This window comes from Muscardinus avellanarius, assembly GCF_963383645.1.
Source record: "Muscardinus avellanarius genome assembly, chromosome: 4".
NCBI classification, from domain to species: Eukaryota; Metazoa; Chordata; class Mammalia; order Rodentia; family Gliridae; genus Muscardinus; species Muscardinus avellanarius.
Genome location: NC_137789.1, coordinates 52,492,542 through 52,780,899, shown reverse-complemented (window position 1 = coordinate 52,780,899; position 288,358 = coordinate 52,492,542). Strand labels below are relative to the sequence as shown.

The 288,358-nt window shown below is 38.9% G+C and overlaps 3 protein-coding genes across 5 annotated transcripts; 2 read left to right on the top strand and 1 right to left on the bottom strand.

Moving 5' to 3' along the window:
• Positions 1 to 99,726: 99,726 nt before the first annotated feature.
• Positions 99,727 to 178,126, top strand: WWP1 (WW domain containing E3 ubiquitin protein ligase 1; the record flags this gene model as incomplete). 3 transcript variants are annotated; one of them, XM_080694547.1, is made up of 23 exons in its annotated part: positions 99,727 to 99,802; positions 112,471 to 112,609; positions 113,316 to 113,440; positions 122,935 to 123,069; positions 123,155 to 123,221; positions 126,551 to 126,735; positions 132,595 to 132,934; positions 138,047 to 138,142; positions 140,287 to 140,461; positions 141,420 to 141,474; positions 141,646 to 141,730; positions 141,845 to 141,973; positions 143,895 to 143,970; positions 144,072 to 144,143; positions 146,129 to 146,217; positions 150,675 to 150,834; positions 153,805 to 153,938; positions 154,047 to 154,187; positions 158,546 to 158,666; positions 162,707 to 162,811; positions 172,856 to 172,952; positions 173,403 to 173,475; positions 178,027 to 178,126. In XM_080694547.1, 23 exons carry the CDS (start codon positions 99,727 to 99,729, stop codon positions 178,124 to 178,126), a joined length of 2,775 nt encoding a protein of 924 aa, XP_080550673.1. The 3 variants fall into 3 exon arrangements, with proteins under 3 accessions (XP_080550673.1, XP_080550674.1, XP_080550672.1); XM_080694548.1 differs by lacking the exon at positions 99,727 to 99,802 and adding an exon at positions 106,752 to 106,821; XM_080694546.1 differs by lacking the exon at positions 99,727 to 99,802 and adding an exon at positions 106,752 to 106,821 and having other exon boundaries at positions 132,568 to 132,934.
• A 6,513-nt stretch (positions 178,127 to 184,639) lies between these two features.
• Positions 184,640 to 216,704, bottom strand: RMDN1 (regulator of microtubule dynamics 1; the record flags this gene model as incomplete). The annotated part of the gene is made up of 10 exons (XM_080694903.1): positions 184,640 to 184,678; positions 185,140 to 185,273; positions 186,660 to 186,690; positions 188,487 to 188,574; positions 190,067 to 190,122; positions 193,480 to 193,569; positions 194,964 to 195,123; positions 196,749 to 196,836; positions 210,598 to 210,715; positions 216,576 to 216,704. The coding sequence occupies 10 exons, from the start codon at positions 216,702 to 216,704 to the stop codon at positions 184,640 to 184,642; spliced, it is 933 nt and encodes a 310-aa protein (XP_080551029.1).
• A 29,424-nt stretch (positions 216,705 to 246,128) lies between these two features.
• On the top strand, positions 246,129 to 284,907 carry CPNE3 (copine 3; the record flags this gene model as incomplete). Its single annotated transcript, XM_080693639.1, has 15 exons — positions 246,129 to 246,263; positions 246,527 to 246,706; positions 248,063 to 248,137; positions 250,547 to 250,618; positions 252,926 to 253,009; positions 262,483 to 262,572; positions 266,760 to 266,858; positions 269,590 to 269,676; positions 270,323 to 270,382; positions 270,859 to 270,992; positions 276,423 to 276,477; positions 276,560 to 276,611; positions 280,393 to 280,526; positions 282,292 to 282,528; positions 284,797 to 284,907. Exons 1-15 carry the CDS (start codon positions 246,132 to 246,134, stop codon positions 284,905 to 284,907), a joined length of 1,602 nt encoding a protein of 533 aa, XP_080549765.1. The 5' UTR covers positions 246,129 to 246,131.
• Positions 284,908 to 288,358: the final 3,451 nt, after the last annotated feature.

Sequence of the window (288,358 nt, the reverse complement as noted above, 5' to 3'; positions counted from 1 at the left end):
CAACCCCACAACATCAGAACCTGATAAAACAGAAAATCAGAGATTTCTAGAAGATCAAATCAGGAAAATAACTGTAGAAATAATAGAGGTGCTTCGAAAAGAACTCAGAGAGAGCCAAAAAGAGATAAAGGATGCAATTAATGAAGTAAAGGCCTCAATTCAAAGCACAAACAACCAATTAGAACACATGGAGAACAGAATCTCGCTCTTAGAAGATGATCATTCCAAAAATGAACGCATAGTTTCTAATCTAGGAAAAAATATCCGACAGCAGGAATCTGATATTGAAGAAATATGGGCCCATTTTAAGAGAGCTAACCTAAGAATAATTGGAATAGAGGAGGGAAAAGAAAGTGAAACCAAAGGGATCAACAATCTCTTCAAGGAAGTAATAGCAGAAAATTTTCCAGACATAGAGCAAGAGGTCGATACACAGGTCCAGGAAACTTATAGAACTCCCTTTAGACAGGATCGGAGAAGAGGATCCCCATGCCACATAATTGTCAAAATGACCAATGTGGAAGCCAAGCAGAGAATCTTAAAGGCAACAAAAACAAAGGGCCAAGTGACATTCAGAGGCAAACCAATTAGAATCACTCCAGACTTCCCAAACCAAGTCATGAGAGCTAGAAGGGCTTGGAGTAACATATTCCAAACTCTGAAAGAAAACAACTTCCAGCCAAAAATTTCCTACTCAGCAAAACTTTCTATCAAATTAGATGGAGAAATAAGAAGCTTCCATGACAAACAGAAACTGAAGGAATTTATGTCTTCAAAACCAGCGCTAGAGAAAATACTCAAAGAGATTAACTACAAAGAAGAAATAGGTAACACACACCAGAACCAGAGAAACAAGAGTTTCCATCCAATAGACAACTAAGATTGGTTATCTGTGGAGATTCATTACTTATGTTAGTCTTTTTCCTATCTCTAAATGGTATTGCTTGCCTTTATTGTTGTTAATTTTTAGGATTTCTAGTTGGAATATTAATATACCTTCAGATATAGCATTTGGAAATATTTTATCCCATTCTATTAGTAACTGTTAACTCTGTTTACATTGTCTTTGGATATACAATTTTTTTTTTTTTTAGGGAGTTTGTATACTCTTCTGTTGCCTGTGCCATTGAAATCATATCCAAGAAATCACTGCCAATTTCAATGTTGTGAGGTTTTATGACCCAGATTTTCTCCTAAAAAGTTTATAGTCTTAAGATTTATATTTAGGTCTTTTATCTATTTTGAGTTAATATTTGTATATGGGATTAGGTAAGGGTCCAACTTTATTCTTTTCCATGTAATTATTATGTTTCAACAATATTTAGTTAAAAGATTATTATTTCTACCACCAAATGTTCATGGAAACCTTGTCAAAAATAACTTGACAATATAGGGAAGAATTTAGCTCTAGGCTTTTATTTAACTCCAATGGTTTATATATCTGCCTTTAGAATAGTACTACACTGTTTCAATTATTGTAGCTTTATATGGTTTGAAATCAGAAAATATATATCTTCTAGCTTTGTTCTTTTTCAAGATCGTTTTGTGTATCTAGAGTCCATATTCCATATTAGGATAGATTTTTTTTTCTGAAAAATAAATATATAAATATATGATAGTTTCACCTAAAAAAATAGAAAAAAAATATTCTCTGGTAAGAAAGAAAGTAAAAAGAAATATTGAAATGTTATCTTTAAGTCATCAAAAGCTTGGTATCAGACAAATGAAACTGTTATGTGAGATTATCATTTTTAATTTTTGATATATTGCTATAATACTAGATGTCAACCACTAAGCCAAGCATGGGAGGGAGGGATGGGGAGAGAATGGGGTGGGGATCGGGTGGGGGCTGACTGGGCGATGTGTGCATGTATGTCTACAAAAGTTTGTATCCCACTATGATGTATGAATACAGTGCACCAATAAAAAATAAAATAAAAATAAATAAATAAAATAAAATAAAGTTTAAAAAAAAACATTTAAGATGAGCTCATTCCCCATCAATTCTCTCCCATTATCACTACATACATGTACCCATAGCAAAGGAATAAGGCTGCCAACTAAGTCATTAACTGCTTCTAGCTGAACAGGTGTGATGTAAGGGGGGACCCCGGCTTTAGGGTAACATGTGTGCAGGGTAGTGGTGAGGGAGTCAGATGGGTGTGTATGTCTCTATGGCTGTCCAAAGGGCTTTGATAGATGTTCCTCTCGTTTGTAACATCATCAGAAGTCTGAAAGCTTCAAGCCAATGAGACAACACTCACAATACAGTTTAGCAGGCATGGCCCAAAAAAGCAACATGTCAAGGAGAATGAGAAGAGTTACAAAAGGCATAAGCCATGCCTTCCATGATGAACCATATATTAATCCAGGGATGGCTAGTAACAGCATCCTTGGAAGCCTTTAGGGATGATGGGATAAAAAAAATTAAAACAGAAAACCGACCAGCCTAAGGGGACTATAATTGTATTTGAGATTATACGGCATGGGTCCCATATGCAAACAGTCTCCTAGGACAACTGAGGTTGCCATGGGGTCTTTCACCATTTGAATGTTTTTATTAGACTTATAACCATGAAATTTTAAGAATGATGTTAAATTAAGATGTTTGCCTTTTGATATCCTGTTCATTTAGGCCTAAACCAATTAAATGAGACATTAAAACCTGTTTTGCTGACTTATGCTGAAACACCTAAAAGTGGGGTGTATTTGATTTATTTTGCACCATGTGAATCCAGAAATTAGTACTGTGAAGACCTAAAATAGGCTTTGGGGTAATCTCAACTGTTGAGCCATATGAGAAAATATTGTTTTTGAATCTTTTATCCATATTACTGGTCCTATGGGGAGAACTATGATTTGCCTAACACTATAATATTAAGGAATTGCCTATTGCCACTGTGTCACTGCTGTAGTTAGAGGCTTTAAGATAGCATCCTTTAGCAATTGAACACATAACAATTGGAAAAAGACCAAAAATGAACCACCTCATTGTTTAATCCAGAAAAATGAGTATAATTAGGAAAAATGAAAAGACACAAATTTGAGTGCCTGTATAATCCTGGAACTTAATGGTTTTAACTCTGTTGAAGACAAACAACCACATAACTTAGAAACTATGGGCCAAACATAAGTTTAAATAAAATGGCCTCCAGAGGTCTAAATAGAGGTAGGCATACTAGAAACCTACTTTCTTTTAATAACCCATCTTCATATGCAAACAAACATACCACAAACACTTTACAACTTGCTTTAACCCTCTGATTTTTCTATCTTGGTCCTTTCTTTCCCATTTGGGACAATCTTATGATACACCTTACAACATGATTTCTTAATCTCACAAAATTTCCTTTCATTACAAAAAACTTTACACCGACTCACTCTTTATATCTGTCTTTTGTTTTCACATACAAGCTAACAAAAAAATACCATTTTATAATGTTGTTTATATATCAACAATATAAAAACCCATTTAAAAGACTTAAGTGTTATTTTAAACCTTATGAAGTTAAGAACATTTTAAAGCATTGCATTTTTATTTTTCTAATTTAGTAATTGAATTACAGAATACCATGAAAAGTTAAGATATTAGATCAATTTCACTGGCACCTTAAAACCTTAGTTTTGCAAAAGAAATAAAATTAAAGACAATGTATATCATATTTGATCACACAACTTAATAACTGTATTATAGAGTCCCACAGAAATCCAAGACCTCATATAAGCATCACTGGTGTCTTAAAACATTAATTCTGTCAAAGAAAAAAGAACTTTAAAAGCAATGTATATTGTATTTAATCACATCTCATAGAGGTCTACTTGGACAGCTTTTTTAGAAGTTACCACTTTACCTAAGACTGATTGAGATTAAACAAAAAAAAAACAACTTTGAGCAATGACTTTAGTGATGCCAGCAAAAAGAAAAATGAACCGTTGTTTTTTCTGATATTATATCTCCTTTTTAACATAGGAGCTGGAATCAAAGTCACCCCAGAAGCAGGCTGAATAGTGAGAGAGAAAAAAATATTCTAAGGGATTGCTGGAGATGCCCTGGACTGTTACTTTGAGGATCTTGGACCAGGAGAATACCGTGAGGCAGAGAACCTGGTGCCGGTCTCCACTAGGAACCAGACAGTTTGTGAGCCCCCATTAACTTTACCAGGTTTCTCTCTCTTTATCCAGGTGGTGGAAGCCTGGGAAGGCAGCCCTGGGGCCCATCATTGGGGATCTGGTGTTGATAACCCCGGGTCCCTTTGGACCTGGGAACAAATTTCCAGTGGTCCCCCTTGCAATTCGGGCAGGGCACTGTGTTTGTAGCCTTTTGAGCGAGGGCAATGGCTTTTAAAATGCCCTGGTTTTACACACCTGAAGCAAACCTGAGCCTTGGTTTTTATGGAGTCATCATGCATCTGTACCTGGATTCCGGTGGAATTGGCATTTAGACACATGGTCACCAGGATTTCCTCATGGCATTTTTCCTCCTGTTTTTCTTTTTAAATCTCCATTATAGCAGACAGAGTTAGTAGCCTGCACTAATTGTTCCAGTGTGTATTTTAGTGAGAGTGGCTGATAGACCAGTTTGGCATCTTGTAGTTTTGGCTCTAATTGGTCTTTATATTTTGTTTGAGCTAAGGCTGCCACAATTGTCTCAACCCTGCAATCATTAAAGAAATCTGGGTGGTCTTGGAGGTTAAAGAACAGCTGAAGATAAGCTACTTCTCTCCATCTAGTTGCCGAATAGTGTTATAATTTTCTTTTGGTGATACTGGGATTCCTGGAAACCCTTCTACCTCTGGGCTACACTCCAGACCTATTTTTATGTTTTTTATTTGGAAACAGGGTATCTTAAGACAGCAAGGCTGGCTTCGAACCAGCGCAATCCTCCTATCTCTGCCTCCCAAGCGCAGGGATTACAAGCGTGCGCCACCATGCCCGGCTGAATAATGTTATAATTTAAACTTCCCTGAAGTGGCCAGATTTCTCCATCCCCCAGCACATACTGTGGCCATACTTGGGTGCAGAGAAATATGAGATCTTTCTTCCTTAGCATTTTGGTGTCAATATTTTTTTTCAATTTTGGAGGACCCACACTAATGGAGATCTGGCCTCAGACAGTTGTATTAGCTAGGAAGGGATAGAAGCCTAAAACTGCCAATAAATCAGCTATCCACAGATTGCTTTTAAAGGGGCCCAGTAACAGCCTAGTTGGTTGGAGACTAATCTGGTGGCATTAGGACCCTGTGAATCCCATGCTGCTGGAGCTGTGTCTGAGACAATCCGGCTTTCTTAGCCACTTTGAGTTCTCAAACACACTTGGCTAAGCGCCTCTGGCCTCTAGATGCAAAATTTAAACTTCAGTGCTTGGCCGCTGGGAGTTGGGGGACTGGGGTGCTCGAACTGCCAGGGTATACAAACCCACAGGGAGCACATGGCCGCGGTTGCTAATGGCCATGCTTCCTAGGTGCTGTGCTAGAAGTAAGCTGGCTTATCTCCCTACAACCTGTTTCCAGTTGCTGGGGGAAAAAAAAAAAAAAACTCACTGCCATTTAGAAATAGGTGCTGGCTGGCGTCTCCTGTTTGGGGAGTTTTCTGAAGGTGGGCTATGGGCCTTTCTTTTCAGATTAAACTTTGTATAGAGCTTTTAAAAGAGTGTCCCATCTTTGATGTGGGCAGAATGGACGGGCACTCGTTGGGCCTACCATGCCTATGCTATTTAAAGGGGTTTCTTCCTGGAGGAGATTCGACCACAGACTAGTTCCTTGGCGGGGAGGTGGGGTGGGATCCCACGAACCAGAATTGCCTCCCAGATGCCGGAAGATCAACGGTCATTCTGGGAGAACTCCTTATCGCTCCAGGAAGGTATATACTTTTTGGAGTGCAGTGATACTAAGACCACCGTCGGCTGAAGTTGCCTTTAGCTCCAAAGATAGCCCTGTGTGGGCGCCAAAGATATTACAGTTTTGGCACCCTTAGAAAGAGGAAAAGCTAAAGCTTAGAGTAAAGCGCGAAACAAAGTCAGCCCCAAAACGTTGGGCGCCAAAAATGTTACAGTTAAAGAGATGTTGTTGTGGTGAAAGATGAATGTTACCGTTTGGGGTGAACTGTCCCCGGGGACCCCTGTAACCCCGTGGAGGCAATTTCCCCTCAAACAAAAACCTCGGGTTCCTGTCCTGAGCTAAGGATAAATATGCAATAGCCCGGACTCTGGCTGAAGATTTAAAGGAGTTTATTAAAAAGATAGAAATACAGAAGACAGTCACAGCCCCATGCCACTCAGGAGTGGCATGGGGAGGGTGGTTCAAACAAATTCACCCAAAAATATATTTTAAAATATAGTCTATTTTTCTTACATAAGAGAAAGCTTGGGATAGAAATCTCACTGTGGCTTGCCTCCTCCAAGATCCCAAATGGGCCCAAGATGGCTGCTAGAGGCACAGCAGGGAAAACCAGGGAAGGAGAGGAGTGTGGAAATGCTGTTGCACTTGTTTCTTTTGCAAAAATTAAAAGAAAAAAAAAAGCTACAAAGATAGGAAGAATTAATGGGTAATCTAACCTACCAACAGTGTCAGCAAATTTCCAAAAGCTGTTTTGTTATTGCTGCCGCTGCTGTTTTTGCCTTTGGTGTGTCAGGGCAGCCTTGAACTCCTAGATTCAAGCAATCCTCCTGCCTTAGCTTCCTTATTAGCCAAGACTACAGGACCTCACGACCAAAGCCCAGGGCTTTTTGGTTTGCTTTCCCTTTTGTTTGTGATACTAGAGATAGAATCTGAGGTCTCACATTTGCTAGGCAAGTACTCTACTACCAAGCTACAACCTCAATACAAGGACTGTTTTTAATTCTTTACCCTACAATTCTTATTATAAAATAAATCAAGTTTGAGAGCTCCATTATAAAATATAAGATATTTAACTAAATATTCTAGGAGCTAGAGTAACCTTTTGGTTCTTACCTTATGCCATACTGGATGGTGATGTATCAACAGTGCATGACTACAGGGTGTGGTATTGCATGCTCAACCCCAGCTAGCTAGGAGCATGAGGCAAGAGGTTGCAGATTTGAGACTAGCCTGGGCCATTTAAAAAAACCCTGTCTCAAAATAAAATAAATAGGGTTGGGGTTGAAGCATAGTGCTTGCCTAGCATGTGCAAGGCCTGAGGCTCAATTCCCAATAACACACCACACACACACACACACACACACACACACACACACACACTACATGACATGTAAACTATCTTTGTGTAGATATATCAAAATGCCTTAGGCCAGGATCTTCCTTCCACTGTTGCACTGTGGCAGAAAAGCAGAAAGAGAGACAGTCATGTGCAGAAAATGTCTATATGCAAGCAAGAAGGGGGGGAGGAACAATGTTCGTACTTTTTCATAACAATGCACTCTGGTAACTAATAGACTCCTTTGAAACCCAACCATTCAACTAGACCAACACTAATTCATTTATGAACGATGTAGCTCCCATGATTTAATTACCTTCTTTTAAGAGGCTTTGACTCTTAAAAGTTTCACTATCTCAATCCCACTACACTGAGGACCAAGCCTCTAGCACTTGAACTTTGGAGGGAGGGAAAATCATTTTCAGATCATAGCATATGCTTCTTACTGAGAGGACACATTTAGCAGTAGAGTCTATGGTATGCCGCCAGGGGTAGGCACTAGGCCCATTGGTGTACAAAGTTCAGTGATTTACCGATGTTTTCTGTGACCTGGTGTTTAAAAAATGCTTCTTTAGAGAAAAATAAAATTTAATAAAACAGGCCAAAATGGCCATCGTTGCTAATGTAAAAGGCCTCCACACAATGGAAATGGACCCAGAGTAATCACTAATCATGTGCAAAAAAAGTTATAATGGAATAATTTGTAGCACTACTTTATAGTGCTATCCATGTGACTTAAAAACAACAGGCCTAGAGTTTTAGTTAGTTTTGTATTACTGAAAATAAATACTGAAGATAAATAGAATTAGGAAGAAGAAATGCTTCTTTGGGCTCACAGATTTCAAAGTTTCAGTTCACGATAAATTAGCCCTTTTGCTTTGGGCCTGTGGAAGCATGGTGTAGTGTGGCCAGGGAAGGTGGCAGGAGAAGCTTATTCATGTCATGGCAAAATGTGAGAGTAAGAGGAGGAGACTGGAGTCCCTGAATCCCTTTTAGGTTCATAATATCAACGACCTAGTGTCATCCACTAGGCCATTTTTTTTTTTAATAAATATTGACTTACAATCATCAAGCAAAATAAACTGTTAAATTGCAGCCTACTTACGTAGAAAATTAATCCAAATCTTTTGCTGTTTAATAACTGTATTAAAAGATCATGACCTAGGAGTGGTAATTTACAAATCTTTTTAGAGAAAAGACCAGTGAACCGTATTTTTTTTCCTGGACCAAAGCATATTGTGCTTTTTTGTTTTTGTTTTTTTGGTAGTCCTAAGAATTGAACCCAAGGGCTTGTACATGTTAGGCAAGCCAACCCTTGTACATGTTAGCTACATACCAACTTTTTTTTTTTTTTTTTGGTGGTACTGGGGTTCCTGGAAGCCCTTCTACCTCCGGGCTATGCTCCCAGACCTATTTTTATACTTTTTTATTTGGAAACAGGGTCTCTTAAACCAGCTCGGCTGGCTTCGAACCTGCGCGATCCTCCTGTCTCCGCCTCCCAAGCGCGGGAATTACAAGCATGCGCCACCACACCCGGCTTCATGCCAACTCTTTTTAAAACATATCTTGAGCTGGGCATAGTGTTACATGCTTGTAATCCCAGTACTTGGGAGGCTGAAACGGGAGGATCGCAGGTTCACAACCAGCCCCAGCTACTTAGTTAGGCCCTCTGCAACTTAGTGAGACCCTGTTTCAAAATAAAGAATAAAAAATAGGGCTGGGATTATAAATCACTTGGAGGTAGAATGTCCCTGGATTCAATCCCCAGTACTGAAAAAAATAAAAAATAAAAAACTTGAGCCAGGATCTAAATTTCCGAGGCTGGCCTCAAGCTTGGATACTCTTGCCTCCGCCTCCTAAGTGACTGAGATTATAGGTAGGCACTGCTGTACTCAGCAGCAAATTCTTTAAAGTGGCGATTAGCATCAAAATCTGGCTTCCTGGCCAGGTATGGTGGTGCATGCTTGTAATCCCAATACTTGGAACGCTAAAACAGGAGGATTGCAGTTCGTGGACATCCTCAGCTACTTAGTGAGACTTTCTGTAATTTAGTGAGAACGGTTTCAAAATAAAAGAACACAACAAAAAAATAAGGCGAGGGTACAGTTCAGAGGTAGACTGCCCCTGGGTTCCATCCCCAGTACTGGAAAAAAAAAAAAGCTTCTAAGTGCCTTACGTGTTTATTCTCTAGTTTAATACTTTATTGATAAATATTTGAGAAAATATATCATCATCAAAATCAGTTTTTCTTCTTCTCCTCTTCACATACAGGTACTGATAAGAACTGTTAGTGGGGAAAAGTTGAAAAATTAGATCCAGAAATACTTGAACCTATCTTCTAGGTCTATGAAAAGAAATGAGAACAGCCATCAGATTGCATCAATGTTTCTTCCAACAAATGACTGGACGAGCCAGGAAGAACAAGTTAATCGACAATATCAAAGATTCTCAAACTGTCTCTAGAAGAAGCCTGGGCCTCTTTCTGTTCATAGCTGCTTCTATTTCTGGCTACATATTCTGGCAAAGGTGGAACCTAACCACTGAGGCCCTGTTTTTGCAATCTTAGAGGATTTAATAGAAAAAATGATTCTATGAAATTCATGGTGACTCCCAGCCTCACAGGACTCTATACAGGCACCATGTTTGAGATTATTTAGATTCATAAATTCATGTTTGACAATGCCATGAGTTTGCTCTTTCCTGCCTCCAGAGATATACAAAGCAGAATGGCCTCCGAAGCTTAGCCTCTGTGGCCAGGAAAGGTCACACACATAAACCAAGAAACTATTTTTGATAACTTGGCCTTGGAAAGACCAGCTGAGCTCCCTGCGAGCTATTTAAAACCTGCTCTAGATTCCCCGGCAGCACCCACCAGCTCTTCCGGTTACATGTTTACCAGCCAGCCCTTCCAGATCTTTGCAGCCTTCCACTCCAAGCCAGGATGCACAATGCTATTAACCTTTAAAGGGAACCCCAGATATAACAGAATTGTCTCCACAAATACCTATGCATGCAAGTAAGTGTTGCGAATTCCATTTTGGAGATTGGTGAGTAGGATCTTGGTCTAGTGTCATCAGGAGAATCCACACTAAATCTGCTTCTAGATTTTATACTTTTCCAACTTAGAGACAACTTTCGGGATGGATCTGATTCACAGGAAATAAAGTATTTAAAGAAATAGAAGATACATCCTGAGGAGCAAGAAAAGGATGTGGTTAAGTGCATAGACTCCACTGCCAGACTATTTATGACCTTTGCCACTTTGCTTAATTTTCCTGGGCCTCAGTCACCGCTACTTTAAAATGGGAATGATAGAGCCAGGGGTGGTGGTTCACTCCTGTAATAGCAGGACTTGTAAGACTGAGACAAGAGGATCGCAGGTTCCAGGCCAGCCTCAGCAACTTAGTAAAGCCCTGTTTCAAAACAGAAAATAAGATGGGCCTGGTGGCACATGCTTGTAATTCCATTACTTGGGAGGCTGAGAGAGGAGGATTGCAAGTTCACAGCCAACCTCAGCTACTTAATGAGGCTTTCAGCAACTTAGTGAGACCCTGTTTTCAAATAAAATATAAAAAAGGTCTGGGAGTATAGCCCGGAGGTAGAAAGCTTCTGGGTTCCACCCCCAGTACCACGAAAAAAAAAAAAAAAATAGGGCTGGGGTTTAGAATGCTCCTGGATTCAATCCCCAGTACAAAAAATAAAAATAAAAATAAAAAAAAACAGAAAATAAAATAAGGCCACAGGTGTACCTTGGAGGTATAATGCTCCCGAGTTCAGCCTCCAGTGCCATAAAAAATACGAACAATGGTAATATGTAACCCATAGATTTGTTGTGAGAACAGAATGAGTTTAATATCTGTAAAGTAATGAAATAATTCCCAGAAATGCTGTGACTGCATCATGAGCTTGCCATCATTAGTGCCATACAGGAGTTCCTGTGCTCCATAAAGACTGATTCCCAAATACTGAAAACAATTTAAAGTTATATCTTCTCTCTAAGAAAGAAAAGCGAGTCGGATTGGTGGTGCACACCTGTAATCCCAATACATTGGAGGCTGAGACAGGAGAATTATAGGCCAGCCTCAGCAATTTAACCAGACCCTGTTTCAAAAAATAAAAAAAATAAAAAGGGATAGATAGGGGTGTAGTTCAGATGTAGAATGTCTTTGGGCTCAATCCCAAGTACTAAACATAAAATAAGAAAAGTTACATTGCTTTTTTTTAAAATGACACCATTAATGATCTGTTTCTTTTATCTTGCTTTAAAATAAAGAAGTCCTTATCAATCATAAAATAGTGGGTGTGAAGATTTCTAATTTCAAATATTGGGTGTGCAAAAATCCGTACCTAGCTTTAATTTTTTATAATTATAATTAATTTTCCTCTCAAGCCCCAATTTCTATCTGTGATAGAAAATTATTCTTATAGATTCGAGATAGCCTAGTCAATTCTCACTTTAAAACTAAGTCTCGCTGGGCGTGGTGGCGCACGCTTATAATCCCCGCGCTTGGGAGGCGGAGACAGGAGGATTGCACAGGTTCGAAGCCAGCCGCACTGGCTTAAGAGACCCTGTTCCCAAATAAAAAAGTATAAAAATAGGTCTGGGAGCATAGCCCGGAGGTAGAAGGGTTTTCAGGAACCCTGGTACCACACACACAAAAAAAAAACTAAGTCTCTAAGTCTCTTAGGAGTCTTCCTTCTCCTTTACCCTACTTCCCAGAATAAAGTTCCTAAGATTTTATAATTTCCTAAAGGGTTTGTATTGTGCCTGTGGGAGAGCAAAGACAAGCCTGTGTCTCAGTGGTAACCTTGTTCAAATCTGATTGCACCTAGAGTAGAGCCTTGGATAACTGGACTTGGGCGTTGGTCTCTTACTACTCCTCTGCCTCCCGTGAATGATCTCAGTTGGTAAAACATAGTTTGTTGCCTTAGCATAACTGGTCTACCTTGGAGATCCTGCTATTGCGTTCCTGAGCTCCAGGCCTGGGACCCCCTGGAAGATCTCAATTTTTAGCCAGAATGAATTGGGAGAAGGATAGACTAGCTCATGCTCACTTTACCCAAACATGCAACACCACCATTACTATTGGTGCTACCTTTTGTTGGTGGTAGACTATATTGGTCAATAATCATTGCATAACATGTCACCTCAACACCTAATGGTTTAAAACAACAAACAGGTGTTATCGCTGTTTTGTTTATTCTTATAGATTCGAGATAGCCTAGTCAATTCTCATTTTAAAACTAAGTCTCGCTGGGCGTGGTGGCGCACGCTTGTAATCCCCACGCTTGGGAGGCGGAGACAGGAGGATTGCGCTGGTTCGAAGCCAGCTGTGCTGGCTTAAGAGACCCTGTTTCCAAATAAAAATATAAGAGATACTTCTTCAAAATGCTAACAGGTAACAGTTATAAAGTTGTACAAGAAAAATACAAAACAAAATGATAAAAAAGTCCCAGTTTGCATAATTGTTCTGATCCAAGAAACATAATTTCTTTATAACTCTTATTGATATCTGATATCTGTTTAGTCTCTGTAAATACCCAGAAATAATTTGTCAACTCAGACATAAAATATTTTACAAGTTTTCTTTTCAGTACCCTTTTACAAAGTTTATAATTTGCCCAAACCCTCTTAGTTTTGTATCACATCTTTCTCTATTTGGGAATCACAATTCACATCCTTCTCTATTTGGGGGATCACATTTCTGTGTGTGTGATGGTACTGGGGATTGAAGTCAGATGCATCCTACCTCCAAGCTACACTCCCAGACCTTTTTAATTTTTGTTTTGAAATAGGGTCTTCCTAGGTTACTAAGAGTCTTGTTATATTCCTGAGGTTATCCTCAAACCTGCAGTTCTCCTGTCTCAGTCTCCCAAATACTGGAATTATAGGCCTGTACCACCATGCCTCAGCTTACCATAATTTTTACAACAAAATTTTATCTTTCTGAAGAGAATTTTAAATGTGCTTAGTTTTAGCCTACTTTGGGGCTGTACTAACTTGGATCATGGTAAGAGGTGGAGCCTGAGCCCTGGTGAGGCTGGCCTTTGGACAAATCTTAGCCAAAGATTTTACAATTGAAGCTAATCCTTGCCCCCTTTCTAAATATCAGTCTATTTAGGAGTATAAGAAAACAGTCTCGTATATTGTTTCCTGAGTCTATTTGAAGATCAGTTAACATAATAACATCTCACCTGCCAAGCATGGTGGTGCACGCTTGTAATCCCCATGCTTGGGAGGCTGAGACAGGAGGATTGCACAGGTTCGAAGCCATCCTCAGCTGGCTTAAGAGACCCTGTTTCCAGATAAAAATATAAAATAGGTCTGGGAGTGTAGCCCAGAGGTAGAAGGTCCCTGGGTTCTATCCCCAGTACTACTACTACTACTACTACTACTGCTACTACTACTACTACTACTACTACTAATAATAATAATAATAATATAATAACATCTCACCTGAAACATAAATCCAATAAAAATATCAAGAGAATTCCTAATTTCCTTCTTTTGTTAAAAAAAAGTGGCAAAAGTTTCCTGTCTCATCTTGCCAAACTTTTAATCAATTAGCTATCTTTATTGTCTTTGCAAAAATACTTTTCAATTCCCACCTACAATAAAGAATAAGAATACTCCAAACTTGCTAAAACAATCTGTTAAGCTTTACATTTTTTTTTATGGTACTGGGGGTGGAATCCAGGGGTTTTTCTACCTCTGGCTATACTCCCAGACCTATTTTATACTTTATTTGGAAACAGGGTCTCACTAAGTTGCTGAGAGCCTAAGTAGCTGAGGCTGGCTTCGAACCTCCTGTCTCAGCCTCCCAAGAGCAAGGATTACAAGCGTGCGCCACCATGCTTGACTTGAGCTTTATATTTTAGAAGGCTTGGGAGAGTGCCTATTTTAAAGTAAATAAAAGGGCTAGGGGTGTAGCTCAGAAGTAGAACACTCCTGGGTTCAATTCCTAGTACCCAAAACAGAAACAAAAACATGGTAAGCCATAAAGGTAGGCTTTGAGACAAAGGCAGGTTATTCAGACAGCACACATGTGTACATCATTTAACAACTTGTCAAACTCGAGATCAAACATATGGACTAGTATACTATTTTGGTACTTACAGGTGTTTGTAATTGCCAATTTGAGAAAGGTATGCAGAAACAAAATGCACTAATAATAAAAGTTATTGCTTCCTATTGTGGCATCTGAAACCTAAAGAATATTCTAGCACTCAGAAATAAGTAATTCCAAAGCAGTTTTCTTTTTAATCTTTAAAAGCAGAGTTAGGCCAGGCATGTGGTGCAGGCCTACAATTCCAGTAGGTGGGAGACTGAGACGAGGATCTCAGATTCAAGGCCAGCCTCAGCAATTTAGTGAGGTCTGTAGCAACATAGTGAGACCATGTTTCAAAATATATATATTTTTAAAGGGCTGGGGATGCCAGGTGTGGAGGTGCACTCTTGTAATCCACACCCTTGGGAGGCAGAGACAGGAGGATGGAGCAGGTTTGAAGCCAGCCTCTCTGGCTTAAGAGGCCCTGTTTCCAAATAAAAAAGAAGTATGAAATAGATCTGGGAATGTAGCCCGGAGGTAGAAGGGTTCCATCCACAGTGCCACCAAAAACAACAACAAAAAGAGGGGCTGAGGATTTAGATCAAAAGTAGAATGTCCCTGGATTTGATCCCCAATACAAGAAAAAAAACATTGAGTTATGTCATACCACAAAGTGCTCTTGAGACACATTAGCTGTAGATCCCAATAGTTCCAGTTTGTCTTCGATGGTACCAGCATACTGACCTCTCACAAAATAATAATTTTCAATATGATGAAATTAAAATGACATCATATGGTTTAGGCGTTTTTATAGCTTCACTGAGCTCATCCTTTTAAAAAGTCTTATTTAAAAAGAGTTATTTTTGTTCCCCTTTAAATATCACTATATGAGCAGTTTCATTCTTATTTAAAATTTCTTGTCTTATTTACTGTTCATGTCCAAATAACAGAGGCTGGCTGCTCCTGAACATCCTACACTTTATCCCTTTATATTTTTTTCCACAATATCTTTCACTATAAAGAAATCTGAAACAAAACAATAGAATGCTACCTCAAAAGTCTCTCCCCACAGCATTTTAGTAATAGAAAAGCAACATTAATAACAAAACAAAAAAACTAAACCGAACAGTGAACCCATTTGTATTTTTATTTATTTATTTTTTTTGTGGTACTGGGGATGGAACCCAGGGGCACTCTACCTCCATACTACACCCCAGTCCTATTTTTTATTCTTTATTTTGAAACAAGGTCTCACTGAGTTGCAAAGGGCCTCACTAAGTAGTAGCTGAGGCTCTCCTTGAACTGTGATCCTCCTGTCTCAGCCTTCCAAATGCTGGGATTATAAGTGTGCACCACCACGCCTGGCTCCTATTTGTATTTTTAACAAACAACAACAACAAAAACAGTAAGGAAAACCTCACAAAATTCTGGAGCAAAGTCAGGCGATGTTATACGGCAGGTGCCCTGATCCTCTTGTTCTGACACCTATTAGTCACCCTGGTGATGAAGAAGAGATCTCTAACCCTAAATAAGACAAGATGGCCTAACGTGTGCCATCCAACACTACACAGATGAGGATGGAGCAGGGAGTCCAAGAGGGGAGCACCTGCAGACCACATGGCTGAGTGCAGACAGGCCTTGCCCTCCGGAGCACCAGGAACCAGCAAGGCAGTGGGAGCCAGGATTTAAGGGAACAAGTGGATGGGGGCTGCCTGGTTCCCACTGGAGGATGTGATTGGCTGGTTTGAGTAATTCTGCAGGTTGACAAGGAGGCAAAAACCATACTAAGTTGGGACTGGGAAGGAGGAAGGGTCCATCTGGTACATCAGAAAGGGGAAGAGCCAGGTAAGGAGACCCTCCTGATGGGGGGTGGGGCAGGAGGGTCCTATCTGGTGATGTCAGGGGAACTCAAAGCCCTTTAGGACCCTGTGAGGCTCAACATATCACAGGTGCACTTGGAATGTTAGCACCCACCAACCGCGTTGTACTACTGAGTCAAACAAATTCTTGCGAATTCTCTATACTGCTCTAATGCTTAGCTTTTGGATTAAAACCAAGTGAGTCATCTTATTTTGTCATAGAAATGAATGATAGGAGACACTGGTTCAATAGGGGAAACTAACCGTGAGACTGACTCACTCTCAGTGAGTCACACTGAACTGGGGAGCTGATCCGAAGCCGGAGGGCACTCACTCTTCATGATCACTCTGTAGGCACCAAATCCGGGGGGGGGGGGGGGGGCTGTGGCAGAAACAAGGTGGGTGTGTGTTCACCAAAGCCGTCAAATTTCCCTCCTATGTGTCTTTGCCTCTGCATCTCTCCACCGCTTTACAACTACCGTGGAACTATGGAGCTGAGTTTTAGCCAATGGAAAGACAACAAAAGGTACAAATGCCACTTCCAGATCCATATGAGATTTTCACTTGTCTTCTTTTTCCATAGCAACCCTGGAGGCCACGTGTTGGAAAAAATGGTGACCTCACAAGAGAAAAAGGATTTAGTTCCTAAATGACTATGACTCTCTACCCCACATATCCTCAATGGAGGATGACGTAAGTGAACTATAATAAACTTCTTTTGTGCTAAGTCTTCACAGCTTGAAAATTGCATGTCATAGCAGATAGCTTACCCTAATAGATAACCGCAGTACAGAACTTCAGATATGACAGTAGGGCCTAGATATTGTTACAAATGTGAGGCACCCTTTTCTCTGAGCAATCTCCTCCTCCTATCAAACATGGTACCACAGAAAAGATCTTTACATGTGTCACAGAAAGTCAACTCCCTTTGGGAATAAGAATGAGAGAACCAACAAGTTAATATATTGGAGAAAAATAATATTTGGATAATATAAGCAAGAATAAAATGAAAAGAACTAAGAAGACAGCCAGGTGCAAGGGCACATGCCCATAATCCCAGCTCTTGGGAGGCTGAGACAAGAAGATCACAGGTTTGAGGCCAGTCTCAACAACTTAGCAAGACTTTGTTTCAAAATTAAAAATAAAATAGGGCTGGAGGTGTAGCTCGGAGGTAGAACGCTCCTTGGGTTCAATGCCCAGTATCAAAAGAAAAGAAATATAAATAGGAAGGCAATATACTATATAAATAAATAAAACAGCTGTGTGTGGTGGCACACACTTGTAATCTCAGCATTCAGGAGGCTGAGACAGGAGGATCATGGCTCACAGCCAGCCTCACCTACTTAGTGAGGCCATTCGCAATGCAGTGAGACCCTGTTTCAAAATAAAGAATAAAAAATAGGGTTTGGGGTGTAGTTCAGAGGTAGAATGCCCCTGGGTTCCATCCTCAGTACTGTTAAATAAATAAATAAATAAACTACAAACAAGCTGATAAGAAAAGAACAAAGAAGAAGAAAGAAAAGAACATAAAATTCAATTGGCCTGGCGTGGTGGCACATGCTTGTAATCCCAGAATTCGGGAGAATGAGACAGGAGGATCCTGGTTCGTGGCCAGCCTCAGCTACTTAATGAGGCTCTTTGCATCTCGATGAGACCCTGTTTCAAAATAATGTATAAACATAGGGCTGGAGTGTAGCTCAGAGATAAAATGCCCCTGGGTTAATCCCCAAAACCACACACACACACACACACACACACACACACACACACACACACAAATTCAATTGAGGGCCAAACAACTTCATTGCAGATTTTTAAAAAATGTTATATTGTTAAAAACATAATGGACAGAGAAGAAAAATGAACTCCTAAGATAGAAGAAAAATTTGAGCCAGGCGTGATGTTACATGCCTGAAATTTTAGTGCTTGGGAGGCTGAGACAGGAGAATCATAGGTTCTAGACCAACCTCAGCAAAATAGTAAGAACTTCAGAAATTTAGAGAGACCCTGTTTCAAAAAAGAAAAGAAAGAAGGGAGAAAAAAAGAAGAAAAGAGACTGGGGGTGTAGCTGGGAGGTAGAATGCCCCTGGTTTCAATCCCCAGTACCAAATAGAAAAAAAAAAGTGTGAAATAATTACCAATAAATCAATTACTAGACAAAAATATGGGAGAGTGAGGTGATATTGAAAGATTTAAATATAAATAAATAAATATGAAGCACTCTGTCCACACTTCAACAGGAGTCATCCTGAAACTAGTGAACTTAATTCATTCAACAAAAGCTGCCAAAATATTACTAATAAAAAATAAATAGAACAAAGAATGATTCCAGCAGACTGAACATTCATACAAACTTGAAAGAAAATTTTATACAAAATAATCAACACCAAGCCATACTTTAGCAAAATAATAACGTTTTAAAAATAAAAAAGCAAATAAACAGAAGAAAGGGGAGAGAAAGGGAGTGTAAGGAGAGGCGGGAAGGGAACAGAAGGAAGGAGAAGGCGTTCTCAGACAGCAGGCAGAAAAAGAAAATCTCCTGTAAAGAAGACAAAACTGAGGCTGGCTTAACTTTCTTGCTGCATGATCCAGTCCAACACACAGCGAAGAAACATATAAAGGAAATTTCTAAAGGAAAAAAAGCATATGGGCTATGAAGATTATATTCAACCAAGATGTCAGAACATCAAACAAACCTTCCCAAATCTGAAAGCACTCCAGGAACATTGAACTCATGGGTTCTTTCAGTAACAGAAAAAAAGCAGAAAGACAAAAACAAATTACAAGACTCAGTAATGGAAAATCTATGTAAATAGACTGGGGATGGGCATAAAATGTAACTATGGAATAAACACTAAACTAGTGTGGTCCAACAACAATGGCACAAAAAACAGTGTGAATGATATTCAATTCAACAGTACCAAAAAAAGAAAAGAAAAAAAGGTCATCTAACCAATTTTGATGGGGCAGGGATGGGAAGAGAGGCACAGCCTTGGAATCAGGAGCTCAGGGCTCTGGGCCTAGGTCTGGATTCTAGACTTCCTGCTTCCTTAGTGATGTGGCCCTAGACAATCATGTAACTTTGCCTAGCTTAGGTTTTTCATCTAAAATATAAGAAGGCTAGTTCTACTTCACAAAGGATGATACAATATCAAATACTGAAGGCGTTAGAATTAATGCTTGGCAGGTTGTAATCACTCAAAACATGTTAGCATTTGTTAGTAATGTACTCATTCCCATAGCTAAGATTCAATCAATACTGTTTAAAATGGAAAAAAATAATTTTAAGAATGACTTCAACTTCTTAATGCTTTTCTTAAGCTCTTAGATAAGTCTTGTAGAATATGGTATCCCTCCAATTTTATTTCTCTTAAATGCAAATACATTTAATGTAATTAATTCTTTGTTTAGAATATGATCTCATTAAAAATTACTTCTGCCAATTTATAGATTTATGCTTCCATCTGTATATATGTACTGAAAGATTTCTGGAATAAAGTTATTTCTATATAGTAGGATTGGCAATATTTTCTTAAAACTTTTTTAAGCTTTTTTGCATTACTTAACTTATTTATATTGATTCTGGATTATTAACAAAAATAATATTACTTGAAGGAGGATGTAGTGGTGCACACCTGTGATCCCAGGTATTCAGGAAGCTGAAGCAGGAGGATCTCAAGTTCTCAAGTTCAAGGCCAGCCTAGGCAACTTAGTGAGACTCAGTATCAAAATAAAAACAAAATGGCTGTGGATGTAGCTTACTGGTAGAACACACCTGGATTCAATCCCTAGAACTGAAAAAAAAGAAAGGAAATTTGTTTCTTGCACTTTTTAGATTGTGTATTTTATGGCTATATTCTTAGGTATATTTCCTGCTAAAATATTAAGAAATTTTGTTGAACCAACCAAATATCATGTCTTAGAAAAAAATAGTTGGTTCATAAAGAGTAGATGTTTTGGTTCAGGTCTCTGTGTTAATAGAGCCTTCAAGAGCTTTATAAACCATATGGATCGTGTGTGTGTGTGTGTGTGTGTGTGTGTGTGTGTGTGTGTGTGTGTATTACTGGGAATTGAACCCAGGGGCATTCATTTTACCTCTGAGCTTTACCTCCAGCCCTATATTTTATTCTTTCTTTCTTTCTTTCTTTCTTTCTTTCTTTCTTTCTTTCTTTCTTTCTTTATTTTGGTAGTACTGGGGTTCCTGGAAGCCCTTCTACCTCCGGGCTACACTTCCAGACCTATTTTATATTTTTATTTGGAAACAGGGTCTCCTAAGCCAGCGTGCGCGGCTGGCTTCGAACCTGCACGATCCTCCTGTCTCTGCCTCCCAAGCGCGGGGATTACAAGCGTGCGCCACCACACCCGGCTATTATTCTTTATTTTGAAACAGGGTCTCACTAAGTTGGGGAGGGCTTCACTAAGTAGCTGAGACTGGCTGTAAAGTGATCATCCTGTCTTAGCCTCTGAAATACTGGGATTACAAGCATATGCCATCCTGCCAGACTGATCTTTGTCTTTAAAAATCTTTTTAAGCTGGACATAGTTGCACATGTCTGTAATCCCAACCATCCTGGAGGCTGAGGCAGGAGAATCACAAGTTCATAGCCAGACTGTGCAACTTAGAGAGATCTTGTATCAGAATAAAAAAGAAAAAGAGCTGGGGCCATAGCTCTGTAGTAGAGCACTTGCCTAGCACATACATGGCCCTGGCTGTATCGTCTCAATATTCTTTATTAAAAACCAGCGTAAGCTCAGAAAAAGAAAAAAAGTATCATGAGAAAAATAAATTTCATTGACAATTTCCCCCTTTCCATTTCCATTGAAACAATTGCTTTTCTTTCTTCTTCTTTTTTTTATTTTACTTGGAAACAGGGTCTCTTAAACCAGTGTGGCTGGCTTCCAACCTGCGCGATCCTCCTGTCTCCGCCTCCCAAGCTCTGGGATTACAAGCGTTCAACCACCACGCCCAGGTGTCATTGCAACAATTTCTTATTATATTGTTTTAAAAGTTTACTAAGCACCTTCAAGTGTCCTTGTGTGTACATACACTTTAAAAACATGTAACTATTTACCACCCATTGTTAACTCATAAAGATAAAACTCTATAGGTAGTTCCCCGCCTTAAGTCACCCTCCCTGGAAGACTGACTTGAGGTGGAGATCTGCTTGCAGGTTGTTCTCAGGAACACTGGCCCTTACAAGATAAAGGGAGTGTGGTTGGGCAGAGGCAGAAGCTGAACTGCAGTGTGGAGAGCCCTAGTGTCCTGGTTACTCTTGCCAGCCACAATGGTTCATATAATTCTGTCCTAACCTGACCCAATCTACTCTTGCTACCAGGATTTACTTGCAAATTAGATCACTATTTAGGTCCTCTGAGAGAACAAAGTGTGAGAAAATCTGTCAGAGTTCAAATCCTGGGCTGGTATAAAAATCTGCAGAGTAATGCTTGAAATCTCACTCTTCTGTTTATTTATTATAGCTTTGGATATGTAGTTTAATATAAGTCAAGAAAAATTACTATGCACTAGTTTCAGTTTTGATGTAGTATTGGGAATTAAACCCAGGGCCTCACACAACACTAGGCAAATGCTCTACCACTGAGCTACATCCCCAGTCCTACAGATCAGTCATTGCTGTAACAATGCTGCCTAACAGAACAAATCAAATCCAGTGACTCACAGAAACAAGCACTGACTCTCCTGCTCCAGGGTCTGTGGGTCCACTGCAGTTCAGCTGACGGATCTGGGCTCAGCAGTGGGTCAGGTTCAGGTGTGTTCCAGGTGTGCTTGTTCTACCTGCGGCATGCTCTCTTCGCAGCATGTCGCTGGACTGCCAGGACCAAGCCAACATAAAGACTGAGCACATTTAAGGCTCTGCTCATCTCGTGACAACTAACCTTCATTGGCCACAGCGAGTCACAAGGCCAAGCCCGGCATCCTGAGGATGCTGCCATGCGCTTACCTACCATGCCTGCAGGAGTGAGTGAGCATCTGGTGAAGACCTGCTCACATTATCCCAGACAGTTCACTCAGCCTCACAGGTGCTGCCTAATAGACCCTGAATGCACCTGGCTTATTAAAAACATTCTCCTTAAGCTTGGTCTCTATGTCTCTATCTCTTAATTTTTTATTTATTTATTTATTTATTTATTTATTTATTTATTTATTTATTTGGTGGTACTGGGGTCCTGGAAGCCCTTCTACCTCCGGGCTACACTCCCAGACCTATTTCTACATTTTTATTCGGAAACAGGGTCTCCTAAGCCAGCCCGCGTGGCTGGCTTCCAACCTGCGCGATCCTCCTGTCTCTGCCTCCCAAGCGCGGTGATTACAAGTGTGCGCCACCACACCTGGCTTCTATCTCTTAAATTTAAGGAAATATTTCTAGGTTGAAAATACTTTCTCCAAGCGGGGCGTGGTGGCACACACTTGCAATCCCAGCATTTGAGAAGCTGAGACAGGAGGATCTGGGTTCGAGACCAGTCTCAGTTACTTAGTGAGGTCCTTTGCAACTCAATGAGACCCTGTTCAAAAATAAAGAATAAAAAATAGGGCTGGGGGTGTAATTCAGAGGTAGAATGCCCCTAGGTTCCATCCTCAGTACCTCAAAAACAAAAACCTCTCCAAAACAAGAAAATCATGTATGAATAATTTGGAAGATATAGTATAACGCTGGGGCGTGGTGGCGCACGCTTGTAATCCCCGCGCTTGGGAGGCAGAGACAGGAGGATCGCGCAGGTTCGAAGCCAGCCGCGCGCGCTGGCTTAGGAGACCCTGTTTCCAAATAAAAATATAAAATAGGTCTGGGAGTGTAGCCCGGAGGTAGAAGGGCTTCCAGGAACCCCAGTACCACCACCAAAAAAAAGATATAGTATAAATAAAAATGAGCCATAGGACATAAACAACAGATTATTATACTTAGATTTGGGATGACTGTATATCCATAAATTAATATATTCTAATCTGTATTTACATACTGCTTTTTTGTTTGTTTGTTTGTTTGTTTGTTTGTTTTGTGGTACTGAAGATGGAACCCAGGGGCTTTTCTACCTCCAGGCTATACTCCCAGACCTATTTTACATTTTATTTGGAAACAGGGTCTCACTAAGTTGCTGAGAGCCTCACTAAGTAGCTGAGACTGGCTTCGAACCTGTGGGATCCTCCTGTCTCAGCCTCCCAAGCACAGGGACTACAAGCATGTGCCACCATGCCCAACTATATGTATACTGTATTTTATAGCACATGGCTCAGTTGCCATTAAGTTGTGAGCATTTTATTAGGTCATTAGCTATTCATGAACATGGGCTGTAGGATACTATATCATTTGAAGAGAGCCGCATCTATTCAGTAATACTTCTTAATGGGCAGCAGAGTATGTAGGCCCTTATGCACCTATGATTACTTCCTTGGTATTTACTGTCTTCTGGTTCCTTGACCTCTTTAGTCTTGCCACACTCACCTCCTGGCTGGCCTGGGAGCTGCCAGGCACATTCCTGCCCAGGGCACTTTGCCTTGGCTGCTCTCCTCCCAGAGAGCTCATGGACTTCTTCCTTCCCTGGAGTCTTCTCTCAGCCCTTTCTCAAGGAATCCCCTCACGGCCACTACACTGAAACTGCAACCCATGGTCTGTCCTTTTGCCGACATTTCTCTTATCCTCATTTATTTTTTCTTAGCAGAAGACCTAGCACACTGTATAACTTATATATTATGTTTACTATGTATTGCCTTTTCCTGCTAACATGTAAGCTCTATGAAAACAAATTTTGGGTTTTTTTTTTTTTTCGGCACTGGGATTGAACTCAGGAGCATTCTACCTCTGAGTTACACCCTTAGCACTATGTTTCAGTGCTTGCCTAAAGTGCATATGGCCCTGGGTCTAATCTCCACACTAGGAAAAAAACAGTTAAGTAAAATGAATAATAATAGCATTAATACATAAGTTTCTGCTCTTGGGAGGGTGAGACAGGAAGATCACAGGTTCACAGGTTCAAGACAAGCCTCAGCAACTTAGTGAGACTTTCAGTCACCTAGCAGACCCATTTTATATTTTTTTATTTGGAAACAGGGTCTCTTAAGCCATCACGGCTGGCTTCGAACCTACGGGATCCTCCTGTCTCCGCCTCCCAAGTGAGGGGATTACAAGCATGCGCCACCACGCCCAGCTTATTATTATCATTATCATTATTATTAACAGTGTTTTATTAAGTTGCAGAGGACCTCACTAAGTAGCAGAGGCTGTCCTTGAACTGCAATCCTCCTGTCTCAGCCTCCCAGGTATCAGGTTTACAAATGTGTGCTGTCACACCCAGCTGGATTTTGGTTTTGCTTGTGGTTGTTTTGTTTTGTTTTTGTTTTGTTTTTGTTTTGTTTTTGTTTTGTACTGGGGATTGAAACCAGGAGTGTTCTATTGCTAGGTGACTGAAAGTCTCACTAAGTTGCTGAGGCTTGTCTTGAACCTGTGAACCTGTGATCTTCCTGTCTCACCCTCCCAAGAGCAGAAACTTATGTATTAATGCTATTATTATTCATTTTACTTAACTGTTTTAGTGTGGAGATTAGACCCAGGGCCATATGCACTTTAGGCAAGCACTCTACCACTGGGCTATATCCCCAGCACAGAACAGACATTTTATTTCTCCTTCATAGTAGTGGTAGTAGTAGTAGTAGTAGTAGTAGTAGTAGTAGTAGTAGTAGTATATTATTATTTTGTGGTACTGGGAATTGAACCCAGAAGTATTCTACCTCTGAGCTACACCCCCAGCCCTTTTTGTTTTATTTATTTTTTGTTTAGAAATAGTGTCTTGCTAGTTTGCTGAGGCAGTCCTCGAACCTACAATCCTCCTGTCTCAGCTTCAAAAGTACTGAGATGACAAGCATATGCCACGACACTCAGCTCAGAACATGCCTTTTAAATAAACCAAGTCATATTTTATTTTATTCAGGGCACTTCATAGTGCTTGAAAATCCAAATAAACCCCTTATACTAAATTATAAGTATTATCATATTTATACTATACATATACTTCACCTTGGAAGTAAATTATAATTGTTCATACATAAATGATTTCAAGTTGTATTACAAAAAAAAATCAAACCTGCTTTTGTCTAGTTAACATGTGCCTAGCATAGCTAGATTATTTTTAAAAATCCAACATCATCTACTCTTGGCATAATTTTAAAACATATAAAACTAATAACAATTATTAAAGCCTTATGCAAATGTTTCAGACCTAGTAACCATTCACCAAAGAAGGAATAACCTTGTATGCAAAAAGAATCTTCCTTGGGTATGTTAATCCTGTTTAATTCATGTACTTCTCTTTGAGACTTTTGTGACACACATTCTTCTTTGTCCATTTTCTTTTCCTTCAATAGGAACTCTAAAATATCACCTGTATCCAAAGTTCAATATTTTCAGGACTCATTTTCGAACTGAATTTACAATAAACACTCATGAGGTGCCTGGGGATATAGCTCAGTGGTAAAGCGCTTGCCTGGCATGTGTGAGGCCCAGAGTTCAACCCCCACCACAATAATAACAGGAGCAATGAATAAACACATGCATATGTACTCATAAGAATATTATGAATTGGTGATTTTATGGACATGTTTTTATTAATATTTCATTCATATTCATTTAAGATTAATAAAACATGCCCCTAAGATCAACAATTCACACTTATTGGAGTAATAACTATTTTTTAAAAATTAAAGCAAAAATAAGAAGTGTCAGCAAGAATGTTAAGAAACCGGAACCTTCATGTATTGTTTGTAGGACTGTAAAATGCTAAAGCTTCTGTGAAAAACATGTGGTAAGTCCACAAAAAATTAAAAAAAAAATTACTGCCTGAGGTAGCCAATTCCACTTCTGAGTTTATGCACAAAAGTGAAAGGAGACACTTAAACAGATATTTGTACATCATTGTTCATAGCATTATTATTCACAGGAGCCAAAATGCGAACACAACATTAAGTGCTCATGGACAGATGAATGGGTATATAAAAGGTAGTATTCAACCGACTACAGTGTCTGTTAACCCAGTATTTGGGAGGCTGAGACAGAAAGATTGCAAAACTGAGGTCAGCCTGGGCAACTTAGTGAGACTCTGTCCCAAAAAAAATAAAAATAAAAAGGGCTGAGGGTAAATAGCTCAGTGGTAAATCACCCCTGGGTTCAATCCCCAGGACTGCAAAAATAAATATATAGCTGGGCATGGTGGCTCACACTTATAATTCCAGTACTTGGGAGGCCGAGACAGGAAGATCACAAGTTCACAGCCAGCCCAAGCAACTTAGTGAGGTCTGCTGCAACTTAGTGAGACCCTGTTTCAAAATAAAAGAATCAAATCAGGCTGAGGGTGTAGCTCAGAGGTAAAAATGTCCCTGGGTTCCAATCCCAGTACCAGTTAATTAATTAATTAATTAATTAATTTTTAAATGTAGTATTCATCCTTGCAAAAGGAAAGAAATTCTGACACATGCTACTATATGGATGGCCCTATAGGACATTATGCCAAGTGAAATAAACCAGACGCAAAAGAATAAATAATGTGTGATTCCACCTTTTATGGTACCCGGAGTAGTCAAATTTACAGAGACACAAAGTGAAATAATGATTGCCAGGAACTAAAAGGATGAAGATATGGGAAGTTAGTGTTTAATGGGGACAGAGTTTTTGTTAAAGATAAAAAGATTCTGGAGATGGATCAAGGTGATGTTTGTATAACTACTGATTATACATCATGCCAAAAGCTGTAAACTTAAAATGGGAATATTTATGGACATATATTTTACCCTAATAAAAAAGCAAGAAAGACAGTTAAATAAACAAAAGCAAACAGCTGTCATTACCAATTGAGAACCATGAGACAAATCTTTGCAAAAATTTGATAGAAGGCAGCAGAGATAACATGGTACTTCAGGAGACCTGATGAAAATGGATTGTGAAAAATAAATAAGAAAGTAGTCAAACCTTTACGATGCAGTTTCAATTTGACTATTTGAATTTAATTTCTGTATCATAAAAAATACATAATAGCCAGGCATGGTGGCACACACTTATAAACCAGTACTTGGGAGGCTGAGATAGGAGAATCACAGGTTCAAAGCCAGCCTCAGCAACTTAGCAAGGCTCTCAGCAATCTCGTGAGACCCTGTTCCCAAATAAGATATAAAATTGGGTTGGGGATGTAGCTTGGAGGTAGAATTCCCCTGGGTTCAATTCCCACTACAAGAAAGAAAGAGAGAGAGAGAGAGAGAGAGAGAGAGAGAGAGAGAGAGAGAGAAATAAATAAATTGAGCGTTAAGGGAAATATCATGAATATTTTTAAATCACCTGAGGTTTTTCAGTGTCCCAAAATAAGAAGAAAATATATGAAATTATTAACAAAATAATATTGCTGATTAGTAATGATTGTTGGAAAAGATGTTTTGTTATATAAAGGAAATAAGTTTTCAGATACGAATTTTTCATGCTATTGAAAGTCTCATTAAACTTAAAACTAATCTCAATATGGCATGCTGTTGTCATGCTATGGGTCTCACATTCTGGCTTAAAAAACTACGGCCAAGAAAAAAAACGAAAAAAATTAAAATTAGAAATATGGCCAATAAGACAAGAATAATAGAAAATTCTCTCCTCCACAATTCACTGGCAATGTGAACTCCAGCAACTTAATTGAACTCTGTAATCCTTGAGTTCTTTGCAGTGAAATGAGACTAATAACATCTATCATGCTGTAAGTACTGGGTATAATGTAACAAATGTCCTTGAAGGACAGTAAATGGTTAATAAATTCATATTACTATTAATAATTCTAATAATGCAAGGACCTAGGAGTAAGAGAAGTGTCTGCTTAGATCGTATGTATCTTTCTGATAACTTTATTTTTTTAACCCATGGGCAATTAAGTTTGTGAGAAGAAATAAGGCTAAGAACTTAATAAAAATAACAAGACACCATTATCTTTTCTCCTTGAAGCTTAAACCTAAGAAACAATAGAATGAATCCTTTTTATATATCTCAATTCAAAGCGCCTTTACATTTTCCTTGTATGAGAAATGTTTTATTTCAAGATAAACGTTCTCCCCAGACCCACAGTGAACACTAACATTTTTCCAGCTACAGTTCTCTGTCAGGTGAGGAGGTGAATATGAAATGCCAGCCGGGGGAAGAAACTGAAGGAGGAAAGATAACTTGCCTGGTAATAACTTTTCTAAACCTGCCTTTAGAAAGAATGATATTGACTCCCATTTCACCCCCACCTCGCAGGGGAACAAGAGGAAAATGACTCTGGCTGCAGCCAGAAAGACCTACTGTTATTATGGGAAGTTTTCTTCATTTTGCTCTCCCTCAAATTACCATCCTACCATGCCGTTCTTTCATTACAAATGTCACAGAAATAGCCCCCTTTTTCTGCCCGACAAACCGTGCAATGTGGCTTCCTTCTCTTTCCTTCTCAGAGATCACCAGTAACCTCAAACCAGTCCCCAAACAGCTTCCTCCCATATTACCCTTTTGGACTTCTCTGTGGTATGTGACTCATTTGAACAGCCCTTTCCTTCTGGAAATGGGCTAGTTCTTTCTGAACATAATGTTCTGGCTTGTTAACTGAATTTTCTCCTCTCATCTGTCCCCTAAGAGTAGGCATTCCTTAGCCTCGTGTTAACCTCCTTTTGGTCTCCTGCACAGCATGCTTTCTGTGGTGACCTTAGCCCTTCCCATGGCATTACAGATGCTCATTATGATAGCCACCTCGGGCACAATTCCAATTACAATAAACTCTCTGTTCTTTTCTGTCTGCATAGTTTTTCTTCTATTGTTTACTCTGCCTAAAATGTTCTCTTCGAGATCATTTTTTCAAGACTCAGCTCAGATTGCCACCTTCTCTGTGAAGCCTTCTTCCTAATAGGAGAGAGCGTTCCTTTCGACGGCTGTCTATAGAGGTTTGCATGTCTTTGATAGCCCTTCTTGGACATTGCCTCACTGTTGTTTCTTCTGGAGCAAGTCCATGCCAAACCAAAGTGCAGAGCAAGCAGCAAGTGCATCTATTAGATAAAGCCTGTGATACAGGTAAGAGAATGAAATTGATATGCAGAAGTCACTCTTGAGATTCCTGGAACTTTCTGTTTTTTCTTGTTCCTTCTTGTGCACCTTTGCAAGGATCCCCACCGACACATCTTTTTAAGCAAACTTATGAATGTATCCATGTACCATGCAATAAACTTGAGCAGATAAATTGTGTAGAATATCTAGTGTACCTACAAGTATGCTTTTTTCTGGTTTCAGAAACATATTTATTATGATGAGGGAAATGAGTGAGAAATTAGGTAGAATACTTGAAAGGATTCTTCATTTCAAAGTGGTTTCCAGTTTTTCTGCCAGTATTCTATTTGCCAATCATGTTAGAGAGTCTGGAAGCAACAGGAATGAAAGGAAAATGGTACCAGTATTCTTGGGACAAAACTGACCAAACTGTTGTTGATAGTACATTTGGCACACATAGTAATAAGCTCTGACTTCTTTACAAAAGTGTCTTATGAAGAAAGGGTGGGGATGTGGATAGGTAGCTGACCAATCTTTATATATAGTCAGGCACTACTCTAGCTGTTTAGATCCAGTTCTTGATGACTGACTATAGTATAGCTCTGTGAGGCCAAGATTATTAAACCCATCTTACTGCTGTTAAACTGAGTTTCAGAGAAACGAATTGGTATAAAAGTCATGCAATGAGTAAGTAGCAGAAGCAGAGTTCACACCATTTGGGGACATTTCCTGGACACCAAGGCAATGACACCAACTGCCAGAGTCCCCAAACTTTAAGCAGAGTGAAAGCTGAGTGAATATCTAACTTTAAAACATAGGAAATAAAAATAAATAAGGAATGGCCAGGTAGACCTTTAATCTCTCCATAATCTTTAGATATATTAAAATATTCCTAGCCATCTCAATTAGTGATGCAAATTGGTCAGAAAGCAACTGGTAGAAAGCAGGACTATATGAAGATGCAGAGGACAATTTAAAAAAAATAATTCATAACTCAGGGATAAGTATTTACTTCTACAAATAATTTAAAAAATAAATGTTTCAATAATATTTCCTTTGAATCTTTGTGTTGGGTTAACTTCTGAATTCAGATTCAGACTGCAGAGATCTGTCTGTAATACTCTCTGACCACCCGCATTCCCTGACTCTAAGATGGAGCTCTTGAGGCAGAGAGGCAATGAGACAGAGAAGTGAATTCAGTTTATCATTAACATCTTGCCTGATCCAGGTTAGCCATGTATTCATCCTTTTCATTTTGAAATAATTATAGATTCACAAGTAGCTACAAAGATCACATGGAGGTCCCATGTCCCTTGCACCCAGTTTCCCTCCAGGGTTGCATTTTACATAACTATAGTGTAATACCCAAAGTAGTGATTTCACATTGGTCAAATGTGTGTGTGTGTGTGTGTGTGTGTGTGTGTGTGTGTGTGTCTCTATCACTTTGCCACAAGTGAAGATTCATGTAACCACCTCTTCAAAGTACAGACCTAACTATTCCATTCCTGCAAAGCTCTTCCCTTGTGTTACTCCTTTATAATCACGCTCCACTCTGCCCACCACCATTCCTATCCCCATGCAACCACAAATCATCTTTCTCTCACTATAATTTTAACATTTAGAGAAAAGTATATAAATATGAAAGTGGAATCAAATGACATGTGACTTACTGAGACTGGTTTTTTGTTTTGTTTTGTTTTTTTTTTACTTAGTACAAACTATTGAAATCTATCCAAGTTTTGTGGTTATTAATTGTTTCCCTTTTGGCTGAGTAGTATTCCATGGTGTTGGTGGTAATCCATGAACATAATTCACAGAAACTGTTTAACTATTATCCTATAAAGAGACATTTTGGTGGTTAGCTACTGCAAATAATTCTTCATGAAAGAACTGTGTATGGATTTTATGTAAGTACACATTTTCATTTCCCTGGGAAAAATGTTGAGAAGTGTGATTACTGATTCATATGGTAAGTATATGTTTAATTCTTTAGCAAACTGTCAAATTATTTATTAGAGTCGCCCTGTCATCATATATTCAGTATTTAATATTGTGTTTATTTTTAAAAATCTGTTCTAATAGGCATATAGTGATGTTCATTTGCATTTCCCTAACGGCTACTAATGTTGAAAACATTTTTAGACAAATATTTGCCATTCCTGTGTTCTTTGGTGAAATGTCTTCATGTATTTTACTCATTTTCAAATTGGACTTTTGGGTTCTTTAATGCTTATATTTGAGAATTCTCTAGCTATCCCAGATACGAATCTTTTGTAGGATATGTAGTTGCAAATTGTTCCTCCCAGCCTGTGACTTGTCCTTTCACCCTTTTTACAAGTGAGAACTGCATGTGGCACTGGGTCTTTCCTGGGTCTCCACATTGATGGCCCACTTTGCAAACTTTGAACTTCCTGGCCTGCATAATTGTGTAAGAAAATTCTTCACAATATCTATTTCTCTATCTATCTGTCTATCTATCTATCCATCTATCATCCATCCTATTGACTCTCTTTCCCTGGAGAACTCCTGACTAATATAGACATTACATTAACTTATAAATATTATATAAATTACATAAGTCTATTGGTGTTGACATTTTAACACATCTAATAAAATGTAGAAACCCTACCTTTCTTTCTATTTCTTGGCCCTCTGCCACTGATAATATAATTGTCTTATATATCTCCTAGATACACTGAGAATCACATCAGTCAGTGTTGTGTTTACCCATGTTTTAGCTCGTTCCTGTGTTCTTTCTTTCTTCCAGATATTCCAAGATAATTATTTTATCACTTACTCTCTGTGTCAAGAACTTTCTTTAGTCATATTTTAGGATAGGTCTTTTGGTGACAAATTTTCTTAATTGTCTTTCATCTAAAAATGTCTTGATTTCCCCTTCATTCCCAGAGTCTTTTTTCATAAGATACAAAATTCTGGGTTGTCATTTCTCTTCTTTCAATGATTTACAAACATTGTCCTACTTCTCTTTGGCTTCCATGATTTCTAATGAGAAATTTACTGTCATATTATTTTTTTCTATAGATATGTTATCTCTGGCTGTTTTCAAAATTTCTGTTTGTTTTTGTTTCCAGTTTTCAGAAATTTGACTATAATGTATCTTGCTGTGGATTTTGGCATGTTTATTATTTCAGAATCCCAGTTTCTTGAATCTGAAAGCTTTTTATTTTTCTTCCGATAGCCATTATTTCTCTGAACATGATTTCCACTCCATTCTATTTCTTCTCTCTCCTTCTGGCACTCCAGTGACACAAATATCAGATATTGTAATAGTCTCACATATCCCAGGGGCTCCACTCATTTTTATTTTCAGTATATGTTTTCTCAGTTGTTCAGGTTACATAAATCTGTTGTTTTATCTTCAAGTTTGGTGATTATTTTCTTTGTCCTATTCATTCTTTTGTTCAGTTCACCCATTAAGTTTTCTTAAAATTTTTGTTTTTGTAATTGTTAATTCTAATACTTTCATGTTGTTCTTCTCTGTAATCTTGTGGGGTTTATTTCTTTTTTTGTTTGTTTTTGTTTTGCTATGAATTGAATTTCCTTCCTAAAATTTTCTACTTTCTTGTTTCTTTCAAAAGTGTTCATGTTGCTTTTTGAAGCATTATTATGGTGGCTGATTTAAAATCTTTATCATATAATTCTAGAACTTATATCATCTCAACTTCAACATGCATTGATTTTCTTGTCACATTCAGTTGAGATCTTACTGCTTATTGTTATGACAAGTGAATTCTTTATAGAAACATGGATATTATTCTGTTGCCAAGCAGGAAATGGAAGTCCAGATTCTCCACTCAACCTCCATTAGCATTCAGATGGGGAGGGGTTGCTCATTACTGCTGGGTGGGAGTGAGATTTCAGGTCCCCCTCTGGGCCTTCCTGATCACCCCTGGCTAGGAGGCAGAAGGCACTTCCATATTGTTTCTCATGTGCCCTGACACAGTGAGGTGGAGATGGCCCTGTTAGTGCTGAGTGGTGGTTAAAGTCCTGACTGTCCACCTCCTCTGATGCCACCTCAGTGGGAGGGTGAAAGATGCCTTATTACCAAAAGAGTGTAGTGGAACTCCAGTCTCCATTCTGGTCTACCCTGTCAGGGAAGCAGGAGGGGAACTCTTTACTACCCAGCTCCCAAGCAAAGGGGAGCAACCAGGGATCCTTTCTACAGTCTGACAAGGGTGGCAGTCTCAACCTTTGCAGACAGGGTGAGGGTGGAGCAGTTTTTTTCTGTGGCATTTGGCTAGAGCAGAATGGTTATTATCTAAAAGTCTTCTGCCTCATTTGACTGCCCCTTTCCTTATCCTTTGGCTAGAGAGAATAGTTTCCTTGGGTTGTTTGTTTTTTTTGTTTTGTTTTTTTTGTTTGTTTGTTGTTTGTGTGTTTGTTTGTAGGCGACCACTGACATTCTGGATCATTTGTTAGCTTTTCCTGTGTGCAGGCTGGGATATCTTGTAGTCTTTCCTTATCTGAAGTTCTGCTTTTGTGTTTTAGGCTATCTGTGGTCAATTGAATCTGAAATAGTAAGTAGAAAAATCTCAGAAATAAGCAGTTCACATGTTTTATTCATTTATTTTCATTTTAATTGTTTTAGGAGGCAGAGTCTCGGTAGGTTGCCCAGGCTGGCCCCGAACTCATGGACTCAAATAATCCTCCTGCCTCAACCTCCTAGTAGATGAGACTGTAGGTGTGTGCTGCTCTGCTTAGCTCCTACATTTAAATTACATGCTGTTCTGACTAATGTAATAAAATCTCCCATGATTCTGCTCAGTGTGTGAATCTTCCCTTTGGCCAGAATATATGTGTTGTATATGCTCACTGCCTCTGCTCATTAGCCACTACATAGCCATTTTGATTTTCAGATTGACTGCTGTGGTATTGCACCTGTATGTTCATATAATCCATATTTTATTTAATAATGACAATGGAACACCAGAGCAGTGATGCTGGCAATTCAGATATGCCAAAGATAAGCCATAAAATGCTTCCTATAAGTGAAAAGGTGAAAGAAAATAAGATATTTTGAGAGTGAGACCATATTCACCTAACTTTTATTATAATAGTTACAATTGTTCTATTTTATCATTACTTATTGTTGTCAATCTCTTACTGTTCCTAATTTATAATTTAAACTATCACAGAAGACATGGTGATACACTTCTGTAATCCCAGTATTTGGGGACAGCTTCAAAATTTTAGCAAGACTCTCAGCAACCTAGGGAGACACTGTTTCAAAACAAAATGAAATAAAACAAAAAGTAAAAAAGGGGTTGGGGTTGTGGCTCCAAGGTAGAATACCCCTGGGTTCAGTCCCAGTCAAATACACACACATTAGACTATCATATATACGTGTAGGAAAAATATATATGAGGTTCAATACTATCCATAGTTCCAAGTATCTACTAGGAATCTTTTAATGTAGCCTCCACACATAAGCAGCACTACTGTAGAACACTAAAAAGAAGTAAACCCAGAGAACTTACCATCACATCAGTTTTGGGTCTAGAGGTTCCTAGCTGATTGGTTTGTCTTCTTCTTTGCACTCTTCAGAGCTTCTCTTCCTTCCTTCCTTTCTCTCTCTCTCTCTCTCTCTCTCTCTCTCTCTCTCTCTCTCTCTCTCTCTCTCTCATGTCTAGGAATTTTTTGTTGATTTTGCATTTAGTGGGAAGAATAGGAAAAAGTAAGTTTAATTCATTGTTCTGGAAGTCCCCTGCTTAGAAATTTTTAAACATTGTGGCATATTAAATATTAACATATATATCACATTCATCAGAATATGTGGACCTCTTAAGTAGTTAAGAACCTACAGACTGAAATAGTATGCTATTTAAAGGTTTAAAAAAAAGGACCTACAACTATTGTGTCCTCTCAAAATTTATATGTTGAAGTCCTAATCCCCAGTACCTCAGAATGTGATCATATTTGTAGACAGATAATTAAGTAAAAATAACATTGTTAGGATGGGCTCTAAGCCAATATGACTAATGTCCTTATAAGAAAGAGATTAGGACACAGACAGGCTGAGAGGGATGACTACGTGAAGATACAAGGAGAAGATGACTATCTGTGTGCCAAGGAGAGAAGTCTGTCTCATCAGAAACCAACCCTGCTGACACTTGCTTGATCAACCCTGCTTGATCTTGGATTTGCAGCCTCCAAAATTGTGAGAAAGAAAGTCCTGTAAGAAGCCTTCAATCTGTGGTATTTCATTATGGTAGCCCTAGAAAGGACACAGCACCATACAATTAAAAAACAAGGTATAGTTTATTTTTTAATTTGGAGAGAAATATGTCTACATGATGAAGGTTAGTTCTCTCATTTTTTTTGTAATCCCTTCCTTTTGACTTAGACTAAAAATTCACAATTGTAACAGCCAGCATATGCTCCAAAAAAGAATTACTTTTCTCCAGGGGAGATATTCTGAGAAAGTATTTAAAAGTTGGAAATCTGGAAATTCTCTTGCTATTGAATCTGTTCCATAGCATGCTGACTGGAACTCTTAAATTCATGAGAGAATTACCTGTCTGATGCAAAGACAGATGGTTCCAAACAAGAAAAAAATCTGGAAAAAATGTAAAAACTAGCCACATTGCACCACTACATGATGAGCCAAGTAAAGACTGAAAGTTAGATGTATGGACAGAAGAATAAAGAAAAGAGGGAAGAAAGAGAAGAAAGAAAAGAGTGTGGAAAAGGAAGACAAAAAAGAACGAGAAAGTGAAGAAATAAGAAGAGATATACAGTTTGGAGATAGAAAAAGTACTGGATCATATTTCTTCTTTATTAACTGTTACTAATAGAAGCTCAGAGAGTTCTTCCAGTGTGGAAGTATCCATATAAGTTGATAATAATGTTTGGGGAAAAAAGGCCAATGTGGAAAGATAAAAATTTGGCATGAATGTTTGTAAAATAATACATTTGGTTTGCTCTGTCTTTTTGCAGAGATATTTATAACAATGATGCAGAGTAGAATAAAACAGTAAATGGAGAAGGTAGGCAGAGTTTTCAAACGTGCTGACCTTTCAAAAACTTGCCACGCATAGAACATCTGAGAGAGATTTTTCTCTTGATATTTGGTATCAGCAGTGTGGAACCTTTCAAGTATTTGTGCATATTGTTACCAACAACTGTATAACTCTTATTTCTGACTAGTAACAACGCCTGGCTGCCCCTTGACCAGAGAATTGCTTCAGCCACACAGGAACCACTCTGGGGGTTCAAGGTTCTCAAATACATTTACTCAGCAGGAAATGAGAGAGTGCATCTGAAGAGTGTAGGGTCAAGAGACATGGAATATGAGACTGGATAAGGATGGTCTGGAAGTAGGGAGATATTCTCTCATAACACACAATGTAGTATTTGGGTCAGGGCCTTGGGTGAAGATTCCAATATGCTACTGAGACAGCTCCTAGAAGCTGAGGAAAGTGATGGCTAACATTAAGCAAAGTGACGATGTCAGATCTATGTGACAAATTACTGGCAATAAGGATTAAAAGGCTCAGAAAAGTGGGCATGGCAGAATGGATTTACTATGCATGACTGGAAAACCATCCAGTTGAGCACAGTAAACTCTAGGTATTTCCTATCTCACAGGAGGTAAATTCAGAATCTAAATTTAGTCAGGAAAAGACTCTAAAATTCCTTCTTGATTTCTTGTTGTCCCTAAGAAGGATACAAGATGGCGATGGGAATGGTGTGTCATCCCAGGGTCTTCCTCTGATCTCAAAGGGCTCCATTTGGAGGATAGCTCCATTAGCCTAGTCTTTAGGCTCTCAGGTTATTGTCTCTGCTATACTTAGAACAATTTATTCATGATTAACTGAAAATGCTGTTAAAATGCTCTATGATTTTTAACTGTGTATCTATGTGATACCAACATTTTTTCATATATTTCAACTGAAACAAAACATTGCACAAGAGTGAATGCAAAGCTAGGCATAGTGGCACTCTCCTGTAATCCCAGGATTTAGGAGGCTGATAAAGAAGGACCACAGGTTTAAGACCAGCCTCAGCAACTTAGGGATACCCTTAGCAACTTAGAGAGACCGTGTTTCAAAATAAAACATAAAATAGAGCTAGGGGAATAACTCAGAGGTAGAATCCCCCTGGGTTCAAGCCTCAGTAAGAGAGAGAGAGAGAGAGAGAGAGAGAGAAATGAATGTAGAGAAGTTATAAGAATTTGGCTCTCCATTTAACATATTTGCAAAGATGTAAAGCAGTCCCACTTTTTGCATAATTTTTGTTTGTGAGAATAATTATTTTGATAAACAGTATACTATCTAGGCCCATATGCAATAAGTTTTTAAATGATATTTTACTTATTTATTTTTTGTGATACTAGAGATTGAATCCAGGGGCATTCTTACTCTGAGCTATACTCCCAGCCATATTTTTTATTGTTTATTTTGAAATATGTTCTCACTAAGTTGTGGAGGGCCTCAGTAAGTAGCTGAGGCTGGCCATGAACCTATGATTCTCCTATCTCAACCTCCCAAGTACTAGTATAACAAGCATGCGCCTCCATGCCCAGGCTTAACTGATATTTAAAAAATAACAAATTTTTTTTCCAGGCGTGGTGATGCATGCTTGTAATCCCAGCACTTGGGAGGCTGAGACAGGAGGATCGCACAGGTTCGAAGCCAGCCTCAGCTACTAAGTGAGGCTCTCAGCAACTTAGTGAGACCCTGTTTCCAAATAAAGTATAAAATACGTCTGGGAGAATAGCCTGGAGATAGAAAAGCCCCTGGGTTTCACCCCCAGCACCACCAAAAATAAAAATAAAAAATGTTTTTGGCCGGGCGTGGTGGCGCACGCTTGTAATCCCCGTGCTTGGGAGGCAGAGACAGGAGGATCACGCAGGTTCGAAGCCAGCAGCGCGCGCTGGCTTAGGAGACCCTGTTTCCAAAATGAAAATGTAAAAATAGGTCTGGGAGTGTAGCTCGGAGGTAGAAGGGCTTCCAGGAACCCCAGTACCACCAAAAAAAAAATGTTTTTGAAATGTCTTTCTTTTAGCATAACATAGTAAATACATGTAGAAATAACCCACATTAAAAAAAAAAAGTCTTTGGAAAACTCAAAACTTTTTAAGAGTGGAAAGAGGCCTTAAGACCTAAGACCTTGCGATTTTGGGCTTAGAGAACATTGTCAGGTTCCCATCACTTCCATAAACAAGCCAAAACAAAATCTTTTATTTGCTTGTGTTGTTGGAGACTGAACACACAGCCCTACTCTTGCGAGGCAAACATTCTACCACCAAACTACATCTCCCGGCCATAAACAGAATGTTGAGAGGAGGAACATAGACTCTAAATACAAATGGAATTACAACCCACTGTGTCAATAGAAGCCTAACAAGACAGTTCCTGCCCTGAGCCCATTGTTATGCGGCTTCTAAGCTGCTACTGTTCATGTCCATTTTCAAGCCAGATCTCCCTGAAGGAATGAGTTTCTTATGTTTCCTATAGTAACTTTAAGTTAGCTGGAGATAATTTCTATTGACTACAATCAAATCAAGCTAATGGGCATAAGGTGTAATCATTTTTTTATTTTTTATTTTTTTGCAGTACTGAAGATAGAACTTAGGGGCATTTTCCCTCTGAGCTAAAACCCCAGTCCTATATTTTATTCTTTATTTTGAAACAGGATCTCACTAAGTTGCAGAGGACCTCACTTAACTAGTTGAGGCTGGCTGTGAACTGGTAATCCTCCTGTCTCAGCCTCCCAAGTACTGGAATTACAAGCATGTGCCACCACCCCTGGTTGCTTTTTTAAAGTCTGAGTCTGAAATCTTTCATTTATAGTTCAAACCCTTGTGAATTCCTGCCTGTGACAGCAAACACTGGTGAAATCAAAGGGATTTACCACAACAACAGGAGATTTCATTGAAAAGATCAATTTTGCTCTCTGGTTTATTTTAAACCAGCAGTGAACTGTAAGCTTACAAGTCATCACCTTCTTTTTTGATTATATGTTGACTAACCAGTCATTAAGAGTCTCTACCCCAGAGTCAGGGTGTCTGTTGCATTTTATCTTCAAAGTGTGGAGCATACGTCAGTAGACTAATCTACACAACAAGTATGGTATTGCTAGAAATATTATTAGTCCCATTTTAGAAACTACAGCAATTACATCTCTTCCCTTAGGTCCACAAGGGAGTGCACATTAAAAGATCTTGGCTCTAAATCTCATACCATTCAATGTAATCATGGTTCCCAGAGAAAATATGGATGCTCTCTATCTGTATCGAAGGAATTTGAAAACAAACATTTACTGGACAAATTCACTGTAACTCCTTATTTTAAAATATTATAGATAATTCATGTTGCAAATTTGTGTTACTTCCCTCAAAGACGAATTTTATATTTATCTTTTCTGACACAGTTATCTCGTTTCTTTTTATCTTTTCCTAGAAGAATATGTTCTCTGGGGAAACTTATTTACTATCTTTGATAAGTGTAATTCTCAAGCCCTAGTTTTAGTAAAAGATTTATGAAATCTAAGAATCAAGGCACTTAAAATAGCTAGAATTAATAAAGATATAGTCCTGTTCAACCCAGACTTTGTAATACTGTATGTGAAAGAACTGCATTAATTCTTGGGCATGACATATTTAGAATATATATGAACTAGAGAATAATAACCAAGTTGCCAGGTGTGGTGGCGCACGCTTGTAATCCCCGCACTTGGGAGGCGGAGACAGGAGGATCGCGCAGGTTCGAAGCCAGCCACACTGGTTTAAGAGGCCCTGTTTCCAAATAAAAAAGTATAAAAATAGGTCTGGGAGTGTAGCCCGGAGGTAGAAGGGTTTCCAGGAACCCCAATACCACCAAAAAAAAAAAAAAAAAACATACACAAAAAACCAAACAAACAAGAAAATACACACAAAATGAAGGAAATTAAGTATTAAATTTAAGATAGTGATATTAAAAATCTAAAAAGCCAACAGAGCAAATGGAGTTGTCCTCTTGAAGTTCAAGCTCAAAATATATTTATGGAAAGAAAAAAGATTCTATTGTTATTAAGAGTATATTGTTTAGTTAACAGAGAAGGGAAAGAGAACAGAAAGCATGGAGGAGTGAGACAGTGTATACCTTAACCAGATAGAAAAATGTGGGGTCTTTAGCATGATGGAAGGCGCCCCCTCTGGGAGGATGTAGCCTTCATTTGCAGGTGCTTCATAAACTACGAGGACTCTGAGCTGAGGAGACTGCAACCCCACCGACCTGCACATCCTTCAGAAGCAGCCCTACTGCTAAACACACTTGGTTTTCTTTTTAACAAAAGAAAGAGCTTTTAAAATTAAATTCTGTTCAGTTATAAAAATATGTTTGGTACCATATGCTACACACTATGTATTTAGGAATATATATATATATATATATATATATATATATATTATTCTCACTCCTTAAAAAAATGAAGGTGAATAGAAATTTCACACTGATGGTTTCTTACCAATGATTTATCATTATGAAGAACTCATTCCCAGACACCTTAGAGAGGGTAGCATCCAATGGTATTTTTAAATATTAAATTATTTTTTCAAACTAAATGGAATAAAACTGAGGGCACATTAGAATTAATTATAACACAAATTTCTTCTCAAAAAAGGAAAAATAGAGATTCCTGTGTATCTATGGAGGTTTGATTATTAGGAATAATGCCCAGCAAATATTAAGGCTATCTGGCCAGTAGCATAAAAAAAAATTTTAAATGCTATCTACAAAAGTACAGATACTTTTTATTTTTCCTCCTATAAAGATACAGGAAATAGCAGATGATTGCATGGGGGAAATGAGCTAGTATTACTAAGACTGATTTTCAGAGATGTTACAGGATTTCGTTAAAAGATATAATCCAAAAATAACTTTAAAAATTAGATAGATTAGTTGCAGATAGTGGTGCATGCCTGCAGTCCTGGTACTTAAGAGGCTGAGACAGGAGGATTGCAGGCTTGAGGCCAGCCTCAGCAACTTAACAAGGGCCTCAGCAACTTAGTGAGACATGTTCAAAATTAAAAAAAAAAATAGGAGTGGGAGTGTAACTTAGAGGTAGAATGCCTCTTGGTTCAATCACAACCACTAAATAAAAAAGAAAATTAGATAGATTAAGTAGTATTCCACTTTTAGAACAATAGTGTTTAGGTCAAACAAGCTGTTAACCAAAAAAGAATGAACTGTTTATGAAGATTTTTCTAGAACCAACTTAAGTATCAACATGTTTCATTTGACAAATCTCAAAGCAGAAAACATCAATAATAAAAACACAAGTAGCCACACTTGGGAGGCGGAGACACGAGGATAGCGCAGGTTCAAAGCCAGCCTCGCTGGCTTAAGAGACCCTGTTTCCAAATAAAAATATAAAATCGGTCTGGGAGTGTAGCCCAGAGGTACACTCTGGGTTGCATCCACAGTACCACCAAAACAAAACAAAACAAAAGAACAACAACAAAAAAACCCCACAAGTAATATCTTCAAGCCTATTTTTATTCGCAATTGGAAAAGATCAACATTAAATGGTGTAATTTCAGGCCCAAGAGGGGGTGAAGAGTACAAGGGGAGTTTGAAAACTTAGCTGAAATAATTCTCCTTAAAGGCTGCCATGAGAAAAATAAATCTGCACTATTACTCTCTCCTTGATTTAACATTTGGAGGATTTTGCACTAAACTGTGCAGCTTAGGAAAAACCAAAATAGGCAGACATTTATGATATATAATTTGAAAGAAGCAAGTCCTCTCTGCTACCCTAAAATATCTCCACAGTTACTCTCAGACTTTGCACCCCATAATTAGATGCACATACTTTCTTTCTTTTGAAAGGCTTTTGTGTTTGGTTGTCTTCTGCAACTGGAAAATGCTCTTGGGAAAAGTCAATCTATCAACACTTGAAGAAGAATGAGTTACTAAATAAGGGAGTGAGAGGCCTAAAGCCACAGAAAAGAATGAGCAAAATATACCTGAGACAAATCGCAAAACACTTCTCAGCTGTCTCCAGGACTTTGTAAATTCATATGGATAATACTCTGAGCAATAGTAAATAGTGCTAACTGAATACATTCCACGAGGCGGTGCGCCAACTCACACACTTGAGTAGCAGGTTTGAAATTGATAGTCAAGAGGCTGTCCGATACTAAAAAAAAACAAAAACAATAAAAAACGTATCTTCTTTTATTTCTCTAGACTTGAACCCAAATTAATATCGTGAATATCCATGTCCACTAATTGAGGAAAAACAAATTTTTCTCAGGAAATTGCAGACATTTGTGATCTTAAGTATAGTAAACTCAGAGTTTAATCTCAGGACGCGCTCTCAACTTACTTTGGGATTTCATCTTTACTCTGGTGATGGTATGAGATGAGGACTGAAGGTCGGAGGAAGTAGGAAGCTTTGGATCGCCTCCTGCATGGGAGGTGCCCATCCCAACACACAGGGGGGTTGCTCTGTCCTGGTATTCAGGCTCTCAGATTTCTGTCTCTAGTATAGACTTTTACTTTCCATTGGGAACTTAAAGGTAAACAATAACTCTTGAATTCTAGGCCAAATTCTTCATCCTTGCATTGATTCTAAAGGTGGAAGTCCAGGGCAGGTAGGTAAATCCCAAGAAATACGAGGAATGAAGAATGTCTCTGTTAATACTACACAAGGATTCCTCCGCTACACATAGATTATCTTACTTAAACTTGCCAAAGGTTAAATGCTTAGGGAGTGAAGACTCTTGGAACTTCTCCCGAGGTAGGGGTGGGGGGGTAGCCTGAGCTCTTATTTACTTTGGTTGTAGAATTGCTGGGAGCAACAAAAACACCATCCACCATTAACATCTTAAGTTTTTATTTGATTAAGTTCAATAATTGGCTAAATTCTATGATCTAACAAAGGTCTAGGATACAGAAAAGAGAATGAGAGAAAAACTTTCCATCATGTGTTACTCTTTATTGTGGGGTTTTTTTTAGTGAAACAATAAATTTTATTGTATGTGAATTTTACTGCAGTAAATGAAAAGCAGCTAGAATTAACATTTATTTGGTGTTGGGCACTGTTCTATACATCTTGTGTGTATTTACCAATTTAAGAAGAACTCTGGGAGAGATACTGAAATGGAGGATGGTAGAAGCCTCCCATCAAGAGTCAGGCTTTTCAAAGTTTGTATCCACTTTGGGAGATAATTTTCTACAGTTCTCTTGACTTTTGGCACTCATGAGCAGAACCACTGATGGCCTCTTGTTCTGAACGATTTTTTTCATGAATATTTGTAGAGCAAAATACTACTGAAAGCTAGAGAAAGTAAAAAGGCCAGTTTGTTCGCTGTCAAACACAGTAAACCTCATGTCTCCCTCCAAGACAAAACTATGATGGGTTTGCTTGAAAATGCATTAAAAAAGATTCATGTTTCCTGAGCATACACTTCCTCAGCAAGGACACAGACCCACGGCACATTCAGCATCTACCCAGGCCACCCCATTGTCCTTGTGACTTGGAGAACAATGGGAACAGACATGAAGCACATACTGCTCTTTGTTCTGTAATTAATAAAGTCCTTTGTCTCTGGTCCAAGAGTCTCATGTTCTCTGCCAGCGACCAGGAAATGATAGCAGGCTAACTTGTGAGCTTGCAAGTAGAAAAATCTCAGGCCTTTCACAGTTCTGGATACCCATAACATCCTGTTTTTTCCCTAATGCAATTCTTAATAGAACATGATTCCATTCTGCCCTATTAATTTCTTTCATAGGTAGAAAACTGAGAATGGCATCTCAGTCAATTTAGGCTAAGTTGTGGTGTGGTAATGAATAACTCCTAACATTAGTAACTTTAAATGTTGGAATACTGATATAAACATTTAACGATAATTACCTTCCTAGGAATAAAAGCCCTGATGTGCAGTATCCCCCCAATTTTCATAGAGTAAATACTCCCAGCTTTTCCATTTTAAGCTACAGAGTAAAGATGAACACAGTAAACTCACAAGTCAACTCTAATACCACTAGTTTCATAGCAAAGCTTTGCTCATTTTAATATATATTTACTGGTGTATTGTAGTCTCACATCCTAATGTAATTCAGAGTGATAGAGACATACATGTACACAGTACTTGGTGAACTTCCCCTCAGCTTGGAGCCCACAGTAGTTTATCCCATAAAATGAGCTCTTATTAGCCAGGTGTGGTGCCACACAGAAAGGCAGCTCTTACATGGAATCTGCTAATGGTAGACTTAAAATGGTTCTCTTCAGACTTGGTATAAGTTATTGCTACATTTAATTGGTTAAAGCAGATCAACTGGCCAACCTGAAGTCAGTGGATTGGGAGGTATACTCCTCTTTCCTAAGTAGGTCCAATAAAGAGAAACAGCAAGACACTAATACAATCTATAAAAAGGAGTATCTAGTCTTATTTCTCCTTGACTCTACATCAGCCAACATGTTGTTTTGAGTATAGTTGGTACTTAGTTAATGATAAGACTAAACAGCAAGTTAGAGATGGTCTTAATATTAATATTAGAAAGTAGATTATAATATTCATTGTAAGAACAGAAAACATTGTGATTTGAACTTTGATTACCTTTTCCCCAAAGCCTTATCAATGAAATATGGTATATCTAGTGGTTAAGCTCATTTGTAGGTGTTAGTAGTCTACATTCAACAACAATATTTTGAGCCCATACTTTGAGTCAGCATTGTTTTAGACACGGGAATAGTGATAAAGAAAGAAAAGTTCTTGCTTTAAAACTTAAAATCCAACTGGGCAGGATGGGGCATACCTATAATTCCAGTAATTTGGGAGGCTGAGAGAGGATAATCAAAATTTGAGGCCAGTCTCTCCAACTTAGTGAAAACCTGTTTCAAATTTAAACTTGGAAAAAGGGCTGAGGATAGAATTCAGAGGCAGAATACTCCTCTGTTTAATCCCCAGCAGCACACATGCAAATAATAAATATATACATACATACATAATAAACTTTAAACTCATCAGAAGACATATCATTGGCAAGTAAACAGACAAGTAATATACAATTCTATTATAAGTTATATGAAGAAAAATAGTAAACAAGTAATTAGTGTGTGTGTGTGTGTGTGTGTGTGTGTGTGTGTGTGTGTGTGTGTGTGTGGTACTAAGGCTTGAACCCAGAGGTGTTTCACCTCAAAACAGGTGAATATCTGAATATCTCTCTAGCTTTAATATATAAGAGAGAACATACATCTACTCATTTTTTGAGACATAGGTGAAACACCCTCAACCTATGTTATTATTTCTTTTGAAATGGCATCTCATTAAGTTACTGAGGATCTTACTAAGTTTCTGAGACTAACTTTGAACCTGTGATCCTACTGTCTCAGCCTCCTATATATCTGGATTATAGGCATGGGCCACCACACCTAGTATCTATTATTTGTAAATATGTATCAACCCAGAGCAAGAATATGAAGGAAAGCTCCTCTGTGCCATCATTGTTTAGATTACCTATGTGTATAGCAAAGAATATGAAGTTTCACAGATTTCATGACACATATAAATTGTATCTTAGATTAAAATAATCTCCTTCCTTTTACTATTGTTTTATCAGGAACTACATTTTCATTAAATAAAAATTTCTTAAGCCAGGCATGATGGTGTGTGCCTATAATCTCAGCATTCGGGAGGAGGATCACAAGTTCAAGGTCATTCTTAGCAATTTAGCAACACTCTCATTAACTTAGCAAGACCCTGTTTTGTTTTGTTTTGTTTTAACTCGGTACATTGTAATTTTATACCATATTAGGGTACAGAATATCAGAAAAAATATAGGCACATAATTCTTGGTGCCCTCCCCACTGGGTACCCTCTCTCTCTTTCCTCAAATATCTTTGAGATTGGCTTTAGTAATTTTGTATACATTCATAGCATTGTTTCAACTGTTGCATTCTTTCTAACTTTATCCCCCTCTTCCCTAATCCCCCTCTGTGGCTCTCCAAGAATCTCTGTTCATCTTTTTTATATTGTCCTAATTTCTGAATATCTCTCTAGCTTTAATATATAAGAGAGAACATACATCTACTAATTTTTTGAGACTGGCTATACTCAGTAAAGTATTCTTGAAGTCCATCCATTTTCCTGCAAACCATGTGATTTTGTTCTTCTTTATGGCTGAGTAAAATTCCATTGTGTGTATATACCAGAGATTTGTAATCCATTCATCTGCTAACAGACACCTATACTGGTTCCATAATTTGGCAAGTTGTAAATTTTGCTGTTATGAACATGGATATACAAGTATAATTATAATATTCTGATTTAATTTCTTTTGGGAAGATGCCCTGGAGTTCTACCAATAAGTCATAAGGTAGTTCTATTCCCAATCTTTTGAGAAACCTTCACACTGATCTCCATAGTGGCTGTACTGGTTTACATTCCCAAAAACAGTGGAAGAGATTTCCTCACATCCTCACCAACATTTATTATGATTTGTGTTCTTGATGATTGTCATCCTAACTGGAGTTAGAAGGAATCTCAGTGTAGTTTGAATTTGCATTTCCTTGATTGCTAAAGATGCTGAGCATTTTTTCATATTCTTGTTGGCCACTTATATTTCTACTTTTGACAAGAGTGTCTATTCAATTCAGCTCTGTTACCCAATTTTATTAGTTTTTTAGTGTTGAGCTTTTTAAGCTCTTTTTATATTCAAGATATTAGACTTTTTTCAGATGGGTAGGTGGTGAAATGTTCTCCCATTTTGCAGACTCTCTTTGCATATGCTTGATAGATCAATGGAACCAAACAGAAGACTCAGAAACAAAGCCACATATCTATAATCAGTTGATCTTTGATAAAGACATCAAAAATATACATTGGAGAAAGGACAGTTTTCAACAAATGGTGTTAGGAAAATTGGCCATCCATATGTTGAAAAACTCCAACCAGTAACCCTACACAAAAGTCAATTCAAGATGATTCAAAGACTTAGAAATTAGACTAGAAACTTTAAAACTGCTACAAGAAAGAATAAGATCAACACTTCAACATACAGGTCCAGGTAGAAACTTCCTCAGTAAGACACGTAAAGCTCAGGAAATTAAGAATTAATGAATAAGACAGCATTAATTTAAAAGAATCTTTCAAACTTAAAAAAAAAATTTAAAGGGCTGGGGGTTTAGCTTGGGGGTAGAATGTTCTGGATTCAGTTTTCAATACCTAAGTAAGTAAGTAAGTAAATAAGTAAGTAAGTAAACGGCAAAATTTAAATTACGTTTTATAAATGTAAAATGTTAAAATCAAGCTGGGCATGGTGGCACAAGCTTGTAATCCCAGAATTTGAGAGGCTAAGACAGGAGGATCATGGCTCGCTGACAGCCACAGCTAATACTAAGTAAGGCACTTTGCAACAGGTCTCAGTGAGACCCTGTTTCAAAATAAAGAATAAAAAAAAGGGCTGGGGGAATAGCTCTGAGGTAGAATGTCCCTGGGTTCCAATCCCAGTATTGTAAAAAAATAAAAATCTATATTATTTAAGTAAATCTATTTGAATTTCGTTTTTCAAATTTTTAATAAAACATTGTTAATTTTTTAAAGAAAACCATTTGTAATTTCATATTTTATGCCTAATTGCCAATGTAAGAATTTGCACTATGCTCCATAAACTATGTTTAGAGCTACTTATATCCAAATTTAGGGATAATCATAAATTTTTAACATTGCAAAATGTTCCTCGGGCCCCCAATAAAACTATTATAAATTTCAGGTAATTGTTTTTTATCTCCAGATTCATTAACTGGAACAGAAAGAAAGTAAGAAAGTAAATGCAGGTACTACTGTAAAGCAATATTTTATTATACAAAGAATATATGCTATAGAGGGGAATTTGGGGAGCTAATCAGCCTTTTTATTTCTACTTAAGCACACTCACTGCTCCAATCCTCTTACCTTTTGAAGTCTGTCAAATCTCTGATGTTCACAGTAGCATAATCCACATGTATTCACATTTGTATATAGCTGCTTTTATTTTGAAGATGTAGGTCAGAAAGAGAGAATGCCATTTCTCAGGGGCCTGAACAATGTCACTTAGTGTTGTTTAGGGTGGGGATTCACTGTGCAGATGCTAAGATACAGCTTCTGAGTAACAAAGGTACCTGCACATCCTATTAATGAAGTGTGTGTGTGTGTGTGTGTGTGTGTGTGTGTGTGTGTGTGTTGGTAATATGCTCTAGTAATGAAGTGTGTGTGTGTGTGTGTGTGTGTGTGTGTGTGTGTGTGTGTGTGTGTGTGTGGTAATATGCTATGGTTTCTGAGTATTTGCTCCTTTCCTAAAATATACTCATTTCAAACCCATGTTGAAATTTAATTGCCACTGTAACAATTAATGGGAATTTTAAAAGGTGATTAGGCTTTGAGTGTACCACCTTCCTGGTTGGGATTGGTGTTATTATAAGAGAGTAAATTAAATCTCTTTCTACTTTCTCTTTCCCTCGTGTCTCTGTCACATAAGACATTAGAAGTCCCTGTCAGATGCTGGCACTTTGATACTGAGCTCTCCAACATTAAAGTCTCTAGCCTCCAGAACTGTAATCCAATAAACTTCTACTCATTATAAACTATCCATTTTCTGTTTTGTGTTGTAGTAGCATAAAATGAACTTTGATGTAATGCATGAGAAAACTCTAAATTAAACACCTAGGTAGTACATTGTGGGCTATGGTAAAGAATTCTGATCTTATTTTAGATGAAAAGATTTTAAAGGATGATGATCTTGTATAAATCTTTAAGTTATTTTTCTCAATGCAACAGAGAATTCATAGTCGGAAAACAAATATAAAACAGTGAGACCCGTTTGAAGGCAACAGTCACGTGGAAAAAGAAATTGCTTGGGACAATGGTGGCGGATGTGATCAAATTCTGGATATATTTTGAAGGTAATCTAACAGATTTGTTGGAATGGATATGAGGTATAAAAGACAGAAACAAGTCAATGAACACTCCAAGTTCCAATTCTCACCTCCATCTTTCATAAATTAATTTTCTTTACTTTCAAATGGGACTATCTTCAAAATTGGGTTTTATAAAAATTAACTATAACAATCTAAATCTATGAATGGTTGTTTTCAAGATGCTTGTCATATAACTATATAATAAATACCATTTTAGGCAATACCTGATAAAACTAGCTTTCCTAAATATCCTCTTCCACACCTTTACATTTCTGCACATTTATATTTCTATAAGTAGGGATCCAATGATCCATTTGTTTTTCTATCAACATTTTTCTTTCTACCAAGACTTTGATCGTAAAAAACTTTCCAGTCTCAACAGAATAAAAATCAAATTCAGAAAATAATAGGTCCCCCTTTGGAGGGCCTGGAGCTATCCTTCACAAGCAGTTACTCATTCCACTTACTATTCTGAGTACTACAAAAACACTAGTTTATTAGCAATTTATTATTTTTTTAAATCGCCTATATGCATGATTCTATGCATAAAAAACAAATTACCTTGTCAAGAGACCAGTAATATCTTTGCCTAACTGCTTCAGAAAATATCTCCAAATTTTAATGAGAAAATATTTTGACACTGAACTGAAGAGAACTCATTACTGAGTAGGGTTTCTATATGATACACACCAATACACTGGAAAATTAGAATAGAACACATTACTATTACATGTTTTACAATTAGTTGAGTAATAAAAATTCTTCATATTAAAGTTCTGAATATATTCTTCAAATATTTTAAGAGCTAAATTTGCTTTTCCAGAGATAAAACTCTTTAAAACCCACTAACCTTTAAAAGTGGTTTCTTAGTTTTAGTAAGAAGTCCTATCATTAATTATACAATACAAAAGAGATTTGCAAAGTGATGACAGTTAATCACAGCAATTAAACTGATGAGATAATCAAAATGTTTGCCACCATAGTCATTAGTGATGGTCCTGGCTGGAGAACTTTAAACTTTGAGATTCACAAAGGTAATTGGTCCATTTGGCTAGCAGTACAATTTAGTTTTGTAAAGAAAATACATTACTCAAAAGACACTAAATTCTCAGGCATAAACAACTGAAAAAAATTATTCATGGTTTTGAAAGGATAAATACTTTTCATATTCAGACATAGCATCTGAATAGGATAAAAAAAAAAAAAAGATATACTTGAAATTGTACAGTCACTTTATAAAACACCTTAGTAGTTTCTTACAAAATAGGCCGGGCGTGGTGGCGCACGCTTGTAATCCCCGCACTTGGGAGGTGGAGACAGGAGGATCGCACAGGTTCGAAGACAGCCGCGCTGGCTTAGGAGACCCTGTTTCCAAAATTTTTTTTAAAAAGTATAAAATAGGTCTGGGAGTGTAGCCCGGAGGTAGAAGGGCTTTCAGGAACCCCAGTACCACCAAATAAATAAATAAATAAATAAATAAATAAATAAATAAATATTAAAAAAACAAAATAAAACCTATTTTTATTATGACCGAGCAATTATTTCTTCAACTCAAAGGAGTTAAAAACTTGAGCTGGGGCCTAGGTCGCGGGACCCTGGGCCCCGGCCCGAACTGCGCGTAGCACGCCAGACCCCTGGAGAAACCGGGCCCAGTAAGACGCTGGGTTCTGGGCAGGGGTCGCGCGCAGGGCATGCCAGATGGGGCCTGGGTCGCGGGACTCTGGGCCCCAGCCGAACTGCGAGTAGCACGCCAGACCCCTGGAGAAACCGGGCCCAGAACAGAAAAAGATAAAGAAAAATATCGGAGAGGAGGTAAGAAAGCCGTTATGGATGCCAGGACACTGGAGATGCAGACAAAACTTATCTAAATGCACTGGAACTTATGGAAAAATTCGCCATGAAAGAAGACTGCTATTTCTCTATATTGTTAAGAATCTCAGACATCACATATAAGGAGAGAGTTTAGCGGAGACCAAGGAGAAATGCGGTGTTGAAAGAGTTCTCCACGATGGTGGTGGAGACTTGTATTCAGGAGAAGCAGAAACCGGATCTTACCAACTTTATTTTTTTGGAGAAATTACACCAAATGTCGAATGCTACCATCACGCATGCTTAGGAACACTGGACAGCATTCAGAGTGGAAAAAGAGCCTGGGAAGGATTTGAAACAGTGGAGGCAGTGGCAATGCCAGTGGCCAATATTCGGGGGAGGCAGAGATCTGATACATTACAACTGGAACCTTTGAAATAATAACCACAGAGACAGTGATCGGAACCTGCTGAGGGGTTAGGCGGGCGCCGGGGCCAGTGGCCGACATCGGAGCTTGCTGTGAGGCAAGGCCACTACTGAGGCCTACGTGGCCGGGATTGGAACCTGCAGAGGGGTTAGACCGATGCTGGGGCCAGCGAGGCCGGCATTGGAGCCTGCCATGAGGCAAGGCTTGTGCTAGGGCCTCCAGGTCGGGTCCGGAACTTGCTGAGGGATTAGGCCGGTGCTGCGGTCAGCGAGACCGGCATCGGAGCCTGCCGTGAGGCAAGGCCAGTGTTGGGGCCCCCGAAGACGGGACCGGAGCCTGCTGAGGGGTTAGGCCGGTGCTGGGGTCAGCGAGGCTGGCATCAGAGCCTGCCATGAGGCAAGGCCGGTACTGGGGCCTCCGAGGCCAGGATAAGAGCCTGCCGAGGGGTTAGGCCGGTGCTGGGGCCGGTGAGGCCGGCATCGGAGCCTGCCTTGAGGCATGACCAGTGCTGGGGCCTCCGAGGCCGGGATCAGAGCCTGCCGAGGGGTTAGGCCGGTGCTGGGGCCAGTGAGGCCGGCATTGGAGCCTGCCTTGAGGCAAGGCCGGTACTGGGGCCTCGAGGCCAGGATAAGAGCCAGCCGAGGGGTTAGGCCGGTGCTGGGGCCAGCGAGGCAGGCATCGGAGCCTGCCTTGAGGCAAGGCCGGTACTGGGGCCTCCGAGGCCGGGATAAGAGCCTGCCGAGGGGTTAGGCCGGTGCTGGGGCCAGCGAGGCCGGCAGCGGAGCCTGCCATGAGGCAAGGCCGGTACTGGGGCCTCCGAGGCCAGGATAAGAGCCTGCCGAGGGGTTAGGCCGGTGCTGGGGCCAGCGAGGCCGGCAGCGGAGCCTGCCGTGAGGCATGACCAGTGCTGGGGCCTCCGAGGCCGGGATCGGAGCCTGCCGAGGGGTTAGACCGGTGCTGGGGCCAGTAAGGCCGGCATCGGAGCCTGCCTTGAGGCAAGGCCGGTACTGGGGCCTCCGAGGCCAGGATAAGAGCCTGACGAGGGGTTAGGCCGGTGCTGAATCCAGTGAGGCCGGCATCGGAGCCCACCTTGAGGCCGGCATCGGAGCCTGCCTTGAGGCTAGGCCAGTGCTGGGGCCTCCGAGGCCAGGATAAGAGCCTGCTGAGGGGTTAGGCCGGTGCTGGAGCCAGTGAGGCCGGCATCGCAGCCTGCCGTGAGGCATGGCCGGTGCTGGGACCTCCGAGGCCAGTATCGGAGCCAGCCGAGGGGTTAGGCCGGTGCTGGGGCCAGCGAGGCCGGCATTGGAGCCTGCCATAAGGCAAGGCCGATACTGGGGCCTCCGAGGCCAGGATAAGAGCCTGCTGAAGGGTTAGGCCGGTGCTGGAGCCAGTGAGGCCGGCATCGCAGCCTGCCGTGAAGCATGGCCGGTGCTGGGACCTCCGAGGCCAGTATCGGAGCCAGCCGAGGGGTTAGGCCGGTGCTGTGGCCAGCGAGGCCGGCATTGGAGCCTGCCATAAGGCAAGGCCGGTACTGGGGCCTCCAAGGCCAGGATAAGAGCCTGCCGAGGGGTTAGGCTGGTGCTGAGGCCAGCAAGGCCGGCATCGGAGCCTGCTGTGAGGCAAGGCCGGTGCTGGGGCCTCCGAGGATGGAACTGGAGCCTGCTGAGGGGTTAGGCCGGTGCTGGGGCCAGCGAGGCCAGCATCAGAGCCTGCAATAAGGCAAGGCCGGTACTGGGGCCTCCAAGGCCAGGATAAGAGCCTGCCGAGGGGTTAGGCTGGTGCTGAGGCCAGCAAGGCCGGCATCGGAGCCTGCTGTGAGGAAAGGCCGGTGCTGGGGCCTCCGAGGATGGAACTGGAGCCTGCTGAGGGGTTAGGCCGGTGCTGGGGCCAGCGAGGCCAGCATCAGAGCCTGCCATGAGGTAAGGCCGGTACTGGGGCCCCCGAGGTCAGGATAAGAACCTGCCGAGGGGTTAGGCCGGTGCTGGGGCCAGTGAGGCTGGCATCGGAGCCTGCCATGAGGCAAGGCCGGTACTGGGGCTTCTGAGGCCGGGATAAGAGCCTGCCGAGGGTAAGGCCAGTGCTGGGGCCAGTGAGGCTGGCATCGGAGCCTGCCATGAGGCAAGGCCAGTGCTGGGGCCTCCGAGTCCGGGATTGGAGCCTGCCTTGAGGAAGGCCATTTCATGGGGTCTCCGAGGCCAGGATAAGAGCCTGCTGAGAGGTTAGGCCGGTGCTGGAGCCAGTGAGGCCGGCATTGCAGCCTGCCGTGAGGCATGGCCGGTGCCGGGGCCTCCGAGGATGGGACCGGAGCCTGCTGAGCGGTTAGGCCGGTGCTGGGGCCAGCAAGGCCGGCATCGGAGCCTGCCTTGAGGCAAGGCCGGTACTGGGGCATCAGAGGCTGGGATAAGAGCCTGCCGAGGGGTTAGGCCAGTGCTGGGGCCAGCGCGGCCGGCATCGGAGCCTGCCATAAGGCAAGGCCAGTGCTGGGGCCAGCGAGGCCGGCATCGGAGCCTGCCTTGAGGCAAGGCCGGTACTGGGGCATCCGAGGCCAGGATAAGAGCCTGCCGAGGGTTAGGCTGGTGCTGGAGCCAGTGAGGCCGGCATCGCAGCCTGCCTTGAGGCAAGGCCGGTACTGGGGCCTCCGAGGCCAGGATAAGAGCCTGCCGAGGAGTTAGGCTGGTGCTGGGGCCAGCGAGGCCGGCATCGGAGCCTGCCGTGAGGCAAGGCCGATACTGGGGCCTCCAAGGCCGGGACAAGAGCCTGCCGAGGGGTTAGGCCAGTGCTGGGGCCAGCGCGGCCGGCATCGGAGCCTGCCATAAGGCAAGGCCAGTGCTGGGGCCAGCAAGGCCGGCATCGGAGCCTGCCTTGAGGCAAGGCCGGTACTGGGGCATCCGAGGCCAGGATAAGAGCCAGCCGAGGGGTTAGGCCGGTGCTGGGGCCAGCGAGGCCAGCATTGGAGCCTGCCATAAGGCAAGGCCGGTACTGGGGCCTCCAAGGCCAGGATAAGAGCCTGCCGAGGGGTTAGGCTGGTGCTGGGGCCAGCAAGGCCGGCATCGGAGCCTGCTGTGAGGCATGGCCGGTGCTGGGGCCTCTGAGGCCAGTATCGGAGCCTGCTGAGGGGTTAGGCCGGTGCTGGAGCCAGCGAGGCCGGCACCGAAGCCTGCCATGAGGCAAGGCCGGTGCTGGGGCCTCCGAGGCCTGGATTGGAGCCTGCCGAGGGGTGAGGCCGATGCTGAGGCCAGTGAGGCCGGCATTGGAGCCTGCCGTGAGGCAAGGCCGGTGCTGAGGCCTCCAAGGCCGGGATTGGAGCCTGCCTTGAGGCAAGGCCGGTACTGGGGCCTCCAAGGCCGGGACAAGAGCCTGCCGAGGGTTTAGGCCGGTGCTGGGGCCAGCGAGGCCGGCATCGGAGCCTGCCTTGAGGCAAGGCCTGTACTGGGGCCTCCGAGGCCAGGATAACAGCCTGCCGAGCTAGACCGGTGGTGGGGCCAGCACAGCCGGCATCGGAGCCTGCCGTGAGGCTTGGCCAGCATTGGAGCCTGCCGTGAGACATGGCCAGTGCTGGGGCCTCCTAGGCCGGGAACGGAACCTGCTGAGGGGTTAGGTCGGTGCTGGGGCCAACGAGGCCGGCATTGGAGCCTGCCGTGAGGCTAGGCTGGTGCTGGTGCCTCCGAGGCCGGGATTGGAATCCTGCCAAGGGGTTAGGCTGGTGCAGGGGCCAATGGCCAGCATCGGAGCCTGGCGTGAGGCAAGTTCACTCCTGAGGCCTCCAAGGCCGGGACCAAAGTCAGCTTAGGGGTTAGACCGGTGCAGGGGCCAGCGAGACCAGAACTGGGGCCTCCCATGAGGCAAGGCCGCTGCTTGAGCCAGCGAGGTCTGGATCAGTCCACTGAGTAGCCAGGCCACTACTGGGACCATCAAGATTGGGATCGGTACTTGCAACGCAGCATGCACAGAGAAATATCGCAGAAAATATAAATCAGACGCTTCTCTTAATCAGCAATAACTAGGAGGAAAAGGGCAACAGGAAGAGGTTGAGCTATAGAAAGGGCCCTATAGTGAAGCAACTAATGTGACCAATCAGAGGGTATGTAATACTGGAGGACGGAGCCTCTTTAAAACGCAGGAGGTACATAAACAAATGTATCAAAGTAAATCACCAAAGAAGCGTGGGATGGAGGGAGGGGGAGGGAATGGGATGGGGGCTGGAGGAGGGCTAATTGGATGATGTGTGCTTGTATATCCTCTCAAGTCTTTGTACTCCAATGTGATTGATATATGACTACATTGCACCAACTTAAAAAATAAATTAATAAAAAAGTATTAAATAATAAATATCTGAAATCATTCCAAAAAAGGAGTTAAAAATTTATATTCAAACAAAAACTTGCTGAAGATGTTTATAGCAGTTTTATTCATACTTTCCCAAAGTTGGAAATCATCAAGTTATCCTTCCATAGACAACTGGATAAATAAACTGTGTTAATATAGACAATGGAGTATCATTCACTACTAGAAACAAATATTTACTATATCAAGCCATGAAAAGACATGAAGGACATTCAAATGCTTAAGGACACAGAGGACACTTAATTACTAAGTTAAAAAAAATCCAATGTTAAAAAGTTACATACTGAGCGATTTCAACTAGAAAAGGCAAAATTGTAGATGCGGTAAAAGAACAAGCGCTAGGGGAAAAAAGAGGGTGAATAGGATTGGAAACTTAGCTCAGGAACATGGGTAATTTAGAACTATGAAAATATCCTAGTACCATAGCTATGAATACATGTTATTATACATTTACTGAAAGCCATAGTCTGTACAATTCTAAGAGTCAATCCTAATGTAAACTATATACTTGGAGCGATAATACATCAATCCAGGTTCTTTTTTTTTTGTGGTACTGGGGATGAAACCCAGGGCATTCTACCTCTGAGCAACACCCTCAGCACTATTTTTTAGTCTTGATTTTGAAACAGGGTTTCAATGAATTGCAAAGGGTCTCACCAAGTAGCGGAGGCTGTCCTGGAACCGCGATCCTCCTATCTCAGCCTCTCAAATGCTGGGATTACAAACATGCATCACCATGCCCAGCTTCAGGTTCATCATTTTTGACAACTGGGGGGGGTGGGTGCTGACAGTGAAGGAGGCTATGCATGTGTGGGGTCAGGGAATATATGGAATATCTTTTCAACTTTTTCTCAGTTTTATTATAAACCTAAAAGCTCTCTTAAAAATTCTTTTACAAAGACACATTTGAAAAGAATCATTAGTGATATATGCTTTAATCTATTTTAAAATGATAGCAGAAATCTCTTCTGTGATAAGAAAGACAATTGAATTCTATGTTCCATTTCATTTACTAACATTAAATGTTCTTCCTTTATTAGAGCACTTACATTGTTTCATAAATGTTGATTTTTATCTATTTTTTCCACTGAATTGTAAGCTAGTTTGTTAAAGGATGGCAAAAGAGGTCTTAATAGAGACGTGAGAGCTCCAATTATGAAGCAATTCAAGCATCTAAGTACAGGTGTTAAAATGGAATTGGGATACAGGAGTCTAGATATCAGAGGCAGTACAGGGGCTGAAGAAATGAATCACACTATATGAAAGTAACAGATCATTTCCAACAGTGAGTGTGGATAGCTAAAGAGATAGTGGCTCTGCTTTGGGCTCTGGAGAATTCTAGCATTCAGAGGTAAGATAGAAAAGAAAGAGCCAACAAAAACAGAAGTGGTCAGCAGTGTGGAAGGAAAATCAAAAGAATGTGCTATGTTCCTAGAATAATGAGAAGAAAAATATATTACAAAAAACGGAAAGTAATAGCAAAGGCCAGATGTTGCTAAAGTATGGAAAAACTGGAGCCATTTTGTTATGTCAGGTAAGATTAAAACAGAAAAATATCCACAGGGTTAGGGAAAATATTCACCACTGGGCATCTTGGCAACAGAAGTTTCAGCACATAGGTATATTAAAAGGAAGATGGATATGAGAAATGGACACAGCATTTACAAATGAATCTTTTGAAAATTTCTCCTGTGAAGGAAAAACAAATATGGTAGAAATGAATAAAGGTCCATGAGGTCAGTGTGTGTGTGTGTGTGTGTGTGTGTGTGTGTGTGTGTGTTCATTTTAGTATCCTACTGAAAATAATGCGATACACAAAGACCAATTGATAAAGGCCAAAAGAGAGGTGTAATGGTTTGGATATGGAATGTCTCCCAGAAACGCTCATGTGCTGGCAATGTGCAAGAGTTCAGAGGTGAAATAATTGAATCAGGGCTTCAACCTCACCAGTGGATAAATTCAGATGGATTAATAATTTGGATGGACTTGCTGAGTGGTGAGTGTAAGCCCGGAGGGTGTGGTTGGAGAAGGTAGGTCACTGTGTCTGTCTCTGGCCCTTTGCTCTCTCTTGCTTTCTGATTCCAGGTGCCTTGAGCTAAGCATCTGTCATCTACCCACCACCCCCTGCCACTGTGATAATTCTGCCTTGGAGCCAGGCAACTATGGATTGAACCTCTGAAATCATGAACCCCCCCCCCTTTCTTCCTCTAAATTGTTCATGTCTTGTGGTTTGGTCACAGAAAAATACTCACATAAATATAAGAGACATAATAGTAGGAGCAAAATCCTTGGGTAGATGAGGACATAAGTCTTCATTAACAAGTGAAGACATTGGCCTTTGGAAGAAGAGATGCTTTTCTCTGTTGTGACAAGAGGGAAGAAGAAAAATGAAAATGAGATTGTAGGATTCATGGGGCAAAAATGAAGTCACTTTAAGTGAATCACTTCTATTTTCTTAATAAAGTATAAGAAAGGTCATTAATTAAGAACAAAAAGGTTGGCAGAATAGGTATAAAGAAGTCATCCAGAAGAAGAGGAAAGTAAAATTACTTGAGAAGTGTAGAGAGAATAGATGCATGCCAGTCTTCTTGAGATTTAGACTGAGTTTATATGTCACTTCCTCAGTAGTCTATTGGCCAAAGCAAATCACAAGCCAGCCCAAATTCAAAAGATTGGAAAAATAATCTCTTGACTCAAATTGTAAAGGATGTGGATACAGGGAAGAATGGGAAAACAGGCTAATTTGTTATCAATCTACGGTAACAAGATCTAGGATGTAATAAGGTTATTGACCACTGTGAATACATCCATAACAGATTACAATAGAAAAGGTGAAAACCTTTTGTAACTATATGATTAGCCTTTTTTTTTTTTTTTGGTGGTACTGGGGATGAAGCCCAGTGGCATTCTACCTCCGAGCTACACCCTTAGCCCTATTTTTTATTCTTTATATTTTTGAAACAGTCTCACTGAGTTGCAAAGGGCCCCCCTAAGTAGAAGAGGCAGTTCGTGAACCGCAATCCTCCTGTCTCAGCCTCCCAAATGCTGGGATTACAAGCGTGCACCACCACGCCCAGCGATTATTCTTTATTACAACAAGCATTTAACCACTTTACAAAGGAGTGGCATTTAAAGGTTCTATCTTGTGGAGGAAATATGGTCAGATTAGCACACAAAAAGTTACAAGCAAATGATTCAGTACACAAAAATAAAGTCCCAAACAGAAGGTGTTACTTCCACACCTGGAAGTTAGGTATGAGATACTTGGAGAGGGTAAATAAGGTAGAAAAGCAATTAAAATGTTGTTGAATGGTTATGGATAGATACTACGAGTCTGAACTTGGGCAGTAGACATAAAAAGAAAATGATACCCAAAAATATTTGAGGAAAGCCCCAAATCAAGATTTATTGACCCATTGGTCTAGGTAGGCAAGAAAGAAAGAAGTTCATATTGATTCTATGTTTCTTTTTTCTATTTTTTTTTCTTTTTGTGGTACTGAGGATGGAACCCAGGGGCATTCTACCTCTGAGCTACACTCCCAGCCCTATTTTTTAGACTTATATTTTTATGAAACAGGGTCTCAGTGAGTTGCAAAGGGCCTTCCTAAATAGCTGAGGCTGTCCACGAACTGATTCTCTAGTCTCCGCCTCCTGAATGCTGGGTGTACCACACCCAGCCCTGATTCTAGGTTTCTAAGGAGAGCATTCATTTTCTCAAGAGAGGGAATTGAAGATGATCAGCAGGTTTGAGGCACAGACATAGACTAGTGAGGTTCAGATTTGGATATGTGGAGTTGGAGGTTTCTAGAAGGCTTAAGCAGATATCCAAATGAGTATTGCAAATATGAATGTGAAACATGTGGAAACTCTTTACTCAATATACAGTGTCTAAGCCAAAACTACTTATAATAGGTGATAGCAGAGAAGACATATACGGAACTTATATATCAGGAAATAGATTAGAGGAGTAAAATAATGACAGTTTAAAAGAGGATATAGGAAAAGAGTTAAAAGTGAAGCTCTGAGGAACATTAACATGGAGTGCTGGTCTGAAAAAGAATGACTGCAATCACAAAGGAGACTGAGAAGGAAATGATAGAAACATGAGGACAAGGTAAATCGAACATGATAGAAGCCATGGAAAAGGAAAATGCTAGGAGTGCACGTCAAAAATATAAAATACAGCTCATGGAAAGCCATGAAGTGCCTCAGATTACATCACCATGAAGGTAATGTCTTTGATGAGGGTGGTTCAGTGGTAACAAGAACAGAAGCCTGGTTGTAGGGCTTTTGATTCTCTTATAATCAAGGAACTGGGTAAAAGTAATGCCAATTAATTCTAAGGCTCAGTGAGACAGGAAGTCTAGCTTCTTTCTGCTTACTGGAATACTGACTTTTGGAGTCGAGAGGTACCATGTTAACTAGGCTGTCACAAAGGGAGGAAGTCCAGGCCACATGGAGAAGCCACATGTAAGAGTACTGGTCAACAAGTCCAGCTAAAAGCCAGCCTCAACTGCCGGACATGTGATGCCAGGCCCCAGCCATCAGGCCATCCTCAGCTTTCAAGACTTCTTAGCTGAAGTTACAGGTGTCGTGGAGCAAAGACAAGCCATTACCCTCAGCCCCATTCCTACTTCTGACTCCCAGAATCCATGACCACAATAAATGCTGTTTTAAGCTAATGAATGTTGGTGAAATTTTTTTAGACAGCCACATGTCAGAGATGACATCTCCAGAAGAAAAGGTGTACCTTTTATGATAGGATCATTTTCAAAAGATCTTAAATTTGCAAAATATCCTTCCTGACTCAAATTCTAATTTTTCCAAGTTTTAGTCGTAGGCAATACCTAAATTAGCTATATTTTCTCTCAAGTTTCTCAGGATTTACAAGAATATCTTAATATAATTTCTTGTTATCTAATCTTCAAAGTCTATCCTAAATCTCTCTTCTCCCTTAAATCTTCAATGACTACTTTTTTTTTTTTTTTTTTTTGCGGGTCTTGGGATAGAACCCAGGAGCATTCGACCTGTGAGCTATACCCCCTGCCCTATTTTTTATTCTTTATTTTGAAACCGGGTCTCACTGAGTCAGAGAGGGCCTCACTCAGTTGCTGAGGCTGACCACGAAGCGCGATCCTCCGGTCTCAGCCTCCCAAATGCTGGGATTACAAGCGTGTGCCACCACACCCAGCTCAATGACTACTTTTGAAAAACATAATCTTTCATTCCGGTCCTTTGAACCCTTTTAACGCTTTTGTTTGTCTTTCTGAATATCAGTTCTATTTTATCCAATAGATTTAACAAGTTTAGGACGGAGTTGTATTTCCTTGCATCATATCGATTATTGGTCTCAGAGCAGTGTGTATAATAGGTCTTCAGTGACTTAATCACTGATTCAAATATCATTAGTAAATTTCAAAGTTGTTTATTTTATTCTGCAACTTAGATTCATCCTGGTTTCAAAAAAAATAGATTGTGTGGACTGTCATCATATAAAGCATCTATCTTCTTAGGTCTTCAAAACCTACTTAATGAAATGCCATTTTCACTTTGATCATGCCACATAAAGAAATGTATCTCAAATGTGGCACATTTACACAATGGAGATTTGCTCAGCCACAAAAAAGAACACAATGATGTCATTTATAGGAAAATGGATGGAACTAGAGAACCTCATGCTAAGTGAAATCAGATGCGCTCCAAAAAATCACAGGCTCTGAAAAATCTTTCATATGCAGAAGCTAGAGAGAAAATAGCGAAGAAAAAGGATCTCATGAAAATGAGGAGAGAGATCAGTAGAGTAGGGTAAGGGATTAAGAAAGGAAGGAAAGAGCGTGATGGGGAAAGAAATAGGCTAAAACATGTTATGTGCACATATGAATATATAAGTATTAGTCTCACTAGCATGTAAGGGAGGAGGGTCAGAGGTTTGGGAAGGAAACACATCAAGGATGTTGCGTGCACGTATGATTGTACCACTTAAATCTTACTACAATGTATAATCACAACACACATATAAAATAAACTTTTACAAAAGAAATGTATTTTGACATGAAGTGGCTTATGAAGAACTGAAAGTGGCTATGGGAAGTCAAAGAAAGCAGCTCTGCAGAGTCACCGGAAGCGGCTGTGGGCAGTCAAAGGAAGCAGCTGTGCAAAGCCTTGGGGAAGGGCTCTGTGAAGTCACTGGAAGTGGCGATGGGAGGTCAAAGGAAGTGGCTCTGTGAAGTCACTGGAAACAGCCTAGAGAAGACACGGGAAGTGGCTGCTGAAGACACCTGAAGCTGCTGTGGGTATTGAAGCATCTCTGCAAAGTCCTGGAAGGGACTCTGTGCAGTCACCAGGAGTGGCTCTGGGAAGTCAGTCAAAGGAAGGGGCTTATGAAGGCGGGAGAAGCAGCTGTGTGAGGACAACAGAAAGACTGAGTAAAGGAAGGGGCTTCTGAAGATGCTGGAAAAGAGGCTGCAAGAAGTCAAAGAAGTGGATTATGAAGACCCCAGGAGCAGCTATGCGAAGACACCAGCAGGGCTCTGAGAAGTCACTGCAAGTGGCTGTGGAGTTGCCTGACGTGACTTCTGGTGTCCCTACAAGATGCGTGTGGAGTCACTGGAGGACTGTGTGAAGCCACCGGGGGTGGTTGTGAGAAGACCCAGGAAGTGGATGAAAGTGCAGCAGTTTTCTTGCCTGTGTTTACTTCTCCCTAATCCCAACCCTACCTCCAGAGGCTCTGGAATCTCCTGAGTCAGCCTCTGTAGAGTGAAAAATGTAGGAGCTTTGGGGAAAATCCAGGTCCTGCCTGACATTAACTAGTGGTCTGATCTTGGTCTGATCTTATTTCTCTGAGTATTTTGATATATTAGTGCATAATTTTAGGGTTTTGAGAATCTAACACATGATATTTGCCCAGATGTGGCGATTGTTTTATGGTAGCTGCTTTATTTACCTCCTAAGTCTGATATTTTCAGTATCATAGCCTATAGCCCTGAGAATGCTTGGGCTGAAAAGAACTAGGGCATCTTCTAGTTCTGGAACAAGCAGAATGTGTAGAATTTACCTTATTTTGAGATTAAGCTTAGACCTAATTTGGAAATAATAGGTTATTTAAGAACCACTTCTAAGCCGGGCGTGGTGGCGCACGCTTGTAATCCCAGCATTTGGGAGGCTGAGACCAGAGGATTGCAGTTCACAGACAGCCTTAGCTACTTAGTGAGGCTCTCTGCAACTCAGTGAGACCCTGTTTCAAAATAAAGAATAAAAAATAGGGCAGGGGGTGTAGTCTTGAGGTCGAATGTCCCTGGGTTCCATCCCCAAAACCGCAAAAAAATAAAAAATAAATAAAAACCACTTCTAGGAAATAATAAGTTATTTAAAAACCACTTCCAGGCCAGGCATGATGGCTCACACTTGTAATCCCAGCATTCAGGAGGCAGAGACTGGAGGATCGTGGTTCACGGACAGCCTCAGCTACCTAGAGAGGTCCTTAGCAACTCAGTGAAACCCTGTTTCAAAATAAAGAATAAAATTAGGGCTGATGTATAGCTCGGAGGTACAATACCCTTGGGTTTCATCCCTGGTAACACACACACACACACACACACACACACACACACACACACACACACTACTTCTGATTCTGACTCTTTATGCCCAGATTTGAGTGGGTCAAATAGTGGTATTTTCTCATTGATATTCTCCTACTTAAAGAAATAAGGAATTATAAGATCGGAGACATAAAGTTGTTTTAGTTTGAAACAACAACAACAAAAAAAAAAATATAACATCTTGTAGACATTTATATTTTTCCTCAATTTTCTCTGATGCAAAAAAATTGCTACTCATCTTTGCTCTCATTCAAGTCTTATTTTATAGACAAAATGATCACTCCCAGAGAAGCCACCTTTGAGAGAAGAGCCCACTCCCACACCCAGCATAGTCTTTTGCAGTCAGGGTTGAAGCAGGGATTTGGGTGGCAGCCCCTTCCCAGGGCACACAGCAGCTATGTAGCTGGTGCTGGAACTAGGCTGCCTGGGCTCATGCCCTGCTGCTGCCCTTGCTGTGAAGCCTTGTTTTTCTCACCTGTAAAAGGGATAATTACCCTAGTACCTGCCTCATAACACCATCATAAGGATTAAATAAGGCCAGTTCCTTAAACAGTTCCAAGTACACAGCGAACAACAAATAAATGTTAGGTATGAAAAAAAAAAAAGAAAAATAGTTCGAGGACAGATGAGTCTGGCCTAACTAATGTGATTACAACCCATGTTGAGAAGTGCTGAGCCAAGTTTGTACTCAGTCATACAGTTTTTTAAGAATGGAAAAGGAAATCGGGAGAGGAAGGGTGACTGACTCTGTGGGAGGTATCTTGTTAATTAGTAAACAAGTGCTGAATACATATTAAGCCACGTGGCTGCTTTTCAAAAAGAGCAAAGAAAATGAGAATTCTGAGCTGTTTCCTAAAAAATATGTTCCCTTCCACTTCCCTGATAGAAGTGTGTTTTATTATCTATGAATACTGAGGAGTTTGTTTACTAAGAAAAAATAGAGGGGGCAGGGGAGGGGTGTGTGGGAATTGGAGAGTCATCTCAGAAGCAGTATGCAAAAAAGTGTTCATGGCTGAGGGCTTGACCTGAAGTCTCCTGACCTGTCCTAGACCTTCCTGAGACTCCAGGAAGTTCCTTATGATTCAAAAGCAGGGATGTTATACAGTGGCTTAGAGCCGTTCTGAAGTTATAGTCTTCTTTTAGCATATCCTCCTCAATTGAAATAACTGCTGCCTCCAAGCATGCCTTGATTTATGGCCTGCTTGCTTATTTGTTTAGTTTTTGGTTGCCTTGATGTCATCGATATCAGATTTCATTTAACCTGGAGCCTCACTTCCTTTCTCTGTTGCCTGGCCTGGACTATTCCGTTAATGTCATTGGTATCCGATTCCATTTAACCTTGAACCTCACCTCCTTTCTCTACTGCCATACAAGGACTATCATGCTTGCTTTCTGAGATGTCAAACTTGTCTAATCCTGTCCAGGACCTAACTCTCTTCTAGTTGTTCCCTGGTTGGAAGATGCTGCTGACTTGCCCCACAATAATGACATCCTGGCAGAACTCGGTATTGCTTTCCCTGTAACAGAACCAGGGTTTGGGGCATCCTACCTACTCTTACAAATGATCCAGCAGTGCTTTCTTTGTTTTGACCCTAACTCCCACTTCACCAAGGTCCTGAGAAGCAAACCAGAGCCTCATACATGCTAGGTAAGCACTTTACCAATAAGCTATTACCTCCAGTCCCACAGCTTCTAAATCTATGCTATCTATAACATTTTGCCAAATGAAGTTAAGAGGTTATGATTTGAACACTTGGTGGTAAAGAGGCTTGAATAAAATATCTAAATGCTAGTTATAGTCATCAACGGAAAACTCCATTGATTAGTTTAAAAATGTCAAATGTCTGGGAGATACTTCTGTGGACAGAGGTAGAGAAAGTGCTGGCAGCCATGGGAAGACCTGGTCACCACCATTAAGCCAGGGTCCTGGTCACTCTACCTGAATTTGTGGTACCCTGAAATAGCTATGCAGCTTCTTGTTTCAAATGCATTTGCCTGAAAAACTGAGAAAGATGTTTTAATAAACCAGGTGAAAAGAGAATTTATTTGAAGATAAGTGGGAATCTCACATAATCCAACTGCAAATAGTACCATTAGGTCTCATAAATGAAAATCTTCAGACAAGCTTGTGTGTGTCCTCACAATACTATTTCCCTTTTCTGCATGTATATGTTAATTCCTTTATGCAGCCAGCCTCTCATCTGACTCCTGGTTTCTGCTCCTGTGTTAACTCCAGGTTGACATGAGCCTCTGCTCTGTGAAGCTGTCTGATTTAGACTTGACCAAATGTTAATAGCTCCAGCACTCATTATAGATTGCTAAGTCAAACTCCATGTTGCTTAGTTCATAATCCTTTTTTTTCTTCAGTCCTAGAGATTAAACCCAGGGCCTTATACATGCTAGGTAAGCACTCTAACACTGAGCTATGCCTCCAGACTTTTTTATTTTGGGGTCATCATGTACCCCTAAATTGCCCAAGCTGGCCCCAACTTGCCATCCTCCTGCCTCCGCCTCCCGAGTAGTCAGGATCACAGATGTGCACCACTGCCATCTGGCTCTTAGTTCAAATTCTTATGAAAGAGAATTTGATTGGACTAATAAACTTTGAAGTTTATTTTCCTGGGTTTTATATGGCAAGCCCCTGGGGCTGGAGATTTCATGTTCCTATGATAGAAACATGGTCAGAGGAAAGATTTTTCTTAGATGGTAGACAAGGTAAGAAGGGAGACGATGATTAGCATTCAGTGAAGCCATAAAGGTCTAGCGAAGCTAAATAAAAGTTTGCTACCCAAGAGTTTAACTAACAAAAGAGACCTCAGATAATGGAGTAGAGACTCCAATGGAGTGATGGAAGGGATTTAGGGGAGGGTGGGGGTATGAGACAAAATGAAGGCAACCTCTTAAATAATGCCTTGTACACACAGGAAATTACCAATGAGTGTAACGTAATAAAGGTAACAGTTTGCATAATGCTATTTGTAAATCAAAACCATATCAATGACATATGCAGGGAAAGGGAAGGAGCCAAGGGGGGATCCTGTGGGTAAAACACCAAGTGGTGTATGCACGCACATTCCTATCACTCTTTACTTCATTATGATATATTATGCAATGGACCAATAAAAGTATAATAAAGTACAGTTTAAGTACTCTCCACAACTACCGAAGAGGTCACTCTTTTCAGGTTAGCAGCTTGACTGGTGGTTGCCATAAAGATTATGATTCCTCCAACTTGTATAAATGTTTGAATTTCCTATCGATGGAGCAGAATAAAATTCTAAATCTGCTTACACTTTAAAGGAAAATAAGACTGTAGACATACTAAAGATATACACTTTGTAATCTTGATAAACTAGTTTAGCAACATAATAACTCATAAAGCAACATTGAACAAAGATTTGAATGAAAATAGTTTACAGCCAGGTCCGTTGTGTGCACCTGGGATCCCAGCTACTCAGGAGGCTAAGGCAGTATTGTAAATTTAAGGCGAGCTTGAGTAATTTAAGGAGACTGTGCCAAAAAATAAAAAAACAAAAAAGGCTGGAAGTATAGCTCAGTTTCAGAGCACTTTGCTAACATATATGAGATCCTTGGTTTGATCCCCAGTACCACAACAACAAAAAGAAAATCAAATTCTATAAAGAAACATTCATATATTTTCTTCATTCATTCAATCAAGTAATACCAGTAGTAGACATATAGTGTGCTGTACATTAACTATAAATATAGTATTATAAAGCAGAAAATAGAGAACATAACCTTAAAACATGATAAACACGTTATATAATCACCATATAGCAATCCTTCCTGAGTGAAGTCTAAGAGCAGCAATAATAAACTCCCATAACTCTTCACTTTTGTTTTATAACGTCAGTGTGCTGGTCAATTATTTGCCCAATACTTCTGGAATCTAAACTCCACTGGGACCTAGAAGAGATCTGATTTGTTACCACTGACTGCCCCCCAGCAGGTGGTACAAAGCCATAGCATAATCAAGTATTCAACAAACCAAGCTGGATGAAAAGTGACTAGATAGTTGTATAAGGATAAAACGGCTGGGCATTTTTTTTAAATCCCAAAATAGGGAGAATTAAAAAAAAAAAGAAAATTAGGCTAAAATTGTCATCCTTTACTGATGACAGTTTCAGAGAGATAAATTTTTCAAAAAAAAAAGAGTCCTTACAAGTAAACTAAAAAACAAAAAAAAAATTAAGAGATAAATATAAGCCAGGAGCAGTGCTACACTCCCATAATCCCAGTACTTGTTAGGCAGTACAGAAAGATCACAGACTGGAGGCCAGCACATGGTAACATACCAAGACCCTGCATCATCATCATCATCATCATCATCATCATCATCATCATCATGCAGAACTGGGGGTATAGCTCAGAGGTAGAATGACCCCTGGATTCAATCTCCAGTACCACACACACAAATAAGTAAATAAACTTAAACTGGATTTTCTCAGAGGCTCACAGCCTCAAGAATTTAATAATTTGTTGTACAGGTATGCTCCGAATCCATAAAAGTTCCAGACATTATAGTGGGGGTGCTGAGATGCAGGAGAAAATAAGATAAAACTAATATTCTGCCTACTTGTGATTTTACAAATCCAAAAGGGGCTAGAAGGTACAAATATTATTTTCCAAAATGTAAAATTAAATTAAAAATATGTAAAATAAAATTAAAAAAACTATCACAACCGCGCATGGTGGCACACACTTGTATTCCCCATACTCAGGAGGCTGAGACAGGAGGATCACACAGGTTCAAGGACAGCCTCAGCTACTCAGTTAAACACTTCACAATTTAGGGAAACACTGTTTCAAAATAAAGAATAAGCCAGGTGTGGTGGCTGCACACTTGTAATCCCACCACTTAAGAGGCTGAGACAGGAGTATCACACAAGTTCAAGGCCAGCCTCAGCTACTTAGTGAGGCAGGCTCTCAGCAACTTGGTGAGACCCTGTTTCCAAATAGAATATAAAAGAGGTCTGGGAGTGTAACCCAGAAGTAGAAGGCCTCTGGATTTCATCCCAGCACCAAAAAAATGAAAAAAAAGAAAAAAAGTAGAAAAAAAAGAATAAAAAATAGGGCTGGGAGTGTAGTTCAGAGGTAGAATGCCTCTGGGTTCAATTCCCAGTACCTAAAAAAAGAAAAGATCTACCACAAAAAAATAACTGTGTATCTGATAAGCAAATACCTAACAGACCTTTCACCTATATCTGGGAAAGTGTAATTTCCAGTCCCATGTTGTATCCTGTGATTTTTTTTTTTGTATAATCTATGCTATTCCTTAACTCTGGGTCCTTGTTCATGCTATTTCTCCTTGCCAGAATCTTCTCCCACCTCAATCCTTCTCTGAATTGTCTTAACCTGTTTATTCTTTAAGTTTCTGAGACATAGTCTCCCACCTACTACACTATGCTTCTCAACCACCATGAACTTTGTATGCATCCCATCATGGGGTTTACCATAGTATGTTGACATAGTGATTTATCTATTTTCTGAACTCCCAGTTCCTCCAGGCAGAGGCTAATTTTCACCGATTTCATGTTTATAAGCCTGGTACATAACAGGTGCCCAATAAATGCTTAAATGGAACTGATGCTTCTATGTGTTCTGTTTAGAAACTTTCATCTTCCTAACATAAGATCAAGGACTTTACTTGGCAGCCTGTATTTTCAAAATTTCCTTAATGATATTCGACAATCTGAATCATCGGGACAGTCATAACTGAAAGCATTCATACATTCTCCTTAAAAGTCTGAATGCATTCTCTTTGCTTCCCACCCATAGATTAAATCCACATGAGATTTGAGGCAAAGAATATCATTATCTTTATCATCTTGATCATATGATACCCATATAATTTCTTAATTCCTCAAATACCTAATGATTGTATAATAAGCAAAGTCAAGTTTTCTTTGGGGGGCAGGTCTAATACCTAAAATGTTACTGAAGGGTTAAAGGGAAACATTCTCTGGAACCATTGTTGCTTTTTGGGTAGTAAACCAAGTGTTTCAGAGACAGAATAAATAAAACAAAAGGACAAACAAATATGTGAAAATATCTGCCATCTACTAATGTTATCTATGACTTGGTACTTCAAATATACAGTGAGTGCTCTAAGTATTTTTGACATCTCTGTTGTTTATTGCCTCAATGATGCTTGATAACAAACTTTCCCAAAGCAATGTCCTTAAATAATAAGCATTTGATTCTTCCAGTACAGGTTGATGATTTCAAATGGTCTTAGCTTGGAGGTTCCTCTGATCTCAGCTATATTCCTCACATATCTTGGGGCTGGCTGGCAGCTGGCTGGTCTAGGGTATCCCCACCTGGGAAATCTGGGACAACATTGCTTTTTTCCACATAGTTTTTTCTTAACCTGGTGGATCTCTACAAAACTATATACAGAATGTAACGCTTTGTATTACATTAAACATAAGTCAATTAAAAGCCAAAAATTGTCCAGACTAGACTAAAAAATCAAGACTCAACCATATTCTGTCAACAAGAAAACCACTTTAAATATTAAGAAGACAGATACAGTAAAGGTAAAGGCTAGGGAAAATACTTTACAACAGTAATAATAAGGTAACTGAAGTGCATATATTAACATCAGGGAGAGTAACCCTAACAGAGATTAAGAGGAAGATTTTGCTAGAATAAAGAAAATATAACAATCCCAAATGTATATACACCTAAAAGTAGGACTGCAAAACTCACGAAGCAGCAATTGATAGAACTGAAAGGAGGAAAGGTGCAGCCACAAGTAGAATTAGAGATTTCAATGCTCCTTCCAGTAATGATAGAACGAATAGACAAAAGTCAGTAAGGACATGGAAGGCCTGGACAAATCTTTTATCCAAATTGACTCAATAGGCTTTTATAGAGCAATCTTCACTCCCCATAACAACAAAGTACACAGCATTGACACACATGAAAAGTTCACCAGAAATGTTGGGATATAAAACATGTATAATTCATTTAAAAGGACAGAAATATTACAGAGTATGTTCTCTGGCCACGGCCAATTGGAATTCTATTAGGAAATAGTAACAAAAAGGAAAATTCCAAAATATTTGGAAAGTATGTAATATATTTCTTCATAACACATGGGTCAAAGAAAAAAATCATAAGAAATATTAAAAATATTTAGAACAAAATAAAAATTAAAAAATTAAAGACATAAAAATTGCTATTTTTTTCTAATATAGTGCTCAGAAAAAAACTTTTGCTGTATATCCTGTATTAGAAAAGAGAAAAGTCCCACATGAACAATGTAATTCGTACCTTGTGGGGGGGGGGGTGAGCAAGCCTTGGGTTGTACACCTGCAATCCCAGGACTTGAGAGGCTGAGACAGGAAGATCACAGGTTCAAGGCCATCTTCAATAACTTACCAACACCCTCAGCAATTTAGTGAAGCCCTGTTTTGAAATAAAAAATATGATATGGCTGGAGTACAGCTCAGCGGTAGAATGCTCTAAATCCAATTCCTAGTACCTCTCCATACTCAAAATAAAAAAAAGAGCAAATAACCCCAAAATAAGTATAAATATGGCAGTGATAAAGATAAAAGCAATAAATTAATGAAACCAAAGTTCTTAGAAAAGATCAATCAAACTGAAATACCTTAAGTTTAATTGATTGAGTGAGAAAGGGAGAGGATACAAATAACTAATACCTAAACTAAAATATGGGAGATAAAAATTCTAGAAATATTAAAGACTAATAAAATTTTTTATGAAAAAACTTAGGTCAATAAATCTGATAACTTAAATGACATGAAAAAATATCTTGAAAGACAACAGAGAATTTGAATTGTCTTTTTGTGTGTGTGTGTGGTACTGGGGTTCCTGGAAGCCCTTCTACCTCTGGGCTACACACCCAGACCTATTTTTACATTTTTTAAATTTGGGAACAGGGTCTCCTAAGCCAGCGCATGGGGCTGGCTTCGAATCTGCACGATTCTCCTGTCTCTGCCTCCCAAGCGCGGGGATTACAAGCGTGCGCCACCATGCCCGGCTTGAATTGTCTTTTATCTATAAAAGAAATTAAAATCATACTTGACTTTTCTTGAAAACAAAACTCCTGGCCTGGATAATAGATAGGGAAGTTACATTTTCAAGTGTATTTTATCAGGCCAATTTTACTTTAATAACAAACTTAGACAAAGTCATTATAAGAAAACTAAAGATCAATATCCCTAGTGAAACTGGGTTCCTTAAAATATTTGTAAATAGAGCCCACCAATACATAAAGAAGACAATGCACCATGACTACATGTGATTTATACTGAGAAAGAAGGTTTGACATTTTAAAATCAATCAACTTAGCCAGGTGTGGCGCATGCTTGTAACCCCCCCAAACACCTCCCTCCCCCGCTTGGGAGGTGGAGACAGGAGGATCCCGCAGGTTCAAAGCCAGCCTCTCTGGCTTAAGAGACCCTGTTTCCAAATAAAAATATAAAATGAGTCTGGAAGTATAGCCTGGAGGTAGAAGGGTTTCCAGGAACCCCAGTACCACCAAAAAAAAAAAAAAAAAAAAAAATCAATCAACTTAACTAATACCAATAGGCTAAACATGAAAACAAAGCAAAACACAAGATCATCTTAATGGATGCCTCCTCTTCCCCAAGCATTAATAAATTTTACATTCATTTTTAACTTAAGAAAAAAGGCATATGGAAAAACATCTACAAATAATGGCAATAATGGCTTTTTAGTGGTAAAAAAAAATGCTAAAAAACTAAAGGTTCTCTCTGAAAATCAGGAATAAGTCAAAGATATCCACTTTTACTACTGTGTGTGCGTGCGTGCGTGCGTGTGTGTGTGTGTGTGTGTGTGTGTGTGTGTGTCGCATCTGGGATTGAACCCAAGGGCATTCTACCTTTGAGGTTCACCTCCAGCTCTATTTTTTTCTTTAATTTTTATTTGGAAGCCGGGCGTGGTGGCGCACGCTTGTAATCCCCGCGCTTGGGAGGCGGAGACAGGAGGATCACACAGGTTCGAAGCCAGCCGTGCTGGCGTAAGAGACCCTGTTTCAAAAATATAAAATAGGACTGGGAGTGTAGCCCGGAGGAAGAAGGGCTTCCAGGAACCCCAGTACCACCAAAAATAAAAAAAAAAAAATTTTTTTTAAATTAAAAAAAATTTTATTTGGAAACAGGATCGTGCGAGGTTGATGAGAGTTTCACTACTTGCTGAAACTGTCCTCAAACCTGTTATCCTCCTGTCTCAGCCTACCAAGTATCGGGATTACAGGCATGAAACACCATGCTTGGTCATTTTCCCTACTTCTGAAGTTCAACATTATACTGAAGGATTCAGTCAGTGCAATAAGGCAAGAAAAGGAAACAAAAGCACACAGATTGGAAAGAATAATAATAACAAAATAATATTCTCTTTTCAGAAATATTATTATTTACAATGAAACATCCCCCCAAAAATCTTTAAAACATTACTAGAACTAATAAATTCATTACTAAGGTCTCATTGTACAATTCCAATAATAAAAAGTCAGTTGTTCCTGATGTAGTGACACATAGCTGTAATCTCAGTGTCTCAGGAAACTGAGGCAGGAGGACTGCAAGTTCTAAGCCATTCTGGGCAATTTAGTGAGACCCTGTCTCAAAATAAAATTTAAAAAGAGCTACGGATGAAGCTCAGTAGTAGGGGGCTCTTGAGCGCCTGTTACTGGGGTTCAACCCCCAATAACACACACAAATGTATTTAAATACACTAGTTAGGAACTATTACAAAATATAATTGAAATACAATTTACAATACTATCAAGCATGAAGGAGACTATCAAGCGTCTGAGGATAGGTAAATACAATATCAGTGTTGTAAAAAAAAATACAAGCTGGGCATGGTGATGCAACTATCAAGCATTTGAGGATAAGTAAATATAATATCAATGTTATAAAAAATACAAGCTGGGCATGGTGATGCACAGCTGTAATCCCAAATCTTGGAAGGCAGAGACAGGAGTAAGATGTGGCTGAACTTGGTTAACTAAAGCACTCAAGCAAGAATGACATCAACATATTTATGACTCCAGAGCCCACATGATTTAAACTCTGTATCGGGCCCCACCTCTCAGTGCTGTTGCACTGAAGACCGAGTTTCCAACACATGAATGTTGAAGGATACATTCAAATCATAGGATTATATAAGGATATACAAGTAGTTTAATAAGAGAAATAGAGTCTAGAAATAGACATTGTTTTCACCAAAGTTTCAGAGTAATTCAATGGGGAAAAGATTGTCTTTTCAACAAATAGCGGTAAAAATAACAATATATTCAATTAATTTGAAACAGATTATAGCCCACATGTAAAAGCTAAAACTATTAACATTGAGAAGAAAATACACAAGAAATCTTCACAATCTTAGAGTAGACAAGATTTCTTAAATATATCACAGAGAGCATGAGAGCAAATTAAATACATGATAACTTGAATTTCACACAAATACAAATGTCTACTCTCCAAATCACATTTTTATTTATTTATTTATTTATTTATTATTATTATTATTATTTTTTTGGTGGTACTGGGGTTCCTGGAAGCCCTCCTTCCTCCGGGCTACACTCCCAGACCTATTTTTTATATTTTTGAAACAGGGTCTCTTACGCCAGCACGGCTGGCTTCGAACCTGCGCGATCCTCCTGTCTCCGCCTCCCAAGCGCGGGGATTACAAGCGTGCACCACCACGCCCGGCACCAAATCACATTTTTAAAGAAAATGAAAATGCAAGCCTATATGTTGCTGCTGCAAAAAAAAAAAAAAAAAACACTTCTCCAAAACCTTATAACTGAAAATAATAACAAACATTTATTATTGCCCACAGTTTTTGTGGATCAGGAATATGTGAATTTCTAGGCTTACCAGTTCTGCCATAGTGTATCACATAAAATTACAGCCACATGAGGGTTTGACACAGGCTGGAAGATTAACTTCCAAGAGGCCACATATGGCTAGCAAATTACTTCTGGCTATTTACCAACAGGTTGTAGCTCCTCTCCACATGGGCAGTGACAAAGGGATAGCTTTCCCTAGAGTAAGCAACCCATAGGGGCAAGGTCTAAACCACAGTGTCTTTTATGATCCTTCCTCCGAAGCTGCACATTGTCCTGTGTTATACTGGAGGAAGTACTCCAGGGGGGAGCAGGTGGGCTTCATATTGATTTTACAGATTTTGAAGGAGTCCTGAAGGAAGCAGCAGATTGTCCTAAGAGACACTGCTACCTATGGATTTCAGGCTTTGATTGGCTAGGGAGTTTGAGGAGAATACTAGAGAGGGTTACAAAAACAGGCGAAGGAGCAGAGCGTCCATATGAGTAATGGCTATGAAGGATACAATGAGGCAGAGCTGTCACTTTCAAGTCTAGGTCATAAAGAGGCACTGTGGATGTTTCCAAGTGAAACATGTGAACAGGGAAGCTTTTAAGGTACAGAGGAGAGTAGACAGGTTAGTGCAGTTTCTTCAGCACTAATAGCACTGGGGCCTGGTAATTCTTTGCTGCTTCAGTGGAGACGGGAAGGGTCTCTATTGGGTATCCCTGGCCTCTACCCATTAGATGGCAATGGACATCTCCCCTTCCCCAGCAATACTGCAAACCACCATCAGGACAAATGTCTTAAAACATTGCCAAATTTCCCGGCGATGCAAAATTGTCCTAGGGTGAGAACCATCAGAGGAGTGTATTTGTTCTCTGTTGCTGAATAATAAATTATCCCTAAAATTTAGTGGCATAAACATTTATTAGCTCACATTTATTCGCTATGGGTTAGGAGTGTTGGAATCATTTAGCTGGGTGGTTCTGTTTCAAGGTCTCTAATGAGTTTCACTCAAGATCCAGTCATCTGAAGGCTTGATTGAGGCTAGAAGATCTGCTTCTAAGATGTGTCACTCATTCAGAGACTGGCAGGAGGCCTCAGATCCTTGCTGGTTGCTGGCAAAATGTTTTAGCTCCTTGCTCTGTGAGCCTGTTGGTAGGGCTGCTTGATATGTGTGTGCTACTTGGCAGCTGCTAATGGTCTGAGAGAGAAGAGGGAACATCCACAATGCTTTTTAAAGACCTAGTCTTGAATGTAACAGTTCTGCCTCATTCTATCGATTAGAACCAAGTCACTAACTATATGCATTCTCACTCAGAAAAGAACTAGGATCCAGTTTGTGAAGGGAGGACTATCACCAAATTCATGGACATGCTTTAAGACCACTATAGTTAGAAGCAGGACCATGGTGATACATTCCAGTCCTTGGAAGGCTGAGACAGGTGGATTAAAAGTTGGAGGCCAGTGTTAGCAACTTAATGAATCTCTGTTTCAAAACAAAATAACAAAAACAAAAACAAAAACAAATAAAGTCGAGCTAGAGCTAGGGGTATAGTTTAGATGTAGAATGCCCCTGGGTTAGATTCCTAGTAACACACACACACACACACACACACACACACACACACACACACACACACTCTCACACACTCACTCACTCTCTACAGTTTGAGATTCTTTAATAAATAGGTTGGGGGATGCCACCGCTATATAGAGAAAATAAAAGTTAGATCATCACTCCAAAATATATACTGAGGAATAAAGCTATTAATGAAAAAAGTGAGTTGTCTAATAACTGGAAAAAATGAAGGCAGAAAAAAAATTATATGGTTTTAACATGGGAAAGGATGTGCGAGAAAGAAAGAAAACAAAAACAGAAAAGACCAAGGATTAATATGTACATAAAAGAATGTACCTTTCATAAATTGCCCCAGTAAGAAAATGGACTGTGGCCCAGCAATAGCATACCATATTTACCCATGTATCAAAAAGAACCACGCTCACATAGGCAGCGAGAAGAAGCACATATACTCTCAGATAGTACTATGGGAAAATTGATATCAATTATAACTGTAGTAATTTATGATTATGTCTCAAATATTTATTACATTATGTATTAGATAGCTATAAGTATTTTAACTGTAGCAAGTCATTAACTTTTATCTACAATGTGGTAACACTTTATCAATTTCCTATTTGAGGTACAACTGGACTGAGTTACCGAAATCTCATACCTTGTAGGTGGATGCAGGGTCAGGTAATTCTAAGCAAATAGGCACAGTGCCTCACAATACTTTTAAAGCCCAGAAAATGATTTTAATGTATTTTCTTCCTTTCCTTTCCTTTCCTTTCCTTTCTTATTTGTTTGTTTGTTTGTTTGCTGGAGATTCAACCCAGGGGCAGTCTACTTCCAAGCTACAGTCCAGCCCTCCCCTTTTTGGCGGTACTAGGGACTGAACCCAGGGGCATTGTACCTCCAAGCTGTACCCTCAGCCCTATTTTTATTTTTATTTTTTATTTTAAAACAGTTGTGGAGGACCTCACTAAGTAGCTGAGGCTGTTCTGAAGTCTGTGATCCTCTTGTCTCAGCTTCTCAAGTACTGTGATTACAGGTGTGCAAAACTATGCCTAGCTAAAAATGCTTTGGTCTCTGTTAAAATCAGAAGGGAAAATACATAAGTGTTAAAGTCAAATTATCTACTTATTTATTATTTAGTTATTTATTATAAATAAATGTTAAGGTCAAATTATTTAGTTCAAAATGATCGAACGCAAGGGCGCTCTACCACTGAACTATGTCCCCCCAGCCCTTTTTACTTTAAGACAAGGTCTTGCTAAATTGCCCAGTCTGGCCTGGAATTGGAGATCTTCTTCCCTCAGCCTCCTGGGTAGCTGGGACTATAGGTACATGCAGCCAAAACTGACTAAAAAATATATTAAAATATAATGCCAACACATTGTCTCTGTATCAGTACAGTCCAGAAATATAGTTTGTAATTCCATTTTGTGGGGGAAGAGGCCCACAAAGGGAAAAGTGCCTAGGGTCATCAAAGTCAGAATGTGGCCCACAGTGGCAGAGCTGTTTTAATCCCAGGCAATGTGTTACCTAAGCCTGAGCTCTTCCTGGATGGCAATTTGCCAGTGTTGTTTCAATTAGGTTAAACTTGTTCACATGCTCTGATTCGATAGTGGGTATCAGTTTAGGGGACTGAGAGAATACAAGGAGCTTCTGTACAGGGCTGAGGAGGAAACTGAACAACTGTGGGAGCTGAAAGTGAGACACTGAGCAGGAAGTAGAAGGAAACCTGGTATAAATTCTGGAGAAAAAGTGCAGACCCCTGCTGGGGATTTGCATGACATTTTTGAAGAGGTGTTTGTTTGAAAGGGGCTGACCTGACAGCAAAATGATCAGGACAACATCTGAGAAAACGACCTGTGTTAAAGCAGAGGTTAGTGATATCATTCAGCTGTGAAGAGATTTCTAACAAGAAAGGCAGAAGCCGGGCGTGGTGGTATACGCTGTAATCCCAGTACTTGGGAGGCCGAGACAGGGGGATCTATGTTCGTGGCCAGCCTCAGCTACTTAGTGAGGCCCTCTGCAACTTAGTGAGACCCTGTTTCAAAATAAAGAATAAAAACAAAATAGGGCTGGGGATATAGATGGAAGGTAGAATGTCCCTGAGTTCCATCCCCAGTTGTGCATAAATAAATAAGTAAATAAGTCCTGCAAAATAAATAAATAAATAAAGGCAGAATGTGAGCATGAAGGGGCCTTGAATACTATGTTAATCTTTGTCATAAAGCTCTGAAGAGCCAATGAATCATTTTTTAAGCAGTGATGTTCTCAGATGTGTATTTGGGAATGATCTTTGTGGATCATGCAGATATGCACCTAATTCAAGTGTGAAGGCAGGTCAGGAAGTCATGCACTGGACTGGAAGGGAATGTGCACTCAGTCAAGAGTTACTTATTGAACCCTACGACTTTATTCATGGGGTGCCAGTGCTGTTCTCCCTACATAAGTCTTTCAAAAAGTTTAGTTACAATGAAAGTAGAGAGAACTAGAAACTCAGGGGAACATTTAGGACAGAAAGTCTTAAAACATGATCATACTGAGAAGTTGTAGCCAGTGAAGAGGGTGAAGTTAGCTATATATTAAGAAAGAGTCACAGGAGGGAGCAGTCGGTGGGAGATTTTTGCTTTGCAAGGGATTAGGGATATCTAGCTTCCGAGAAAGAAGGAGAACTAGTAAGGTTGGGAGTAGGTGTAGGGCCACGAATTTTCCTCTGTTTTTGTCTCCCCAAAAGTAATAATTCATTTCGGGGTCACAGATAGGTAAATATGAAAGGCTTTATTGAGTAGGTTCCACATGTGAATCATGGATCTCACTGGCCCGAGAGTGGAGAGAGTAGAAAGAAGCAGAAGGGGCGAGCTTGTAGTATGGTGAGATTATAATTCGTCCAGAAATCCCTTCCCTCCAATTGCACGGTAATTTGGGGGCAGTTACTGCTTAGTGCGACTGTGTTAAATTCACTACGCCAAATTTTTCATTAATATCTAAATCTGCAAAGTAATGGCTCCAAGTCTGAACACAGCTGGGTGGGGCAATGTCCAATTTCTTTCAGAGCCCTGCCTATAACTACCTAACACAGGTAATTTGTAGGGGTTGAGTGAGCTGGTTGGCAGAACGTGTAGAAATCTATCCCTGAAGATCTTTATTATGCCTCTGAAGTAGAAGAGGCCAACTCCAGAGTAAAGTGGTCATCAATGACTTCAATCTGCAGGGTGACCTTTCTTCTAAAGGAATGCAAATCAGCAATAGCACCTTTCTAAACTCGTTGAGTCATTTGTATAATGAAGGTAATAGATGCTACCTTATAGGACTGTTGCGTAGACACCTGTACTTTCCCAATAAGTATCAGGTTTATTATTGGGCTGATGAGGGGGAGACGGGGCAGAGACGGGGAGGGTGTGGGGTGAACAATTTGATTACCAATAAAAATGAACTGCAAGTCTTGTAGTATGACCATCTGCTAAATGCAATTATTTACTCTTGCAATGGGTTCTAAGCCAAATACTAAGCTAGGTCAAGAAATATTTATTAACAGCCTACTTTTGCTGTAAAGTGTTCGAGAAAAGTACGTCAGTGCCCGGAGGACCTTACTTGAGGTCGTGCCCAGGGTTCGGCGGACCGGAAAGTCAAGTCAGCAAAGTACCCAAGTTGAGCTCACAGCAGAAGCCTCTTAGCCAATCTGGGCGGAGGCTCCGCCCCCTAAGCGCCTTCAGGCCCCGCCCCCTCCTCCTATTGGCTGGCCCGCGCCTCCACTCGACCGCTCGGAAGACCCGGAGGAGAAGAGTTTCGCTGCGCATGCTCGCAGGAGGCCGGATTCCAGGTCCGGAGTGGGAAGCTCCCGGCGGCCGGGCGCGCGCTCCGTGCGCGGCGCCGGCGTCGCGGGCACGCGGCGCGCTCCCGAGGCAGGGAGGTGTGGGGCGCGGGCGGCGCGCGGCCGGGGCGGGGTGGGGGGAGGGCCGGGTGTCGGCGATCGCGGCGTGCGGGTTGCGAGTGGCTGCGGGCGGCCTGGGCGGCCGGGGCTGACGCCTGGTGGCTGCCGCCGCCGCCGCGCCTGCTGCGAGATGGCGATCTTGGGCGCGGAAGGGTGAAGGCGCCCGCCGCGGGAGGAGGCGCCGCCGCCGGGGCTTCGCGCCGGGTAAGGGCGCCGCGGGGCGGGGGCGCGGGCCCGGCGGGGGCGCGACCCTCGGCGGCCGTCCGGCTGGGGCGCGCCGCGGGGTGGGGGCGCGGGGTCCTGCCCCCAGGTGGCCCCGGCGCAGCCCGGGCTCCGATCCCTAGCCCAGAAGTGTTTCCGTGACTCTGCAGCCGCAGTTCTCAGCTCCCTCCACCTCCTCTTCGCCTCCTTTCTACCTTTCTTCTTTCCCCCAACACCTTCCTCAGAACTGTCCGTGCCCTGACTCTCCCCCCAGGTGCCCCATCCCGGACCAAGGTCTCCAGCCACAGCGTGTCTTTTTCGGACACGGTTTTGGCACTCGGGTGCTCCACGGACTCCGCAGCCCCCCCACAACCACCACCTCCACCTTTTGTGACCTGGTAGGTCCCAGTGACCTTGCAGATTTTACCAGTCTTTCTTTCATCTGATGACTTGAGCCCTCTTCTTTAATCTTGCTAGAACATTTTAATTTTGTAGTTTGCCCATTGCTCTCCAACCCTTTAAATTGTCAGTTCTGTGTGCACAAGAACTGTGCAGTCCTTTCTTTACTCCATCTATTTAGAGTTGTTTCCTCTGCTCCAGAAATCCTATGAAGCCTCATTACCAAAGACGAGGAGTGTCTGTTACGATATTTGACGTTTTTACTCTTGCAGGATAAAATATTTTTCAAGGAGCTAGATTTTTCTTTTTCTGTTTAAGGTTTTATCTTTTTATGTAGGCGAATGTGTAGAAAGATTTGAGTTTCTGCTTTAAAATGCTGCTGGTAACAGTAGTGGAAAAAGATAACCTCCAGTGTTAATCTTCCCTTCCTCCCTTTGGTGTATTTTAAATTGAAATATCTGGTTTACAGTTGTCTCTAGGTTTCAACAAGAATTAATGCTTATGTTTGAGTCCACATTACCTATTTCACCAAATCTGTGTGTATTGTCCAAGCATAATGCCTCTTTTAGAAAAGAAAGGTATTCTTGTATTTATATGACTTGTCTTAGGCACATTAACTGTAACTGGAATTGATCATTTTTCATAAATAGTCGATATTTTAAAAATTAAAAAGGTACTGGCCAAGTTCAGGAGGTACTAAAATTGAGACATAATAAGGTATGTAGTGTAGTTCTTTGGAACATAGCTTATTAATGTTTCAAATAAGTTCTTTTCATAAAATGTAAGACTGCTTATAAGACCGAAGATACCATGGTTTTGAAAAGCAAAAATGAAGGGATGTTATTTGGAACCTTGGCAGGATAGAGGATGTGGTGGATCAGGTCTCTACCTTCGAAGAGATAATAATCTTTGCTGTTTACTTCATGATGGGTGGAATTTCTTTTCCTTTCTTGCACAATTATTAAGCATCTACTGCATGACTGTGAGTTATTTGGGAGTACACAAAAATGAGGATGATTAGCAGTTTCTGCCCTCACAGCCTAGGAAGATAGGCATAAATGTCCCATTTGCCTTTTAATCTGTATTTAAATTTCATAAACAGTACAAAAATCCTCTCAATTCCCATTCAGAGAGGGTGGAACTCGTATCATTTGGCAAGGTGGAAGTAGGAGGGTTAGGTTAGAGAGCTTCTTGATTTTGAGATGTTGGATTTGAAGGATGGCTATGACTTTTGATAGGCTGGGAAAGGTGATCCAAGCCAAGAGAGAAGGATCTGTGAGAGCACCCAGTTCACACATTTGAGGAGAAGTAAGTGTTTGTGTTTGGGTGGAGCATAAAGTATGTGTACCAAGATAAAGGGTGATAAAGGTTGAAGTAAACATTTGGGTCAGTTAATAGCTTGTTTTCAATGCCAGGCTGATGACTCTGGTTTATTATTTAGTGTTCCAGAGTTGATTTTTTTTTTAAGAGTGCAACAATTTCAGAACTTTCTTTTAGGAGAGCCAGGTGTGGTGGCACTTGTGTATCAAGGACACCAGTATTTGGGAAGTTGAGACTGGAGGGTGGAAGGTTCCAGGCCAGGCTCCACAAGCTAGACTAGAGCCCCTCCTCAATTTAGAGACCCTGTTTGAAAATAAAAAATAACAAGGGATGGGGTTATAGTTGGTAGGTAGAATGCCCATGAATTCAATTTGGAAGATTAGTCTGGAGCAGCATGTAGTGTGAATTGTAGAGGAGTGACCCTGGGGGTACCTGGACTTCCCCCTCTTTTTTGGTTATAGAGGGCAAGGATTGGAGCTGGGGCTTTAGTAATTCTACTGGAAATGAGATAGGAAGAAGAGCAGACAGAATCTGATGAAGAAAGTAAAAATAACTGATTCTGATGCGGGTTGGTTGGGAGACTAGTGGCAGTGTTTTGAGTAAGATGCATGGAAGCAATACCTTTGGCATGTTTTTGACTTTGTAACCTCTTGGGAATTACTACCCCTTGGTGAAACCAAAGAAATTTGTGTGTATCTATCCTTTATGGTTATAATTTTAGGGGAATCCATGAACCACTATTGTGCTGGGGCAGTTTTTAATTACTGGGAATTTTATAAAACAGAATTTTCACATTCTTTCATTCACTGATAAGAACTACCATAGGGACATACTCTATATATACCTAGAGACATAATATTACACTTATGTTGTGGCTTATGGTTTATATAGAATTTTGATGAATATACATTAGTTGCTGTTGTATTGCAGAACAAACTAGCTCAAGACTTTATATAATTTGCTCTAAGTATTAGCAGATGGGTAAAGCGGAATCATTTGGTTCACCATGATAGTTTTCTTTCTTGTATGAAGATAACACAACTGATTTACCATCAATTGGGTATAGTTTATGCCCTTAGGTGGCCTCATCAGTTAAAGACTAGGTACTAGATCCCAGAGATTCCTTCCAGCTCTTAAAATTTTGTGATTCTTGAATCTTAGATTTTCATTGGGATATCCATACCTACTTTGTTTGCTGTGTGCTTGAGAGCAGGTGAGTCTAAAGGATGAATTGGATGGATGAAGAGCATATAGCAATATAAGACCAGTCAGTTTAATTATTATTGTCTGTGTAGCACCCAATCTGGAATGAGAAGGGTGAAAGTGATATAAATATGAAATAAGAAACTTTAAGAACTTTTAAATCTTTATTTCTGTATGCCTTACTTAAGCATATTCCTTTATTCAGAAGAAAGCCTTTTATTATTTTAAAAAATCAAAACTTAAATAAAATGAGAAGTTATTCAATGAAGGTTCTAAGAGGGAATAAGTAGTTAACTCACTAGTGAGCAGGGAACCAGGGCATGTTGATACTTGGTTTCTCTTCCATTTCTACAAACTTTGATTTCACAATTATTGGAACAGTGTCTTTTTGCTTTTTATATAAAGTCTCACATAATTTTAATGAACAGTGGAAAACTCAATAAGTTGCCCTTTATAAGAGGTATCCAAAGAGTTACTAAAACTATATGGAGAAAAAAATGTGTGACAAAAAGATGCATTTCACTTTTTTTTTTTCTGACATTAAGAATTAAGAAGAGCCCTATAACTTACATTAGTAAAACTTTTTTTTTTTAATAATAGCTGTAGATACTTTGTCATTCAATTCTTATGATAGATGGGTCTGAAGATAATCATTACTTTTTTGATAACTACACTGGGGCTCAAAAAAGTTTAAAAAAGCTAAATTTTCTGGATATATGGCTAGTTAGTGGCCAAATTTAGAATTAGAACTAAAATCTAAATGTATGTAGGTTAATAATCTTTTCCCACTAAACTTGATGACTTTTCATTTAACAATGGAATTTTAGTTGTAGGGTACATGTGAAGAGTTTAAATTTACCTATTTGGAGTATGTTTAATTTTTATGCTGTGTAGGGTTTTTTGTTGTTGTTGTTGTTGTTTTTTTTTTTTTTTTTTTTTTTAATGGTACTGGAGATGGAGCCCAGGGACCTTCTTTCTCTGGGCTACACCTCCGGACCTATTTTCTGTTTTATTTGGAAACAGGGTCTTACTAAGTTGCTAAGAGACTCACTAAGCTGCAGAGGCTGGCTTTGAACCTGCAATCCTACTGTCTCAGCCTCCCAAGTACTGGTATTACAAGCATGCATCACCACGCCTGGCTTTGCTGTGTAGATTTGAACTTGTCCATTTTCTCCTTTCTCCTTTGTGTTAAGATGGTAACCTTATTGCAGTGGCTATTGGTAGGGTAATTTTGAAATTTTTAAGCAGTTTTATCACAGAATAGTTCTCCTCTTGTCAAGGATAAAAGAAAAGTTGATTTCTTATCTGGAAAAAAATACACTGGTGAAATGTAGGTATTTGTTTCTTTTGTGTGTGTGTGTGTGTGTGTGTGGTAACCAGGATTGAACCCTGGAGCATTCTGCCTCTGTGCTATATCTCTAGCCCTATTTTCATTTTTATTTTGAAACAGGATCTCATTAAGTTCCAGAGGGCTGTGCTAAATTGCCGAAGCTATCCTCAAACCTGCAGTCCTCCTGTTTCAGCCTCCCAAGTACAGGCATGTTCCACTACACTTGGCTATTCATTTCCTTTTGAAAATTTGTTGATTTAAATTCTGCTGTTTTTACAAGATAAAGTTTGGTTCTCTTTCTAAAACCTAGTCTTTGAAAAATTGTATTTCTGGATCTATAAATCAGAATCTTATTTCTAAAACATCATTATATTTCATGATTTTTACTATTATATACGAAGGTTTGACATTTAAAAAGATATACCATTGAAAAATTCTTTGAAGTATGCCACCTCAAATTAATGTTTAAACAAATTTTTTGGTGAATGTATTATGTGAAATCATGTGTCGGACAGTTTCTAAGTTATAGTTATGAGTAGCATTTGTTGACTTCTTGACATGTCTTAAACTTGTTCATTCGTAAGACATAACTGGTATACTTCCTTTATGCCAGAGTTGTGCTGGGTGACAGGGTATAGTTTGAGACAATTCATGCTTGTTTTCCTAGAAGATGGAGTTTAGTAGAATCACTGGCATCAAGAAAAGCATAAGCTTTATCTTCTGAGGTTGGGGAATTTGGGAGAGTATAATTAATTATAACTCTTTTCTCTGAGATTTGAGCAAATTGTGTAGAGAGAGACAAGGGAAAGGTAAACATTTCAGTTATATATTGCTATGTAACAACCCTAAGTGACTTAAAACACCCATTTGGTTTGTTCCCAGGTCTGCTCTCCTGGGTTGGGCAGTTGTGCTGGTTTTGCTGGGATCACTCTAATGGAGGAGTGAACTGGCAGTGTAGCTGGGAGCTGGATACACACACCTCTCATTTCCTGCAGTCTTGTGTCAGAGCCCTTCCCCCCCCCCCATGTGACCTTTGTAGCAGGGTGTCAGCTTTACTTGGTAATTTGGGGTTCACAAGAGTGCAAGCGCAGAAGTCACCAAGCCTTCTGAAGGCATAGATAGGGTTGGGACTGGCACAGTCTCACTTGAGCCTCATTTCCCTGGTTAGAGCAGATCACAGGTAACCCAGAGTTAAGGAGAGGGGACTAAACAAGTATGAATCCATTCAGGGCCACTGTTGTAACAGGTCACCGCAATTTTTTTCCCCCCCCTTTGGTTTTTTTTTTTTTTTTTTTTTTTTGGTGGTGGTACTGGGGGGTGGAACTCAGAGGCTTTCTAGCTATACTCCCAGACCTGTTTTACATTTCATTTGGATACGGTCTCACTAAGTTGCCAAGAGCCTCACTCAGTAGCTGAGGCTGGCTTCGAACCTGTGTGATCCTCCTGTCTCAGCCTCCCAAGCACAGGAATTACAAGCGTGTGCCACCACGCCCAGGTCACCGCAAGTTTTAAGTACATCATAAACTGTGTTACTCAAAAACAGTTCTACAAACTGGGCGTGGTGGTGCACGCTTGTAATCCCAGTACTTGGGAGGCTGAGACAGGCAGATAGCACAGGTTCAAAGCCAGCCTCAGCTACTTAGTGAGGCTCTCACCAACTCAGTGAGTGAGACCCTGTTTCCAAATAAAATACAAAATAGGTCTAGGAGTGTAACACGAAGGTAGAAAGCTTCTGGGTTCCATCCCCAGCATAAAACAAAAAACAAAAAACAAAAACAACAAAAAAATCAACAACAGTTCTAGAAACCTGCTTTGAAAGCAAAGGCTTTTCTGCTGCTTATTGCTTCCCCTTACTCTAGCTAGGCTTTGGCCTGACAGAGGGAAAGCTGAGTCTGAAGTGCAAATGAAGCACATTTAGCTGCCTCCACAAATGGAAACAGCCTGTGTGATCTGTAGCTAGCAAGGCAGGGCTGGTGATATAGTGCTGACTTAAGAGCTCCTGCCTAGCATGCCTGAGGCCCTGGATTTGATCCCTGCCACCAAAAGAAAAGAAAAAGAAGAAAAATTTGATTTTGTGTTTGTTTTAAATGCTATTGCAAGGGGACAGGACTGACTTGTTCTGCTTGAGGATAGTCGGCTAAGAAAGTGCCGGGACCCCAAATCCCTTGCTGCTTAGAAGCAGTAGTCATTTACCAATTTCATTATTTGGACCCCACAGAACCCCACACAAAGAGTGGGCTACAGGTGGGCAGAGATCATTCATTCAGCACTTGTGATTAGATGTAAGACCCAGGAGCAGAACTTCTTGGCCAGTCCCTCTGGTCTTGACTATTCTGGAGCAACCTGTGCCTCACAGGTGCACTTGTTTGCTGTGTCTTGACAGAGCTTGGGATTAGCTGCCCTTTCTTGGGGAGACCTCATCATAGTGGAGGAATACTCTCTCCCAGAGTCCAGAGTGCAAGTCCTCTCTCAGAAATGTAAGAAATAAGGTGAGACTCCTCCCTTCACTCTTCCACTGTCCTGTCTTTCTTTTTTATTTTTAGTTCAAGTTAGCTACTAAGCTGTGGCATAGTTAACCGTACAAGAAGAAAATGAGTGTTTCATTTTTATTACATTATAGCTTCTGAGTGGAAGAGGAAATTAATGCATTTCATTTAAAGAATGACACTCAAAAATAGTCCCTTGCAGCCTACCGCCTATCTTTTTGCAAATTTCTGAAAATAGTACATTGGCTGTTGAGGGGAGGAACTTGGCGATTAAATGTATTGAGAAACATGCTTTGTAGAACTGGGAAAGGCCAGTGTGCAAAGGAGGGAACAGATAGAATTACATTAAGGTGTCACTTGAAGACTCTCCTCCCTGCCTTAAATTACTTGGGTACTTAAAAATGATCTAGCAATAACAAAAAGGCAGGTACAGCTTTAACAAGGAAAAACAAGTTCTTTTGATAGCTGTCCAGTATACCCATAATTATGATAAAATAGGATGGGTGGAAGCAAACTGTTAAGTCCTGACTTGAAATAGTATACTGTGGCCATATATTAGTCCTAACTTGCCAAGATGTACTACTCTTTGATGCATTGTTAGGGAGAGGAGAAGAATTAAGGAATTTGCTCTGTATAAGTTAAAATATTCTTTACCTTCAAGTAGACAAACTAGCTTGTTCCCCCTTTAAGGCTTTAAGAGTAGAGGCATTCTGCATAGTGGTTAAGAGCCATAGTTAAAAATCAGGCAGATCTCACTTCTGTCAGTGCGGCTTAATAGCAGTATCTCTTCAGTTTCTTTCTTTTTTTTTTTTTTTGCAAATGAAAAGAATATTTTCATTACTGGATTTTTATAAAGATTAATTAGGTAATCTTTAAAAAAAAACAGAAAGCATGGTAGCTACAACATAACAAGTCTTTGATTGCTCTTTATTAAGTTGAAAATTCAAGCCAGTAGCCACTTCATTGTGGGTCACTCATTTCTCAAGGACAGTTATAGCTTAGTTTGGCATGAGCAGGCTGCATATCAACTCTCACCTCTTAATTTAAAAAATAGGTTGCTTAAAGCATAAAGGTGAATCTGAGAGAAATATCAATGTTACATGGCTAGAGATGGTTTGGCTGTGCAACCCAGGAACAAGAAATCCTTAACACCATCATTTGATGAAATGTGGTACAGACCAATATTTGTCAAAATGCAGTCATTGCCTTTTCTTTTTCTTTTCTTTCTTTTCTTGTTCTTGCTTTTTCTATCAGCTGGGGTACTGGTTAATTATGTAGGTTCTTGAACATCTTTCTAGGTCTGTGGTATAATCCTTAAGAGCTCAGGAATCTTCATTTTCACTAAAACATCTCAGATAAGATTATGCACATTTATTCTATCACTGCTGACAGTAACTGAATCTGTAATTTGATATTCAGGTGTGCTCTGTCAGACCACTTTTCCTAGCTAAAATATTCTCTTACATACACATGTAATATAAATACCAAGAGAGCTTAATGTTTGAACTCTCCAGATGTTTAAAAAGGCTTAAGATAATTGCTAAAGACTTGATGCAGGCCAACTATAGAAACTTGAAACAGGGTGATTACAGTGACGAGAAGGAAAGAGAAATGACTCAAGCTTCCTATTTCAAAAACTTTCCTCATTCTTCTACACAAGAAGAAATTCTTGTGAATGAACACTTTTTTTTTTTCATAAATACCTACTGATAGATACTATGAGTATTTGTCAGATAGCCTGATCGCCTTTCACTTAGCTAAGCCACTCAGAAGTAGAGATTTTGATTGAAATGTGTCAAAATTGGAACTTGGGATCTTGGGTAAAAAGTAGGTTGATTGGTTTTGGTTTGATCTGTCTTTTGGGAAAAACCATTGCTTAACATTAGGGCACTGATTTGGAAAGAAAATCATTTTAAAAAGTTTAAGTAAAAATAAAAATGAGAAAATCTACAAATGAATCTCTACCTTTTGCTTATATTACCAGACTCTTTCATAGTCTTCAGTCTTGTGACCAACAGGACTCCCAAATTTGAGCACATTTGTCATTGGAACAGCAGATCTTTAAATTGGGGGCACTATTCAGAAAAACTCTTAAAAGTAGGGTTCATATAAGCAGAAGTTATTGTATTAGTATATTTTGTATTTTTTTTAAAAGCCCAGACCATAATTCTTTCTCAGTTGAGTGGAAAACATTAGTTGACATTTCTTTCTGAGGAGTCTATTGTTTTTGTGTTTGTTTTTACTGTTTTTGAGAGCCTATTCCTTGGAGGAAAACAATAGGCCATTTCTTTTTGTCCTCTGACTTGTGGTGTATAGTTATCAGTGTTTAGATGTGACTATCCAGAATAGAAAGGAGATACATGAGGAATTTCGTTTTTGTAGGTTAAAATTTTGATAGTTGTAACTTGCTTGAAAACTTTCTTTGTAATTTAAATTTTTTCCTTGTCTAATAAAAGCATAGGCCTTAAAGTAAAACAAAAACAAGATTTGAGTTCTGGCACTGTGATTGGCTGAGTGATACTGGTCAAGTTAACCTAGAATTAAGCCTCAGTTTTATCTTATGTCTGTGGGGGGTATTCATAAGTAAATTGAGAATAATTTCTAATTCATAGATTTAAATCAGGCACATAGTATTTAGTAAGTGCTCACTATGATGGGCTTGTAATACTTTGTTGTCCATTGATATGGATCTGTTTTATACTTTTTAATTCTAAAAAGTTAATATGCTCTTTAATAAAATACCAGTGAAGTCTAGGGCAGTACCTGTGTTTTTGTTTGGCCTGTGTGTAAGTGAGAATAAGTAAAGACAATACATTCACACATCAGGACAGATTTTTACTGCTAAATGATTTCATTATCTGTTCAGTTTTTACCAGCAAAGGAGTTATGAAGAAACCTTTTATTTTTCTTTTTGTGGTACTGGGGAATTGAACCCAGAGGCATTCTACCTCTGAGCTACACCCTAGACCTATTTTATATATTTTAATTTTGAAACAGGGTCTTACTAAGTTGCCGATGGCCATGTTTAGTTGCTAAGGCTGGCTTCAAACCTACAATTCTGTCTCAGACTCCCAAGTACTGGGATTATAGATATGTGCCACAACACCTGGCTAGGAACTTTCATTTGTACTGTTTTGCATTTTGGCTTTTTATAGAGAAAAAAATTGTGTTCTTGTATTTTTACTGTATTTTAAACTCGAGAAGGATTAGATTATTCTAGGAGTAGAGTTTTAGCTATTTTATCGGTTAATTCATTTTGAGAAATTTTCATGTAGATTCCTGTAAAAATAAAGAGTCTGATGAAAGTTTATATTTTACAGCATGCTTTAGCATTCTTAGAAATAGCATTTTAGTAGTAAATTAACATTGTGCATCTACTACTTGAGTAGCTCTAAGATATCTTGGAATTACATGTTTAAAACAAAATCTGTGGCAGTAATAGATTCCACTCAAGTACTTACATATGATTTTAATCAGCCCCTCACTGTAGGTGTAGGGGTTTGCTGTGGATCATTTGGCAGCATGGTTGTGTGACCAAAGTGCCTTACTTACTTAACCTATTGCCCTCTATATTGTTGTGAGAGTATGGTAGAAAACCATTGGAATTGTGATGCTTCGGAGTAATTGAGAGTATAGTTCCAGTGGTGGTAATTAGGGGGAAGGAGTTCAGAAATCAGCCCTTACAGAGCACTTTCTAGATTCTTGATTCTAGAAAGAGTTCCAGTTTCTTAGTACTTATGTTAACAATCCCGTCACCTCCTCAGAAATTACATTAAATTGGTGTTGGTATTCTCATTTATTCAGATAAAAACAACAACTGAGACTCAGGTTAAATAAACACACAAATAGTAGAGTTGAAGTTTGAACTTAGATTTGTTTAGACTTAAAAACTATTCTATTACTTTACCCCAACACACTCTTCTCAAATTATAAACTGTCCCTTTGGAAATGAGGAGTTAGTAATTCTCCATGACTACTTAAAGGCTGGTAAATTAGAATTCTTAATATGTTTAGAAACAATAAGAGAAATGTTTGGGGATGAAAATAAAATTGTGATCATGACAGTGCAGTGGTGGCCCAGTGTGGTATAGATACTTGTCAGCAGGCCCTTATATGCCCTGACATTAAGAAGCTCTGTGTTCTCCTTTAATTGCCTCTCAGCATAGTTCCAAGTGTTCATGACTCTGCTTTTGCTGCTTCATAGTATGTAGCACATACAGTCCGCTCTCCCTATCAGGTGGTTACCCATTCATGGATTCAAGCAAGCTCGCATTAAAAATACTTCAAAAAATAGTGTGTGTGTACCAACTTTTCTTCCTAGTCTTTGCTCTCTAAACAATATAGTGTAACAATTATTCACATAGCATTTATATTATGTTGGATTTTAGAAGTAATCTAAGATGATGAATGCCCTAGTGGCTATTTACACAGCTCTTTCTGTATGTTAACATAAGTTGGTGCTCTAAGTTTGGAACTCCAGTTCTGATGTGCTGAGTGTTATTGAGTAGTATGTTAAGTGAAATTATGTAGTGAAAGAATGGGAACTTTTTTTCTACTGATAACTACTAAGGCAAGGGGGAATACTTAGCAAATGCTAATTTTGCTTTAGAAGTATTAGTGTTTTCCTTTGTAAACATAGTAATGCATATTATAAGACATAGAAATAGAAAAGGAACTACCTCATTTTAGTACTACCATTTAAGTATAGTTCTTTGTCGATATAACTTTAGTATCAGTTGTTTAAGACAAAAATAGAAAATGTCACCTTAAATTAAGCATTGATTCACTGAAGTTTGTCAGTGTACAGTATGTAAAAATATTCTTAAATTTTTTTTGTAACAGGGAAGGGAGATGGCACAGAAAGAGAAGGAAAAATCAATGTGATAATAGACAAAGAAATGCTGCCCAAGTCTTAGTGTTTGTGTTGTAACAACATAGGTTAAAAAATTTAGGTTAGGTTAAAAAATTGGCATAGTTGCTGCTAATTTCCCCCCCCTCCCCAGTACTAGGGATGGAACCCAGGGGCATTCTACCTCAGAGCTACACTCCCAGCCCTATTTCTTTTAGTCTTTTTCTTTGTGAAACAGGGTCTCACTGAGTTGCAAAGGGCCTTGCTAAGTAGCTGAGGAGTTGCTGCTAAATTTGATGAGTACATTTTCCTTTCTCACTAGTGTCTCCTAGTAAACAAAGTACAGGCAGTTTTTATATACTTTCTTGAAATGGAGTTAAGCTATTTTCATTTGGAAGAAGTTGCTATTTTATTTTTTTCCAATAATTTAAAAAGTTGTTTTATGGAGCAACATCACCATCTAGTGGCCTTCTAGAATATTGTTGCCAACGATTTTTCATTCTGAACGTAAATTAATCTCTTGTTGTTAGTCAGGGTAGTCAAAAGTTCCATCAAGTTTTTAATTGTCAATGTTTATCATAAATGAGGGTGGGAAGTATTGGGCCTCTTTTTTTAGTGAGCATTTGTTTGGGCTGTGGAAATGAAAACTACATTGGCCATTGGCAAGGTGGGCATAGACTTGGAGCTCATAATTAGCAGGGCCAAGATGAGAGAGAATGTAAGTGGTTTTATAGTCAAACTTATACAGGATCATGTGTGTATGTGTGTGTACACATGTAAACATACATATATCATAAACACATATATACATATTCACATGTATATACTACACACACACACACACACTGGTATACTGGTGTTGGGGATTGAACCCCCAGGGACATCCTACCTCTAAGCTACCTCCAGCCCTTTTTATTTTGAAAAATGTCTCACTAAGTTGCTGTGGGTAAAAAAATGTGATCCTCCTGTCTCAGCCTCCCAAGTACTGGGTTTAGAATATGTTCTACTACACTTGGCTCTTTGTAATACTTTAATTAAAAGTTTAAGCTTTGTGCCATATAGGTCTTTAAAAAACCATTCTATTTCTTCTACAGGGTTAATTTAGTAACTGTGAATCTTCATTTAGTATTTTTACTTTTATTGAGTATTTCTCAAGGGCCAGACAGTGGTCTAGGGTTTGAATTGTAATGATGAGTAATAATAAAGAATGAAGTTGTGGTGGTACACATCTGTAATCGCAGGTACTTAGTAGGCTGAAGCAGGTTTCAAGTCATCCTGGGAGACTTGTTGAGACCCTGTCTCAAAATAAATAGGGCTGAGGCTGTAGCTCAGTGGTATAGTGCTTGCCTAGCATGTGTGGGCCCTGGGTTGAATCTCTAGTACAGCTAAAAGAGAGAGAGACAGAGACAGAGGGGTGGGGGGAGAAACCGAAAAATAAACATGGTTACAGTGCTATGAAGGCACATACCATCTATTTAAAAAGGTATAGGCCACACCTGAGCTGAGTCCTGAGGGGAGTTTAGAAATTGAGTAGATGGGAGTGGTAATAATATGGAGGAACATTGCTACCCAAATATGTTCATGAGAATCACTAAGAACCCCAGCATAGAAAAACTCCAGGTGTTTCTAACATGCAATTTTTTTTTTGTGGGGGGAGGCTAGCAATGGATCAAAAATAGGAATAGTGAGCTTTGGATAAAGGGCTTTTCTGAACAATCATCTCATTCTAGCTGAATTTTAATGAATGGAGGTGAGAGAGGATGTACAAATCAAACATTTGAGTGACTAGTTTAATTATGGCTAGAACCTTTTTCTTTTGGAGATTCTTCTCAACAGCTCCAACAACATGATTGCTTTTAAACAGAAACTGTTAAAATGGGTTGGAAGAAAGTTCACATGTCTGTGGGGATTGGATTGGTGCCACTACTTAGCTGGGTCCAAGCTGCTCCTCTGCTGTCCTCAAATTCTTTACCTCAGCCACCTTCCTGTTATAACAGAGGATTTCTTTATTTTTGTATGTTTCGTGCCATCAAGGGTGCTTCCTTCTTTACTGAGGAATTAGAGCCATTAGGTAAAACTTCTTGACTTCCTTTCCAAGACACTTTCAGAAATAGGCAGGTGTCTGCCTTCACACCCGCCCTTTTCTCTCTTTAATCTTGAAGTAAGAACCTCTCCTGTCTATACACGTGTTCAACCTTTAGCCTATCCTGCCTTCTCCAAGGCCTTGAATTCATAATCATCACTTCTTTTACGACTTCAGCTTCTTTTGGCCTGTAATACATTCAAATCCCTTCCATCTTCAGTAACAGTTCTCTAAACACTTCCTTTTTAAGCCTGTATCTCTCTCTCTCTCTCTCTCTCTCTCTCTCTCTCTCTCTCTCTCTCTCTCTTTTTGGTGGTACTAGGGGTGGAACCCAGAGGCGTTCTACCTCCGGGCTATACTCCCAGACCTATTTTATATTTTATTTAGAAACAGGGTCTCACTAAGTTGCTGACAGCCTCACTAAGTAGCTGAGGCTGGCTTCAAACCTGCGTGATCCTTCTGTCTCAGCCTCCCAAGTGTGGGGATTACAAGCGTGCGCCACCACGCCCGGCATTCTCTTTTTTTTATAGTCAAAATAACTGGAAAGAAGTTTCTAGCTGCTGCTTTACTTCTTAAACTACTGGTTTGTAATTCTGCCATTCCATTAAATTTACTCTTGCTTAGGTCCTGGTAACTTCCAAATTGTCCAGAAAACAATTTTTTATTTCCTATACAGTTTTTTAGCATACACACACACACACACACACACACACACACACACACACATATTATATATATTGGTGGTACTGGGGTTCCTGGAAACCGTTCTACCTCCAGGCTACAATCCCAGATTTTTTTTTTTTTTTTTTTTTTTTTTTTACTTGGAAACAGGGTCTCTTAAGCCAGCACGCCTGGCTTCAAACTTGTGCGATTACAAACATGCGCCACCACGCCCCAGCTTTTTAGTATATTTTATAATATAACTTCTTTCTGCCTTAATGTTTTCACTTCTTAGATTACTTTCCCCATACCTTCCTTGAACAAAACTACTGGTGTATTTCCCATTTATATTGGGCTTCTGACTTCAGAGTGCAGTATTTTGTTTTTGTGGCACTGGTAATCAAACTCAGAACCTCATACACGCTAGGTGATCGCTCTCCCACTGACCTACATCCCCTACCCTTTTTATTTTGCGGCAGAGTCTTGCTAGAACTTACCATCCACCTGCCTCTGCCTCCCAAGTAGCTGGGATTACAGGTGTACACCACCATGCCCAGCAAGCAAAGCATGTTTTGAAAGCTCTTTTTTACCTTGTTTATTATGCAGCTCCTCAGGAGTTCTCCATAGCTCATCTGGACTGTTACCAACTCTCCAGATCTTTCCCTGATAGCTCTTCACCTCTTCCCACCACACCAGATAAAGAAGCATCTTTAGCTCTATATGCTCCTCCCTGTCAGTGAGCTTAAACTTGTTTGATTTACCTACTAAATTATGAACTCCTGAAGGACAAAGAGCATATCTTAGGTGACTTTTGTGTTCATAGTGTTCAACATATCACTTGAACACATTCCTAGTATGCCTATGCTGAATGGCTTCATTCAGAAAATATATATTTTGTTGGTTATTAAACAGCTATTTATTTGCCATATGGTAAAGTGATTCTCTCTTACTGGAAATAATTCAGATAAAGGCTAATGTTAGTATTTCTTGAGAGTTTCAAGGTCCAGTCATTGTTTATTGAATGAACCATTGTCTCTGTGTGATGATGGATGTAGGGAGGGATCCTGGAGAAAATGGGCATGAGATGTTCACTGTTGGTCATGGAAGGGGAAGCAGGCAATTTCAGTAGAGAGGAAAAACAACGACCAAATCACAAGGATAGAGGAGCAGGAGGAAGTGAGAAAAAAGGTGGGCTTTGTATTTAAGAAATCAGTTAGGCTAAGGACTTTTTCTCTGTTTGCTTTCTCTCTCTTTTTAATAACACATGAACCCCCACTGTTTGCTGACCAATGAGTGGGGAGAGGGAGAGAAGGGGGGTGTTCTAGGAGGTGAAAGGGGTGTAGATAGACAACTTCAGAAAGTAGAAGGCTATAGTTCATTTTTAAAGACTTAATACTAGGATAGGATTGTATGTGGTATATGTATTTTTATAAAAAAAAATTCCATCTGAAATTATTTAAGATAGATGAGGTGAGTCTTTCAAAAGGCCAAAATGTTTTAAAAGGATATCTTTAAGCTAGGCAGTGGTGCATGCTTGTAATCTGAGTACTTGGGAGGCTAAAACTGGAGGATCACAGGCTCACGGCCAGCCTACCAACACTAGGCCCTCCACAACTTAGTGAGACCCGGTTACAAAATAAACAATAAAATATGACTGGCAGTGTAGCTCCAGAGGTAGAACACCCTTGGGTTCAATTCCCAATACCACACACATACAAAAGAGTAACTTCAGTATTCAAAATAATTAACTGATAAAATCATAAACATAGTAGGGGTATGTATATTTTTATATAAATGCTTTATTTAATTTTTATTATTGAAAATTGCCCTGAGCTATGTTTGTAGCTCAATGGTAGAGTGCTTGCCTAACCTGTACAGGGCCCTGAATTCAATCCCTAGCTCCACAAAAAATAAAAAACCCAAACTAAATAACCAAAATTGTTTGGTTGTTGGTTATTATTTAGTACAGTGCTTTTCTCATCTACTTAATAATTTAGCATTCATATAATTTGTTATAATTAATAAAACACTAATATATATTAATCTCACTTTGAAGGTCTCAAAAGACAAAAGGACAGCAAGTTTATAGATCTAGTTGACTTTCTTCCCACAATTTATGAATGGAGCAGCCTCCATTCTACATAATAGAATGAGCGCTCTCACTATGCAGTGTCAGAAGAGTAGATTTTGTAAAGTGAGCAAAGAACCAGCATAATAATACCAGCAGCCTGATTGGCTAACATTAGGTTACTTCAAGTTACTTTTCATCTAAAGATTAAAGCAGAAGGAACTTCCATACTGCTGACTTATCTAGGCGGGAATCTCTTGTTTTGAGGAAAAAAACATTTTGTTTTGGGATCTGTCTGCTTCCTTAAAGGTTCAATTTGCCTGGAGTGGTGGTGCAAGCTTGCAATCCCCATGCTTAGGAGGTGGAGACAGGAGGATTGCCTCCCTGGCTTAAGAGACCCTGTTTCCAAATTAAAAAAAATAAAGGGGGGGGGATCTGGGAGTGTAACCCGAAGGTAGAAGGGTTTTCAGGAACCTCAGTACCCCCCCCCAAAAAAAAAGTTTCAATTTGATCGTGTGGCATTTAATATGTGATTCCATTTTGGTTTGATCTGATCTGCTGGGGGCTAGAATGGAATCTCAATCCAAGGCATCGTCTACTGAGAGAGGTTTAATTACTTGGCCAAGATCTTATTGATTTTATTTATTAGATATTCTGTTCTGAGCATCTTGTTTTAGTGCTTTCTCAGTATTAATTCATTTAATTTTCTTAGCTCTATGAGGTATTTACGTCAGGTTGAATGTATCTTTTCTCAAATGATCAGGACCATAACTTTTGGGTTTGGGATTTTTTGGACTTTGAAATATTTGCCTAAATATAGTAAGATATCTTAGGAATGGGGACCCCCATTTATACATATTTTTTATGTTTTATATATACCTTATACATTAGCCTGAACGTAAGTATATTCAATATTTTTAGTATGTCTGCATTTTGACCGTGACCTCTCATGAGGAATTTTCCATTTGTGACATCATGTTAGTGCTCAAAACATTAGATTTTGGAAGTTTTAGGTTTTAGATTTTCAGATTGGGAATGTTCAACCTGTGTTATTCCTATCGATCCAAAACTGAGGCAACACTGCAAGGTCAAGGAGCTTGCCAGAATTCAAACATAGTCAAGTGGAGCCAGGTTTTGAACCTGGACAGTGTAGCTAAGAAACTTGCTCATAGCTGTTCAGCTGCCTCTTAGGTAAATATGAAATAACAACTTTGGCAATGATAGTTTTCTATTTTCAATTATTAGTCTACCCTCCCCTTTCCCAACCCCATTTGATATATCTGGAGCATCAACAACCTTTGGAAATCTATAATGGTAAAGTAGTTGCTGACAGAATTTGATTTGGGTTTCTTACAACTTCTATTCATTACTAGATATTTAGAGCTCTACCTTAAGTAAAAATTTTTAATGGCTAACCTCCGACTTCAGAAAAGATCAAAACCAACACTTCTGTCAGTTTTGAATAGAAATCTTTGATATTTGATCTTCTGGACTGGCGTGTGCTTTGGTGTGTCAATGGCCACTGCTAACCTAGCTTCTAGTTCTTTTTTTCTATTATTATTTGTTACTTTTTTGGAGAATAATTTTTATTGTGTATATATCCAAAGACCCTGTAAATTTTGCTGACTCAAAGTTTATATGAAACATTTTATTTGAAAGGGTTGATAGAGAGTCTTGCTTTAGGTGATAATTGTAACTGTTTCTCATTCATTGAGACAAACACCCTGATAAGAAAATTGCAAGGTGTGTTGTTCTGATTACGTTTTGTAGTGTGAGGAGAGCCTTGTGTGATGCAGGGCTAGTTAGAAGGCAAAGGAGTAGATGGAATTGAAAGTATGCAAGAATCAAGAATTAGTACCACAAAAAAAGAATTGAGTTAAATATTGAACTAGCTATCAGACTTGAATTTCTGTGAACAGAGGGAGTGTGAGGAGCAATGAGGAAGAATGGGCAGCAGTTACAAGGGTGTGTGCCATCATAATTCAAGGAAGCAAATGGTTAAATCCAGCAGAGCTTTGACTACCACATAAGGGGCATACAGCCGTGCAAGTGTTTGTTGCTTTGAGGCAGACAAAGTAATGTGCTACGAATACATTGATTATAGAGTAATTTTAAGAGCACTATATTCATGAAGTTGGAAAATGATTTACACTGATGAATCTCATGTATAGGGAGGCTAATTGATTCCACCTCTATCTTTGCTACATTCATTGAGCTTAAAATTTTGTGCTGTTTATACTATAGCTTTGCTTAGATTCAGTTGTCTTAACCTTTCAGGGTTCACATCCATTGGACTAAACTTCTCTAGCCCCTGCTATACACCATACTATCTTGTTACTGAGTTATTTTCTATGTAATAATATTGGCTTCAAAATTAGCCTCCATATTGAAGCTGGGACTTTGTCTTCTACCATTTTTGTATCCTTATAATGCATGCTTTACAAACTAGGCACCCTGTAAGTATGTATATTAATTGGTCCAGGTACATGGATTTTGTGTGTGTGTGTGTGTGTGTGTGTGTGTGTGTGTGTGTGTGGTACTGGGGATAGAAGCCAGAGGGTTTCTATTTCCAGGCTATACTCCCAGACCCATTTTATGTTTTTTTTTTTTTTTTTTTTTTTTTTTTGGAAACAGAGTCTCACTAAGTTGCTGAGAGCCTCACTAAGTAGCAGTGGCTAGTTTCCAACATGTGTGATCCTCCTGTCTCAGCCTCCCAAGCACAGGGATTACAAGCATGCACCACCAAGCCTAGCACAGGTACATGGATTTTTAACAGTACTTTAAAGGATTTCAAAGTATAACACTGTGTACATAGTATGAAATAAATCAGATCTAATCGTTTTTTTAAATTTTTTTTTTTTTTTTGTGGTACTGGGGTTCCTGGAAGCCCTTCTACTTCCGGGCTACACTCCCAGACCTATTTTTACATTTTTATTTGGAAATAGGGTCTCCTAAGCCAGCGCGCGCGGCTGGCTTCGAACCTGCGCGATCCTCCTGTCTCAGCCTCCCAAGCGCGGGGATTACAAGCGTGCGCCACCACGCCCGGCTAAATTTTGGTTTTGATTGAAGAATGACATCTTAAAGTAAGCAGACAACTAAAATACTTTTCTAAATGAGATACTAAGATACTCTTCTAAGTGACAGATTTTTAACCTCGGCATACTGGAAGTGTTGTTGACTGTATGCATGTAGGGCTCTTCTAGTCTCTGCAGTTGAATAATAATGAACTTTAATGAAACCCCATGGCATTTCTAAAGGGCTGAACTGAACATAATCAGCTCTGATGTAACTGACGGTATTCTCTGAGCGTGTTGTCCTGCCATATCAGCAGTTCCCTAGGTTCTCCATGATTTCTCTCTGTAATTCAGACCTGAAGAATTAAACTTCAAGATCTAATTCATGCAGAGATTATTTTCTCTGTGAACTCTTTTTATCCCAATAGATTGGATTATCTACTTTGTCTGTATGCCCCAGGTGGACTGCTTTCTACTTTGCATCTAATTTTAATAACTATAACATTGAAAACTATTTATTTATTTACAGGGTTTTCACCTTACCAGACTATGAGCTCCTTGAAAGAAGGAATCGTGTCTTACTCATCTTTGTATCCTCAGTGTCTAGCACAGTTCCTGATACATTGTAAGTGACTAACTTTTTAAAAACTAAGACAGTCAAACTCAGTATGTGTTGATAATTAATTATAGCTCTGTAGACCTAGTAATATGTTGATTTAACAAATATGGCCATGGACACTTGACATTTTTGAGGCTCAGTTATCTCATTTCCCTACTCACAGTGTTACTGTAGTGTCCAGATTGTAGTGCATTCTACTCTAAGTGCCACATAACTATGTTATTAAGTGTAGTATATAGGCTAATTGTATATTGAAATTTATCAATATCTTTTAAAAGTAAGATTATATCATTTTGAACCATTTTGCCATGTCTTATATTTTAAATCTGCAATTGTTACCAAAGGCTTGTGTTGTTCTTTTTTGTGTGTGTAGTACTAGGGATTGACCTCAGTTCTCCTGTTCTACCTCTGAGCTACACTTCCAGCCCTTTTTAAAAATTTTTTGTTTTGAAACAGTCTTGCCCGGTTGCTGAGACTTACTACATTGCTGAGGCTGGTCTTGAACCTGTTATCCTCCTGTCTCAACCTCCCAAGTACTGGATTACAGGGATGTGCCATTATGCCTGGCTTGAGGCATTTGTTCTTGAATTCCAGGACTAGTGTATGTAGAAGCGTTTATATAAAATAAAGAAAGAAATAGATTGGGGCTAGGAATCAAGTTACAGAGAAAAATTGATATAGTAAACCATCTTCTGCCAGGTTCCCACCAAGTCCCAGGCAACAGAGTGTCCTAAAGTTCTAAAATTTTCCTCAGATAGCTAATCTGATACTTGTCTCCTTTATTTACATCAGTTACCTTTTTGTCTAATTTCCTAATGTAGTCCCTTGTTGTTGTTTTTTTTTTTAATCTATTTCCTGATGAAGTAATGTCTTCATCTGTCCTTAGGTTTCATTTACTGCCCAGAAATACAGATGTGAAATCCTGATCTTTTTTGTCAAACTTTCCTCAGACTCCTTCCATTGGCCCTTCTTGTTCCCTCCACTTACTGGAACATATTGAAATTCCCTTTTTGGGGATACTCACCCCAATTGCTTTATTTCCTTTTTCCTGGCTGACTCCTTTGTTGAGCTGGAGGTACTTTCCGCCACTGATGGTTAGGAGGTCGCTCTGGTATATCTGAGCGCTGAGATCAAGCAGGATTAGCACTTGGGTTCACTCGGGCATTCTCTTTTGGTAAAGAGGTCAGCCATACCTATAGCAGCTGATCAGGTTTGGGAGGCTTAGAGGTTGGAAAGAATCTCATTTTGGAGAGACTTCTCACTCTGTCCTTCAGGCCTTGGGATGTGATTTCTGATGTAGGTGGCTGAAGTCCCGATCGGGGCATGATTTGCTTCCTATCCTCGTCTGTTCCACTCCTTTCCTCACTTTGACAGCCTGGGTGTCTCTCCTGAGGCCCTACGTCTAGTTTTGGTTCACCGACTTGATGCTATAATTTCTCCTGTTTCTTTTGTAGCTGCTCTTCTTGTTCTGAACCTGAGTCAGGAGACTTTGTCCCTTTCAAGAAAGAATTTGCTCCACTGCACTGGGAAGGACCAGCAGGAGTCATCTTTCTTAGGAGTGCTCGGAAGTTTCACCTTCAGTTTGGTGTTTGGGAGGGACTGTTTGCTGTCAGCTCATCTGTAATCTTCCTGAGATTAATCATCTTCCCAGTTCTTCATCTGTCCCTTCTGTCTTCCCCATCTTCGTGGTCCATCTTTCCTCTTTAGTCATTACTCCTACAGAGCTCCTTGACAGACACTTCTCCTGAAGTCAGACCTATTCTCTGTTGTAGTTTTGGCTGCTTTAGTCATCGTAGCAGTCTATGTCTGTGGTCTCCATAATGATCATGACATTTGTCTTCAGAATTAATATCATCTCTTCTAGGACAATGATGGTCATCAAAGCTACATGGCAGGATGGGCTCTATCTCAGCCAGAAAAATGATGATCCTTGTCTTTTTCATAATTAAACACTATGAGTTGTTGTTTTTATTGTTTTATTCAGGCAATATTTAAATTGTGTACAAAGCAGTTTCTTTGCTCATCTTTAAATTCTTGTGTCTCAGATCATCTTTCAGTGTTAATGTTTCAGTGTTTCATGAAACACATCCTTTAGATTTTCTTGAACTAAATCTACTGTTTAAAAGCACTTATTTTATCTGGCAGTGTTTTAATGCCTTCCGTGTTCCCCCAAGAGTTTTGATGGTTACCTCATTTTTAATTCTTTCAGTCTTTTGTAGATGTTTGTTTTACTTTCTGTGCTTTTATTGTTTCTGTTAAGAATTCTACTAATATATTACTCTCTTCTATTTGTAATCTCTTTTCCCTCTGGCTATTTTACCATATTATTTGTAATCGTTTTCCTTTCTGGCTACTTTAAATATAGTCTCTATTTTGGTGCTCTGTGATTTTACTGCTATGTAGACAAGTGTGAACTACTTTTTTTTTAATGTGTGTGTGGTACTGGGAATTGAACCTGGGGGCATTCTACCTCTGAACTACATCCCCAGCCCCTTTTAAAAATTTTTAATATGAAAGCATCTCTCACTAGGTTGCTGAGAGTCTTGCTATGTTGCTATGTCCCTGAACCTGTGATCCTCCTGTCTCAGCCTCTCAAGTACTGGGATTACAGGCATGCGCCATCACATCCAGCACTTATGAACTTCTTTATATTTATCATGTCTCTTTATGAAGTATTGTTTTTCTTGTAGTTCTGGATAAATATCATTTATCAGTTTAAAAAGTTAAGTAATTTTCTCTCCTGAAATGACCTATTTTTTTCATTTTCTGGAACTCAGATATATGTCAGATCTCATTTTATCTTTTGTGTCTTTTAACCTCTTTTTGGTATTTTTCATCCATTCATTTTAACACTTTGTAAATTATGTTTTTATATTTATATTTAAATTTAATGATTCTTACATTCTAATTTTATGTCTCTATTAGATTTATTTTTAAAATACTACTTGGTGAACTACTTTGTGTAGAGACTCTAACTTAAAGGAGTAGAGCACATCTGGCCCTCATCTTTTAGTGTAGGCTGCTTGGAGTGACTTTCTCCAAGAATACGCAGTGTGGGAAAAGGGGAAAGAGTAACTTTATAGTTGTGGAATCTGGCAAACACTATTCAGCCAGCTGATTAGGTCAGCATCAGCAGTCATAAATCATGTTGATAGCATATAATACGATGAAAATGGCACTTTATATCTGTGGTCTTTGTCTTAAAACCAGCAACCTCAGTTTAACAATGAGAAAAGTGTCAGACATATCCCAGATGAAGAACATTTTGCAAAACATCTTAACTGTACTCCTCAAGGCCATCAATAAACAAGGAAAGTGGACTGCAGGTGTAGCTCAGCGACAGAGCACTTGCCTAGCAGATGCGAGGCCCTCACATGGAAAAATACTAAATACAACAAAACTAAATGCTAAGGAAAGACCTGAGAAGCTTGTCATAAGAGGAACTTAAGGAAATGATACAATTAAATGTTAAATGGTGTTCTTGATGGGATTTTGGAATAGAAAAGGGGACATTAGCTAAAAACCAAGGAAATCTGAATAAACCATGGATAATAGCAGCATATTGATATTGGTTCATTTATTATAGCAAGTGCAGCATACAATTGTAAGACATTAAATGGGAGGGAGAAAAAAAGAGGAATGGAGAAAGGTTGGTTAGTGGATACTAAGAGGACAGAGGTAAGTTCTGGTGTTTTAATGAGCAGTAGAGTGATGATAACACAGTAACTATGGATAATGTGCTGTAGAGTTCAGAAAGCTAAAGGAAAGAAAGGATTTTGAATGTTTTTTATGACAAAAAAAGATGGACATTTGAGAAGGTTGATATGCTTTGCCCTGATTTGAACATTTGAAAACATTGGCTGGTACTTCATGTATATGCACAATTTTTATGTCTTTTTTTTGAGATTTAAAGGAGTTTATTAATAAGATAGAAATACAGAAGATAGTTACAGCCTCATGTTACCCAGGGGTAATATGAGGGGGTGCTTCGAACCAAATCACCCAATTTTTATGTCTTTAAAAAATAAAAATAAAAACAGTCAATTAATAGAAGTTGATTTTTGCAACTATTTTTTTAAATGCAGAGCTATTTTAAAATAAACTAAAAGTCTGCCGAGTTTTTTTTTTTTTTTCAAATATACATTGCCATTTTTATATTTTCTGGCTTGGTCATGTTTTATTTAGTCTTCTGTTGCTTAAACTAATTTCTATTCTTTATTTGAAACCGGGTCTCACTGAGTTGCAGAGGGCCTCACTAAGTAGCTGAGGCTGTCCGCGAACCGTGATCCTCCGGTCTCAGCCTCCCAAATGATGGGATTATAAGCATGAGCCACCACGCCTGGCTTAAACTAATTTCTAAAGGTTTATAGTTGATCATTGTAATATATGAAGTTCTTGGAGGTCAGCAACTACTGTATTTTGTTTCTCCTGAGTCTTATGGTGACTTTTTTTTTTTTTTTTGCAAATTTGGTTTTTAAAATTATAGGGTTGGCTGTGGTTGCTCTTCATCTTGGGTAATCCCAAGGCTTAAATTGGGGTGCTTTCCTGATAATATATGCACGTGTGTTCTGCTGTGTGTTAGTGGTTACTCTTATTGGGCCCTAGCTAGTGAGCTTTCGGGTCCCTCACCTCGCGGTAGGCCCAGCTTTATTTTCTGATCTCAGTGCTATCAGCACGCACATCCTGGGCAGCACTCTAATGTATGTATGTGTATATGTGTATGTGTATTTTTGCTAACTGCTAACCATTCCTTAATGTTATTTCAACTTACTTTGTTTTGGTTTTCATTCCTCAGATTTTTTTTTAAGAGTAGTGCAGGCTTGATAATTTCCTATACTTTTTAAGAACATTAACAGAACTTTAAGAGTAGTCAATTTGTTTTAATTTATCCAGGACCTATTTGTGTTAAAGCAGGAAGAGGTTTTAAAATAATCCAGTAGACAAGACTACTAGAAATAGAAAACCTTCCATTTCTATTGATGTTCTTCATTGCTCAGTGCTTATTTAAGGGTTCTGTCACCATTGATTTTCTCATACGAACATAACACCTGATTTCTCTCAGGTAGATGTAATTCTTGCTTGTTTTTTCATCTACAGAATGAGAAATTTGGCCTGAGATCTCAAAACCTGTAAATATATTCTAACTATGGCTAATCATAAAAAAAAGCAAACATTTATCTCTTACACAGACACACACGTGCTCAGGAATACACATTCAACTGCATTCAAGCATACAACTGCATTCAAGCATATATGCAACCATATATTACAGAAGAGAATATAATATTTAAAGTATGGGTTCCTGAATTTGAGGGAAGGCTATAAATGAAGCATAGAAAAAACTAGGAATAGAGGAGAAAAGGCCATAACATTATTATTTATTAGTATTTCTTAATCTTGCCAGAGTGTTCTATTTTATATTTAGTATGTTAAGGGTGGATAGAAATTGAGCCTTGAGATATTTCTTATACAGAAGATAGCTCTAGTAGCTCTGCTTTGTATTTTATTTAAAAACTAAAAATTGGGACAAGGAAGAGTGGAGCAGAACTTTGAAAAAAGTATAAAAAACAACATGCAAAATATACTAGGGACATAACAGTATATAAACTTGGAGCAGATACCATATTTAAAAATTTTTGATAAAACTATTTGTTGAGACAGTTAATAAAATTAGAATATGAACTTTAGTTAATAGTAATTTTAAATTATATCATTTGATCATTGTTCTGTTGATTTTTTTAAAGAGACGTGTGTGTGTGTGTGTGTGTTGTGTGTGTTGTGTGTGTTGTGTGTGTGTGTGTTACTAGGGGTGGAACTCAGGGGCTTTTCTACCTCCGAGCTATACTCCCAGACCTATTTTATACTTTATTTGGAAACAGGGTTTCACCCAGTTGCTGAGAGCCTCACTAAGTAGCTGAAGCTGGCTTCAAACCTGTGTGATCTGTCTGAGTCTCCCATGCACTAGTATTACAAGCGTGCGCCACCATGCCTGGCTAAGAGTATTTTTACTCTTAGAAAATACACATTCCGGAGGCTGAGATAGAAGGATCACGGTTCCAGACAGCCTTAGCTACTTAGCAAGGCCCTTTGCAACTCAGTGAGACCCTGTTTTAAAAAAAAATAAAGACTAAAAACAGAATTGAGGGTATAGCTCGAAGGTACAGTGCCCCTGGGTTCCATTCCCAGTACCACAAAAAAAAAAAAAGGAAAAGAAAATACACACTGAAGTATTAAAGAAAAAGGGGCAACATACTTAAGGTTTGTATAATATGTTAATTTATATATTTTATTTATAGATCAATATAAATCAATTGAATTCTTAGTATTATCATTTATATATATATATATATATTTTTTTAATTTTATTTTTGGTGGTACTAGGGGTGGAACCCAGGAGCTTTCTACCTCTGGGCTATACTTCCAGACCTATTTTATATTTTATTCAGAAACAGGATCTCACTAAATTGCTGAGAGCCTCACTAAGTAGCTGAGGCTGGCTTTGAACCTGTGTGATATTACTGACTCAGCCTCCCAAGCACGGGGATTACAAGCGTGCACCACCACACCTGGCTCTATTTTGTTATTTGAATGGATTCAGATGTTATTTATTTTAGTTCTTTGGAACTGATTGTATCATGGGACATTTGACACAGTGTCTTGCTAAATTTCTTTGAGTCTCAAACCTGTAACCCTCCTATCTCAGCCTCCCGGGTACTGAGATTACAGAACTACACCACCACACATGGCTTATTCTACAATGTTTTATGTCTTAACTCCATTTGAAATGGAGAACTTGACAAGTGGTGAATGTCAGCATGTAGATTAAAAAGAAGTATGAATTTCATTTGATATAAGCTAACAGTTTTAGTCATCTTGAAAATTAAGATCTCTGGTTTCATATGTGAAAATTTTTTTTTTTTTTTTTTTTTTTTAGGTTTAAGCTGAATTTTGGGACATGGCCACTGCTTCACCAAGATCTGATACTAGTAATAATCGTAGTGGAAGGTTACAGTTACAGGTAACTGGTAAGTGATTTTCATAATTATATGGTGATTTTAATTTAGTAAACTTATCCCCAATACCTAATTCAACCAATTTACCCCATAAATGTACTAAAACTTGTACTTAATGTTAAATGGTACCAGGTTTTAAGTGCCAGGTTTTTTCTTTTCTCCATACCTTTATCTTTCTCTCATTTTTAGTAACTTAATTTTTAAAACTTTAATTTTACTGATTTTATAATACCTTGGTTTTTTTGTTTTTGTTTTTTTGGTGGTATTGGGGTTCCTGGAAACCCTTCTCTACCTCCGGGCTACACTCCCAGACCTATTTTTTTATATATTTTTTTGAAACAAGGTCTCCTAAACCAGCGAGCCTGGCTACGAACCTGCCCGATCCTCCTGTCTCCACCTCCCAAGCGTGGGGATTACAAGCGTGCGCCACCACGCCCGGCCTTGTTTTTAAATAATGTTTTTGACTTATCAGTGAGGAAACTTAAGAATCAGGAGATCAAGTGTCTTCTGTTAATAATAAAAAAAAATTAACCCAGACCTTAGAACTTCCAGTTGTTGCTTCTTTTCTTAGGTAACAACGATTTCTCTGTTGATTTTTCTTTTATTTTTAAAAACGATAGTGTTATGTTAAGGCCCCTTGATTTTTATTTATTTTTTTTGCGGGTCTGAGGATGGAACCCAGGGGCATTCGACCTCCGAGTTTCACTCCCAGCCCAATTTTAATTTTTTATTTTGAATCGGTCTCACTAAGTTGCAGAGGGCCTCACTAAGTAGCTGAGGGTGTCCGCGAACCATGCTTCTCTGGTCTCAGCCTCTGGAATGCTGGGATTACAAGCGTGCACCACCACGCCTAGCTAAGGCCCCTTGCTTTTACAGACAGACAGTTTGCTGTTTGTAAACTGAGGTACTCTGCTCTGAGCTAAGTTATTTTTTAAATCCTAGAGTATTTGTATTATTATCATATATAATTATATTCTTATTTCTGTTTTTAACCTATATGAATAGAAGCAACAAATGAGAATAAGAAAAATAGGCTTGGGATATAGCTTAGTGGTGGAGTGCTTGCCTGGCATGTCCAAGGACCTGGGTTCAGTCTCCAGTACTGAAATAAAAAGGGGGAGGAGAGAGGAAAGAGGAAAGAACAGTGATCATAGAAAGCAGGAAAACAGCCAGGCGTGGTGGCGCACGCTTGTAATCCCCGCGCTTGGGAGGCAGAAACAGGAGGATCGCGCAGGTTCGAAGCCAGCCCCGCGCGCTGGCTTAGGAGACCCTGTTTCCAAATAAAAATGTAAAAATAGGTCTGGGAGTGTAGCCCGGAGGTACAAGGGCTTCCAGGAACCCCAGTACCACCACCCCCCCAAAAAAAAAAAAAAGAAAGCAGGAAAACAGAAAAGAAACAAAAAACTACCTAGTCTAATATGATAAATACTGTTGTGTACCAGGACATAAATATAATAGCATATAGGGGTGCGTTGTCTTTAATATGATAAATTTCAGATTTTCAGCAGGAAAGGGTGAAAAGCATTAGGTTTGTAAGATACATAAAAAGAATACATGAGATTGTAAAGCTGGGCTCTTTTAGTTTTTTCCACTATTGTGTTTTATAGTATCTTTACTGTTTAAAATAAAAATTTAAATCTTATATTTCTTAATTTTGTATTAGTGAATTATAGACTTAGCCTCTTCTTAAATATTTCGAACATGTACAGAATAATCCATCTTTTCCTGTTGATTTGAAATGCCCTGATCATGTGTTAATATCTTAATTGTTCTATTCTCATTGCTTTTCTTACATCACTGTCACATCATTTTCATTTTATGGTACTTAAAAAAAGTTTGCAGAGCTGGTACTTAAAAAAAGTTTGCAAATGCTGTAATTCTATCACCGGGAAGGCTGAGGTAACAGAATTGTGCGTTCAGGGCCATCCTGGGCTACTTAGACCCCATGTCAAAGTAAAATTTTTTTTTTGGTGGTACTAGGGTGGAACCCAGAGGTTTTCTACCTCTGGGCTATACTCCCAGACCTATTTTATACTTTATTTGGAAACAGGGTCTCTCTCACTAAGTTGAGGCTGGCTTCAAACCTCTGTGATCCTCCTGTCTCAGCCTCCCAAGCTCAGGGATTACGCCTGGCTCTCAAAGTAAAATTTTAAAAAGGGCTAGGGATGTAGCTCCAGTGGTATAGAACTCTTGGGCTCAATCCCTAGTAGTGTTAAAAAAAAAAAAAAAGGAGAAATCTCTTATTACTTTTCATTTTGCCTTCACTCTTTTCTAAATTTTTACCTTGTTTTAAATTGATTTTTTTCTCCCTTTTTTTCTTCCTTTTTTTCTGTCCCCAGCAAAAGCACTCAACACCAATAAATTGATATTTTTCTTTTAAAATGATGAATTAAGTTGGAAATAATTGAAAGCTTTCAATGTTAAGATTTCTAAATTCAAGAATATCAAATTACTCTCTTCAAGTTTTTTATTTTAATCAGTAAAGTTTTATAGTTGTCTTCATGTGGAAATTATACATTTCTTAAGTTTATTACTAGATGTTTTAGGAGGTTACTTATTTATTTATTTTTGGTACTAGGGATTGAACCCAGGGGCATTCAACCTCTGAGCTATACCCCCAGCCCTATTTTTTATTTTGAAACAGGGTCTCATTAAGTTATGGAGGGCCTCACTGAGTTGCTGAGGCTGGCCACAACTTGCAATCCTCCTGTTTTAGCCTCCTAAGTACCGGGATTACAAGCATGAGTCACCATGGCCAGCTTATGGAATTTAAGTAGAGTTTTAAAATTAATGTTCCCACATAGCTAATTAACTAATTTACTTATGTACTTACCTCCCTCTCTTGTACTGGGGATTGAACCCAAGGGCAGTCTACCTTCAAGCTATACTGCCCAGCCTATTTTATATTTTTATTTGGAAACAAGTTTTCACTTAGTTTCTGAGGCTAGCTTTGAACTTCGAACCTATGATCATCCTGCCTCAGCTTTCCAAGTACCAGGATTATAGTCCTGTGCCACAACACCTGGCCTGCTTTTAATACTTACATAATATTACAGTAGAGGATATTTTATGTATAACACCAAAGAAAACTCATTTAATGGGAAAGTTAAATTATCCTATGTATTTCAACTAATAAGAACTTCTGTTTAATTGTCTTTGGTTATATAAATCATATTACTGTAGTTAATGATATGTAACTTTTTACCAGCATAGTATAAATTATATTAGAAATTGTTTTTTAAAAATGTGTTTTGGCTGGGCGTGGTGGCGCACGCTTGTAATCCCTGCGCTTGGGAGGCGGAGACAGGAGGACTGTGCAGGTTCGAAGCCAGCCTTGCTGGCTTAAGAGACCCTGTTTCCAAATAAAAATATAAAATAGGTCTGGGAGTGTAGCCCGGAGGTAGAAGGGCTTCCAGGAACGCCAATACCACCCCCCCAAAAAAAAAATGTGTTTGAATGGGCTTGCAATGAACTCACTATCAGTAATAATAATGGAACAGTGGCCACCATGGCAGGTGCCAGGAGGTCATTGATGATGTGGAGGTTTGTGTGCCTTTACTCATCAATCCTAAGAATCAGGTAATATTGTTTCTGATTTTCATATGAGAAAATTGATGGGCAGAAATTAGTTGATTTCCTTAAGGCTGAGCTTCTAGTATTGACAGAGTTAAATAAGAACTCAGATAAATCCCACTTTATGCCTTTAACACCATTTTATATTACATTCTTCTTCCTATTTTTCCTAGTGTATGAATAAAACCGGCATATACTGGGGAAGTGACACTTTTGTTTGATTTCTTGAGAGAGAGCAAGTTTGGCCATCTTTGTTCAGTACAGTGGTATTGAACTAAGGGCAACTTGGAAAAGCAGAGAATAGAAATGAGTTTTACTAAGATCCTGAGAGGAGCACTTCAGATATATATATATAACCCTGAGCACTTGTTGATTGTGTTGTGTTGCCAGTACTTAAATACAGTATTTTCTAAAGGAGTGACCTTTCATGTCACTCATCTCATAATAATTGGAGATTACTATATTTCCAACTCTTTGCCTCTGCTGAAGTATTTGTCATATTACATTGGATTGATTTCTTTGTGTGATTATTCTCACAATAAAATGAAGCTTAGATAGCTTGTCTATTTTCATATCTCAACAGTCCATGTGTGTGACAAGGAGGAGACTTTCCCTTTCCTAAACCTCACATCCTGGATGCTCTAGGTAGCTTATTACAGAAGTGATCTTGATATGTTGTTCCTGCTGCTTGGTGATCGGTGTATGCCCTGAAAATACGTAATCCCTTATTTGGATTAGTGATTGTAACGTCACATGGTTAGCCTGAATTAGTTTCTTCATGTATTGAGTAAATTAGATTTAAAATTCACATTCTCTATAGGGTTGTGATTACCTTCTATACTGGTACATGGCATTTTGATTTTAACGTTTGTATTTGAAAAAGTAGATTTCTTTTCTTTTCTTTTCTTTTTTTTTTTTTGAGACCAGCTTTCCAGGTAAAAGAATAAAACATTTCTAAAAGACAGTGCCAAACTGGGTGTGATGGTACACACTTGTAACCCCAGTACTTTGGAGGCTGAGACAAGAGGATAGCATATAAGCAGCCAGCCTCAGTAACTCAGTGACCCTCTTCAACTTAGTGAGACCTTGTTTCAGAATAAAAAATAAAATAGGACTGTGGGTATAGCTCAAAGTGAGAATGCCTCTAGCTTCAACCCCCAGCACCAAAAATAAATTAATAGTAAAGTGCCACCATTATGTGATGAATATTGCTGGCAGGGACATTAATTGGTAGGTTGAATTTGAAGAAACACTTTTCTCAACTCTTGATGCAGGTTAGAATTAAATTCAAATGGTGACAAAGATATGGAGAAATCAGGACACTTTGATGGGTACAATAAATAGTGTAGCCACTTAGGAAAAAGTCTAGCATTGACTCAACAGAGACAACCACGTTAGTAAGCAGTGCCAATTCTTAAATGCTCAAGGGAAATAAAAAACATACATTCATACAAAACCTCATACACAGATATTTAGGAGCATTAGGCACAAGAGGCAAAAAGTGGGAAGAATTCAAATGTCTATTAACTGATGAGCAGTAAGTCAAATGTGTTCTGTAGGATGGAATATTATTTGGCAAGAAAAGGAATGAAGTAGTATTGTGCGCTGCATCTTGGATGATACTTAAGACATTATGCTGAGTGAGAAAAGGCAGTCACAAAAGACATGTATGATTTCATGCCATTCCCTAGGACAGGGTCAATTAGTGGTTGCCTAGAGCTGGAATGGGAGTGGGATGTTTGGGAGGAATTAAGAGTTACTGCTTAATGATGTGTATTTCTTTTTGGAGTAACAATGTTTTAAAATTGTGGTAGTTTTTGTACAACTCTGTAAACCTGTCAAAATTAATGAACTTTACAGTTTAAATGGATGAATCATATGGTATGTGAATTTTATCTCAATAAAATCATTACAGAGAAATTCAAATGGCTCTCAGGCATTATCATTAGCACTTTGTATCGTCTCTTACCAATGAGAAGAGTTCTAGTTATACAAGGAGTAGAGTCCTATTTTTATTGGTTTATTCAGAGGTAGTTCTACTTTCTGGCTAAACATATTCACTAGTGATTATCTTTTTTTTATAATTAGTTTCTAGTGCCAAACTAAAAAGAAAAAAGAACTGGTTTGGAACAGCAATATATGCAGAAGTAATTGTAGATGGAGAAATTAAAAAAACAGCAAAATCCAGTAGTTCGTCCAACCCAAAATGGGATGAACAACTAACTGTGTAAGTACCTTGTATAAACAATGCAAAATCTTTAAAAATATGAATACATTTTAAATTTAATTTTGCTTAAAGAAAAAGCATAAGAGTATTTATTGCTTTTATCAATTAAACTATTTCCATACAGCCATATTCTCTGCATGTGGTGATAATAATTTGTGCATTGTAAAGCATTATAAGTAGTGGATCAGTTTTCTTAAATCTTTAGAAATTTGTTCATATGAAAACCATATTATTAGGAAGTCTCAGTAAAATTCAATGTATTGCTGGTATTTTAGTTTGCTAACTTCAAAAATTTGTACTTAGTTGTTAAAGTCCTAGTGTATTTTAAAGTAAATATTTTAATTCATAATTCAGTTTCCTTTTCATACAATATTAAATGAACTGAATTCCCAGTATAGAAGCTGGGCATGGTGGCAACGCTTGTAATCCCAGCATTCGGGAGGCTGAGACTGGAGGATCGTGGTTCGCAGACAGCCTCAGCTACTTAGTGAGGCCCTCTGCAACTCAGTGAGACCTGGTTTCAAAATAAAGAATAAAAAAAAATAGGGCAGGAAGTGTGGCTCAGAGGTCGAATGCCCCTGGGTCCCATCCCCAGACCCGAAAAAAAAAAAAAAAAAGAAAGAAAATGACTGAACTAAGCAGAGGAATGATCACTTAGAGTAATGATGTATGCTTCTATATTTTTGTTATAAATTTACCCTTGCAGAAATGTGACCCCGCAGACTACCTTGGAATTTCGGGTTTGGAGTCATCATACATTAAAAGCAGACACTTTATTAGGAAGAGCAACAATAGATTTGAAACAAGCTCTATTAACTCACAATAGAAAATGTAAGTATTTGTTGTATCTTTGTTTCTTCTTGAGTTTATTTGAACATATCCTGAAGTCCAGCAAAAAGATAGTTTTATATTTGTATAAGAAAACTTTAGTTACTGCCTATGATTGCTTTTTAGTTGGAGACATTATATAAAATAGATAATATCTACTCTTTTCTTTATGTAATCTTTATTTATTTTTTATTTTTTTATTTTTTTGTGGGTCTTGGGATGGAACCCAGGGGCATTAGACCATCGAGCTACACCGTCTACCCTATTTTTTATTCTTTATTCTGAAATACGAACTCACTAAGTTGCAGAATGCCTAAGTAGCTGAGGCTGTCCACGAACCGCGATCCTCCAGTCTCAGCCTCCCAAATGCTGGGATAACAAGCGTGCACCACCATGCCCGGCTTGTCATTCACAAATACTGTGTTATCAGTGTTTATCAATCATTTATTATTTACTTTTATACTTTAAAACTTGGAAAAATAATTATCTGAACCTGTTCCTTTTTACTTGACTGATAAATTTTCTTTTTTATTATAAAACAAGATTATTGTAGAAAATATAGAGACTATAGAAATTCATAAAATAGTATAAAATTTACCTGTAATTCTTCTGTATAAGGATAAATACTGCCAACAATTTGGTCTATTGTCTTTTTCTTTTCTTTTTTTATTTTGCTGTACTGGAGATTAAACCCAGGGGCATTCTACCTCTGAGCTACACATGTACTCCAACCCTATTTTTTATTCTTTATGTAGAAACAGGGTCTCATTAAGTTGCAGAAGGCCTCACTTAAGTAGCTGAGGCTAGCTGTGAAACTAAAATCCTCCTGGCTCAGCCACCCAAGTACTGGGATTATAAGCGTGCACCACCACACCAGATGTGATGGCTCTCTTTGTTTTTGTTGTTGTTGTTGTTGTTGTTGTTGATAGATAAAGACACATTATTTTTCTTCTTTCCACCAGTTACTGGTTTATCTTTTCTTTTCTTTTTTTTTTCTTTCTTTTTTTTTTTTTGTGGTACTGGGGTTCCTGGAAGCCCTTCTATGTCCGGGCTACACTCCCAAACCTATTTTATATTTTTGAAATAGGGTCTTTTAAGCCAGCATGGCTTGCTTTAAACCTGCGCGATCCTCCTGTCTCCGCCTCCCAGGCGCGGGGATTACAAGCGTGCGCTACCACGCCCCGCTATCTTTACATTTTAAATAAATTACAGTATGCTATAATCATGTTTCCATGAAAACATGGAAATTTTCATGGAAAATTTCAAGGTAGTTTAGACTATAATTATTTGTATACCTTCCATCACTATGCAGAAATTTAAGTGTATATGCATTAATATGTAATTCTGAGGACAGAATTCTTAGCTTTTATCAAATTCTCAAAATATGTGATTCATTAAAGATTAAAGTAAAAAATAAGACTAAAACTCAGATAGAGTTTATGGTTTTTTAAGAGCCACATAATTTTTTTTATACTATTATTTAATCTTTTATTACATGACAGTTTCTAATAGTTCACTGAACTATCCTTTTTCAAATCTGTATATTTTCATGTCCATCTTATTTCTTTAGATATTTTTTCAGTAATTTCTAGAGGTTGACTTGCTGGGTTACAATAAATGCTAATGCTTCAAATAATAAGTTAATTTTTAAGAAATTTTTGAAGACTCATTTATGATTTAAAAATTTGTTTTTATATAATTTTAGGACACGAGGTGTTATAAGTTAAATAAGTATAATGTTGTTTATACTAATTAGTATAAGACATACTTATATAAGTTCTGATTATAAAACTGTTCTCTTAAAACATTGTGAATTTGATTCTTTCCTATGCTATACTAGTTTTTGGATATTTAATTTGTTTTGGTACAGAAATAATAGATTTTATAAGTATACAGTGCTTTGCCTGGATCACTATTTTGCTTTGCTCCTGTTGTTGGACATTTACATTGTTTTATTAGATTGTGCTGAACATCCATATAAGGAATAAAATTGTCCTCTATGTAAAGATTATGCTATAATGATCTTCTGAGAAGGCTGTAAATGTCAGTATACTTCACAATAAAACCTTCATAAATTGCATAAACTTAGTTATCTCTTATGATTTAATTGGGCAGAATATACTCAAGTATATAATATTTTATAAATACTTATACAGTGAATAGATGACTTCAGAAATTATAATAGAAGCATCCTGCATACATTAGAACAAAATAGTTTTTAGGAAGGTATATTAGTTTGCTGGAGCTGCCAAAGACAAAATACCATACACTGTGTTCCTTAAACAACCAAAGGTTATTTTCTTTCTTTTATGAAGGGGAGAAGTCTGTAATCAAGCTGTTGTGATTTGTTTCTTCTGAGGCAATTTTTTTGGCTTATAGATGACCATCTTCTCCTGATATATTTATATGGTCTTCCCTCTGTGCCTTGTCTGTGTCTCAGTTACCTATTTTATAAGGACACTAATCATTTCTATTAGAGACTACCTTAATGACATTTTTAAAACATATTTTTTAATTACCTCTTGAAAGATCCTGTGTCAATTGGGAGTGGCGGGGCAAGCCTGAAATTTCAATAATTGGAGACTGAGACAGGAGGATCACGGTTTAAAGCCAGCCATAGCAACTTAACGAAGCCTACAGCAACGTAGTGAGCCTCTGTTTAAAAAAAACACAAAAAAACTAGGGCTGTGGAGATCCTATCTCCGATTTTGGGGATACTGTGGATTAAGACTTCAACATATGATGGGGGTGTAATTCAGCCTATACTAAAATGCAAATAAGTTAAAGAATTAAGTCTGAGCTGGGTGTGGTGGAGCACGCTTGTAATCCCAGCATTTGGGAGGCTGAAACAGGAGGATGGGGTTTGCTGACAGCCTCAGCTACTTAGTGAGGCCCTTTGCAACTCAGTGAGATCCTGTTTCAAAATAAAGAATAAAAACATAAGGCAGGGGTGTAGCTCAGAGTTAGAAAGCCCATGGGTTCCATCCCTAGTATCGCAAAAAAAAAAAAAAAAAAAAATTAAGTCTGTGGTAGAATCATAATGCTTTAGAGGTAGAAGAATCTGTGTATGTTAGTCCCAGTTACTGATTTTATTGAGAAAATAACTTGATCGAGGTAACTTGCTCAAGAGTATACAAGTAAATTGCAAGGTTATGACTAGCACACAAATTTTCTGATTCTTAGCTGTTGAATTTTGATTATTGTGGGTTTAAATAGCCTTGAAGCAATAAAAAATGCAATTGCAAATGTAATTACAAATGATACAATTATTAATTGCCTTTAATTCAATCTCTTGATTTAATACTTGAGCTTTGGGTGTTTTTTTTTTGTGTGTGTGTGTGTGTGTGTGTGTGGTACTGGAGATGGGACCTATGGACATTCTACCTCTGAGCTACAACCCCATTCCTATTTTTATTCTTTATTTTGAAACAACACCTTACTAAGTTGCAGAGAGCCTCACTAAGCAGCTGATGCTGGCCATGAAGCTGTGATCCTCCTGTATCAGCTTCCCAAGTACTGCGATTACAAGCATGTGCCACCACACCCAGCTGGGCTTTGGATTGATTATTTATTTATTTATTTATTTATTTATTTATTTTTGCAGTACTGTGGTTGGAACCCAGGGGCATTCTACCTCTGAGCTAAAGCCCCAGTCCTTTTTTTTATTCTTTATTTTGAATCAGGGTCTCACTGAGTTGTAAAGGGCCTCAATAAATAGCTGAGGCTGTCTGCGAACCGCGATCCTCCTGTCTTAGCCTCCCGAATGCTGGTATTATAAGCATGCGCCACCACGCCTGGCTGGCTTCGGGTTTTTAGTTAGTTGTGAATTGAATTTGGAGGCTCTTGTTACTTCAAAAGGAAGTGAACAAAAACTGCTAAGATCAAAATACTTAGTGTAAGAAAAAGCATAAGAAGTGACGAGTTAATATTTGTCACCACAAATATCCTCTATCTTCCTTCCTATTCATTTATTTACTTCTTTTTTTGTCAGTACTGGAGATAGAACCCAGGGGCATTTTACCTCTGGGTTAAACCCCCAGCCCTATTTTTCATTCTTTATTTTGAAACAGGGTCTCACTAAGTTGTGCAGGGCCTCACTAAATAGCTGTGGCTGGCCATAAACCTGTGATTCTCCTGTCTCAGCCTCCCAAGTACTGGGATTACAAGCATGCGCCACCACTCCCAACTTCTGTCCTCCTCTTTAAATCAGAATTTGCTCACTGGTCTAGAGGGGGAAAATTATTATTGATTTAAAAAAAAGGTATCCTGTTGCTGGTGTGGTGCCCAGAATTTGTTTGACAATTCGTACCTTGAATTAACTGTCTTTGTATTGCATAGAAACTTCCAGTTAAGAGATGTTATAGAGTGTGTCTGTCTTCCTCACCATTTACAGAGAATTGACTTTGAAGGAGTAAAGAGAGGAATCCCTTAGAGAAAGAATGACTGAAAGTTCAGGTTTTCTGACAAAGAGAAAAGAGGAGAGCGGTGAAAGCCAGTCTAGCTCTTCCAGAGGAACCTTGAACCTAACATGCCTGCATAGTTCAATATGGTTTCTGACAAGCCACTTACAGAATGTGGGCCTGTAATCCCACCTACTCAGGAGGCTCAGGCAACAGACTCAAACGTTTGAGACTAGCCTGGGTAATTTAGTGAGACCCTGCCTCAGACTAAAATAAAAAAGGCTGAGGATGTAACTTAATAGTAGAGTGCTCCCACAAGTCCCTGGGTTCCATCCCTAGAACCCACAAAAATGAAAAGTTGTGGTATAAAAAAAAAATGACAGTATGAAGGAGGTGACTGGAACCAGAAGAAATCTTTGTTAGAGTCATGGTATCCTAGTATAGTTTTAAAGTGTGAAAGGACATGGTTTGGACATAGTGGGACATAGTGCGGAAGTTATTGTGAAAATCTGAGATAACATAAGAATTGTAAACTGCAAACAAATTAATTGGTGTTATTTCAGTGTCTTCCATAATTAACAGACCAAATGTAAAAATTTTATTTATAAATTTATTTTTTACAGTCCTGGAGAATGAACCCGGAGGATTCTATCACTGAGCTACACCCCCAGACCTTCTTAAATTTTAATTTTGAGGCAGGGTCTTATTAAGCTGCCTAGCCTGGCCTTGAACTTGTAATCTTCCTGCCTTAACATCCCAATTAGATAGGATTATAGACATGTGCTACTGTGCCTAGCTTAGAAACTTTTAATAGATAAACGTGCTTATTCAAATCTTATATGGAATTATATTCTATATAAGATTTTACTATATATAAAAACATGCAATAGCATTGACCCACATAAGCAAGCACATGCACACACACACACACATGTTACTCTAACAGTTTGTGAATTAATTTCTGTAGAATCTGGTTCCTCAAACCAGTTTGAAAATTACTTGCTAAAGATCAAATCTAACTCCTGCTGTTACCCTACAGAGTCCTATTTTCTACTTATGTCTTAGTATCCTAACTACTCTGTTCAGCTGGTCTTCTCATTATCTTTTCTTTATGCTTTGTTAAGTCTCCTTTACTGAAAGCAGTCTTGTCAATAATCACTTCCTTGGTATTTTTTATAATTGCATGTTTGTTTAGTGTACTTTTATATTTAACTTCTAATGTATATGAACATTTTTTTTATCAAGAATGGTATATAAAAGTACACCTACATTAGTTTCCTCATATTGCTACGCAGCTCTCCCAGTTGTGTTCATTTTTATCAACCTGGATGAATTTGTCCCACTATATTTTATGTTCTTATCTAGCACACCCATCCCCCCCCTTTCTTTTGTCTTGACAGTGATATAAGCACTCTGGGTATACTCATTATTTTTGTCTACATCTTATTAGAATCTAACTTTTTATTAACTGCTTTTTATCTTTCAACATAAACTTAAAGACTGACCCTAAATTCTTTTTGGAGTGGGGTGGAGGTTGGAATGGGGTGGAGGTATAATGAGTAATTTTACATATAAAATATGAAAAAGTTATAACTACATATAACTGAATAAATTTTATAAGGATGAAATTCTCCCTATATATACTGTCATAGTCTATTTGTGCTAGTATAAAGAAATATCTGAGACGAGGTAGTTTACCAGTAGAAATTTCTTTGTCATAGTTGAAGTTTATGGGAGTCTAAAACAAGGTGCCTGGTAAGTTTGGTATCTGGTGATGTCTGGTCCTTGCTTCCAATGTGCTGTACTGTTGCTGCATCCTCTGGAGGGGAGGAATTATGTGCCCTGATATGATGGAAGGAATAGAAAGGTGAACCCACCCCTTCAAATCCTTTTATAAGAGCCCCAGTCCAGTCCACAAGAACTCCTTGACATAATCCTTTTCTTAAAGCCCTGCCTCTTAGTAGTATCATATTTGTGATTAAATTTTAACATACAAATTTAGGTGCACATTTAAACCATAGCAGATATTGTCTAGTTTTCTCTTATTCTAGACATTTTTTTTTACATTTGCTATCCCTTAAAGTAACTTTTTTATTATTAATGGTGCTCTTAGGTATTTATCTTTTATATAAAAGATATTTATGTAAAAGCCACTTAAATAAGAATAATAAAATACTAAGAATCTTGAAAACAAGACAGAGTAGCACAACTAGGTCCTAAGTAGTACAAATCTTTGTGCTACTTATAATTTTGGAAAATGACAGAGGCCTTTCCTTTAAATAAAGGGTGGCTAAAGAAAACCACAAACTAGAATTAGAATAGTGGGCCATGCTTATAGCAGCTTGCAGGATACCGAGCTCTTGGCTTTCAGCCAGATAGGAAGCTGAGTAGATTTCTTGTCTAGACTCTTTAGGGGTACCTTCAGTTCACTGGCAGAGTTACAAACAATGCGTGACAATATTAACACCTAAAGATTACTCATAAACTAAGTCAGAATGAACTCTCATCTCAAATGACAAATTACAAAAAATTGGAGAACAAACCACTATAAGTAGGGGTTGGCAGAAAGAGCTAGATTTCGTTTTCTAGAAAGAGCTAGATTGTAGATATAGGCTTTGCAGGCTTAGGGGTCTGTTGCTCTGATTCATTTCTGCCATTATAGAGTGAAAGCAGCCATAGACATGAATGAGCATGGCTATGTCCAAATAAAACTTTATTATAAAAGTAGGACAATCTTTTTTGGTACACTTCATTTACAAAGGTTGGCAAGATTTGAATGTAGGTGCCGACCCAAGAATAGAGGTAAGAGTAGAGGAGATATTTTAAGAGATAATAGTTGCAAAATTCTGAACAATAATTAAGACCATGAATTCATAGATCCATATTACCCCAACCAAGATAGCAAAGAAAGTCATGCCTGGGTGTACTGTAGAGGAATGCATAACACCCAAGGTAGATTTTAAAAGGAGTCATGGAGAAAACCAGGCTATTTGCAAAGATTTATAAATTAGAATTATAGAATTTGCAATACTAGGAGAATATAGTGGAACAAGTATCTTCAAAAAGTTGAGAGACAGTTATTAATATAAAATATGTGTGTCTAACAAATCCATATTTCAAGAATGAGAATGCACATAATTATGGATAATCTAAGGCAGAACATTTACTAGAGTTCTACATTAAGAAGTTTTTTATTCTTCAGGAACCTGTTCAAACAGCTAAAGATTTTAGAAAAGAGAGGCACATTTTACAAATTCAAGACACTTAATGGAGTTTTCTTCACATGTTATTAAAATTGAGATTCCTGTTCTTGTAGATCTTAATTATTGTACTTTTGTATTTTGCCCAATTTACTTTTATTGTTGTTTTTGATTAGTAGTGGAAATGTGTTTTTAATGAGTACAAATAGGGTAGGTCTTTTGGTGGTACTGGGGTTCCTGGAAGCCCTTCTACCTCCAGGCTACACTCCCAGACCTATTTTTCCATTTTTATTTGGAAACAGGGTCTCCTAAGCCAGCGCGCGCGGCTGGCTTCGAACCTGCGCTATCCTCCTGTCTCCGCCTCCCAAGCGCGGGGATTACAAGCGTGCGCCACCACGCCCGGCTAGGGTAGGTCTTTTGTAAGGTCTGATTTTATTATAGGGTTTCTAAATTGTTTTGTGAAGAATTCCAATCCAGTTACTAGGAGTTCTAGATTTTTGTTTTGTCTTTTCTGTTTTTACTGGACATATGGTAAGTGGAGGGAAATTTCAATTTTGTTAAATATAGAAAAGCCCAAAGGTAAGAACCTTATGATGCAAAATGTTCTATGATTTCTACAGCTTCAGAAAGCCACTGAAGATCATATTGAAGTAATTGACCTCATTTTGAATATTAAAATAATTACTGATGAGTTCTTAATATTTTATATTAAGTTTATATATATTAATATTTTATGTAGGTTTATAAGGTACATAGTTTTGTGATTTACAAATGAAATGGAATATTATTTGTAAGCATATCAGCTCAAATACTACTTTTTGTGGTGAGAACATTTGAAAGTTACTCTTTTAGTGATTTTTATAGATGTACAGTATGTTTTACTATATTTACTACAATGCAATGAATTCAAAAGAAAACAAAGCATATTTTTTCATCTAATTGTGGCTTTATATTCCTCTTACTCCCCACTAATTACTTATTAATACAGTGGGACAGAAGTTGAAGCAAAATCACTTTGAGTTTAAATAAGAACTAGATGTGCCAATTATGAGAGAAAAGTATTTGGCTCCATATAAAAAATAAATAATAAGCTGGGCGTGGTGTCGCAAGCTTGTAATCCCAGCATTCGGGAGGCTGAGACCGGAGGATCACGGTTCGAGGACAGCCTCAGGTACTACTTAGTGAGGCCCTCTGCAACTCAGTGAGACCTGGTTTCAAAATAAAGAATAAAAAATAGGGCAGGGGGTGTGGCTCAGAGTTCGAATGTCCCTGGGTTCCATCCCCAGACCCACACACACAAAAAAAAGAAATAATGAATGAATATTACAACTCTTAGATGATTTAGTCAGCACTGACTATATTAGAGGTAGTGCTAGAGCTCTGTGTGGTTTTACTTTTGTTCCTTATGAATGTCCCTTTAGTTTGAAGCTCTTATATCCCTTTTGTAATGAGGAAACTGAGGCTTTAAAGGAATTTGAATAGCTTGAAGTCCACTTCATAAGAAGCAGAGCTGGAATTTGTAACTATTCCACCTAACTCATGAAGAGATGGTGCCTCAACCACAAGGGTCCTTTGTGGGACTTTGGGCTGAAGACCAAGTTTGGGCAATATCTGCACTTACTTAGATATATTTGTATGTTCTCTGAGGTTTATACTGTGCACAGAAGCAAAGTTGATATTGAAAGTGTGGGATTGGGGTAAAAGAGTTGCTTAACTGGGTGTCAAAGGAATTGATTCTGGTGTAGTATAGAAGGACATACACGTAAACATGCAAAGAATTCCTCCGAAATGTAGCTGTCAAGTACTGAATTCGAGTAATTCCTAAAATGTAGTTTTGATTTTAGAAACTACTTTTATGTGTAAAACGTTTTTAAAATGAAGATATTCTTTTTTCTAGTGGAAAGAGTAAAAGAACAATTAAAACTTTCCTTGGAAAATAAAAATGGCATAGTGCAAACTGGTGAATTGACCGTTGTGCTTGATGGATTGGTGATTGAGCAGGAAGATCTAGCAGACTGCAGCTCATCTGCTAGTAAGCTAAGTTTTTGTATTTTTAAAATTAAGGGAAAAAATGGCAAGAAGTACATGAAAACCTACTTTCTTTTTTTCTTGTTCAGTAGAAATACAGCAAAATGGTGATGCCTTACATGAAAATGGAGAGCCTTCAGCAACGACAACCACCAGGTAGAATATTTTTTAGTATATGTGGCAGCATGATGTTTCCCATGTATGAAGTTTAAGAGTTTAACCTTGGAGTTTGCCACATAATTTAAAAGCTTATGTGTAAGCATATTATTTATTCAATGCTTGTTAATATAGCTTTTTTTGTGGTACTTGGTTTGGGGGGGTGGAACCCAGGGGCTTTCTTCCTCCAGGCTACACCCCCAGCCCTATTTTATAATTTATTTGGAAACAGGGTCTCACTAAGTTGCTGAGAGCCTCAGTAAATAGCTGAGGCTGGCTTCGAACCTGTGTGATCCTCCTATCTCCGCCTTTCAAGCGCTAGGATTACAAGCGTGCATCACCACACCCGGCACATTAATATAGCTTTTTAAATAAGCTTTTTTGGTGCACAATATACATACCTTAAAAGTTACCCTTGTGTATAATACACATTTTAGTATATTCATAGAGTGAACACCTATCACCATTAGATTTCAGAACATTCTATCACCTCCTAAAAGAAACTATATAAGCAGTCATTCCCCATTCCTCCTTTCTCCTAGCCCCTGGAATCCAGTAATTTACTTTGTCTCCTTGTGGATTTTTCTGTTCTGGCCAGATTCATGCAATACGGTAACTTTTGTGACTGGCTTCTTTTACTTAGCATAGTGTTTCAAGGTTTCATATGTTGTACCACATATTATTGCTTCATTCTCTTTTGTTGAAAATGACTTTTTAAAACTCTGTGGTTAGGCATATCCTATTGGGAAATAGAGTCAAGTACTGTGGACAAATCGTATTGCTGTCTGATTTGGCATTCTCAAATAGATCATGAGAAGATAAATGCTCTACATTTAGAAAAGTCATCCTGCCACTTAAAAATGTCCCTGGCATTCACATTTCATAACATAGCATGACTTCTAAATTGCCATTTCATAAAAGCACTTGAGCAGATAAGTACATCTTCCAGAACATATATATTTGCCTTAAGTATATTTAGTATTCATATTTTAATTTATATTGAGAAAATTAATGACGGAAAAAGTACAATTAAGTTAATTTAAATGTACTAATGTATAAAATATATGTCTGCTTTTATATTCCTTAAAATATAATTTTAATGAAAAAATATAATTTGATGGATGAAGGAACTTAAATTATTGCCAACTTAAAACCCAGTATTGTTTATTATATCATAACACATTTTGAATTAAAGGTTAGTTTTATAGTACCAGGAATTTTTTTTGTGTGTGTGGTACTGGGGTTCCTAGAAGCCCTTCTACCTTCGGGCTACACTCCCAGACATATATAATTTTTTTTTTTTTTTAATTTGGAAACAGGGTCTCTTAAGCCAGCGTGGCTGGCTTCAAACCTGCGTGATCCTCCTGTCTCCGCCTCCCAAGTGCGGGGATTACAAGTGTGTGCCACCACGCCCGGCTACCAGGAAAATTTTATCACTGATAAATTTTATCACTGATTTATCTGGGTGGCTGGGGAGGGAGAGAGAGGGCTACATAAAGCAAAATCATTTGGGCCTTTTTTCAGACTTTACCTATTTAAACTTCCTAAGCACATCTCTTTCCAAATCTATAGGTGACAAGGGAAAGGAGCATGTAAGAGATCAATACTGCTTGCCTGTTCAGTGACAGACAGTAGTTCAAGCAGTAAGAGTACCAGGCCAGTCTCCAAGAAACTATATTACATTATGGTGGCTGATATTAAACTATAAAAGAAATAAACTAATGGATACAGTAATAAGAACTGTGGAATCATGAAACAGAATAAGGTGATAGTAATGGAAAGGAGCCTGTTTTGAAGAGAGATATTAAGGAATTATCTCTCATAAAGAAGCATTCAGACTAAAATTTAAATAGCCAAGAATGAAACATCCATGCACAATTCTGAGGAAGAGCATGTCAGGCAGAGAAATAGCAAGTTCAAAGCCCCGAGTCTATTTAAAGTTAACTTAGGTTCTCTAGATTCTTCTGACTGTAGACTATAGTTGACCTTCTCTGATAATCTTGAAGTCATTATAATATACTGTCTGGTGTATAATAATTTGAAATAAACATTTGAAACCTTTTCATCATGATTTTCATATTTAGTAAAAATTGTTATATTGGTTGCAAGGTGACCAAGGAGAAGCTTTGAGAGAAATACATTAGAGATATAGATGGGGTGGGGAATGGGGCCAATTTTTAAAAGTTTTGTTGACCATAGGAAGAAATTTAGATTTTATTTCAAATACAGTAAACTTTTAAGCACAGAAGGGACATGACCTGATTCCCCTCCCCAACCTCACCCCAGAAATTGGGGGATTGAACTCAGTGGCATTCCACCTCTAAGCTATATTCCCAGACCTTTTCATTTTATTTATTTATTTATTTATTTATTTATTTATTTATTTATTTATTTATTTATTTTGAGGGTCTAGGATAGAACCCAGGGGCATTCAACCTCTGAGCTACACCTCCTGCCCTATTTCTTATTCTTTATTTTGAAACAGGGTCTCACTAACTTGCGGAGGGCCTCACTTAAGTAGCTGAGGCTGTCCGTGAACCGTGATCCTCTGGTCTCAGCTTCCCCAATGCTGGGATTACAAGTGTGTGCCACCATGCCCAGCTAGACCTTTTTATTTTTTATTCTGAAGCAGGGTCTCACTAAGTTGCAGGGGCTAGCTTGGAACCTGTGATCATCCTGTCTCAGCCTCCTAAATACTGGGATTACAGTCCTTTGCCACCAGACCTGACTTCTTTTCTTTTCTTTTCTTTTTTTAAAATTTAGGCTGTTTGGTGTATATAGGGTGTATTTTGTGTTTGAAAAAGCTCTCTTGGCAACTTCCATATTTCCAACTCCTTTCCATTTACTTGGATTTTGTAGATATAGTATTTATTTATTTATTTATAGCTAATTTATATTCAATAAGTGGAAATTCTGGGTTAAAATGTTAGCATTCTCTGATCATCTCAAAAATATTGCAAAATTTTTCACTTTATTTCTTAAGATTCAATAAAATTATGAGTTTTGAGTTAGTTTTTATAAATTTCATATAATTTCATGAGCTCTTTGAAATAGGTTAATATTCTGGCCTAAATATTTAAATGCACAATTTGAACATTATTTTGAGGGCCTGAATTTTTCTGAACTTAGTATATTTGTATATCAGTAATTTTCTTGTCTGCTAGTATGAATACACTTAAAATTGCAAGTAGTTTTAACTTTAATGTACTTAAAGCAGATATGTTTTTCATCACTCTTTAAGAATTTAGTAAATACTTATGAAAAATTTAATGAAAAGTTGTTTAATTGTACTTGACCCAGTGAAATAAGGCATACTTTTCCTTTTAAAGGTTGGCTGTTGAAAGTACTAATGGAATAGATAATCATGTACCTACAGACACCGTTGTCCAAAACTCATGCTGTTCATATGTAGTTAATGGAGACAACATACCTTCATCTCCGTCTCAGGTTGCTGCCAGACCCCAAAATACACCAGCTCCCAAACCACTCACATCTGAGCCTACTAATGACACCGGTAAGCATGGCTATTTATGACACACTGTTTAAATGAAAACTAAATTACATTTACTTATCTATGCCTATAGATTATTGTGTAATCTTCTTAATCTAATATAATAGAAAATTTTAGTGCCTGAATTTTTTCTAAATTTGAAATTTTGTAGATTAATATATTTTTGAAATATCTTCCTATAGATCACAACACGTTTTACTAAACAAGTGCTTATATATTAGCTAGATTCTTAGATTATATGCCACAAAGTACTATTTAATTCATGATATAAGATATTTCTGAAAAAACTTTAGTAAATTCATTGATTTAGTAAAGAATGGTTCCTTTCACTTGCTTTTTAGTATACAATGTCTGCTTTTTTCCTTATGATCTAATGCAGCTAAAATAATGTACTGTGAGTTGATATAGCTCTCAGAACTTTGGTATTTCACTAAAGTAAGCTACTCAATTATAGAAGGAATGGCTAAAGAAGATTTTCTTTCTAATCTCTTTTGGGTCTATTGAAGAATATTATATGTAGTCAAAACAGCACATTCTAAATAGTTAGGTTGCTTATGGGTTAATTTAAAAATTAAGTTTTGCAATTTTAAAAATGTAGTCTGAGGAAATAGCTATATAAAGACTATCTGTTTTAAATATAACAGAAAAGCCGGGCATGGTGGCGCACGCTTGTAATCCCAGCATTTGGGAGGCTGAGACAGGAGGATTGCGGTTCTTGGACAGCCTCAGCTACTTAGGCCCTTCGCAACTCAGTGAGACCCTGTTTCAAAATAAAGAATAAAAATTTGGGCAGGGGGTATAGCTTGGAGGTCAAATACCTCTGGGTTCCATCCCCAGACCCACAATAAATAAATAAATAAATAAATAAATAAATAAATAAATAAATAAATAAAATCAGAAAAAAAAGATGTTTCAGGCAGGAATCTAGTGCTTTTTAGCCTAAAGAAAATTTAAGTTTGTTATCAAATAGTTACCTCTTCTAAAGAACATGAGGAAAAAAACCTAACTATATACCCATTTAAAAAAATTATATTTTAAGCAGTATAATAAATATCCTAAGGAACAAAAATGTTATATAAGTAAAACAATATAAGCCAGGAATGATGGTGCCATTGTGTAATCCCAGTGCTTGGGAGGCTGAGACTGGAGTATCACAGGTTCCAGGTAAGCCTCAGCAGCTTAGCAGGACCCCCAGCAATTTAGGTATGGGACTCTCTTTGGGTTCAGAATAGTTGAACCAAGTCTATTCTTTCTTACAGTAATTAGATAGCAGGGCCATTTATTAAGTTTGTTCTTGATACCTGAAAAGCCTAAGATGAAAATGTTGAATGCTTATTTCAGAAAGGCTTTTATTACTTACTTATTATCATCCTCCATTTAAAGTATATAGAATTTGAGGATTTAGATCTTATTTCTAAATTATTTAGCTATTTTGGTGAAAGTACCTACTGACCATTAGTGTTTTAGCATTGGGGTATATTCAGATGTTGATGTATGTAAAAAAGGGAAGAAATTAACTGTAGACTCCTCATTGTAGAATCTCATATTTACACTCCAGCTTGACAAAATATATATTAGACTGTTCATTGAGAATATATTTGCTTTGCTTTTTTATTTCTTACTTATCCTTTCCTGAAATTTCTTTTTTTCTTTTTTCTTTTTTCTTTTTTTTTTTTTTTTTTTTTTTTTTTTTTTTTTTTTTTTTTTTGGTGGTACTGGGGTTCCTGGAAGCCTCCAGGTAAACTCCCAGACCTATTTTTTTATAGTTTTATTTGGAAACAGGGTCTCTTAAGCCAGCAAGGCTGGCTTCGAACCTGCTCCATCCTCCTGTCTCTGCCTCCCAAGTGCAGGGATTACAAGGGTGCACCACCACGCCCGGCCTCCTTTCCTGAAATTTCAAGATAAAAATAAAACAAATACTGGAAGAACTAGAAATGAAAGCTGCATCAAAACTAACTCTCATAGCATTCATAATAATTACAAGGACATCTAGGGCAATCTGAATAACACTAATGGTAATAGTTAACATTTGTGCTGTACCTGTTCTAAACACCACAGATCTCTGATTAAGAAACTGAAGTACAGGCAGGTCACAGCTAGGAAGCAGAAATAGTATAGCTGACATCCAGCTCTGTGGCCCTCAACTCTATTGTTCTTTCTTGTGTTTTGTACTTTCTTGTTCACTATCATAAAAATGGTTTTTATAGTGTCTCAAAGGGATAATGTTCATCTCTTATAGTATGATAGCATTCAAATACTATCCCTCCAAGGTTTTCACCTCTTTTGATTATTGTGATATCTGACAAAGCAATCCAACTACCATCATTCCATTGGCCTATTTACAAAGACTTCTGGAACCTTATCTATTGATAGCAACCACTTAGCTCATGCCTTTTTTTAATAATTGTTCATCCCTTACTAGGAGGATGAATTCAGGTATTTTTTCAAGGAGTGGGTTATCTCTGTCTTTCCAAGATGCTGTTACAAAATGGCATTTCTTTTTAAATTAAGGACTTAAAAATCAGTTTTTGTTGTTGGATTTGTGGTGGGGTAAGGGTGGGGTGTGCATATTCTGTGTATAATTTACTGTGTTTTACTGTCCTATTTGCTGCTGTTGTCTAGATATGGCAGGGTGAGAGCTGGAGGGACCCTTAAGTGATGGGACCTAGTAAGAGGACTGTAACTCAAGTGCGTGCTCTCAAAGAGGATCAAGGTAGTTCTTGTAGAACCCTCAGTTCTCATAAAAGTGAGTTGGTGAATGTGAGCCTGACCCCTGAGTTGATCTCTGGCCTTCTGTCTGGAAACATAATCTCTTCTCACACATGTTCTCCCATTTGCCTGATTTTCTTGTTCTAAATAATCTCTTTTACAGATGAGTTTTACCATTTTCTTTGCAATATTATACCTTTTTCTAGTCTTTAATGCATTGTCAAATATAATCACTATAATAAATTGGAGTGGATCCTTGTATTGATCTTTTTTTTGTTGTTTTCCAGTTACTGGGGATGGAACCCTGGAGCATTCTACCTCCAAGCTACATTCTCAGCCCTACTTTATATTCTTTCTATGGGGAGGCTTTATTTATTTTTTATTTTTTGTTTTTTTTTATTTTTTAGCTTTTTATTGGTGCATTGTAGTCATACATCTTAATGGAGTACAAGATGGTGGAGGCATACATGCACACATTACCCAATTAGCCCTTACCCAATTCTAACCCTATTCCCTCCCCCTCCCTCCTTCTCATGTTTGGCTTAGTGATTGACTTTGATATGTTTGTAAATGTACATCATGAACATTAGAGAATTTCCCTCTTCCTCCCTCCCGTCCCCTCAGGTCACCTTATTTGCTCATCTAAAGTATCCCCTTCTTCATCTAGAGTTCCTCCTATGATCCATTTTCTCCTTAACTTTCGCATATTAGGGAGAGCATCTAATTTTTTATCTTTTGTGACTGACCAATCTCACTTAGTATAATGTTCTCCAGTTCCATCCATTTCCCTGTAAATGATGTAATCGTGTTCTTCTTTATGACTGAGTAAAATTCCATTGTGTACATAAATCATAGCTTTGTAATCCATTTATCTGTTGGTGGACATCTTTGCTGGTTTCATAGTTTGGCAATTGGGAATTGTACAGCTATGAACATAGACATAAAAGCATTAGTTTGGTAGTTTGGTTTCCATTCTTTTGGGTAGATACTCAGAAGTGCTATTGCTGGATCATATGGTAAGTTCGTTCCCATTCTTCTGTGGATCCTCCATGTAGTTTTCCAAGGTGGTTGCACTAATTTGAAGTCCCATCAACAATGTAGTAGAGTTCACACTTCTCCACATCCTCACCAGCATTTGATGTTTTGTGTCTTTTGGATGATTGCCATTCTAGTTGGAGTTAGGTGAAATCTCAGGGTAGTTTTGATTTGCATCTCTCTGATTGCTAATGATGTTGAACATTTTTTTACTCATTTATTGGCCATTTGAACTTCTTTCATAAAGCGTCAATTATTAAGTTCCCTTGCCCATTTTTTGATTGGGTTATTTGTTTTCTTAGTTCTGAGTTTCTTGAGTTCTCTGTGTAGTGTAGATATCAGTCCTCTATCAGGGGAGTAGGTAGTAAAAATCTTCAACCATTCTGTTGGCTCTCAGTTAAAGTTCTTGATCGCTTCTTTTGCTGTACAGAAGCTCTTCAGTTTAATGCAATCCCACTTATCGATCCACCTTATAGTTTCTTGTGCCTTTGGGGTCCTATTGAGAAAGTTTTTGCCTGTGCCTATGTGTTGCAGTGTTGAACCTATGTCCTCTTCAAAGAGTCTCAAGGTCTCTTGTCTAATTTCCAAGTCTTTGATCCATTTTGAATTGACTCTTGTGCAGGGTGTGAAAGTGGGGTTTATTTCCATTTTTCTGCATATGGTTAACCAGTTTTGTCAACACCATTTGTTGAACAGGTCATCTTTTTACCAGTGTATGTTTTTTGCCCCTTTGTCAAAAATCAACTGGCTGTGTGTGGATTTGTTTCTGAGTCTTCTATTCTGCTCCATTGGTCTGTGTATCTGTTTTTGTGCCAGTACCATGCTGTTTTTATTACTATGACTTTGTAGTATAGTTTAAAGTCAGGTAAACTAGAATGGGACCTCAGATACAGTTTTTCAAGAAGATTCCAGTTGATTCTTATCAGGTAGTTTATGAAACTTTGATCTGTTTTTATTGGTCTTTTGATTAATTTTCTCCTACCATATATATGTGTATACATATATAATTTTTTTTCTCTCCCTTGGCTCTGGAATTGAATACTAAGGTTATTTATTACCATTCTTTCTTATATCCTTGGATACCTCTTTGGCCATATTCAGTAGCATTTCTTAGTTTTTTGTTGTTATTAATTCCTCTAAACCTTATAATTTGATCTCTTCATTTGTTACTATTTTTTTAAATCCTCAAAGAAGCTTGATTATGGGTATAGAGAAATTATCGTTTTAGTGGAGATATAAGAATCCATTTTCTCACCAGTAGAATATGAATCATGTTGGTATAGCATTGTTTTGTGAGTATTAAATAGGGTAATCTTTAAAAAGTTTGGAGAGAATTATGCCAAGCTTTCAGTAAATACTTCAATAACTTGTGTTTTGTTTTCTAGTACTATTGAATTATAATCAGAACATAGATATCTAATTGTTTAGGGGGATTTTTTTTTTTTTGTCTATTACATGTCAACTTCTCCAGAAAACTTAGTGTGTTTAGGTATAAGAAACTCAAAATACAGTAAAAACTCAAAACTGCCTCTTTAACTGAGAGATTCAGATAAGGTGTATTGAATGGATTATTATGCCCTTCATATTCTTAGTTATTCATGTTCTGTTATTACCAAAGTTTTGAAATGGGTATATTTGGTTTTTCTTGTGATTTGTCTTTAACTTATTGATTCAGCAAATATTTGTTGCTTACATATATCAGACATTTTTTAGCTATTGGGAAAACAAAACTGGACAAGCTTGACAAAACTTTTACATTCTAAACTTAACATAAAATTTAATAAAACATGAGAAGAAAAAGCCCAATATAATATGCCACCCACAGTGAGGATTTGGTATGTGCCACAATAATCCATCCACTCAAGCGCTGCTTTTCTGAAGGGGTGGCAAGCATGGACTCTAGATGGTGAGAAACAGATTATATGAACTGAAATTTTTGTCATTTACATATTATTCCTAAAATATGAGCTGTGCTAAATATATCTCCATTTATGTTTATCAGTACCTGGTATATTGCTTATTCTGAATTAGGCTCTGACCAAGGTGTAAATGATTAATTAGGTAATTGGATGCTTTGCTGTTACTTCATAGGTAATTTTATTAATTTTCCCTTTTTAGTTAATGGAGAATCATCCTCACTTGCACCAAATGATAATGCTTCTGCCATGGGCATTCCAGTAGCTTCTGAAGAAACCACCTTGACTTCAAATTGCACTAGCACTACCATCGAAGATCCTCCCAATCAAGAGATACAGGAGATGCTGGCTTCCTCAGAACATAGTGAATGTATTCCTTCTGCCAGTGCAGAATTGAGATCTGAAGCTAGGATTGTATTAGACTCTGAGGCCTCTAATTCTGGAAGTAGTTCTTCTTTTGACAAATTACGGCAACCAGATGGGTGTGTGGAATCTGTACGGCAGCAGTCTGGAAATGCCAACACAGAATCTTTGCCATCAGGGTGTGTTAAACTTATTTTTTTTATGTTTTCCTTCTAATAAGTAACTGAATTATTTAAGTACCTGCATTTGTTTTCTCAATTTTGATGCTTAACCCACAAAGTGAAAAATATTTACTACCATGCAGTTTACAGAAGTTTGCCTGCCCTTGATCTAGTGCATAAACTGTACTGAAACTTAGAAAAAAATATACAAAAGTAGTATGTTTTGTGTAGCAAAAAATTTAGTTTGAGAAAGATGCTGGTTCTTTTCTTACATTCATCTATAATTTATGGATTCTTTAAGTAAGTTAAACATGTCCAAAGTGTTTGACCAAAGCATTTTACCAGTTACCAATGTGGCCCACTATTTTCTTAGTCAAGTCTTCTTCAAGAAGAGAAGATAGGCCGGGCGTGGTGGCGCACGCTTGTAATCCCCCCGCTTGGGAGGCAGAGACAGGAGGATCGCGCAGGTTCGAAGCCAGCTGCGCGCGCTGGCTAGGAGACCCTGTTTCCAAAATGAAAATGTAAAAATAGGTCTGGGAGTGTAGCCCGGAGGTAGAAGGGCTTCCAGGGACCCCAGTACCACCAAAAAAAAAAAAAAAAAAAAAAAAAAAAAAAAAAAGAAGAGAAGATAGGATCTGGGTCATTAGCATGCTGGAGATGCTGGGTTGATTCCCAGCACCCAAAACAACAACAAAAGCAGAGAGGGAGGTACTTTTTTCTTGGTTCTGCCAAAGCTATTTCTGATAAGCACCCCTCACCCTACCTAGTGAATCATCCCAGGTTGAAAGTCAGGACATGCAGCATTCGGTCTGGTGGTTTCAGAGAATAATGAAACTTGAAGGGACTCTGAAGAAGTGCTTGAACTTTTCCAGTGAGAAACCATACCAGCACTACATGGTGCTAGAAAATGAATGTCCTGTCTGGTCACTTGAGGCTTCTGCATGCAGACACTGGAGTGTAACAGACCCCAGGAGAGCCAGGAAAAAGTGCCAGGGAGTTCACAGGTTTCACCTGCCACATCTGAAAAGCATCCAGAGAGACCATTATGTTTCATTGAAACTGGGTAATGAAAGTGAAAGTGGGGATTCAGGAAGTAAGGGGCTTGCCAAGAAAGGAGTGGAAGGAGTGCCAGCCTGGTGGCGAAGGGAAGCCCCAGAGGGCGGCCACAGCAGGCGGCGCTCAGTCTAGCCTGGACACAACCTGAAGGCAGGTGCAATCAAGCTGGCACATTCCAATGTTTACTCAATTTGAGGTTAAATTATGAAGTATCTAGAAAACAAGGAAATGAGAGGAGATCATTATTTTACTTAAACTTTTCTTTTTTGTGATTGAAACCCAAAGGCATTCTATCTCTGAGCTACAGCCCAGCTCTATTTTATTTTTCTTTTTGCAGAAAGGGGAGATCAAACCCAGAGGCATTCTACCTCTGAGCTCTCCAGCCCTATTTTTTTTTTTTTTTAAACAGAGACTCACTAAGTTGCGGAATGCATCACAAGTTGCTGAGGCTGGCTGGGAACCTGCAATCCTCCTGTCTCAGCCTGCCAAGTACTGGGATTGCAAGAATGCACCACCATGCTTGGCTTAAACCTTTTTTTTTTTTTTTGGTGGTACTGGGGTGGAACCCAGAGGCTTTCTACCTCCGGGCTATACTCCCAGACCTATTTATACTTTATTTGGAAACAGGGTCTCACTAAGTTGCTGAGAGCCTCACTAAGTAGCTGAGGCTGGCTTCGAACCTGTGCGATCCTCCTGTCTCAGCCTCCCAAGTATGGGGTTACAAGCATGCACCACGACGCCCGGCAACTTTTTTTTTTTTTTTTTTTTAAATATCATGATCGTTCCATGGATCGGCTGTCAGGAGAACTTGCATAGACATAATAAGAACAGTAAGGAAAGGCACAATGTGTGTGTCTATTTGTAACTGTTAGAAGGAGGGTGTTAGTGTCTATTTGTCCAGGAAAGAAACCTACAGCTTCATCTTTCATAGTGAGAAGCCATTATATTATGTTTCAAATTAAATATGTATTTCCCATAATTTTGCAATCCATTCTTCTGTTGATGGAGACCTAGGATGTTTCCATATTTCAGCTACTACAAATTGTGCCACTAGGAACATGGGTACGCATATGTTACTGTAGTTCTCTGATTTCAACTACTTTGGAAATATACCCAGGAATGGTATAACCAGATTATGTGGATCCTCCAGTTTTTAAGGAATCTCCACACTGATCTCCATAGCGGCTGAACTAGTTTGCACTCCCACCAACAGTGTGAAAGAGTTCCTATTTCCCCACATCCTCACCAGCATTTGTTATTATTTGACTTCTTTATACTTGCCACTCTGATTGGGGTTAGATGGAATGTCAGAGTAATTTTGATTTGCATCTCCCTGATGGTTAAAGATGTTGAACATTTTTTTATGTATCTATTGGCTATTTGTATCTCTTCTTTTGTGAAGTGTCTGTTCTATTCAGTTCCCATGTCTTAATTGGGTTATTTGTTTTGCTAGTGTAGAGTCTTTTAAGCTCTTTATATATTCTAGATATTAGCCCTCTATCAGAGTGGTGGCTGGTAAAGATCTCCCATTCTGTAGGCTTTCTCTTTAGGTTCTTGATGGTTTCTTTTAATGAGCAGAAACTTTTTAGTTTGATGCCATCCCACTCGTTAATTCTCGTTTTAATTTCCTGCACTTTGGAGGTCCTGTTGAAGTAGTTACTACCTGTGCCTATATGTTGGAGTGTTGAACATATGCCCTCCTCTAATAGCTTCACAGTCTCTGGTCTGGATTGCAAAATTATGGGAAATACACACAATGGAATTCTACTCAGCAATAAAGAACAAAATCATGTCACTTGCAAGAAGATGGAAAGTCCTAGAAAACATTATGTTAAGTGAGATCAGCCAAGCACAGAAAGAGAAGGGACATATGTTTTCTCTAATATGCTCAAGCTAGGGAGTATTAAGGATACCAGAGGGACTCCAGATAATGGAGGGGAAACTTTAACAAAGCCAGAAAGGAGGGGTGGGGAAGGAAGAAGGCTGAGGTTAATCAATGAAAAAGCTACATTCAAATATGTGTATACATGTGAATATGACATTGTTAACCTGGACACTCAGTATTGGGAGGGAGGGAAAAGGGGGCACCAAGTACTGTGTGAATATCTGCCATTGTCAACATGATCCACATTATGATGTGAGACTATAGTGCACCAATAAAATAAAATTAAAATTAAAAAATATGTAGTAGTAAGTTAAGTATGCCAATAAGAAAGGAAGGTTCATGCCAGAAAAACTGACTAAAATATTTGAAAATGTTGCTTGTGGGGAATGGAAGATAAAGAATTTATTTTCATAGTGAGCCCATAGACGGTATGACTTTAAACTATGTGAAAGTGTCTGTTATTAAATAACTATGAATGTACGTATTCAGCTCTCATACTATGTGTGAAGAAAGGGGTGAAAACAGGGAATATTGCTATAGGACAGCAGTACAAACTTTAACACCAATTAATGGGAATTAATATTTAAAAATACCAAAGTACCATTGCTAGAAAACTCTTGAAACTCAATCAGGTCTTTAGGTTTTTTATTTGTTCTGGTAGTTAAACTTCTTGTATCTATTTATGATACAAGCTATACCCCTATTCCCCATTTAAAAAATTTTTGTTTGTTTGTTTTGCAGCAGGGTTTCTTTAGGTTGCTGAGAGTCTTGCTAAGTTACTGAGACTATTCTTGAACCTGTAATCCTTCTGTCTTAGCCTCCCAGGTATTGGGATTACAGGCATATGCCATCACGCCTGGCTGGTAGCTAAACTTTATTTATAGGTATAGTTCTAGGTTTTTCTGAAATGCTTTTTTTTTATGGGTTTGGGGATGGAACCCAGGGGCATTTGACCTCCAAGCTACACCCCGTGCCCCATTTTTAATTCTTTTATTTTGAAACAGGGTCTCACTAAGTTGAAGAGGGGCTCATTAAGTAGCTGAGGCTGTCCGCGAACCATGATCCTCCAGTCTCAGCCCCTCAAATGCTGGGATTACAAGTGTGCCCCACCACTCCCGGCTCTGAAATGCTTTTAAATGAAATTTCATGTTTAAGTCCTTTTTTCTCAGGAGCTTTTTGCTCAAAGAAACAAATGAAGTCAATCTGAATTTTTAGGTTATGTGTTTTTAGTGAAATGCTTCATAAGGAATATATACATTTTTGTAGTGCATAGTAGCATAGGCTTAATAATTTCTATGATTCTGAGTAGTAAATTTAGGGTTCTTTAATGTTCACAGTTACTGTTTAAGCATTTTATAATTTAGGTGCATTAGACACAAAATAAGCAAACTGTCAAGTATTTTGTATGTATTGGTTTGTGTATGTATATATGTAGGTACAACTTAGTAGAGTGAATAGCTTTTATATGTATGGTCATAGTGTATGAAGATAATGTAAGGGAAATAATGTAATAAGGCCTTTCTGTTCATTGAGTTTCTGTGCATAAGAGAAGACATGGACCCCAGAGAAAAACATGAGAGTGGGAAAAATGAGAGAGGTTGAATCTTTGAGATATAATGGGAAAGAGCTGAAATTGCTACATCTATAAATTCAGAGGCCTCCCCAAACCAAGAGCAAGGTGCATGTGTATAGTATGACGTTGTATGCAGCCAGAAGTGGTGGTGCACACCTGTAAATCCAGTACAGAAGAATCACAGGTTTGAGGCCAACCTCAGCAACTTAGCAAGGCCCTGTTTTAAAATAAAAAATAAAAAGGGCTGGGGTTATAGCTTGGAGGTAGATCATCTGTGGGTTCAATTCCTAGTCCCACCAAAAAGAAAAAAACAATCTAAGATATTATATACACAAAAATGAAGAAATTTTCATGATGGAGTGATATATTAACATATACTTCATTAAAGTTATTTCTGCTAAAAGTCTTTTAGATATGTTTTTTAAATCATAGGTGAAATAGGTATTAATGCTATTTTGTGCTTTGGGTTTCATATGAGGCTGAGGTTCCTCTCTTGGTTATAGTGTTTATTTCATAATAATTTTGAATTTTGTAAATTAGTAACTAAAAATTTTAGATTAACTTGTTTTCTATGGCTTTATTTATTTATTTATTTATTTGCTTTTTTAAATTAAAGGTGGGAACAAAGAAAAGATCCTCATGGTAGAACCTATTATGTTGATCATAACACTCGAACTACTACATGGGAAAGACCACAGCCTTTACCTCCAGGGTAATGTATTAGTTTTATATATCCACAGTTGTATTTTTTGCTACACATGTGGTTTTTAAATTTTATTTAATACAGCATAAGAGCATAATAGGCTTTAAAGATAGTTTCTGCCTAATTTTTTATAGTAATTTTAGTGAAATAAACCAAGGTTATGGCTCTCAATGGATGTTTTAAATGAATGACTATAGCATGGTGATTCTCTCATAGTTAAAATGAACATTATGGTTTGTTATATTAAAACACACGGGCCATCCTTTCCAGTGATAAGTTCTCATTTAATATCATAGGAGTAAGGCCTCAATACTTGCTTCCATTAAAAGGAAAGTCTCACAAAAATCTAGAAGGACAGAGTCCTGAAAACAGTAAGAAATATATTTTATGCATAGGCAGAACATTTGGGGAGGGGGCATATAGTATATTTCAACTAGCTATTTGTGCAATTTGTATGGAGTTAGGAAAGAACACAAAAGTAAAGGAAGATCAGTTTGTGAGTGATCTTGAAAGATAGTTTAATAGCAGGAACTTTATTTAGTACATTAAAAAAAAGTTTTAGATTTAAATTCCTTTATAATTTTATAATGTAGTACAAGTTTACTTGTATTCTTTGTGGATCATCATTTTCTATGTCTTATTTTATTTTTATCTATTTATTTATTTTTGGTCCTGGGAGTGGTGGTGAACCCAGAGACATTCTACCTCTGAGCTACATCTCTAGTCCTTTTTATTTATTTTGAAAGAAGGACTCACTTGAGTTGCCGAGGGTCTTGTTAACTCGCTGAAGTTGGCCCCACACCTGTGATCCTCCTCTCTAAGCCACCCCAAGTACTGGAATTACCAGCATGTGTTACTGTGCTCAGCTTCTTATATCATTAAATCTCATAACACAATATTGTGATCACACAATAGCTGTGGAGATTCAGACATATAAATTGCTTGACCTCATTGTATTTTTAATAAGCTTATAAAAGGAATTTAAAATTAGTTGTTGAAAGGATTTTGAGATATGCTAAAAATTATTGGCAAAAATTGGTTTAATAGATCCCAGGTATATGACAAAGGTGAGAGAGAAACTGAATCCTGGAGCCTGACTAAAATTCTGGTGGTAGAGAAAATAGGGAAGGCCATTCTGTTCTACAGGAAAGAATGACATGGCAGAATGAAACACATAACACACTTGGAACCAGCGGCAGTTGCTTTGGCTCTCCTGGGCCCTTGCAAAATCTCAGGAGCTGAAGCTGAAAAGTAGGTGGATTCACTCTTTGCCATGCCAGAGAGCCGTGGTGGGTGGAGTGGAATGGGTTTATCAGCACCTCAGGAAGATACTTGGCTGCATGTAGCCGTGGGAAGGTGAGTTAAAAAGCAACAAAACGAGTTCAGTTAATACCCTGAACACAAGCAGTGGTCAAAAGGCAGAAGGCGTGGCATCCACTCTGTAAATGCTTACCAAAAAAAAAAGGGAGAAAGGATAGTAGGCTTGAAACAAACTGTTCAATCAGTAGTCTATTTTTAGGCAATTTTTAGAAATCATGTTATTAATAGAATGGTAAAGTAATTTAGTTAAAATATGTATTTCATAGATTCATAGGTTTTTGAGGAATAAAAATATTTTATTTTCTATTTTGGACCTGATTTTTTAAAGTCACTTGAGTGAAATATTAACAATTTTTCACTCTTTAGTATTAGGAGATTGTTTTGTTTTGTTTGCTGTACTGGTGATTGAACCCAGGGCCTAAGGCATTGAGCTGTATCCCCAGCCTTTTTTTCTCCCTGTGGTACTGGGAATGGAACCCAGAGGCCTTTACCTCCAGGCTATCTCCCAGGCCTATTTTATATTTTATTTGGAAACAGGGTCTCACTAAGTTTCTGAGAGCTTCACCAAGTTGCTGAGGCTGGCTTTGAACTTGTGATCTTCCTGTCTCAGCCTCCCAAGTACTGGGATTGGCAAGCATGTGCCGCCATGCCTGGCCCTAACCTTTTAAAAAAAATTTATTTTGAGACAGAGTCTTGCTCAGTTTTCCAGGCTGGCTGTGCCCTTGTGATCCTCCTGCTTCAGCCTCCTGAGCAACTGGGATTATGGGCATGGACTACCACCACACTTAGCCTGTTTATTTCACTTTTTTTATTGGCTTTCTCATTTGTGGTAGTTGGGAAAGAAGAGTTGATGATCGTGGAAGAGTTTATTACGTGGATCATAACACCAGAACAACAACGTGGCAGCGGCCTACCATGGAATCTGTTAGAAACTTTGAACAGTGGCAATCTCAGCGAAACCAATTGCAGGGAGCTATGCAACAGTTTAACCAGCGATACCTCTATTCGGTAATTAGCTAATTATAAGTTGTTAATACGACTTTTTTCCTCAAGTATTTGCCATTCTCTGTTTTGGTGATATTCAAAAATGTCAAAATGTTTTCTTAGTTACTACTTAATAAGAATTGTCTTGACATAAGTACTCTTGCAGGTTTTAGAGGATTTCAGATCTCAGATATTTTTATTAGGGATCCTTAACCTGCATATAGTAAACAAGAGAGTATGTATTGTGTGGTTTTGTTTATGTGTGAAACATCTATATGTGTGAAATAGGACAGAATTAGCTATTAGGTGTGTTAGAGAAGTATGTTCTACTACACATAACAGAATCCTCTTTAAAGGATTGAAGTTCAGTTTTCTCAGCTGAACACCAAATCTGGGGTATGGTTTAAAAAAAATACTGTATTAGCTCAGTAACGCTGTCAAGTACCCAAGTGATAGGTACTATGGCATTCTACTTATAGTCATTGTTCAGAATTGGTCACTCTACTAAACTAGCTACAAGAGAAACAGGGAATGGATTATTCCTTATGGATACATTGCCACCTCAAACAAAATAATGGTTTGATTATCAAGGAAGAAGGGAAGGAAGCCAGGTGGGGTGACAAATACCTATAATTCCAGGATTTGGAAGGCTGAGGCAGGAGGATTGCAGCTTCAAGGTCAGCTTTGAACGTAGTGAGCTCTCAGCAACTTAGCAAGATAAAAAATAAAAAATAAAAAATTTTTTTCAAAAAATAAAAATAAAATGGTTTCAAAATAAAAAATAAAATGGTATAGCTCATAGGTAGAATTCTCCTAGGTTCCATTCTAGGAACTGTTGCTTCATGACATTTAGGATTTTGCATATTGAAATGACTACATATTCACTTGTAATATTTACGAAATGACAAGATATAACTGAATACATGCTTAGCTTATTTCTGCTTTTATATGTGGTTTCTTCTTCTCACCCATTTCTAATCAGGCGTCAATGTTAACTGCAGAAAACGACCCGTATGGACCTTTGCCTCCAGGATGGGGTAAGGCAGGACAGTGTTGGTGAGGTGTGTGTGTGTGTGTGTGTGTGTGTGTGTGTGTGTGTGTGTGTGTGTAAGAGGGAGGGAGGGAGGGAGGGAGGGAGGGAGGGAGAGAGAGACAGACAGACAGATAGACAGACAGTTACTAAGTGTTATGCTCACATTCTTTTTTAGAAAAAAGAGTGGATTCCACAGACAGGGTTTACTTTGTGAATCATAACACAAAAACAACCCAGTGGGAAGATCCAAGAACTCAAGGGTATGTTTTTCAGTGGCCTTACTTAAGTCATCTTGCCTATATCTGTAGATAGAATCAGTGAACCTGAGGTATCTAGATAATATTCACCTTGCAATTGTGACTTTTTTCTTTTAGCTTACAAAATGAAGAACCCCTGCCAGAAGGCTGGGAAATTCGGTATACTCGAGAAGGTGTTAGGTACTTTGTTGATCATAACACAAGAACAACAACATTCAAAGATCCTCGCAATGGGAAGTCATCTGTGTAAGTGAAAACCTGAAATTCTCTTTGCTTCATAATGAAGACATAAAGTTTAGTCTCTAATGAAGCCTCAAATTTATATTGGTTCAAGAAAACTTGTACAAGTAATACCCTAGTATAACGATCTTTACTTGGTCTTATCTCCAGAATGGATCTGTGGCATATAATTCCTTCAATTACATAATATATAGTAATAACAGTGGCAAGTATAATAATTATGATAGCTCATCTTTATCTTCCAATAACTCCTTGAGGAAGATACTGTTATTTTCCTCTTGCTACACGGGTGTAGCAAGCACATCTATTCCAAGTGGTAAGACAAGTAATGGCACTTGGTTTCAGATCAAGGAGATCCACCTTCAGAATCTGTTCTCTTAGCAGTCACGTCATGCTGCTGCAACATGAGAGAATGAGATAGACCCCTTAATTAAGAACTTGACAGATCTCTCCTTTGTCCTTACTCTTAGTTTGATGTCTTTGTATCACTAAGAAAAATAGAAGTAATAACATGTCTTTCACAAATACTGACCATCATATCTATCTACCTACCAGCATTCGTACTCCACCCTTATTTCTTGTTCCCATCGAGAACACATCTAAGGTCCAGCTACATATTACCACCTCCATGATCACCACCTTGGTCCAAGTTACCAGTGTGTCTCACCGGAGTGCTGTTAGAGTCCTCTGCTTTCTACTCACACCTCATATATGTTATTCCCTATAGAACAGGAAAACTGATTCGTTTAAAAATCTAAATATGCCATTTCTTAGCATAAAAGCCTGCAGTGATTTCCCTGTCAATTAGAGTGAAAAGCAAAGTCTTTACAATGACTTCTATGGCCTAAGAAAATCTGACCCAGATGCCTTCAGTTTCATCTCTGTTTTCTCATTCAGTCTGCACCAGCTTTTTTGGCCACCTAGCCATACCTTGAACATCTTAGCCTTTTACCTCTGAGTCTTAGCCCTTATTTTCTCTACTTGGTTTGTTCTTTCTCCAAATATGTATATGGCGTATGCTCTCTCCTTTATGTTTTGTTTTGTCAGTGGGTCCATGAATCCAACTCTATTCATCCTTTTAGCAATTTCAGAATTCTACCCTTATCACTCACTGCCCTTTTGGCAAGACTCTTTTTTAAGAAAGTTGAAAGACATTTATCCCCTTTTAACACTCACCATATATAGCTTATTTGTTGTGTTTTTGTCTGGCTCCTCCTCTGCTACATAAATTTCATAACAGTCATTTTTTGCTGTTAGCGAATAAAACTCTCACTGACTAGAGGAACATGAGGGGCATACCATGCATTGAATAAGTATGCCTTGGAAGAATGAATGAATTAAAGTGTTTCCTAAGATTGTGACAGTTCTTTTTACTGGTCTCTTAGGCTCTCAATAAACAAGAGACCCAGGCCCTTTCACTTTGAGCCAAACCATATTGTAAAACTACATACCTAGATGCTGACCACTCTAGGTGCTTCTTCTCTACTGACCTGCTGAGCCATGGGACCTGAATGTCACCTGTTTATAGGAATTTTATTCTCTTTGCTTATGATTTCTAGCAATATGTATGATTAAGATATGATATAATTTGCTTCCGTCTCTTATTTATCTAGAATCTCGGTCCTTCTTAGATTTAAAGATTATCAAAAGCTTTCTTTGAAATAATCTTTAGTAAACTTTAATATTTCATTTAGCTAATCAGCTAACAAAAGACTCATTCATACATGCATTCTTCCTTTCTGTGTGTGTCCTGTTGTTATAAAAGCCCTCATAGCTCAAACCTCTATTGGCCCACTAAATATTATTCTCTCCCAGAAATAACTTTAATTGTTCATTTATAGAACTCTGGTATACTCTGATTTTATACTGTATATTAAATATTTAATTTATTATGGGTTACTAAATAATTTGTTTATTTTTTCTTTAGAACAAAAGGTGGTCCACAAATAGCTTATGAACGCAGCTTCAGGTGGAAACTTGCTCACTTCCGTTATTTGTGCCAGGTACTAGAGTGGTAAATAAGTCTTGTCTTCATAATAATTTAGTCTTATCTTTATATTCTATATCTATTATGGCTAATGTGATATATTATTTTTGTTTTTAGTCTAATGCACTACCCAGTCATGTAAAGATCAATGTGTCTCGGCAGACATTATTTGAAGATTCTTTCCAACAGGTAAGGAAGATATCATTCGAATAAATAATACTATTTGTCTGTTTTACTCTATACATATAACGGGAGTTAAGGTCTTAAAAATTTAAAATGAGAAGAATGACTATAATTGCTTTAGTGACCATTTTAATAGTGGTCATATCAGACTAAACCACGTATTGAGTGATTGCCGCTGCTTGGCACTGGCCTCTTCTGGTTAATTCATTTTTCCTCACAGCTTCCCTTTGAGATAGCTCTCATCCTTATGTCCATTTTATAAGTAAAGGCATGATTTAGGTATATACTTGTATAAAGCTTAAATAGCTTTTTGAACAAGTTAATGTGTTTTGATACCTACTCCATAAGAATTTTTTACTTCAAGCAGAAAAAATTTTGATAATGCTAACAATTAAATAATTACATTGGTAGATACCATACTCCGTTTGAATATTCCATTTATAATACTTATGTTCATTTTCACCTCTAAATTTCTTTTTAAATGTTATGTCTGAGCATACTGTTTAAGGTGTCAGTTCCTGCTGGCCTCTCTCATGGTCACATTCTAGCCATTTTTGCTACTTTATTATTTTTATAACTAACTTCCATTTGATATATTTTCTTTCTTATTTACTATGATGTAAGCTTATAAGAGCAAGCTTGGACTATTTTGTTTATTGTTCTTTTGCCCAATATCCTAGGACACTGTCTTCTACATAGCACATACCCAGTAAAAATTCAGTGAATGAATAAATGAATGTAATATGTCTACCTTCCCTGAATCATCTACAGAATAAAGATTCAAAATCATAATGTCAGTTTTTGTTTTTGTGAGACTTCCTGTTCCTCTCTAAAGTATTGAAATGAACCAAACACAGAAGTTTTATATATTTGTATATGCCAAAATGTAATGATAATACTCTAAAAAGGTATGGAGATGTTCAAATCCAGGTTTAATTTATCATCTGTTAGACTTTGGACTATAGAGTTAATGTAACTATTATCAAACTTTTTTTGAGTTAATAACTTCTTAGCAAAGTGTTTCAGGCTTCCAACTAACTTGTTCCAAGCTTTATTTGAGTTAATTTTAGTAAGTGTGCATCTAAATTTATGGTAGACTACTTTGCTTTAAACTCTCTTGGGGAGAATCATTTCCTTCTGGATTTGTGGGATTGGACCCATGATTACCCCTGAAAGAGGCATGCTGATGATGTGTGCTCTAGCCCAGACTTAAGCATTCTTAGCTATGGTTCTGATATAGATGTGGTAGAAGTAAATTATTTTTATCCAAAGGTAAAATCTGCTTAGTAACTTGGATGTAAGCTACTTAGGGTTATGAAAATCTGATATAAGTACTATTATAATACTTATTATGATAAGACTTTATGTAATACTTAATGATTAAGGTGAGTTTCTTAATAAATGGAGTATTTTGTGTAAGCAGGATGCAGAACACGTTATTTTGCCTCTTAAGTGTTACTACTTGGAAAAAATATACAAGTCACCTGTTAGATTATGATACAGTTTTGGGGAGTGAGAGAGTAGAGATTATTATTTAACCTTAATAGATTTCTAGCTAGATGTGGTGGTGCATGCTTGTAATTCCAGTACTTGGGAGGAGTCTGAGACAGGAGGATTGTAGGATCAAGGCCAACCTCAACAACTTAAAGAGACTGTATTTCAACAAAAAAAGTAAAAAGGACTTGGGGTATAGTGCAGAGGTAGAATGACTCTGGGTTTAACCCCAGTACCAAGAAAAAAAGGAGCTTTCTGTGACATACTCTTTCTCTCTTACCATTAACTCAAAGTAGAACTAGAAGAGAAAACAGTTTAATTGATTGATGTGTCTTTAGATCATGGAACAAACCAATTGATCTCTGTAGTTAGAGACATTGTTGGCAAGAGATAAGAAAATGTTTATTAAATGTGTGGGTTAACTTAAATTTAGTGCCTGAAAATAAAATGTGCTATCTATGAGTGTTTAAATATTTGTGGTTTTTGTTTTTAATTAGATTATGGCATTAAAACCCTATGATTTGAGGAGGCGATTATATGTGATATTTAGAGGAGAAGAAGGACTTGATTATGGTGGTCTAGCAAGGTAACAAAAAATACATATCAGCTTTCAAATAAGCAAATTTTATTGCATGCAGTTAATGTATTCTTAAGAAGATATGTGAATATATTGGATTATATGTGAATATATTGGATTATTTTCAGTAGTAATCCAGATTTAATAACAATTCAAATATTGGTACAAGTCTAGAGGTCACCATTATTACTTTTCTTGCTTATCTCTCCATATAATTTCTCTGAATCTATACATATATGTAAATTTACATATACATATAGAATGGTACATATTTACATATTTACTGTTTCACAACAGAATTAATATAATACAATGTATAAAATATAAAAATTTGATTTGGGGGCTGAAGGTATAGCTCAGTGGTAGAGAGCTTGCCTAGCATACCCAAAGTCATGAATTTAATCCCCAGCAATGTAAAGCTAAAAAAGAATTTGTTTTTGTTATTTTATATACTATGGGCATCTTTCAATGTCCATGTATAGACAGCACTAATATCCTTTTTACAAATGGCTACACAATATTATATGTGCAGAAATTTTATAATTAATGAATCAGCATAAGCCTATTTCTTCATTTTTGCTCTTAAAATATTGTATGATGGTTATGTTTGTACATTTAATCTAATCTGAATCTGTTATGGTTTTTTACATTCAATAAATATATCATTCATAGAAGGTGTTTGTAAAACAATAAGTGAAAATTCCTTTAATTTTTAAATCTTTCCTTTAATTATATCACACAAACCCTAATTGGCAATAATTAATTTAAATTTTTTTTCTCAATAAGTCTTAAGAATTTTGCTTGGCCTTCATAGAAACAATCCTCTTTTGAACTGTTATTTTACTGGGGTACAGAATTACAAAATGACAGTTTACTACAACTGACAAAAAGTGATGCAGGACCAGGCAAAACTGGTGGGAAAACATTTATGATGGTATATGTGGGATTATCAGAGTTTTGTTTATATTAACATATTTTATCATCTAAAACATTAAGCTTTTTTTCATAAAGAAATACTGCCTACCATGGTAAATGTTTATACCACATCTTTTATGAAATATTCTCAATTTCAGAGATTTTTCAGACATTTAAAAAATGGTATATCACAGAAGTAAGCAAATGTGGGTATTATTTTCTGGTGTCTGAGTTTAAAACATTTATATTCTTCTTTCAACCCTTATTTGCCTCAACTTTTTAGATCTAGGTTTATTTTATTTTATTTATACATTTTTTGGTTTTGGTACTGAGAATTGAACACAGGTGCATTCTACCTCCCGGCTACTTTGAAACAGGGTCTTGCTAGATTGCTAAATCTCACTAAGTTGCTGAGGCTGGTCTTAAACCAGCCATCCTTCCGTCTCAGCCATCCCAAATACTAGGATTATAGGCATGCCCAGCTTAGTTTTATATTGTGTGGTGTGTGTTTTTTTTAATCCCCATTCACCCATCCCTACCCACAGTACTGGAGATGGAATCCAGGGGGCACTCGACCACTGACCTATATTTTCAACCTTTTTTTTAAATTTGCGACTTTCCTGAAGTTTCTGAGGCTTGCCTCCAATAGAATTGCCATACTCTTACCTCAGCTTCTTGAGTATCTGGGATTACAGACATGTAGCACCTCTTTTTTTTTATGACAGCTTAATGCATATAGTCAATTCCTCTATATCATGATTTTCTTATTTCTAAATTCTTTTTGGGTGGGAAGCAGGTACTAGGAATTGAATCCAGGGGCATTCTACCTCTGAGCAACATCTCCAGCCCTTTATTTTATTTTGAAACACTGTTGCTAAGTTGTTGAGGGTCTTGCTAAATTGCTGAGGTGGGCCTTGAACCCATGATCCTCCCATCTCAGCTTCCCAAGTACTGAGCGGGCCTTTGCCATCATACTTGGCATTCCTAAATTTTTTATTTGATTCATGTATTAGTGAGCTAGACTCATTTGATTTATTCAAGAGTCTGCAGAAGTAATATGTTCCTATAGTCTTTACACATTTGAAAATGTTTTCTTTTGATTTTACACACAGATTTTGCCTCACTGGATATGCATTTCTTGCACAAAACTTGTCTCTCCAATACTCTGTACAGACATTGTTGCACTGTTTTCTAGTATTGAATGTCAGTACTGTGACTCTGATGTTCTCCCTTTGTAGGAAACATTTTCTCTGGGTGCTCACGCAGTCCTTTTCCTTAAAGTTCATTAATTTCACTGTTGATTGTTTTATATCTTTTTTTAGGAACATATTAAGATCTTCCTTAATTTCAGGGAAGTTTTCTTCTATTGTATCTTTGAATATTTTTTTCTGTTCCATTTGTTCCATTTTTCTTCAGGAACATCAATCATGGGTATGTGGAATCTCCTTTGTCAGTCTTACGTGTCTGTCATCTTTTCTCTAATCATTTTTATCTTTGTGCTTTTCCATTTTGTTTTGAACTTTTTCAGGCCTATCCTCATGTCACTGTTTGCAGTATTGTCCTATGTTTTGCTGCTTCTAATGTGATTTTTCTTCATTAGTGGTTCTTCTGTTTTCTTCATTTTCTTCTCTAGGCTCTGCTAGTTCATCTGTTGTATCATGATTTTTTTTCAACCTTCTTGTCTCTTCATTTTATTTGAGAGTATAGAGAAGATTATGTTGAAAGTTAATTCTGCCTCTTACTACTTAGAATATTTTCTTCTTTTCTGGTAGTAGGGCCAGGTTAGGTGCCTTGTTATAGCCATTCTTCTTTTGAATGGGCTGCTGTTTGCTCAAAGTGATCTGAGAGTAACTGGTAATTTTATTCCTAATTTTTGTGTGAGTATCTAAATACACTCTAACTAGACCTACCTACTCAGTACTCTTTCCTGTGGTTATGTCTTTCTTCAGCCTTATCCTAGAAGTCACTTGGTTCAACTATATGTCAGGACTGGACTTTGTTTTAATAATTGATGTTTATTATTTCTTAGTTGTTTGTGGTAGAAAAGCATTTGTAAACAGGTTGCCAGGGCAAATGAACCTGCAGAGAGGTGGTTTGTTATGAGTTAAAATTTTGTAAATTACTTGATAACATTTTAAAAATTACCAGATTATGCTTAGGATGTTGTTAAAATTATGTCATTTTAAAACTTTAGACCCACATTTTCACCTTATTTGCATTAGTTGGCTGAATATGAGTAGCTATTTTCCTTTTAAGGTAGCATTCAATTCTGTTTCATTAAAGTGCCACGACTAACCAGATTAAAGACGAGGATAAGGTACCTAGAAGTTCTCCTTCCTTGTATCCAGTAATTTGATCAGGGCTGTAGTGAGGAATAAGGGATAATGGCTAAGCAAAGAATACAAATCCCACATACTCACTGGTAACAATAAGCATTTGAACTTGAAATCTTGCTTTTAAAAAAAGTTGCTGTTAAAAGTACCTTATGCAAATTGAATTTATTTTTTTTTATCTAATGGGATTTCATCTGTTGGATTTTTAGAGTGAGGCATAGTAGGTGATAAAAAGTAAGAGATTGCTTACTACCTTTAAAGTCCTTACCTTTTAAAGTTGTAGTTCAATTTTTAATATATTGACAACAAAATAAAACCGTTCCATAGCCACAGTGCTATATGCCTCAGTGTCACCAGCAAATATTTATTAAGACATATTTTGGTACTTGGGGTTTTAGTTTAGTGGTAAAATGCTTGCCTGGAATGTGTGGGACATTGGGTTTGATCCCTAGCATCTCTCTGCAAAACAAAGACCCTATTGGGTGTGTGTGTGTATGTATATATGTATATGCACACACACTATAGGATATATGTATCTCCTAAAGTGTTTATAAAGTTAAGGACACAATATATATATATATATATATATATATGTGTGTGTGTATTTATATATATGTATTATATATATGTATTTGTATATATGTATATATGTTTATATATATAAAAACATATGTATATATGTATATATGTTTATATATATATAAACATGGCTTTTGCCTTTGAGGAGATTGCCCTGGTGAATGGGGCAGGTCATGCATAAAAATAAATACTCTTTTGAAATTGTTACCACAAAATGTTATCACAAAATAGTACATGACTGATATAATTTAGTGAGATTGCTCCAGAAATTTCTGAAATAAAATTTAAGCTGCAGTGAAAAAGTGGGATTTAAGTATGAATTGAATTCAAGTTGAAGAGATGTATTCCTATAAAAGTTTTGTATAGAAATAAGCATGTATCTATGAGCAGTGATTTTGTAGTTTGGCAATGCAGGAACTAGCAGGTAACTTTAAATGGAAAGTCAGATCATAGATGACTTCAATGGAGAGCTGAGGAATTGGGTAGTGGAATGGTTAAAAGCTGTTGAGCTCATGTATGACATATATATACACACATATGTTTATTATATATACATATATATATAGGTGTATTTAAGACTTGTTTTTAAGTTCATATATATAGGAATGCTAAAAAATGTCTTGACTTATTTTCTTATAGAGAATGGTTTTTCTTGCTTTCACATGAAGTTTTGAACCCAATGTATTGCTTATTTGAGTACGCAGGCAAAAACAACTATTGTCTACAGATAAATCCAGCATCAACCATTAATCCAGACCATCTTTCATACTTCTGTTTCATTGGCCGCTTTATTGCAATGGTGAGTTCCTGACTTTCAGTTATTTTATTTAAATCTGTCTTATTTCAAAAATGTTTTATGAGGACTAGAAAGAGAAAGATAAGTATTATAGTTATTATTCATAAAATTTGTAACCAAGCATGTTTACTTAGGAAGAAATGGTCAAATATAGTTTATATTTTGATTACTTGTATGAAATCAAATAATGAGTATGAGAATTATTTATGTAGCTATGTAGCCTTTATAAAATAAAGCTTAATTCTAGTAAAACTGTGGTTACTTTTTTATAAAAGGAAAATCAGAATTATCTAATAACTGCTCTTGATTGATGTTTATGGAATTTTCAGAGCTTTGCCGAAGCTCTAGAATTAGTTTTTGAGAAATATTTTTATATATCATCTATTCATTGAAACAAATATTGAGATTCTACTATAATACTAAAGTATTCTAGACATTTGATGTTAGAAAAAGATGCAGTCCCTACTCTTAGGGAGCTAAATTCTTTAAAAGGGAGAGCAGTAATAGACATGTGCTACTAAGGGAAAGGGGAGTGGAGAGTGTTGCTCTTTTATAAAATGTGGTGAAAGAAGTCCTCTGATGGAAGACACATGAACAGAGGCATGAATATAGCAAGGGACTAATCACACAGATACCCTGGAGAAGAACATGTTAGGCACAGGGAACACCAAGACAGTGGCTCCAAGGAGGAAATGCATTTTTGGTTGAGAAACAGACCAACATGATTGGAGTGGAGTATTTGAAAGAGAATGTGGTAGGAGGTGAAATGCTATGTAAGACTTTTTATTCACTAAGAGAAAATAGGGCAGTGAGTGGCATGGATTAAGCAACATAATCTAACTTAAACTTTATTAAACTTGCTTTACTTCTCTGTAGAAGAGAGACTACAATTGGGGGCAGAGGAAAGGAAGGGCAGAGGCAGGAAGACCATTTGTAACAATCTAGGTGAGAGAGGATATAGTGGCTTGGGTTGGTGTGGTGGAACAATGGAAGAATGAGAAATGGTTTGGATTCTGCATATATTCTAAAGTTAGAGCTAAAAAGGATTTTCTGTGAGTTAAGTATAACACCAAAATTAATGGCATGTACATCTGGCTACAGTTGGCATTTCCTAAGATGGACAGAATTGTAGCAAAAGCAAATTTTGGGGTTGAGGGAAATTAAGAATTTGGATTTGACTTGCTTAATTTGGGATGCCAATAGACATCCATATGGAGATACAGAATATGTAGTTGGATATTAAATCTGGTGATGATGGGATGTCTTGATTAGGGAGGCATTTGGGAGTTCTGGGCATGTAGAAAATATTAAAAGGCTATGTGACTGTTTAAGGTATAGGTGTGGACAGAGAAAAAGGTTATAAATTGAGGAAATAAGGAATCATCAAAAGAGCTAAAGTAGAAAAATCAAGAATGATTCACAGAAGACAAGAAGAAAGTTTCAAAAAGGGAGATACAGTCAGCTCTGTCATATGTTACTGTCAAGATGAGCAATATGAGTCTTTAGAATTGACTATTTAGCGACAAAGTTAAAGATTCTCATGAGTGATGGGATAGAAAGCTTGAGGAGAGGGAAATGAAAAGGGAATGGAGGGAGAAGAGGACACAGCAAATATAAACAAATATTTTAAAGAAGTTTGCTGTAAAAGATCATAGAGCATTGGGCAGTAACTAGAAATGAGTATGGGGTCAACAGTGAGAGGAGAATAGAATATTTGTATTGCTGATAATGCTGATCAAATAGTAAAGAATTTGATGAACTCACTAATAAAAGGATTATGGAAGCAATGACTTTAAATTGGAGAGAGAGAGGAAGATATTTATTCACTGCACACAGAGGTTATAATAGAAAGCTTGTTCATAATACAAGTGTATGGATTCAGATGCTAGTAATGAACGGATTTGGTGAAATCACAGAAGTTCTCATCTGATACTATTTCCTTGGTGAAGTAGGAATTAAGACCGTCAACTCAAAATGAGAATTCGTGCAAAAGGTATTTGAGGGAAGAGAATTAGGAGTGAAATAGGCCTCTTAAGGAGAGTGGGAAAGTGACTATGGTAGGGCAATATCAGCTCCAGGCAGCACCAAGTTTCCATAGTTGTTTGTTGGTCATGAATGAGTTAGTTTGTACATGCATTTCTAGTATGTTCTACTGTGTAGATAAAGGCATTGAGTAAATTGAAAGCTGAATTTAGCTAGGCTTGGATTTTGCCTGATATACAGTGGAAGAAACAGGGTTTGAAGGTATACACGAGGGTAATATGAATGACTGATAATAAAATCTAAACTGAGCAAAGGCAGACTCACTTTATGACGAGGCCGAGAGACAATGATGAGGTAGGTTCACTGGATTTGTTACATCGTGATGGTCTCAAACACTGCTGGGGCCTCTGCAACTGAGACCCTCAGCAACATAGTGAGACCCTGTTTCAAAAGAAAAAGGGCTTAGGTTGTAGCTCTGAGGTAGAGTTTCCCCTCCTCCATCCCAGGATTCAGTCCTCAATATCTCTTGAAAATACTGCTGAGAGCCTGTTCTTTTTTATATATTGGCTCTTGTGAATAAGAATGAAGGTACAGTGATCCTGAAAACCCTTCAGGCAACTATTGAAAATAAGAAAAGAATAGGAATGGGGTCCTCCCAGGTGTACAGGGTACTTCATTTCTGTATTCAATTAGACTAATTTATAAAATATATTAGAAAGAGTATGGGGGTTGGTAATAAAATCCTTTACCATCCTATTTATAGTCTTTGGTAGTACATTGTATAGCCAAGTGTTTTACCTCCATAAAATAGATCTTTAATATGTTTTTCATACTTACCATTTTATCTAATTTTTAATATTCATGATTTTTGCTGTTCACTTGCAAATGTCTTGTTTATAAATCTTGATGATTTCTCTGATATTATTGTGTACCAAATAAATTATTATTTTGTAAGTTTTAAATAAAGTTTTTTTTTGTTTTTCTTGGCAGGCACTATTTCATGGAAAATTTATTGATACTGGGTTCTCTTTACCATTCTATAAGCGTATGCTAAGTAAAAAACTTACTATTAAGGATTTGGAATCTATTGATACTGAATTTTACAATTCCCTTATCTGGATAAGGTTTGAAGATTCCTTTTTTCAATAAAATACATTTTTGAAACCCATTAAATGTTTTATTGATTAGCACATACATAGATATATGTATATGTGTTTTTTTTTTTAATCCAGAGACAACAACATTGAAGAATGTGGCTTAGAAATGTACTTTTCTGTTGACATGGAGATTTTGGGCAAAGTTACCTCACATGACCTGAAGTTGGGGGGTTCCAATATCCTGGTGACTGAGGAGAACAAAGATGAGTATATTGGGTAAGGTGATACACTTTATGTAATTTAATTTCTAGAACTTGTAGAATGCACTAAAACAAACTAAATCTTCTGTCTGTACCTAAATCTCTTCTTTTTTTTTTTCCCCCTCCTTTGGGATGTTCTTAAGAGTTGCAATTTTCTTGGAATAGATTATGTGAGGACCTTTGTTTCCCTGTACCATTTCTTGTAAGCATTCTGCCTTTGGCGAGATCAAAAGTAGGAGAACATGGATGCTGAAAGGGAGCACTGGAAAAGCTGTAACACCCTCATTTGTAGGTGAAGGGACTGAGATTCTTGGGTAGATGCAAAACCAAATCTGCACCCAGTTCTTGGCTGTTGGTCAGATGTTCCTTCCCAGTCCATGTCTCTTCCCTGTTTGTGACTGTGCTCTTCACAGTGCTCCACCACCTCCCATTTGAGACCCGTGAACTCCTGGATTCCATGATGCCATGCCATCCTCATTTTCTTCATTTCCTCTGTCAGTGGTGTGCTCTAAATTTCTATTTCCAAAATATCTTTTTCCAAGAATATTGGTTTAACCTACTTCTCTAAATGGTATGCTACCATGGCTTCTGTTTTCGAATAAAGTAGTATCTAAACTTTAGAAATATTGTTCATTTGCCAGATAAATGCAGGTTTTTTCAGGATAGACTAGGGCAGTAAATATTTTAGATTTATGGGCCACATAGACTCTTATTTCATCTACCCAGCTCTGCAGGTATAATAGAAAAGGAGCCATAAACAATTTTTAAGCAGAAAGTGTGATTACATTTCAATAAAACTAAAATTTTATTTCATAATTTGTATATCACAAAATATTATTTTGGAGATTTTTTAATCTTTTTTAAGTTGTCATGGTCTACTCATCTTAAATTTAACACATCTAAAATAAAATTTCTTAGTTTTTCTACCCATTACTAGGGACACTATGATTTTCACCTTCATTTAGACTTAGATTCTAGTTATCATCTTTGTTTCTTCCCTTTAGTATTTGTTTGTTTGTTTATATGTATACTATTACTTTTTAGTTTTTCCATCTTTAGTTCAGTAGAGATAGATGTAACTTATTTTCTGATAGCTATACAAATTATAGTATATCTGTTTTGCATTTAGTCATTTCTGCTCCATGAGTCATCTGATCGTGTCCAGTGGGGCCACTACAAACAAGGTGGCAGAAAACCCCATGTGTCTTCTTACTTGTCTGTCTGGGAGAGATTAACAAAAAGTGAAGTTACAAAGTCAAAAGTATCTCATAGACATAACTGTGTTGTTTTCCCAGATGATTACAACAATCTTTTTCCCCCTTCCTAATTTGTAAATTTGCTACTGTCTTTGAATTCACATCCTTCCTTTCTCTTTGCCTTTAAGCTAAACGCAGCCTTCTTAGCATGGCATTCTCAGTCTCTTGCTCCCTAAACCCTTCAACAAGAGAAATTACCAATAATTAAGTTTCTTCTTTGTACATTTTTCTCTTTCTGAGATATTTTTGTTTGACTTTGTTATACTATAAACATTATTCTTATTGAGAAAACAAAGCTATTTATTTTTAATAAAATGTATTCACCCAGACAATACATAAGGCACTGGGTTTTCTCTGTTTCGTAAGCCTTATTAAACCTTTCACAAAGCCCAACAGTAAACATTATCTAGAACAACCTAAGCATTTAAACAATGCTGTAAATGGTGTCAAACAACAAATGTAGTTTAAGCAGAACTTTATAATACAAGGTTTTATGTTATCTTGGTTACTCAGAACTTATGTTTTGTGTTAAAGTAATCACTCTATTTTAAGATATTAACTGTATAGTACCTATTGTAAAAGGTTTGATAATCTAATCTGAATACAATATTTGGAGGAATTTTTTCAGTCTCAAACAAGAACAAACTTAAGTCTTTTCAATCTTGCTTCTGAAAATTGTGAAATAATAATCTTTTTCTAGTTGTGATACCTTATTTTTAGTGTATAAAATTGACCTTTAAGAAATCTAAAAGTAACAGAGTGGTAGAAATATGTATGAAGAACCATCAGAATTCAAAGCGGGAAGGAGTTATAGCTTTTGATTGGAAGGGTCAGGAAAGCTTCATAGGATGTTGTGCATGAGTTAGGTCTTAAAATATGCATGAGGGCATGCCTGGAGTTGAGCTTCTAGGGAGGTGGAAATCAGCAAGAGGAATTGAACTGGTATTAATCCTCCAGCTACTGTGCTGTAGGAATCTTCTAAGACTTCTAAGATGGGGAGAAAGGGCGGCTGGCTAGACAGAAGGATTGAATGGTAGGCAAAAGGCACCTTAATAGAGGGAAACTGTTATTCGAAGAGATCTGAGTTTTGCCTTAAATTACAGTCATCTAAAGCAAACCAAGGTGGGATGATCAGAACTTTTTTTGGAAAGGTAATTCTGCCATCTACTTTGAGGATGAATTAGGAGTACGGTGGAAGAGGGAATAATTGCGGACAGAATACTGGTTAAGTTTTGTCAGTAATCTAGCACAGCAAGGTATCCTAGGCTTAAAATAGGGCCAGTGCACTAGAGATAAAAGTGAGGGAATGGGTTTGAGGATATTACAAAATGGCATAGATTCAACTATTGATTATATGCCATGAGGAGAAGAATAGTAAATAGACATACTTGACAATTGAGGTTTATGGATTGGTTCACAATTGGATTGTGATAGAAGGATATCCAAGGAAAGATGATTGGTAAACATTCAAGTCTGAGTAGGGAAGCAAAATTGGGGATTTTAAGAATTACTGACTTTTCTGTGATAGTTGAAATTGTATTAGTTGAAAATATTTGTAGAGAATAAATAGCTGAAAGCAAAAATCTAAATAATAACAACCTTTACAGAATAATGAACCAATAAAGGAGACAAAAGAGTCTCCAAAGCTGCATCATAAATAACATTAATGGATGCAAGACTAATTTCATGAGACTAGAAATGCCAGTTCCCGGCCAGTGTTTATAACTAGTATAGCGAATTCCTTCTGTGTTCCAGGTAGTTCTAGCAGCACAAGCACTGAAAAGGGAGTGTTGGACTTGGCAGTTAGAAGTTGCTTGATGACACTTATGAAAAAAAGTTATTCTGTTTTTTCTTGGGAAAGAGATGTTGGAAGCAGACTACCATGGTTTAAAGTTTAGATCAACAGACCAGGCACGCCTGTAATCTCAGTACTTGGGAGGCTGAGACAGAAGGATCAAGGTTCAAGCACACAGCCTCAGCAACTTAGTGAGAGCTCTCAGCAGCCCAGCCAGGCTTTGTTTCAAAACAAAAAACATAAAATGGGCTAGGGGTATAGCTCAGAGGTATAATGCTCCTGAGTTCAGTCCATAGTACCAAAAAGGGGAAAAAAAAAGTTTAGATCAACAAGAAGTGAGAAAGTGGAGACCATGAATATAGTTTACTCTTATAAATGTAGAGGTAAAGGAAGGACAGAGAATAGTTCAATAAATCTCTGGGTTGAAGGAAGGTTTTGGGGGGAAGAATTAGTTTTAACATCTTTGTGGATAAATGGGGAAAAGAATAGGAAGGTAGAGTTGAGGATTTATGCAGTAAAGTGGATTTAGTAACTAATGAAAATTAACTTTTTCTGCAACACAGAAAGTGGAATTAGAATGGGAGGAGCGTGGATAAGATGGCTGTATTTTCACCTGGTCTTCTCTTTATCAGGTAGTATATGATGTTTTTCCAGAAGATCTCTCCAGACCTGTGACCTTTTGGAAACTTTGTGTCGCCAACAGATTTTCTTCTTTCTTTGAAAAGCTGCCTTATGCCTTCTTAGAATGGTCCATTGCATCTTAATTAATTTTTTTTCTATTTTGATTAGGAAGTCTTCATGGTCTCCAACAAACCAGCATGTAAAGAACCTGTTCTCCAGTTTTAAGCCTTCTCAAACTATAAATCTATACAAGCACATGGCCCATAGACATTGTCATTACACGTTACTGAGATAATCCTCGAGCCAGAGTCCTCAGGTTTTCTTTGCAAATGCATGGTGGGAAGAGAGCCTGTTAAATCATTAGCTGTTCCCTTCCTGTGTCAGAATACAGTATTTGGAATTACTTGTCCACCTATACAAAGAAATAATTAGTGCTAGAATTTGGTTGTCTTACTGATAAGTGAAAAACACTCTTAATTGGGGAAAAATCCCTTTTAGTATCTACTGATGTGCTAGAATTATTAACTCTAAAATTACCAATGTACATACATACACATATGTACATGTGTTGTATATATACGTGTAGTATATTTAGAATGAAAGAAAGAACCTTAGAAGTTCTTTTTTTAGAAGTTCTGGGGCTTTTAATCCTTTAACATCACATAAAAGCAACCTATTTTCAAATACCATCTTTATTTTCAGTTTAATGACAGAATGGCGTTTTTCTCGAGGAGTACAAGAACAGACCAAAGCTTTCCTTGATGGTTTTAATGAAGTTGTTCCCCTTCAGTGGCTACAGTACTTTGATGAAAAAGAATTGGAGGTTAGGCTCTTTTATTATGTTATTGTAGGGAATTTTAGTGGGGTGGAGGGGCCTTTTTGCTTTAATACAGTAATATCCACACATTTTTAAATCATGTAGCATAATCTCAGATATCTTGTTAATTGTTCAGGTGGCATTAATACTAGCATTGGGTTGATCTTGATTAATTCTCTGAATCATGATGATCTCATGAGCATTCATCAACCATTGACAGCTCTTAGGGATCATAAAGAATAATTTGAACATTAATAATTTTAGGAAATTTCTGAAATTTTGGTTTATTAATGAGTTGCGTAAAAGCTCAGTTTTTAAGTTATGAATTCTTAGTGATCCTAACTGTATTTAGGCTGTTAGAAGTATATTGTAAATTCTATTTATTGTGTATATGTGATAAAATGTTAAATTTACCATTTTAAGTATACTTTTCAATAACTTTAAATATCACATTCTTGTGTGTCCAATCTCCAAAACTTTTTCATCTGAAACTCTTCCTATTAAACAATAGCTCCTCATATCCCTCAGTCCCTGTAATCATTATTCTACTTTGTTTCTATGATTTTGACTATACTTGAAATCTCCTATAAGTGAAATTACGTAGTATTTATCTTTTATCTTTTGTGACTGCTTATTTTACTTAGCATAATGTCAGAGTTTGTCCATGCTGTAGCATGTGTGAGGATTTCTTCCTTTTATAAGGCTAAATAATATTCATATATATTTATATACACATACACGTATAAGTACGTATGTATATATGTACACACATACACACACACACACACTCACACACACACACTTAGCCCAAACTATGCTCAGGAAAATTAAAATAGATTTAGATAGGTGGAGAGATGTACTGGTGGGTATTGAAAGAGTTAATATTATTAAAATGTCAGTTCTCCCCAAATTGGTCTTATAAATTAAATACAATCCCAGTCAGCATCTCAATAGATTTTTTTCCCCCTGAAGTATTGAGAATTGAACCAGGGCCTTACATTATGCTAGGTAGCCCTCTAATACTGAGCTGCGGGCCTCAGACTTGCAATCCTCCTGCCTCAGGCTCCTGAATAGCTGGGATTACAGCTGTGGGTCACAGCGCCTGCCTCCAACAGAATTAAAATTTTTGTAGAAAATAACAGGCTGATTTTAAAATTAACAAGGAACATAGAGGCTTTGGAATAGCCAATAGAACTTTGAAAAAGGACAAATGTGGAGGATTTATACAATCTGATTTCAAGACCTAATTACTATAAAGATATATTGAGGTAGTGTGCTAATATGAAAGGATACACAAATAGATGAATACCAGAGTTCAGAAATAGCAGCACACGTATATACTCAATTGAGATTCACTTTAAATGAATCAGAAATGTGAAAGTAAACAGAAAACTTAAAAATTTTGGTATAGGAAGAAGTTTCTTAGAAGAAAAAAAGCAGTAACTATAAAAGAAAAGTACGGAGAAATTTTACTTCATTAAAACTAAAAATTTCTGTTCTGCAAAAGATCCCATTAAGCCATGCATGGTGTCACATGCCTGGAATCCCAGCAGCCTAGGAGGTTGAGGCAGGAGGACACAAGTTCAAGGGCAGCATGGGCAACTTAGCAAGACCCCATCTCAAAACATAGAAAGGGCTGAGGGTTTAGCTCAGAAATGGAGCCTCACTAAGGTTAGTCTCCAGTATCACAAAACCATCACTAAGAAAAGGAAAAGGCAACCCACATACTGGGAAGAGTCGAGACAATAGTACTATGTCCAGAATATGTTTTTAAAACATTTTATAAAAAGACAAAAAAAATGTTTTTAAATGGACAAAAAACTGACCCCTAAAAAGTTATAAATAAGCCAATGCAATGGTGTTCCTCTGTTTAGGAGACCAAGACAAGAGGAACACTTGAGCCTAGGAGTTTGAGGCCAGCTTGGGCAACATTAACAAGATCATGTCTTTAAAAAAAAGAAAAGATAGGCAAAAGTGCAAGTGAACACAATGGAAGATGACTACTAGCCATTGGGGAAATATAAATTAAAACTAAATGGAAGTCAGGCATAGTGGCACATGCTGTAATCCCAGCATTCAGAAGGCTGAGACCGGAGGATTGTGTTTTGCGACAGCCTCAGCTACTTAACAAAGCCCTCCGCAACTCAGTAAGACTTTGTTTCAAAAATAAAAAGACTAAAAAATAGGGCTGGGTGTGTAGCTTGGAGGTACAGTACCCCTGGGTTCCATCCCCAGTACCACAAAAATAAATAAATAAGTAAAGTAAATGAAATAGCAGTTGGGATAGTGTCGGTAGTTTCTTATAACAATACACGTACAATTCCTTTTGCCCTAGCATTTACACTATTGGGTGTCTACCCAAGTGAGATGAAATATATTCATACAAATACTTGTATGTAAATGTTCATTGCAACATTGCTCATCAAAGCTAAGAATTAAAAGCAAACTAAGTGTCCATCAACAAGTGAATAAAAAATTGTTACATATTCATATAGTAGACTGGTACTCAGTGATAGGAAAGAATGAAGTACTGGTATCCTCAATTATAGGGATGAATCTCAGAAATATTTTGTGAGTGGGAGGAGGGAGGGAAGCAGAAAGCAGTGTGTGGGGCCTATACATGACAAAAATAGGTATATATGCATATATGTGACATTCTCAAAAAGACAAATGTACGTGATAAAATCTTTCACCTAACAGAAAGGGACAGCATGGAAAGATTGCGGATCTTGATTGTGATGGTGGTTACTGAGGTATATCTATCTGTCAAAATACATCTAACTCTATACTTAAATTTGTGCATTGAGTGTAAGTTATAGCTCAAAATTGATTTATAAAAACTTCAGAGCCAGACATGGTGGCACGCGCTTATAATCTCAGCATTTGGGAGGCTGAGAGTGGAGGATCATGGTTTACGGACAGCCTCAGCTACTTAACGAGGCCCTTCGCAACTGAGACCTGTTTGAAAAAATAAAAAGACCAAAAAAAAAAAAAAATAGGGTTGGGGGTGTAGCTCAGAAGTAGAATGCCCCTGGGTTCCATCCCCAGTACTGAAAAATAAAAAACACTTCAGACATTACATACTATATTATACCTAAAATGTTTTTTATTCCATATACATAGTAAACTGGGGCTGTTTGAAAATCTCAGGTATATAGAAGGTCTTATTCCCAAATAGGCTAGATAAATGAATAATATGGTTAGGATTTTTTTGTTGTTGTTGCTGTTTTTTGTTTGGTACTCGGAACAAAGTTCTCAGGGGTTTTCTACCTTTGAGCTACAACCTGTTCCTATTTTATTTTTATTTTGAAACAGAATCTCACTAAGTTGGTGAGGACCGTGCTAAGTTGCTGAGGCTGGCCTCGAACCCACAATTCTTCTATATCAGCCCCCCAAGTACTAGAATTAAATAGGCATGTGCCACCATGCCTGGATGTTTAGTGTATTTTTTAAGTTTTTTTTATTTTATTTTATTATTTGTGTGTGTGTGTGTGTGTGTGTGTGTGTGTGTGGTACTGGGGTTCCTGGAAGCCCTTCTACCTCCAGGCTACACTCCCATCCTATTTTTCATATTTTTTATTTGGAAACAGGGTCTCTTAAGCCAGCGCGGCTGGTTTTGAATCTGCGATCCTCCTGTCTCCGCCTCCCAAACGCGGAGATTATAAGCATGCGCCACCACACTGGCTTAAGTTTTAACTATGTAAGATAGTATAAATTTTTAAAAAATTCATCGGAAATTTATGTTTGAAACTAATCAACAGCTTGGATACCTAATCATTAAGGACATGTACTTTTCAGTATAGCCGTTCTTGAAGAATAGCTATTCTATATTTTTAGTTTGAGTTCAGAAAACATGCATAAAATATCAAAGATACATAACTCTCTTGCCATAAAATTTGTCTAATCTGCTTACTGTGACCATCATTTGCTATGTACATAGCTATATTCACATAATTATGCCCTTTGCATAACTGGAAAATTTCAGTCATATAATTATTCTCGTCACTAAATCTTTATTGTGATCAGCTGTTGTATTCATTTCCCAGGTTATGTTGTGTGGCATGCAGGAGGTTGACTTGGCAGATTGGCAGAGAAATACCGTTTATCGACATTATACAAGAAACAGCAAGCAAATAATTTGGTTTTGGCAGGTATTTATATTTTTGAAATCAAGTATTCAAAGGAAATGTTTTCTAACAAAATGTGGTTTAAAAAGTTTCTGAGGTTTGGTTTTGTTGTTACTTTTTAGTTTAGAATGCTTTCGGACATGGTTTTTAGTCTTCAATTCTAAATCTGTAGTGAGAAGTGGAAAGACTTGGTAAACATATTTTTCATTGCTTTCTTCTTTTTTTTTTTTTTTTTTGCCTTAGTATTATCATTTTTATTTTTTTTTTTTTAGCTCTTATTTTATTTTATTTTTTTAATTAATTTATTTTTTTAAATTGGTGCATTGTAGTCATATATCAATCACATTGGAGTACAAGACTTGAGAGGATATACAAGCACACATCATCCAATTAGCCCTCCTCCAGCCCCCGTCCCATTCCCTCCCCCTCCCTCCATCCCACACTTCTTTGGTGATTTACTTTGATACATTTGTTTATGTACCTCCTGCATTTTAAAGAGGCTCCGTCCTCCAGTATTACATACCCTCTGATTGGTCACATTAGTTGCTTCACTATAGGGACCTTTCTATAGCTCAACCTCTTCCTGTTGCCCTTTTCCTCCTAGTTATTGCTGATTAAGAGAAGCGTCTGATTTATATTTTCTGCGATATTTCTCTGTGCATGCTGCGTTGCAAGTACCAATCTCACTCTTGATGGTCCCAGTAGTGGCCTGGCTACTCAGTGGACTGATCCAGACCTCGCTGGCTCAAGCAGCGGCCTTGCCTCATGGGAGGACCCAGTTCTGGTCTCGCTGGCCCCTGAACCGGTCAAACCCCTAAGCTGGCTTTGGTCCCGACCTTAGAGGCCGCAGGAGTGAACTTGCCTCACGCCAGTCTCCGATGCTGGCCATTGGCCCCTGCACCGGTCTAACCCCTTGGCAGGATTCCAATCCCGGCCTCGGAGGCCCCAACACTGGTAATGCCTCATGGCAGGCTCCGATGCCGGCCTCACTGGCCCCAGCACCGGCCTAACCCCTTGACAGGCTCTTATCCTGGCCTCAGAGGCCCCAGTACCGGCCTTGCCTCAAGGCAGGCTCCGATGCCGGCCTCGCTGGCCCCAGCACCGGCCTAACCCCTTGACAGGCTCCGATCCCGGCCTCGGAGGCCCCAGCACTGGTCATGCCTCAAGGCAGGCTCCGATGCCGGCCTCGCTGGCCCCAGCACCGGCCTAACCCCTTGGCAGGCTCCGATCCCGGCCTCGGAGGCCCCAGCACTGGTCATGCCTCAAGGCAGGCTCCGATGCCGGCCTCGCTGGCCCCAGCACCGGCCTAACCCCTCGGCAGGCTTTTATCCTGGCCTCGGAGGCCCCAGTACCGGCTTTGCCTCACGGCAGGCTCCGATGCCGGCCTCGCTGGCCCCAGCACTGGCCTAACCCCTCGGCATGCTCCGATCCCGGCCTCGGAGGCCCCGGCACTGGTCATGCCTCACGGCAGGCTCCGCTGCCGGCCTCGTTGGCCCCAGCACCGGCCTAACCCCTTGGCAAGCTCTTATCCTGGCCTCGGAGGCCCCAGTACCGGCCTTGCCTCACGGCAGGCTCTGCTGCCGGCCTCGCTGGCCCCAGCACCGGCCTAAACCCTTGGCAAGCTCTTATCCTGGCCTCGGAGGCCCCAGTACCGGCCTTGCCTCACGGCAGGCTCCGATGCCGGCCTCGCTGGCCCCAGCACCGGCCGAACCCCTCGGCAGGCTCTTATCCTGGCCTCGAGGCCCCAGTACCGGCCTTGCCTCAAGGCAGGCTCCGATGCCGGCTTCGCTGGCCCCAGCACCGGCCTAACCCCTCAGCAGGCTCTTATCCTGGCCTCGGAGGCCCCAGTACCGGCCTTGCCTCATGGCAGGCTCCGATGCCGGCCTCACTGGCCCAGCAGCGGCCTAACCCCTCGACAGGCTCCGATCCCGGCCTCAGAGGCCCCAGTACCGGCCTTGCCTAACGGCAGGCTCCGATGCCGGCCTCGCTGGCCCCAGCAGCGGCCTAACACTTCGGCAGGCTCCGATCCCGGCCTCGGAGGTCCCAGCACTGGTCATGCCTCAAGGCAGGCTCCGATGCCAGCCTCGCTGGCCCCAGCACCGGCCTAACCCCTTGGCAGGCTCTTATCCTGGCCTCGGAGGCCCCAGTACCGGCCTTGCCTCACGGCAGGCTCCGATGCCGGCCTCGCTGGCCCCAGCACCGGCCTAACCCCTCGGCATGCTCCGATCCCGGCCTCGGAGGCCCCAGCACTGGTCATGCCTCACGGCAGGCTCCGCTGCCGGCCTCATTGGCCCCAGCACCGGCCTAACCCCTCGGCAAGCTCATATCCTGGCCTCGGAGGCCCCAGTACCGGCCTTGCTTCACGGCAGGCTCCGATGCCGGCCTCGCTGGCCCCAGCACCGGCCTAACCCCTCGGCAGGCTCTTATCCTGGCCTAGAGGCCCCAGTACCGGCCTTGCCTCACGGCAGGCTCCGATGCCGGCCTCGCTGGCCCCAGCACCGGCCAAACCCCTCGGCATGCTCCGATCCCGGCCTCGGAGGCCCCAGCACTGGTCATGCCTCACGGCAGGCTCCGCTGCCGGCCTCGTTGGCTCCAGCACCGGCCTAACCCCTCAGCAAGCTCTTATCCTGGCCTCGGAGGCCCCAGTACCGGCCTTGCCTCACGGCAGGCTCCGATGCCGGACTCGCTGGCCCCAGCACCGGCCTAACCCCTCGGCAGGCTCTTATCCTGGCCTCGAGGCCCCAGTACCGGCCTTGCCTCAAGGCAGGCTCCGATGCCGGTCTCACTGGCCCCAGCACTGGCCTAACCCCTCAGCAGGCTCTTATCCTGGCCTCGGAGGCCCCAGTACCGGCCTTGCCTCACGGTAGGCTCCGATGCCGGCCTCACTGGCCCCAGCAGCGGCCTAACCCCTCGGCAGGCTCCGATCCCGGCCTCAGAGGCCCCAGTACCGGCCAACGAGGCCGGCAGCGGAGCCTGCCGTGAGGCATGACCAGCCTAACCCCTCGGCAGGCTCTTGTCCTGGCCTCGGAGGCCCCAGTACCGGCCTTGCCTCAAGGCAGGCTCCGATGCCGGCCTCGCTGGCCCCAGCAGCGGCCTAACCCCTCGGCAGGCTCCGATCCTGGCCTCGGAGGTCCCAGCACTGGTCATGCCTCACGGCAGGCTCCGCTGCCGGCCTTGTTGGCCCCAGCACCGGCCTAACCCCTCGGCAAGCTCTTATCCTGGCCTCGGAGGCCCCAGTACCGGCCTTGCCTCACGGCAGGCTCCGATGCCGGCCTCGTTGGCCCCAGCACCGGCCTAACCCCTCGGCAAGCTCTTATCCTGGCCTCGGAGGCCCCAGTACCGGCCTTGCCTCACGGCAGGCTCCGATGCCGGACTCGCTGGCCCCAGCACCGGCCTAACCCCTCGGCAGGCTCTTATCCTGGCCTCGAGGCCCCACTACCGGCCTTGCCTCAAGGCAGGCTCCGATGCCGGTCTCGCTGGCCCCAGCACTGGCCTAACCCCTCAGCAGGCTCTTATCCTGGCCTCGGAGGCCCCAGTACCGGCCTTGCCTCACGGTAGGCTCCGATGCCGGCCTCACTGGCCACAGCAGCGGCCTAACCCCTCGGCAGGCTCCGATCCCGGCCTCAGAGGCCCCAGTACCGGCCTTGCCTCAAGGCAGGCTCCGATGCCGGCCTCGCTGGCCCCAGCACCGGCCTAACCCCTCGGCAGGCTCTTGTCCTGGCCTCGGAGGCCCCAGTACCGGCCTTGCCTCAAGGCAGGCTCCAATGCTGGCCTCGCTGGCCCCAGCAGCGGCCTAACCCCTCGGCAGGCTCCGATCCTGGCCTCGGAGGTCCTAGCACTGGTCATGCCTCACGGCAGGCTCCGCTGCCGGCCTTGTTGGCCCCAGCACCGGCCTAACCCCTCGGCAAGCTCTTATCCTGGCCTCAGAGGCCCCAGTACCGGCCTTGCCTCACGGCAGGCTCCGATGCCGGACTCGCTGGCCCCAGCACCGGCCTAACCCCTCGGCAGGCTCTTATCCTGGCCTCGAGGCCCCAGTACCGGCCTTGCCTCAAGGCAGGCTCCGATGCCGGCCTCGCTGGCCCCAGCAGCGGCCTAACACTTCGGCAGGCTCCGATCCCGGCCTCGGAGGTCCCAGCACTGGTCATGCCTCAAGGCAGGCTCCGATGCCAGCCTCGCTGGCCCCAGCACCGGCCTAACCCCTTGGCAGGCTCTTATCCTGGCCTCGGAGGCCCCAGTACCGGCCTTGCCTCACGGCAGGCTCCGATGCCGGCCTCGCTGGCCCCAGCACCGGCCTAACCCCTCGGCATGCTCCGATCCCGGCCTCGGAGGCCCCAGCACTGGTCATGCCTCACGGCAGGCTCCGCTGCCGGCCTCATTGGCCCCAGCACCGGCCTAACCCCTCGGCAAGCTCATATCCTGGCCTCGGAGGCCCCAGTACCGGCCTTGCTTCACGGCAGGCTCCGATGCCGGCCTCGCTGGCCCCAGCACCGGCCTAACCCCTCGGCAGGCTCTTATCCTGGCCTAGAGGCCCCAGTACCGGCCTTGCCTCACGGCAGGCTCCGATGCCGGCCTCGCTGGCCCCAGCACCGGCCAAACCCCTCGGCATGCTCCGATCCCGGCCTCGGAGGCCCCAGCACTGGTCATGCCTCACGGCAGGCTCCGCTGCCGGCCTCGTTGGCTCCAGCACCGGCCTAACCCCTCAGCAAGCTCTTATCCTGGCCTCGGAGGCCCCAGTACCGGCCTTGCCTCACGGCAGGCTCCGATGCCGGACTCGCTGGCCCCAGCACCGGCCTAACCCCTCGGCAGGCTCTTATCCTGGCCTCGAGGCCCCAGTACCGGCCTTGCCTCAAGGCAGGCTCCGATGCCGGTCTCACTGGCCCCAGCACTGGCCTAACCCCTCAGCAGGCTCTTATCCTGGCCTCGGAGGCCCCAGTACCGGCCTTGCCTCACGGTAGGCTCCGATGCCGGCCTCACTGGCCCCAGCAGCGGCCTAACCCCTCGGCAGGCTCCGATCCCGGCCTCAGAGGCCCCAGTACCGGCCAACGAGGCCGGCAGCGGAGCCTGCCGTGAGGCATGACCAGCCTAACCCCTCGGCAGGCTCTTGTCCTGGCCTCGGAGGCCCCAGTACCGGCCTTGCCTCAAGGCAGGCTCCGATGCCGGCCTCGCTGGCCCCAGCAGCGGCCTAACCCCTCGGCAGGCTCCGATCCTGGCCTCGGAGGTCCCAGCACTGGTCATGCCTCACGGCAGGCTCCGCTGCCGGCCTTGTTGGCCCCAGCACCGGCCTAACCCCTCGGCAAGCTCTTATCCTGGCCTCGGAGGCCCCAGTACCGGCCTTGCCTCACGGCAGGCTCCGATGCCGGCCTCGTTGGCCCCAGCACCGGCCTAACCCCTCGGCAAGCTCTTATCCTGGCCTCGGAGGCCCCAGTACCGGCCTTGCCTCACGGCAGGCTCCGATGCCGGACTCGCTGGCCCCAGCACCGGCCTAACCCCTCGGCAGGCTCTTATCCTGGCCTCGAGGCCCCACTACCGGCCTTGCCTCAAGGCAGGCTCCGATGCCGGTCTCGCTGGCCCCAGCACTGGCCTAACCCCTCAGCAGGCTCTTATCCTGGCCTCGGAGGCCCCAGTACCGGCCTTGCCTCACGGTAGGCTCCGATGCCGGCCTCACTGGCCACAGCAGCGGCCTAACCCCTCGGCAGGCTCCGATCCCGGCCTCAGAGGCCCCAGTACCGGCCTTGCCTCAAGGCAGGCTCCGATGCCGGCCTCGCTGGCCCCAGCACCGGCCTAACCCCTCGGCAGGCTCTTGTCCTGGCCTCGGAGGCCCCAGTACCGGCCTTGCCTCAAGGCAGGCTCCAATGCTGGCCTCGCTGGCCCCAGCAGCGGCCTAACCCCTCGGCAGGCTCCGATCCTGGCCTCGGAGGTCCTAGCACTGGTCATGCCTCACGGCAGGCTCCGCTGCCGGCCTTGTTGGCCCCAGCACCGGCCTAACCCCTCGGCAAGCTCTTATCCTGGCCTCAGAGGCCCCAGTACCGGCCTTGCCTCACGGCAGGCTCCGATGCCGGACTCGCTGGCCCCAGCACCGGCCTAACCCCTCGGCAGGCTCTTATCCTGGCCTCGAGGCCCCAGTACCGGCCTTGCCTCAAGGCAGGCTCCGATGCCGGCCTCGCTGGCCCCAGCACTGGCCTAACCCCTCAGCAGGCTCTTATCCTGGCCTCGGAGGCCCCAGTACCGGCCTTGCCTCACGGCAGGCTCCGATGCCGGCCTCACTGGCCCCAGCACCGGCCTAACCCCTCGGCAGGCTCCGATCCCGGCCTCAGAGGCCCCAGTACCGGCCTTGCCTCACGGCAGGCTCCGATGCCGGCCTCGCTGGCCCCAGCACCGGCCTAACCCCTCGGCATGCTCCGATCCCGGCCTCGGAGGCCCCAGCACTGGTCATGCCTCACGGCAGGCTCCGCTGCCGGCCTCGTTGGCCCCAGCACCGGCCTAACCCCTCGGCAAGCTCTTATCCTGGCCTCGGAGGCCCCAGTACCGGCCTTGCCTCACGGCAGGCTCCGATGCCGGCCTCGCTTGCCCCAGCACCGGCCTAACCCCTCGGCAGGCTCTTATCCTGCCCTAGAGGCCCCAGTACCGGCCTTGCCTCAAGGCAGGCTCCGATGCCGGCCTCGCTGGCCCCAGCATCGGTCTAACCCCTCTGCAGATTCCAATCCCGGCCACGGAGGCCTCAGTAGTGGCCTTGCCTCACAGCAAGCTCCGATGTCGGCCACTGGCCCCGGCGCCCGCCTAACCCCTCAGCAGGTTCCGATCACTGTCTCTGTGGTTATTATTTCAAAGGTTCCAGTTGTAGTTTATCAGATCTCTGCCTCCCCCGAATATTGGCCACTGGCATTGCCACTGCCTCCACCGTTTCAAATCCTTCCCAGGCTCTTTTTCCACTCTGAATGTTGTCCAGTGTTCCTAAGCATGCGTGATGGTAGCATTCGACATTTGGTGTAATTTCTCCAAAAAAATATAAAGTTGGTAAGATCCGGTTTCTGCTTCTCCTGAATACAAGTCTCCACCACCATCGCGAAGAACTCTTTCAACACCGCATTTCTCCTTGGTCTCCGCTAAACTCTCTCCTTATATGTGATGTCTGAGATTCTTAACAATATAGAGAAATAGCAGTCCTCTTTCACGGAGAATTTTTCCATAAGTTCCAGTGCATTTAGATAAGTTTTGTCTGCATCTCCAGTGTCCTGGCATCCATAACGGCTTTCTTACCACCTAACCGATATTTTTCTTTATCTTTTTCTGTTCTGGGCCCGGTTTCTCCAGGGGTCTGGCGTGCTACTCGCAGTTCGGCCTGGGGCCCAGAGTCCCGCGACCCGGGCCCCATCTGGCGTGCCCAGCCCGCGACCCCAGCCCAGAACCCAGCGTCTTACTTGGCCTGGTTTCTCCAGGGGTCTGGCGTGCTATGCACAGTTTGGCCTGGGGCCCAGAGTCCCGCGACCCGGGCCCCATCTGGCGTGCCCAGCCCGCGACCCCCGCCCAGAACCCAGCGTCTTACTGGGTCTGGTTTCTCCAGGGGTCTGGCGTGCTACGCGCAGTTCGGCAGGGGCCCAGAGTCCCGCGACCCGGGCCCCATCTGGCGTGCCCAGCCCGCGACCCCCACCCAGAACCCAGCGTCTTACTGGGTCCGGTTTCTCCAGGGGCCTGGCGTGCTACGCGCAGTTCGGCCGGGGCCCAGAGTCCCGCGACCCGGGCCCCAGCTGGCGTCCATTGCTTTCTTCTGAATGAGGGAATACATACTAGTCTTGCTTAAGTAATAATTTAATGGTAATGGTTATAGAAACAGCATTTTTTTCTAATTGTATCAAAGTATTCTATGAATTTTTCACTTATTTCATAGAATTTCACTTAATTCTAGAAGTAAATGAGAAAACATCTTTTTAATAAGAACATCAGTACAGGTGCTTTAATTCATCTGAGGCTGATAACATGCTAAGGAATTAGAATAATCCAAGGGATAATGTTCAGTAACAACCTTATTTATTTATTTATTTATTTATTTTTGTTTTGTTGGTATTGGGATTGAACCCCAGGGCATTCACTGAGATACACTGCCAGCCCTCCTTTTTGTTTTTACTTTTGAAACCAGATCTTGCTAGGTTAAGGGTCTTACTGAATTGCTGAGACTGGCCTCCAACCTGTGATTCTTCTGTTTCGGCCTCTCAAGTACCTGGGATTCCAGTTGTGCACCCCACACCTATCTATTTTTTGTGTTTTGACAAAAACTGTAATAGGGTAGTCTCTGAAGATCCACATGCATACTAATCTTGAAGCATATTTTATTTTCCTTGACTTTTTGCTTTGTGTATTTGAGAGTTTTAAAGCCCTAGTCCTGGAATATTTTTCACATATATTTTACTAATTGAAACTCATTTGAAAAATTTAATGATTAAACTTGTAGTTTATTTTTAACTGTTTCACTTTTGGGTGAAAAGCAGACATTTTATATTACTATATAAGGATTTGCACAGGGCTGTACTTGTCATGCATTTAATATTTTAAAGAAAGACACTTTTAGAAATCTGTCTTAAAATATACTTCAACATGACAAACCATTTAATGCAACATTGTTGGTATACCAACAGAATGAAAATAAATGTCCATGAGTAAATAAGCCATAATAAGATATATATTCTGTATAGTGAAACTGTATAAATATATAGTACATGCATATACCATCTCTGAAAAGGTAGGGAAAAAAAACAGTAAGCAGTTCTGGAAGGGAGCAGAACCAGTTGGAGGCCGTGGTGAGAAAGCGCTTTTCACATGGTGCACCCTGTATTGCCTTAGAAACTCTCTTCTGTTAGCTGGAGTTGGGGTGGGAGAGATTGCGAGAAGATAGACAAAAGTTCCTTGCTTTGTGTTACACTCAAAGCAGTCAAATCAGTATTTCACATTTCCCATTTATGTCCCTCTTTCAAAGGAATTTGTCACTAAACTATATAATTTTGGAAGAATTTGTACTTTGGTTTATCAGATAGCAGAAAAGAAAAACCAGAGCAACTGGGAAAATGCTTAGTGGGAGAAAATACCACAGACTGTTGAGGCTGGCAATAGTGAAGTGTTTGCTTATGGTTTTGTAACTTAAAAAGGAGAGGGTAGATGACTTAGGAAGAGTAACAATGGTTTAGAGGTCAACTTCCCATGAATTCAAATGTTAGTTTTATCACTTGTAGGCTGAAAAGGATGAGTTATTCATACTCTACAGGCCTCCATTTTCTCACATGTGCAGTGGTGACGCTAATGATCCAACCACTCTCATAAAATTACTGTGAGGTCTAAATGAATGAGAAGCCTGTGGCGTGGTGCTTGGCAGAAACCCTCAATAGATCATAACTGTCATATAACCCACCAACATCCACGGTAGTTGTACCTTTCAGTGATGACTGTAAATAAGTGATTTAATGTTTCTAAGCTTCTCATTTATTTCTTTTCTATAAGATGCGTATAATGATAACAGACCAATCTGTAATGTTATTGTGAGTATTCTGTATACTTACCATAGTGCATAACTTGAATGATAAATGTGCCAGGTGTGGTGGCTCAAGCCTGTAATCGCAGTACCTGAGACCAAAATAGTAGGATCATAGATTCAAACCAGTGAGGCCAAAATGTGATTTAAAATGGGGGGCTGCTGGGGGTATAGGTCAGTGGTAGAATGCCCTGGGTTCAACCCCCAATACCCCCCACACACACAAAGAAATACTACAAAGACTTTAGCACATATCTTTTTTTTTTTTTTTTTTTTTTTTTTTGGTAGTACTGGGGTTCCTGGAAGCCCTTCTACCTCCGGGCCACACTCCCAGACCTATTTTATACTTCTTTTTAATATTTGGAAACAGGGTCTCTTAAGCCAGCGCGGCTGGCTTCGAACCTGCGCCATCCTCTTGTCTCCGCCTCCCAAGCGCGGGGATTACAGGCGTGCGCCACCACGTCCGGCAACACATATCTTTTGAATGAATTTCAGTAATGAATATTAACTTAGCATTTACTTTATATTAAAGTATGTTTGGTTTGTCACAGTTTGTGAAAGAGACAGACAATGAAGTAAGAATGCGACTATTGCAGTTCGTCACTGGAACCTGCCGCTTACCTCTAGGAGGATTTGCTGAGCTCATGGGTAAATGCCGTTTCACTGCAATTTCTCTATAGATAATTTTGTGGCAGTAATAGTCTTTTTACATACAATAGACATGAACCTAAGGATTACAGTTCTGGGACTCTATAAGACTTCTATAAAGAAAGAAACTGGAATGGCTAATATCAAAGGCATTTGAAGATATGAGTCTCCTCACATAGCCTACATGGCCATTTCGTTTTGCCCTGGTGGGACTGTGATGGGAGCAAGCAAGATACGGTAGAAATCCTCGTCTGCCCATGGATATAGTTCTTACGGCTTGATGTCTGCAGCACTAAGAATCTTCTCCATGCAGAAGCATCTTACACTGGAAATGTCTTCAGTTTATTCTGTACCATTCATATGACTGTGTGACATGTTCTGTTATTTAATCAGTTGTCAAATTCAGAAATATTGTTTTGAATGATTAGATTATTTTATTTTCTGATTTAGGAAGTAATGGGCCTCAAAAGTTTTGTATTGAGAAAGTTGGCAAAGACACCTGGTTACCAAGAAGCCATACATGGTAAGTTAAAGAACCCTAAATAGGAAGATGAAAGCCATAGGAAATCGTTTGTTTTATAAAAATCTGTAAGATACAATATAATTGCTTCATTATAGTAGTCAGAATTTTGAGAACAGACCAATTATAGCCTTGTGTAACTAAATACATTAGAATGAGGATTTATTGTTTAATAGAAGTACTTACCTATTTAGAGTACTCACTGTGTATAAAATAAAACTGAATTAACCCTGCCTTTGCACTTGATAATGGAAGGGCACAAAAGACAAACAGGTAAACAGCTATAGAAAGTGTTGTAATCTGGAAGAACTGAAGGGACCTTACTCTGGATTAGATAATTAGGGAGATTTCTTAGAAGGGGTAATGTTTTTAAGTTGAGCGTAATAAATAGCGTGATGTGGGAAGAAATAGGGGAAGAGCATTTTTGACCCAGAAATGCTAAAGTAAGCAAAAATCCTGAAGTAAAAAAACCAAAGAAATAGGAAATAAAAGATTGATATGATTATATTTGGTGAATCAGAGATGAAAAGAATTTGGAAGCATACGTAGGGACTATATTTTATAGGGTATTATTGCATGTTATAAACAATTGGGATTCATTCTAAGGGCAATGGGCCTTTGAAGAGTTTTAAATAGCAAGTCACGGGACCTAAGAAAAACCATTCTGGCAGTAGTGTAGAACGGGACCTAAGAAAAACCATTTTGGCAGTAGTGTAGAGAAGGAATCAGATTCCAGGGTGAATGCAGGGAGATTAGTTACAGAACTATTAATTACCAGGCTAAGATAACAGCTTAGAGATACGTGGTTCTTTCAGGAGGTTGAAGCTATTTTCATCCTAAGCCATTATTTTACTTTTTATTGCTTTGACATTTGTACTTAGGATGCAAAAGCAATAGTTGTAAAAGCCTACAGGTGCCTCAGTAAAAGTCAATGCAGTGGCACTAAGTAGCTGTGTCTGTATTTGACACCAGAGTTGCTGTTTAAAGGATGAAAAAGAAGAAAAAAAAGCTAGGTTCACTGATGATTGCTCTTTATGACACACTAAAAATCTTAAGTTTATTAAATATTGATGCTTAAGCATATTTTTTGACATTCTGTGTTGACAAAATATAAGTTTTACATAAAGCACTTCTGCACACTAGAGAATGGTACTTTTCTTGAGGGAAAGGAAAGCTCTTGGGCAGTTGTTTTTAAAAAGCTGAATTAGCTTGTTATTTTTATGAAAGAACTATTTTTATTTCAAACAATGATAGACAAACTGTATTCACTTGAGTACTTGGCATTTTCTTGAGAAGTGATTAAATAATGCAGTTGACATATGTTGATGATGATAAAAGCAAAATTAGAGTTTTGGAAAAATTTGTATGTGCCATAATGAACTTGAATGCTTCCCCAAAATTATTGATTAGTGCTGTTATTAGCAAATATTTTTCCTATTGTGTAATTAAATATCAATATATTATATTTAGAAATATAAACATATATATTTAGAAATATATAACTTGGTGAGCTAACACTTTCAGTGATCAGTGCATGATGTTACAAAATCATGCATGGGTAAAAGATCCATTCTAAATACAAGAGGGACCAGTGGATTTTTAACAAAATACAAAATGTTCTTTGATATAATTTCAGGCCAATATTGTGTATAACTTTTTTAAGTTTAATATAATATAGTATCCAAGAGTTATATCCATGGTTATCTGAAGATGGCTGGAGTACATCTCCATTTACTAACTACTTAACCAGGAGAGAAGATTTTTGTGTAATTAATTTACATTTTTATATACTTAACCCAAAACAATAAACACAGTGCAACACATTAAGTACACAAGATGTGCTCAGTCAGATTTTTTTTTTTTTTAAGATTCATAGCTGGGCGTCGTGGCTCATGTTTGTAATCCCAGCATTTGGGAGGTTGAGATGGGAGAATCGCGGTTCGAGAACAGCCTTAGCTACTACTTAGTGAGGCCCGTTGCAACTCAGTGAGACCCTGTTTCAAAACAAAGAAAAGAAATAGGGCTGGGGGTATAGCTTGGAGGTAGAATGCCTCTGAGTTCCATCCCCAGTACCACAAAACAAAAATAAGATTCATAAAAATATAAAACAAGATCATTCCATGATTTTTTGAAAATTGTTTTATATGTTTATTTCAAAATTAAGTTCATTTTTAAATAAATTATTTCAAAATGAATTAAATTTTTATTTATTTATTTATTTATTTTGGTGGTACTGGGGTTCCTGGAAGCCCTTCTACCTCCGGGCTACACTCCCAGACCTATTTTTTATACTTTTTTATTTGGAAACAGGGTCTCATAAGCCAGCACACGCGGCTGGCTTCGAACCTGCGCGATCCTCCTGTCTCTGCCTCCCAAGCGCGGGGATTACAAGCATGCGCCACCACGCCCGGCTGAATTAAATTTTTAAATTTTCAGTTCTAATATGGTAAATATTAGTAGATATAAGTCATGTAAACAAAGAGCCCTCTGGAGTTCTCAATATTTTTAAGAGTAAAAGAAGTTACTGTGACTTAAATATTTTAGAACCTCTGACTTAGATTAAGTGGCATATCCATTAGAGAAGGAGAAATTATTGAAGCAGGAGAGGAAGATTTTAGTTTTTGTAAAGGGAAAATAGTTACTCACTTAGTTTCTCTATTCTCAAAAGTATAAGGTGAGATCACTGGCTGTGAGTAAAGAAAGGAAAAACTAAGTTGAAAGAATAGGGAGAGTTTTCAGAGGATAGACAAGTATTAGAGAAACATGGCTGAATGCTGGGTAATAATGGATTGCTCACATGGATTTACTAGTTCATTTAAAATGACAACAATGTACCTAATTATATGATATTCTCCTGAGGAATTTTCAACTATTAAAGTACAAGGTTCACGAAACCATAAGGTGGGATTCATTCAGGATTTTTTTTTTTTTTTTTTTTTTTTTTTTTTTTGTGTGTGTGTGTGTGTGTGGTACTGGGGGTTCCTGGAAGCCCTTCTACCTCCGGGCTACACTCCCAGACCTATTTTTTTTTTTATTTTTATTTGGAAACAGGGTCTCTTAAGCCAGCGAGGCTGACTACGAACCTGCGCAATCCTCCTGTCTCCGCCTCCCAAGCACAGGGATTACAAGTGTGCGCCACCATGCCCGGCAAGATTTGGGTTTTGATGAGTTAATTCAAAAGAAGGAGAGATGGGATTTAAAACTATTTACAAAGTAGTGATTATAAAGATCTAAATTATAATGATCTAAGATCTAAATTATAAGGATGGTCTGTGGATAATTACAAAATTAAGGACAGGAACAGAATGAGGACAGGAGAGGACAGCGATAGAGTGATAGGTTAACAGGAACAGTGGACTAGAAAAGTCTGAGAGGGAGGACAGGGGTTGGGATTTAATTCAGACCAAGGGAAATACAGATCAGTATTGAGCATTAGGATGAAAATGTATAGTCCAGAAAGACTTGGATTTTTAATAGTTACTAAGGTGAGCAGTGAGCTAATCTGTAAGGAAGTGAGTCTTGCTGCCTCTCAGATGGAGAGGTACAGGTCTTACTGTTTTCCTCTCCAGTGGTTGACTTAGGGAGACAACAGCTTTAAGCTTTCCTCAAGTTATGTTTAATTGGCAAGTCAATAGCATACTGTTCCCTCAGACTACATAGAAAATATATTGCTCACTCTCTACCTATTTAATATATAAGTATCAAATTTTATTTTGTGTACTTGATATATACAAGAGACTCAGAAATATATAAAGAACTAAAACTTTATACAGTACTTTGAGATCCGCAGTAGTGGACACTCAAATATACAGCTAGTCAAAACCATATTTTAGAAAATTAAAATATTATAATTCTTTTGTAAATTGAAAAACAGTATATTGCTATTTTCATTATTTCTGTTTTTCATCATTTAATCCCAGAAGGTAATTGAATCTGGCAAGATTTGAAAAATGGTAGTTTAGAAGAGGTTGTGACCTCATATGGTGAGGAGACTGAGGAGACAAAGTAACACTCATTCACTGATTTTCTCTACCCCAAGAACTAAATTCCATGAGGAGAGACTGGTTTTTCATTACTGTACCACTAGCTCCTGGAACCCTATGTTGCATATAAAAGATCCTCAGCATATAACTAATGAATGAATGAGTGAATCAAATAAATGGACTCTTCACCCAAGAGAAGTTAAGGGGACTTATGACACTATTTACTTCAGGAATAGTAAAGAGAAAATCTGGATGTTTTAAAAAAAATTCCAGAGTCTTTATCCATTGCTATAATTACTTATAATAGCTACTTATAATTCTATTTTTCTCTGAGAAGCATTACATTTTAATACATCTAGTCCTTAACTTTGAATAGATTTAACTAAGGTGTTTGGATATGTAAGCATACTGAGAATATTGTAGTAAATTATTAGAATACTTTTGTCAAAATTTTTACATATATGGCATACTTCTGTCTATTCAGCTTTTAAATGTATTGAGAATACTGTATTGGAAATCTTTTCCGTTTATTTTATTGAAAATATCTGGTTTTGTTTTTGTTTTTGTTCAGTTTTAATCGCTTGGACCTACCACCATATAAGAGTTATGAACAACTAAAGGAAAAACTTCTTTTTGCAATAGAAGAGACAGAGGGATTTGGACAAGAATGAATATGGCTCTTGTCTTGGAGGAGCTCTTGCATTTAAAACCCCAGCCAAGAAAATCGCACAGATAGTGTATATACGCTGTTCATTCTGTACAGTGAATTTTCTGAACCTCTCAAAGTATAAATGTTTTCCGTTCTTCCACAGAAATATGCAAAACAGCTCATCATTTTTTACTTTATTTATTGTTCCCTTGAAATGACTGACCAGAAAAAAAAAATCATCCTTAAATTTTGAAGCAAGAGACTTTATTAAAAATAAGAATATATCTATATAAGCATATATGATAGTGGCTCTAGTTTTATAGAGCTCCAAGTGCATTAAACACAACAACTCTTCATTCACAAAGATCTAAACTTGCTTTACCTTGTTTCTATTATCCAGGGGAAAAGTGCAAATTGCTCCATGTTCTCTCTTATGTAACATCTCTTGAGGGTGTTTAGTTGCATGGCTGTTCAGGAAGGTATTAAGGGCTTAGGCCAAATCTTACTTTGAGAATATTAAAAAAATGCTGCTGGCTTTTCTGAAGACAGGTGCTTGAACCTGTTACTTTGTTTTAAATAAATACAATAGTTAAAAATTTTTCCCTCTTTGCTACATCAGTAATAATAGAGTAATGAGTGAAACTATAACTTACATGGAAGACAGACAGTAAATCCAATGCAATTACTTTATTTATAGACTGGAAATAATTCTTTGAACAGCATAGAGGTTTGTTTACATGTTTCCTTTGGGATGCTAGTTATTTGTGGGATTTTAAAAAATCAGGTACTTCTATACTTCTGTTTTTTAGAATTTGTGATGTTCTTCAAATTTAACTCATAATAATTGATGTAGTTTGATACATAGGAACACATAAAAGGTAACGTGAACTTTGCTGCCTTTGTTTGTGTTCAAAGTTTTGGTCTTATAAAACCAGATTGATTGCAAAAAGTTATATAAACATTGAACACTCTTAGGAAACTAATGATTTTCTATTAGTGTTTTTCATTCCTCATATTCATAAAAAGTCTATATATCTGAACTAAATATACATACATAAAAACCCTTTTATACAGATCAGGTTATTTTTGTCCTAATAACACTTTTTCATCTAGAAGGGCATTTGCTGAACTACAAAGATGTATATAACAAATTAAAATCTGATATGAATATTATTAATGCTGCTTTTAGCAAACTGGGCTTCCTATTACAAAAACTACCATTTGTATCATGTTTTCAATATGCATTGTAAATTTTATTAAGTTAAAAATTTTTTTAACCATGGAACTCATGTCTCAGAATGTGTTACCTGTATATATTCCACTGCAAAGTGCAGATGGAAAATACTAGTATATAACCTAACTTCCATAAACACTAGTTTTTGTTTTGCTAAGATATTTTTCTACCTATTAGATTATTTTGCATTTTTACTCAAAATTCATAGTAGAGGTAAAATAAGGCATAGTAAAGGCAGTGACCTGCTTAGTTAAATAAGACTACTTTCCCAGATCCTACTTACTATCTTGATATTTTCAAGCCTAAAGAATTTTTAAGTTTCTAATATGTATGACAAGTTATTCAAAAGGAGGTGACCATTTACTCCATAAGGAATAGACAGAGCTCCACTACCACATGAACTGTGACAGAAGTTATGAGTATCATTCAGAGGTGATAGATGAGAATATCATTTAGCAGATGTGGCTAACGGGGGCTTTCAGCTAGTTTGAGGGTGCTAGTCATCCTAGTAAGAAATTGTAAATGCACTGGGAAAATTTACAGATCAGACCAGCTTTCTGGGAGACTGATTTGGAGACTTCACCAGAACCTTCTACTTTTCATACCCAGTTATAAACACCAGAGATACAAAGACATACTGATTTATCTACTCAGTGGCGTCAGAAAACACATGAATGTGTCCCCTTCCCCTCACCTTTTCTCCTTCCCATCCCTGTTCTGAGCTAGACCAGCCACAAAGAAATTAGAAGTATGAAGCTGCTGTACCTGAGCACAGCTCATTGCTCACAACTCTATTTCCGGGAGATGAGAGGGAGGCTGGGAGGGTTCATAGTGCCACTTCATTTTGGTGACACTCCTTACCACCACAAATAAACTGAGCCCAGGAAAATGGGTCACAGATGACACACAATCTCATCGATCAGGTCACTAGTCTGTCTTCCAGGGAAAGAAGCTACCAGTATTTATATTTTTCTAACTTCCTAAGTAGCCAAAAGTGAAAATATAAACACAGCCTTTCACTTGCTGACTTCAATTAACCACCCAGCTCTCACACTGAAAACTAGATCAGATGGTTATATGTCAATTTTGTGTCAACTGTATTGCTAACTAATTTCTATTAAAAATGACCCTGACTGGTAAGTTGTACCTGAACTGAGAAAACTCCAGATACATAATAGGAAGCTCTTGACTTTGGGCTCCCTGAGTATGAAGACTCTTGAAACTATATATCCTTTAGGAATCTGGGCTGTCACTTAGGGAGATGATGGTTCTTTGATAGCTGTATGGATACCCTGCTACAAAGACTACTGTTACAAGATCATCTTCTGAAAGGAGGTCCAACATCGCCCTGCTGGCCAGTTGTAGTTCCTATCTTATTGCTCTTGAGTAAAATGATGCCAAATATAGCCTATTGACTTGAGTCCTAATGTTTGATTGAACCTATGAGCTGGTGGATCTTGCAGAAGTAAAACTGAAATCTCTTGATAAAATACACTGAGAGCCAGATATGGTAGTGCACCCTTGTAATCCCAGTGTGTGGGAGTCTTGAGATAGCCAGACTGCAGGTTTGCACCAGCCTCAACAATGTAGTAATGCCCTCTGCTACTTAGCGAGACCCTGTTTCAAAATAAAAAATAAAATAAAATGCAGCTGAGGTGTAGCCTGGAAGTATAATATCCCTAGATTCTACCCCCAGTACCACTAAATAAAAAAAGAGAAGATAAAAGCTCTATAACACTCACCCCTTTTTTAATCTGTTGAACCTAACATACCAAGCTTGAAGTCAACTGAGAACTGGTATGTCTAAAAGCAGCATTTCCTAAGTCCAAAATTTCTATTCTCTGTCCCAACGAAGGAAAATGCAGTCAGATAGTAATTTTTAAGTATTCACTGATACAAAATCTTTTACATATTCTCTTGATCCTCACAACTTTATGAAACTGGTATTTTAAATGATGCTTATTTTATAGATGAGAGAAAATGAGCTAAGAAGTCATTTCTATAACATTCATGATCACATTGGTTCCTGGTTGTTTCCCACCTATGGTGAGACATGCTAGTTCTGAGACTGAACCCCTGATTAAAAAGCAAGTGGGAAAATTTCACCATCAAGAAGCAAGGGGCCATGTGTGGTAGCACACGCTTGTAATCCCTGCATTCCAGAGGCTGAGACCGGAGGATCGCCATTCATAACTCACTGAGACCCTGTTTCAAAAACTAAAAAGACTAAAAAATAGGACTGGGGGTATAGCTCAGAGGTAACAAAGCCCCTATTTCCATCCCAAGTACTACAAGAAATAAAAAGAAAGAAAGAAAAGAAGTGAAGGAGGTTGAGGCAGAAGGATTACAAGTTCAAGGCCAACCTTGACAACTTAGCAAGACCCTGTCTCAATTTTAAAAAAGGGCTGGAGTAGCTCAGTGGTAGGCTGCCCCAGCGCCACACTCAATACCTGTACTTGGGAGGCTGAGACAATAGGATCTCAGGTTTGCAGCCAGTCTCAGCTACTTCGTGAGGCCCTTCACAACTTTAATGAGACCCAGTTCCAAAATATGGAATAAAAGAATAAAAAATAGGGTTGGGGGTGTAGTTCAGAGGTAGAATGCCCCTGGGTTCAATCCTTAGTGCCGCGCAATGCAAAATAAAAAAAGTATGTGAAGAAATAAAATAACCTCAAACCACTACTTGGCTCTGGAATGCTTTTAAGAACAGTCAAGTGGAGACTGCACAGGAAGGAGAATGTAATAAACTCCAAGGGATCTAATAGCCCCAAATTGGAAAATACCTAAATACCCTACAATGAGTGGTTAGTGGCATATCCATATAATAAAATACCAGGCAACAATAATAAAACCACTATTACTAGAACTTAGATGGATCTCAAGAAAGTTATACTGATTAAAAAGGGGGAATCTTAGCTGGGTGTGGTTGTGAATGCTTGTAATCCCAGCATTTGGTGGGCTGAGATGGAAGGATTGCAGTTCATGGACAGCCTCAGCTACTTAGGCCCTTTACAACTCAGTGAGACTGTTTCAAAATAAAGAGTACAAAATAGGATAGGGGTATAGCTCAGAGGTAGAATGCCCCTGGGTTCCATCCTCAGAACTGCCAACGAAAAAAGGAAGCCGGGCATGGTGGCACACACTTGTACTCCCAGCATTGTAAGACCCTGGTTCAAAACAAAAAGGGCTGAGGTGCAGCTTGGAGGTGGAATGCCCATGGATTCAATCCCCAGTAACATACGAATAAGAAAAAAAAAACCTCATTTCACAAAAATAACTTACCCGCTTCTTCCTTGTGTACATGCACATGCATATACACACTGGGGAACGGGATCCAGGGCCTCAAGCATTTTAAATACAAGCTCTACCACTGAAGTAAACTCTCAACCCCTGAGACCTTATTCTTTTACTAACCCAAACTTCTCATTGCACTAGAGAAAGTATACCCAAAGTCACTCCAAAGAGAAAACTGAAAATGAGGGGGGGGGGGCTGAGAAACTACCTCTGGTAGCACTTTTCTACCAAGCATGAGCCCCTGGATTCGACCCCCAGCACTAAGTGAAAAAAATGAGCAATATTCATAGGATTTTATAACAATATGCAAATATGAATTAAGTGAGTTTCAGATATGGAAAAAATCCAAATTAGAAATTAAACTCAGAACTGGACAAACATGAAGATGTGAAATGTCTGCAGACTGAAACTGGGAGAAATTTAAAAAGACACTTCAGAAACGAAGGCATTATAGTGTCTAAGGAAGAATATACATCAACCAAGATATGGAAAACAAATGAAAAGATCTAAGAAAATGGGAAAAAAGCTAAAAATGAGAAAAAAAAAAAGATGACTATAAAACAGGACTTAATGATGGTTCTCCAAGTGTGGTCAATTAAGCCAATATGGAGTGTGGAAACACTGACAAAACAACTGGACTAGACTTCAAAAAATGTGTGGGAATAAAAAGATTAGGGAAATGTTCTAGAGTAAAAGTAGCTAAGCAGCAAATCAAATGTATTGTGCGATCTTTGGTCCTGGTTTAAAAAGGTATAAGACATTTTTGGACACTTGAAGTTTTAATGTAGTTTGATATTAGATGTTGTTAAAGAACTATTAACATTTTTAGTTGTGATAATGGATTTGTATTTGTTTTCAAAGATGTCCTTAATTCTGAGAAAGTACAAGATGAAATATTTAGAGGTAAAATATTCTGCAATCAATTTCAAAGGTTTAGAAATAAATATATGAACAGAAACACACATATAAATACAGTATGACAAAGGATTACTAGTCTCAAGAGATGAGTATATAGAATTCATTACCTGGGAATTTTATGTTTGAAAATATACATGACAAAACAAACAGCACACACTCAAAGAATTTACATTATAGTTCTCAAATCCTTTTGGGGGAAAAATATCACCTTCACACCATCCCATATTTATCTGTGGTATTCAAAAAGGTCCTCTTAGCTGTGCATGCTCATGCCTATAAAAAAAAACCTGGGGGTTTAGCTCAGAGGAAGAACGCCCAGTTAAATCCCCAGGTACTAACACACACACACACACACACACACACACACACACACACACACACCGTTTTACAAAACTTGAGATTTTGCAGTGGTGAAATCCCAGCCTCAAGTAGCACTGTCCTGTCTACTTAAAGCATCTTAATTTCCACTTCACCCTTAAGTTCTGTGTTCCTTTCATCCCACTAGGGAATAAAAGTTGGGTTGTCTAGTGACAGATCCCAAACACTCACGAGACACATTTTAAAAAGGAAATCACTTTCAATCCTCTCTTAAATTCTCTCCTTATGCAGGCTGGCTGGAATTTACCTACCTTATACCAAGAACCCTCAACATCCTAATCACCTAGCTTTCACTACACCTTCTCTGCAAGATCTCAACTTTGAATCAAATCCAACTTGAAAATCTTCCCCATATGCCACCTTCTCCTAAAACTTTCTTTTCTCCATATCCTCTCATCTTGATGTGATCAATACTTAAAAATCTCACACTGTTTTGTATTGTTGGTGTCTCAGATACAAAACAATCTCTGAACCATGGGAATTTACTGCTACTGCCCTTATGAAAATATGGCAGTTATTTCTTTTACATTGTTATATGTGAAGAAATCTAGTATTTTATATATTTAATCTCTTAAATGGCCACAACATTGAAAGAACTAAAAAAAAAGCCATGAAACAGTTATGGTTACTATATTTTTTATAATTTAATGAAAAGGCAAACTTTACTGGATATCTAATATATTTTTCTCTCTGGAAAGGCCTCAATTCTTGTCACAAACCTGTAAGCAACTGAGCAGCTTCTGTCTGTATCTAAAATGAAAAAATATATGATATAAATAAACAGTACTGCTAAGAGATTAAATTATAAAATTTATATTTATAAAGTAGACTTTGGTTTCTAAGAGTTTCCAAAAACCAAGATATAGGGCATTGTAAGCAAATTTCTCCACCATGAGACTGGATGATACTCTCAGTGAAACTCTTCCACTTTGGTCCACTTCCCTTATATGTTCATGTTCGAAATCCTATTTGATCTGTTAAACTTGTCAAAGAGGAATCATTCTGTATTGTAGCAGGCAACTCATTTATTTGGTGACTAAACACTTACTATATAAACATAAATGTAAATAAATTCACATGTGAAGTGAATACTATTATGTTTTCAATAATGTTTGCATTTAGACAATTACGCTTTTGAGGAAGTTCTTAATTCGCCTTTATTTAACAGTGCCTCAATGAAAATCTGCCTTATTATTTTGGAGGTGCTTTACCTGTTTATCTTCCTCTGTGTGTGCTGGGTAATCCCTGGCTTTCGTTAGCCACAAAGCAGCAAGCTTTTTGTTGTTAAGTTTCAAGTACGTCTTTCCTAAAAGCAGTAAGTTTTTGCTGTAGAAGTTTGGATCCACTGTATATAAGAAGGAAAAATGAGTTTTAGGTCAAGAGAAATACAAAAGTTTAATTTTTGGTCTAAATTATTATTTATCTTTGTGGTACTAGAATTAAACTCAGAAGCATTCTACCTCTGAACTATACCCTAGACCATTTTTATTTATTTGGAAACCAGGTCTTACTCGGTTGCTGAGAGCTTCACTAAAGGGCTGAGACTGTCCTTAAACCTGCCATTCTCCTATCTCAGCCTCCTAAATATTGGAATTACAAGCATGCATCGCCATGCTCAGCTAGGGTCTAAATTCTAATAATAAAATTGGTCACTAAGTGGGTAGGCTCACTAGTATCTTATTTTGTTCAATTGTTCCTATTTTAAACATCTGCAAAATAGTACTTATTGAATGTTCTATCTGCTAGGTACTGTATTATAAACATTTCTCATTTTCACAGTTTTCTGAAGTAGGTATTATTTGTTTTACTGATAAGAAGCTGAAGGTCCTCATTGAATGTAATAAGCTACATGAGGATGGCAATTTTCTTTTTAATCTTCTTTTCCAGGTGCCTTGAGAACAATGCCTGGAACACAACATGTACTCAGGACATTTGCTGAAGCAGTGAAATCACGATGCAACACACACACACACACACACACACACACACACACACACAGGATTAGCATTTTCTTAATGCCAGCTATACTTGGGCATTGAAAGAAAATTTAACAAAGTCTCTGCTCAAAAGAGCAGATTTATAATGAAAGGGAGAGACATGAACACAACTAAATGCAATATAAGAATGAAGGGCTAGGGATGTAGCTGCAGTGGTAGAGCCCTGGCCTTGTGTGCAGGAGGTACTGGTGTCCTGGATAACTTGTGCTTATATAAGTCCCTTACTTTCCTACTTAGTGTTATTTATATTAAAATGATAATTTTTTTAATTTTTTAAAATTTTTATTGGTGCATTATATTCATACATCATATTGAGGTAAAAAACTTGTGTGTGATAAATGTACAGGATGGACTGGTGACAGTAAGGCTGGTCATTTTTTCAAATCAAGAATAACATGAAACTTTTTTTCACAGAGTATTCTGCAACACACCAGAAAACCAGCCTGCTTTAAAACTAGTTACCATTTTAGTGCCTCTCATTAACTATATAATCTCAAGGCATTCAACCTGTCTGGGAAGCCTCTCAAAAAGAAAGGTTGAATTACATTAAATGAAGGACCTTAAATTCAGAAGTGAGTGACCTATTTCATATTTAGGAGAGTTTTATTAAATAATGATTTAAACTTTTTGTAATAGCTAGTATAAAAATAACAATTTAATTTTAAAAGTCCTATTACACATTTAGCATCCATGCAATTTTAATTATATTAATGTGTGAAATAAAAAATTGTTACCTTGTTCTGCCCTGTGAAAGTAGCCCAAAGCCTGTTAAAAACACAGAACCAAAACAAAATGAAAAGGATTAAAACAAACCAAGTATCTGTATAAAAAGAATTTTTCTCAAAGATCTATTCTTGTATTAAATATGCCAATAATGATCAGTTCTTTAAAAGTGAGATTAACAGCCTGATTGAACACACTATTAAATCATCAAAAAATAGAATATATGAACCATTTCTGGTAATAATTCAGTTGCTATTTAGAACTTGCACCAAATTATCATGTGCAGAAAGGAAAATTATCATTGTAACTCAGTAGTTTTGACCTCTGTCTTAAATCATAACAGTGACTCCTTGGAAAAACTAAACATAATCAAAAGCTGGATTTACTCAGTTGAAAGGTTGTACCAGTGACTTTTTCTGTTTGTTTTTGTTTTTGTTTTTGTTTTTGTTTTTTAATGGGGCTGGGGAACAAACCCAAAGCCTTGCTCATGCTAGGCAGAGGTTCTACCACTAAGACACAACCCCGGTGGCCATATCAGTGCTTTTTAAATGATTTATTATTGAAATTTCTTATACAGTGTTATTGTGAATCAGAAATTCAATATTAATTTTTATTGTCCCACTTAAACTACTATTCTGATAGTGCATTATTTAAGTCAGGCATGCAGCAGGTGCCTATAATTCTAGCCCTTCAGGAATAACACATGTTCAAAGCTGGTCTCAAACAAACAAAACTACCATTTTATTATCTAGTGACACTTCATTCCTTAGAAGCAACAGATTATTATAGTTGAACTAACTATATCTTTTTTCCTGAGAATGTATTCTTTTTAGTAACAATATTTCCCAACTATATTCTAATTACATATCTAAACAATCTTTACAGCTAGTACTATACTATAGCTTCCCAGGAGTAAACAACAGGAAAAAGCCCTTGCTATGATATAAATACTGGGAGAGCTTTTTCAATTGCCTAATTCCTCTGTGACTGAGTCAATGCAAGATGTTTACCCAAGGGGCTGGGAGTGTAGCTCAGTGGTACAGTACCTACTTAGCATGTAGAGGCCCAGGGTTTAATCCACAGCACCATAACAGACAAAACAATGTTTACCTAGTAATCCCTTTTAAATTTATTAACAAAAATCCAAAAGGCTTTGAAAGTAGGATATGAGCCTTTCAAAGTGATTTTATAAAAAGTTATAATTACTGTTACTATCAAATCAAACATGTACTCTATTTTCCTGAATGACTCTTATGTAAAATATTTAAAACATACTGGGTAATGGTTGTTGTATTTCTTCTTCTTCTTCTTCTTTTTTTTTTTTTTTTCAGTACTGGGGATGGAACCCTGGGGCATTCTACCTCCTAGCTACACCCCCAGCCCTATTTTTTATTATTTATTTTGAAACAGGGTCTCACTGAGCTACAAAGGGCCTCACTAAGTAGCTGAGGCTGTCCAAGAACCACTATCCTCCTGTCTCAGCCTCCCAAATGCTGGAATTACAAGCACGCGCCCCCAAACCCAGCTTGTGTTTCTTATTCTATCTTAGGATTGTTGTTATGGTGTATATTTCAAATAATGAATTAAGGTAGATTTTTGCCATGAGCTATTTTTAGCTGAGAATATACCAGCCATTATCAGCCACTTACCTAAAGGGAAAAAAAGCACTCACCAGTCATGGGTAATAAGTATTAAGCCCTTGTGATATGATAGTTGAATTGGATCATTAGAAACTTGATCAAGTCCCTCACTGAATCAGAGTTCCTTATGTGTGGACACTGTAGAACAGCACTGCAGTTAAGAAATCGGTACTAACTTAACAAAGGACATCATACTACCTCCTCATAGGTGGAACTAGGAGGAGTTGCAAACAGCATTTTAGCAATTCTTCTTTGATACCAAGGCATTTCAGCAAATGTATAGCACCTATAGGAAAATAAAATAGCATTATACACATTCAAATTGTATATTTTTCTTCTTACGAAAAGTGAGAACATGCTAATAGGTATTATAAAATGAATTTTCTATTGTACCTTTAATCATTTTGTATTTTGCATGATATCCAGTTGCTTTATATTCACACCAAATTATCTAGAGACTGACTTTGTTCATTAGATGTATTTTGTAACTAAATATAAAAAGTAAGCAATACAAGTGATGATGACACAGTATATCACCCAGAGTTGTTTGTTCACTTTGTACCAGGTGCTGGAATAAATGATTCTCTCTCATCTGTTCCTTACAATAACTGAGACAGGATCAGTACTCCACTTTTACATAAAAAGAATAAAAATGCATGAGAAATTTTCAGAGAAGTTAAACTTATCCACAAAATAAAAAAGTAAATCTAAGTATGAATAACAATAACAAACAACAATTTAAATCCATTTTTAAATGGGTGAAGCATATGACTGATATACAGAAATCTTTACAATTTTCTGATGTTGGGAAAAAAGTTAAAGATCTATGTAGGGTCTGGATTGCTTGAGGGGAAGGAGTATATCTTGGTTGTTTACTAAGTGTCCCTCAGTTAGCATTACTCTTTGGTTAATTTACTGTGTCCATTTATCTTAAAAAATATTTTAAGAGTTTTGTGTGTGTGTGTGTGTGTGTGTGTGTGTGTGTGTGTGTGTGTATGTGTGTGTGTGTGAGATTGGGGATTGTCTCTCCAAGCTATAACCTCAGCCTACATTTTAGTTTTATTTTGAATCAGGTTCTCTCTAGGTTAATGAGAGTCTCACTACTTTGCTGAGGCTGTCTTTGACTTGCAATCCTCCTGTCAGAGCCTCCCAAGCACTGGGATTACAAGCATGTACCACCACATCCAGCTTTTTTTCTTTTTTTTTTTTTTTGGTGGTATTGGGGTTCCTGGAAGCCCTTCTACCTCTGGGCTATGCTCCCAGACCTATTTTATACTTTTTTTAAAATTTGGAAACAGGGTCTTTTAAGCCTGCGCAGCTGGCTTCAAGCCTACGCAATCCTCCTGTCTCCGCATCCTAAGCGCGGGGATTACAAGCCTGCACCACCACGCCCAGCTCACATCCAGCTTTTTTAAGAGCTTGATACAGGACTATTTACTCTGTTATCTGTATTAGATGATGATTTAAAAATTTTATTTAACACAGTGAGAACAGTCATTCCCAAATAAGGAAATTTAAGGGTCTACCAAAGTTTGAAGGGCTTTTTAAGTTTAAGTACATGTTACTAAATGACCTGAATAACAAAGTTTAACATGATCAGTGCTCTAAAAATACAGGCACAAATGCCAGTTCGTGGGTTTAACACTCTGAATTTTGCTGAATATTTTTAAATGTTTTTGACAGTTTTCTTTTGTATGTACAAAAAAATATATTTATACATACTATAAAATAAGATCATACTAAATAGCACAATTCAAATTTTAAATAAATTTTCTTACCAAATACCCATAAGGTGAATTGAGGTAGCATCCTTAGGGTTCAGCTCAATTGCTTTCTACCAAGAAATGAGAAAATCATTTGTTTTCTAAACACAAGTTTTTTTACTGTGTTTGCTGAAGAAGCCAGGATTTTAAAACAAAATTACCATCCCACATGTTAATTCTCTAATGTCAACTTTCTTCCTCCTGATTCTTTAATCAATTAATTAAATTTATTTCAATATACTATTAATGACTTGTAGGAAGCTTACCATTTAGTAAGGTTCAGAAACTGATAGGATTTATTAAGATTAAAAAACATAAAATCTACAAATTAATTCTGAAAACATTAATATCCTACAGATCTCAATGTTTCTATCATCTAGATAAAAGGGAAAACAATCTTAATACTGAAAAAAAAAAGCATTCTTTCCTAAAAGAACTAAAATACATAATTTTGGAAAGTTCCTTCTCATTTGCACTTTGTTCATATTCCCCATCTGTACTTACTTAACAAAAAGTAAATATTATTTATTCATAAAATACATTAGCAGAATAATTATATGCAATATTGATGTCTTGACAAAAGTAGTCCTGATTTCTATCTACTCTGTCAGTTTAAAGCATAAATGACATGATGACTTTAGAGGAATTACTCCTCTTATATCACGTGTTGAAAACCACTATGGAAACCTCACAGATTAATATTAATCCTAATAAAAATAAAGACTATTTAAAAAATGAAGACTTTCTCATATATGGTGTTCTGTAAGTCCATACTTTAACTTTCAGTTTAATAATTTTTCAGTTTGGCAATGTGTAAGACAATTTCAAAGAATTATATAAAATGATTAGAAGCATGGTCTTTGAAGCCAGACTTTTAGTGTTCGAATCTCAGCTCAATGAACTTAAACTCACTGACCTTAGCAAGTTCTATATTCCTGCTGTGCCTGAGTTTTCTCTTTTATTAAAAAAAATAATAAACCAGCTAGACTTAGTTCAGTGTGTAGCTCAGTGGTAGAGCCCTAGCCTATCACGTGAGAGGCCCTGGGCTCCAGCACTTAAAAAAAAAAAGGGGGGGGGGAGGAAAAGAATATACCACCTTCATAGTCATAGTAAGAATTAATTGAGTACGTAAGAGAAAGTGCTTAGTAGTGAGATCTTCTATCAACACCATCACTGTTTTCACTTCTCATAAAATAGTATAAGGTACTTAATTTAATGCTACCACTGATGTTAGTAATAATAGAGACAATGGCTAAAATTAGGCTAGCCAACATGACTTGCTTTAATAATATGGATAAGAATCAATGCAGAGCTAATTTTCTCTTTCAATATAGTGGTATGATTAATAGTAAAATGTATTTTAAATTATTCATATGCAACCTATATTCTAAGCAAACTCCCAATTGAAGCTCTGCTAGAAGAAAACTGATCCCTATAACAAAAAGTATGAGTAACTCTTTTCTCCATTCTCCTAATACCATTCCAGAAGAATGGAAAAAAATTAATTCATCATATATAATAGATGCCTTGTGGCATCAGGGTTTTCTTATGGGAGTGATTAAGAGGGCTACTTTCAAGAAAATCATCATAATCTTCCTGCCATCCAATTTTCTTCAAAAACAATCCATAAACATGAATTCTTTGCTATTTTAGATGAAATAAGGAAATGCGAAATAATAGTATAAATGACTATTTTAGTCATTTATAATTAGTGTTTTTTATTCCTTTTTTTTTTTTTTTGGTACTAGGGTTATTTGAACCCAGGGGCAGTCTACCTCCAACTACACCTCAGCTCTATTTTCAATTTTTTTTTTTTTTAATTTTTTTTGGTGGTACTGGGGTTCCCGGAAACCCGTCTACCTCTGGGCTACACTCCCAAACCTATTTTATATTTTATTTGAAAACAGGGTCTCTTAAGCCAGCGTTAATTCTCCTGTCTCTGCCTCCCAAGTGGGGGGATTACAAGTATGCGCCACCACACCCAGCCTGTTTTCTTTTTATATTTTGAAATAGAGTTTCACTATATTGCCAAGACTAGACTCAAATCTGTAATCCTGTCTTTCAAGTGATTACAGGAGTGCATCACTGTGTCTAACTTAGTGTCTTTTGTAATGTACTGAAAAATAAATACTTGTAAATTTATATAAAACATTGTTCTGGCTGGATGCAATGGCACAGTCCTGTAATCCCAGCTACTCAGGGGGCTGAGGCAGGAGAAGCACAGGTTATAAACCAGCCGGGACAATTTAGCACGACCCTATCTCAAAATGAAAAATAAAGAGACATGAAATATTGCTCAATGGTAGAACACACCTGGGTTCAATCCCCAGGAGCACAAACAAAACAAAACAAATGATACTAGGGACTGAACCCAGGGCCTCATGTGTGCTAGGCAAGTGTTCTACCACTGAACTATATCCGACTGGGGAGTTGGGTTATTTTCGTTTTTGTTTTGATAATCTTCAACCTTCACTGTTCTTTATGAACCTCAGGTTTTTTGTTGTTTGTTTGTGTGTTTGTTTTTGTTTTTATGCAGTGCTGGGAATTTAATCCAGAGCACGTGTTTGGCAAGCAGTCTACTACTGAGCTACACTCCCCAGCCCATTCACTGATTCTTTTTTTTCTTTTTATGTGATAAGTATAATGGTGGACACAATGGTGCACATCTATAATCCTAGTTATTCCAACAGCTGAGGAAAAGACTAATAAGCTTTGACAACCCAGCATCACTGGGTTCAATCCCTAGTACCAGAAAAAAAAACATATATGTGTGTGTGTGTGTGTGTGTGTGTGTGTGTGTGTGTGTATTATATATACATACATATATAATTTGTTTTATAATTACAATGAGAAGTATATACTAAAATATTCTCTGCAACTTTTCATTACTCATATTGAAAGCTGTACCATGTATTTCTATGTCCTGATGCACAGGGTAATTAAGTAATTTATCTAATGCCACTGAAAAAATTACTGTATTTTACTAAATACAAAATACTCAAAATGGAGCAAGGTATGGTGGTACATACCTATAATCCCAGCACTTTGAGGCTAAGACAGGAGGGTCACATGTTGGAGGCCAGCCTCAGCAACTTAGCAAGACCCTGTTTCAAAATAAAAGGTTAGGTTTGTAGCTCAGAGGCAGAATGCCCCTGGGTTTAATCCCTAGTACAAAAAAAAAAGAGAGAGAGAGAGAGAGAGATAGGATCTAACTATGTTTTTGCTCAGGCTGGTCTTGAACTACTAGGCTCAAGAGATCCTCATGCCTTAGCTTCCTATGTAGCTATGTAGAGTATAAGTACACAACAGCACACCAGATTTTAGGTCAGTAAGTTTATGTGGTTTGCTGTATAGTAATTGATCACTGAAACAAATATGTTAAGGAAAAAAATTGACTTTTTAAATTCATAAACTTAATTTATCAGTACCTCAAAATGTTCCTTGATGATGTAGGCATTTGCAATTTTAACCTTTATTCCTTCATAATCTCCAACATCACTAATGCAGATTGCATACCACTAAAAGTAGGGAGAAAAAGGAGTGAGATTCATACTTGTAATAGTCCATTCAATTGTATACATACATACATACATACATACATACATACATATTCCTCAATGTGTTATTTTCATTTAACAAAAAGTTACCGAGGACTAAAACTATTAAATGCAATAGAATACACACAAAAAAAAGTAATATGGCCCTCTAGAAATTCAAGGATAGGACATGCTTGTAGATAACTATAATACAGGGTAGGAAGTGGTGAATTATCTAAGAGAACTGCTAACACAATGAAGAGATAATGGATGATGTTTATGGTCTGAGTATAAATTTTTAAAAAACTTGTAATTGAATGCCCATCATTTTATGTTCTCATCACCTTTTCTAGGATCTGCTTCTCCAACATTTTTATTGTTGCTTTTTTGTGTGTATGGTACTGAGGGTGGAACCCAGGGGCTTTTCTACCTCCAGGCTATACTCCCAGACCTATTTTATGCTTTATTTGGAAACAGGGTCTCACTAAGTTGCTGAGAACCTCACTAAGTAGCTGAGGCTGGCTTTGAACCTGCGCGATCCTCCTGTCTCAGTCTCCCAAGCACCTGGCCAACATTTTTATCATTAAAGTAGGAAAGCCACGACTGTGGATCATGACATTGTCCCCTTAGGTATAGTTGAACAACAAACTGAGAAATCTAAGTTTCTCCCCCAAGAACTGATTTTAAAATATCCACACTTTATAAATCTAGGCGCTATGAGAAAGTCACAAGACTCAGGATAAAATAACACATTAAAAAAAAAGTCTGCTGTGAAAACATGTGTGGATAATAGCTTAGAGGAATAATAATTAATGAAGTTTTAGAAAAATTAAGCCAGTTTTCTCCTGTGAAAAATACACTTTAAGAAAAAATGTTACTGGAGAAAAAGAACATTATCAAGAATATTAAACATATACACAATAACATAGCCCTAAACGATATAAAGAAAACCTAAGATACCTAAAGAGAAAAATAGATAATTGAAAATTAATAGTTGGAGATTTCAATACCCCACTTTCAACAGAGAATAGAAACACCAAACAAAAAAAAAATCAACAAGGAAACAGAAGATGTGAAGACTAAAAATCAATTGGATGTAACAAACATCTACAAAACACTGAACCCATCAACAACAGAATCATATTCTTCTCAAATTCATATGGAACATCTTAATGGTGAATGGTATGTTAGGCAATATATAAAGTTTCAATAAATATTAAAAGATATAAACCATAAAAAGTACTTTCTTTTAAAGAAAAGTTATAAAAATAAAATAAAGCAGTTTTCTTCCTTATATAAGTTAGGGATAATAGATAAGTCTAGACCAAGGTACTTCTCAGTATATGATAACAGCTTAGGTACTTTAATCAGCTCACCTTATGAGCGGCAAAACTTGATTCATTTTTTTCTAGTGCTCGTTTTGCATACTCTAGGGCTTCATACACAAAAAGTTTTTTCTCCTCTTCTGAAGTGCTGCTACGCTGAGCCATATCACGTGACGCCCGTGCCAAACGCCACAGTAACTCTGCATCTTCACTAATTAGAAATAAAATATAAAAAAAAACATTTTAACTCACATTTAAAAATAGATAAGGTGACATCAATAATGAATGGTTTTTCAGTTAAGCTATAACAAGCAAAATAATATTAAAATCCATTATTAAAAATGCTCAACTTATTCTTTCATAAAAACCTTTTTTTGTTAAGATTTCCTATTAAAATATCCATATATTATCTATAAATATGAGCTTACTGATGGTATCTAAAATGCTAACTTCCTTACAAAATATCTTTGTGTTTCAGTTTTCAAAACACTCGCCCAATACTTGGGAGCCTGAGACAGAAGGATCACAGGTTCGCAACCAGCCTCAGCTATTTAGGCCCTCTGCAACTTAATGAGACCCTTTTTCAAAAATAAAAAAAGAATTAGCGGACAGCCTCAGCTACTTAGTGAGGCCCTCTGCAATTCAGTGAGACCCAGTTTCAAAATAAAAAATAAAAAATAGGAGAGGGGGTGTAACTCGGAGGTCAAATGCCCCTGGGTTCCATCCCCAGACCCACAAAAAATAAAAATAAAAAAGTAAAAAAATAAAATATAATAAAGAATTTAAAAAAAAATAGGGCTGGGGGTATAGCTTAGAGGTAGAATGCCCCTGGGCTCAATCCCAGGTTCTGTTAAAAAAAAAAAAATGAAAAACACCTACAAAACTCAACATTTAACTTGAGGCTTTACTTCACTGAAACTATGCTCATACAACCCACTAACTGGTGCAGCAAGTAGTACAAAATATATAAACTCCATAACAGGGTCATGTTCTAAAAAATAAACTACCAAATCTGTGGCCCAAAATGTAGCACTTGGCACACTACAGTTAAATGATAGGATTTGTTAATGAATGAATGACTGAATTTAAATAATCTCAAAATAAGTCCTCATTTCAAGTAAAGGTACTGGACTCTGAAGACCTGCCATTTATATGTACTTACTTATAATTAGGGTTGTAAATAACCATTTACTCTGGTTAATAAATTAATAGCTATAATTAATAAAATACTTTTAAACTAAGTTTGTATTGTATTTGCCTTTAAGATTATTTTATGATTTTTTAAATTTTTTTAATTTTGGGGGGTACTGGGGATGGAACCCAGGGACCTTCTACCACCAGGCTATAACCCCAAACCTATTTTTATATTTTATTTGGAAACAGGGTCTCACTAAGTTGCTGAGAGTCTCACTAAGCTGCTGAGGCTGATTTCGAACCTGTGTGATCCTCCTGTCTCAGCCTCCCGAGTACTGAGATTACAAAGCGTGTGTAACCACGCCTGGCTATTTTATGATTTTTAAAACAAAACCAAAAAAAATAGTATTTTCAGAAAACTCTGGAACCAAATAGTAAAAGTATACTTATTATTCAGTTAATATAGAGTAACTACTCAATCAGTATAAAATGCCAAAATAGCAACTTCAAGATACTGAATATAAAATGGAGAAAGGTTGATCATGTATATACTTGTTTAATGTAAGAAATAGTATACTACAAATTAAATTCTAAGAAATATTACTTTGAAGTAAAAAATGCAATAATCCCCAAATCTCAAGTACCAAGGATCATTTAATTGTTAAAGAAAGGTCAAACCCAGGCCTCTCAAACATTGCCTACCTTTCCTTGTATTGGATTAGTAACTGGTAAAGTTTTTCAGTTTCTCCACTTTCATACAGGTAGTCTGCTTTTTCAAGGATTTCTCCAACTTCCAAGATTATAAAAGAAGAAAAGATATAAAAAAGTAGGTTTTCCCAAGTCAAGTGGTAATAAATCTAAGTTACAAACACTTTCATATACAAGCTAAAGAATCAGATACAGAATTAATCTATGGTCAGGAATTCTGAAGAATCTAAAACTATTTAGGAGTATTACAGAATTAAGTATTGACCTATTATAATGCTAATATAAGATTAAGACAATGGAAAATAAAACTGAGTATTTAATTTGATACTGATTACATATAAGCAGACTTTTTTTTTTTTTTTTTTTTTGGTGGTACTGGGGTTCCTGGAAACCCTTCTACCTCCAGGCTACACTCCCAGACCTATTTTTATACTTTTTTATTTTTGGAAACAGGATCTCTTAAACCAGCATGGCTGGCTTCGAACCTGAGCGATCCTCCTGTCTCCGCCTCCCAAGCACAGTGATTATAAGTATGCACCACCACGCTCGGCTGACCAGATGTTTTTTAAAAGTGAAAAAAGCAGCTGGGCATGGTGGCGCAAGCTTGTAATCCCAGCGCTTGGGAGGCTGAGACAGGAGGATCGCGAAGGTTCAAAGCCAGCCTCAGCTACTTAGGCTCTCAGCAACTTAGTGAGACCCTGTTTCCAAATAAAGCATAAAATAGGTCTGGGAGCATAGCCTGGAGGGAGAAAGCCTCTGGGTTCCACCCCCAGTACCACCAAAAAAAAAAAAAAAAAAAAAGTGAAAAAAGCAATTTTGTTTTAGAGATTTATGGTACATAAACCTCAATAGAGGCAATCTTATTTATTTATTTTTGAGGAAGGGGGTAGTGGTGATTTAACCCAGGGGCATTTTATCGCTGAACTACAACCACAGCCCCATTTCACTTTTTATGTATGTATGTATGTATGTATGTATGTATGTATGTATGTATTTTTGTGGTACTGAGGATGGAACCCAGGGGCATTCTACCTCTGAGCTACACCCCCAGACCTTTTATTAAATTCTTTATTTAGAAAAGGGTCTTGAACCTGCAGAATTCTCCTGTCTCAGCCTCCCAAGTATTGGTAGTACAAGTGTGTGCCTCCACTTCTGGCTTATTTTTTACTTTTAAACAGTTTCATTACTTTGCTGAGGGCCTAAGTTACTGAGGTTGGCCTCATACTTATGACCCTCATTTCTCAGCTTCCCAAGTACTAGGATTACAGGCATGTGTCACCACACCCAGTTGGGAAGTCTTTTTTGGTACTACTGTTAAGTACCAGCCATTGGAAAAAAGTGATATTACTCACCTACTTGAAGCACTGAATATTATTAATCTGCATGAACTGAACCACATTATTTTCCTATATTTCTTCTGACCTAACATACATACAGATGATGTTATGGAAAAAGTAAATCTCATCAAAAGCTTAGTTTCAGTTTACTATATAGAAAATCTGAAACTTACCTTATCAGCAGCAACTCTTACAGCCACACTATACATGACCACAAAATACATAAGCCTTATTATCATGTAATACCCTAAAAAACTGATTACTTACTGGAAAAAAGAAAACATTAAGTCTGTATTTCTGGAAATCTCAATTACTATTATGAAATACACAATGAATTTTTTCTTCTATGAAGGTTATGTATTAGTTATCCTACCTATAAGCCAATGTTACAATATATTACACCATTTTATTATCTTGCTATAGTTTAACCATAATAGATTTGAACTAAAAGTTTAAGCTTTTTAAAAGGTGAAATTTTTTTTTTTTTTGGGGGGTAGTACTGGGGTTCCTGGAAACCCTTCTACCTCCGGGCTACACTCCCAGTACCATTTTTATACTTTTTTATTTGGAAACAGGGTCTCTTAAGCCAGCACGGCTGGCTTCGAACCTGCGCGATCCTCCTGTCTCTGCCTCCCAAGCGCGGGGAATACAAGCATGTGCCACCACACCTGGCTAAAAGGTGAAATTTTAAGACAAGCACTAAAAGAAAGATAACATGAATTTATGACCACAACCATTAAGTGAAGTATTATTTAAGTTAACATCATCACATAATTACACTAGTTAAGGATTTAAGTAACAGTAGCAATAAACCCTTATAGATTTTTTTCAGTAATCATACTACAGTTTGAATAGGTAACAGAGTTTAATACAAATACTCATATGGCTGGTTAATTTCTGAAGTTTGCTTCCCTTCTATTTTACATTTTTATCTGATAAGTGGCTGATTTTCAAAGTTCAGGTTTTAAACACCCAAAGATTCTCACTTAGAATAAGGACTCATTTCAGCATCCCTATTTGATATCTGGGGTAGGAAGAATGGCCCCAAAGATGTCTATATCTTAATCTCTGGAATCTGTGAATATATCTAGTTATAGGGCAATGAGAATTTGTGTTTTTTTTTTGTTTTGTTTTGTTTTTGGACTGGGGACTGAACCCAGGGGCATTCTATCTCCAAGCTATACCCCTAGCCACATTATCTTTTTTTTATTTTAAAACAGGCTCTTACTAAGTTGCTGAGGCTGGCCTTGAACGTGTGATCTTCCTGTCTCAGCCTCCCAAGTACAGGGATTACAGATGTGTTCCACAATGCCTGGCTAATAGAAAATTATAAATGGAATTAAGATTGCTAATTGGAGGCGCCCCCCCCCCACCCGGAAGGCTCCAGAGGTCCCGGCCTCATGGCCCCGACCCCGGGAGTGTGGGCGGGACACCCTTAGGCGACCCCCCCAAACCCGGAAGGCCCCGGAGGTCCGGGCTGCATGGCCCTGACCCCGGGCTTGTGGGCAGGCGCAAGCGGGACACCCTTAGGAGAAAAAATTTTCATTGCTACAGAAAGCCTGATCCCACATCCTCCCCAAACCACACACACACTCTTCTCTTATTTAAAAAAAAAAAAAAAAAAGGGAAACGAAAAAAGAAAAATATTCGAGAGGGGTTAAGATGGCCCCTGCAGCAGCTAGAATATTGGAGATGCAGACAAAACATATCCATCTGAACTGGAACTTTTGGAAAAATTCCCTGCGAAGGAGGACTGCTGCTTCATTACATCGTTAAGAATCCTGGACATCACCTGTAAGGAGAGAATCTAGTGGAGACCTAGGAGGAAGGCGGTGGTGGCAGCGGTGGTGGCAGCGGTGGCCAAGATGGCGGTGGAGACTTGGATTTGGGAGAGGCAGACATATGATCCATCCCACCCTGATCCTTTGAAGAAATTACCCCAAAGGTCGAATGCTACTGTCGCACATGCTTAGGAACACTGGACATTATGCAGTATGGGAAAAGAGCTTGGGAAAGATTTGAAATGGTGGAGGCAGTCGCATTGGCAGCGGCAATTACTCAGGGGAGGCAGAGATCTGATGTAATACACCTGGAACTTTTGAAGAAATTACCTCAGAGGCAAAATACTACCACCATGCACCCTTGGGAACGAGGGACAAGCTGCTGGGTGAAGAGGGTGCTCGGATCAGAGCCTGCCGAGGGGTGAGGCCGGTGCCGGGGCCAGCGAGGCTGGGATCGGAGCCTGCTGAGGCAAGGTTGCTACTGAGGCCTCCAAGGGTGGGATCAGAGCCTGCCAAGGGGTTAGGCCAGTCCCAGGATCAGCGAGGCCAGGATCGGAGCCTGCTTTGAGGCAAGGCTGGTGCTGGGACCTCCGAGGCCGGGATCAGAGCTTGCCGAGGGTTTGGGCCAGTGCCAGGGCCAGTGAGGCCGGGATCGGAGCCTGCCGTGAGGCAAGGCCAGTGCTGGGGCTTCTGAGGCCGGAATCGGAGCCAGCTGATGTGTTAGGCCAGTGCCGGGGCCATCGAGGCCAGGATCGGAGCCTGCCACGAGGCAAGGCCAGTGCTGAGGCCTCCAAGGCCAGGATCGGACTTTGCCAAGGGCTTAGGCCAGTGCCGGGGTCAGCAAGACTGGGATCGGAGCCAGCCTTGAGGCAGGGCTGGTGCTGGGGCCTCTGAGGTCGGGATCGGAGCCAGCTGATGCGTTAGGCCAGTGCCAGAGCCAGCAAGTCTGGGATCGGAGCCTGCTGCAAGGCAAGGCCGGTGCTGAGGCTTCTGAGGCTGGGATCGGAGCCTGCTGTGAGGCAAGACTGGTGCTGGGGTGCCGCAAGCTGCTCAGTCGAGATTGGGATGATCCCACTCGCAATTGAATCAATCTCAGAAAAGATGGGTGAGGATAGGGTGCCGTACTGCAGCCACTTATCTGCAGCGATTATTTCCTGGATATGAGCCTGCTGAGAGGTTAGGCCGGTGCCGGGGCCAGCGAGGCCAGGATAGGAGCCTGCCTTGAGGTATGGCCGGTGCTGGGGCCTCCAAGGCTGGGATTGGAGCCTACCAAGGGGTAAGGTCAGTGCCGGGGCCAACGAGGCCAGGATCAGAGCTGGCCGTAAGGCAAAGCTGCTACTGAGGCCTCCAAGGCAGGGATCAGCGCCAGCCAAGGGGTTAGGCTGGTGCTGGGGCCAGCAAGGTCGGAATCGGAGCCTGCCATGAGTCAAGACCAGTGCTTGGACCTACGAGGCCGGGATTGGACTCTGCCGAGGGGTAAGGCTGATGCAGGGGCCAGCGAGGCCGGGATCGGAAACTGCTCTGAGGCAAGGATGGAGCTGGGATTTGCGAGACCAGGATAGGAGCCTGCTGAGGGGTTAGTTCGGTGCGGGGGCCAGCGAGGCCAGGATCGGGGCCTCCCAGGAGGCAAGACCGGTGCTGGAGCCAACGAGATCAGGATCAGAGTCCTCCGGGTGGCCAGGCCACTACTGGGGCTGTCAAGAGTGGGATCAGAACTTACAATGTGGTATGCACAAAGAAATAGCACAGAAAATAAAATCCAGATGCTTCCCCTAATTAGCAAGAACTAGGAGGAAAGGGGTAACAGGAGGAGGTCGAGTAGTAGAAAGGGCCCTATTGAAAAGCAATTAAGGTGACCAATCAGAGGGGAGGAGATTGGGGGAGGATGGAATCTCTTTAAAACTCATGAGGTGCGTAAACAATTATATCAAAGATAATCACCAATTAAGCATGGGATCGAGGGAGGGAGAGGGAATGGGATGGGGATTGGATGAGGGCCTATTGGATGGATATGTGCTTATATATCCTCTCAAGTTTTGTATTCCAAAGTGATGTACGATTACAAAAAATAATAATAATAATTGCCACCAAAAAAGATTGCTAATTGGCTCATATTAAAATAGGAATTATAGCCGGGCGTGGTGGCGCACGCTTGTAATCCCCGCGCTTGGGAGGCAGAGACAGGAGGATCGCGCAGGTTCGAAGCTAGCCCCGCGCGCTGGCTTAGGAGACTCTGTTTCCAAATAAAAATGCAAAAATAGGTCTGGGAGTGTAGCCCGGAGGTAGAAGGGCTTCCAGGAACCCCAGTACCACCAAAAAAAAAATATATATATATATAGGAATTATCCTGGATTATCCGAGTTGGCACAATATACTTACAAGGGTACTTAAAAGTGGAAGAGAGCAGCAGAAGACAGAGAAGGACACATGATAATGGAAACAAGATCAGAATAATGAGAATATTGGCTTTGATCATGAAGAAACAAGGCCTTTAGCAAGAGAAAGTACAATTTCTAGAAGTTAAAAAAAGGAATGAAGAAGATTCTTCCCTATGGGCTCCAGAACCCTGCCAAGACTTAAACTATAAAGATTAAAAACTACTGGTTCAAGTCACGTTATATTTATTATAGCAGCAATAAAACACTAATGCAGTTTTAAGTTAAATATATTGATCTGGCATATTTAAAAGTGTACAGAGTACATATAAGTAGCAGTTACTTGTATTGCTTATTCTTATTCGCAAAGGCTTATTATTGTACTTAAAGAAATCTTACATCTCATTATCCATGTAAATAAATATGATAAATCTTTTTTTGTGTTATTCTGTCATAAGCTCTTTCTTTTTTTGTGGTATTGGAGATTGAAATACTGGCGCAGGGTCTCACTGAGTTGCTGAGAGCCTTGTTAAGATGCTGAGGGTGGTCTCATCTACAATCCTGTCTCAGCCCCCTAAGTATTAGAATTACAGGTGTGCACCATCATGCCTGGCTTATAAACTCTTGAATCACTTATCTCTAATTCTTTATACAGTACAAGTTATAGTATCTAGGCTTTAAACTATACATGTAATATCCTGGCCATTTTTCTACTCCCAGAAATGGATGGACCATTCCTAAGCCTTTCTCTGGAGCATAACTCTCTACCATGGCCTTCTTTTTATTACTGTGCCCCCCTTGCCTAAGTCAGCCTCTTATATTCATATACATATGTATAAATATATTCATATATATATGTATATATATATAATTTCCTAATCCTAAAAAGAATTTTTTTAAATAATAAAATATAAAATTTATTTTAAAAATACACTTAAAGAGTACCTCAGACTCACATAGGCACTTAGGTAGGAACATGCCCAGCATAAAAATAAATTATTATTATCTTTTGTGATACTGGAGATTGAACCCAGGGACATTCTATCTCTGAGCTTCACCACCCCACCCCCAGTGTAATTTTTTTTCTTAAGTTTTGAAACAGGGTTTCCTCAAATTGCTGAGGTTGTCCACAACCCTGCAATCCTCCAATCTCGCTTCCCAAGTACAGTTATTATAAGCATGCACCACCATATCTAGCCAAAAGAAATTTTTAATAAAGAGCTGATGAGGTAGACTAGAAAAAAATTAAATTTTAGGTAGAAAGGAGGCACAGTGGGAAGGAAAAAAATATATATGGTTTTAAAATTTGAAATTTTCAGTTTAACAAAGCTTGGTTATTCTTAAAAAGCCAGGCCCATACTTTTAAATCACAGTGGGCTGGGTCAGGAAATTCCTGAGGCAGTTAAAACTCATCTTCTGTCTGCCTCCCGGAAGATACCCAGAAAAAGTTACACATTTTGTTAAAGAGCCTGGAAGCCCCAGCTTCCTGTCTAAGCTCCCAAGAGTCCTGTCCCAAAAGGAATTTTCACCTTCTGTGAACCAGAACTCTTCAAAGAAGGAGCCCATCATCCCATGTGCCCTGACCACCCCCTCTCTAGTAAGCCCTATAAAAAATATAGCTCTGAGGAGCTCTTGGCCATTCTGGGCCATTTTAGGCTATATTGGGGGCAGCTTTTACAGCTCTAGCCCCTCTCTCCCTGGGCTACTCTCATGCTTTCAAGATGGCCCTTATTTCCCCTGAACTTGTATCTTTACTTGACTTGAATTAAAACCTCTGCTTTTATCTGACTGGTGTGTGTTGAAATTCTTTTCGCCATGGAAGCCAAGAACCCACAGAAGTTATCCTGTTGCCCATGACAGAACCACTAAAGTGGCCAGGCATGGTGGCATATGCCTGTAATCTCAGTTGTTGGAGGCTAAGACAAAGAGGATTGCAGGTTTGAGGACAGTCTCAGCAATGTTCTGAGACTCTCAGCAACATAGTGAGCTCCTGTTTCAAAATGTACCATGGGGAAAAAAGCCCATGAAGTTGCTCACTTGCAATTAATTTATCTTTTAAGCATTTTACAAGTAACCTGTTACCAAGTGGAAGATTTTTATATTGCACAAAAACCTCACTTCCTGCTTATCTGATTGGAAAGCATTCAAACAGAAAGCACGAATGGGGAATACAGAAGGTTTAGTTAAAGAGAAGGCCCCTTATAAGAAAGGCTGTGAAGAAAGGGGAAGGGCTACATGCCAGAGGATGGTATTGAAAGTGGCCTGGGGCCTGCAGTTTCGATCCAAAGATGTCCGTTTCCAGGAACAGAAAGTGGTGTGGCATTTCCCACATGTTGGGTTTGGATCCTTCTTTTCTCATATGTATTACATTTGGGGTGACTGCCCTCTGTGTGTGGCACTTCACTTTGTGTTGTTCTTCCTCCCTTTCCCAGAAGGACTGGATCTAAGTGAGAAGTTAGGCTCTGCAGGTAGACTTTCACTCCATCCCAGTTGACTCCATCTGCTAACGTCTAGCTAGATACCAAGCAAACTCACGTACAAAACAGTACTCTCAATGTATTAGAATACTTTTTTTGTTTTCAATACTGGGGATTGAACCCAGGGGATTCTATCTCTGAGCTACACACTCAGCCCTATTTTTTATTCTTTATTTTTAAATAGGGTCTTGCTAAGTTACGGAAGGCCTCACTAAGTAGCTGAGGCTGTCTGCGAACCATGATCCTCCTATCTCAGCCTCCCAAATGCTGAGATTACAAGCATGAGTCACCACACCCAGCTTTAGAATATCTTTCTTTATGGAACTTTATATTCATTTATTTTCTTTCTTAAGTTTATTCTGTTCCTTCAGTTATTGATACGAAACAGGTATTTGGCACCACCTTGTGGTATATATAGATATTGTCATTTAGAAAAATCAGTCCTAGGTTGAGGCGTTAGCTCAGTGGTAGATAAAGCATGCCAAGTATGCATGAGGCCCAGCCCTGTTGAGAGGGTGGGGGGAGGATCAGTCCTATTATCTCATTCCACTGAAATGTCAGTAATACATAGGCCCTTACACTAATTAAATTGCAAAAAGTTTTTTTAAGGTACTGGGGATTGAATCCAGGGGCATTATACCTCCAAGCTATACCCCCAGCCCTATTTTTTATTCTTTATTTTGAAAGAAAATCTCACTAAGTAGCTGAGGCTGGGCACAAACCTGAGATCCTCCTGTCTCAAGCCTCTCAAATACCAGGATTACAAGCGTGTGCTACCACACTTGTCTGAAAAAAACTTTTACGCTGACTTCAATGAACATGAAGCAGATATAAATAGAATTAAGCATATGTTCTGAAAAATAAAATTATTCTAAAACTTATAGTCTGCATTTATAATATCTCCCTGACCTCATGTCCTACACAAGGCAGCCATGTTGGAGGCAAGGCTTGGTTGCTGAGGAGAGATCCCCCAACCTCCATGATGTAAGAGTAGTCTCTGTTCTCTTCTCACTCTCTGCTTCCTCCACCATGCCCTGAGCTCCAGTCTTCACCATGCCTAACATGGATGTAACCCCTGAAATCTCCAGTACTGTGAGCAAATAAAGCTTCCTTCCTCTAAGCTATGGCCATCAACTATTCTGAGTCTCAATAGTGAGAATGCTGACTAAAATAGAACTTGGTAGCAGAGGAGTGGGGTCAATGCTGTTTTAATGTCTGACCATTTGGATTGTAAATGTTTGGAACTGGTTTATGAGCGGATGTTGGAAAGGCCAGAAAGCTGACAGAAAAGTGGGCAGTAGACACTGAGACAGATTTCAGAGGACAAAGAGGACTCCACAGAGAAATACAATAAAGGCCACATGTGTAACATTCTGGTAAAGAACTTATCAGCATTTTGCCCATGTCTTGACACTTTGTATGAAGCCAAATTTAAAGGTGATAGACTGATTAAGCTAGGGGAGAAAATCTTGAAACAGCAAAGTATCTAGACTGCGTTATGATGTTAATGTCTGTGAACAGTTTGCTGAACTATGAATATCAGAGGCAGAAAGCAAAGCATAGAGATTTTATAATTTGCAGTAAGGCCAGAAAGGTTTGTGTGAAATTCAGGCCCAGAGAGATACTGTTGTGGAAGAAAGTAAGATGGCTAAAGTGATATTTAATGTTTTGCATAGGAGCAAATAAAACAACAAGGTCAGGGCAGTTCAAGCCCAAGCTCGAGAATGGCTGTTTTGAAAAAAGGCACTCATATTCTGTCGTGGAAACCACAATTAAGGAATTTATGGTGTCCAACCACCATGATTGAGGAAGGTATAACTATCTTTCCTACTGGCAGCTGATCTTGGCAATCAAATAATGCTGGCTTTACTGGAGTAAAGAGATTATGGAGGCATCAGCCCAGATTTCAAAGGAAGGCTTAGGAGGCCAGGAAATGTATGGTAGGGTCAAAATTCCCTACAGGCTGGCCCAAAGGGGGAATTTGTGAAGCCAAGGTTGCAAGGAAAACCCCACAATTAAGAAATTCTAAAAATGTGGAATAATACCTGAAAAAGACTACAAGCTGCAAAACAGGGAGCCAAGCTAACAGAAAAAGTACACAGTAAATTGTGACTAACGAGGCCATAGAAAAGGGGCTGCAAAGGCCCTCTGATCACACCTCACCACCAGGATGCCAGAAGTAAGGCTGCACAACTTACCTTGTTCCTTGCTGGTTTCTGTTCTGTTCTGTTCCCATTCCTTAGTTCTATGGCCCTATTCCTTCCTTTTAGAATACAAATGTTTATTCAATACTATTGCTAATTGGATGTATGTAAATTGCTTTTTATTTTTACAAGGACTCAAGCCAATTGTTTACCTTGAGTCTTAGAGGAGACATGAGACTTAGGAGCAGTGCTGGAACTGTTAAGATTATCGCATTGTGACATAGCCATGAGGTCTTGGGGACGATATGCAGTGATATAGTTTTGATTCAGAATCTCTCCTTGACCTCATGTCCTAGACAAGTAGCCATGTTTGGGAGTGTGGCCAAAGGGAATATATATGTCTTCGCTCTGCTTCCAGCCTTTATGATGTGAGGGCAGAGCCCTTCCCTGATTCCCATGCCATGCCCTGAGCTCTGCAGACTTCATCTGGCCTAAAATGGACTAAATCCCTGAAATTTCCCGAACTGTGGGCAAATAAATCTCCTTTCTGTAAGTTTTGGTTATCAGGTACTCTGAGTCACTGCAGTGAAAATGCTGACTAAAACAAAAGACCAACTCCTAAAAAATATATAGCAAACAGAAGAGAGATATATGATAAAGTCAAACTTGTCAAGATCAATAAATTTATATTTTAAAAAAAACATGTGGATTCTTTTTTTCTCTCTCTCAGTATTGGGGATTGAACCCAGGAGAAATTACCTCTGAGCACTACCAGCCATATTTTTTTATTCTTTATTTTCAAACAGGATCTCACTAAGTTGCAGAGGGCCTCACTAAATAGCTGAGTCTGACCATGGACCTGCAATTCTCCTGTCTCAGCCTCCCAAGTACTGGGATTACAAGTGTGAGCCACCATGCCCAGCTGGATTATTTTTCATGTTAAAAAAAAATTTGTTTCTGTATTTTATCAAATGATGTTTCCCATAGTCTCACAAGGTATATGAACATGCCAATCAATTATAATGGGAGGAGTCAAACATAGACACACCTGTAGTCCCAGTGCTTGGGTGACTGATACAGGAGGGTCAGAGGTTGAAGTTCAGCCTCAGCAATTTAGGAATATCCTGTTTCAAAATAAAAAATAAAAATAGGAGTATAACTCAGAGGCAGAACATCCCTGGGTTTAATCCCCAGTACTTGAAAATACAGTGAGAGATCCTCCTAATTTCCCAAGATTTTTCTGTATTCTTTTTCAAATATGAAATTTTATAAGGCCTACAATTCAGTTCTCTCCAGGATGCCAGGAATTCTTCAGGACACACACACACAAAATCCAAATTATAACTAGTTTCAGTAACATAATTTTGGGGAAATGCATTCAATATCCAAGATATATAAGCTATCCAAATGGATTAGAAACTATCAGTTTCTAGTAGGGACTGAATTGGGTAATACTGGAAATCATTAATTTAAAGATGGACACATTTCACTGGACTACATCAAGGTACGTTTCTCCTTTTCCTAAAACATTCAGATGTTGTGATAATCAGTGTGCTAGAGTTTGCAGGGACTAAGTAATCTTTGCTGAAAACAATAAGAGGCATCATCATGAAAAAAAAATGCCATGCTGAAGATCTACTGTCTCACTCTTTAATTTGCCTTCAATAACACCCACGGAGGTGAGGTCATCACTCAAGCCTTTTAAAAACATGTACATAGCACAAGTATGCCAACTATTCCAGCTTCTAAAATGGAGATCTTACTATGATGTGCTCCTTGGAAGTGAAATATTTCATTTTACTCTCAACAGTCGCCATCTTGGAAGCAAGGTGAAGAGCCAGCTGCCCCTGAGTGGGACGTATGCTGCCTCACAGGAACACACACAGAGCCAATCACTGGCAGTGGAAATCTGCTCTTATAGCACCTACAATCTGGCTTGTCTGCAGGATCCCCTCAGCTCAGTTCATGGTTGCTCACTCAAGAGGTAGAGGAAGAGAATGGAGAGAAGTGACATCAAAGCTCAATGAAGTGTAAAAGAAATCATTGACCCTTTGACACCCCCTCAACCCTTCTATTGTAGATGCTCCCAGCTAGAGTAGGCCTCAAGAAGTCCTATTATCTTAAAATGTTACTTTCTATTTTAATAAACATAACAGTTGATTTTGTATGTTATTAAGACACTTCTGAAAAAGTGTGCTATGATCATTAAAACTAAATATAATTTTGGCTTTGCTTTTCAAAGTATATTTTATTGCTTACGAAAACACTAAGTCATTTCTGTAATAGTAATAAAGCATAATGAAACTAAGTACGATAGATGCAAAAAGAAAGAGATTTGAGTTCTAATCTCTGCTCTGAAATTTTGACTTTGAAAAAGTTTATGAGCTTCTTTTCAAAAATTAATATACTGTGAACAAAAGATAAAATAAGTACTTTACAAAGTTACTGTGAAAATTAAAATTATAGTGAAAAGTCTATGGAACCTAAAAAGATAATTATCTGTCAAAATATTACAAAAGAAAAATTATCTGCCTCATCCTTCTTTATAAAAATAATTCATCAAATAATAAAACAACTATAATCTCAGTTACTAGGGAAACTGAGATAGGAGGATCACAGGTTAGAGGCCAGCCGTAGTACTTTAGAGAGGCTTCAATTCAAAGTATAAAGGGCTTCAGGTGTATGTAGCTCATTGGTAGAATGCCCCTGGGTTCAATCCCTAGTACTGAAAAATAAAAAATTATTCTCAATTATTTATTTAAAGATAAGATATTCATAGATAAATTATAGCAATAGGCAATTTGTCATTTTAGATAATATCCTCAATTTCTTATTCTATCAGAACTTTAAAGGAACATCTATTCAAAATCAAATGTTTCTTTCCCAGGTCACTTTTTCCTTTATGATTTAAAAATGAAGAATATGAATAGAATGTGGTGGCACAGCCTATAATCCCAGTACTTGGGAAGCTGAAACAGGAGGATCACAGGTTCAAGGCCAGCCTTGGAAACTTAGAAAAATCCTCAGCAATTTAGCAAGACCCTGTTTCAAAATTAAAAAATAAAAAGTGAAGGGCCAAGGATGCAGCTCAGTGGTAGAATGCCCCTGGGTTCAATCCCTAGTACCAAAAAAAGTGGTAGAGGAGCTGAAAAACACAAACTACTCAACCATAACTTAAAATACTATTCTTTATTAAAATGAAATTTCGGCTTTTTCCACATTGAATTGTTTTTAAAATTGGCAAGTCTTAAATATATTTACTATTCATGTTATAAATAATAAATATGATAGGATTTTTAAATTTTTCAGTTACTAGTTATGTGATTTCTGGTACCAAGTTGCATTCTGTTTGTAAATAAAACACTACTATCTCAAAGTCCTAGGGCTAAAGACTTTATACATTGTGGGTCATAGATGGTCTGATATATTTTTCTTTCCCTCTACAATCCATTAACGTCTACTCCTTAAAAATCTGAAAAAACATTCATAAGGCTGTAGAAAAATATAAAGTACTAACAGGTAACAGGATATCACTGACAGAGTTTCAGTTTCTAAAAAAAAAAAAAAAACTTATATATATATATATATATATAAACTGACAGAAAGGAACAGAAAATAACCTGCACATATCTGTTAGTTTTATTATACAATCAAAAATAACTATAAATTAGTAACAAAATATCAAACAAAAATAATTATAAGTCCTCTAGATATTTAGCTTATGCTTACCTTTGGCTCTGGCATGAACCACAGCAGCCTGAGAAATGACTTGGTAAGTTCCAAAACCCAAATAAGACAAGGCTGAGAATAAAAGTCCTCTTTTGAAAGTTCCTGGGTTTCCTATCACCTACGGAAAACAGTTTGCAAATTATCAAACTTAGAACATTACATGAAACTACTTCCCAAAGAAATTTTACATTAATTTTCTATAGCCTCCAAAGCAATTAGCCATAAAATGCTAGAAACTCAGGATTTAACTGTGCCAGATTCTTCAGTAAAACAATTTCAAACCTCTCTGTATGTACCCTATTAAGAAAGAGACCACCTAGAAGAGAAAACTCATCTAAAAATCAGACATTGACTAGGGGTGTAGTGGAACACTTGCCTGCCATGCCTGATGCCCTGAGTTTGATCCCCAGGACCATAAAAATAAATAAATGAAAATTACTGTCATGCTGGCAAATGTTAGATTAGAGGATCTACAATGTATTTGTTGAGGCATAGATAATATAAATTGTATGAAATAAAATGAGACAGCAAGATATAATAAATACCAATCCTGTTAGTAAGATAAAGAATATCAAGTGCAGTAATTACTATGAATAAAAAATATACACAGCTTTATGTGAAGACATCTCCAAAACCATCCATAAAACTGACAGTTTTTAAATAAACAATGAATAAAATAAAAAGCATATTCAAACAAATCTGGAAATCAATTTTTATAAATATGCCCAGATTATTTCATTTCATTTTTCCTTTCCTTTTCTTCCTTTTCCCTTTCTTTTCTTCTTTTTTCTTTGTGTTACAAAAGGTTAAACCCCAGGTCTTCTATCACTGAGTTACATCCCCAGACCTTTCTATCTGTTTTGAGGGAGAGTTTGGCAAAGTTGCCCAGACTGGCCTTGAACTTGCAATCCTGCTGCCTTAGCCTCCATAGTAGGTGGGATTACAGGGTGTTCACCACTATGTCTGGTTATTATAGCTAGATTCTGAAGACCAATGACAAAAGAAGAATTTATGAATATCACTCTAACAATTTTTCCCTTATCCACATTTTTTAACATGGCATCATTTTTTCTTTTCTGCTAATTCAGTGCCATCATAAAATAAGCTGTGCAATTTTTGTTGAAAAACCAGCTGTAGCATCTTGCTAAAAAAAAAAAAAATAGAGCTGGGTATGATGGTGCAATCCTGTAATCCTATAATCCCAGTACTTGTGAGTCTGAGACAGGAGAATCTCAGGTTACAGAACAGCCTTAGCAATTAGTAAGATTCTCATCAGTTTTGCAAGATCCTGTTTCAAAATTACAATAAAATAGGGCTGGGATGTAGCTTGGAGGTAGAATGCCCTGGGCTCAATCTCCACTAACACACAAACCTCTTAAAAAAAAAAAAAAAAAAAAAAAAAAAAAGCTTTTCCTTAACTCAAAAAAAAAACTCTTCAGCTCTTATTTCCAATAAAACATTTTTTTAAAAATTCTACATTGTTTTCACTTCCTCCTTCCCATGCTCTCTTGAACATACACAAATTCTTTTATTACAACCCCACTGATGGTATTCCAGTAAAAGACACCAAAAATGCTGTTATAGGAATAAATATATGAGATTCTTTTGGGGGGGACCAAAGTCTAAGCACTAAATTCATTTATATTTTATGTACACTTTATCACATAGCCTGAAAGCAATTTTATATAACATTTTTAATTTGCCTGTGTTTTGACTTTGACCTATCACATGAAGTCAGGTTTGGAATTTTCCACTATAGCATTCAAAAATTTCAATTTAAAGTATTTTATTTCAATTTTCATATTGCCTATATGCAATTCTAAATTTTTATCTTATTTGACCTATCACTAGCATTTAAAAACTTCCTCTTTAAAAAAAATACAAATGTGCTAGGAGTGGTGGCGCACACTTTTAATACCCGCCCTTGGGAGGAGGAGACAGGAGGATCGCACAGGTTCCAAGCCAGCCTCGCTGGCTTAAGAGATCCTGTTTCCAAATTTAAAAAAAAAAAAAAAAAAAAAAAAAAAAACACACATTAAAATAGGTCTGGGAGTGTAGACCGGAGGTAGAAGGGTTTCGAAGAACCCCAGTACCACCAAACAACAACAACAACAACAAAATACAAATGAGTGTTTGAATTTTAAAAACAGCACTGAGATATAATTTATACATAGTATAATATATATAATAAACTATATAAAGTATATAACTTAAATGTGTATATAAACTTGGAAAATTATTATCACTGTAATCAAGATAATATATCCATAAATATGAATATTATGAATATTATACCCTACCCCCCAAAGTTTTCTCTTTGTAATACCCTTTTCTCAGCACTTACTGAGCAATTACTCATTATTCTTCTTTGTTGGTATTTGCAGTGCTGAGGATATAACCCAGGACCTACCTGTTCATGTTAGACAAGTGCTCTACCACTGAGCTGTCGCCAAATGCTTACTTAATCTTGAAACACTTCACTTTTGAAATACTACTTTGATTTCCATGTTCCTTTTGTTATTTCTTCATCTCTAATATGTCATTGTCCCCATGTATCATGAGCTTAGTACTGTTCTTCTATTTGTGATATTTCATATCATGGTCTTAAATTTTACCAATATGCCAAACTCTATACGTAGTCTGGATATCTCCTCTAACTTAATAATCATACATCCAACTACCTACTCAACATCTGCCTCTAAATGAACTCTAGTAGGCATCTCAAAACGACTATTCCACCAAACCCACTCCTCTCATGGTTTTCTTCAACTTGGTAAATGGCAACTCTGTACTTCTAGTTGTTCAGTTTTGTTTTGTTTTGTTTTGTTTTGTTTTGTTTGTTGTTGTTTCCAGTACTGGAGATGGAACCCAGGAGCATTCTACCTCTGAGCTATACCCCCAGCCCTACTTTTTATTCTTTATTTTGAAACAGGGTCTCACTGAGTTGCAGAGGATCTCACTAGGTAGCGGAGCCTTTCCGCCAACCTCAATCTTCCCGTCTCAGCCTCCCAAATGCTGGGATTACAAGCATGTGCCACCTGCACAGCTTAGTTGTTCAGTTTTTAAAAAGCAAAAGAACAAAACCCTGGCTTTATTCTCAACTCTCACAGCCCACATAACAAACAATTCCTGACTTTCTTAGCGGGGATAAAATGCACCACCATTGACTGGATGGCTATTTACTTTTCTTATTCATTTTATGAAGTGACAATCTACTAGCAAATTTCTTATCAGTTTGGTCAATGTGAAGCACCTCTTTGTTCACCTGGGAAAGTAGACAAAAATCATATATCTGGACTTAAAAAAATAAATAGACCTAGGACTCAATGACACCTCCAAGATACTGATAATTTGTGAAAATGTCTGAGACAGCTAAAACACATCATTTCACTTTGTACCTCCAAAGCTTAGCTTAATGTTTTAAAGAGTTCTCAGAAAATATTTGTTGAACAAGGTAAGCAGACTCTCTCTTAGCTGTATGTCTTTTTTTCAAAATTGATGGTGCCAAAATGAATTTAAAAATGCAAACTCATCAATATATGAAAAGGAATACATCACTACTCTTTTTCCTCCTAAACTTTTGCCAGTTTCTCCTCCTCTTCTTAAATATTAGAACTTTTCCATAATAGGTACTAGGCCTTCTTTATGGTCTACTAAATACTTTTAGTCTCTACTATGGCATAATTTACAATTACAGGGTAAAGGGGCTCTAGAACACGAACACACACACACACACACACACACACACACACACACATATATATATATATATATATATATATATATATATATATATATATCCCAATCTACATAAAGTGATCACCAGACCTATTAAACAACTGCCTATCCATAAGTGAACCTGGTTATCTTATCACTAACACATATCTCCCTATGTCCCTCAAATCACTTTCTGTAGTCTTATCACAGTAAGTAGTTCCACCTTTATCCTGCTGCTCAAGTAACAAAAGAATCTTCCCTGACTCTTTTATTTTAATCCCTAGACTAAATCTATCTTTTAGGTCCAATCCATGTCCTTAATATTCTTTCAATCCATCCACTGGTCTACATTGTACTAAAGTTCAAACCACAACCTCTGACCTATCCTACAGCTATATCTTTTTTTAAATTTTTTTATTGGTGCATTGTTGTCATACATTTTAATGGGATACAAGATGATGGAGACATACATGCACACACCACTCAACTAGCCCTTACCCAATTCCCGCCCCATTCCCTCCCCCTCCCTCCTTCTCATGCTTGGCTTAGTGACTGGCTTTGATATGTTTGTTAAAGTACATCATATGTATTAGAGAATTTCCCTCTTCCTCCCTCCCATCCCCTCAGAATGATGTCTTATCTGATCTCCAGAATCCATTCCAAACTAAAAACTTCCTTAATGACTGCAAAAATTTGAGCAAATGACTGTTTAAAATGATTAATGGAAAAGTATGAATAAAAATAAAAAATGGTTTCTCTTAGCCTTTAGACTTAAAAAAAAGTTAGCAGGGTGTGGTGGCATGGTGGCACATTCTTGTAATCCCGGCATTTGGAAGGCTGAGACAGGAAGATCACAGTTCAAGGACAGCCTCAGCTACTTGGTGAGGCCCTTTGCAACTCAGTGAGACTGTTTCAAGGTAAAGAATAAAACATAGGGCTGGGGATGTAGCTCAGAGGTAGAATGCCCCTGGGTTCCATTCCCAGTATCGCCAAAAAAAAAAAAAAAGTACTTATAGTTTATAAGGTTTTGGAACCTGGTTGAGGTTCCAAATGGTCCCCTTTTCCTGTCTTCTGATATTCACTTCCTTGTATATTACCCACCCCTTAAACGTTTACTGTATTTATTTAACTCCTTTCCAAAAAAGAATTACACAGATATGTCACTTCCAAGATTAGTTTATAAATAAAAAAAAGAAAAATCATAACTGACACCGACGCTCTCATTTGTTCTATTTAACTACTTGCCTTCCCTGGGGGAAGCCAGCTGCTAGGTGTTGCTGGTGGCAGCAGCCACTGGAGAAAGCTGAGGACAATCACATGAGCAAACTTGGAAACAGAACCTCCCCTCTACCCTCAAAAGTTTAGCCTTCAAAGGACATCTCAACAGCTGACAGCTTGACTCAACCTCCTGAGAGACCTTCAACTCTAGAGGAACTCAGCTAAACTGCACCTGGATTCCTGACCAGTAGAAAGTATGAGAGAATCTCTGCTTTTCTAAGCAGGAAGCTAAAAATATTAATGCAGAGTTTAATAGTGAAAAACTTAGTTCAAGTTGAATATGTCATATGCACCACTACCATCTCCAGTCCCCAATTCCTTTTCAAGAATAAACAGGTCTGGCATAATAGCACAGGCCTGTAATCCCAGTACTTGGAAGGCCCAGACAGTGGATTACAGGTTCGAGGCCAGCCTCAGGAATGTAGCAGGCCCCTGTTTCAAAACAAAACAAAAAATAGAAAGGGCTAGAGGTGTAGCTTGGAGGCAGAATGTCCTGGGGTTCAATTCCCAGTACAATAAATAAATTAATTAATTAATTTCCAATTTAATGGAAATGCCAGAACTAAGACTACAATTCAACATCGCGACATAATTCCTTAATGTTATATGCAGATTAAAACAAGCAACTTAGAAATACTTCAATAGTCGTATTTGGTCTGGCTAAAAGTGAAATTTTTTCATAGCGGTCAAAGTCCCTTCCCCTTCCAGCTTTCACACAGTAAGGACAGGCATGAGGCAGCTTCACAGGGGAGAAGTACTCACTCCATGTCTCGCCCAAGCCCAGTTTCACGGACAGGAGAGGGGGCTTGTGAAAAGTAAAGCAGGAGTCCCTGGCGGTCCCCGGGAGCGCTCCACGCTCGCCCGGCCCTGCGCTCCTTCCTCAGTCCCCATATCCATAGGCTACGCGGAGCCTCCAACCCCGGAGGGCTGGGGAGCCCGTCCCCTCTGCAGAGAGGAGGCAGGAGCCGGGACCGCGGGGTTACCTCGGAGCCACGGAATCGCCGGGCGCCGCACTGCCCAAGACTGCCCCAAGTGCTCGTAGGAAACCGAGTCCCCGGGGTGGGTCCATGTCTCAGAGATAGAAAGCGCCAGAGTCGCCAGCCCAGAGCCATGACCTACAGCTCCGGGGCCTAACCCTTCGAGCTGTCAGATCGCTTTGGACCAGGGCCGGACGAAAGGAGTCTCCGTATTTACCGCGAGAACTGTACTGCGTACCGCCGCTTCCGGCCCAGCGCCTCTTATGCCCCACGGCTTCCGATCGGCGACTTCCGGGAGACGGGAAAGACTCCGATTGGGTGGGGCTTCGCGCCTTCTGCGCCTGCGCCCGGCGGGCTGGGCACCTGCTAGAGCTCTCTCCTGGCCGCTCGCTGCGTTCTTTCCGCTTTAGTTCTAGGGTCTTTAGTGGTTTGGGCAAAAGGGTAGAGCACAAGAACAAAATTGAAAGCTCTGAAAAAGACACAAAAATATATGTATAAAAGAAAAAAATATATATGTGTCATTTATAATTCTCTGCAGCCTTCAAAAATAAGGTGATTCCTGGCACTAATGGTCCTTTTTGGAAATAAATGCTTGCAATTAAACTGCCCAACATTAGAAAGGAAAAGGAAAATTAAGAGGCTGGAGGGAGAGATTCAAGAGGGGAAGAGGGACGCCAGAGAATACAAAAACATAAGGCAAAACATCAGCTAGTTTTACTCTAGGGAGAGTAAAATGAAGCTCTTAACTTGAAGCTGGTGCTAGGCTGGGGTTATAGCTAAGGAGCAGGGCTCCTTGTACAGGAGATAAAACTTAGGTTCCAGCCCCAGAGCCTCCAAAAAATAAGAAGCAAGTTGGCACTGTTAAATGCTCTGGAATATGCAGTGTAAAACCTGATTTCTTCCCAAATCGTCAATGTTTCTCAACAGAGTAAAATTACTTAAAAGGGAATAAAGAGATTTTGAGCCCTACTTCGAAGTCCCTGTGGGGCTTCAGATGGCAAATGGAGTACCTACGATACCGTGTGGATCCATGAAAAATATTCCTAGGCAAAAAGAAAAAATAGTCATGGTGGTAAAAATAGGTTGTATTTATATGTTACTTTTAAGACTACAAAGTGAATTAACATACTTATTTCATTTGATTTTCCTAAATACTTTTTGAAATAATTGACATCCCAACAGCCTCAGCTACTTGGTAAGGCCCTTTGCAATCCAGTAAGACCCTGTTCCAAAATTGTATCAGTATTGGGAAGAGACTTCTAAATGTATTAATGTACCAGTATTAGGAAAGATTTTCAATTTTAAAATATATCTTTGGTAGTGAAGAAAGCCAGGAGCTGTGAGGAGAGGGCAGCAGATTTCCAGGCACCATGGGTAATTAGCAAGAGAATAGAAGAAGCCCAAGAGCCAGAGGACCTTTTTACATTTCTAAAGAGAGGCAAACTTCCTCAAGGATGTGAGGAAATCCCAGATTCTGGATAAGCAACTTAACACATTTTGGAGTGCAGCAAAAGGTGTGAGGGTCTGTGTGGGAGACAGAACTGTACCCCCTGCCCCAGAGGGGACAGATCTGGTTGGGTTAGAGATAGGGCAGGGTATCTACATATCAAACGACCTGCTGCACATCTGGTTGGGCTGGCTATAAGAGTACGCTGTGTCCAGGAATCTTCAATGACTGCATCCTTGGTCATCCATCCCACTATGTCACTTTGTGGCATAGTGCTTTACTCTAAGCTCTAGCCTTCCCTTTTTCTAATGGGGCCATAACAATTACAACCTGTATTTTGTCTTTGCAATAATATTTTTATAATAATAAACTCCTTTATATCTTCAACAAGCATCTGGGCTATTGCATATTTATCCTTAGCTCAGGACAAGAACCCGTGGTTTTTTTGAGGGGAATTGTTTCTGGGGGTCTAACAAAGGTCCCCAGGGACAGTTTCCCAAGCCATAACATCTCATACCATAACAAAAATAAAGAATAAAGAGTAGGGCTGTGGGTGTAGCTCAGAAGTAGAATACCCCTGGGTTCCATCCTGGTACTAAAAAAAAAAAAAAAATTACGATCCCGGGCTGGGAGTGGGCGGCCCTACCGGCTCCCGGGAGGGCTTGGTGTCAGGCTGGGGTCCTGTAGCCCGGCCTGCTCCCGGGAAGGCCAGGTCCCAGGCTGGGGGCAGGTGGCCTGGCCCACTCCCGGGAAGGCCTGGAAATGGGTGGGAGGCCGAGCCGCAGGTACAGAAGAACTCAGCATTGCTGTGCTGCGTCAGGTCGTGATGCGCTTAAAACAGCAGATCCTGCTCTGCACAGTGAGGCTGTGGGACTCTGCTCTTAGAAGGGAGAAAAAATTCATTGCTACCAAGTGCCTGATCCCACAACCTCTTCAAACCACACATACTGCCCTCTCTTATTCAAGAAAGAAAGATTGGAGAGGGGTTGAGATGGCCGCAGCGGCAGCCAGGATTCTCAAGATGCAGAAAAAACATATCCAACTGACCTGGAACTTATGGAAAAATTCCCTGTGAAGGGGGACTGCTTCTTCCTTACATGCTTAAGAATCCTGGACATCATCTGTAAGGAGGGAGCTCAGCGGAGACTTAGGAGGAAGGTGGTGTTGGCAGCAGCAGCTGTGGTGGCAGTGGAGGCTTATATTTGGGAGAGGAAGAGATCTGATCCAACCCACCCTGATCTTCTGAAGAAATTGCCCCAAAGATGGAATGCTACCATCATGCATGCTCAGGAATACTGGACAACATGCAGTGTGGGAAAAGAGTTTGGAAAAGAATTGAGACGGTGGAAGTAGTGGCAATAGGATCGGCCAGCACTTAGGAGAGGCAGATATTTGATGCAACACACCTGGATCTTTTGAAGAAATAAACCCAGAAGCAGAACGCTACCACCGCGCACGCTTGGGAACTTGGGACAACATGCTGTGTGAAGAGGGTGCTCGGAATAAAGCCCGCCAAGGGATGTAGCTGGTGCCAGGGACAGCGAGGCCGGGATTGGAGCCTGCCATGAGGCAAGGCCAGTGCAGCAGCCTCCAAGGCTGGGATTGGAGCCTGCCGAGGGGTTAGGCCGGAGTCATGACCAGTAAGGTGGGACTGGAGCCTACCGTGAGGTAAGGCTGGAGCTGGGGCCTCTGAGGCCGGGATCAGAGCCTGCTGAGGGGTGAGGTCAGTGTCAGGGCCAGCCTGGTCGGGATTGAGGCCTGCCATAAGGCAAGGCTGGTGCTAGGGCCTCACCGGGATTGGAGACTGCCAAGCGGTGAGGCCGATGATGGTGCCACCAACTGGGGTTGGAGCCTACCATGAGGCAAGGCTGTTTCTGGGCCCTCTGAGGCCGGGATCAGAGCCTGCCTACGGGTTAGGCCAGTGCCAGGGCCAGCTAGGCTGGGATCAGAGCCTGCTGTGAGGCAAGGCCAGTTCTGTGGCCTCTGAGGCCAGGATTGGAGCCTGCCGAGGGGTTAGGCCGAAGCTGGGGCCAGCAAGGCTGGGATTAGAGCCTGCCATGAGACAAGGCTGGGACTGAGGCCTTTGAGGCTGGCATCGGAGCCTGCTGAGAGGTTAGGCCTGTGCCGTGACCAGCGAGGCCAGGGTCAGAGCCTGCCGTGAGGCTAGGCCGGTGCTGGAGCTAGCGAGGACAGTATCAAAGTCTGCCAGGTGGCCAGGCCAGTGCCGGGGCTGTCAAGAGTGGGAAAGGAACTTGCAATGAGGCATACACAGAGAAATATCACAGAAAATAAAAAACCAGATGCTTTCCCTAATAAGCAAAAACTAGAAAGAAATAGGTAATACGAGGAGATCTAATTGAAGAAAGGGCCCTATAGCGGAGCAATTAAGGTGACCAATCAGAGGGGATGGGATGGGGGAGGATGGAATCTCTTTAAAACTCGTGATATACGTAAACAAATGCATCAAAGTTAATCACCAATCAAGCATGGGATCGAGGGAGGGGGAGGGAATGGGATGGGGATTGGATAAAGGCTAATTGGATGATGTGTGCTTGTGTATCCTCACAAGTCTTGTATTCCATTGTGATGTATGACTACAATGCACCAATAAAATATATATGTTAGATGATAATAATGCCAAAAATAAAATTAGAAGGGATAAAAAGTATATTTTCTGGGCAGGCGTGGTTGCATGTGCTTGTAATCCCAGCACTGGGGAGGCTGAATCAGGGGGATCATAGTTCTTTGCAACTATGAGGCCCTTTGCAACTCAGTGAGACCCTGTTTCAAAATAAAGAATAAAAAATAGGGCTGAGGGTGTTGCTCGGAGGTAGAATGCCCCTGAGTTCCATCCCAAGTGCTGCAAAAAGAAAAAAAGCTTATTTCTGTGTAAGAATTGCGATTTTATTTATTTGTTTTTTTCAGTGCTAGCAATTGAACCCAGGGCCTCCTGCATTCTAAGCAAGTGAAGTACACCCCCACCCCAGGCACTGAGATTTTTTTTTGTGTGTGTATGTATAGTAGTAGGGATGGACCCAGGGGCTTTCCACCTCTGGGCTACATTCCCAGACCTATTTTTATACTTTATTTTGAAATAGGGTCTTACTATGTTTCTGAGAGCCTCACTAAGTAGCTGAGGCTAGCTTTGAACCTGTGTGATCCTCTTGTCTCAGCCTCCCAAGTACTAGGATTACAAGTATGCCACCATGTCTGACTCAACTTTGTGATTTTAAATAAGATGAGGCCAGAAAAGACCTTAAAGAGAACTTTTTAATAGAGTCCCAAAGAAGAAGTGAGCCATGGGGATGTTTAGGAGAAGAGCATTTAATCTAAAGGAAAAAGTGCGATACGTTATCATTACTTTCATTTTTCATGTATGCCCTCCATAAATGGAGGAGAGTGAGCAGGGAGGGAAATTATAAGAAAGAAGTTCAGAAATGAGAGGGAGCCAGGTAGTTTAGGACGTTGTAGGCAATTATAAGAATTTTGAATTTTTCTTTGTGTGATTTAATTCACATTTTAATTAGAGCCTTCTGTTTGTTTTAAAAGGAACAAACAGAAAAGCACTTGCTAAGATAATATAATAGTCTAGAAAGAAATAGTGGCTTTGACGAGGCTGCAGTATGCACCTGGAAGATAGGAGTGGTCGGACTCTGGATATGTTTTGAAGGTAGAGCCGACAGGATTAGCTGACAGCCCACACCAGATGGGATGGGATATGAAAGGAAGCAAAGATGACTCCTGGTATTTCAGCCAGCCAAGCATCGGGAACGGGGCTTGGCCATTATTTGAGGTAGAGGAAAGTATGGGAGAAACAGCTTTAGGGAGAAAGAGCAGGAGGTTACATTTGTATACTTCAGATTTGAAGTACAGATTAGATAAGTATGGTCACCAACCTCTAAATGGCTCCCAATAATTCTTATCTCCTGGATTCACATTGTTTGAAAATTCCTTCCCATATTAAGTGAAGGATGGTTTGACCAAAAGAATATTGCAAAAGTGATGGCAGGTGGCTTCTGTACTTAGGTCATGGAAGCTTCAGCTTCAATCTCCTGGATTGTTTGTCTGGGGTAGGGGCACAGCAGAAGCCACACCATGGAGGATCAGAGGCCTCCCACTGACCAAAACATACTCTGCTGGCCAGGAAAGTGAGCCACTTTCAATACTGATCTTTCAGTCCCTGTCGAACCATCAGATGACCATGAGGAATGATGAGCCAGAACTACCCAGCTAAAGCACTCCTAACTTCATGAGCCATAGAAACTAGCAGAAATAATAAGTGAGTCTTTTTGTTTTCAGATACTAAATTTGGGTCAGGTGTGGTGGCACATACCTGTAATACTAGTACTTAGGAGGCTGAGACAGGAGGATCACAGGTTTGAGGCCATTGCATGTGAACTTAGTAAGACCCTGCTTCAAAACGAAAATGAAACAGGGCCAAAAGTATAGCTCAGAGGTAAAATGCCCCTGGATTCAATTCTCAATATTACCAAAAAGAAAATAAGAAAAGAGCTATAAATTTGGTATATTCTGTTATAGAGTAAAGAATAAATAATACAACATCCATGACTACAGGTGGAATATGGAGTTTCAAGAGAAAGATGTAGAAGTTTGTTAGTCTTTAAATTACAGATAAAGCCAGACAGGGTGGAGCACACTTGTAATCCCAGTACTTAGGAGGCTGAGACAGGTTTGAAGCCAGTCTCAGTTACTTCGTGAGTCCCTGTTTCTAAATTAAATATAAAATAGATCTGGGAGTATAGCCCTAAGGTAGAATGCCTCTGGGTTCCATACCCCAAGTACAGAAACAAAACAAAACAAAACAAAACAAAAAAACCCAAAACAAAAAACAACCCTGATGAAATCCAAAGCTGTGAAACTTGATGAGGTAAGTATGTGAGTGAAGATTAAAAAAAAAAGCAAAGGTCTCAGGACTATACCTGGGGCATTCTGATGTTTAAAAACTGAGCTAGAATAAAAAAGCAAAGGAGATAAGAAAGAATAGCTCATGAAATAGAACATCTATTATGACTGACTGTAGAAACCTGCCATCAGGAAGACCTATAATGCCCAGTCCATAACATGTATTCAACACAAGTTGAATTAATTGGATGAATAAGAAAAAAAAATGGACCCTGGCTTCGAATGAATAAGTACATTAAATAGCTATGACGTTATGCGGTCAAATTTTAGCTGGCTTTTTTTTGGTAAGAAAGGTACAAAGTTGTCTCCTTGTCTCTACTCCCTCTCTGCTTTAGTAGAGATAAATGTTTTGAAAGTTAGGTATAGATATTCTGAAACTTTTGAAACTTGCAATTAAGTTAGAGGCGCCTGAGGATTTCCATGTAAATATAAAATCAATACAAATATAACCAGTAACCTTTAGTAAAGAATAACAACAAAACCCACCTCTCTACCCTACTCCACCAAAGAGGCCTTATTTCAGTGCTTTGCAGTTTGCTCTTTGTTCTTGCCTTTGTCCCTGATAGATTTATGTCTAATTGAGGAGATAGAAAGGAAATAGGCAGATAGGGAAAAGGCCTCGGTAGAAAAAAGTTAATTTCCTGAGTTTCCTGAGGGGCGACAAACCAAAGGCTCAGAGATAAGAAGGCCAGAGCTTCACAAAGCCATTCTGAGTTTCCTAATCAACAAACCCACCTAGCAAGTCTGGCATTCTTGAAAGAAGACCCTTCAAAGGACTTGCAAATGCCCTATGCAAATTCTCCTTGGAATCCCAAAAGTCACCCTAACCATAAACGGACTTGCAAGCGGTCAGGCTTTGGCCAGTCAGATGGCAAAGGGGGGACTTTCCCACTCTGGACCCCCTCCCCTTTTGGGGAGCTGTTCTCTCTCTCGCAGGTCGTGTTGGCCCTGAGAGAAGGCAGAGTGCATCTGAGGGCACGTGGCTCGAGTAGTGACCTGAAGGCCTCTGCTGGACATCATGGCTGGCCAGGCCCCTAGGGGTGACCTATACCTCTTTTCTGGCAGATCGCATGGACTCTGGGAGAAAGTAGTTTGCAACTGAGGGGCACTTGGCTCGGGCGACACTCGGGTAGTGACCCTGAAGGCAGCTACTGGGCCCCGGAGTTCCGACCGCCCCTATGGGGTGTTCGGCCACTTTTCTCTATTTTCTTCTGGCAGATCGTGTGGACTCTGGAAGAAAGCAGCCTGCACCTGATAGACAAGAACTCCCCCGTTTCATAATCAATCAGCAAAACAGGCCCTTGTTTTGTCAATCAGGTTCTCATTCCTCTGCCTGCAGACCTTTGCATGACAACTCCTTATTCTTTCTTTTTTGGAGGGCCAGAGGGGCACTTGGGATTAAACCCAGGTCCCTGCACATGCTAGGTAAGCACCGAACCACTGAGCTGCACCTCAGCCCTTTTAGCCAGGGTTCTTGCTAAGTTTTCTTGCCTGGCTTCAAACTACTGTGCTACTATTTCTGCTTCAGCCTCCAGAGTAGCTGGGATTACAAGTGTGTGTTGTTTTGCAGGATTTTTTTTTTTAACCTCAGATCAAATAACATCACTTTCTAGAGGCATTCCTTGATCTGGAGTCTAAAGAAGCTCCCATTATTATCACCAAGTCCTCCTCTATCACAACAGCCTGTGTTACTTTACTCATCCCATGTACTGCTGTCTGAGATCACTTGTCTTTAATAATTTACTTATTACTTGTTTTTCTCGATGAATAGAAGCACCTGTTCTGTTCATCTATTTGCTATAAGTCTAGAAGAATGCTTGACATATAGTAGGCACTTGGGATGTGGTTGTTGAATAAGTGAATTCATTTTCACTTGCACAGATAGGTTTTTAAAAATGTTTAATTTTAGCCGGGCGTGGTGGCGCACGCTTGTAAATCCCCGCACTTGGGAGGCGAGACAGATGGATCGCGCTAGTTTGAAGCCAGCCGCGCTGGCTTAAGAGACCCTGTTTCAAAAATATAATATAGGTCTGGGAGTGTAGCCTGGAGGTAGAAGGGCTTCCAGGAACCCCATTACCACCACCACCAAAAAAAAAAAAAAAAAAAAAAAATGTTTAATTTGCATCTATTGGAGTAAGAATAAAGTTTTTACTTAGGAATATCTACGTTTCTTCATTTGTTTGCATTTACAATTCTTCTATTAAAAAACTATCCTTTGATAATTTTCTTTTCCATGTACTCCCCCATTTATCAGTTTAAATGAACTTATGATACTCTCTGTCAGGTTTGTGGCAGCTATAGCCTACCATGTTCTGCCTATTCATTTTGTCCCTGTTTTCTTCCACAGGTTCTAAATTTGCAAGCAGTTCAATGTAGAAATATCTTCCACAGAGGTTTGTTTAGTTAAGTAGCAGTGTCAACAAGCAGGATATCTGAGGTTAGTTTACTTAGTAGAATCTGTGACTTTAGGCAAATAAGCCAGTTACTTAGCCAGCAAACCTCATGTTATGCTTTCTCAAATATAAAATGGGGATAAGCTTTCTCAAATATAAAATGGGGATAAGGCACTAAATATGTCACAAAAATGTTGCGAAGATTGAATGAAATTAAGGATGTGAAGTAATCCTGGTATAGCTTACGTGGAAAAAGTATGGTTAAGAGCTAGATTTCACTGTTTTCATGTGGTTTTCCTTGGCTTAGATCTAGCATAAATTTTCTCAAATATTTTAATTTTGTATCCTTCCGGAACTTGTTTTGGGGCAGCAAACAACTTACTACTATTATTATTTTTTTTGCAAACAACTTATTTTAATGCCTAAAGTCAACTTTGGGTTTTGGGTAAACAAGGGACACCCAGGGCAGCCTTAAAACGTCAGCCTGCAGGCAGCCAACAAATCTGCAGCCAGGGGCAGGGGGCGGGCTGCGGCGGGGTGGGCGGGGCGGCGCCGAGGCTGCGAGTGGGCGTGGCGTACACTGGCCCCGCCCCTCCGGCCGTCCCGCCCCAGGTTCCTGTGAATCCCGTGCGGCCCCAGCAACCTTGCCGACGTTGTTAGCCAGGTCTCCACCCTCGCCCGCTTCCATCCTCAACACCAGCGTGTGAGTGCGGGCCTCTAGCCGCCGGGGCCGCTGTGCCCGGGCCCTCGCAGCCCACCAGCGTCTGGGGGGATGAGGGGGATCCTGGACCCGAGAGTCCTGGCCCGCGGCTCGCGTTGCTGGGCCGGCTCGGCCCGGGCGCGGGGAGCGCAGCCCGGGGTCGGGGGGCGCGGCCCGGCGTCCCGAGCCTCTGCTGGGGAGTCCGCTGCAAGAGAGCCGCCTCCTGACCAGGCCGGGCCGGGCCCCTCCGAGGAACCGGCTCCGGCTCCCTGGGCCGCGAGGCGCCGCCTGGGCCTGGAGCTCGCGCACCTGAGCGGGCGGTGCCCGGGAGCCTCGGGCTGGGGAAGGGAGGGTCGGCCCGCAGCCCCGCGCCGCCCGCAGCCCCGCGCCGCGCCGCCCCGCGGGCCGGAGGAGCCCGGGCTCCGCACCGCCGAGCTGCATCCCGCCCCGGATCCTGAGGGAACGGGTGACTTCAGAGCAAGGCGGGACGGGATGCGAAGGGGTATCCTAGCAGCTCCCTTGGAGTTCCAGTTCCGAAATTTTGTTCGTGCTTTGGGCTCACTATACAAGGGGTGTGGAGGAAGTGCAGTTGCATTTATTTTGGGTGCCCGAAACTAGCAAACCGACCACTAGATGATCATGGGCAACTTTTGGTTCTCGTTACTCGTATGATCAGATAGGGCGAAGAGTGGGATTAAATATAGCATTTATTGATTATTATAACTGAACAGTTTGCCAAATCACACAAGTAATAAGTAAGGGGTAGCATTAGTTCGGGTCTGTAACATGATTTTTAGGGCGCATGCTCCATGGTTTAATGTAAAAGAACATTATTCTTTGGGATACGATAGGTATGTATGCTTTGAGGCTTGTTAGCTGTCTGACCTTGGGCAGGAGAATACTTAGCCTTTTAGGACCTATTTCTGCATTTGTAAAATAGAGGATTTGTAAAATAGAGGATTAAACAAAATCGTATTGGTTAAACACTTAGCGAAGTTAGTGGTAAGGCTTGTATGTTTGCACACACCCGGCTGTTGTCATTAGTGGGCGCCAGCAAACTCCAGCTAGAAATGCTGCCATCCAGAGCCAAACAAAACGGGTGCAGGTAGAGCCCAGGTAGAAGGAAGCAGCAAAAGATAGGAAAGGAAGAGGAAACTGAGAAAAGGTGACATATGTGATGGCAATTATAGTGACACATATAGATATCTCAGGCATTTATTTGTGGTGTGACACACAGGACCACGTTTTGCCTTTATGAGGTTTTTTTTTTTTGTGGGAGTGCTGAGGATTGAGTACATGCCATACAAGGAGTTGAACTGCTTAGCTACATCCCCATACCCTTTGTGAGATGTGTGTGTGTGTGTGTGTGTGTGTGTGTGTGTGTGTGTGTGTTACTGGGGATTGAACCTAGGGGCATTCTACCTCTAAGCTACTTTATTTTTATTTTATTTGTTTCACTAAATTGATGAGAGTCTCACTGCTTGCCGAGCCTTGAACTTGTGATCCTCCTGTCTCAGCCTCCCAAGTACTGGGATTACAAGTGTGCGCCACTAAGCCTGCCACCTTTTTGAGAATTTTAAAAAAGGTATTCCCTTTTGGCCAATAAATTGGAAAATTGTATCCCACTCTGGGGTGAAAAATTTCAGAGCCAAGTTTCCAGGATTGGATCATCATGCCAAAGCTCTCTGGATGTGAAGTAGAGTTGAATTCTAGGTCCAGGTCCTCACAGACTAAAAGGTGTCTGGTAGAAACCACACAATGTGCAGTTCTCTTTCAGGATATTTTTTGTCTAGCCTGTGAAGAAGATGAGGTTCCAGGATGGGGATGACAAAGGGATTCTTTGCTTCTAAGGGTATCATGTCTGGGCACTTCTCCTAATTATACGTATAAACTATGAATTTGTAGAAGATAGTCTTCATTTCCACAAAATCTTAAAGCATATATTCTTTTTCTTTTTTCTTTTTTTTGGTACTAGGGATTGAACTTCAGTGCAGTCTACCTCTGAGCTACACCTCCAGCTCCCTTTTCTTTGTTTTTATTTTTTATTTTTCATTTTGAAACAGAGTCTTGGAGCTGCTGAAGATCTTACTAATTTGCTGGGACTGGACTTGAACCTGTGATCCTGCAGTGTCAGCCTCTTAAGTTCCGGGATGACAGGCATACTGTACCTGGCCACAAATATACATTTTATTGAACTTAGGATGTTGCTCAGTGCCAGAGCTCTAAAACAGCATCCTAGAAGCCCTGGGTTTGATCCTCAGCACTACAAAATAAATGAGTAAAATATTTTATTAGTATGATTTACAGTGCTATTACTACCCCAAATTTTCTTTTAGCATCACTGAGATACCCAGTTCACACTGTATTCTAGCTCCTGTCAGTTCTTGATACACTTTTATAGAGAGTTTTCCTTGTTTTTTTATTTTTTATGCCATCATCGGGCTTCTTTTACTACAATTTGAGGTTTTTTTTCTCTTTCCCCAAATTTGCTTTTTATCAGTGATTTATTATGCTAGAAAGAATACCTGTTAGCAAAACAAAGTTAATGCTGGATATGAAAAAATGATTATTTGACTTTTTGACCACTGCTCATCAGAGTATGATTTTCCAGGTAAATCGTTTAGTAAGAATCAGTGCCATTTCCATTGGCGGCACTGGGCAAGCTTAGAGAGTCTAAACTAGGGCATTCCTATTGTGTCCTGACTATTACCTTTATCCTACAGTCTAGCTTTTTTCACACCACTGTTTTCCCTTCATATTCTTTTGTTTCCTATAAGGATTGTTGACTAGGTTAAAATTAAACAAATTAGGTAGGATATTTGGTTTAAGATATATGAAAAGATTGTCCAAGAAGGTTTAAATGACATGTATTTTATTTTATTTAACAGCATTAAGTTTCTGATAGTCATAATCAAAAACAGTGGTTATGTACACATTTTGATTTGATTTTGATAACTAACTACATTTAAGCCAGTTATGCTAGTTTAAATGTCTTTTAAGAAGCTTGGGAGTGGGATGGTATTGTGATTCTTTTAAGGACTGTTCTTTTTTTTTTTTTTTTTTGCGGGTTTGGGTATGGAACCCAGGGGCATTTGACCTCCGAGCTACACCCCCTGCCCTACTTTTTATTCTTTATTTTGAAACTGGGTCTCACTGAGTTGCAGAGGGCCTCACTAAGTAGCTGAGGCTGCTGCAAACCACGATCCTCCAGGTCTCAGCCTCCTGAATGCTGGGATTACAAGCGTGCGCCACCACGCCCGGCTTCATTTTTTAAAATATATAACAACTTCCCAGAATGCAATTATAAATTTTAAAGAGACATTAAAATTAGTAAAGTGCAATTCCAGACTTACCGATATGCATTAAATAGGTAGCAGATTAGTACAGTTTCCCCCTGAAAAATGAAAGGAAACATTACATAATCACTTTAGTCAATCATTTTTGAAATATCCTCTTACCAAATGGACATATTATGTCTAATTCCTGTGCAAATTAGCAAAGCAACATTGTGGTTGCAGTTTGGTGCCCTCAGATTGCTTAGGTGTTTTGAAGCTTTAGTTCTCCATCCCTCTAGATTTTTATCCATGATAATTTTTTTTTATTTTTAGTTATCCATTCCTCTGGATTTTAAAGTGATGATCAGATGTCTGCACATGGAAAGAGAAACTCAGAGACCCACATTTGCGTCTGTTTAGGGATTGGAACTTTTTTTTAAAAAAGAAGTGAAAAAACAAGTATTCCCAATGGTGTTGTCAAAATAAATTTATAAAATATCTAAAATTATACTTCACATCCAGTATTCTTTCGTCCTTCCTTTTCCTGCTTTATTTTTCTCCTTAGCACTTACTATCACCTAATGTACTATTTATTTTACTTATTTATCTCTGTTGTCTTCTGTCTCCCTATAATAGAACTTATGATGGCAGGGGTTTTCCAGCATCTTAGAATGGCATAGTGCCTAGTACCTAGAAGTCCAGTATAGGTGTTTGTTGTGTTTGTTGTGTGAGTGGTGAATGAATGAATAGTGCTATTGTGGTCAAAAAATAGAAAAGGGTTTTCCAGAATGTTAAAAATAAGCTAGATGTGGTGGTGCATGTCTGTAATCCCAGTCTTGAGAGGCTGAAACAAGAGGATCTCAAGTTCAAGGACAGCCTCAGCTACTTAGTGAGATCTTGTTTTAAAATAAAAAAATAGGGCTGGGAATGTGGCTCCAAGGTAGAATTCCTCCTGGGTTTAATTCCTAGTATAACACACACACAAAGTAGCTGAGCTATATGTGCTTAGCAACCATGAAATGAACATTTTTGAAATCAGAGAACTGATAAACATCTCAACATAGTCTTTGCTCAATATAAAACATTTATTTATTAGTTTTGGGATTAAACCTAGGGCAGTGTGCAGGCCAAGCACTTACTCTACTACTGAGCAATAAATAGCCCCGCCCAACAAAATGAGAATGAAAGTAGTTGTTGCAACATTAAACTGAAGGAATTTTTGTATCATTGTTCACCATAAAGTGGAGAGGAACACATGGTGACAAAATGTGCGGTGACTGGGGTGACTCTTGTCCAGTTAAATATTACACATGCCCAGGGAAGAGGAAAAGAGAAGCCGAGGTTTGCAAAGTATGCATTTAGAGTCAAGGCATAGTGGTTACTAAGGCAGGTGAGACACCCTGATGGTTCAGCATCCTGGAGATTCCAGAAGGTGTGAAGTTCTTTAAGTGCTCTGAAGGGAAGGAGAACCCAAGGGATGTTAGTCTCAGAAGGATGATGCACCTTCATATACTACCCCTGCTGCCTTTTACATGGCTGGCCAGCAGCTTGACTTGAGTCTTTACAATTTTAAAACTTTCAGCTGAACATCCTGGGGTTTTTAGCTGTGGGATGCAACTTTTGATTTTTATTGAGGGTAAAAGGTGATTTATTTTGTACTTTATAGCTACCTTTGCCAAGATGCTTGCTTCATGCAGTGAGACAATATTGAGATTTATCATCGTTTCTCTCCCTGCCCCCCCTCTCCTTACCTGGGATTGAATCCAGGGCTTTGCACACGCTAGGCAGGTGCTCTACCGCTGAGCTCTATCCCCAGCCCCTGTTGTCACTGCTTCTAACTTCTAAGTGAGCTTTTTTTTAGTTTTGTTTTTAATTTGCAGTGCTAAAGATTGAACCCCAGGGCCTTAAACATGCGAGGCAAGCACTCTGAGATGTACCTCTTGCCGTGCTCCTAACTTTTAATACCTCACTCAATGAATGTATGGTGAAATGTTTCTTTGATTGGCTTGAAAAAAAAATTGGTGACATTTCTAAAATGGGTGTACAATGGCTAAGGGATTAGAAAAGTAATATAACATGAAACATATTAACTGAACTCTGTAGCCTCTGAATCATGGGCTAGAATAATACATCTTGAAGCAGGGGGTGATGACACACACCTGTAATCCCTGCTGTGGTGGAGACTGAAGCAGGAAGATTGCAAGTCAGGTCAGCCCTGGCAATTTAGCAAGATCTTGACTCAAAGTAAAATTGAAAGTGGCTGGGGATGTAACTCAGTAGTAATGAGGCTCTGGGCTTAAACCCAAGTATTGGGGGTCAGGAGGACAGAATATTGTATTTCAGGATTTTTTAGAGAAACTAAGGAAGGGATTTGGTTGGTTGCTCACTTTGTAGCAGTACTGACAAGATCAAACTGTACATACTTCATATTTTTAAAGTAAGAATGGTCCAGTGTCAACACTTTTGTATTAACTCCTGCTTTCCCTAATTCTGTGTGTCTAAGTATTAGGATTGTGTCACAATTTAGCTTTTATTCTTGATAGTTCAAGAATATGGAAACTTTTTTTTGGATATGAATGTTGGGGATTGAACCTAGGGCCTTAGGCATGCTAAGAACATTGCTCCACTACTGAACTACATCCCCAGTCCTATTTGTCTTTTTCTTTGAGGCAGGATCTCCCTAAGTTGTCTAGGCTGGGCTTGAATTTGCAGTACTTCCACCTCAGCCTCCTGAGTTGCAGGGATTGCAGGCAGGTGCACAACTTCCCGCAAGCCTCTATTTTTTTTTTTTTTTTTAATGATGTCCAAAATCAGATACCTTTTTTTGCCATGTTATATACTGAGAGCTTAATAATGTGAGATTTCATAAGGTAGTAAAACTCATTTCCTTATTATGCTGCATCTACCTAAATGACTAGGTCTTATATTTTGTTTGCTGAAGTGCATTATTTTTTCAAGTCATCTGAGAATTTAATCACATTTTCAAGCTAATGTACCTAACTAGTGGAGATCTATCTATCTATCTATCTATCTAATCTATCATCTATCTGTCTACCTATCTTTATCATAACAGCTTTTTTGGATAGTGGGAGGTAGAGGCTGAATTTGGGAAGGTTGATCCTTTCTCTTTCATTTCTCCTTTTTTGGTTCTTAAAAATAAATATTCTGGCCAGGCATGGTGGTGCACGCTTGTAATCCCAGCATTCGGGAAGCTGAGACTAGAAAATAGAGGTTCATGGACAGCCTCAGCTACTTAGTGAAGCCCTTTGCAACTCCGTGAGATCCTGTTTCAAAATAAAGAATAAAAAACAGCAGGGGGTGTAGCTCGGAGGTCGAATGCCCCTGGATTCCATCCCTAGACCCCCCAAACAAATACGAATGCCCCTGGATTCCATCCCTAGACCCCCCAAACAAACAAACAAATAAATGTTCTGGTATTTGTTCTTTGTTTTCTGAATCTTTTCATACCTCTTCCTAAACATGTTTCATATTCAACGTAGTTAAAATTAGTGTCATAGAACACTAACTGGAAGAGACATTACGAGTAATTACCTAAAGAAAATGACTCAACTCTTAAATTTCTAACAGTTGAGAATAACAAAGGCCTGGAGAAGTCCTAGTGCTCACCCACCTGGACACCAGGTGTGCTGAAGAAACAGAGTCCAACTTTTCTCACCTCTAATCTTATGATTCTCCTTGTTTGTCTCTTTTATGTGCTTTTAGGCCTGACTCCATACTCCATTCTCATTTCTATTACCTCCTGGCAGGGATCAAAACAAACCAACAATCTAACCCTCTGGGTGTCACGTCTTTACTAAGTGCAAAACAGGTCTGTTTAAATTCCTTTTAAGTAAGACTTTCACTCTCAGAGTCTGGTTGGTTATTTATTCATTTAGGTGTTGGGGATTGAACTCAGGGCTGCTAAGCTTGCATTCTACCTCTGAGCTACACTTCGACCAGAATCTGATTGTGAAAGGCATGTATCCCTGAGGATAAATGTTGCTGCTCTGAGATGGTCCGGCTGAACCCATGTGATAGGCCTATTTGTGCCGAGACACTCTAGCAAAGAGAAAAATGCTTCGTAGCCTTAAGTAATTTACAAGCTAGCGAGCTATCTGGAAGAGGAACTTCTCTGACATAAATTTAAGCCATTCCAGTTCTTCCACTCCTTTGGCAAGTTATTGTTATTCTGGTTCCATTTGTTTAAGAAAGATATTAGCAGCCTAAATATTAACCTTGTAATTTTTTAAATCATATTTAAAATCATATTTTATTATTAACTTGTGTCAGGCTAGATATTACATTTGATAGACTGACTTACAAGCCATAAGGGAATCAATTAAAGAATATTGTTATTATAGTATGTAAATATTAATTAGAAGTCTTAGTGCCCTGAAAGCATTTTGGCATGGAGAAAAGAAAAGTCTGGGCTCTGGCCCTGGTGTTGCCACCTATTAGCTTGGTGACCTCAGGTAAGTAATTTAACCTTTTTGAAGAAGCTCATTTTTTTTCGAATAGACAGTATGATTTTTTAAAAATTAACAAGATATTAAAATTATTCTAGGACAATTAATTATTTGAGTGCTTAACATTATAGTCATAGCAGTGATATATAGTTAGTTCTCTTTATTTAGGCCAGTCCATAGGACTTTTGAAGTTTCAGAGATAATACATTATTTTATAAGCACTTTGAAAATTGTAGAAAAAAAACTAGCCATATGTATGGAATCCTTTACTATATTTCCTCTCCTTTTTCCTTTTAATTGCTCCAGTACGGTTGCCCCTCCACCCCTTTCTGGAGATTGAACCCCGGGGTATTCTACCACTGAACTACATCCCCAGCCCCTTGAGGCCAGCTCACTAAATTACTCAGGCTGTCCTTGAATTTGGGATCCTCCTGCCTCAGGCTCATGAGTTGCTGAGATTACAGGTCTTCGCCATCAGACCCAGCATCTCCCCAGGTCCGTCCTTTCTTTCTTTCTTTCTTTCTTTCTTTCTTTCTTTCTTTCTTTCCTTCCTTCCTTCCTTCCTTCCTTCCTTCCTTCCTTCTTTCTGTAGTGCTGGGGATTGAACCTCAGGGTATTCTATTTCTGAGCTATAGCCCCAGCCCTATTTTATTTTTCATTTAGAAATAGAGTTTCACTATCTTGCCCAGGCTGGCTTCAAATCTGTGATCCTCCTGTCTCAGCCTCACAAATACTGAGGTTACATGTATATGATACCATGCCCAGCATTTCTCTCTATTCTTATATTTAAGAATTAAAAAAAGAATTAAAATCCAGGCATGGTGGCACACACTTGTAATCCCAACATTGGGGAGGCTGAGACTAGAGGATAGTGGTTCACAGACAGCCTCAGTTACTTAGGCCTGCCACAACACAGTGAGACCCTGTTTCAAAATAAAGAATAAAAAATAGGGCTGAGGGTGTAGCTCAGAGGTAGAATGGCCCTGGGTTCCATCCCCAGTATGGGGGAAAAAAATATGAATGGTCAGTGACATCATGAGTGTGAGTTCTTTTTTATTTTGTTTTTATTTTGAAACAGGGTCTTGATAGGTTAATGAAAGTCTCAATAGTTGCCGAGGCTGTTGTACAACCTGTGATCCTCTTGTTTCATCCTCCCAAGTACTGGGATTACAGGTGTGCACCACCATGCCTGGTTCATGACTTATTTCATCGTAGATCATGGTCTTGATCCTCAGTAAAAGCAGGCCTCTTCTCCAGGGAGCTTCTCCAGCTCCACAGGCACTTGGCCCCTGTTGACACCACTGTTATATTTTTTTGTATATATACACAGTGAGGTATTTGTTTTGCTTACATCTTCTTCTCTCCTGTGTTCAGAGCACCTACAAGGTATTCAGTAAATAATTGTTGAATGAATGAGTCTCCTCAATATGATTACAGTGAGCTACAGGACCTTCTATTGCTGTATCACTGCCCTTAGCATAAAAATGGGGATACACTAACCTTTTAATGCACGTACTTATACTTGCCAGTTTGACCTGGGATCCCCAAATAGTGTGGAGGTCTTGGATTTATGGCCATCCTGCTCCTCCCCCACTTTTCTCAGAAGGGATGCCTTTTACTGTTCTGAGGAATCTGGTTTGAGAAGTACTGCATAGGATGTTTACTGCTAAGCTTTCTGGGCCTCTTTTCAGCTGCCCCATTACCTTTCTAGTTCAGTATCCTTCATACAGGGTGCACTGTGGAATAGCAGTTAGTGAATCATGGGATTAGAACCAGAAAAGATCTCAAATATTTCTAATGTAGGACAATGTTAAATCAGAATTCTTGAGACAAAAAGCTCTTTGCATATACATATTTATTGAGCTATAATAGATGCTAGCCAGAAAGGACTGTTTCTGTGGATGGAAGTATAGCTCAGAGGTTGAGTGCTTGCCTAGCAAGCAGGTGAGGCCCTGGGATTGATCCTCAGCACCTGTGTGGGGGGTGAGGGGATTGATCTTGGGATACTTGTTGGAAAAGTCTCAGTTAATCTAAAAAGAGTATTTTCTAATGAAAATTTAGGAAAAAGAAGTCTAAATTGCTTAATTTGAACCTATATTGCCAACAGAGAAGAGAGCTATTGACATGCAAAATGGGTAAAATTTGGGGATATGAGGATCAGCTACGAGGTACTTGCTGCTGCTTGATCTGTTGGGGTTGTTATCTGAACACCATGGGTGCTGTGAAGCCTCCTCCTGCGGTTTTGGGTCAAAGGTTTCAACCCATTAGTTTGTTGTCACTGATTTGGCTCCAAGTTGTTTGCTGAATAGCGTCTCTTTTCTCTTTTCTCCTCTATCTACAGGTTTTGTAAAGCGAGTTTAGAACATGTCAGTTTTTCTCCTATCAACAGATTTCACATTTTGTAGCTAAAGACTATTAAACGTTTATTAAAGGCATTGATGGGTGGGCACTGACTTCTCAATTATTTAAAGACAAATGAGCCGCTGAGATTGGCCTAGGTTTTCTTCCCTCTCCTATGCACAAGCTATGAACTGTTTGTTGTTCCGGTTTAAAAAAAAAAAAGTCCTACTGACACAGTTTAGGAAAATTTCCAGAGCCAAGGGTGACTGCTTTGGCAAATGAATTTTCCATAAATCCCAGAGATTCTCTTATTATTATTATTCCAAGTAACTCTTCACAAACAAGGACGAGAAAGGTACTTTGTGTTTTACTACTTAGAAATAAGCCATATGCTGAGATAATCGATTAAAACATTTGAGTAGTTAATAAATAATTGCTGTAATTTATGGAATGTTAATATATGCTGAATATGCCACAAACATACAGTTGACAGTTTTTTTGTGTGTGTGATACTGGGAATGAAACCCAGGGGCATTCTACCTCTGAGCTACACCACCAGCCTTATTTTTTATTCTTTATTTTGAAACAGGATCTTACTAAGTTGCAGAGGGCCTAAGTAGCTGAGGATAGCAGAGAACCTTCCCAAATCCTGGGATTACAAGCGTGCACCATCACGCTCGGCTTGGGTGTTTTTGTTATAGGAGAAGAGCGATATCTAGAAGGGGGTCCAAGAAGTTCAGAGAGAGGGAGAGGGAGAGGGAGAGGGAGAGGGAGAGGGAGAGGGAGAGGGAGAGAGAGAACGCCACTCAGGACTAGTAGGGTCCTTGACCTATGTGACGGAAAAAACTTTCTTTAGTAGATGCACAGAGACTTATTTAGGAAAGCAAGGAATACACATTCCAGGTTAGATGCAGGCCATGGAGGGAGGGAGAGAAAGAGAGAGACCTTTTGTGATTTTAAAGGGAACTTGGTGACGGGTAGCATGGGAAGCTGTGTAAGGGTGACATCTGCTATTAGATAATACAGGAAAGTCTCTCATTACAGGTTTCTCAAGGTATAGTATCTTTCTTGTTTAAACTTATTGGGAAAGCCGGGTGTGGTGGCGCACGCTTGTAATCTGCGCACTTGGGAGGCTGAGACAGGAGGATCCTGCAGGTTTGAAGCCAGCCTCAGTTACTTAGTGAGGCCCTCAGCAACTTAGTGAGACTCTGTTCCCAAATAAAATATAAAAATAGGTCTGGGAGTATAGCCCGGAGGTAGAAAGCCTCTGGGTTCCACTCCCCACTACCTCAAAATATAATAAATAAACTTATTGGGGATTAACAGCATGCAAGGTAATTATCACAGGTGAGTTTTGGTTAATGTTAAGATTTACAAAGCTGGGCATGGTGGCGCATGCTTGTAATCCCAGCATTTGGAGGTTGAGACCAGAGGATTGCAGTTTACAAACAGGCTCAGCTACTTAGGCCCTCCGCAACTTAGTGAGACCCTGTTTCAAAATAAAGAATAAAAAAAATAGGGCAGGGAGTATAGCTTGGAGGTTGATTGCCCGTGGGTTCCATCCCTAGACCCGCAAAAAAAATAAAAATAAAAAATAAAAAAATTAAAAGATTTACAGATTTCCTAGGAAACTGGGAGTGACAGACTTGAGAGACTGAGACTGGCATTGGGAATGATAGGCCTGGAAAAGAATGTAGAACTACTGAATTAAAATTTTATTTTTTTGGGTAGGGGTTACATCAGTGATGTGTACATGTATGTACACACAAGTTTTTTACCCCAATATGATGTATGAATATAATGCACCAATAAAAAATAAACAAAACAAAACAAAAACAAAAACAAAATTTATTTTCTTCTACTTTTTCTATCTTTCTATGTCTCCTTTCTCACTCTCTATCTCTCTTAATCTCTCTCTATCTCTTTTGGTACTAGAGGTTGAACCCAGTGGCATTCTACCTCCAAGTTATACCCCCTGCTTTTAAAATTTTTATTTTGAAACAAGTCTTGCTAAGTTGCTGAGGGTCTCACTAAATTGCTTAGACTGGCCTGGAACTTGCAATCCTCCTGTCTCAGCCTCTTAGGTACTGGAATTACAGTTGTGCACCACCATACCTGGCTTCTATCTATTTTTTAAAATTTCTTTATCCAATCTCATTTTTATTCCCACTTATCTACTTGTTTATTATTTTGTGGTGCTAGGGATTAAACCCGGGGACATTCTACCACTGAGTTACACTCCTAGCTCTATTTTATTTTTTTATTTTGAAACCAGGTCTCACTAAGTTGCTAAGGGCCTTGCTAAGTTGTTAATGCTGATCAAGAACTTGTGATCCTCCTGTCTCAGCCTCCCAACTGCTGGGATTACAAGTGTGCACCACCACACTCAACTTTATTCCTGTTTTGTCGATGAGGACCTTAAGGTTCAGATAGATAATTTGGCAAAGGTGACACATCCAAGTAAATTGTGGGAAAGAATTTTTATGTATGTACTCTGACTTCAAAGTTGTTTCACTTGCTGCTGTAGATGTCCTGGGCCAGATGGCATGTCTTAGCGAGGCAAAAGGAAGCAGCGAAATTTGGTTGCTGCCTTAGCTAACAGTATATAGGCAGGGCAGTGAGCCATAATTACAAGTGACAATATCAGAAAATAAGATCAATGCTATAATGGTATTGGGGAATATCAGTATTGGCTTTATAGAGGAAGTATCATTTGAAGCAGATCTTGAAGAACTCAAAGGGGCAGAGGGAGTCAGACATTCAGGTAGGCCAGAGACTGCTGTGGGCAGAGCCAGGAATTCCATGCTTAGCTCATTGGACTGTGGCAGGCCTGGGCAGCCAATAATGATTCTTTTTAATCAGTTGGTGGTAAAATCATGATGTAAATGGAGAGAGGATGGTAATAGGATACCTGTTAGGAGACTATTATATTGAGCCAATGAGAGATACAGAAGACATGATGTAGGTAGGATTGTGTCTATGGGTGTAGGGAAAGGTCTCTAATTCAATGTATGTGAGAGATTTGGGATTGTAGAAGGCACAATCTCCATGGCAGCCTTGTTGAATAAAAGAGTAGATCTAAGGGGTGATGGAAAAGTACAAAGCTGATAAGATTTCAGAATTTTCAATCAGAGCATTAAAGAGACCTTGAATTTCACATATCAGACTCTACTTCAAGTATTAGGTCTTGAGCTAAGCATAGTAGCACATGTTTGTCATTCTAGTAGTTGAGAAATTGAAACAGGAAGATTGCAGGTTCAAAGCCAGCCCTGGCAACTTAGCAAGGCTCTCAGCAACCTAGTGAGACCCTGTTTGCAAATAAGGTATATAATCAGACTAGAGGTGTAACTTGGGGGTAGAATGCCTCTGGATTCAATCCCCAGTATCAAAACAAACAAACAAACAAACAAACACCCAACAAAATAATAACCCACCAAATATCAGGTCTTATTTTTTTTATTCTTTATTTTGAAACGGGGTCTCACTGAGTTGCAAAGGGCTTTACTAAGTAGCTGAGGCTGTCTGCAGACCTGGAATCCTCCTGTCTCAGCCTTCCAAATGCTGGGATTGCAAGAGTGTGACACCATGCCTGTCAGGTCTTAATTTTTAATTCCTTTTGAATAATTTGTATTACAATGTTGATTCAGAAAATTAGGGAGACTAGGGAAATGGTTCCCCATGTTTTTGGTATTTCTAAGGGTTATTTGAATTTCAGAAAGCTGTTGAAACCAAACAGTTCTCTGGGACTACTACTAAGTGAACTGTTGTCTAATACTAGTGACTGCTTCTGTTTTTCTTTTATCGTACTTTTTTTTGTTTTGTTTTGTTCTTATTTTATAGTACTAAAGATTGAACCCAGGGGCATTCTACCTCTGAGCTACACCCTCAGCCCTATTTTTTATTCGTTATTTCTTTTTTTCCTGCCAATGATCTCATGATTTATTATTTGTTATTTTTATGTGGATCATTTTGAAAATGGCATACATTCAGACTGTGCTTGGTGCCCCCCCACTTCCCCTTACTCCTCTCCCAACATTGTGTCCAGGTTAACCATGCTACATTCATACTTTTACACATATTCAGGTGTAGCTCCTCCATTAACTAACCTCAATCTTCTTCCTCTCCTGCCCTTCCATTTCAGCTTTGTTGAGGTTTCCCCTCCATTATCTGGAGTCCCACTGGTATTACTAATACTCACTAGTTTGGGCATATTAGAAAAAACATATGTCCCTTCTCTTTCTGTACTTGGCTGATCTCATTTAACATAATGTTCTCCAGGTCTTTCTATCTTCTTGCAAATGCCATGATTTTGTTCTTCTTTATAGCTGAATAGAATTCCATTGTGTGTATTTCCCATAATTTTGCAATCCATTCATCTTTTGACGGAGACCTAGGTTGGTTCCGTATTTTGGCTATTACGAACTGTGCTGCTATAAACATGGGTATGCATATGTTACTGTAGTTCTTTGATTTCAACCCCTTTGGAAAGATACCCAGGAGTGGTACATCCAAATCGAATGGTGGATCCATTCCCGGTTTTCTAAGGAATCTTCACAGTGTTCTCTTCTACTTTATTTCAAAACAGGGTCTCACTAATTTGGGGAGGGCCTCTTTAAGTAGCTGAGACTAGCCACGTGCCTGTGATCCTCCTGTCTCAGTCTCCCAAGTACTGAAATTACAAGGGTGTACCACTCACGCCTGGCTTATCCTATCCTTTTGGGAGTGAAATTCATAGAATCTTTCCTTAGTTGCTCCACCATTCTTTTGCGTAAATGCTTATTCTAACAAAATCATCTCTTTTCTATACTTAAAGGGTATAAACCACTTGTTTTATATTTTCCCATCATAATTTATAGATGAGATATCCTATTTCTCTTTTGAAAAATGATATACCTGTACTGGAAAATCACTAAGAAGGAAATGAAAAGAGCATGTCATGAACGTTGCTATCAAGAAGGTTCCAGCCTGAGGGCTCATGTAATTTCTTCCATTTGCCCTTCAGTCATAATGGGTTTCTAAATAAATGAGAGGCTGCAATCAGATTCATTTTCTGGGGTAAGGGGAATGCTGCTAATAGAGGAAAGTTGCTTACTGGCAACAGTGCAGTAATGTAACCATCAGCAATCTGCTAAAAAATCTGCTGTGTCCAGCATACTGTTTTTGTAACCTTTCTATGAGCATTTTTAAGGAAAAAAATAATGCTCCACTGATAATGTTGTATCTCTGTTGTGACACTGATTTGCAAATAAATCTGGACATTCTCTGTTCAGAGTTCTCCCCATTCTTAGAGGCTCAAAGGCCTTCCTAGTTAGGTGGTAGAGAATCCTCTGCTTATTGTTTTTTGGGAGCTTTCTCAATCCCTGCTCTATGTCTGTCTGCAGAATACTGCTGACATACAACTTACATGACTCCAAACTCTCTTATGCAAAATAAAAGGGATCACACTACTAACATTCCACAGATTCTGTGTTAGAAAGGAAAAGCAAGATGCCTTGCATATGCCAGATTTGGAATTTACTTGCAGTGCCTCCATTTTTACTGATGAGGAATGCTAGGCTGAGGAACTTGAAGTCACTTATGTATGGTTTCTCAGCTAGCACCAGAGGTAGGATTCAACAGGAATATTCATTACTCCAAATTTGATCTTATTCCTGTACTGTATTAATCTGTTAACTGTTAGTGGAACAGGAATACAAAAGAGCAACTTGACGTGGTTTGAAATAACCAGAAAAATTATCATGGAATGAAATAGTAAAAAATGTGAAGCATAGGATAGATAAGAGAGGAAACAGAAGCTGGGTATGGTGGCGCAGCTTATAATCCCAGCATTTGGGAAGCTGAGACAGGAGGATCACAGTTCAAGAACAGCTTCAGCTACTAGGTAAAGCCCTTTGCAATTCAGTGATACCCTGTTTCAAAAAAAAAAAAAAAAAAAGAATAAAAAATAAGGCTAGGGCTATAGCTCGGAGGTAGAATGCCCCTGGGTTCTACCCCCAGTACCACACACACACACACACACACACACACAAAAAAAAAAAAAAAAAAAAACAACAACAACAAAAAGAAAACCTGTGTGTACTTAACATGTACTAGACACTGTTTAAATATATTAATTCATCCAGTCCTTACATCAGTCCTTGCAGGTAGAGACAGATACTTTTGTAGGTAAGAAAACTCAGAGGAAATAGATTAAGGTCACCTCCTAAAATCTTGTATTAAGTGGTGGAATCCGGAGGAGAGCTCAGGCCATTGATTCTATAGCCTGTGATATAGAGTAGTAAACAAGAAGAGCAAATCAAGGGGAGATGCTTCAGGACTGAATACAATAGATGCAAAAAAAAAAAAAAAGTAAAATTGTACAGGGAAGCAGGCCTGAGGGATGCAAGTTTGGGGAACCACAGTGGTGCACGCCTATAATAGTAGTTGGAAGGCTGAGACAGGAGGATCGCGGGTTTAAGGCCAGCTTCAGCAAGTTGGCAAGACTCTGTAACTTCAGCAAGTTAGAGACTCCGTTTCAAAACAAAAGGACTAGAAGTATAGCTTGAAGGTAGAATGCTTTTGGGTTCAATCTCCAGGAAAAAAGAGAGAGGGAGAGAGTGGGGGGAGGGGAGGGGAGGAGAGGGGAGGGAGGGAAGGGAAGGAGAGTAGAGGAGAGGAGATAAATATAGACAAAGACTGGCCTTAAGGGATGCTCACAGTTCCTTGAATGGAGGAAGAAGAGGTACTTATAAGAAACCCAAAAGAAAATAAGGGTGGAAATCATCTAAGGAAGAACTGATTGAGGACAAGATCCTAATATTAGTATGTCAGATTTCATGGATTAGGAGATCTTTAAATAAATTGTTATTTTGGTTTTGTGTTGTTTTCTCTCTCTTTTTTTTTTTTTACCAGTTTCATCTTGCCTCTTGTTATATTTTTAGTACTTTTAATTTTTTGATAAATCAAGGTGAATAGGAATGATTAATGTATTAAATCTATTAATAAAAATGCCCTCCAGTACTGTATGTATGCACTTCAGAAAAGAAATAATCAAGCCGGGCGTGGTGGCGCATGTTTGTAATCCCAGCATTTAGGAGGCTAAGACCAGAGGATCGCGTTTTGCGGACACCCTCAGCTACTTAGTGAGGCCCTCTGCAACTCAGTGACACCCGGTTTCAAAATAAAGAATAAAAAATAGGGCAGGGGGTGTGGTTCGGAGGTTGCATGCCCCTGGGTTCCATCCCCGGACCCCGAAAAAAAAAATAACCAAGCTGAATTGGATGGTTTGAAGACATGCTGATTTTGGTGCTGAATTCTGTATCTTGTTTATTACTTCATAAAGGGACTGTATTCTAACTTGTAAGACACCATAGAATCAGCAGGTATTTGGCAGGTGAGATTTTAAAATAAGCAATTTCATCTTGTTCTCTTCAGTGTGTGAATTTGCCGTAGCATCTTTAGCCTCCCTCAGGCTGGCTCTCTGGATACTCACACTTGCCCTTGACCTGGCCAGCTCTGCCTATCTCCACCTAACTCACTTTTGTGACACAGGATGAGATGTCCTCACTGTCCCTTCTAGTGTCTGGCTCTCTGCTGCCTATGTGCTATCTGCCATTCACCTGTTGGAATTGAACTCTTCAAAGTCTGCTCCCTTGGTGTCTCCTTGCTCTTAATACTCTTTTTTTTTCTTCTTTCTTTCTTTTCAATACTGGGGACGGAACCCAGGGGTATTCTACTTCTGAGCTACACCCCTAGCCCTACTTTTTTATTCTCTATTTTGAAACTAAGTGGCAGAAGGCCTCACCAAGTAGCTGAGGCTATCCACGAACCTGGTCCTCCTGTCCCAGCCTCTCAAATGCTGGAATTACAAGCGTGCGCCACCACTCCTGGCTCTTAATATCTTTTGCACATCTTTTCAGTAGTGTGTATTTTAGCATCTATTTTGATGTGTGTTATAATGGCAAAAAAACTGAAACCAAACCAAACCACCAAAAAACATGGCCCCATGAAAGGATAGAGTAGTTTTTGTTTTACTATAGTGTTACTGGGCAGAGGATTTAGGAGGCAGATTGGAGATTTGGAGGAATTTTGTCATTTATGAAAGAATGATTTTCTTCCTATGTGAAGAGCAGGTTTTAATTTTTTATTTCTTCGAGTAATATAAGCTTGCATTTAAAAGCAATTTCTAGGTACTACTAAGACCAACCTCATGACTGTCAGTCCCCATTAATCTAGACATCTTAAATGCAGTATTGATTTTTTGACATGCATTGAGGGTTTGTAATGTTTTTAGAAAGTCCATTAGAACAATAAAAGAGTTCTTATAAGACATGAGTTGTTTTTTGGCATTGTCTACAATAGCAGTTTTTTTCATACTTGATTAGGCATTTTATACAGCACTTATAAATGCTATTGCCATATTTAAGTACAGTAGGATGGTGAGTAGATCTGTTCCTGTTGTCATAGAATTTCAGCTAAATCTCACAGTGGAGGGCAAAGGACATTGATACTTTGCATTTTAAGGATGTTTACCAGCAGCTCTAGCATAGGAGGTACTTTTCCACCTCCAGAACCTTCTCTGCTTCCATGAACCCTTGCTCAGTCTAGTCAGCTGGCTATCTGGACAGCTAGCTAGGGAACGCAATGCCAGCCTCCTCTTCTTGGTGACAGCTACAGTCCCCTTTCATTCCTGGATTTACCCTAACACTGCATCCTTTCTCAAAGCCAGCCCCTGACAACTGCTTGGCCCTATCCCCAGGGCTTTTCATATATCGATTGGAGGTTGGTTAGGGTAACTCTGGTATTTTTTAGCAAGTCATGAGAGGAGGTGGGCCATACAGATTTGCTGGGCTCTCTGTAAAACAGCAGATTTGCCAACTTTTTCTAAACATTAGAGTCATCTAAGGAGCCAGCATACAAATTGCACCCTAAATTACTTAAGTTTCTCTCTGTGGGACTATGGCATCAGTAGCTTTGTATCATCAGTATCCTCCCAAATGATACCAGTAAGCAGCCTGCATTGAGAACCACCACCGAAAGCACCAGGTAGAGTGAGGAAAGGACAAAGTTGAGGTCTTTTATTCCTCTGGTTTGAGCTTAGCAAAAATTGTTTGAAAACAGAAAATGTACTTACTATTCAGTATATTGTTAAATAAACGAGGAAAAGTAAAATTAAGGTTGTTATTTAATCTGTTCTGTTTTATAAAAATGTTTACCTTTAAGTCAAGAGTCAAGATTATGCTTTCACTTTTTCTGAATGGCAAAATATATAGTAAGGTGGAAAGAAAAGTATTAAATATTAGTTGCCATCTTAAAAGCTACATTATATTGTTCTATAGTAAACAAGTTTTATTTTAACAGGAGAATAAAACAGTAATATCACTAGGATGTACAAATAGACATTCAACTCAGGAGGTTCTTATAATGAATGATCTCATTGTAGAACATTCATGCTGTGAGCCCATTCTGAGAGTTTGTGTGAAGAATTCAGCTCATTCCATTAGGAGTAAGTGTGCTTTTTTTTTTTTTTTTTTTTGTACTGGGGATGGAACTCCCCAGTACTCCCATTTTACCTGGGAGCTACACTCCCAGCCCTATTTTTTATTCTTTATTTTTTTCCCCACAGTACTGGGGATGGAACCCAGGGGCATTCTACCTCCAAGCTACACCTTCAGCCCTATTCTTTATTCTTTATATTTTGAAACAGGGTCTCACTGAATTGCAAAGGGCCTCACTAAGTAGCTGAGGCTGGCCGCAAGCTGTGTTCCTTCTGTCTCAGCCTCCCAAATACTGGGATTACAAGTGTATGCCACCCCGCCCGGTTTATTCTTTATTTTTGAAGCAGGGTCTCACTAAGCTGTGGAGGGCCTCACTAAGTAGCTGAGGCTGGCTGCAAACCCTTGACCCTCCTATCTCAGCCTTCCAAGTTACTGGGATTACAAACATGCACCACCATGCTTGGCGTAAGTGTGCCTTTCAAAAGCCCCATTTCACTTGCTTTCTCTTCTCCTTGGTTTCTTCACAGCTCACAGCTCAAGAGATGGCGGCACAGTGTGTTACGAAGGTGGAGCTGAATGTTTCCTGTGACAATCTTTTGGATAAAGATGTGACATCAAAATCAGACCCTTTATGTGTACTATTTTTGAATACCAGTGGTCAACAGTGGTATGAGGTAACATTATATATTTTATGTGGAAAGCAATCTCAGTTTCTCTTTTGACAATGTGAAAAGTTTATTAAAGATGTTTAAAACCAATTTTATCTGCTAATACAGTGTTTTGGACAAGTTTGCCCTTGATTGTGGAATTCCTTAGACACACAGAAATATCCTTTTGTTTTCTTTCATATATTTATGTTTAATTTATAAAGTTGTTAAAATCCAAGTATACCTTTAATCTGATGATATTTTTGTTTTATATTTTGGGGGGGCTATAGGTTGAACGTACAGAAAGGATTAAGAATTGCTTGAATCCAAAATTTTCTAAGACATTTATTATTGATTACTACTTTGAAGTGGTTCAGAAGTTGAAATTTGGGATTTATGACATTGACAACAAAACTATTGAGCTGAGTGATGACGACTTCTTAGGAGAATGTGAATGTACCCTGGGACAAGTGAGTATAATAGCTGTTATATTCTATTTTGTCTAAATATTAACCAGAGAATTGGGTATTGTTGGTAAGGGTTCATTAGTTTAATTTTTAAAGTTAATGGATGTAGTCAGTTTAAACACAGAGCTTATATATTAATATGGTTGAATTGAACATTGTAGAGTGTATTTTGATTTTCATAAGGGCAAAGGCCATGTGTTTCTGGCAAAGCCTGTTAAGTCTTTTGAATTCCAGGTGCTTCACTAGGTGTTTCAATAAATAGTACTTACGCTCTAGCTGCTGCAGAGTTCAGGACAGTTGTATTATGTTCAAATCATAAATTCAATTGAAATAATGCTATAACATCTATGACATTCTAGCCAGTATGACCGGTACCTTTTGGCCTCTGATGCCCCAACACCATCCTTTTACCAGGCTTGCTCTTCTTCCTTTTGGGTGTGTTTTACACCTCATTTCCCCATGTGCCTTCTCTGACCCCTTAGACTAGTTTGGTGCCCTGCCTTGATCTCATTTTGGCACTCTCTCCTGCCACTATATTTGTATAGTTGTCTTATTCTTTCTTCCCACTGTATGATTGGTTGGAGTGGCTCACTATTTCACCATTAGCTCAGTCAGATTTCTCAAGAGAGATCATGACCATTTATATAAATTGAAAAAGGCATCAGGAAAAAAGGAGTATTTTTTCAATGAGTGACATTTATCATTTAATTTGTCCTTCATGAATTTATTTTTTAGGGTTAAATTGTTTGGAGGTCATGATGTTTCCTATGTCTCAAGGACAATATAGGACTGATCACTTTGTGAAATTTTTACAAATAATATTGGAGAGAAAATTAAAGAAGTATCTTTTTTGGGAGGAGAATCACAGTACAGTTAAAATTCTAGTGAGTGTAAGAGATATATCAGTTTGAAAGTACCTAGATATATATAATTTTAAGCAAAATAATATTTTGCAGAAGTTAAATATTGAAGTGTGTGATAGTTGAAAAATTGAATCTCATTTAGTGAGTGTTTTGAGGCTCACCTTTTGCCTAGAGGGGTTTTCAGCTCAGTGAATTGTGTCAGAGATGAGAATCTGGCCTTGTTTTTTCCATTACAAGGAAAAAGTTAAACTTTGAAGTAATTAGTCAAGAAACAGGTTGGTAGGGAGATTGGATCTACCTGAGTAGTCTCTTTGGAAATCTTTTCCAGGGGGTTTTGAATATGTAGATGCATTTAAGTATCTTTAAAATCTCTAAATTGTTCAGGAATAGACTTACTGTTTCTATTCCTAGTGATTTTATACTCACTCTTTTTCTTTCTTTTAACTATTCAGTTTAAATTAGAGTAGCTCTTGGTTTACCTTTCTTATTTCAACAGATTGTTTCCAGTAAGAAGCTCACTCGACCACTGATGCTTAAAAATGGCAGACCCGCCGGGAAAGGGAGCATTATGGTAAAGATATTTGTCTTTTGCCTCCAAAGATTTAGCAAAATTGAACATGCTGAAACTCGTTGTATCATATAAATATTTAGTCATGCTTTATCATTTGATCTTGAATGTTTCCTTCTATCCACCCTTGCCTTACAGTGAACACAAATGGAAAGTGTGTTATGCCAGAAAAGGAGAAAAAAGGCAATGTGGGAATCTCTTCAGTTTTTTAAGTTGCCCATAGAGGTCAGGTACACCTTGATGAAACTTGCTCTTGCATGAAATGTTAATTCCCCAGTTAGAGAGAAACTTCTTACTAATCTGAATGGATCAACTCTACAAAGGAAACAGTTCTCTCAGTACATATATTAGTCAGGGTTCTCTAGAGGAATGCAACCAACAGGAAGGACAGGTGTGTGTATGACTGTTAGTGGGGATTTATTAGGTTGGCTTACATGGTCAGAAGCTGGATGGTCCCACAGTGGCCATCTGTAGGCTGGAGAGCTGGACAAACTTGTTTGGTTTAATAAACTGGAGCCTCAGAACTAGAAAAACCAATGAGTGCCTTGATCATCCAGTCTGAGGTGGAAGGCCTGGAAAACTCCCTGGAAAATTACTGGCCAGGGTCCACGTTGTAAGAGTGAAGGAGCTGGAGTCCATGGGTGATGGCAGCAGCAATAGACACACTTGTGTAAGAGGAATTAAGCTTGTACCCACAGCGGCTTTCTCCTTCCATCTGTTGTTCCCTCAGGGCCCCAGCCTGTTGGTCAGAGCTGCCCACACTCAGGGTAGATTTCCTTCTGCAGTCTGCTGTCCCACATGCCAGTCATCTCTGAAAGCACCCTCGTGTACACCCAGAAGTCTCTTAATCCCGAGTGTTCCCGAGGCATCTCTTAATCTATATTTACCATCACAATATGACAGCAACCTTCCCTAACGGATTTTATTCCAGATATTATAACATGGCCTTTGAACCAATAAACTCTTTACTATGCCTTTTTATTCTTGCCATCCACCTTCCTACCTAGAGTTTTCATTGCTGATTACTGACCCTGAGCAAACATATTTTGAATTTCCATTTATATAATGGCATGCTTTCAAACACTTTATCTTCTAGAATTTCTGTCCAGATATCCACTGAGTGAAGCGATAGTGTTCTAAATATAGCTATCCAAAAAGGGAAGTCTGCTTGCTGTGAGAACCTTGTTTGAGTGTTCTTACTGTCATTGAGTATATTTTTATGAGTAGCTGTTTGGCTTTTGGTTAGATTTCTAAGGAGATTAGATTGTTCATACTATTGGAATTAACCTTTGTGGAGCAAAAGACAAATTCAATAGTTAGTTTTAAGCTGGATGTGATGGTGATCCTGGTACTTGGGAGGCTGAGACAGGAAGAGCTCAGATTTGTAGCCAGCTATAGCAATTTAGTGAGGCCCTCTGAAACTTAGTGAGACCTATTTTCAAAATAAAAAATTAAATAGGGCTGCGGGTATAACCCAGAGATAGAATGCCTCTGGGCTCAATCCCCAGTGCCATAAAAAAAAAAACAAAGTTAGCTTTATTGCTTTACTGTGGCAAGGTAGACAAAATAATTAGGTGTGTATGTGTGGTATACTGGGGATTGAACTCAGATCTGCACTCATGCTAGGCATATACTCTACAACTGAGCTGCATCTCTACCCCATGGGAATTTGTTTTTGTTTTTGTGATATTGGGGATTAAACTCAGAGGCATTCTACCTCTGAGCTATACCTCCAGTCCTATTTTATTTTTTATTTTAAAGTAGTGTCTTGCTAGGTTGCTGAGAGTCTCAACTGTGCTGCTGAGGCTATCTTTGAAGCTGCACTACTCCTGTCTCAGCCTCCCAAGTACTGGGATTACCAGTGTATGCCACCATGCCTGTCTGGAACTTGTTTTTAAATAGAATATGTTTTTTTATTTATGGTGGGTGAAAAACACTTATTTAGGACTGGGGATGTAGCTCAGTGATAGAGCACTTGCCTAGCATGAGCAAGGCCCCGGGTCAGTCCCCAGTACTGCAAGGGGGGAAAAAGTTGAAACAATAAAACACTGATCAGATATTTTAGTTTATAGAGTAGGTATGATTTATGCATGCCTTATGATTTACACAGTGTTTGGAGGATTCTACCTAGTTTTGTACAGAAAGTATTCTTCAATCTTTCTGTGCAATTGGAAAGACTCTGTTTGGGCAATGACATTTTAAAAAAAAGTTGTATATGGATATGTGGCATATTTGGAAAAACATTTATTTACACAAAACAAATAATGATAAGTCTTTCTTAATGTACCATTTTCTTATTTAAATTTAGAATTCATTTATATTAGGATTAAGTATTAGATTATAACATACTTAGTTCAGGAGAATATCAGAACCCCCCCCAAAACATATTTTCTTTCACTTATCTATTTACAGATTTCAGCAGAAGAAATAAAAGATAACAGAGTGGTCTTGTTTGAAATGGAAGCCAGAAAACTGGATAATAAGGTAGGTATATTATGTAGGTCTCAACAAGGATGTCATGTTTTTCCTCACTTTTATTCCTTTTGGAAAAAGTAATGCAGTTAACCCAAATTCTATTCCTGAGCATGGTGAAAGGTTGTAGTTACTTCCAAATTCTGCTTTTCTCTGTGTGTGTGTGTGTGTGTGTGTGTGTGTGTGTGTGTGTGTGTGTGTTTAAGAAGAACCCACTTCCTTTTGCTTCTTTCATTTAGATGTAATCAATTATTTTGTCTAAATACAAAGAAGAGCTGGGCGTGGTGGCGCACGCTTATAATCCCCACGCTTGGGAGGCAGAGACAGGAGGATCACACAGGTTCGAAGCCAGCCTCGCTGGTTTAAGAGACCCTGTTTCCACATAAAAAAGTATAAAATAGGTCTGGGAGTTTAGCCTTTGGAGTGTAGTCCGGAGGGAGAAGGGCTTCCAGGAACCCCAGTACCACCAAAGTAAATAAATAAATAAATAAATAAATAAATAAATAAATACTTACAAAGAAGAGTTGAATACAAGAATTAGCGTAACTGTAAAAATCATGAGAGTACTTGGATTACTTTTAGGTAGGGGAAAAAAGTCCAAGGGATCGCAGTTCTTGGACAGCTGTAGCTACTTAGTAAGGCCCTCTGCAACTTAGTGAGTGAAACTCTGTTTCAAATAAAGAATAAAAAATAGGGTAGGGGGTGTAGCTCGAAAGTTGAATGCCCCTGCATTCTATCCTCAGACCCGCAAAAAAAAAAAAAAATAAATAAATAAAATAAAAAGTAAAAATAATAAGTAATACATGCTAAGGAGTATATATATTTCAAAATGGAGATGAGCAAAAATGAGAAAATGAAATTATTTGTGGCCTTAACACATGATTTTAACCTCTACATGTGATTTGTACATCATTTCAGAAATTCGTGTGCGTGTGTGTGTGTGTGTGTGTGTGTGTGTGTGTGTGTGTGTTTTGTGTTTATAGAATGGGAGTAAAGGTACTTTTGACCATTCATAGCACTTGAACATTTTATAGAAGGGCCCTGGTGAATTGCAGAGGGAATAGGATATAGTTTGTGCCCTTGAAGTCTATTTTTCATGAACTCTGTATATCTACCCCTGTTCCCTTTGTGTTTAAAAAACTTTGGCATTAAGTCAGGCGTGGTGGTGCATGCTTGTAATCCCAGTATTTGGGAGGCTGAGACAGCAGGAGGATTGGAGTTCTTAGACAGCCTTAGCTACTTAGTGAGGCCTTCTGCAACTTAGTGAGACCTTGTTTCAAAATAAAGAATTAAAAAAAAAGTAGGGCAGGGAGTGTAGCTCAGAGGTAAAATGCCCAAGTTCTATCCTCAGTACTGAAAAAAAAAAAAATGGCATTAATGAAATCATATTGGACTTAGAAGAGTGGGATATAAAGTCAAGGCCCAGATGGACCAATTAATTTGATATGTGATATTAGGGAGTTGTTTAACATGTCTAAATCCATTTTCTTACTGGTAATTGCTCTTCCCTTCATAGAGTTGGTATGGCTAATACTTGGCATTTTATTTATATAAAACTACTTAGTGTTATGTGAATGAGAACTACTAATGTTAACAAGAAGCCAAAAACATATTTTATAGTTCATTGGATCAATTTAATTATTTATTTATTTATTATTATTTTTGGTGGAACTGGGGATGGAACCCAGGGGCCTTCTACCTCCAGGTTACACTCTCAGACCTATTTTATATTTTATTTGGAAACAGGGTCTCTTAAGCCAGCACCACTGGCTTCAAACCTGTGCGATCCTCTTGTGTCAGCCTCCCAAGGGCGGGGATTACAAGCATGCGCCACCACGCCTGGCTATTATTTATTTATTTTTGATATTGAGAATTGAATCCAGGGATATTATACCTCCAAGCTATACCCTTAACTCTTTTCATCTTTTTATTTTGAGATAAGTTCTTATTAAGTTGCTGAGAGTCTTATTGTGTTGCTGAGGCTGTCTTCCAACCTACAATTCTCCTGCCTCAGTCTCCCAAGTACTGGGATTATAGGTGTGTAACACTGAGCCCTGCTGAAAAATATATTTTAAAACTGTCATGTATTTAAGAAATAAAGGTATGATGCACAGTGTTATGAGCACTTATTACAGATACCTTAATAATTCTCACAAGTAGACTTAAGCAAGTTTATAGGTTAGTGAAAATGGTGATTAGATTTATATTTATAACCAGTATACCCATACTTTGGAGTCAGACTCAGGTAGTACTAACTTGCATAAAGTGGTGAAATTCATGGTTTCAGAGGAGGATGGATACTGTTTCTTTTAAATGTAGGATCTATTTGGAAAGTCAGATCCATACCTGGAATTTCACAAGCAGACATCTGATGGAAACTGGCTAATGGTTCATCGAACAGAGGTAAATATATGAATTTAAAAAGTTAAATGGAATTAATCTCAATTTTTAAAAAAATATTAATTTGATTTTAGATTAATATACAGCCAGAGAAACATGCTTACTGTTTTTATTTTTTAATGAGGTGGTGCTGCCAAGCTTTATTATTTTTACTTTGAAAAACTTTTTTAAACCCTATAAAGAACACTATATATAGTCCTGTGTAACCCTCACTGACACTCGTCAAGTTGTCATACCTGCACACACTTGTGTTCATAGTCTCTTGTGTCTACTCACACACACTTAAACACACACATATATATTCCTTTTGCAAAACCATCCTAAGTAGGCTACAGACATCATGACACTGTGGCTTTAAATGCTTCAGCCAGAACTTTTCTTTTCTTTTTTTTCTTTCTTTTTTTTTTTTTTTTGGTGGTACTGGGGTTCCTGGAAGCCCTTCTACCTCCGGGCTACACTCCCATACCTATTTTTACATTTTTACTTGGAAACAGGGTCTCCTAAGCCAGCGCGCGTGGCTGGCTTCGAACCTGCGTGATCCTCCTGTCTCTGCCTCCCAAGCGCGGGGATTACAAGCATGCGCCACCACGCCTGGCCAGAACTTTTCAAGAATAAGAATTTTATACAACCATGCTTAAGAAAATAGCATTGATTTAGTAGCATCATTCTGTCTCTGCCTCCCAAGCACGGGGATTATTACAAGCGTGCTCCACCACGCCCGGCCAGAACTTTTCAAGAATAAGAATTTTATACAACCATGCTTAAGAAAATAGCATTGATTTAGTAGCATCATTCAATATACCATTCCTACTGAGATTTTCTCAGCTGTTCCATGTGTTTTATATATATATATATATATATTTTTTTTTTTTTTTTCCCCTTTTGTCGTATCCAGGATCCACTGAAGGCTCATGTTTTGTGTTTGGCTGTTATGTTCCTAGAATAGGACACTTCTATTTCCTTTCCTATACTTTCATGGCATTGAATCTCATGAATAAGACCTGAATGTCCAACATGCATGGTTCTTCTGTTTTCTCACAGCTAGCACATACCTTCCTGTGCATCATTGTTAGGGCACTCATGATGCCAGGATGCCCAATATGGATGGTATCATGCTTGGCTGCTTTGTTGAGCTGATGACCATGAGATCTTGGTATTATAAAGTGACATTTATTTCTTTTTGTAATTAGTAAGTTACTTGTGGTGTGATAGTTTAAGTCTGGATGAATTGCCTGTTTTCTAGCATTATACCCAATGTTTTCAGCATCCATAGATGATCCTTCCCTGAACTAGCCATATGAAGGGCTATAAAATAGTGAATTTTTTCAACTTTTTCACCCTTTTTTCTTACATTAGCAGGCATTCCTTTTTCATTATTTTATTCTCACCTCTCTGTTTTAATGTGGTTTCACATGCATGAGTTATTAAAATAATATCATTTTTGCTACCCCAAATTAATTCAAATTTGATGAGGAAGAGCTTCTTCGAATGATTCCTGGGTTCTTTCATGATAAAGTATGCTCTTAGTTTATTTTGTCCTAAACCTGGAATGAGCCATTTCTTTGAAGAAACCCCTTTCTGAAAGAGGTAGTAGTATTTAGATACCAAGATATGAATGCTAGATGAACTTAATGTACTAGGATGTCATTGCATTTAGGCCTTTTCAGTGAACATGGCTAGGAAATATAAGTGTGTATATGGTTGTTATACATACATATATATATATATATATATATATATATATATATATATATATAATTTTAACATTTGTAAATTGTGAATTTAGACTTTATCCAACTCACATCCAACAGCAAAGTTTGTTCATATCTTTTCTTATTCCATATTTGAATCTTCTTTGCCCTGCAGTGAAATCCCTGGTTTCCAACAAAATCAATAGGTGGCAGATTCTAGCATACCTTGTATTAGGTTGATATGTTTTCCACATAGCTTTATTTTTCCCTCAAAATATACTATTTTTTTTTTTTTTTTTTTTTATTTTATTTTATTTTATTTTTTTAACAATTTTTTATTGAACATAAATAGTATACATTTACACTATATTTGGTGCCCTCTCCCCCCGCCCCCATTTTCTCCCCCCCCCCCCACCAATGGTTGGCCAGGTTAACCATGTCTTATTCATAATTTTACACATGTTCAGGTGAAGATGCTCCTTAATCAAGATCGGCCTTTCTCCTCTCCTATCTTTCCATTAAAACTTAGCTAGTATTTCCCCTCTAATATCTGGGGTCCTACTGGTATCCTTTGTGTTTTCTAGTTTGGGCATATTAGAGGAAACATGTGTATCTTCTCCTTCTGTGCTTGGCTGATCTCACTTAACATGATGCTTTCCAGGGCTTTCCATCTTCTTGCAAATGATAAAATTTTGTTCTTCTTTATGGCTGAATAGAATTCCATTGTGTGTATTTCCCACAGTTTTGCTATCCATTCATCTGTTGATGGTGATCTGGGTTGGATCCATATTTTGGCTATTACAAATTGTGCTGCTATGAACATAGGTATGCATATGTTGCTGTATTTCTCTGAATTCAACCCTTTTGGAAAGATACCCAGGAGTGGTATAGCTGGATCATATGGTGGATCTATTCCCACCTTTCTTAGGAATCTCCACACAGATCTCCATAGTGGCTGAACTAGTTTGCACTCCCACCAACAGTGTAAAAGAGTTCCTCTTTCCCCACATCCTCGCCAGCATTTGTTGTTGTTTGATTTCTTTATGCTTGCTACTCTCACTGGGGTTAGATGGAATCTCAGTGTAGTTTTGATTTGCATCTCCCTGATGGCCAGTGATGAAGAACATCTTTTCATGTATCTATTAGCCCTTTGTATCTCTTCTTTTGTGAAGTGTCTATTTAGTTCATTTGCCCATTTCTTGATTGGGTTGTTTGTTTTGTTGGTGTAGAGCCTTTTGAGCTCTTTGTATACTCTGGATATTAGCCCCCTATCAGAATGGTGGCTGGTAAAGATCCTTTCCCATTCTGTAGGCTTCCTCTTTAGGTTATTGATAGTTTCCTTTGATGAGAAGAAACTTTTTAGTTTAATGTTATCCCACTTGTTTATTCTTGCTTTAATTTCCTGAGCTTTGGAGGTTTTGTTGAGAAAGTTACTGCCTGTGCCAATATGTTGTAGTGTTGAACCTATGTTCTCCTCTACTAACTTCACCGTCTCAGGTCTAATTTCTAAGTCTTTGATCCATCTTGAGTTGATTCCTGTGTTAGGTGAGATATAGGGGTTTAGCTTCATCTTTTTACAAATGGCTAGCCAGTTCTCCCAGCACCACTTGTTGAAAAGGCTGTCTTTTCTCCAGCGTATGTGTTTGGCCCCTTTGTCAAAGATTAATTGACTAAAGATGTGTGGGTTTGTTTCTGTATCTTCTATTCTAATCCACTGGTCAGTATATCTGTTTTTGTGCCAGTACCATGCTGTTTTTACTACTATTGCTCTATAGTATAGTTTGAAGTCTGGGATTGTAATGCCTCCTGCGTGTTTCTTGTTATTGAGAATTGCTTTGGCTATTCTAGGTCTTTTCTTTCTCCATATGAAGTTCATGATTGATTTTTCTAGGTCTCTGAAGAATGTCACTGGTATTTTAATGGGAATTGCATTGAACCTATAGATCAGTTTTGGCAGAATGGCCATTTTGATGATATTTATTCTGCCTATCCATGAGCACGGGAGATCTTTCCATCTTCCAAGGTCTTCTTCTATTTCTTTTTTTAATGTTTTATAGTTTTTGTTGTAGAGGTCTTTTACATCTTGGGTTAGGTTTATTCCTAGGTATTTTATTGGTTTTGAGGTTATAGTGAATGGAATTGTTGTTTTTGTTTCCTTCATTGTGGATTCGTTGTTGGCATAAAGAAAGGCCACTGATTTCTTTAGGTTGATTTTGTAACCTGCGACTTTGCCGAATTTGTCGATCAGCTCCAGAAGTCTTTTGGTTGAGTTCTTTGGGTCTTCCAGGTAAAGGATCATGTCATCTGCGAATAAGGATAATTTCACTTCCTCTCTTCCTATGTGGATTCCTTTGATTTCCTTCTCTTGTCTGATTGCTGCAGCAAGAGTCTCAAGGACTATATTGAAAAGGAGAGGTGAAAGTGGGCATCCTTGTCTTGTTCCTGACTGTAGCGGAAATTCTTGCAGTTTTTCCCCATTCAATATAATGTTGGCTTTGGGTTTGCAGTATATTGCCTTGATGATGTTGAAGTACTTTCCTTCTATCCCAATTTTTTGCAGTGTTTTTAACATAAATGGGTGTTGGATTTTGTCGAATGCTTTTTCAGCATCTATTGCTATGATGATGTGGTTTTTGTTCTTGGTTCTATTTATGTGGTGAATAACATGTATTGATTTGCGTATGTTGAACCAGCCTTGTTTTTCTGGAATGAAACCGACTTGGTCGTGATGAATTATTCTCTTGATATAGTTTTGAATGCGTATAGCTAGTATTTTGTTTAGAATTTTTGCATCTATGTTCATTAAGGATATTGGTCTGTAGTTTTCCTTTCTTGAGGTATCTTTATTTGGTTTGGGGATTAATGTGATACTGGCCTCATAGAAGGAATTTGGAAGAGTTCCATCTCTTTCAATTTCCCGGAACGTGTTATGAAGTATTGGTATTAGTTGTTCACTGAAGGTTTTGTAGAATTCAGCTGGGAACCCATCTGGGCCTGGGCTTTTCTTTGGTGGAAGAATTTTTATTGCCGTTTCTATTTCTTTGGTTGTTATTGGTTGGTTTAGGCTTGCTATGTCCTCTTGGTTGAGTGTAGGAAGGTTAACTGTGTTTAGAAATCTGTCAATTTCATCCAGGTTTTCAAATCTATTGGAGTATAAATTTTTAAAGTAGTTTCTGATAATGTTTTGAATTTCTTCACTATCAGTGGTGATATCTCCTTTTTCATTTCTAATTTTGGTAATTTGAGTTGATTCTCTTTTTCTTTTGGTTAGGTTGGCCAGGGGTTTATCAATTCTATTAATCTTTTCAAAGAACCAACTTTTTGTTTTATTGATTCTTTGAATTGTTTTTTTGTTCTCTATTTCATTTATTTCTGCTCTAATTTTGATGATTTCTCGTCTTCTGCTGGCTTTGGGAATGGATTGTTGCAGAATTTCTAGATCCTTGAGTTGTTTCATTAGGTTCTTTACTTGGTGGTTCTCCATCCTTTTTATGTGGGCACTCAATGCGATAAACTTTCCTCTTAGTACTGCCTTCATGGTGTCCCATAGGTTTTGGTGGGTTGTGTCTCTGTTTTCGTTTGTTTCCATAAATTTCTTTATTTCTTCCCTAATTTCTGCTCTTACCCATTCGTCATTTAGTAGTGTATCATTCATTCTCCATGAATTTGAATACTTTCTTTCGAGTTTCCTGTTGTTGATTTCTACTTTTATTCCATTGTGGTCTGAAAAGATGCATGGGATTATATTACATTTTTTGAATTTGCTGGTATTTTCTTTGTGTCCCAGGATGTGATCTATTTTGGAGAAGGTTCCATGGGCTGCTGAGAAGAAAGTGTATTCTGTAGTTCCTGGTTGAAATACTCTGAAAACGTCTATTAGGTCCATTTGGTTTATGGTTTCCTTTAGTTCTAGAGCATCTTTACTCATCTTTTGCCTCGAAGATCGATCCAGTGGTGTGAGAGGCGTATTAAAGTCTCCCAGAATTATTGTATTTGGGTCTACTTGGGATCTTATGTCCAGAAGGGTTTGTTTTACGAATGTGGTTGCACCCACATTTGGGGCATAAATATTTACTATCATTATATCTTCTTGGTGTATTGTTCCTTTTAATAAAAGGAAGTGCCCTGATTTGTCTCTTTTGATGTGTTTTATTTTAAAGTCTGTTTTGTTGGATATCAGGGTTGCTACCCCTGCTCTTTTTCGGTCACTGGTGGCATGGTATATCTTTTTCCATCCTTTCACCTTCAACCTGTGAATGTCTTTGGCTGTGAGGTGAGTTTCTTGCAGACAGCATATGTTTGGATTATGTTTCCTAATCCACATTGCCAGTCTATGTCTTTTGATTGGTGAGTTAAGTCCTTTGACATTAAGTGATATTATTGAAATATGCTTTTTGTTTTCTGCCATTTTGTGTTCTGTCTACTCTTGGGTGTTGTGATCTTTCTTCTTTACTTAAATGGCCCACTTATTAACTTCCTCGCTTCTCTGATTCTGGAGTCTGCTTCTTTTTTCTTCCTTATGATTTATTTCTTTAAGAATTTTCTCTAGTGTTGGCTTTGAATTCATGAATTTTTTGAGATTCTGTTTATCCTGAAAGACTTTGACTTCCCCATTGATCTTGAATAGTAGTTTTGCTGGGTAGATTAATTTGGGCTGGAAGTTATGTTCTTCCAGGGTCTGAATCACGTCATACCAGTCTCTCCTAGCATTCCTGACCTGGGTTGTATAGTCTGGGGTGATTCTTATTGTTTTGCCTCTATATGTCACCTGTCCTTTTGTTCTCACTGCTTTTAAGATTCCTTCCTTGGCCTCTATGCTGGTCAATTTGGTTATTATGTGGCGTGGAGTGGTTTTTCTTTGGTCCTGTCTCAGTGGAGTTCTGTATGCCTCCTGTACTTGAAGATTCAAGTCTCTTTCCATATTTGGAAAATTCTCTGAGATTATTTCCTTGAAGATATTACATATGCCCTTGGTCTGTACCTCTATCCCTTCCTCAATGCCTATTATCCGTAAATTAGGGCGCTTCATATTATCCCATAATTGCTGGATGTTTAGGTTTTGTTGCTGTAAAGATTTCTGTATATCGCTGACTGTGTTTTCGGTTTGGGATGTACTGTCTTCTAATATTGATATTCTGTTTTCCATTTCATCTAATCTTCCAGAGTTTCTTTCTATTGCTGTCTTCATTTCACTTATTGCCTCTTTCATTTCATTCCAGACCTCTTTCTGATTCTTTTTTAGTGTTTCTATTTCACCTTTAACCTCCTCTATACTTGTTTTAAAACCTTTCATCATATTGAACAACAAGATTCTGAACTCCCCTTCTTGCATTTCTAGTAGGTCAGTATTCGTGATTTCTGCTGTCTCTTCATAACTCCTGGTTCTCATATTTATAGTGTTCTCTGTCCTGTTTTTCTGATTTCTACCCATCGTTCGTGAGTAATGTGTTTAGTCAAATCTTAATATTAGGAGTTTAGGAGTATCGGCCAGTCAGCAGAGCCTTTCCAGTGTTGAAAGTGGGTGATGTGGGAGGAGCTGGGGTGATGGGTAAAGGAGTCAGATTAGGTGGAGGATATGTTAGGTTGAGAAGGACTTTAAGTATGATAAAGTAATAACTTGCTATGAATGAGAGAGAGTTAACTACTAGGACTCTTGTTGTTAGTAGAGTAGTTATGGATATAAAAAATACTTTGAGTTTTAAACCATGAGGTATATTATGGGGAAAAGTTTTGGGGGAGAAATGTATGTAGGTTAGTGTGGGAAGGTTTGTAAATAGGGATGCTGGTAGGAGCAGGCAGACATAAAAAAAAAAAAAAAAAAAAAAAAAAAGAATCCGCTCAAGATACCAAGACTATTATGTAATCCAAGAAAAAGGAAGGTAAACCAATCAAAGGAGGAGAATGAAAGAAAAGGAAGGAAAAGGGAAGAAAGAGGAAAAAGGAAGAGGAATAAAATAAAAGGAACTAGTAGCCGTGTGAAATAAAGAAATAAGGCAAACTATCCAATGTATATATATATAAAACAACAAGTTAAAGTAAGAGAAGTTTGGCTTAAAAGAAGAAAGAAAAAGAAAAAAAAGAAAACAGCAATAACCATACTAAAACAAAAGCACTTTAAAAGCAAAAGAAAACATAACATCCACATTAAAAGTAAAACAAACAGTCCTACTTATTTACGCATATGGGGTCAGGTCCATATAATATGTGTGTATCTGATTGCTTGGTAGCTTTCAGGATACCGTCCAATGTCTCTTAGTTTTCTTTGTACTCTATTTTTATCTTCTTAAGTCACTCTGGGTGTTTGGACACCTTTTTCTCCTTTAGCTGCTTTAGGTTTATGTGTCCGGGTGTCTGGTTTCACTGTTATTTGATTCTGTACAGTTCACAGATTCTGCGAAATTCTAACCTGTGGTCAGCACATCTGCACTCACCACCCTCGCCTCCAGCCTGTGCTTCCCTACAGCAGGGGTGGAGAGTGACTAAAGTGTAATTGGCACTTCCCCCTGAGGTCCTGAGCAGATTTTGTGGCCCGATGGATTTTCTTGTGTCTCTGGAAATTCCAGCTGGGCTAGCCAGGTGTGGTCCCAAGATGTGCCCTGGGCAAATGAATGCTGGTTCCTGGGTGGCCACACTTACTGCCAGAGCTCTGCCTATTCCAAGAGTGCAGGCTGGATGCCCTGTTAATACTGGACCCTAGTGAGAGTGGGTGCAGCTGTCTATTGCTGCTGGTATGTTCTTCCAAGGTGTATTGAGCTGTGTTCTCACTTAGAACTAAGCATCTGGCTACCAGGAGGTTGGGAATACCCCGCGGTGGGCCAGGGGTGCAGGGTAGGTGCTCAAGGGTCCAGTGTGCGGTGTCCAGCAATGGTCTCTGCGTCCCGCGGGACGTAGAGGCTGGGGGTGCCCCAAGGAGATTTCCGGGTCTCCCAGTGCTTTTGCAGCCTGGAGGGTAGGCTCTGGCAAGGTGGCAGGGGTTAGCCACAGAAGCAGGCTCCAATTTAGGAGGGCAGTGTACAGGCGCTGATTACTAGTAGGGGACAGGCAGGATGCGCGAGGAGAGTGCTCTGAGGCTTGAGCCCGTGGTGGGGGTTTGAGACTGCGACTCCGCACACGCTAGGACCCCAGTTACTAGGGCGCCCTCAGGTACCTGTCTTGGTGCAGGAATCCGTGTGAGTCTCTGTGCCGATGTGATCCGGTCGCTGGTGGGCAGACAGAGTTCTGGAGGGTGCTGCTCGCTGCTTAGGATGCGGTCCTAAGTCCGTTTTTATTCCCGGATTATCTTGCCGTGGAAATATCGGGCAGGCAGCTCCTTGGACAGCTGCCAAAGCAGCCCGCGGCTCAGCGTTCTGGTCCGCGGTCAGATTGTATCTGCAGCAGGTCCCGTGTCCGATCTTTGTTCTTCTTGTTCAAGTTCAGGGTTCCGCCGAGGTACAGGATGTGTTTTGGTTCCTGGTATGTATTTGTTTTGTTGATTTAGACACTGCTTTCTCAGTATTTAAACTTTATTTACTTCAGCTACTGAGAGGTGCTGTGTCCCTCAGTCGCCATTTTGAAAAAAAAAAAAAAAAAAAAAAAAAAAACCAAAATATACTATAATTGGACAGTTTATTGCATTTTCTATCACAATTACAAAATAATATTCTAACCAGTTTTTCATTGAAATACCTGAGTGGTGAGGAGATAAAGGATTTAATGGTAAGAATACAGCAGGTACCTTGGGAAAGCAAGAGTAAAATGGGAATGAACTGAATGTTCTAATGGATCCTTCAATCTTCATCTTTATAGGTTATTAAAAACAACCTGAATCCTGTTTGGAAGCCTTTTAAAATCTCTCTTAACTCCCTGTGCTATGGAGATATGGATAAGACCATTAAGGTAATTTGAAATTATATGTAGAGACTGCTTGACTTACAATGGGGTTACATCATGATAAATCCATCATAAGCTGAAAATAGGCTAGGGGGTGTAGCTCAGTGGTAACTGTGCTTGGCATGTGTGAAGCCCTGGATTCAATCCCCAACACTTAAAAAGGAAAAAGAAAAGCCAGGTGTGGTGGTGAACGTTTATAATCCCAGTACTTGGGAGGCTGTGACATGAGGATCACAGGTTCGAAGCCAGCCTCAGCTACTTAGTGAGACCCCGTTTCCAAATAAAATATAAAATAGGTCTGGGAGTGTGGCCCAGAGGCAGAAAAGCCCCTGGGTTCCATCCCCAGTACCATAAATAAATAAATAAATAAATAAATAAATAAATAAATAATAAATATAAACTAGACATGTGTTTAATGAACCTAATTTACCACCATAGTTTAGCTTAATTTACATCATAGCTTAGCAGCATGGTACACTATAGAGTGCTGGTTGTTTACCTTGGGGGTCTGTGGTTGACTAGCTGCCTGGCTCCCTGCCGCTGCCCAGCAGTGCAAGAGAATCTAACATGTATCACTAGCCCAGGAAAGACCCAACTTCAAAACTCAAAGTAGTTTCTACTGAATGCATATCTTTTCACAAAAATTATAAGTGAAACCATCATAAGGACCGCATATAATACACATACAAATATACACACTTTTATACAGTTAATATATAAGATGATATATTTAAAAAGTAAACAATATAATAGGTACTTTTGAGTTAGGTATATATACATATGAAATAATGCTAAAATAGAAAGGCTTCCTGTTAGTAAAATAGTACATTTGAAGGAGTATGCATGTTGGACTCATGTGTTGACATAATGCTTAATCCATGTAATTTTTTTTATTCTTTATTTTTAAAAATAAAATGTCCAATTTCGTTTTTTTCTTTTAATGAGATTCCTTTTTTCAGTGCATAAGAACCTTTAATTACATTCTTTGTATTTTTAAAAAATGTTTATGAAAGAAACCCAATGAACCAACCAACTAACCAAATATATATATATTGTTGGGCAGGTCACTTAACTTCTTTGCTTATATAACAGAATAATTCCTACCGTACAGAAAGGTAAAGACAAAATAATGAAAGTGAAAATTTTGCAAACTGTAAAACACATTAGAGATGCTTTTATGGTTGAAAGTACCTTTATTTCTGAGATATATAAGAAATTATTCCCAGTTTATAGAGAACTTTAAAAATTATTATGTGAGCCAGGCGTGGTGGTGCATGCTTGTAACCCAGCATTAGGGAGGCTGAGACAGGAGGATCGCATGTAATTCGCGATCAGCCTCAGCTACTTAGTGAGGTCCTTTGCAACTCAGTGAGACCCTGTTTCAAAATAAAGAATAAAAAAATAGGACTGGGGTGTAGCTCGGAGGTAAAATGCCCCTGGGTTCCATCCCTAGTACCATACACCAAAAAAAATTAATATGTGGATTTGATTTATATGGTGCCAAATAGCAGTAAAAATCTAGGTACAATATAAATAATAAAAAGTAGCTGTAAAATTTACTTTTATTGTTAGACAAAACATAGAACTTTTGCTTTTCACATGCAAAATAGTAAAAGTCATTAGGGCTGAGAATGTAGGAAAGTCTGGGGGAAAATGCCTAAGGCATAGCTGTTTGATTGTTTGCAATGATATGTTAACAATGAAACAATGTTTTTAAACTCTTTTGCTCACAGTGTCATGCTTACAGGGCTATTTTATTATAGTAAGTAAACAGATTTTCTGAGTTTTCTCTGATGAATGTCTTCCATTCTTAAAAGTTTCGCAGTTTGTTTTGAACTATACACAACCTGGTTTGCAACATCATCACTCACTTTATTTCTCTAGTTCTATGTTTCTTTGCAATATCAGATAGTCATGCATCTGTTATTCACTTACTGTTTGGAAATTACTTAGAAGAATAGTAAAGAACTATAGAGAATAAAGTCAGAATCCATAGTATTTTCTTTGCTGCAGTGTGTTATCAGTCTAGCATGTATTATTTCCATAAGATTAAATGAATAAAAGAAATAATCATGCATGCTGCCATCTTCGGAAAATGGGAATGTTGTGAATGTAGCATTGTGTGGTGTGTGAATTCTCTTACATATATACATATATTTATATGTATATATGCATATATTTAATTGAATACATTTATATCCTGCTGATACTGTTTTTAAATACCCCATCATACTTGTCTTTGAATTCTTGAGAAGAGAGAAATTAGTGATATAAATCATCCTACCCCAAATTCTATATGAACATATGCCAGCATTATAAATGTCACATATGTTTCAAAGGGACAAAGAGAGCTTTTCCCATTTATTTATTAGAGTGAGTCACTAGAACCTTTAGTTTCAGATTAAACATATGTTCAGTTTTAGTCCTTTAAAAGGCTTGTTTAAATAAAATCTAGGCTATATTCAAAATCAATCTTGCTTAGATTTAAATTGGTTTTCCTTGAATGCAAATCTAAAATAAAATGTTCTGTATAATTGGAAAGTATTTGCTAAAAATGATCTTATTAAAATATTAAGTTAGTTTGATTTCTACTTCATCAAATTTTTACTTCCTCTAGAAAAAAAAACATTGGTTATCAATTTACTTTTCCCTTGACACATTCAAGAGTCAGATAAAGGGCTTTTGGTTTTAAGATTGGATATTGAATATGTAGGGCAAGAGTCAAACTCTCAGATGTGGTCTGTGATCAAAGTGCCTGCAGAAGCATTGCTCATACTAACAGACCACATCACCTTTGTAGAACTTGCCGGTATTTATTGAATATTGATTTTTAGTGTTCCCAAAGAATAATGAAAATAGTAAGAAATGAAAGACTTCCAGTGTGACAAGCACTCGGTGTATAAAACTGAGAAAGAAAACACTTTGCCAAGCGAATGTGTCAAATTCCTGAGCACTTTAGGGTGGTGATTAAGATAATCTTGTGAAGGATGGTAGCAAGATAAAGTTTGTTGCCTGAAGGCAAATATCCCTTGCTTCTTGGTTAGAAGGTTTGTTTTGAAGCACAGCTTCTGGAAGTTCTCCAAAGCAGTTTTTGCACAGTTTTCCATACCTGTGTTGTTTCCCACCATACTGAGTCATCTTCTAAGGGATTATTCAATTTCTCTAGTTTTGGTTCTGCAAAATGAGAATAATAGTGACAGGATCCCACTCTGTTAACCTTGAAAGGCTACTTACAGAATGTGCATGGTGCACATAATGAATGTTCACAGAAATGGAATAATATTTTGGAATTATCATGTACTATAAAATATTGGTGTTCAATGTTCACGATCATTATAGTCAGTTTTCAGCTTCCCTTGAGCAACTCTGCTTGCTAATAGTTAATACCACATTTTGTTTTTCTCACTGGAAAGAATATTTTTAGTATTCTGGTAAATATTTCCCTTATAGGTATAATTATCAACCTAACCCAAAACTATGTTTAAATCAAATACTCTCACATTTCTTCTCTCTGTTTTCAGAGGGAGCATTTTTAATAAGAGCTAGACGTAAGACCAGAACTTACCTTGTTTTACATGGGATATGAGTACCTGTGATCCAGGGTAGAAAACTTCCTTAGTGGACCAAGTGCTCTCATCTGGAATTTTCCTTCCTATTCTAAGAATTGTAACCATCAGAAACATGCAAATCTGCCTTTATCATATCTGCCTGGTAATACGAGCCTCACATTACCAGACTGCAGCTTAATGAAATATATTTCCCATATTTCTAAATTTATCTAAGATTTAATTGTATAATTCCTAGTTATCTTGGATATTGACTTCCTTTCTTTCTCCAGATAATGGCTTCTAGCCATTGTGTAGTGATAAAGAAGGTAAAGAAGCGGATGAGAAAGCAGATGTAATTCATTTTCCCCTTTATCAGCACTTATAGAGGATATGATAGAGGGCTGGAAACTGCTTAATGTGGAATTTGAACAGTATTTGCACTTTTTCCTCTGCCTGTGATTTAGCTCAGAGTCCCATTCCAAGGTCAGCTGTGGTTTGAAAGTGTTCTTCCACTTGTCTAGGATATTAGTTTCTACTTCTCCAAGTAGCATATTAAACATTTTCGCTTATTTTGGGTCATATTTATTACAGCTAATAATTTTAAGTGATCCTGTTATTACATAGTTTTATTATACTTCCTTCTAGGTAGAGTGTTATGATTATGACAATGACGGTTCCCATGATCTCATTGGAACATTTCAGACTACCATGACAAAACTGAAAGAAGCCTCTCGGAACTCACCTGTGAGTTACACCTTTGGATTGTATGTACTGTGCAGTTTAGCTGTGTGTTGATTGTTTTATTTTTTCCCTTTGGCACAGCAGTTTACCATGTTTTTGCTCTACAGTGTATAATGCTCTGAAATCTATGCGTTTGTTTAGTAATCAGAAAATGCAGAACTCATATTTGGGTTGTGAATTTTGTTGCGCAGAACAGCATCTAATTGTTACCGATGTCAGGTAAGGACTTGATATAGAAGAAAGCAAAGATCAGCATAATATCAGTCACTAGAAGTGGAATCTAAACATTTTGCTTCCATTGTACCTTGGAAAGGAAAACATAATGCAGTCAGACACTGAATGGAATACTACTTTATTCATATAGAAAAGAGACATAGCAGCTTCAAAAGTAAGCATGGCTGTCGGGTTGCCAAGCAAGGCAGTTTCCTGTGTGCACCACTCTTGTCCTTCTGTGGAAGGTTGCTGCTGCTCACCTGTGGAGTTTGGAATGCTGACAGCTGGGGCAGGCCTGAGAGACATTGGTGCACTGGTTTAGGCAAGACAAAGGGGCACTCATTGAGTCTTGAACTGGGGAAAGATACTGTCACACGGACAAAGAGCCTAGCACAGGGTGTGAGGATTCTTCTCCTATGGTAAAGAATTGTTCCAGGCCCAAGGCTTATCCTTCTGTGTCCAAGAGGATGTCAAAACTATGTGCATGAGGCTGCCTTTCTCCCTTAAGTTTCATTTATACCTAGAGGTTTGATTTCCTTTGGTTTAAGACAGCATATATGGTTGGATTGAAAGTCCTAGCCACAGTATCCACACACTGCTCTTGAATTGTACAATTATGCTACTTACCCTACTTCTGGTTTTACAGGTTGCCCTATAAGGACAAACCTTAGGTCATGGGTCTTAAAATTATGTAATATTAAGGTGTAATCGAATGGAATTAATTTTGTTAAGATTATTTGGCTTCTTTAACAACATGTAGTTTCTTATTTAGCATTCCAAATTATTTATAAAACTGCTTCTATGATTTTTTCCATCTATAAGCTAAGGTAGCCAAAACGTAGAGTGTTTTATTTTCACTTCTAGAGTATTTTATTTTCACTTCTTGTTTGAGTCAGTAGTTAAGTCTCTTTGTGGCTTTCTTGTAACAGAATAATATGAATTGTTAACTAGCTGCTAAGGGACCTGAGTAAAGCCCATGTAGATAACATTGCTTTTGAGAATACAAACATGGTGTTTGAGAGGAAAAAGATTATGGTCAGATGAGAAGGTTTACTTTACCTCATCATGAAGTGAAGTGACCTAAAAAGATACAGATCATTTTAGGTCCAAACTTAAACACAAATAAACAACAACAACAACAACAAACTGAGTGAATACATAAAGCATATGAGCCATTTGGTTTAAATAATTGGGGGAAATGAGTTTTGAGCACACATAATGTTTTAGGAATTACAGTAGGACATGTAGAGATACACAGTCCAGTTCCTACTCCCTGGTCACAAAGCCCAGGAGCTAGAAGTAGCAAGTATAGAAATGCTTGTGTGGAAGAGGAAAGACTTTTTAAATAATACTTACATGATTTAAATACAAAGATTGAATTGACTTTAACACTTTTTGAATTAAAACACAAGCTTCAGCTATAAATATTCTATTAAAAAATTTTACGGTAAAACTTTCAATGATGAAAATCTAATCTGGGCATGGTAGTACATGCTTGTAATCCCAGTATTTGGGAGGCTGAGACAAGAGGACCACAGGTTTGCCACCAGCCTCAACTGTTTAGTGAGACCCTGTTTCAAAATAAAAAATAAAATAGAGCTTGGGTATGGATCAGAGGGAGAATGCCCCTAGTTCAATCCCCAGTAACACATACACACACATACACATACACACACACTAAATGTCTGAAACCTTGAAGATAAGCAAAGAACTAATAAGTAACTAAGTACGGAATGGTCCAGATTGTTGCTGTACTGACTTTAGTTCATCATTTTATTCTAGAATCAGTAAATAATCTCCTTTAAGAACATAATGAACTAGCTGGGTGTGGTGGCACACGCTTTTAATCCCAGTACTTGGGAGGCTGAGACAGGAGGATCTTGGGTTCATGGCCAGCTTCTTAGTGAGGCCCTCTGCAACTTAGTGAGACCCTGTTTTGAAAGAAAGACAAAAAAAATCAGGCTGTGGTGTACCTGGGGGGTCCAGTGCCCCTGGGTTTCATCCCTAGCACCACACACATACACATACACACAGAGGAACATAATGAACTACCAGCTATATAGTACTCGGTGGGTCATGCAAAGCTTTCCTGAATCTAGCTGATTTAATCCTTTCACCCTCTGAGACTGAACGAGGCTTTCGCTGTTGCAGCAGTGACTAGACTTGGCCAGGGCTCTGCTTTATGGTCCTTCATTCTCAGTGTCCTACTGGCACGGTGCCTGCCACTTGGTAGACACTGTAAAAGGGTGAATGATGTAACCTCACTGTTTTTCATTGAGAATTCTATTTAGAGCATATTTGCATCTAATTTTTAGGAGTGTCCTAATTTAATTGTTGGAAATAAGACTGACAAATATTTTGCTTACTTAGTGTATTTATAATTGTTTCAGAGTAATATTTTGCAACAGAACTGTTTCAGTAAGTGGATTGATTCCAAGAGGAAAAGATCATTCATTTAAATTCATGTTTGCATTTCTAATAGTGCTAGCAAAAACTAACATTTTGTTCTCTCTTCCTACAGATTGAATATGAATGCATAAATGAAAAAAAGAGGCAAAAGAAAAAAAGCTATAAGAATTCGGGTGTCGTCAGTGTGAAACTCTGTGAGGTCAGTTGGCCTCGGCTACTTTTGATGAAGTCTCATTTCCAGTTTTCCTATCAGTACAGCTTATGTCAAATAAATACTTTAGGTAACTAAAAATCACAGGCACATCTGGTCACCATTCAGAAAAAGAATAGACTGGGAATTAGTAACTGTGAAGCAACTTTGCTTCTAAGATTTGACAACTTTTTAGCAAAGGGTAGGAATATTAAATTTTTTCATTAACTTAGGCATGGTGAGATTTATGATATTTTTCCAGCCATAAGTGAAAATGGCCGGACCCAATGCATCGATCCTGGTTATGATTTCAAGATGAAATAGAATGAATGGAGAGGAAAATTCAAAATTTCTTACAGTAAAGAAATGAGAGGCTAATTTTTCTATGATCTTTTAATTACTATGCTTTTTGATATATTAGACTCATTACTGTCTCTTCAATTGTGCATATTTTATCTTTGGCCTTTAATATTCTAATGTTAAAATTAATTATCGTGAAGTAAAATCTTGACATTTAGGGACAAGAATGGCTTTTATTGGAATGCAGGAGTGATTTCCATATGTTTATATCATATGCTATTCAATTTACAAACTTTTTTTTCTTCTCTTTTATGGTAAGAGAGTTTGATTTTAACAGTGTGCTGTTTGTTTGTAGATTACAGTAGAATGCACATTCCTTGACTACATCATGGGAGGTTGTCAGCTGAATTTTACTGTAAGTGACACACTGAATTTTCTAACATAGGCTATAAAGTGTTTCTCTTTTCCTCCTTTTTACAATATTTTTTTCACTGCCAAACTACATTATCTATTTAGTATAATCTCCTTAGAGACTCCTGTCAGGTTGTATAAGTTCATTTTGGAAATTAGGGATTTGTTGATGAGAGATATCTTCCTCCTGAGAGAACAGGTCTGTACAATGAGCAGCTATCCTGCAGTGATTTAAGGAATAGAAAACATTAGTCCAACAAACTTACAAAAAACAAATCCTAAGTATGCGTCATGGGTAAACTGATTCAAGATTCCTGGTAGCTAGAAAAATAACAGCAGCTTGTTTTGTGTGTCCATGGGAATATTGGTAGCATTTTATTATATTAGATCCTGGGATGTGTTTGTATCCCATCTGATGAAGTTTTCTTGGATGTCAAATGCAGGCGACGCTGCCTTCTAACGGATATTGTTATTTGGCAGGTGGGAGTGGACTTCACCGGCTCCAATGGTGACCCAAGATCTCCAGACTCCCTCCACTACATCAGCCCTAATGGTGTTAATGAGTATTTGACAGCCATCTGGTCAGTGGGGCTGGTCATTCAAGACTATGACGCGTGAGTCTGACTTTAGAAACACTAAAATATGTTTTGATATTTCCCCAGAAAGGATAGTTTCTACTTTGTTTTCTAATACTCACTTTGATATAAGTAATAGGAAAAGGGTGCTTGGGGAGTAGCTTTCTCTCTAAATTTCTTATCTTTTCTATTCTCTTTGTGACAATATTAGTGCTTACCTGTGATCTCTCATCTCTTGCTGTGATTAGTTATAATATGTTTTATGTAACTTGCTTATGCAATAGCTGACTGATATCAGCAAGACTCTTGTTACTTTTATCTGGTTTTCTTGATGTATATTCATTAGAGGTAAGTTTTATGTATGACTAAACTCCAAATATATTTCGTAAACAATAGCAAAAACTATTTCTTAATATATATATTTCCTTGTCAGTCATTTAGTTAGTTAGTTTATTTAATTATTTATTTATTTATTTATTTATTTATTTATTTATTTATTTATTTATTTATTTTTGGTGGTACTGGGTTTCCTGGAAGCCCTTCTACCTCGGGGCTACACTCCCAGACCTGTTTTTACATTTTTATTTGGAAACTGGGTCTCCTAAGCCAGCGCGCGGCTGGCTTCGAGCCTGCACAATCCTCCTGTCTCTGCCTCCCAAGCGTGGGGATTACAAGCTTGCACCACCACTCCCGGCTCATTTAGTTTATTTAAATAATGCTTTTAACAAGAGTAATAATCTAATTGCTATAAATATTCTGAATGTACTTGCAATATTTATATTTTGAATAGATTTGGGGGCTGAGGATGTAACTCAATGGTAGAATGCATGGTTAGCATATGTGAGAGTTGGGGTTCAATCCCCAGCACTGCAAAAGGAAAAAAACAGTAAAAAGATTTTGAATAAATCTTCTTAAAGATTTACTAAGCAGTAAAGAAAATCTGTAGTAAGTAAGTTTTTTTTTCTGTGTCTGTTACAGCACAGGATAAATTTTCACTTTCTTGCCTATTGTTATGATAAAAGCCCTTGAATATTGATACAGTTCTTTATTAATCTGTCACAGCAAAATTTAGAAGCTGAGATTGCAGGTGAATGCGAACAAATCTGAAGAAAAGATGGCAATTCTAGTATCAGACTAGTAAACTTAAGGAAAAAGTCATTAAGTTACTTTATAGAATACTTTGTTGAATAATTCAAAACAAATATATAACCATGGACCTATTTCATAACAGTATGAAAGTATTTCAATTTAAAAACATCTAGAAGTATAATAAAAATTCCACAGTAGCACAATTATAATGGAATTCTTATATAAAAAGTAGAAAATTTACAGTTACTTTCTTAGTCTGCCAAATAGAAGTTAATAACAAACGGATACTAAATTAAATTTACTACATGAAAATGAAAAAAACCTCAAGTACTTCTTAGATCAAAGAGGAAATCAAAGTATAATAATAGACTATGTAGAAGTAAAGGACAGTGAGAAAATGACCTAGTTTTTTCTCTATGGCGAAACAAAGTTTCTGACTTTACATGTTTTCATTGACTGATGGGTTAATTGATTGAGATGGGATCTCATTATTGGTACACAGACTGATCTTAAATTCCTGGAATTAAGTGATCCCCCGTCTCAGTCTCCCAAGTAGCTAGAACTATAGGTAGGTGCACACTACCACATCAACTACTGCTCTTATTTTTAAATAAGTATTGAATGTTAATAAACTAAACTTTTAAATGAAATATAATAATAATAATAATTCCTTATGCATTAGCTATTATGTGTAAGGGACCATTTAAGGTGCTTTTGTGTGTGTGTGTATGTGTATGTGTTGTTAGAACTGGAATTCACAGTCTCATACACAATACACAAGTGCTTTGCCACTGAGCTACACCTCCATCCCCAAAGTACTTTGTATTTAGTATTCATCTCATCCTCACGTTTCTCTGTATGATATATATCTCTATATATCTATATCTATATCTATATATAGTGTGATGGGTAGTATTATTTGCATTCTATAGATAAGAAACGGAGGCAAGTTCAACAAAGTTTAAGTGAAACTTTAGCAATACTCCAAAAAACAGAAAATATATGCAGAATATTAGTAATGAGACAAAGATTATAATAATAAATTTAGAGAAAAACCAAAAGTTAATACTTTGTAAAATTTTATGCCATTGCATTTCATTGGAAAATTCAGATTAAAGGATAATTCCTTAGGAAACTTGTTGTTGTTGTTTTTTTAACCCAGGGTAACTTACATTTTTTTTTTTTTTTTCAGTATTGGGGATGGAACTCAGGGACATTCTACCTCTGAGATACATCCCAGCCCTATTTTTGTATTCTTTTTTTTTGCATTTTTTATTTTTTCAGATTTTGAAATATAGAAAGCTTTTAATTGCCAAAGCTGACTCAAAGGCAGAAAACCTGAATAGACCAGGAACCATGAAGGAAAAGGACGAGAAGTCAGAGAGCCACTCAGTGGTGCAAGGGCACCAGTCAGGACAACTTTCCTACATAAATTACAATAAGCCAATAAACCCAGAAAGAAGGAAGGAATTCAAACCCCAAAGGATCAACTGGAAAAATTGTTAGAAAAGGACAGATCGGAAAGGTGGTCAGAGACAATGTAAGATAAAAGTTCAGCTTCTTACTAACCAGCAATAATTGATTGAGAAAATTACAGTGGAGAAAGGTGACAAGTCATAATGAAACAAAAAATGAAAGTAAGAGCCAGGCGTGGTGGTGCACGCTTGTCATCCCAGCGCTTGGGAAGCCGGAACAGGAGGATCGCATAGGTTCCAGGCCAGACTCAGCTACTAAGTGAGGCTCTCAGCAACATAGTGAGACCCTGTTTCCAAATAAAATATAAAAAAATAGGCCTGGGAGTATAGCCCAGTGGTAGAAGGCCCCTGGGTTCCACCCCCAGCATTAAAAAAAAAAAGTAAATTTAGTAAAAAGGTCTAGGATCTTTAGTGAGGAAAACTACAAGACTATTAAAGAACAAAGGACAAAGTTTGTTTCCATGGAAAGATATATCACAACTTCTAGATAGGCATATACTATTTAAAAGTGAATTTTCTTTTTTCATTTAATTTACTTAATCAAAATTGTAATGAAAGCTGGGCGTGATGGCCCACACTTACAATCCCAGTACTTAGGAGGCGGAGACAGGAGGATTGCAGGTTTGTGGCCAGTCTCAGCTACTTAGTGAGACCCTGTTTCACACACACACAAAAAAAGAATAAAAAATGGGGCTGGAGGTGTAGCTCATTAGTAGAATGACCCTGAGTTCAATCCCTAGTTACACACACACACACACACACACACACACACACACACACACACAGAAATTTTCCAGAAAGAAAAAAGGAGCGATGGGCAATTTTTTTAGCAGCTATATTGAGATTTATTTTAATGGTAGTGTGTGGAACTTGTGTGGGGACAGTGGGACAAAGCAAGTAGGCCAGAGGTAGACCCACATGTACATACATGTAAACTTAGTGTATGATAGAGCCAGCATTTTAGAAAGGAGAAGGAAGGAATTGTAGCAGCTGTCAAACTGGACACCAGTTGGGGCCCCTGCATCATACATGTTAGTGTTGGGATACTATTCTAGATAAATTATAGACCAAACTACTGAAATGGACACCTAAAAGCAAAGCAGCTTAGACAGAATGGAGGTCAGTAGGTGGGGAGTGATAGGGCCATTTTGCCCTTCTCAATTTATTGCTTCCATTCCTGAGTCCAAGGCCGCTCCCCTGGTTTTCACCTTCTGTAGCCAGTGGATAGGGAGAAAGGGGCCTGAGAGCATGTGCATTCCCTTGTAGGGTCAGGATTCAGAAGCAGCTGACAGATCCCTCTACTTGAATCCCCTTGACTAGAAGCTAGCCACCTGACCACATCCATCTCAGAAAAGCTCAGAGGCACAGTCTCCAGCTCGAGTATTTTATTATTAAAGAAGGAAGGAATGCTATCAGCAGGGAGCAGCAGTTTCTTTTCCATATCCTTCTATAAAATGCTTCCCAGATGAATCAGAAGCTTAATAGCAAAATCAAGCCTTCAAAGTTCTAGGAGAAAATATGTATGAATTGTTTATAATCTTGCAGTGGAGAGAGGCCTTTAAGCAAAGACCACAAAAAAAGAATCATGAGAGAATTTTTATGTGTTCACATTAATATTAAAAGTCATGAAAGAAATGATACTCAAAACAAAGTTAAAGACAGACTACAAACCAGGAAAAATACTTCTGACACAACATAGGTTTCATCTTCCATGCAAAAAGAACCATTAACAATTTAGTATATAGCTGGGCGTGGTGGCTCACGCTTGTGATCCCAGCATTTGGGAGGCTGAGACTGGAGGATCGCAGTTCATGGACAGCTTCAGCTACTTAGTGAGGCCCCCCGCAACTTAGTGAGACCCTGTTTCAAAAAATAAAGAATAAATAATAGGGCAGGGGGTGTAGCTCGGAAGTCAAATGCCTCTGGAATCCATCCCCAGACCCGCCAAAAAGAAAAAAAAAAAAAAAAAAAGAATATACAAAGAGTATCCCTAGTAGAAAATTGAATATGTTCATTCCAGTGTTTTATGATAGCAGAACATTATTTGACTGTCAGTGTGGATATGTGAGAATAACCCACACTGGATTACTGGATTCACATGATGTTGTATATTCAGGTCCACAGTCCCTATCTCTAAACTCTTATAGCCAAATAGTCATACATTTTGCCGCAGAAACCTGAAAGTTTTATGATATTTTCATTTGCACCATGTTTTTGTAGCCATATGTATGAATATTCATATTAAGTGGCATAAATAAAATGCTATAAGTAACCTCATCAGTTGAGGTCAGGTTTTACTGCCAAATTAGTTTGCTATAAACTAATGAAAAAAATGTGGTTTTTAGGGCTCGATGGATTTATTTACACATTTTACAGTGAACTGATACACACGGTTTAAGTAGAAAAGAGTATATTATAAACCATAAATATAAATTTCATTTTTATAAAATAAAGATAATCTTTTTTCTCTCAATGCACAGAAAAATATTTAAAATGAGATTTTTCAAGTGTTAACATTAGTCCTGTCTGGTAGTTATGGGTAATCTTTGTTTAGCTTTTATAACTTTCTAAGATTTTGAAATTTTTATTTTAATGAATTAAATAATTAAATAATTTTTGGTGGCACTGGGGATTAAACCCAGGGGCATTCTACCTCTGAGCTACACCTTCAGCCAAATTTTTTATTCTTTATTTTGAAGCAGTGCCTCACTAGGTAGCTGAGGCTGGCCACAAACCTACAATCTTTCCGACTCACCCTCCAATGTACTGGGATTACTAGCGTGCACCACCATACCCATCTTGAAATTTCTTTATAACAACTCATATTGATTTTATAGTGAGAAAAAAGAAAGCTCTTTCTTTTGAAAAGAAAAAATACTTGACTTTTTTCAAATCTCCATTTTAGTGATAAGATGTTCCCAGCTTTTGGTTTTGGAGCTCAGATACCACCTCAGTGGCAGGTAAGAGGAAATCCCATTTGAAATCTTTGCTTCTTAGAAAAGGAAAACAGGCCTCATCAGTTTCTCTTTTGCCTTTTGACAGGTGTCACATGAATTTCCTCTGAGCTTTAATCCATCCAATCCCTACTGTAATGGTAAGTTAACAAATAGACATGAGGACTTTAAACTGAAAACCTCAGTAGGTTTTCTTACTTGTCTTTTTTTTTTTTTTAATAATTTAATGCTACTCAAATTCCATCTCTAGGTCTTATTTTGTGACATACTCTGATATACAAAGTAGAAGAATTTTACCAGGTTGATATTTAGGGTGGTAACAGTGATTAAGGGCCAGATCAGTATTATGATAATGAAAGTGGTAGGTTAAAAATTTTCTACCTTATATTCATATTAAATAGAACAGAAAATTTAATAGAACAAAATAATGCACAATCTTAGTAGATTGATAAAAATCATCATCCATAAAAGTATTTTTGCATATAAATTGATTGTAAAATTAAGCTTTGAATAAAATGAGTGATTTGGTATTATAGTCCTTTTGAAGCCTTTTCTAGAGTAGTAGTCACACAACAAAGAAAATGTTTCCAGTATCTAATTATTTGTCACTCACACAATATTCTGTAAGTAGATGTGTGGGTGAAAGAAGCAAGGAATGGAGCTCCTCAGAGAGCAGGAGTGGGCCTTTGTCTTTCATTTCACTTCTTATAGACCTCAAATGTCCATGTGCTTCCTTCTTTTGTCACACTGAACAATCAAATTAAAAGATTTCACTTTTGAATGAATTATTATTATGTAAGTCTCCCACTAAATCATTTAAGACTAAAAATTGGAGAAGGAAAGATAGGGGTGGGGTTTGAGCATCATTTAAAATTCTAGACAATAATCTTTTTCTGAAAAGGGTCCTTTTAACAATTACAAGATGTGTATCTTTCTAATAGAAGAAGGTGTTCTTTTCTAATACTCATAGGTGGAAGAGCATTGGGCAGTTTTTTGGGGACAGCTTGTGTGAGGTTTTTTTCCCATATGAGATACTTTTCCCATACTAATTTAGTGTTTCTTTGAGGTGCTTTCAATAATAGCTGGTTGTGACTTATTTTGTCTCTAGCTGTTTGAAACTGGGAGTATTATTCTTTTTAAAGAAATTTGCTTCTTTCTTATGATGAAATTGGAATAGTTTTATGAAATATGGATGACTTAGGTCATGGAAAATTTTATTTTAGAAGTTCATTTAGTCTGTGAGTGATATGAACCCAGCTGTGGGCTGCTCACCAAGAGCATTTTTTTTAAAAAATTTACTTTTGGTCTATAGTCTGGAAAAAGAATAAATTTGGTTTTGGATAAAAAGAAAGACTGCATGAAAATAATACAGTCTTATTTAAGTCAAGGAAGATTATTTCTTATTTTAAACTAATCATTGAACTTATCTACCTAGAAATAATGTCTCACTTGTTTCTTTTAAACTGAGGAAGGATTTTGGTATAATTCATTTTTATTTGAGAAATTGAAGGTTGTTCGTGATTGGGAAAACAATAAATGAATTGTTTATACCTTCAGTTTGAAAAGCAAGCAGAAATGATGAGAATGGGAGAGAATATTATTACTGTAGCTATAGGCTTAATTTTTCTATAGTATATATCATTGCAATGAGAGATCCTGCTACTAGCAATATTAATGTTATTAATTTTTATTACTTTGGATTGACTCCTAGTTATAGCATCACCTTATACATGTAAAATCATGAATTAGTTGTATTTGCAAAAGTTACTCCTACAACAATTTTTTTTTTCTCTGTGGAATCTGGGATGGAACCCCGGGGCATTCTACCTCTGGGCCACACTACCAGACCTATTTCATTTTTTATTTGCAAACAAGGTCTCACTAAATTGCTGGGAATCTGGGATGGAACCCCGGGGCATTCTACCTCTGGGCCACACTACCAGACCTATTTCATTTTTTATTTGCAAACAAGGTCTCACTAAATTGCTGAGAGCCTTACTAAGTTGCTGAGGCTGGCCACAAACCTGCAATCCCCTTATCTCAGCCTCCCAAGTACCAGGATTATAAGTGTGCACTACTAAGCCTGGCTAATACTACTTGTTTCTAAATTCAACACGACCAAGAAAAGTTTTTGGAACTGAAATTTTAAGAGGAGAGAGTGGGTCTTATGAAGGCTTTAGGCCAAATATATGATTCTTTCTCTTTTTTTTAAAATTTATGTTCTAGTTGATATTTTAAAGCAAGAGACCTAGTTTGGTTTATTTATTTATTTGGTGGTACTGGGGTTCCTGGAAAGCCTTCTACCTCCGGGCTACACTCCCAGACCTATTTTTATATTTTTTATTTGGAAACAGGGTCTCTTAAGCCAGGCTTCGAACCTCCCAGGCGCGGGGATTACAAGTGTGCACCACCACGCCCAGCTAAAAGCTTCACAGTACTTGGGAGGTGGAGACAGATGATCACAGGTTCATGGCCAGCCTTAGCAACTTAGTAAGGCCCTTAACAACTTAGTGAGACACTGTTTCAAAATAAAAGAATAAAATAGGGCTGGGGGTAGAGCTCAGAGGTAGAATATCCCTGGGTTCAATCCCTAGTAACACACACACACACACACACACACACACACACACACACAGTTTTTTATGGCAAATTTCCATGATGATCTCAGCAAGTATTGTAAGCAATTATTAGGATTTCTAGTATCCTACCTGCATCCTAGTAACATCTCTGTTCCTGAGGACACATTCAATAGGTATTTACATAGGATGCAAGGATCCCCAGAGGTGCTTTCTACCAGGAATGCCAGTCAAGTTTCACTAGGTTGTGCTGTTGTAATAAAAAAAAAAATCTAATCTCAGTGGTTTATATTGAAAGCAGTTTATTTCTTGCTCAGTTTATATGTGGCTAGATTGCACCTCTGTTCTGTTTCTTATTCAGGAACTTAGGCTGAAACAAAATCCTTTCTCTGAGATGTGTTGGCTTCCATTTCAGAGGGAACAGAACTATAGAAATCAGACAGTTTTTAAAACATCTAGCCAGCTGTGGTGTGGCACATGCTTGCATTCCCAGTACTTATGAGACTGAGAAGGAGGATTCTAGGTTTGAGGCCAGCCTCAGCAACCTTCAGCCTCTTAGTAAGACCCTGTTTTAAATAACTAAAACTTTTTTTCAAAAGGGCTGGGTATATAGCCCAGAGGTAGAATGTCTCTGGGTTCAATCTCCAATAACACACGCACACACGCACACATTATCTCTCTTTCTCTGCTTAGACATAGATGTCATGCCCATTCATATGTTTCAGTCAAAACTAATCAAATGACACTGTCCAACTTTCTACTATATAACACACTGTTGGTCCAGGGGCAGTAGCTCATAATTTCATTAGTGTTTGTATAACAAGATATAACCAATAACCAAGTGAATATATGGAACTAATATAATCTGTAACATGACTAATCTTTAAGTTATTGAATAGAATAACTATTTGTGTCAATCAATTAACTCTAATATTGGTCTCATAACCACATGTTATTTTTATAGCACTGTGGGCCATTAAGAAAAATAATTTTCATTTTAGTAATTTTTTTCCTGCCACTTATTATCAGTTGTGTGACACAGCACCTTTCTCATGATTCTTTACATCAGAACCCAGTTCAGAGTCATCAAAATTAAGCACAAATGTCACAATCCTGCACACTAATTAATAATTTCACTGAGATGAGAAAACATGACTTCTGTTGGGGAGGGCAGAGTTTGTAGGTTTTTGCAGTGAGCATAACTGGAGTTTTCTAACGTACACCTTAGAGGAACTCCTGAATATGTAATATTTGACTATTTAAAGTACTATATGTTGATATAATTGTTAGTATTATAAATCACACATTGTACTTGAGGATTTGAATACTACATTTCCTGGTCTAGGAATCCAAGGCATTATAGAAGCGTATCGGACCTGTCTTCCTCAGATAAAGCTCTACGGACCGACTAACTTTTCTCCAATCATTAACCATGTGGCCAGGTTTGCAGCTGCGGCCACACAACAGCAAACTGCATCTGTGAGTGCTCTGTGGTTGGGAATGGGAAAGATGGGGATTGAGAGTTGCTTCTGCTTTTATACTTGTACTTATTTGGTCTGTTGTGATACAGAGTCGGGAGCAAGAAGTAATGGTACAGTTGTCATTAATTTGGGAATAAGAGCTGGGCATGGTGGTGTACTCCTGTAACCTCAGGACTTGGGAAGCTGAGACAGGAGGATTGCAAGTTTGAGGCCAGCCTCAGCAATTTAGTGAGACCCCATTTCAAAATTTGAAAAATAGAGCTGGGGTTACAGCTCAAAGGTAGAATGCCCCTGGATTCAACATGTAGTACTGAAAAGAAAAGAAAAGGAAAGAAAAGAAAAGAAGAGAAAAGAAAAGAATAATTTGGGAGTAATATCTGTTACTGTTAAATTGGTGATCATTAAAAATAAGATAACAAAATAATGCTTGCAGTTATGATTTTTTTTCTCTTATATTTTGAGTTCACTTTCTTAGTTTTTACAAAAAAAGAGCTATTGTCTATTTATTTGAAGTAGACTTCACAAATGAAGGCTTGAGAGGCTGATATCAGTTGTGGTTACAAGATTATTTACTGTACTAAAGAGGTTGTTTGAGTTAGCTAACTATTACCCATTGCACCTTGGATACTAGATCTCTTTTAGCTGCAGTATATTCAGAAGTAAGTTGCCAGGCGTGGTAGCGCACGCTTGTAATCCCTGCATTCGGGAGGCTGGGACCTGGAGGATCGCGGTTCGCGGACAGCCTCAGCTACTTAGTGAGGCCCTCTGAAACTCAGTGAGACCCGGTTTCAAAATAAAGAATAAAAAATAGGGCAGGGGGTGTAGCTTGGAGGTCTAATGCCCCTGGGTTCCATCCCCAGACCCGCAAAAAAAAAAAAAAAAGTAAGTTGGGGGAAGAAACTACCTTATATAGTTGTTGAAAGGGTTGAATAAGATAATTGATATAAAGTGCACAGTGCCCAGATCAGAGTAAACACACAGTACATGTTAACTACCACTAGAAATCTTAATCCATTTTACTTAAATGGTCCAAAAGATAATCACAACTTTAAGTAACATTTTGCTAGTTTCTGAAAAAAAAATTTTTTTTTTTCGTGGTACTGGGGTTCCTGGAAGCCCTTCTACTTCCGGGCTACACTCCCAGACCTATTTTTTTTTATATTTTTATTTGGAAATAGGGTCTCTTAAGCCAGCGAGGCTGGCTCTGAACCAGTGCGATCCTCCTGTCTCTGCCTCCCAAGCGCGGGGATTACAAGCATGCACCACCACGCCCAGCTCTCTGAAAAATTTTTATCAGCGATGACAAAATGGAGAGAAAGATTTACTACCTTCAACCATGTCCATTTTTTAAAAAGTGTATTTCATTTGGCAAATAACTCTACTACTTCCATATTTATTTGATCTTTTGAGAATGGCATTGCCACTTGCTTCCTTGATCCATACCTTGACACATTTAATGTTTCAATTAAGTTCTACTTATTGAAAGGTTAATCTTTGACATTTAGATAGCTTACTTGTGTGTATTTTGCCAACCTTATTTTGTGGTGTGCTGCTTTTAATGAACCTGCAGTTTTTCTAAGAGTCAGTTTCCTTGCCATCAGAGAATCATGGAATATTTTATGCAGACAGTATCCTGGGTAGACTAGCAAGGAAAATGAGCAAGAAAGAGAACAGTGACTCATGAAGCTAAAGATGCCCTCAGTCATTGCTGTTACTGTCAGGGGCTTGATCTGCTCAGTGGACATCCTTTCTCTTTTTGGCAGCAATACTTTGTGCTCCTGATCATTACTGATGGTGTGATCACAGACCTTGATGAAACCAGACAGGCGATAGTTAATGCTGCCAAGCTGCCCATGTCCATCATCATCGTGGGCGTTGGAGGAGCCGACTTCAGTGCCATGGAGTTCCTGGATGGCGACGGGGGCAGTCTCCGTGCCCCATCGGGCGAGGTGGCCATCCGAGATATTGTCCAGTTTGTGCCTTTCAGACAGTTCCAGAACGTGAGTACTACTCTACCCTGTTTGAACACAGACCTTTCTAGTCTACAGCTAAGCAGTTGAGTAAGGGTTCAGGGTTAAGGGGCATGTGAATGCTGGACCTTTTACATAGGAGAGCTCAGATTGGATTTTGTACTGTGTTTGAGGTACTTCTTGCAGCTTGTATGATAAATTATTAAAATGATATTGTTGTGACTATCTTAAGATATATTTTTTCTTTACCTTCGTAACATCAGAATGAAACCTTGTGTAAGTGTATAAAGAATTTATCAAGTGGGAAGTTGGTTTGATGAAAATCCTTGGGAGACTTACTCAGTTTGCTCTAGGGGTAACATCGTGTGAAACCAAAGTGCAGACTCACAGGATATTTCCTTTGGCTTAATCAAGATGTATCACTACAAGGGTTCCTCATGTTGCATCTTTCTGTAGTCACATCCACTCCCTTCCTACCTCTGTCCTCTTTAATCCATGGAAACTGCTGGTCTGTTCTCCATTTATATAATTTTGTCATTCCAAGAATGTTACACAAGCTGGACATGGTGGCACATGTTTGTAATCCCGGTACTTGGGAGACGAAGACAGAAGGTTCTCAGGTTCGAGGTCAGCCTCAGAATTTAGCCAGGCCCTCAGCAACTTAATGTGATTCTTTTTTAAAATAAAATAAAATAAGATGTTAAAAAGGCTGGGAGTGTAGTTTAGAGGTAGATTTCACTACATTGTGAAGGGCCTCACTAAGTGGCTGAGGCTGACCTTGAACCTATGATCCTCCTGTCTCAACCTCTCAAGTACTGAAATTACAAGCATGAGCCACCATGCCCAACTTAAACATTCATAGATTTTTTTTTAACATTTATTTTTGTTCCTTTGGATAAATACCAAGGAGTGCAATTGCTAAATCTTATGTAGTTGAATATTTAATTATTAAAGCAATGTCAAACATAGAGTGGCTATCCCATGTTATAACCCTGTCGCCATTTTAAATTCTCACTAGCAATATAAAAGAATAGTGTGTGTGATATACAGTGCTAATGTTAGCGATCTTTATAGTGAAGAAACAGTTTTTATTTAGATTGCTATAGTTATGCAGATCTTCCCAGATGATAATATAATTGCTTAGACACACACACATGTGCACGCATGGCGCGCGCACACACACACACACACACACACACACACACACACACGAGTGCACTTAAAACCAGTTTTTACTTATTCAATGAAATCTGAATAAGATCTATGAATTGTGCTGATGTCAGTTTCCTATTTTTAATATTCTACAGGGAATATTCTTCATATTTAGATTCTATATAATTAGAATATTCTACATAATTAGAATATTATTATAGAAATTAATGTAGAAATATTGTACATAATTAGAATATTCTACATAGGAAGAAGCTAGGTGAAGGGTACTTGGGATCTCTGCCTTACTTTTGTACCTGACCATGAATTTATTATTACAAAACAGGTGGTTAAAAAATTAATACCAGTGAATAAAAGAGTTACATTTAAAAGCTAAAGAATGAGCTGGGCGTGGTGGCACTTACTTGTAATCTCAGCATTTGGGAGGCTGAGACAGGAGGATTGCAGTTTGTGGACAGCCTCAGCCACTTAGTGAGACCCTCTGCAATGCAGTGAGACTCTGTTTCAAAATAAAGAATAAAAAATAGGGCTTTCGGTATAGTGTGGAGGTAGAATGCCCCTGGGTTTCATCCCCAGTACTGAAAAAAAAAGTTACAGAACGACAGCAACGCCAGGCATGGTGGCGCACGCATGTAATCCCTGTGCTTGGGAGGCAGAGACAGGAGGATTGCGCAGATTCGAAGCCAGCCGTGCGCGCTGGCTTAGGAGACCCTGCTTCCAAAACAAAAATGAAAAATAGGTCTGGGAGTGTAGCCCAGAGGTAGAAGGGCTTCCAGGAACCCCAGTACCACCCAAAAAAAAAAAAAAAAAAATATATATATATATATATATATATATATATATATATATATATATATGTATATAAAATGACAGCAACAAAAATTACCAAATTATAAAATGCTGGTACCAAAAAAGGACTTGACATATATTATCAGAGTTAATAAATCAGTTGTAATTAACACTTGTTACTTAGCTTATTCCACATTTTGTGGATTTTTCATAAGACAAACGTACATGCCTAGGAATTAGAATTACTGCCTTTCAGTGGCTGGTGAGATACCCCTAGTCTTTTATCAAAAAGACAATAAATCTTTGGTTGCTAATAGTCACTTGATTTTTTTCCTCAAGGCTCCAAAAGAAGCACTTGCTCAGTGTGTGTTGGCGGAGATTCCCCAGCAGGTGGTGGGCTACTTCAACACATACAAACTCCTTCCGCCCAACAATCCCGCTGTGAAATAGGAGGAGCTGCGGCTACTTCAGCAGAGTCCTGATGCTGCAGCAAGGGGAGCCATCCATCTCTTACACAGAATCATGTAATGACGTATCTTCAGTTTCATGTACTTTTCACCCCCAGCATTTATAATGTAACCCTAGTTCTTTTGGATTGTATCTGTTAAAGCATAGTTTTTAGTTTTTTATACTTTTTAAGAGGACAGTGCCAAGTCCTTCTTTGCCCAATCAATTCGGTGAGTGCTAATGATTTATAGTATTTGCAGCAAGGCTATTTGGATTAGAACCTAGTGGGGGTAAAGTTATTTTTTTAATTGTTTTTGCACAATGAAATTGCCATTGTTAAATGTTCATCAGTAAAGTAATGAAAACTCGGGATGATGTAATTTGCTGTACTTTGTTCACAGTAAATGTTTTATAAGCCACTGTCTGTACTATTGATTAAGAGCTTCTTAGATTAGATGATAAAGAATATGTTTCTATAACTATCCCTCCCTTTTCTATGTGGTAAAAAACTATCATTTCTATGTACCTGGTTTTTGCTGCATTTAGACACTGAGCAGTTTACAAAACAGCTGAGGACTTCCTGAGAAGGAAAGGCATGTACTCAATTTTTAAAATGTACAATCAACAAGTGAAAAGAGCCTCATTTAAGTAAGCCATTTTTAATTGCCTTTCTGGATTTTTTTTTCACTGTGGAATATTGTAAACATGGTTAGATTTGAGCTTCCTTTTCATTAACTGAATTTGATACTCAGGATTCTGTAGATGATTAGAAGATAGGGTGTTATTTGATTATTTTAATTGAGGTTTTCTACATAGGATAGGATTGCTTTTTTCCATAAATCTATGAGGATTGAACATTTAAGGTGAAATTCAGAATTCTATTTTCTTCTAACTGATTAAAGGCTTTACTTATTAAAAAAAGGAGAAGGAGGGGGAGGAAGAGGAAGAAGAAGAGAAGAAGAAGAAGAAGAAGAAGAAGAAGAAGAAGAAGAAGAAGAAGAAGAAGAAGTAGTTTAGTTTTATACAGATTTATTTAGATATTTTCTTTTTTAAAAATAATATTTTGCCTGATTTTTTGATGAAAGCAGTTATCTATTAGTCAAAATTATACTTTACATTTTAATAATGTGCTGTTTTCTAAGTCCAAACTTTATTCTGGTAAGCATAAAACCTAATGTAATTTAAAAGAAAGAAAAAACAAAACTCCATTTTTTAACTGCTACATTAGGATAGAGAGGACTTAATATTTTTTTAAGAATAGAATTTATTTTCTATTACCTTTTGAACATATTACTTAGTGAGCACTACATTTTCAGAATAGATTGAGTAACATTTGATGGAGGAGAATCTGTGTGCCAAGCACTGTGCGTAGCCATATGCTGGCCAATTATCATTAACATCATTTAAAGTTGTGTATTTTTCACATATCCTTAAGTGGATACACACAGCGCCATGTCAACTTGCCTCTTAGTGTTACTGAAAACTGGCACCATAGCCTGTGCTTCTAGTTCCTTGCTGTGTCTGAAGGAAGTCAGCCCTGTGCTGTCCACCTGGAGGTACCCACCTAGCAGGCTGCCACTGTGCAACACAGCTCATTAGCTAACAAGTAATTTCAGTTATCAATAGAGAAAATGAAAACTTACCATCCTTCCATGTTTGGAGCTATTAGGGTCTCAGAGGCCCTAATTCCAGTTCTCTTTCTGTGCTTAGAAGGAGCACAAATATGTTGTAGTCTGCAGGATTTTCTTTTTTCAGATGCAGGAAGCCTTTTAGAATTGACTTAGGCATGTCTCAGTGTGTGGGAAAACAGGTAGGCATGGAGCTGGTCCGTGCACCTGAGGCAGGCGGCACCGGGCCTGCTCCTCCTGCTCCTCAGCCCCCTTCAGTGGTGTCAGAGGCATTTGCACAGACCACCGGTGAACCACTGTGGTCGAGAGCAGCTGTTGATTTCATTGGACAAGCAGCAATCACCACTGTTGGTTTGAATCAGTCTTCATAATTTTGTATTCTGGTTTCACCAGAATTATCCCTTTTAAAAAATGATTTTCTTTAAATTACTGATTCTTTATCAGGTTTATCAGTAGGTATGTTGTTCCTAAGGGCTATGATTCTAGCTAGTGAAGGTAATCGGCACCTTTCCACAGTTTAAAATAAAAGCATTTGCAGTTACTAAATTGTCATTTTATAAAATTCTTACACTTTGAACACTCACCTCATCACATGGTGTTCGGATACTATTTTATATTAAAATAGTCCTTTTCCCTACTGTGCCACCATTCATTCAAATGCCCTTCATTTTTACACTGTATTTAAAGAAAAAGTAACCAAACTGATTTTTATACATCATATAATCAGATATAACAAATATGTACTGTAACATCCAGTACCCTAAGTAGACATAAATATTTTTCACATATGCATGTACTGAGGAAATAGTGCACCCACTTGCCTCACCTTATGGCTACAATTGAAATTGTAAGAGCATTAAAAATTTCAAATCTGACCAAGGATTTACAACTGCTCATTTTGGGCAGTGCTTTACACAGCCTTTCTAAAGGAAACTGAGAGCCCAGTTAGTGCTTATGCTATACTTTGTCTTTTTCATTTTGTAAATTTTTTTAAAAGCCATTTTCATTTCTTCTATTCATTCTACTTTTTCATTCTACATTCATGACATAGAATGTAGGCCATAGAAGATTTGGTTGAAATTGTGAGAGACTGTTTTGTGTTTTTATAAATGTCTTTGATAGCATGAGTATAACTTACTAATATATGAATTGATATTAAAAATGTCTTCCATGTGAATTCCCTTTGGATAAAGTTGCTTCTTGATGTGACACAGGAATGCTTTGTTTTTATTTTTATTCTTTCTCCACATATCAAAAGAATAAGAAAGTTAGAAATAAAGCATTTTCATCCATTTTCTGGTGCTATAAACAAATACTGCTGGGTGTGAACCAAGTGGACCTTGTTTTATCTCAGAAGTTCAGTGCCCCGGGTTCAATCTCCAGTACCACATATGCACACAAAACAAAACCAACCAACCAACCAACCAAACAAACAAACAAACAAAAAAACAGCGTCAGCTGTGTTTGGCGGCACACACCTGTAATCCCAGTTCTTGGGAGGCAAACAGGAGGATCACAGGTTCAAGGTCAGCCTCATCAAATTTTTTTTTTTTTTTTTGGTGGTACTGGGGTTCCTGGAAACCCTTCTACTTCCAGGCTACACTCCCAGACCTATTTCATATTTTTATTTGGAAACAGGGTCTCTTAAGCCAGTGAGGCTGGCTTCGAACCTGCGGGATCCTCCTGTCTCCGCCTCCCAAGCGCGGGGATTACAAGCGTGCGCCACCAGGACCGGCTTAGCCTCATCAATTTAACGAGATCCTCAACAACCTAACAAGATGCTCCGTTTCAAAACAAAATAATAAAAAAATAGATGGAGTGTAGTT